The 288,358-nt window shown below is 48.5% G+C and overlaps 1 protein-coding gene across 8 annotated transcripts; it reads left to right on the top strand.

The window, feature by feature from the left end:
• The first annotated feature begins 59,065 nt into the window (after positions 1-59,065).
• PIK3CG (phosphatidylinositol-4,5-bisphosphate 3-kinase catalytic subunit gamma) lies at positions 59,066-276,830 on the top strand. Of its 8 annotated transcripts, none has more exons than XM_069765069.1 (13): positions 59,178-59,246; positions 65,347-65,418; positions 79,191-79,231; positions 90,025-92,043; positions 124,049-124,114; positions 229,430-229,655; positions 236,144-236,247; positions 246,182-246,328; positions 264,214-264,304; positions 266,770-266,900; positions 270,020-270,131; positions 270,854-271,011; positions 276,357-276,830. In XM_069765069.1, exons 4-13 carry the CDS (start codon positions 90,037-90,039, stop codon positions 276,636-276,638), a joined length of 3,324 nt encoding a protein of 1,107 aa, XP_069621170.1. In that variant the 5' UTR covers positions 59,178-59,246; positions 65,347-65,418; positions 79,191-79,231; positions 90,025-90,036; the 3' UTR covers positions 276,639-276,830. The 8 variants fall into 8 exon arrangements, with proteins under 8 accessions (XP_069621176.1, XP_069621170.1, XP_069621172.1 ...); XM_069765072.1 differs by lacking the exon at positions 79,191-79,231 and adding an exon at positions 61,707-61,887 and having other exon boundaries at positions 59,193-59,246; XM_069765071.1 differs by lacking the exon at positions 124,049-124,114.
• The last annotated feature ends 11,528 nt before the right edge of the window (positions 276,831-288,358 follow it).

Raw genomic sequence — 288,358 nt, 5'->3', positions numbered from 1 at the left:
TTCGAAAGCATCACCAAACCAGGGATTCAAGCTTCAGGAGGCTAATTTGCATATTCCAGGTGCCTTCTGGGAGAAGCGAAGTCTCCCTAAGCTAGAAGATCGTTGGGTACAGCCGGGACCAGCTGCTTCAAAAGCATCACCAAACCAGGGATTCAAGCTTCAGGAGGCTAATTTGCATATTCCAGGTGCCTTCTGGGAGAAGCGAAGTCTCCCTAAGCTAGAAGATCGTTGGGTACAGCCGGGACCAGCTGCTTCGAAAGCATCACCAAACCAGGGATTCAAGCTTCAGGAGGCTAATTTGCATATTCCAGGTGCCTTCTGGGAGAAGCGAAGTCTCCCTAAGCTAGAAGATCGTTGGTTACAGCCGGGACCAGCTGCTTCGAAAGCATCACCAAACCAGGGATTCAAGCTTCAGGAGGCTAATTTGCATATTCCAGGTGCCTTCTGGGAGAAGCGAAGTCTCCCTAAGCTAGAAGATCGTTGGTTACAGCCGGGACCAGCTGCTTCGAAAGCATCACCAAACCAGGGATTCAAGCTTCAGGAGGCTAATTTGCATATTCCAGGTGCCTTCTGGGAGAAGCGAAGTCTCCCTAAGCTAGAAGATCGTTGGGTACAGCCGGGACCAGCTGCTTCAAAAGCATCACCAAACCAGGGATTCAAGCTTCAGGAGGCTAATTTGCATATTCCAGGTGCCTTCTGGGAGAAGCGAAGTCTCCCTAAGCTAGAAGATCGTTGGGTACAGCCGGGACCAGCTGCTTCGAAAGCATCACCAAACCAGGGATTCAAGCTTCAGGAGGCTAATTTGCATATTCCAGGTGCCTTCTGGGAGAAGCGAAGTCTCCCTAAGCTAGAAGATCGTTGGTTACAGCCGGGACCAGCTGCTTCGAAAGCATCACCAAACCAGGGATTCAAGCTTCAGGAGGCTAATTTGCATATTCCAGGTGCCTTCTGGGAGAAGCGAAGTCTCCCTAAGCTAGAAGATCGTTGGTTACAGCCGGGACCAGCTGCTTCGAAAGCATCACCAAACCAGGGATTCAAGCTTCAGGAGGCTAATTTGCATATTCCAGGTGCCTTCTGGGAGAAGCGAAGTCTCCCTAAGCTAGAAGATCGTTGGGTACAGCCGGGACCAGCTGCTTCGAAAGCATCACCAAACCAGGGATTCAAGCTTCAGGAGGCTAATTTGCATATTCCAGGTGCCTTCTGGGAGAAGCGAAGTCTCCCTAAGCTAGAAGATCGTTGGTTACAGCCGGGACCAGCTGCTTCGAAAGCATCACCAAACCAGGGATTCAAGCTTCAGGAGGCTAATTTGCATATTCCAGGTGCCTTCTGGGAGAAGCGAAGTCTCCCTAAGCTAGAAGATCGTTGGTTACAGCCGGGACCAGCTGCTTCGAAAGCATCACCAAACCAGGGATTCAAGCTTCAGGAGGCTAATTTGCATATTCCAGGTGCCTTCTGGGAGAAGCGAAGTCTCCCTAAGCTAGAAGATCGTTGGGTACAGCCGGGACCAGCTGCTTCGAAAGCATCACCAAACCAGGGATTCAAGCTTCAGGAGGCTAATTTGCATATTCCAGGTGCCTTCTGGGAGAAGCGAAGTCTCCCTAAGCTAGAAGATCGTTGGGTACAGCCGGGACCAGCTGCTTCGAAAGCATCACCAAACCAGGGATTCAAGCTTCAGGAGGCTAATTTGCATATTCCAGGTGCCTTCTGGGAGAAGCGAAGTCTCCCTAAGCTAGAAGATCGTTGGGTACAGCCGGGACCAGCTGCTTCGAAAGCATCACCAAACCAGGGATTCAAGCTTCAGGAGGCTAATTTGCATATTCCAGGTGCCTTCTGGGAGAAGCGAAGTCTCCCTAAGCTAGAAGATCGTTGGGTACAGCCGGGACCAGCTGCTTCGAAAGCATCACCAAACCAGGGATTCAAGCTTCAGGAGGCTAATTTGCATATTCCAGGTGCCTTCTGGGAGAAGCGAAGTCTCCCTAAGCTAGAAGATCGTTGGGTACAGCCGGGACCAGCTGCTTCGAAAGCATCACCAAACCAGGGATTCAAGCTTCAGGAGGCTAATTTGCATATTCCAGGTGCCTTCTGGGAGAAGCGAAGTCTCCCTAAGCTAGAAGATCGTTGGTTACAGCCGGGACCAGCTGCTTCGAAAGCATCACCAAACCAGGGATTCAAGCTTCAGGAGGCTAATTTGCATATTCCAGGTGCCTTCTGGGAGAAGCGAAGTCTCCCTAAGCTAGAAGATCGTTGGGTACAGCCGGGACCAGCTGCTTCGAAAGCATCACCAAACCAAGGATTCAAGCTTCAGGAGGCTAATTTGCATATTCCAGGTGCCTTCTGGGAGAAGCGAAGTCTCCCTAAGCTAGAAGATCGTTGGTTACAGCCGGGACCAGCTGCTTCGAAAGCATCACCAAACCAGGGATTCAAGCTTCAGGAGGCTAATTTGCATATTCCAGGTTCCTTCTGGGAGAAGCGAAGTCTCCCTAAGCTAGAAGATCGTTGGGTACAGCCGGGACCAGCTGCTTCGAAAGCATCACCAAACCAGGGATTCAAGCTTCAGGAGGCTAATTTGCATATTCCAGGTGCCTTCTGGGAGAAGCGAAGTCTCCCTAAGCTAGAAGATCGTTGGGTACAGCCGGGACCAGCTGCTTCGAAAGCATCACCAAACCAGGGATTCAAGCTTCAGGAGGCTAATTTGCATATTCCAGGTGCCTTCTGGGAGAAGCGAAGTCTCCCTAAGCTAGAAGATCGTTGGGTACAGCCGGGACCAGCTGCTTCGAAAGCATCACCAAACCAGGGATTCAAGCTTCAGGAGGCTAATTTGCATATTCCAGGTGCCTTCTGGGAGAAGCGAAGTCTCCCTAAGCTAGAAGATCGTTGGTTACAGCCGGGACCAGCTGCTTCGAAAGCATCACCAAACCAGGGATTCAAGCTTCAGGAGGCTAATTTGCATATTCCAGGTGCCTTCTGGGAGAAGCGAAGTCTCCCTAAGCTAGAAGATCGTTGGTTACAGCCGGGACCAGCTGCTTCGAAAGCATCACCAAACCAGGGATTCAAGCTTCAGGAGGCTAATTTGCATATTCCAGGTGCCTTCTGGGAGAAGCAAAGTCTCCCTAAGCTAGAAGATCGTTGGGTACAGCCGGGACCAGCTGCTTCGAAAGCATCACCAAACCAGGGATTCAAGCTTCAGGAGGCTAATTTGCATATTCCAGGTGCCTTCTGGGAGAAGCGAAGTCTCCCTAAGCTAGAAGATCGTTGGGTACAGCCGGGACCAGCTGCTTCGAAAGCATCACCAAACCAGGGATTCAAGCTTCAGGAGGCTAATTTGCATATTCCAGGTGCCTTCTGGGAGAAGCGAAGTCTCCCTAAGCTAGAAGATCGTTGGGTACAGCCGGGACCAGCTGCTTCGAAAGCATCACCAAACCAGGGATTCAAGCTTCAGGAGGCTAATTTGCATATTCCAGGTGCCTTCTGGGAGAAGCCAAGTCTCCCTAAGCTAGAAGATCGTTGGGTACAGCCGGGACCAGCTGCTTCGAAAGCATCACCAAACCAGGGATTCAAGCTTCAGGAGGCTAATTTGCATATTCCAGGTGCCTTCTGGGAGAAGCGAAGTCTCCCTAAGCTAGAAGATCGTTGGGTACAGCCGGGACCAGCTGCTTCGAAAGCATCACCAAACCAGGGATTCAAGCTTCAGGAGGCTAATTTGCATATTCCAGGTGCCTTCTGGGAGAAGCGAAGTCTCCCTAAGCTAGAAGATCGTTGGGTACAGCCGGGACCAGCTGCTTCGAAAGCATCACCAAACCAGGGATTCAAGCTTCAGGAGGCTAATTTGCATATTCCAGGTGCCTTCTGGGAGAAGCGAAGTCTCCCTAAGCTAGAAGATCGTTGGGTACAGCCGGGACCAGCTGCTTCGAAAGCATCACCAAACCTGCCTGTAGGACATTATTGCAAGAGAGCTTGGCTGAGTAGATTACACAAGAAGGAAAACACACAGCAAGTCAGCAGGATCTAGGAGCAACATGGCAGATGTGACAACCTACATGGTGAGCTGCAGCATGTGCTACATGTTCACAGATCGACCAGAAGAAGAATCCAATTTCACCTGTCAGAAGTGTAGACTAGTGGCCCTTTTAGAAGAAAAGGTGCGGGGTCTGGAAGAAAGAATAGCAACTTTGAAACTCATCAAAGAGAATGAAGACTTTCTAGACAGAACAGAAGCATCTCTACTGGTCACAGAAGGTGCAAAAAGTGTCAGAGAACCTCCAAAAGCAGATGAGTGGAAGCATGTGACCAAAAGAAGCAAGAAGACCATGGAGAAATCACCAACCACACAACTGAAGAACCGATATCAAATCTTTGTAGAGGATGAAGATGGCACACCTAAGAATGAAGCAATACCAGCAAGCAAAAAAGAAAAGGGCACACAGCAACAAGTGACAGCAAAAAGTACAGCCAAGAAGCAACGAAGAGTGGTGGTGGTGGGAGACTCACTACTGAGAGGCACCGAAGCAGCCATCTGCAGACCGGACATAACTGCAAGAGAAGTATGCTGCCTTCCAGGTGCGATGATCAAGGATGTGACCGATAGGATACCAAAGCTCTTCAGCTCCAAGGACGTCCACCCATTTCTTCTGATACATGTTGGCACCAATGACACGGCAAGGAAGGACCTACCGACAATCTGCAAGGACTTTGAAGAGTTGGGGAAGAAAGTAAAGGAACTGGATGCACAGGTAGTTTTTTCTTCTATCCTTCCAGTAGACGGGCATGGCACCAGGAGATGGAACAGGATCCTTGATGCAAACAACTGGCTAAGACGATGGTGCAGACAACAAGGATTTGGATTCCTGGACCACGGTGTGAATTACTGGTATGATGGACTCCTCGCCAGAGACGGACTACACCTCAACAAACCTGGGAAACACACATTCGCCAGAAGACTCGCTACACTCATCAGGAGGGCGTTAAACTAGAAGAAGAGGGGACGGGAAGAAAAACATTAGACTCGAACAAAGACGACCCAGGAAAACATACTCAGAAGGGAGGTAAGAACATTTCTAAAACAATCCACAGTGAGGAGATTGGAACAAAACAAAATCCTCTAAACTGCATGCTCGCAAACGCCAGAAGCCTGACAAACAAGATGGAAGAACTAGAAGCAGAAATATCTACAGGTAACTTTGACATAGTGGGAATAACCGAGACATGGTTAGATGAAAGCTATGACTGGGCAGTTAACTTACAGGGTTACAGTCTGTTTAGAAAGGATCGTAAAAATCGGAGAGGAGGAGGGGTTTGTCTCTATGTAAAGTCTTGTCTAAAGTCCACTTTAAGGGAGGATATTAGCGAAGGGAATGAGGATGTCGAGTCCATATGGGTCGAAATTCATGGAGGGAAAAATGGTAACAAAATTCTCATTGGGGTCTGTTACAAACCCCCAAATATAACAGAAAGCATGGAAAGTCTACTTCTAAAGCAGATAGATGAAGCTGCAACCCATAATGAGGTCCTGGTTATGGGGGACTTTAACTACCCGGATATTAACTGGGAAACAGAAACCTGTGAAACCCATAAAGGCAACAGGTTTCTGCTAATAACCAAGAAAAATTATCTTTCACAATTGGTGCAGAATCCAACCAGAGGAGCAGCACTTTTAGACCTAATACTATCTAATAGACCTGACAGAATAACAAATCTGCAGGTGGTTGGGCATTTAGGAAATAGCGACCACAATATTGTGCAGTTTCACCTGTCTTTCACTAGGGGGACTTGTCAGGGAGTCACAAAAACATTGAACTTTAGGAAGGCAAAGTTTGAACAGCTTAGAGATGCCCTTAATCTGGTAGACTGGGACAATATCCTCAGAAATGAGAATACAGATAATAAATGGGAAATGTTTAAGAACATCCTAAATAGGCAGTGTAAGCGGTTTATACCTTGTGGGAATAAAAGGACTAGAAATAGGAAAAACCCAATGTGGCTAAACAAAGAAGTAAGACAGGCAATTAACAGTAAAAAGAAAGCATTTGCACTACTAAAGCAGGATGGCACCATTGAAGCTCTAAAAAACTATAGGGAGAAAAATACTTTATCTAAAAAACTAATTAAAGCTGCCAAAAAGGAAACAGAGAAGCACATTGCTAAGGAGAGTAAAACTAATCCCAAACTGTTCTTCAACTATATCAATAGTAAAAGAATAAAAACTGAAAATGTAGGCCCCTTAAAAAATAGTGAGGAAAGAATGGTTGTAGATGACGAGGAAAAAGCTAACATATTAAACACCTTCTTCTCCACGGTATTCACGGTGGAAAATGAAATGCTAGGTGAAATCCCAAGAAACAATGAAAACCCTATATTAAGGGTCACCAATCTAACCCAAGAAGAGGTGCGAAACCGGCTAAATAAGATTAAAATAGATAAATCTCCGGGTCCGGATGGCATACACCCACGAGTACTAAGAGAACTAAGTAATGTAATAGATAAACCATTATTTCTTATTTTTAGTGACTCTATAGCGACAGGGTCTGTTCCGCAGGACTGGCGCATAGCAAATGTGGTGCCAATATTCAAAAAGGGCTCTAAAAGTGAACCTGGAAATTATAGGCCAGTAAGTCTAACCTCTATTGTTGGTAAAATATTTGAAGGGTTTCTGAGGGATGTTATTCTGGATTATCTCAATGAGAATAACTGTTTAACTCCATATCAGCATGGGTTTATGAGAAATCGCTCCTGTCAAACCAATCTAATCAGTTTTTATGAAGAGGTAAGCTATAGACTGGACCACGGTGAGTCATTGGACGTGGTATATCTCGATTTTTCCAAAGCGTTTGATACCGTGCCGCACAAGAGGTTGGTACACAAAATGAGAATGCTTGGTCTGGGGGAAAATTTGTGTAAATGGGTTAGTAACTGGCTTAGTGATAGAAAGCAGAGGGTGGTTATAAATGGTATAGTCTCTAACTGGGTCGCTGTGACCAGTGGGGTACCGCAGGGGTCAGTATTGGGACCTGTTCTCTTCAACATATTCATTAATGATCTGGTAGAAGGTTTACACAGTAAAATATCGATATTTTCAGATGATACAAAACTATGTAAAGCAGTTAATACAAGAGAAGATAGTATTCTGCTACAGATGGATCTGGATAAGTTGGAAACTTGGGCTGAAAGGTGGCAGATGAGGTTTAACAATGATAAATGTAAGGTTATACACATGGGAAGAGGGAATCAATATCACCATTACACACTGAACGGGAAACCACTGGGTAAATCTGACAGGGAGAAGGACTTGGGGATCCTAGTTAATGATAAACTTACCTGGAGCAGCCAGTGCCAGGCAGCAGCTGCCAAGGCAAACAGGATCATGGGGTGCATTAAAAGAGGTCTGGATACACATGATGAGAGCATTATACTGCCTCTGTACAAATCCCTAGTTAGACCGCACATGGAGTACTGTGTCCAGTTTTGGGCACCGGTGCTCAGGAAGGATATAATGGAACTAAAGAGAGTACAAAGGAGGGCAACAAAATTAATAAAGGGGATGGGAGAACTACAATACCCAGATAGATTAGCGAAATTAGGATTATTTAGTCTAGAAAAAAGACGACTGAGGGGCGATCTAATAACCATGTATAAGTATATAAGGGGACAATACAAATATCTCGCTGAGGATCTGTTTATACCAAGGAAGGTGACGGGCACAAGGGGGCATTCTTTGCGTCTGGAGGAGAGAAGGTTTTTCCACCAACATAGAAGAGGATTCTTTACTGTTAGGGCAGTGAGAATCTGGAATTGCTTGCCTGAGGAGGTGGTGATGGCGAACTCAGTCGAGGGGTTCAAGAGAGGCCTGGATGTCTTCCTGGAGCAGAACAATATTGTATCATACAATTATTAGGTTCTGTAGAAGGACGTAGATCTGGGTATTTATTATGATGGAATATAGGCTGAACTGGATGGACAAATGTCTTTTTTCGGCCTTACTAACTATGTTACTATGTTACTATGTTACTTCAGCTGGTTCTGTCCATGGGCTTCCTCTGGTGGTTGTGAGTGGGGCTGCGGCTTCTGAGTTTCCTTCCACAGGTGACGAGGTTAATTCGTTAGCTGGCTGCTCTATTTAACTCCACTTAGATCATTGCTCCATGCCACCTGTCAATGTTCCAGTATTGGTCTGTTCGCTCCTGGATCGTTCTTGTGACCTGTCTTCTCCAGCAGAAGCTAAGTTCCTGCTTATTTTTCTCTTGTTTGCTATTTTTCTGTTCAGCTTGCTATTTTGATTTTTGTCTTGCTTGCTGGAAGCTCTGGGACGCAGAGGGAGCGCCTCCGCACCGTGAGTCGGTGCGGAGGGTCTTTTGCGCCCTCTGAGTGGTTTTTTGTAGTTTTGTGCTGACCGCAAAGTCTCCTTTCCTATCCTCTGTCTGTTCAGTAAGTCGGGCCTCTCTTTGCTAAATCTATTTCATCTCTGTGTTTGTGATTTTCATCTTAACTCACAGTCATTATATGGGGGGGGCTGCCTTTTCCTTTGGGGAATTTCTCTGAGGCAAGGTAGGCTTATTTTTCTATCTTTAGGGCTAGCTAGTTCCTTAGGCTGTGACGAGTTGCATAGGGAGCGTTAGGAGCAATCCACGGCTATTTCTAGTGTGTGTTATAGGATTAGGGATTGCGGTCAGCAGAGTTCCCACGTCCCAGAGCTTGTCCTGTATTATTATTAACTATCAGGTCTTTCCGTGTGCTCTTTACCACCTGGTCCATTATTGTCCTAACCACCAGGTCATAACACGGATGTCAGCTGTGATAGTCAGCTGACACCCGGCCGCGATCGGCCGCGCTCCCCCCGTGAGCGCGGCCGATCGCTATGACGTACTATTCCGTGCCTGGGAATTAAGTCCCAGGTCACCTTGACGGGATAGTATGTCATATGGGATTAAGGGGTTAAACCAGGTATTGGTACTTTTGGCAGTGTGGACAGGATCCAAGTCCTGGTGGAGAATGAAATTTCCATCACCAAAAAGCTTGTCAGCAGAGGGAAGCATGAAGTGCTCTAAAATTTCCTGGTAGATGGCAGTGCAGCGCCCCAGAGACCTGGTCGTTGCAGTAACGTTGCTCTGCCACTAAGGGGAGTGATGGTATGTCTGATGGCACTAAAGGAGTTCATTTGACCAGGTATCACCAGCACACAGTACACTTCACACTCCAGCCACTAGTGGGAGAAAAAGGTTTTATTTATTAGGCCACTCCTCACACTGGTAAAACTAGGGGTTGGATAGGAAGTTAGTCAGAAGCTGACTGGGTTGGATTCAGGCAACATCCCGTGGCAGGGGGTGTTGCAGGGAGAAGATTCAGGGGGGTCCCTGTCAGGCATGGGAACCTGGCAGGTACCTAGCGACAAGAACAGAATGTTACGGAACCGCGCCTGCACTACCCGCGGCAGTATCCTAAGAAAGAGACACGAAGCGAAGGATATTGTGGATAGTGAGAAATGAGATCAAGCACAAAGGAGAGCCAGTAGGAGTCGTGCCCGGAGAACGGCAACATCCTACTGAGGCGCGTAGCCGGTGCCCGGAAGACCGAGGAAGTGACTGACTTTATGCCTTACTTCAAATACCGCAGGACAGTTAATTATAGGTTGGCTGTCTACCTTACATCACCTAAGCAAACATAGGGGGCAACGCGTGGAGAGGGGCGTCTCTAGGGTCCCGGAAGAGCTCTGAGCCTACCCGTCAAACGGGTGCGTCCTAGCCATAACATACTGGGGGACGGAGAACTAGAAAGAACTGGAACGAATTAGAACGAACGAGAATAGAAGTTGTGAGGACTATGCCGAATGCTCAGCAGGGAAGCACTACAACACACAGGCTCTAGTGGTAGGCAACGATTTCCACCTGCAAAGGGAACTCTGGATGTGCCTTCAGACCGGCCGGTCTCAGACAGCCCTGTTAACTGTGCTCTGGATTGCAGATCCTGAAGTCTTCAGTAAAGAGGTAAAGAGACTGCAACCCTGTGTCCCCGTTATTGTCTGCACCTCACACCATCACCATCCACCTTACTGGGAAGCCCTGGGGACATACTTCACCTGTGGGAAGGTATACCATCTAGCTGCCATCACATCACCCCAGTGGACCCCAAGCAGCGTCGGTCACCCTGACCGAACACCACAGGTGGCGTCACAAACCTTTGACAGACTCGCATCACCTTTCATTGGGCACCCCTTAGCAGGGTCACGGACCGGGTCCAGCCACCGTGGCATCCCCGGAACTGAGCCAGAAGGGACCGGTTCCGAGTAACCTGTGGCCCTGTGACTGGGGGCGCTCCAGCAGCGTTGACTTTGGTCTTGATAAAACTCAGTAGCTACACCAGCAGATGACATGGCTACCCAAAGCATCACTGATTGTCAAAACGTCACACTAGACCTCAAGCAGCTTGGATTGTGTGCCTCTCCACTTTTCTTCCAGATGCTGGGTCCTTGATTTTCAAATGAAATGTAAAATTTACTTTCATCTGAAAACAAAAGTGGCTTGATACAAGGAATGTGACACTTGTAGCATATGTCCTGGATACGTCTGTGTGTGGTGGCTCTTGAAGCAATGACTCCAGCAGCAGTCCACCCCTTGTGAATCTCCCCCCAATTTTTGAATGGCCTTTTCTTAACAATTCTTTCAAGGCCAGGGTTATCCAGGTTGCTTGTGCAGACTCAGCTAGAGAGATACAATCTGGATCATCGTACAAGAGACCTAGAGCCTGAAAAATAACATCAACCAACTGGCGAGATAGTGAGTGCGCCAGAAGTGAAAATGCCCAGAATTGAGGATTTCTTTGAAGGAGACAAATAACAATCCCAACCCATTGCTCCTCACTGCCAGATGACCGAGGACAAAGCCTAAAATACAGCTTGCAGACTTTGTGGAACACCATAAATTTATCACGTCCCACAAAAAACCTATCCGGGAGGGCCACCTTAGGTTCCCGTTCAGCCTGACTGCCCGCCAGATCAACAGTCTGCTGCTGAGAGACCCTAGATTGCAGGCTAAATGGAAGATCTGTGATTCACAATATACAGAGATTGTTTACCCCCAGATCACCCTAGATTGACATGACACACTTGTGACAGATGACACCTGTGATTTGTCAAAGATCAATCAGTCAATCAGCTGCAATCAAGCCCTGGAGTTAGTAATGGAGACGTGTCCATCAGATACCCCCATTACTAACCCTGTAAATAAAAATCACTAAAAACACACACAGAAAAGTCCTTTATTTGAAACAAACACCCAGAAAGCCTCTTTCACCCATTTATTGAAAGTGAAAGTGAACGTTTATAAGGTGGTTTCTGACTTTGTGGACTGGTGCCAGACTAAAGGCCCCTTCACATTAAGCGACGCTGCAGCGATACCGACAACGATCCGGATCGCTGCAGCGTCGCTGTTTGGTCGCTGGAGAGCTGTCACACAGACCACTCTCCAGCGACCAACGATGCCGGTAACCAGGGTAAACATCGGGTAACTAAGCGCAGGGCCGCGCTTAGTAACCCGATGTTTACCCTGGTTACCATCCTAAAAGTAAAAAAAAACAAACACTACATACTTACCTACAGCCGTCTGTCCTCCAGTGCTGTGCTCTGCTCTCCTCCTGTACTGTCTGTGAGCACAGCGGCCGGAAAGCAGAGCGGTGACGTCACCGCTCTGCTTTCCGGCTGACCGACGCTCACAGCCAGTACAGGAGGAGAGCAGAGCACAGCGCTGGAGGACAGACGGCTGTAGGTAAGTATGTAGTGTGTAAGAGGGTGAACTGTAGTCCCACTGAGAGGGCACTAGGACCCTGTGGTTTTTGCCTGTTGCAGCAGAGGACAGACCTCCCAGAGACAATGTGTGCTGCGGGGTGGGGTCTAGTGTCTCGAGTGTAAAGTGAAAGTAGGAAGTGAGAGCTGAGAGAGAAAAGGCGGGAAGAAAAGGAGAAGCTGCTGTGAGATCTTAAAAAGAGACTGTGTGGATTTACTGCAAGTGTTTTTGGAGGAAAAGAAGCTTTTGAGAGACTTTTTGTTGCTAACGTTCCCCTGGAGAAGAGCTAACCTTTTGTTTAACTCTGTGAGAGACTTGTGTTGCTGTTTCCTGGAGAGGAGCTAACCCTTTATCTAAGAAAAGACGGAGACTTTGCTAAGAACCCAGTACGAATTTGGAAGTCTGTGGATTCCCTGTGCATTGAGTGGAGGAACAAGTCTGGACAGACTGCTGATACAGAGACGGACGGATTGTCGTGGAACCATTCCTAGGAGCTACAGAAGCAGAGACTACATCGTGAGACCACTAACTAAGTCCCCGGCGTTTGGGTTCGGCATCGGCCGACAAGACAAGCTTGCTGTAACTTATTGGCGCTGAAGATATGAACTGGCTACAGCCTCTGCGGATTCCTGCCTGAGAGGAAATCCATCTCAGGATACGGTACCATAGTTATAGATACCCGGGTATCTCTGCTCAGAGTGTTAAATTGTTACTTTAGAGGTGTATCTTATATTAGAGTTGTGTAAGTTATACTCAATGTGCCATTCCAGGGGCTCCCTTAATAACACTACATTCAATTTACACTTGTTCCTGTTTTTAGTTGCCTGTTAGGTAAATTTCTTACTAGTCTGTTGTAGTACACAGTTCTCAGGAGACCTTTGAGTGGCACAGTGATTTCAGCTGCTGCTGAATTAGTGTATCTTTGGGGTGCATCTGCCTTAATATTCTCCATATTACCTTGATTAATTTGCCTTTGAGTAAATACCGTTGGGGATTTCTGCCTTGGTCTTGGTTTGTGACTCACTGGATCTTATTCGGACCTCTGGTCATTACATTTTTGGCGTAGTCGGCAGGATCCAGTGTTTGTCATGGACGAGGGCGAGGGTGGAAATGACCCCGCTGTATCCGCATCCTCCTCGGGGGTTGGAGTTCCCCTGGCAGCCGCTGCGACTCCGGGAGGGTATGTGCCTGTAGGAGCTTTACTTCAGCACATGCCGAAATACGATGGGCGCAATATGGCGTTGCAAGATTGGGCTGAGAGAATCCGGAGTATTCTGCGCATGTGTAATTTGACCCCCGCGTTACGCGCTGAGCTGGCATTAAATGCACTGGAGGGTGATATTAGGCGTATGGTGATGGTGCGCCCAGAATCAGAGAGGGATACATTAGAAAAGATTTTGGAACTGTTAGAGGGGAGTTTGGGGGGCCGAGCGCGTGTGGCCCAGCTTCGGTCCCTATTCTTTAATCGTCCCCAGAGAGAGTGTGAGTCCCTGATGCACTACTCTAATATTTTACAAGAGATGTTGAATGAGATGCAGCGACTAGACCCGGGGGCCATGGGGGCGTTCCGGGAGGTAGACCGCTTGCTCCGGGACCAATTCATCACCGGTTTAGCCCATAGACTTCTCCGGGACAAGCTGTTGGAAATGGCCCGGGTTGCACCAGAGTTATCTTTCTGGCAAATTTACCGAGCTGCAGTGGAAAGGGAAGAGAAATCAGCCTATGTTCCCGAGGGGTCAGTGAACAGTGCCCAGCTGGAGGAAGGTGGGTCATCAGGGTCGGGGGGAGAGGGGCTGGTAAGCGTGGTACAAGCTTTGCGTGCTGAGGTGAAGGAGTTGAAGCTGAAATTGTCTCAACTGACAGTTGATCCCGCCTCTACCCCCTCACGGGAACCTCCTGCCCCACCCCCTGGAACGGTGACCCTGCAAATGGCCAGGTCGTCCTATCAGAATGAGTCAAGCCCTCGCCCACGAGGAACAATCACCTGCTGGAAGTGTGGCCGCCAGGGACACATCTCGCGTTACTGCCGGGCGCTTACAGCCCCAGAAACCCCGTTGCCGGCTTTAAACTTCCGGCCGCTGCCATGAGAGGGCAAGCAGCAGCGGCCCCACCCACACAAAGCCCTCGACGGAATGAACAAGATTTGTTTGCATGTAGTCCAGTGATAGAAGCAGAGTTTGAAGGGCGGAAGATGAGGTGCTTGGTTGACACGGGATCCGAATGTACTATAATGCCTCTAGAAGTATATGAGAGATACTTCAGTCGACTAGTGATTCCAGAGGATGGCCGAGTGATACGACTGACCGCCGCAAATAATGGTCAATTGTCAGTCAAAGGGATCGTGTGGATGCAACTAAAAATGTTTGGTCAAGAGCTGGGGCAGAAAGGGGTAGTACTGGTGGATCACCCCCCTAGAAGAGGGATGGAAGTGACGCTCGGAATGAACGTGCTGCGAGATTTGAATCACCAGATGTATGCCAGTGAAGGACCCCGATACTGGGCCCGTGCGACAAGACACCGACCCACACAGAGAATTCTACACCGTCTAGTGCTGAGTTGCGACTTGCTGAAAAGTGCGGTCCCAGGTGGCCGGGTGGGCCGGGTCCGAGTGACTTCGAGGGCCCCGATCCTGCTGGGACCCAGACAAGAGGAACTCTTAATGCTGCCTGTGGGAGCTGCACAGAGATTGAATGGGCTTGAAGTGCTACTTGAGCCCGCCCGAGAGGGTTCCTCATTTGCCAAGGTACATGTGGCCCGGTCTTTGGCGATTGTGAAGAATGGACGAGTGCCGGTCCGATGCATCAATGTTTTAGATGAAGCTGTTGCAATTCCCGCTGGGACCATACTGGCTGAACTGTTCGTGCCGGCAGAGAAGGTGCCGGAAAATGCAGGGTTCGAATTGCGACCAGACCAACAGTCATCCTGGACATTCGCGGTCGAGGTAGGCCGGACTGAACCTCCTACGGAGGAATGGAATGTTCATGTGATCATGGAGCAGATGGGAGTGGATCGGGAGAAGCTGACCCCCGTGCAGTTGGAGCAGTTGGAGAGAGTTTTGTGGGAACATCAAGAGACATTTTCCCGACATGGAGAGGACTTCGGGTGTACCCAGACGATTGAGCATGAGATTCCAACGGGGGATACTCCACCCATTAGAGAAAGATATCGTCAAATTTCTCCGGCGCTCTATCAAGAGGTGAAGAGCATGGTGGCCAGTATGCTGGACAACCAAGTGATCCGAGAGAGCCGGAGTCCCTGGGCGGCCCCTGTAGTCTTGGTCCGCAAGAAGGATGGGACACTCCGATTTTGTGTGGACTATCGGAAATTGAATGCCCACACCGTACGGGACGCATATCCTTTACCCCGTATTGAAGAATCCCTGTCGGCCCTGGGTCAGGCCAAGTATTTCTCAACGTTGGATTTGGCAAGCGGGTACTGGCAGGTCCCAATGGCTGAAAAAGATCGGGCCAAGACGGCGTTTGTCTTGCCAATGGGGCTCTTTGAGTTCAACCGGATGCCCTTTGGCCTCGCTACCGCCCCAGGAACCTTCCAACGCCTGATGGAACATTGCTTGGGCGATCTAAATTTTGAATCAGTCCTGATATATCTAGACGACATTGTGGTGTTCGGAACCTCATTTGAAGATCATCTGGAGAAGCTGCGTCAAGTTCTCCGGCGGCTCAAGAGCTACGGCCTGAAAATAAAGCCAAAAAAATGTCAACTGTTACGAAACCAGATTGAATATTTGGGGCATCTGGTGACCCCGGACGGGGTACTACCTTTAGCCAGTAAGATTAAGGCGGTACAAGAGTGGCCACCTCCTTGTGACCTGCGAGAAGTGCGGGCCTTCCTGGGCCTAGCAGGATACTATCGGCGGTTTGTGCCTAAATTCTCACAAGTGGTGAGTCCCTTGAATGAACTTTTGAGAGGGACAGCGCTGGGTCCTCGAAATCGTCCCATTCCATGGGGGCCCCTACAGAAAAAGGCATTTGATGGAGTGAAAACCGCCCTAACGAGTGCCCCATTGCTGGCCTACGCCCGGTTTGACACCCCTTTTTTGTTGTATACCGATGGTAGTCTTCATGGGTTGGGGGCAGTACTAGCACAGGTGCAGGACGGCCGAGAACGAGTGATTTCTTATGGCAGCAGATCTTTAAGAGACTCCGAGCGAAATCCGGCTAACTACAGCTCATTCCGGCTGGAATTGCTGGCCCTGGTGTGGGCAATGACAGAACGCTTCGCTGAGTATCTAACAGGGGCTGAGGTGCTAGTCATGACAGATAACAACCCGCTAGCTCACTTAGAGAATGCAAAACTGGGGGCGTTGGAGCAGCGGTGGGTCGCCAGACTGGCCAAGTTCAATTACCGCATTAAATTTCGCTCTGGTCGAGAGAACGGCAATGCAGATGCATTGTCAAGGGTGCCCCTTGGGTCATCCGGGGAAGATGTTGACGAACAACTTGAGGATACTGAAACTCCAGCTTTGGGGCAGATACCTATCTTCCAAAGTGTGGTACACTCAAGTGGGGTGGCCACCGGGATGCCCTGTGTCCTGGGTAAAACACCCTCAGATTGGACAAGAGTCCAGGATGAGTGTCCGGACATTGCACTTGTGCGCCGTTGGGTACAAAACAAGGCCTGGCCCAGTGCAGAGGACAAGGATCAGTTGTCCATGGAAGGAATGAAACTCCTTCGACAATGGGATAAATTGTGTGTGGAGCAAGGTCTTTTGTATCGTAAGGTGTACCTGCCATCGGAGCTGCAGCATCGGTACCAACTGATAATTCCTGTGGGGATGGGGCCAGTGGTCGCTCGTGAGGCGCATGAGAAGGGGGCCCATTTTGGAAGTGAAAAGACACTTCAGTGGTTGCAGCGAGTCCTCTACTGCCCTGAGTTGGGAGGGATGGTGGCCGACGCGTGTCGGCAGTGCCGAATTTGTGGGCTCAACAAAAGCCCTGAGCAGCGGGCTCCCACACAGTCTATTAAGACTTCAGCTCCACTGGAGCTACTCATGATTGACTACGTGTTGATAGGGTACTCTACATCAGGGTACTCCTATTGCCTGGTGATGACAGATCACTTTACCAAGTATGCTGTAGCGGTGCCGACAAGAGATCAGACGGCCAAGTCGGCAGCTGAGGCAGTGTGCCGACATTTCTTCCAAGTGTTCGGGTGTCCGCAGAGAATACATTCAGATCAAGGGGCCTGCTTTCAGGGAACGCTGATGAAAGAGTTGCACCAGCTCTATGGTATCGAGCAGTCGAGAACAACGCCTTACCACCCTCAGGGTAACGGGGCGTGTGAGCGTTTTAATCGGACCCTGTTGCAAATGTTGAGGTCCTTAGAGAGTCAGCAACAGACATGCTGGCCTGAGTATCTCCCCGAATTGATGTGGGCTTACAATAACAGGGTGCACAGTACTACTGGTTACTCACCACACATGTTGATGTTTGGTAGACCTGGCCGAGACATTGAGGATTTGAACATGCCAGATCCCTCCTCCGCCCCCCTTCGGACTGCATCCGAGTGGGTACGAGAGCATCGGCGGCGGTTGAGGGTGGTGCATCAGGTGGTGGGCGACCGCCTTCGACAGGTGGTCCATAAGGACACGCGACCTGTACAAACAGAGCTGTTCTCTCCGGGGGACAGAGTGTTGGTGAGGACAAAACGACGGTCAGGAAAGCTGAGTGACCGATGGGAGGCGATACCGTATCTGATAAAAAAACAGGTGAACCCTGAGATTCCAGTGTACGAGGTCGAACCGGTGGGGACAGGGGGGCCAACCCGTAATTTGCATCGTAACATGTTACAACGGTGCTGGTTTGAAGATTCGGCGCCTACCCCCCTAGAGCCAGAGGCCATGTTCCAAGGGGCGGAAGCTCTGAATGATCTTGAGTTTGATGGTGTGCTTACTCCTGCGCCTGCTTATTTGCCCCCTGTGACCGATTTGGCCTCGGGTGATGAGAATGTTGGGGATATGGAGGATGTTGTTGAGGAGAGTGCATCAGGTCAACTGCTTGGTCCTGACGCTGTATCACAGGACATCGAGCCGCAGGAGGAGACAACTCCACTTACGCCCACTAACACGACCACGGAAGAGACTCTAGCTCCCTCTAAGGTCGCACCTGTTGATGTAGGACTCAGGAGAACTACACGATCTACGGCAGGAATACCGCTTCAGCGATATACTCAAGATGAATTTGAGTGGGAAGGTATGTCGAGGACGCCAACCTCTAGTGGGGTGGCATGTAAGAGGGTGAACTGTAGTCCCACTGAGAGGGCACTAGGACCCTGTGGTTTTTGCCTGTTGCAGCAGAGGACAGACCTCCCAGAGACAATGTGTGCTGCGGGGTGGGGTCTAGTGTCTCGAGTGTAAAGTGAAAGTAGGAAGTGAGAGCTGAGAGAGAAAAGGCGGGAAGAAAAGGAGAAGCTGCTGTGAGATCTTAAAAAGAGACTGTGTGGATTTACTGCAAGTGTTTTTGGAGGAAAAGAAGCTTTTGAGAGACTTTTTGTTGCTAACGTTCCCCTGGAGAAGAGCTAACCTTTTGTTTAACTCTGTGAGAGACTTGTGTTGCTGTTTCCTGGAGAGGAGCTAACCCTTTATCTAAGAAAAGACGGAGACTTTGCTAAGAACCCAGTACGAATTTGGAAGTCTGTGGATTCCCTGTGCATTGAGTGGAGGAACAAGTCTGGACAGACTGCTGATACAGAGACGGACGGATTGTCGTGGAACCATTCCTAGGAGCTACAGAAGCAGAGACTACATCGTGAGACCACTAACTAAGTCCCCGGCGTTTGGGTTCGGCATCGGCCGACAAGACGAGCTTGCTGTAACTTATTGGCGCTGAAGATATGAACTGGCTACAGCCTCTGCGGATTCCTGCCTGAGAGGAAATCCATCTCAGGATACGGTACCATAGTTATAGATACCCGGGTATCTCTGCTCAGAGTGTTAAATTGTTACTTTAGAGGTGTATCTTATATTAGAGTTGTGTAAGTTATACTCAATGTGCCATTCCAGGGGCTCCCTTAATAACACTACATTCAATTTACACTTGTTCCTGTTTTTAGTTGCCTGTTAGGTAAATTTCTTACTAGTCTGTTGTAGTACACAGTTCTCAGGAGACCTTTGAGTGGCACAGTGATTTCAGCTGCTGCTGAATTAGTGTATCTTTGGGGTGCATCTGCCTTAATATTCTCCATATTACCTTGATTAATTTGCCTTTGAGTAAATACCGTTGGGGATTTCTGCCTTGGTCTTGGTTTGTGACTCACTGGATCTTATTCGGACCTCTCGTCATTACAAGTGTTTGTTTTTTTTTACTTTTAGGATGGTAACCAGGGTAAACTTCGGGTAACTAAGCGCAGGGCCGCGCTTAGTTACCCGAAGTTTACCCTGGTTACCAGTGAAGACATCACTGGATCGGTGTCACACACGCCGATCCAGCGATGTCAGCAGGAGTCCAGCGACGAAATAAAGTTCTGGACTTTATTCAGCGACCAACGATCTCCCAGCAGGGGCCTGATCGTTGGTCGCTGTCACACATAACGATTTCATTAACGATATCGTTGCTATGTCACAAAAAGCAACGATATCGTTAACAATATCGTTATGTGTGAAGGTAGGTACCTTAACTGTCTAGGACTAAATGTGAAGAAAACCAAGGAGATGGTGGTGAATTATGGAAGGAAAAAGGATGATTACTTACCTATCACTATAGCTGGCCAGGAGGTGGAGATGGTTGAGAGCTACAAATATTTGGGGGTTCACTTTGACGGCCAACTTGATTGGAGGTATCATACGGAGAAGGTTTACAAGAAGGGAATCAGCAGACTGTACTTTCTATGGAAGCTCAGGTAGTTCAATGTGTGCAGTAAAATGCTTGAAATATTTTACCAGTTCTTTGTGGCAAGCATCTTTTTTGCTATCATTTGCTAGGGCAAATAAGCTAAGGGCTAATAAGTTCAACAAACTTATCAAGAAGGCAAGCGCGGCTGTTGGCCTCCATCTTGACTCTTTTGAGGAGGTAGTGGAAGATAGGATTCAGATGAAGTGTACGGCTATAATGAACAATATTACACAACCACTGTACGAGCAGTTCTTGAAGAAGAATAGCACATGCAACTGTCGTCTAATCCTACTTAGGTGCAAGAAGAAGAAATTCAGGAAATCGTTTGTGCCTACTGCTATGGGGATATATAACAATTTCCTAAGGGTGAAAGACGACAATAACCTATGGCTTATGCACTAATGGCAATGATCAGAGATTTAAGTACCTACATTCACCCAAATTTGTTCGTTACGTAATGTGGTTAGTCATGTGCAAGATCTGTGTCTATTAATTATTTTGTGTAATGCTATTTGTAATGTTGTAATGTTGTAATGTTTAAAATGCTGTTTGTAACGCTGCTGTAATACCATAATTTCACTCGGGATCAATAAAGTGTATTTTATCACATCGTATTTCCCAAAAAACACCCACGCAGACCGGCCTTAATCCGGATCGATGTCCCATGATGATCCCTGACTCTGCTACATCCGGAGGCTGTGATGAGAGGTGACAACAGTAATGTTACCACTCACGACGGACACTGGCACTCACTTAGGGTACCGTCACACTAAGCGACGCTGCAGCGATACCGACAACGATGTCGATCGCTGCAGTGTCGCTGTTTGGTCGCTGGAGAGCTGTCACATAGACCGCTCTCCAGCGACCAACGATGCCGGTAACCAGGGTAAACATCGGGTAACTAAGCGCAGGGCCGCGCTTAGTAACCCGATGTTTACCCTGGTTACCATCCTAAAAGTAAAAAAAAACAAACACTACATACTTACCTACAGCCGTCTTTCCTCCAGCGCTGTGCTCTGCTCTCCTCCTGTACTGTCTGTGAGCACAGCGGCCGGAAAGCAGAGCGGTGACGTCACCGCTCTGCTTTCCGGCTGACCGACGCTCACAGCCAGTACAGGAGGAGAGCAGAGCACAGCGCTGGAGGACAGACGCTGTAGGTAAGTATGTAGTGTTTGTTTTTTTTTACTTTTAGGATGGTAACCAGGGTAAACTTCGGGTAACTAAGCGCAGGGCCGCGCTTAGTTACCCGAAGTTTACCCTGGTTACCAGTGAAGACATCGCTGGATCGGTGTCACACACGCCGATCCAGCGATGTCAGCAGGAGTCCAGCGACGAAATAAAGTTCTGGACTTTATTCAGCGACCAACGATCTCCCAGCAGGGGCCTGATCGTTGGTCGCTGTCACACATAACGATTTCATTAACGATATCGTTGCTACGTCACAAAAAGCAACGATATCGTTAACAATATCGTTATGTGTGAAGGTAGGTACCTTAACTGTCTAGGACTAAATGTGAAGAAAACCAAGGAGATGGTGGTGAATTATGGAAGGAAAAAGGATGATTACTTACCAATCACTATAGCTGGCCAGGAGGTGGAGATGGTTGAGAGCTACAAATATTTGGGGATTCACTTTGACGGCCAACTTGATTGGAGGTATCATACGGAGAAGGTTTACAAGAAGGGAATCAGCAGACTGTACTTTCTATGGAAGCTCAGATAGTTCAATGTGTGCAGTAAAATGCTTGAAATATTTTACCAGTTCTTTGTGGCAAGCATCTTTTTTGCTATCATTTGCTAGGGCAAATAAGCTAAGGGCTAATAAGCTCAACAAACTTATCAAGAAGGCAAGCGCGGCTGTTGGCCTCCATCTTGACTCTTTTGAGGAGGTAGTGGAAGATAGGATTCAGATGAAGTGTACGGCTATAATGAACAATATTACACAACCACTGTACGAGCAGTTCTTGAAGCAGAATAGCACATGCAACTGTCGTCTAATCCTACTTAGGTGCAAGAAGAAGAAATTCAGGAAATCGTTTGTGCCTACTGCTACGGGGATATATAACAATTTCCTAAGGGTGAAAGATGACAATAACCTATGGCTTATGCACTAATGGCAATGATCAGAGATTTAAGTACCTACATTCACCCAAATTTGTTCGTTACGTAATGTGGTTAGTCATGTGCAAGATCTGTGTCTATTAATTATTTTGTGTAATGCTATTTGTAATGTTGTAATGTTTAAAATGCTGTTTGTAACGCTGCTGTAATACCATAATTTCACTCGGGATCAATAAAGTGTATTTTATCACATCGTATTTCCCAAAAAACACCCACGCAGACAGGCCTTAATCCGGATCGATGTCCCATGATGATCCCTGACTCTGCTACATCCGGAGGCTGTGATGAGAGGTGACAACAGTAATGTTACCACTCACGATGGACACTGGCACTCACTTAGGGTACCGTCACACTAAGCGACGCTGCAGCGATACCGACAATGATGTCGATCGCTGCAGCGTCGCTGTTTGGTCGCTGGAGAGCTGTCAGACAGCTCTCCAGCGACCAACGATGCCGGTAACCAGGGTAAACATCGGGTTACTAAGCGCAGGGCCGCGCTTAGTAACCCGATGTTTACCCTGGTTACCATCGTAAAAGTAAAAAAAACAAACACTACATACTTACCTTCCGCTGTCTGTCTCCGGCGCTCTGCTTCCTGCACTGACTGTGAGCACAGCGGCCGGAAAGCAGAGCGGTGCTTTCCGGCTGACCGGCGCTCACAGCCAGTGCAGGAAGCAGAGCGCCGGGGACAGACAGCGGAAGGTAAGTATGTAGTGCTTGTTTTTTTTACTTTTACGATGGTAACCAGGGTAAACATCGGGTTACTAAGCGCGGCCCCGCGCTTAGTAACCCGATGTTTACCCTGGTTACCAGTGAAGACATCGCTGGATCGGTGTCACACACGCCGATCCAGCGATGTCAGTGGGAAGTCCAGCGACGAAATAAAGTGCTGGACTTTCCTCAGCGACCAACGATCTCCCGGCAGGGGCCTGATCGTTGGTCTCTGTCACACATAACGATTTCCTTAACGATATCGTTGCTACGTCACAAAAAGCAACGATATCGTTAACGATATCGTTATGTGTGACAGTACCTTAAGAGTGGAGTCAGAACCAGCAGCAGTGACGAGCGGTGACGTCATTGAGGTGACTGCAGGTCACAGCCAACGGTTCTCACAGTTAAGGTACCGTCACACTAGACGATATCGCTAGCGATCCGTGACGTTGCAGCATCCTCGCTAGCGATATTGTCCAGTGTGACAGGCAGCAGCGATCAGGCCCCTGCTGTGCTGTCGCTGGTCGGGGAAGAAAGTCCAGAACTTTATTTGGTCGCTGGACTCCCCGCAGACATCGCTGAATCGGCGTGTGTGACACCGATTCAGCGATGTCTTCACTGGTAACCAGGGTAAACATCGGGTAACTAAGCGCAGGGCCGCGCTTAGTAACCCGATGTTTACCCTGGTTACCATCCTAAAAGTAAAAAAAACAAACACTACATACTTACCTAACGCTGTCTGTCCTCCAGCGCTGTGCTCTGCACTCCTCCTGTACTGTCTGTGTGAGCACAGCGGCCGGAAAGCAGAGCGGTGACGTCACCGCTCTGCTTTCCGGCTGACCGACGCTCACAGCCAGAGCAGGAGGAGTGCAGAGCACAGCGCCGGGGACAGACAGCGGTAGGTAAGTATGTACTGTTTGTTTTTTTTTACTTTTAGGATGGTAACCAGGGTAAACATCGGGTTACTAAGCGCGGCCCTGCGCTTAGTTACCCGATGTTTACCCTGGTTACCAGTGAAGACATCGCTGGATCGGTGTCACACACGCCGATCCAGCGATGTCCACGGGAGTCCAGCGACGAAATATAGTTCTGGACTTTCTTCAGCGACCAACGATGGCACAGCAGGGGCCTGATCGTTGGTCGCTGTCACACATAACTTCTGTGTGAGCTGCCAGCTATGAACTACGGTGAACTGCATAAGATTGCAAGATTGCTTTGGAATTACTGATCGATATCAGCTGGTGTCATGATTTTCCATGGCTTTTTGTGCTGCTCTTTCTTCATGTGTTCAATACTTTTCTCTGTGTCATTTCTCATTATTACACATAACTTAATTTATGGACATCTACGGTTTGATTTATTTGCTGCATGGAATGAATGGATTGTTAATAACATCTGGTGAGAATTTCATGTCAATAACACCTTTGGAAATATATTTACTAAGAAAATTGGTGGTGTGTTCAATACTTATTTCACACTCTGCATGCTCACCTAGTGATCCCCAGCCACCTCTCTGTAGTGCAGCTTAAGTTCCCCATCTTTTTGCTTGCTTATTCTTATAGGGGGGCCGGCATGTAACTTACGGAGCCAGTTATTGGCCACAACAGTGATCACACCAGTAAGACTTTGGTCACTGCTAGAACAACTGATTGGCTGCAGCCAAGTAGGGACTGGGGCTGAAATTCAGTCCTGGCATTTGAAATCGCACAGGCCCATGTTGTCCCCTTCCCCATAAACCAGATGGGATATATTACTAATATTACCCTGGATGGAGGAAAGGAAGATTTCCTACAAGACCAACATTTCTAATGATACCCGTGGCCTGCTGGGGTAAGTAACGGAGTCAGCAACTTTGTGCTCCATCACAACTCTTAACAGTATTGGTATCTTGAGAACACCGATTCTGTTAACAATGTAGCAGACAAGTGGTGTGGTCAGTGGAGGCCTAGTGGAAGGAGTGACCACAGACAGGCATCGAAGGCCTAAAATAATAACACATGGCTGTAGGCAATTTTAAATTGGTTCCAGGGGTACACGGGCAGCAGTGGTGTGGTCAGTGGAGGCCTAGTGGAAGGAGTGACCACAGACAGGCATCGAAGGCCTAACATAACAAAAATGTCAATACAATGGTATTGTCAGTGGCAGGCATTGAAGGATGTCAGCGCATAGACTAAACATTGGTGGAGCTGTGAGATAATTTTGCAAGTGGTAGAGCACTGTTTGAGCTGGGGGGGGGGAACTGTCTTGTGGCCGGCGGTACAGGCCCAGGGCCCCTCATATTACAACGGTGTGTCTGACGTTGGGTGCGCACCACCACTGCCAGAGACACTTTATTGTACTAGGAGGGACCCAGTGGCAGTGCCGTCGACCAAAAGCGGGCACACCCACCTCTTCAGACAAACTGCACTCTCACGGGTGCTGTCGCCAACTGTCGATACCACGGCCCCGTGTGGGGAGTTTGGCCATTTAGTGAGGTGTAAACATGTCGTATGCTGGACAATCAGGTGCAGAAAATTACGAGATTGGAAAAGGCATTCAGAATAGTCCACAGGCAAGACCTTTTCATAGGAAAGCTAGGTGTCAGCCGGGCAAGGTGGGGCAAAAGATTTCGAAATCCAGTTGTGGTTCATTTTAATGAAGGTTAGATCATCTACATTTTGGGTAGCCAGACGAGTCCTTTTTTCTGTTAGTATTGAACCTGCAGCACTGAATACTCTTTCTGATAGGACACTAGCTGCCGGGCAAGCAAGCTCCTGCAATGCATATTCTGCCAATTCTGGCCAGGTGTCTAATTTTGATGCCCAGTAATCAAATGGGAATGACGGTTGAGGGAGAACATCGATAAGGGATGAAAAATAGTTTGTAACCATACTGGACAAATGTTGTCTCCTGTCACTTTGAATTGATGCTGCAGTACCTGTCCTGTCTGCGGTCATAGCAAAATCACTCCACAACCTGGTCAGAAAACCCCTCTGGCCAACGCCACTTCTGATTTCTGCCCCTCTAACTCCTCTGGTCTGCTGGCCCCTGCAGCTCGTGTGAGAACGATCACGGGCGCTGTGTGCAGGGAATGCCAGAAGCAAACGGTCAACAAGAGTTGATTGTTTGGTTGCTAATATTAGTTCCAAGTTCTCATGTGGCATTATATTTTGCAATTTGCCTTTATAGCGAGGATCAAGGAGGCAGGCCAACCAGTAATCGTCATCATTCATCATTTTAGTTATGCGTGTGTCCCTTTTGAGGATACGTAAGGCATAATCCGCCATGTGGGCCAAAGTTCCAGTTCTCAAATCTGCGGTTGTGCTTGGTTGAGGGGCAGTTTCAGGCAAATCCACGTCACTTGTGTCCCTCAAAAAACCAGAACCCGGCCTTGCCGCGCCACCAATTTCCAGTGGCCCCGGAAAAGCTTCCTCATTAAAAATATAATCATCCCCATCATCCTCCTCGTCCTCCTCCTCCTCTTCGCCCGCTACCTCGTCCTGTACACTGCCCTGGCCAGACAATGGCTGACTGTCATCAAGGCTTTCCTCTTCCTCAGCTGCAGACGCCTGATCCTTTATGTGCGTCAAACTTTGCATCAGCAGACGCATTAGGGGGATGCTCATGCTTATTATGGCGTTGTCTGCACTAACCAGCCGTGTGCATTCCTCAAAACACTGAAGGACTTGACACATGTCTTGAATCTTCGACCACTGCACACCTGACAACTCCATGTCTGCCATCCTACTGCCTGCCCGTGTATGTGTATCCTCCCACAAAAACATAACAGCCCGCCTCTGTTCACACAGTCTCTGAAGCATGTGCAGTGTTGAGTTCCACCTTGTTGCAACGTCTATGATTAGGCGATGCTGGGGAAGGTTCAAAGAACGCTGATAGGTCTGCATACGGCTGGAGTGTACGGGCGAACGGCGGATATGTGAGCAAAGTCCACGCACTTTGAGGAGCAGGTCGGATAACCCCGGATAACTTTTCAGGAAGCACTGCACCACCAGGTTTAAGGTGTGAGCCAGGCAAGGAATGTGTTTCAGTTGGGAAAGGGAGATGGCAGCCATGAAATTCCTTCCGTTATCACTCACTACCTTGCCTGCCTCAAGATCTACAGTGCCCAGCCACGACTGCGTTTCTTTCTGCAAGAACTCGGACAGAACTTCCACGGTGTGTCTGTTGTCGCCCAAACACTTCATAGCCAATACAGCCTGCTGACGTTTGCCAGTAGCTGCCCCATAATGGGAGACCTGGTGTGCAACAGTGGCAGCTGCGGATGGAGTGGTTGTGCGACTGCGGTCTGTGGACGAGCTCTCGCTTCTGCAGGAGGACGAAGAGGAGGAGGAGGGGGTGCGAACGGCTACAGCCAATTGTTTCCTAGACCGTGGGCTAGGCAGAACTGTCCCAAACTTGCTGTCCCCTGTGGACCCTGCATCCACCACATTTACCCAGTGTGCCGTGATGGACACGTAACGTCCCTGGCCATGCCTACTGGTCCATGCATCTGTTGTCAGGTGCACCTTTGTGCTTACAGATTGCCTGAGTGCATGGACGATGCGCTCTTTAACATGCTGGTGGAGGGCTGGGATGGCTTTTCTGGAAAAAAAGTGTCGACTGGGTAGCTCGTAGCGTGGTACAGCGTAGTCCATCAGGGCTTTGAAAGCTTCGCTTTAAACTAACCGGTAGGGCATCATCTCTAACGAGATTAGTCTAGCTATGTGTGCGTTCAAACCCTGTGTACGCGGATGCGAGGCTAAGTACTTCCTTTTTCTAACCATAGTCTCATGTAGGGTGAGCTGGACTGGAGAGCTGGAGATCGTGGAACTAGCGGGGGTGCCGGTGGACATGGCAGACTGAGAGACGGTGGGAGATGGTATTGTTGCCGCCGGTGCCCTAGATGAAGTGTTTCCTACTACGAAACTGGTGATTCCCTGACCCTGACTGCTTTGGCCTGGCAAAGAAACCTGCACAGATACTGCAGGTGGTGCGGAAAATGGTGGTTCTACACTGCCGGAAGGGATGTTGCGTTGCTGACTAGCTTCATTGGCCGAGGGTGCTACAACCTTAAGGGACGTTTGGTAGTTAGTCCAGGCTTGCAAATGCATGGTGGTTAAATGTCTATGCATGCAACTTGTATTGAGACTTTTCAGATTCTGTCCTCTGCTTAAGGTAGTTGAACATTTTTGACAGATGACTTTGCGCTGATCAATTGGATGTTGTTTAAAAAAATGCCAGACTGCACTCTTTCTAGCATCGGATACCTTTTCAGGCATTGCAGACTGAGCTTTAACCGGATGGCCACGCTGTCCTCCAACAGGTTTTGGCTTTGCCACGCGTTTTGGGCAAGATACGGGCCCGGCAGATGGAACCTGTTGCGATGTTGATGCCTGCTGCGGCCCCTCCTCCTCCGCTTCAGAACTGCTGCCGCCTGCACCCTGTTCCCCCAATGGCTGCCAATCGGGGTCAAGAACTGGGTCATCTATTACCTCTTCTTGTAGCTCGTGTGCAACTTCGTCTGTGTCACCATGTCGGTCGGTGGTATAGCGTTCGTGATGGGGCAACATAGTCTCATCAGGGTCTGATTCTTGATCAGCACCCTGAGAGGGCAATGTTGTGGTCTGAGTCAAAGGACCAGCATAGTAGTCTGGCTGTGGCTGTGCATCAGTGCACTCCATGTCAGATTCAACTTGTAATGGGCATGGACTGTTAACTGCTTCACTTTCTAAGCCAGGGACGGTATGTGTAAAGAGCTCCATGGAGTAACCCGTTGTGTCGCCTGCTGCATTCTTCTCTGTTGTTGTTTCTGCTGAAGAGGACAAGGAAGCGACTTGTCCCTGACCGTGAACATCCACTAACGACGCGCTGCTTTGACATTTACCAGTTTCACGAGAGGAGGCAAAAGAGCTAGAGGCTGAGTCAGCAAGATAAGCCAAAACTTGCTCTTGCTGCTCCGGCTTTAAAAGCGGTTTTCCTACTCCCAGAAAAGGGAGCGTTCGAGGCCTTGTGTAGCCTGACGACGAACCTGGCTCCACAGCTCCAGACTTAGGTGCAATATTTTTTTTCCCACGACCAGCTGATGCTCCACCACTACCACTACCCTCATTACCAGCTGACAATGAACGCCCCCGGCCACGACCTCTTCCACCATACTTCCTCATTGTTTTAAAAACGTAAACAAACTAACGGTATTTGTTGCTGTCACACAAATTAAACGGTGAGCTATAACTTCAGTATGATTTAGCTACCCCTTTACAGGTGAGTGAGACCACAACGAAAATCAGGCACAATGTTACACACTCTGTTGTTGGTGGCAACAAATGAGAGAGATGCCACACACGCAGGACTGTCACTGAAGCACAAATGTAAATATTAATCTCCCACTGATTTGATTTTTTTTTTTTTTAAGGGAGACTTTAGGGAAAAAAAATAATAGAATAAAATGATTTTTTCAGGAAGAATTTAGAAACCAAATAAAATAAAATGATGTTTTCAGGGAGAATTTAGAAAACAAATAAAACAAAAAAAGGCTTTCTATGGCCCACTGAGTGAGAGATGACGCACACAGGAGTCAGGAGTGGCACACAAGCCCAGAGGCCAATATTTATCTCCCACTTTTTTTTTTTGTTCCAGGGAAAATTTATAAACCCAATAAAAAAAATAATAAATAGGCTTTCTATGGCCCACTATCTGAGAGACAGAGAGAGATGGCACGCTTAGGACTGGCACACAAGCCCAAAGGCCAATATTAATCTCCCTTTTTTTTTTAAGGGAGAATTTATAAAACCAAAAAAAAATAAATAAATAGGCTTTCTATGGCCCACTATTTGTGAGAGAGATGGCACGCTCAGGACTGGCACACAAGCCCAGAGGCCAATATTAATCTCCCACTTTTTTTTTTTTTTCCAGGGAAAATTTATAAACCCAATAAAAAAAATAAAAAATAAATAGGCTTTCTATGGCCCACTATCTGAGAGAGAGAGATGGCACGCTTAGGACTGGCACACAAGCCCAAAGGCCAATATTAATCTCCCACTGATTGATTTTTTCAGGTAGAATTTAGAACCCAAATAAAGCAAAAAAAAAAAAAATGGGCTTTCTATGGCCCACTGAGTGAGTGATGATGCACACAGGAGTCAGGAGTGGCACACAAGCCCTGAGGCCAATATTTTTCTCCCACTGATTGATGTAGTGATTTTTTCAGGTACATTTTAGAACCCTAATCAAGCAAAAAAATAAATAGGCTTTCTATGGCCCACTATTTGTGAGAGAGATGGCACGCTCAGGACTGGCACACAAGCCCAGAGGCCAATATTAATCTCCCACTTTTTTTTTTTTTGGTTCCAGGGAAAATTTATAAACCCAATAAAAAAAAAAAAAATAGGCTTTCTATGGCCCACTATCTGAGAGAGAGAGATGGCACGCTTAGGACTGGCACACAAGCCCAAAGGCCAATATTAATCTCCCACTGATTGATTTATTGATTTTTTCAGGTAGAATTTAGAACCCAAATAAAGCAAAAAAAAAAAAAAAAAAGGGCTTTCTATGGCCCACTGAGTGAGTGATGATGCACACAGGAGTCAGGAGTGGCACACAAGCCCTGAGGCCAATATTTTTCTCCCACTGATTGATGTAGTGATTTTTTCAGGTAGATTTTAGAACCAAAATCAAGCAAAAAAATAAATAGGCTTTCTATGGCCCACTGAGTGAGAGATGGCACACACAGGAGTCAAGAGTGGCACACAAGCCCTGAGGCCAATATTTTTCTCCCACTGATTGATGTAGTGATTTTTTCAGGTAGATTTTATAACCCAAATCAAGCAAAAAAATAAATAGGCTTTCTATGGCCCACTGAGTGAGAGATGACACAGACAGGGATGGCACTCTAGCAGAAATGTCAATCTTAATCTCCCACAAAAAAAAAAAAAAAAACAGGGAGTGTCCTTCAATTACTATCTCCCTGCAGTAATCTCAGCCAGGTATGGCAGGCAGCAATAAGGAGTGGACTGATGCACAAATTAAATAAAAAGTGTGTACAAACAAAAAAGATAGCTGTGCAGAAAGGAAGGAACAAGAGGATTTGTGCTTTGAAAAAAGCAGTTGGTTTGCACAGCGGCGTACACACAGCAATGCAGCTATCAGGGAGCCTTCTAGGGCAGCCCAATGAGCTACAGCGCTGAGGGGGGAAAAAAAAAAAAATGTAGCTTCCACTGTCCCTGCACACCGAAGGTGGTGTTGGGCAGTGGAAATCGCTACAGCACAAGCGGTTTGGTGGTTAATGGACCCTGCCTAACGCTATCCCTGCTTCTGACGAAGCGGCAGCAATCTCTCCCTAAGCTCAGATCAGCAGCAGTAACATGGCGGTCGGCGGGAACTCCCCTTTATAGCCCCTGTGACACCGCAGACAGCAAGCCAATCACTGCAATGCCCTTCTCTAAAATGGTGGGGACCAGGACCTATGTCATCACGCTGCCCACACTCTGCGTTTACCTTCATTTGCTGAGAAATGGCGCTTTTCGCGTCATTGAAACGCGACTTTGGCGCGAAAGTCACGTACCGCATGGCCGACCCCGCACAGGGGTCGGATCGGGTTTCATGAAACCTGACTTTGCCAAAAGTCGGCGACTTTTGAAAATGAACGACCCGTTTCGCTCAACCCTAGTAGGGACAATAAAAAAAATAAAAAAAATTTTTTTTTTCCACTAAGGTTGGGGTAAGAACTAGGGTTAGGGTTAGGGTTAGGGGTAGGGTTAGGGTTAGGGGTAGGGGTAGGGTTAGGGGTAGGGTTAGGGGTAGGGTTAGGGTTAGGGTTTCGGTATGTGCACACGTATTCTGGTCCTCTGCGGATTTTTCCGCTGCGGATTTGATAAATCCGCAGTGCTAAACCGCTGCGGATTTATGGCGGATTTACCATGTTTTTTTCTGCGCATTTCACTGCGGTTTTACAATTGCGATTTTCTATTTGAGCAGTTGTAAAACCGCTGCGGAATCCGCAGAAAGAAGTGACATGCTGCGGAATGTAAACCGCTGCGTTTCCGTGCAGTTTTTCTGCAGCATGTGTACAGCGATTTTTGTTTTCCATAGGTTTGCATTGAACTGTAAACTCATGGGAAACTGCTGCGGATCCGCAGTGTTTTCCGCAGCGTGTGCACATACCTTTAGAATTAGGCTATGTGCACACGGTGCGGATTGGCCGCTGCGGATCCGCAGCAGAGTTCCATCAGGTTTACAGTACCATGTAAACATATGGAAAGCCAAATCCGCTGTGCCCATGGTGCGGAAAATATCGCGCGGGAACGCTGCGTTGTATTTTCCGCAGCATGTCAATTCTTTGTGCGGATTCCGCAGCGTTTTACACCTGTTCCTCAATAGGAATCCGCAGGTGAAATCCGGACAAAAAACACTGGAAATCCGCGGTAAATCCGCAGGTAAAACGCAGTGCCTTTTACCCGCGGATTTTTCAAAAATGGTGCTGAAAAATCTCATACGAATCCGCAACGTTGGCACATAGCCTTAGGGTTAGGGTTGGGTTGGAATTAGGGTTGTGGTTAGGGTTAGGGGTGTGTTGGGGTTACGGGTGTGTTGGGGTTAGGGTTGTGATTAGGGTTACGGCTACAGTTGGGATAAGGGTTAGGGGTGTGTTGGAGTTAGAATTGAGGGGTTTCCACTGTTTATGCACATCAGGGGGTCTCCAAACGCAACATGGCGCCACCATTGATTCCAGCCAATCTTGTATTCAAAAAGTCAAATGGTGCTCCCTCACTTCCGAGCCCCGACGTGCACCCAAACAGTGGTTTACCCCCACATATGGGGTACCAGCATACTCAGGACAAACTGCGCAACAATTACTGGGGTCCAATTTCTCCTGTTACCCTTGTGAAAATAAAGAAATGCTTGCTAAAACAATTTTTGAGGAAAGAAAAATGATTTTTTATTTTCACGGCTCTGCGCTGTAAACATCTGTGAAGCACTTGGGGGTTCAAAGTGCTCACCACATATCTAGATAAGTTCCTTGGGGGGTCTAGTTTCTAAAATGGGGTCACTTGTGGGGGGTTTCTACTGTTTAGGCACACCAGGGGCTCTGCAAACGCAATGTGACGCCCGCAGACCATTCCATCAAAGTCTGCATTTCAAAAGTCACTACTTCCCTTCTGAGCCCCGACGTGTGCCCAAACAGTGGTTTACCCCCACACATGGGGTATCAGCGTACTCAAGAGAAACTGGACAACAACTTTTGGGGTCCAATTTCTCCTGTAACCCTTGGGAAAATAAAAAATTCTGGGCTAAATAATTATTTTTGAGGAAAGAAAACGTATTTATTATTTTCACGGCTCTGCATTATAAACTTCTATGAAGCACTTGGGGGTTCAAAGTGCTCACCACACATCTAGATAAGTTCCTTTCGGGGTCTAGTTTCCAAAATGGGGTCACGTGTGGGGGGTTTCTACTGTTTAGGCACATCAGGGGCTCTGCAAACGCAACGTGACGCCCGCAGAGCATTCCATCAAAGTCTGCATTTCAAAACGTCACTACTTCAATTCCGAGCCCCGGCATGTGCCCAAACAGTAGTTTACCCCCACATATGGGGTATCAGCTTACTCAGGAGAAACTGGACAACAACTTTTGGGATCCAATTTCTCCTGTTACCCTTGGGAAAATAAAAAATTCTGGGCTAAATAATTATTTTTGAGGAAAGAAAACGTATTTATTATTTTCACGGCTCTGCATTATAAACTTCTATGAAGCACTTGGGGGTTCAAAGTGCTCACCACACATCTAGATAAGTTCCTTTCGGGGTCTAGTTTCCAAAATGGGGTCACTTGTGGGGGGTTTCTACTGTTAAGCCACATCAGGGGCTCTGCAAACGCAACGTGACGCCCACAGAGCATTCCATCAAAGTCTGCATTTCAAAATGTCACTACTTCACTTCCGAGCCCTGGCATGTGCCCAAACAGTGGTTTACCCCCACATATGGGGTATCAGCGTACTCAGGAGAAACTGGACAACAACTTTTGGGGTCAAATTTCTCCTGTTACCCTTTGTAAAATAAAAAATTGCAGGCTAAAAGATCATTTTTGAGAAAATAATTTTTTTTTTTTATTTTCATGGCTCTGCGTTATAAATTTCTGTGAAGCACCTGGGGGTTCAAAGTCCTCATCACACATCTAGATTAGTTCCTTTGGGGGTCTAGTTTCCAAAATGGGGTCATTTCTGGGGAATCTCCAATGTTTAGGCACACAGGGGCTCTCCAAACGTGACATGGTGTCCGCTAATGATTGGAGCTAATTTTCCATTTAAAAAGCCAAATGGCGTGCCATCCCTTCCGAGCCCTGCCGTGCGCCCAAACAGTGGTTTACCCCCACATATGGGGTATCAGCATACTCAGGACAAACTGGACAACAATATTTGGGGTCCAATTTCTCCTATTATCCTTGGCAAAATAGGAAATTCCAGGCTAAAAAATCATTTTTGAGGAAAGAAAAATTATTTTTTATTTTCATGGCTCTGCGTTATAAACTTCTGTGAAGCACCTGGGGGTTTAAAGTGCTCAATATGCATCTAGATAAGTTCCTTGGGGGGTCTAGTTTCCAAAATGGGGTCACTTGTTGGGGAGCTCCAATGCATAGGCACACAGGGGCTCTCCAAACGCGACATGGTGTCCGCTAACAATTGGAGCTAATTTTCCATTCAAAAAGTCAAATGGCGCGCCTTCCCTTCCGAGCCCTGCCGTGTGCCCAAACAGTGGTTTACCCCCACATATGAGGTATCGGCGTACTCGGGAGAAATTGCCCAACAAATTTTATGATCCATTTTATCCTACTGCCCATGTGAAAATGAAAAAATTGAGGCGAAAAGAATTTTTTTGTGAAAAAAAAGTACTTTTTGATTTTTACAGATCAATTTGTGAAGCACCTGAGGGTTTACAGTGCTCACTAGGCATCTAAATAAGTTCCTTGGGGGGTCTAGTTTCCAAAATGGGGTCACCTGTGGGGGAGCGCCAATGTTTAGGCACACAGGAGCTCTCCAAACGCGACATGGTGTCCGCTAACGATGGAAATAATTTTTCATTCAAAAAGTCAAATGGCGCTCCTTCCCTTCCGAGCCTTACCATGTGCCCAAACAGTGGTTTACCCCCACATATGAGGTATCGGCGTACTCAGGAGAAATTGCCCAACACATTTTAGGATCCATTTTATCCTGTTGCTCATGTGAAAATGAAAAAATTGAGGCTAAAAGAATTTTTTTGTGAAAAAAAAGTACTTTTTCATTTTACGGATCAATTTGTGAAGCACCTGGGGGTTCAAAGTGCTCACTATACATCTAGATAAGTTCCTTGGGGGGTCTAGTTTCCAAAATGGGGTCACTTGTGGGGGAGCTCCAATTTTTAGGCACACGGGGGCACGTGACATGGTGTCCGCTAAAGAGTGGAGCCAATTTTTGATTCAAAAAGTCAAATGGCGCTCCTTCCCTTCCAAGCCCTGCCGTGCGCCCAAACAGTGGTTTACCCCCACATATGAGGTATCAGCGTACTCAGGACAAATTGGACAACAATTTTCGTGGTTCAGTTTCTCCTTTTACCATTGGGAAAATAAAAAAATTGTTGCTAAAAGATAATTTTTCTGACTAAAAAGTTAAATGTTCATTTTTTCCTTCCATGTTGCTTCTGCTGCTGTGAAGCACCTGAAGGGTTAATAAACTTCTTGAATGTGGTTTTGAGTACCTTGAGGGGTGCAGTTTTTAGGATGGTGTCACTTTTGGGTATTTTCAGCCATATAGACCCCTCAAACTGACTTCAAATGTGAGGTGGTCCCTAAAAAAAATGGTTTTGTAAATTTCGTTGTAAAAATGACAAATCGCTGGTCAAATTTTAACCCTTATAACTTCCTAACAAAAAAAAATTTTGTTTCCAAAATTGTGCTGATGTAAAGTAAACATGTGGGAAATGTTATTTATTAACTATTTTGTGTCACATATCTCTCTGGTTTAACAGAATAAAAATTCAAAATGTGAAAATTGCGAAATTTTCAAAATTTTCGCCAAATTTCCGTTTTTATCACAAATAAACGCAAAATTTATTGACCTAAATTTACCACTAACATGAAGCCCAATATGTCACGAAAAAACAATCTCAGAACCGCTAGGATCCGTTGAAGCGTTCCTGAGTTATTACCTCATAAAGGGACACTGGTCAGAATTGCAAAAAACGGCAAGGTCTTTAACCCCTTACCGGCATCGGACGTACTATACCGTCCGATGCCGGCTCCCCTGCTTTGATGCAGGGCTCCGCGGTGAGCCCGCACCAAAGCCGGGACATGTCAGCTGTTTTGAACAGCTGACATGTGCCCGTAATAGGCGCGGGCAGAATCGCGATCTGCCCGCACCTATTAACTAGTTAAATGCCGCTGTCAAACGCAGACAGCGGCATTTAACTACCGCTTCCGGCCGGGCGGCCGGAAATGACGTCATCGCCGACCCCCGTCACATGTCCGGGGGTCGGCGATGCGTCTCCATTGTAGCCATAGAGGTCCTTGAGACCTCTATGGTTACTGATTGCCCGTCGCTGTGAGCGCCCCCCTGTGGTCGGCGCTCACAGCACACGTGCAATTCTGCTACATAGCAGCGATCAGCAGATCGCTGCTATGTAGCAGAGCCGATCGTGCTGTGCCTGCTTCTAGCCTCCCATGGAGGCTATTGAAGCATGGCAAAAGTTAAAAAAAAAAGTTTAAAAAAATGTGAAAAAAATAAAAAAAACATAAAAGTTTAAATCACCCCCCTTTCGCCCCAATCAAAATAAATCAATAAAAAAAATATCAAATCTACGCATATTTGGTATCGCCGCGCTCAGAATTGCCCGATCTATCAAATAAAAAAAAGCATTAACCTTATCGCTAAACAGCGTAGCGGGAAAAAAACTCGAAACGCCAGAATTACGTTTTTTTGGTCGCCGCGACATTGCATTAAAATGCAATAACGGGCGATCAAAAGAACGTATCTGCACCGAAATGCTATCATTAAAAACGTCATCTCAGCACGCAAAAAATAAGCCCTCAACCGACCCAGATCACGAAAAATGGAGACGCTACGAGTATCGGAAAATGGCGTAATTTTATTTTATTTTTTTTTAGCAAAGTTTGGAATTTTTTTTCACCACTTAGATAAAAAATAACCTAGTCATGTTTGGTGTCTATAAACTCGTAATGACCTGGAGAATCATAATGGCAGGTCATTTTTCGCATTTAGTGAACCTAGCAAAAAAGCCAAACAAAAAACCAATGTGGGATTGCACTTTTTTTGCAATTTCACCGCACTTGGAATTTTTTTCCCGTTTTCTAGTACATGACATGCTAAAACCAATGATGTCGTTCAAAAATACAACTCGTCCCGCAAAAAATAAGCCCTCACATGGCCAAATTGACGGAAAAATAAAAAAGTTATGGCTCTGGGAAGGAGGGGAGCGAAAAACGAACACGGAAAAACGAAAAATCCCCCGGTCATGAAGGGGTTAAGGTCAAAATAGGCTGGGTCATGAAGGGGTTAAGGGCGTATAAGCTGAACCCACTAAAGGCCTACTACTAAATACTATAAAATAACTCAACTTGTCTTTCCTTTCTAGCTTCACCAATGCAGGACCGCCTAGCTCCTGGGCCAGGCCTACTGTCATTGTTTCTCTCTCAACAACCAACTGTCATTCCACGGTTCTCAGGAGGACTCTCTCTCTAACCCCTACGGGTTTAAGTAGAAAGAGGTAAGGAAAGCAAAGAGTTAACTATGTACAATTGCGGGCTTCCGAGGTTTATTCTCGCGACGGTAGATTGCAACGCATCCGTTGGTAGCGAACACTTCCCAGCCTGGAAAGATCTGTGTTCGACCTCTCATCCGATGCGGTGTCAATGTCACTAATCAGTTTTTCAGGTATCATCTGGGTTCGCATGTCAATTTTGGTAGTAGGTTCAGTAGCGGCAATAATGCCCACTGTGGTAGTAGTATTAGGATTTGTCAGTTCAGAGTTAGTCTTAGTCATGGCAGCAAGTGGCGCTGCTACGGAGCTTATCAGTAGGTCTTCTGTCACTGGGGCAGGGTCGTTCTTCATACCTGCTTCAGATGCGGTCCCTCCGGTGCCGGCCTGCTCCGTCTCCGCTGGGATCTGGAACGCTGACTACAGGGCCTTGCGCTGTGGCATTGTCATCTCTGTTTGCAGTATCTCGCTTTCTGGCAGGGCCTTGCTTTCTGGCTTCGGAGTGCCGGAACTTCTTTCTCGCTCCGGACCATACGAGGCTGCCGACAGACGTCTGGTGAGGCCCCTGATGACGGTTTCCTTCCACCCGGCCTCAGTGCTCAGCTGTGTCCGCCGGAGTTGATCGCTGAGCTCGTCCACTCCGGCCTGCAGGAAGTCGGGGCCAACAGGTGACGCCTGGCCGCGGTATCTCTCTGGGTAGCTGGGGGAGTCCTCTGCTCCGACCCCACGCTCCGATCCCGGGCAGCTTGTCATGGCGTCCTCCACGTGACTCAGTTTTTCTCCCTCCTTGTCCTTTTCCCGCTCTCTCCTTCGTGGGCGGTTTTGTTTCCTTTGTCTCCGCCCTCCACAGAGGATCAGGAGGCGGATCTCGGCTGCTGACGGACACATCCTCAAAGTACAGAAATATTTAGACTGGGCGGCCATTACTTTTCGCGCTCTTCAGCTTGCTCACGCCCACTCCCACGCCCTTCTTCTTCTCCTGCGCTCCTCGTGGCCCTGCAATGGCGGCAGTTTTGGTGGGAATCTTGCGGCAAATAGCAATACACAGTCCTTGCAATAAATCACAGTTCAAACACGTTTCAATCACAGTTCCAAGGCACACATGACCTGATTCCTCAGGCTTAAGTACGATCCTGTTCGTGACGCCAAGTTGGAACGCCCCCAGACACAGGGCCACGAGTTCTCAGTACCGGGCCTCTCTGGTTCGGTTCTGAGGCTGTCACGGTGGCTAGACCCGGTCCGCGACCCTGCTAAGGGGCGTCCAATAAAGGTGATACAGTCTATCAGGGATTCGTGACGCCACCTGTGGTGTTCAGTCAGGGTGACCGACGCTGCTGTGGGGTCCGCTGGGGTGATGGAATGGCAGCTGGATGGTATACCTTCCCACAGGTGAAGTATGTCCCCAGGGCTTCCCAGTAAGGTGGATGGTGATGGTGTGAGGTGCAGTCAATAACGAGGACACAAGGTTGCAGTCTCTTTACCTCTTTACTGAAGACTTCAGGATCCTCAATCCAGAGCACGCTTAACAGGGCTATCTGAGACCGGCCGGTCCGATGGGCACTTCCAGAGTTCCCTTTGCAGGTGGAAATCAGTGCCTACCACTAGCGCCTGTGTGTTGTAGTGCTACCCTGCTGAGCATTTGGAATAGTCCTCACAACTACTGTTCTCGTTCGTTCGTTCTTTCTAATTCTCTCTCGCTTGTTCCAGATGTTACTAGTTTCTCGTCCCCCAGTATGTTATGGCTAGGACGAACCCGTATGACGGGAAGGCTCGGAGCTCTTCCTGGACCCTAGAGACGCCCCTCTCCACGCGTTGCCCCCTATGTCTTCGTAGGAAATTTAAGGTAGAGAGCCAACCTATAATTAACTGTCCTGCAGAGTTTGAAGTAAGGCCTAGAGTCAGTTACTCCTGCGGTGTTCTGGCCACCATCTACGCGCCTCAGTAGGATGTTGCCTCGGTCTCACGGCACGACTCCTACTGGTTCTCCTTTGTGCTTGATGTCGTTTCTCACTGTTCCACAATATCCTTCCCTTCGTGTCTCTCTCTTAGGATACCGCCGCAGGGTGTGCAGGCGCGGTTCCGTAACGTTCTGCTCTGTTCGCTAGGCACCTGCCAGGTTCCCACGCCTGACAGGGACCCCCTGTCTTCTCCCTGCAACACCCCCTGCCACGGGATGTTGCCTGAATCCAACCCAGTCAGCTTCTGACTAACTTCCTATCCAACCCCTAGTTTTATCAGCGTGAGGAGTGGCCTAATAAATAAAGCCTTTTTCTCCCCCTAGTGGCCGGAGTGTGAAGTGTAATGTGTGCTGGTGATACCTGGTCAGTAGAATTCCTTCAGTGCCATCAGACGTACCACCACTCCCCTTAGTGGCAGAGTGTCATACTGCAACGACCAGATCTCTGGGGCGCTGCATATGCTGCCGAGGACAATGATCATTTTTGCAGCAAAAAAGATCATTTTTCCTGACGAGCCTTTTAGTTATTCGTCGGGTGATTGACAGCCCGATTAGAAGGCCAGATTTAATGGATATGTGGAATAAGCGGTCCTAGGAACTGTGTTTATCCTTATCTAGATGGTGGCCCAATTCTAACGCATCGGGTATTCTAGAATATGTATTTATGTATGTATATAGCAGCCACATAGTATATAGCACAGGCCACATAGTATATCGGAGCCATGTAGTATATAGCAGACAAATACTATGTGGCCTGTGCTATATACTATGTGGCTGCTATATACATACATATTGTAGAATACCCGATGCGTTAATACAGGCCACGCAATATATAACAGTGGCCACGCAGTATATAACACAGCCACGTACTATTTAACACAGCCCACGCAGTATATAGCAGCCACGCAGTATATAACACAGGCGACGTAGTATATAACACTGGCCACGCAGTATATAACATTGGCCACATAATAAATAGCACAGCCCACGCAGTATATAACAGCCACGTAGTATATAACACTGCCCATGCACTATATAGCAGCCACGTAGTATATAACACTGCCCACGCAGTATATAACAGTGGCCATGTAATATATAGCTCAGCTCACCCAGTACATAACATAGCCCACATAGTATATAACAGTCCCTATGTAGTATATAACACAGCCACGTACTATATAACACAGCCCATGCAGTATATAGCAGCCACGCAATATATAACACAGGCAACGTAGTATATAGCAGCATCAAATGAAGAAAGGCGTTCCAGCTCCATAAAACGAAATACTTTATTGGTATATAAAATCTTTGCAATTCAATCCATCCTTCCAGAGTACTACAGGAAAGGCCAAGGTCCCGTGCAAACTGAGCATCCACCATATTGGCTCCCACTCCACTATCCAAGAGGATGGATATTTTCTCAGTTTTCATACCAATTCTGCAGGTAAGTAAAACTGAGATACACATGTGGGAGAGATATATACACCCAGGTTGTTATCCTCCACAGAAACTTAGGCTACGTTCACATTTGCGTTGTGCGATGTTGCGTCCGAGACGCAACGCACAACGCAAAACAAAATGCACCAAAACGCATGCTAAAACGCAGCGTTTTGCGACGTATGCGTCCTTTTTTGCACGCAAAAAAAATGCAACTTGCTGCATTCCCTGCGCCCTACGCTTGCGGCAAAAAAAACGCATGCGTCGCAAAACGCAGCGCAACGCATGTCAAAGCGCCCCCCATGTTAAATATAAGGGCGCATGACGCATGCGTCGCCGCGGTTGCGCCCGACGCAACGCAAATGTGAACGTAGCCTTACATAAGAAATGGTGTGATATGCTTGTAAAAACTATGTGTGCAACTCCTTACTGTGTGAGGGCGGGTCTAACTCTATTGTGAGACGTAGATAGGTTAGGATTGCAACACAATACAAAACAAAGGCTATGTATTCAACCCCCTGGTATGTGGTAGAGCAGGTCTGGCTCTATTATATTGCTTGAGGGCTAGATAAGCTAGGATAGAAACCATTTACCTAGATAAGGCTGTGTATACTATACTATGTAAACCCCATGGTCTCTAGGAGAGGGGGGTGTTTTTTTATAACTTCCTAGAGTCTTTGAAAATCCCTATTCTATTATACACATTAGAATAAAGTCAGCCCGATCAACTGACAGTCTAATGTTGGGGGAAAGCATAATCTGGCTTGTTGAATTTTACCAACTCTTTTGTTCTCCATGGAGAATATCTGCAGCCAGGGGGTGTTGGCATTGACTCCCTCATAGAGAACACAGGATCACTTGGCCCATCAGAAAATTCCTGTATATGATAGAGTCAGGAGAACTAGCTCTTGGTCTTGGCCAAGGGATCATTTGGCTGGCAGTTATCTAATGTGGCCTGTGTTATATACTACGTTGAAAAAAGAAAAAATGCGGTAAAAAAACCGCAGCCAGCTCACCGATCAGACGCAGGTGCTCGGAACTTCGTCAAAGACTAGGACGAGTGGTAGCAGCATCAAATGAAGAAAGGCGTTCCAGCTCCATAAAACAAAATACTTTATTGGTATATAAAATCTTTGCAATTCAATCCATCCTTGCGTGTATGCGAATGCCCAGGTGTAAAGAAACATGCGACGCGTTTCGACCGAACCGGTCTTAATCAATGCATTGATTAAGCTGGAACGCCTTTCTTCATTTGATGCTGCTACTACTCGTCCTAGTCTTTGACGAAGTTCCGAGCACCTGCGTCTGATCGGTGAGCTGGCTGCGTTTTTTTTACCGCATTTTTTCTTTTTTCAACGTAGTATATAACACAGGCCACATTAGATAACTGCCAGCCAAATGATCCCTTGGCCAAGACCAAGAGCTAGTTCTCCTGACTCTATCATATACAGGAATTTTCTGATGGGCCAAGTGATCCTGTGTTCTCTATGAGGGAGTCAATGCATTGATTAAGACCGGTTCGGTCGAAACGCGTCGCATGTTTCTTTACACCTGGGCATTCGCCTGATGCTGGTGGGCTTAGCTCAGATACGATTTTTGGGGTGACAGAGTCCCTTTAAGTCTGAAAATCCCTTTAGTTAGATTTAAGTATATAGATGCTTTATATTCTTTAAGAAAAAGAAGTATAAACGGAGCAGAGGAATAGTGCAAAATATAATTTATTAATTAACAAGCATATAGTGCATAATTACGTACAAGCAATACAAAAAGGATGGTTAAAAATAGAGTGAGTCACCACCAGTAAACACACTGCCAAAAGTCAGTATCCCACATATAATGTAGTAGCAGGGAAGCAGCCAAGTATAGACACCAAGTTACCACTGTGGGTAACTAGTATACCCCCCACAGTGTAAAATACCAGTAACCAGGCGGCGCTTACCAAAAAATATGCAGAGGCAGTGTGTACCAGGCAGGATTCAGTCCGTATAAATCCCCGACGCGCGTTTCGCTGACGCGGATGTTCGGCTTTCTCAAGGGGAAGTGCCCCAGAACAGGAAAGGACCCTTCAAATAGCGCAGACTCTGCAGCATGTGACCAGTCACATGTAGCGCCCCAGCCAACGGCAGCCATAGTAGCGGCGCATGCGTACTTGGGGCACCCCATTCCCGTTGCCTAGTTTTGTTGTTATTATTTATGCTTTAGATTCTGTTTGTTTTTATATTGAGTGTTGTTGCTCCATTTCTATATATTTATAAAACCTTTCCATAATGGAGACTTTCCCTTCTTTAATTTCCACTAGTTATTACAGTAGTGTGTGTGACCTGAAATTAATGGAAATTAACTAACAAAGAAACCTCATAAATCCCTCATACACATTAGATAACTGCCAGCCAAACGATCCCTTGGCCAAGACCAAGAGCTATTTCTCCTGACTCTATCATATACAGGAATTCTCTGATGGGCCAAGTGATCCTGTGTTCTCTATGAGGGAGTCAATGCCAACACCCCCTGGCTGCAGATATTCTCCATGCAGAACAAAAGAGTTGGTAAAATTCAACAAGCCAGATTATGCTTTCCCCCAACATTAGACTGTCAGTTGATCGGGCTGACTTTATTCTAATGTGTATAATGGAATAGGGATTTTCAAAGACTCTAGGAAGTTATAAAAAACACCCCCCTCTCCTAGAGACCATGGGGTTTACATAGTATAGTATACACAGCCTTATCTAGGTAAATGGTTTCTATCCTAGCTTATCTAGCCCTCAAGCAATATAATAGAGCCAGACCTGCTCTACCACATACCAGGGGGTTGAATACATAGCCTTTGTTTTGTATTGTGTTGCAATCCTAACCTATCTACGTCTCACAATACAGTTAGACCCGCCCTCACACAGTAAGGAGTTGCACACATAGTTTTTACAAGCATATCACACCATTTCTTATGTAAGGCTACGTTCACATTTGCGTTGCGTCGGGCGCAACCGCGGCGACGCATGCGTCATGCGCCCCTATATTTAACATGGGGGGCGCATGGACATGCGTTGCGCTGCATTTTGCGACGCATGCATTTTTTTTGCCACAAGCGTAGGGCGCAGGGAACGCAGCAAGTTGCATTTTTTTTGCCTGCAAAAAAGGACGCATGCGTCGCAAAACGCTGCATTTTAGCGTGCATTTTGGTGCGTTTTGTTTTGCGTTGTGCGTTGCATCTCGGACGCAACATCGCACAACGCAAATGTGAACGTAGCCTAAGTTTCTGTGGAGGATAACAACCTGGGTGTATATCTCTCTCCCACATGTGTATCTCAATTTTACTTACCCGCAGAATTGGTATGAAAACTGAGAAAATATCCATCCTTTTGGATAGTGGAGTGGGAGCCAATATGGTGGATGCTCAGTTTGCACGGGACCTTGGCCTTTCCTGTAGTACTCTGGCGAAGCCTGTCCCCATACTTGCAATTGACTCTGCGCCTCTCGGTCAGGGAAATTTTACGCAGATAGTGTATGGTGTGAACCTGTGCATATGGGCTCTTTACAGAGAGCTCCATTCTTGTTATATCTTGGAAAGTCTCCCTGTTCCTATTGTGCTGGGTCTTTCCTGGTTGACTAAACATAATGCGGTCATAGACTGGCAGGCCAGAGAGATTATTAAGTGGAGTGATTTTTGCAAAAATAACTGCCTAGGTGCTACTATTTCTAGTGTCTCCACTAAAATAACTCAATTTTGCCTGTCCGATTTTGAGGAAGTGTTCTCTGAAAAGGGGTGTCAAGAACTGCCTCCTCATCATGTATATGACTTTCCTGGGATTAAGAACGTCATAGTGGATTCTTTGTCTCGGAGTGTTCCTGTAGAATGGGAGTACTGACAATGAGGTCCCTATTTTGCAAGAAGGGTGGTCATCCGTAGTTTATTCTGAACTTGAGGGTGAGGTATTGAAGGCTCAGGGCTGGTCCTTGGTTGCACCAGTTCATATACGTCTTAAAATTTTGTAGGCACATCATGACTCGGCTCTGTCTTGCTGACCTTGGACCTCCTTTCTCATTGATTCTGGTGGCCAAGGTTGCGAAAGGATGTAGTTGACACTACAAGGCACTGTGTCAGGTGTTTATCACTGAAATTGTGAAGCTTCACGGGGTTTCCTCCGATGTGGTGTCAGATAGAGGGATCCAATTTGTATGTAAATGTTGGAGGGCGTTTTATGCCCTTTTAGGGATGCATTTATCCATTTTTTCAGTGTTCCATCCTCAAACTAATGGCCAGACTGAACGCCTAAACCAAAGTTTGGAAACTTAAGGTACCGTCACATTTAGCGACGCTGCAGCGATACCGACAACGATGCCGATCGCTGCAGCGTCGCTGTGTGGTCGCTGGAGAGCTGTCACACAGACAGCTCTCCAGCGACCAACGATCCCGAAGTCCCCGGGTAACCAGGGTAAACATCGGGTTACGAAGCGCAGGGCCGCGCTTAGTAACCCGATGTTTACCCTGGTTACCAGCGTAAATGTAAAAAAAACAAACACTACATACTTACCTTTCGTGTCTGTCCTCCGGCTTACTGCTTCCCTGCTCTGTGTAAGTGCTGGCCGTAAAAGCAGAGTGGTGACGTCACCGCTGTAATTGCTTTACGGCTGGCCGGCGCTGACACAGGATGCAGGAGGAGTGCAGGGAAGCAGAACGCCGGGGGATGCCACAGACACCGGAATGTAAGTATGTAGTGTTTGGTTTTTTGTAACATTTACACTGGTAACCAGGGTAAACATCGGGTTACTAAGCGCGGCCCTGCGCTTTGTAACCCGATATTTACCCTGGCTACCAGTGAAGACATCGCTGGATCGGCATCACACACGCCGATTCAGCAATGTCTGTGGGAGATCCAGCGACGAAATAAAGTTCTGGACTTTCTGCTCCGACCAACGATGTCACAGCAGGATCCAGATCGCTGCTGCGTGTCAAACACAACGATATCGCTATCCAGGATGCTGGAACGTCACGGATCGCTATCGTTATCGTTGTAATGTTGTTCAGTGTGAAGGTACATTTACAGTTGTGCTCAAAAGTCATTATGATTTAAAAAGAGAAAAGACAGTAGTTTGACAGTAAATGACTTCACCCAACCACTAATCATGAGTGGAGAAAAAGTTTTGGTGTTATCATTCATAGTCTCTGAAAAAGGCCAAGAAAGCAAAATTTCTGCTGGGGTATGTAAACTTTTGAGAACAACTGTACTTCAGATGTTTTGTGTCAGGTAACCAGGAGGATTGGTCGTCTTTTCTACCACTGACTGAGTTTGCATTAAACAATCGTAGTGAGTCCACTGGTAAGTTGCCATTTTTTGGTACATATACTTGCAATCCACAATTCTGTACCTTCAGGAAAGATGAGTCTTTGAGGGTTCCTGGGAGTAACAATGTGTGGGAAAGAGTTCAAAATAATTAAAGGATCATGGGGGACAAATACAAACATATGGCTGATATGAAATGATTGTCAGGTCTGGACCTGGGTGTGAATGATTTAGTATGACTGTCTACAAAAAAGATTAAACTGATTGTTCCTCCTTGGAAATTAGGTCCAAGGTTTATTGGTCCTTATAAGGTGGTCGCCATAATCAACCCTGTAACTTTTCGTCTCAAGCTTCCGCTGACTCTCAAGATCCATAATGTTTTTCACAGGTTTTTGCTCCAAAAATTTGTTGTGCCTGTGGAACTGTTCACTTTACCACCGCCACCGGTTATTGTTGATGGCAATTTAGAATTTCAGGTAGTGAAAATCATCGATTCCCGTATAGTTCACCGCTCTGTACAGTACCTGGTACATTGGAAAGTTTATGGTCCAGAGGAGAGGATGTGGGTGATGGCAAATGAGGTTAATGTCGGTAGGCTGACTTTGGCTCATCGAGTCCTGGGACCCCTCACAGAAGGGAGGGGGTACTGTCATGAGTTTGTCACACCAACCTGGGAGATCTGGGGGTAGAAGATCACTGCATATTGTGAATCGCAGATCATCCATTTAGGTGGGAGTCACACTTATCGTATGGAAAATCGGTCATACTCTCTCGGCCGAGAGTCGCGCAAGTGTTCTCCGTATGCTCATGCGGGTGTAATCCGTTTGCAATGCGATTATGTGATTTTCTTGCACTTATGCATCCGTATGACAGCCGTGTAACATGCATATGGCTTTACACTTCTCACTGCTTATCCCCATTGAATTTAATGGCTCAATGGGCTGAAATGAGCAAAATGTGTCACACCGATGGTCCGTGTGGTGTCCGATTTTTTCTCACACCCATAGACTTGCATTGACGAGACTCGACCGATATACATGTACAATTGCAGTATGCTGTGATTTCTCTCACACGCAGATGTGACGCCCCAGGGTCCAGGTTGTCACAGTGGCATTGCTTTCCTCACGGGGAGAGTGATGTCACACTTGGAAGCGATGAAGGATCTCTTCTATCAGATAATCACTGAAAAGTGCTGAAGAGGTTAACAACACTTTCTATGCTGGTCAGAAACATGTAGCTCCATTTCAGCTGCTTCTCATCTGGTCGTTAACTCTTCTTATAAAACCTGGCCAGACCCTCTCTGTCTTGCTGATGAGCGCTCTGCTTCTTTGCCCTTAGGAGATGCTATGTTAAATAGGAGTTCATGTTGCTATTGGAGATTCGCTTTCCTGTGCTATGTGCTAATGCTAAGTATTGAAGTTTGGAGTGGGAGTTGTGTTATGTAGTTTGCTGTTGTATGTGTGTGTTTAACTTCCGTTCCCTTTTTCCCATTTACTGTAGTTTATTCCTCCCGGTCCCTATCCTCCTCCCTATTGTTGGCTAGTGCTTTTGTATGATAGAGGTTTTCTGTTATCCCTGTTGTGTCTGGTTTACCTTTCATTTCTGTCTCATGCCTCATGGGGTGCGGTAAGGGACAGAATAGGGGTTTTACAGGAGCATAGTAAGGTTGGAAACTAAGGCCTCTCTACCTTTAAGAATACTTTCAGGACAGGGATAGTTAGCGTCCCAGTTCCACAGTGTGAGGCCCCTCTTCCATACTGAAGACTGTAACAGCATGATGATAGCCTTATCTGTGTATCACGTTGCTATTCTATCTAGGTCTCACACTACAAAAGATCCATCCCTAAAGGTCCCCATACACATTAGTGTTGTGAATTCTGCTCTTGGGCTCCCTCCGGTGGTTATGAGTGGTAGTGCTGCTGTCTGTGGATCGCAGCATTTATCAGGTGTGTTCAATTTGGACTCAGATATTTAGTCCTGCTTGATCCTTTAGTCAGTGCCAGTTGTCCATTGTTTTTGGAGGATTCACATCCCTTCTGGTCTCTCCTGTTTGCTGTGCTTTTCAAAGATAAGTCCTGGCTTTGTTTTTGCTGTCCACCTGCTGTGGACCTTATAGTTCTGTGCATTTTCATGTTTTGTCTTGTCCAGCTTTGTCTGTGAAGGATTTTTTGCAGCCAAGCTGTGTCTCTGGAGATGCAGATATACCCTCCATGTCTTTAGTCAGATGTGGTGATTTGTATTTTCTGTGGTGGATATTTTCTAGTGTTTTAATACTGACCGCATAGTACTCTGTTCTATTCTTTCTTTTTAGCTAGTATGGCCTTCTATGCTAAATCCTCATTTCATGTCTTCGTATGTTATTTCCCTCTCCTCTCACAGTCAATATTTGTGGGGGGCTGTCTATCCTTTGGGGATTTTCTCTGAGGCAAGATAGGTTTCCTGTTTCTGTCTTTAGGGGTAGTTAGTTCTTAGGCTGTGTCGAGGGGTCTAGGGAGTGTTAGGTACCCCCCATGGCTACTTCTAGTTGCGCTGCTAAGTTCAGGGTTTGCGGTCTGTACAGGTACCACCTTCTCCAGAGTACGTCTCATGCTGCTCCAAGGCCACCAGATCATAACACATTAGATGACTGCTGGCCAATCTTATACACAGAAGCACTTGTTCTGCCACGTGCTCCTGTGTTCTCTACGAGAAAGCCACTGACAGCCAACTCGGCTTATCTTCAGGAGAATAAAGAATAATGTTAAGGCTCTCAGCTTTGCACTGTTAGCTGCTCCCATCTCCTACATAACCTGGGCCATGGACATTGTCAGAGTAGCTTTTGCTGTATGGCTGGTGGTTGTTGGTGGTTGTTATTGGAGAAGGCGTTTGGTGGATTTATCTGTGACTGTTGCTAGGTTTTGAGACTGTGATAATTCCCTTTCTTCTCCTACTTTGGTTTAACCCCATCTTCCACTCCCCAATTACCTCTGTTGTTTATGTGTGTATATTTGTATAGTTGATATTCTCCTTTATCCCTGCTTGTATTACCTTGTTAGTCTGGTTGTTGTTTTATGCTACACTACTACAACCCACTTCCTTGGGTGGGGGACAGGGTACAGTCAGAGGGTGAATTCAGGAGCTAATGCAAGGTATGTGGCCCCAAGTGTCTTCACCATCAGAATCCAGGGGACAGGGTGAGCTTGGGCACCCCTAGCATTAGGGACAGGGAAGGAGCACATGGTCCCTGGACACTCGACAACGGAGTTGTGACACAATTAATGATTCCAGATTAGAGATGAGATGATCAAGCACTAAAATTCTCGGATGCACGTTACTCGAGCCAAGCAATTTCTAATGCTCAGGTGCTCGTTTCAAGTAACGAGTATAATGGGAGGCAATGGGAAATCTGAGCATTTTTCCTGCAGACCCTATAAAGAGGTCTGGGGTTTGTGAAAATGTTCAACTGGATGGAAAAAGTGCTGGGTGGAAGGAGAACAGCATGGGGAAGAATCCTGGAAGCATCTGTGACTTCCAGATTGCTGCGGAGAACAACGGTGTCACACTCTTAAGGTACCGTCACACTCAGCGACGCTGCAGCGGTATAGACAATGATCCAACCTAAACTAGATCGCTGAAGCGTCGCTGTTTAGGTCGCTGTAGAGACATCAAACACAGCAACTCCAGAACGATGCAGGACCGATCCAGTGACGTAACGGCGACTCACTTATCGTTCTCGCTCCATGTAAAAACGTTGCTGGCGTCGTTGCTTTTGATGTCAAACATGACGATACACGCCTGTCTAGCGACAAAATAAAGTTCTGGACTTCTAGCTCCGACCAGCGATATAACAGCGGGATCCAGATTGCTGCTGCGTGTCAAACACAACGAGATCGCTATCTAGGACGCTGCAACGTCACAGATTGTTGTCGTTCTCGTTGCAAAGTTGCTGAGTGTGACGGTACCTTTACTCCACTTTAAGGGCTGACAACAAAACATTCAAAATCGAGGAGAAATTGTAGTTTACAGGAACATTTTAAGAAACATTTTCTCCTGTATAATGTCTTGTATAAAAGGCAAAATTTTAAAAGTAGTTAGAAAAAATATAAATTTAAGAAAACCAAAATTTATTTTTTTAATAAAAAAATTGGAAATTTCAGTGCAATTTATGAAGGGAGCAAGAAGTGCCACATATTAAGGACTCAGAGGGATTCAGATACACCCTGTGTTAAACATAAAGGAGGGCCTCATACACCCTTGAAGGCGCCAACTCTAGTGCCCCATTCAAATATTGTGAGCAAAGCATATTTTTGTTAAGGTACCTTCACACTGAATGATATCGCTAGCGATCCGTGACGTTGCAGCGTCCTGGCTAGCGATATCGTTGAGTTTGACAGAATCTGGATCCTGCTGTGCCATCGTTGGTCGGAGCAGAAAGTCCAGAACTTTATTTCGTCGCTGGACTCCTGCAGACATTGCTGAATCGGCGTGTGTGACGCCGATTCAGCGATGTCTTCACTGGTAACCAGGGTAAACATCGGGTTACTAAGCGCAGGGCCGCGCTTAGTAACCCGATGTTTACCCTGGTTACCAGCGTAAACGTAAAAAAAAAAAACACTACATACTTACATTCCGGTGTCTGTCCCCCGGCGCTGTGCTTCTCTGCACTGTGAGCGCTGGCCGGCCGGAAAGCAGAGCACAGCGGTGACGTCACCGCTGTGCTTTCCGGCTGGCGCTCACAGTCAGTGCAGAGAAGCACAGCGCCGGGGGACAGACACCGGAATGTAAGTATGTAGTGTTTTTTTTTACGTTTACGCTGGTAACCAGGGTAAACATCGGGTTACTAAGTGCGGCCCTGCGCTTAGTAACCCGATGTTTACCCTGGTTACCAGGGGACTTCGCATAGTTGGTCGCTGGAGAGCTGTCTGTGTGACAGCTCTCCAGCGACCACTCAGCGACGCTGCAGCGATCGGGATCGTTTTCTACATCGCTGCAGCGTTGCTAAATGTGATGGTACCTTTACTCCTATACTCACAAAAGCTTTATACACAGTGCAAAGCCTGCCTAAAAGTACAAGCAGGGTCATTCAGACACCCTTGAAGGCACCAACTGGAGTGCCTCATAAAAATAGTAGTGTAGTTTTGGTATTTCTACACTCATAAAGGCTTTGCACAAAGTCTAAGAAGAGGTTTCACAGGTACCAATTCAGATGGAGACGTTTATTCTCAGCGAGAAAAGGCAAGTGTAGGACCTGGTATAAGAGAGATGCCGTAAAGTGGCTACCAGGTACACATAAAATTGGCCATTTTTATGCGCTAAACGCTCTCATTTTTCATACTTCTAGTGCAGTAATGCAGTTCAATTTTCATGTTTCATGTTTGCATGTTTTAGCGCTGCAGTGTGCTGCCTTATTTACTTGACTATATACGAGTTGGCAACTCTAGGTTCAGCACCTGTTCACACTTAGTCTATGTTTGGATGTGACAGTCAGTTTTTTTAAATGAATTGCACAAAGTGCAAAGCCCAGAAAAAAATGTAAGTAGGGTTGTCCGATCATCCCTAGACCCTAGAAGGCCTCATTCAAATACTGAACATGTCAAGCACTTTATGTGCTGCAGTCACTGGTGATGTGGCAAAGTCGGGCCTAATCCAGGCTTTGTTCATTGTTAAACTTTCTGCTGACAGACGAAAGCACCAGTCTGTTATACCCCTCCCCCCAGTGGCACTAAATTCCCACTCGTACAAGACGCAAGTGGCAGGGCAGCCCAACACCTCCATAGAGGTACAGTTCATGCCAGGTGTCCAGCTTTGAGACCCAATAGCTGAAGGTCGCAGAGGAATTAGGGAGCACGCTGGTTTTATCCGCCAGGTATTCCTTGACCATCTTTAAAAACTTTTCCTTCTTTGTCAAAAATGCTTGGTCACCAGGGCATGGATGCTGAGAGGATGTCATGAAATTGGCCCAGGTCTTTGACAGTGTACCTCTGCCTCTGCTGTACCAGGTGTGTGTCTCCCTTGCCTTTCCTCCTTGGTTGGGCAAGGAAGCTTGCTCCTTGCTGCTAGTTTTGTCTGAAGGGAATTTTTAGCCATATTTTCCACAATGGCCTTCTGGTATACCACCATTTTAGAAGATTTACCTGCCTCAGGAAGAAATAGAAAGTTCTCCTTGTAGCGTGGGTCTAGCAGGGTGAACAAGCAGTACTCTTTTTGGCCAAGATGAATGTAATGCGAGAGTCACAGAAAAGGCAGAGGTATATAAAGTCAGCCATATCTGCCAAGGTCCTAACAGCCAACACTTCCCTGTCTCCACCCTGTCTCCATCATGATGGCTACTCTCCATCTCCTCCTCCTCCATCTACGATACGATACTATACAATACGTACGCATCTCTTCGTTCTTATTCCTCTCCTCATCCCATCCACGTAGGAGAGACAGGATAAAGCTTGGGTGGGTACTAGCCTCTTTTACATTATCAGCCAGCTCCTGTTCCTCAGCCTCCACTTCCTCATTGGTACCCAATTAGCGCTGAGCAGATTTGATTAGACTGGGCTGGATAATATCTCCCTGTCTCATGTCTTCCTCCATCTCCACCTAATCCGCATGCAAAGATTCATGTTTAATTGCGAGCAGCGACTGTTTAAGTAGACCAGATCATTGCGCTGATGATGGTGTCATCACCACTCACCATCTTTGTGGAGTCCTCATAGTCTTGGAGAACCACACAAATGTCAGACATCCATGCCAACTCTTTAGTTATTATGTGTGGAGGCTGACCAGAATACAGACTGATGTGTTGGAGCTGGTATTCCACAACTGTCCTCTGCTACTCACAAAACCTTACCCGTATGTGCAGTGTGGAGTTTCAGTGCTGCTGTAGCACTGCCATCTGGGTAGGTTTTCAGAAACCGCTGACCTACCAAGTTGCACACGAGAGTCAAGTATGAGCTTGCCACGCTTTACAGCCACCACCAGATTACGCAAATTATTACACATAACCATGGCTGGTTGTAGGTTCAGCGGTGAGAGCCACAGATCTGTCTGGTTTGTTATTACTTTCAATAACTCTGCCGCGGTGTGCGGTATGTCTCTAGACAAATTAGCTTCAGCATCCATACATCTTGACTTATATGATAAACAGTGGCTTAGAGGGATTCTCTAAGATTTCATAAGCTTGAGATGAGAAAATGTACATTTTTCATTTAGTTGCATAATAATTCTGCACACTCAGAGTTGCCCAATAATTCTGCACACATAGGCATTCTCCTAAGCAAGACAAAACCTCACTTTTACATTTTAAAGTGGACCTATCACTAGGTTTGGTCGATATGAGATGTGGCCATCGCCTTTTAGGGTTGATATGTTCCATTAACTAATGCTGTATATCTGCCCCCAACCCCACCTGGAAGAACTGAAAAATAACTTTTATTATACTCACCTGTGGGGCGGTCCGGTCCGATGGGTGTCGCTGGTCTTGGTCCGGTGCCTCCCATCTTCTTATGATCGCCGCCCTCCTCCTTGATTCGTGTGGATGACGCGGGGAATCATCCACTCAGTCTGCTTGGAATCGCGCTCCTGCGCAGGCGTACTTGTCTGTCCTGTTGAGAGCAGAGCAAAGTACTGCAGTACGCCGGGAAAGGTCAGAGAGGCCCAACGCGTGAGAACACTGTTCTCAACAGGGCAGAGAGGTACGCATAATGTTACGCTGTAGACACTTTGATGGAAAATTCAGTATATTCTTTACACTAAAAAACTGGCCTATAATTTTGCAGCTTTTGCAAAATTTTGACCAGCTCAGCTACTTTACCAAAAAGTTGGTTGACTTTAGAAGGAGGGGATATAGCCATAAATGCTACCTGTCACTATAATTTATGCTACAAAGTGGTGTAAAGCAGACATTTACACTACCTCATTCAGCCAGGCCCAACTTCTGACTCTAGGTACGCCACTGGTGACAGTCGACATCTACCTGAAGTAACAGCAATTGGAGCTATCCCATATTGCATGGCAAAGAGCTGATCACTTTTTACCTGGTGACAAGTCCTTGTGTCTGGAGGTGCTGTCAGTGCGGGGACATGAGGCAGATGAAGTGCCAGTAACCATGCATGTTGGTCATCACTTCTTCCTACCAATGGAAGCTGCCTGTTCATGATTGGGAAAGAAACAACACACCCACAGAGCTGCACCAAGTGAAACGTGTTACCAAAATTGGCTCCATTAATTTTGGCGCCCCGTATCTTTACAATGGAGTGGATAAAAAAAAACAAAATGGAAACAAACTTTTTTTAATCTACATTCTCCCTAACATGCACAGGAGTGTACAGTTTACACTTTCACACTTGTGTCTTTCTTTTTCCGTCACAATTCGTCATTTTGTGAAAAACAGATCCAGCAAATGTATCTGCTGGATCTGTTTTTTTTGTCACAGACTTATATTACTGACGGATTGTGATGGATGGCCACACGTTTCATCCGTCGTGCACTGGATCCGTCATAAAATCGCTGTCCGTCGGGTGGAGACAACGCACATAGACATGTTTTTTCTGTATGTCGGAAAATCGCTCAGCGACAGATTCTGCGCTGTCATCATTGGCTATAACGGAAGCCTATGGACGCAGGATCCGTCGCTGACTGTCAAAAGCAGGAATCCAGCGACAGATGCAGTCTTTTCAAACTGAGCATGCGCTGAAGAATTTCCAGTCAGGGAAATTCTCTCTCACTTTCTCTCTCTCTCTGTACTATTGATGCTGCCTATGCAGCATCAATAGTAAAAAGATATAATGTTAAAAATAAATTTTTAAAATTAAAAATCGTGATATTCTTACCTTCCGGCGTCCCCCGCAGCCTTCCCGATGCTCCCGGCAGCTCCCGTTCCCAGTGATGCCTTGCGAGACAATGACCTGTGATGATGTATCGGTCTCGCGAGACCGCTACGTCATCCCAGGTCATTGCTCGCAAAGCATTACGGGGAACGGCAGCATCGCGAGAAGCGGGAAGTCTGCAGGGCATGCTGGAAGGTAAAAATATCACAAGTTTTTATTTTTTTATTATTTTTAACATGGGTTGTGTTGTGTATGCGTTTTCGCAGCGGAAAAACGCGGCGAAGATGCATATACAACGTGTGCACATAGCCTCGACAGATTCGTCAAAAAAACGGACCCAGTGCACCCGTTTTTTACAATCTGCACAGGATCCGTCTTTTCAACATTTTGACGGATTCTGACTGATTGTAAAAAACGGAAGTGTGAAAGAGGCCTTAAACAGTGCCTTGAAAAAGTATTCATACCCCGTGAACTTTTTCACATTTTTCATCTTACACCCACAAACCTAAATGTATTTTATTTGGGTTTTATGTGATACAACAACACAAAGTACCAAGTATTTGCGAAGTGTAAAGGAAATGATTCATGGTTTTCTAAATATGTTAAAAATATAAATATGAAAATTGTGATGTGCATTTGTATTCAGCCCCTCTGAGTCAATACTTTGTAGGACCACCTTTCCCTATAATTACTGCTGCAAGTCTTATGGAATATGTCCCCTATATGGCATATACAGTAGAAGAAGGTTCTCTGGTCAGATGAGATCAAAGTAGAACTTTCTGGGCAAAATGCAAAGCACTATGTGTGTCAGAAAATGAACTCTGCACATCACCCTGAAAACACCATGCACACTGACAAATATGGTGGTGGCAGCAGATTGGCAGCAGTAATTGCAGTGAAAGGTGGACTGAATACAAATGTATGTCACTATCACAATTTCTACATTTGCATTTTTAAAATATTTAGAAAACTACGTATCATTCCCTTTATACGTCACAATCTCTTGCTACTTTGTGTTGGCATATCCCAATAAAATATGTTTAAGTTTCTGGGTGTAACGTGAAAAAAAAAACCTAGAAAAGTTCATGGGATATGAATACTTTTTCAAGGGAATGTAAGCTCAAAAGTTGTGAAAGGGGCTCTTTAAAAATAAAAGCACTTATGGGCAAGTTCACATTTGAGTATATGTGTGCAGCGTATTACCTGCATGCGCAAACGCATGCTTCCGCAGCGTTTTTTATCCGCATAAGCTTACGCATGACGGCAAAAAAACTCTGCGTGTGCATGCGTTTGTGTGTGTTTTTTTGCCTGCGTTTGCGTTCTTTATGTGTATGCGTTCGATATTTCCAGGAGGGCATGTCTCAATGGGCGAGTCTCAATCAGTTCCTGGACATGCGCAGTCCGAAATACGCAAGCGCATCAAACGCAAGCGTACGCAAGGACATGCGTACGCATGCGTTCCCATAGACAGTAATGCGTTTTTTTAACACACTCATCCGTATGCGCATATTTGACGGATTTTTGACGCGTGCAAAAATGCAACAAGTTGCGTTCGCCGGACCCTGCCGCACACCGAGAAACGACGCATGCGTACGCAGACGAACTGATGCAAACGCATGTCCCTGTGTACGCCATGTTAAACATAGCAACAAACAAGAGCAGGAGTATGCATAGGAACAGGGATCACCACAATAAATATAAATGGAAAAAGATCTTTATTCACAGGACAACGTGTACAAGAAACATTTAAAAACATCTAAAAACAAAGATACAGCAATAATGGGTCCATCAAAATAACAATATAGATGTTGACAAAAACATGCCACCCACACAGCAAGTACAAATAATCACTCAGTATATATTATAAGGTGCAACTGATACCGACCGCACACACAAAACCCGTGTGCACATCCTAAAAGAGTGGGTATTGCAAATCACTGGGCAAATAAATGATTACTCATCGGCCACAAACGGCCAAGGTAGCCTACCAGCACCTCAAACTGGTGGGGATCTAAATCCAGGGGGGTTAACTATAATAAGATGACCAATGCGTGATAGTTACCCCACTATGTCCGCCTCAGTGGTCCACAAACAGATCCTGCCCAGTCCTCCTGTCAATGCCACTATAGACAGTCTTAAGCCAGCAGGCCTAAAGTATCGGATCAGTCAAGCTGTGTGGGTACCAAGACCCACGCGTATCGACGCTCAGGGCGTCTTCCTCAAGGTCAGTGTGGTGTCATCCACGCCGTTACCTGATCTATATAACTGGTCCAAAATCAGACTCAGAGCCACAGCCACTGTGCGCGAACATGGCGGCGCCGGGAAATCCACTCGGTGTCTCAGAAACTGCACTGCGCAGGTGCCGTGACGCCGAAGTCCCAGAAGGCCGTGCGCGGTCATCAGGCATGCGCAAAGCGGTCAGCGTCCGAATTCGATCCCCATGGGAACCTCAAGCGAACACTCCATATGAAGCGTCCGCCCAACGTGAAAGTGCAAAGGTCTCCCAGCGTCACAAATCACGTCACAGGGGCACTATGCTGCCGAGTAAAATAGGACTATGCGCCTACAACTCGCCACCCTGCACCACGCAAACCATCAGTAGGGGGACAGAGATAATACAGTCCCCCCACACAAGTCGGGCATCACCTGATGCGGCGGTGCACCACACAATATGGGGATGGCAAAGCCCCCGCCAATCAGGTGTGAGGAGACCATAATGACCCCCCTGTGCCAGCCCGATATAGGCTACAAATAACCGTCCAACCCGCTGTGCAAAAGCACAGCAAGATAGTCACGGTCCCACCGGAAACAGGGGGTTAGAGTTACCCATAACCTTAATAACCCCGGCAAAGAGACGGATCCCACAAACTCAAATGACGCATGCATCCAACCACACATTAACCCTGGCCAGGGTACAAACACCCACACATCCAAAACCTCGCATCGGCCGCCAGATAACCCAATGCGGTCAGACAGGATACCTCCACTACCACAGGAAGCACTTATATGTTTCAAAGTATGTCCTGCTGGAGTGAGAAGCAACAGCAAATTTTAACATCAGGGAACCTCCCATAGTAAATCCCTGACGCCAAACAAATAATGTATAGATGTCGATTTCATTTTTTAGATATTTGGTTATTTCGTTATATAACAAAAAATGAAAAATGAAATATGAAAAATTAAGTATGAGGTCACCCCACAGGGCAAGATTCGAGCAGTATGAAGAAGGTCTCTTACATATCGATGGGTTTGACTCAAAAAGGCGCTATCATATAAGTGTATACATATAGCACAAATATAATAAGCAGGGAATCAGGAAATGGAGAACTATGAGTCAACACTAGCCACAAAGTATAATAAAAAAGTAATATTTTATTAAGTAAATTTAAACAAAAATACAAATAAATCAGTAATAATCACTGGTATCAGGTGCACAGTAACTATATCCTAAGGCACATCTGTGTCAACCAGGTATGTAGGACAGGGCCCAGTTAGTAATATTAAAATGGTATATATGATGACAGCTCATCAGAAGTAAAGTGCTAGCTATACATGGGCTGCATTGTGTGGGGCATGTGGTAATCTCATTACAAGTCTACTATTGGTATCCGTATGCAAAGATCAACACACGCACCTAATGTAACAGCAGAACAATCAGAAGAGTGAATTACCCATGTGAGCAGAAAGAGTCCTGTCCGGTTCCTGGGTGACAATTGTCATCATATATACCATTTTAATATTACTAACTGGGCCCTGTCCTACATACCTGGTTGACACAGATGTGCCTTAGGATATAGTTACTGTGCACCTGATACCAGTGATTATTACTGATTTATTTGTATTTTTGTTTAAATTTACTTAATAAAATATTACTTTTTTATTATACTTTGTGGCTAGTGTTGACTCATAGTTCTCCATTTCCTGATTATCTGATATCGAGTCGCCATATATGTGCATTTCATTGTACTCATTACTGACACTCATTGTGCCTATAATAAGCAGGGAGATGCACAATGATGTATTCCTCGTGTCCAATCAATCTTTGCTCCAGTTCTTCCAAATTCTGCATCCACCCAAAGAATAGCTATTCCAACGTGCCCCATAAAGGTCGGGGGCCAAGGTCCATGACGCCTACATGAGCTGCCAACCACCGGTAGGAACATCCATGTCACCTGCAAAGAAGACCAGGAATAAGATCAACAAAGACCAAGATCCGCCCCTCCTGGTGAACCAAAGTACACGGTAAAAAAATGCCATGTTAAACATAGGTACGTATGGCGCATGCGGATCTGTGCGGATGATACGCTGCGCACAGAGACGCAAACGTGAAACCAGTCGCTTCCTACACATGTGGCAGAGATTTGCCTGTTCATAGGGTGAGTTCGGTGCGATTTTCTATAGGACTCCATGCACACTGCATTGTGTGAGCTCAGGTCTCAGAGGAAGCTGTATGTGTCGCTCTGCACTAGGGGCTGGGAAATGTCGCTCAGCTTGAGCACACAAGAGCCACTAGATGGCGACATTGTCGCACAATCACACTTCACAGCAGCGGAAGAAGTGAGAAGAATAACAAGAAGGCGCAGAGAGGCGGCTGCCAGAGAATATGGTAAGTGGACGGGCGGGGGTTGTGCCTGTGGTCCTGCCATTAGCCCCCGTCTGTCTCCTTGTGCAGGGGAGCCGTCCTCGGTGTGAGGGCAGGGTCAGGCCGGCTGCCCCCCGCAGTCATGGCTTTTCCTCAGGTGATCGGGCGCAGTGTGATGATGACACAACGACTGTCTGCGACACTGACAGCAGATCTGCTCCCACGTGTGGTCACAGCTGTGCTGTGGGGACCGTGTGACACCCATCCCTCTGACCTCAGGGGACCTGTACACGGTACATTAGTGGGTGGGCATCATCTGAAATGAAGGGGTCTGGTACTTGGACCTGTAAACACTGAAGTGCAAAAGTGTTGGTGTGAATTCTGCCAAATATATCACGATGGAGAGCGCTACGTGTTCCCGATGGGCGCACAGACAGTCGCTGGCCCTTTCTGACAGAATTTCTGCAAGTCTAAGTTCACACAGGCGCATAAAAAAAGAAACAAATCTATTGTTTTATCTGTATTTGTCTATTTTTATGTATCCGTAGTTTACGAGTTTCCTGTATTAAAAAATGACAATGTATCCGTAAAAATCAGAGGCCACGCTGCTGATTTTTTTGTTCGCCCACAGAGTCTCATGCGTAATATGGAACAGATTAGCGCATCACACAATTTTTTTCATGGGGACATGAATAAAAACAACGGTTACCTGAACATTTCATAGAATAACATTGGTCAGAGCGCTGTCAGTGCTTTTCAAGGACCGCATGCAGACCGAATAAAGGCTCATGTGAAAGCCTGATAGTGTGAACAGCGCTGTACATGGGGATATGCTGGGGAACGCACAGCGAAGGCACCTTGTAAGGCCGGGATCACACATGCGAGAAACACGTCCGTGTCTCGCATGTGAAATCCAAGCTCTGGCGCCGACACTGTGGACCAGAGCGTGCGGCCGCATAGCAACACATGGAGCCGCACGCTCCGCTCTGGAGTGCCGGCGCCAGAGCTTGGATTTCACATGCGAGACACGGACGTGTTTCTCGCATGTGTGATCCCGGCCTTAATATAGAAATGAACGTGGAGATTGACAATGTCACTGGACCTGGTAACAACCCCAGTTAGACAAATAAGAATTGCAAGACTGTACTCAGGCTTCCTTGTCTGTAAAAGCCCATTATGGAAACTACAGAACTGTGCAATTTGTTTTAACGTTTTTTTTGCTATAAATTATGGAAAAAATGTCTGAAAAGAATGCGTTTCTGCATTAAAAAAAACCTGTAAATACACACGGCTAGGTCCAATTCACCCAAAACAAATAAAAACAGCGACAGCATTGCAAAAAACGGTAAATTGTTATTGCTTGTTTTCATGTTGACTGTAAAAAACCTACAGCGTTTCTGCACATGAGAACACGGTTTCAGTAGGGGCAGATTTTTCAGCATCGGGTGAATAGGTTTCCTCTTATTTGCCTTTCAAAAACCCAATAAAAATTAAAGCGCAGGATAAAACATTACATGTGGATTTGCACAGCAAAATAAAACACAATTTTCCATTAAATGAAAATAATAATAAAAAAAAAACAACTGAAGTACGTTGTACATTATTCTGTGCTTTATGGCAACTTTGGCGCACAATTTGCTCAAAAAACGTGCAAAAAATATGCGCGAGGTCATGAGAGCCTCTGTGCAGTCAACTAGAAGAAAGAAAATAATTTTCCAAAATTTTCCAAAAACTGTACCGTGCCCGCATTTGTTGGCGAGGTGCATTCTGGGAGGCAGTTTTGACTGCTCAGTGCTTTCTGTGGGTCTGCTGCATTCTCCCAAACTCTGCCCACCGTAATGCCCAATGGCCCTGGACACTGGTAAGACCCATTAGAAGAGATGGAGAAGCCCTGTTCACTGCGCCCGCTGCTGCCCACCTGACTAGGAGCGAGCGGTTGGAGGGACAATATAACTTCATTTTCCCCCTGCAACACATTACACAACCAAATTTGTTTAGAATGGTATTTACCAGCAGATTAACACTATGGCTGCAGGCAAATAACGTTTTTTTTCTCACGACAAATTTCCTTTTAAACAGGCACACAGTCACTGGAGAACACCCTTTAGTTTGTAAAGAAAATCAAGGGCAAGGGGTCAGTACGCAGATGGCGGCCATTTTGTGTTTAATGCACTTTAAAATCATGGGCACACATTGAGTATTTGGTGAATTCGTAAGATGCACAGGGCAGTAGTCATGGGCGAGGGGCTGTTGTGTTCCCACACCCTGGCACCCTACAAATAAAAAATGTCCCATCTCCCTTATGCATTGTGAGAATTGGATTACACTCACAGTTTGGCTGAAAGACGTCGCTTACTCCACAATCCCGGATCAGCCGCACATTGAACAGGAGATACTTGATCCTTTTCAAACAATTGAACTTTACTGAACAGTCCAATTTCTTAGTTACAGCACAAAACAATGTTACGGTCACATTTTTTTCAGCCCAAGTTGTTCCTTTTTGAACTGGCACCCCGGCCCCTGAGATACTCTGCCCGTCTCTCAGCTTTCATGGATGCCGACTCGCCTTTATGACAAAGTTCCTCATCCTGCTTCCCCACGTCTGGAAGGTGAATAAGGCATTCTCTTCTGCACCTAATTCGGGCCGTAGACCCTGAATGTCCCGGTAAGGTCCACTAAAGTTAAAGGCGGACATCCACATGTTGCCCAAAAGATCGTACTTTCTTTTACTTCTCGGCCCTTTGGCCATGGACTACACTGTTTCAGTCCTTCTATCTAATCTCTCATCTCTGTCTGCTCAAATCCATTACGTTTTTCCCCATATAACTTGCCCCTCTCAAATTGGGGCTGTTCCTGAATACTTTAACTGTTCCTATGCTAGACTTATCCATTTTCTGCTTCTACTGTGCCCTCCACTACACTTCTCCATTCCTGTTTATACCTATATCTATCACTTTATCTTATTCCTGTGCCTATGTCCTATGTACGAATTTTATCTTTACAGTTGTGCTCAAAAGTTTTCATACCCTTGCAGAATTTTTGCTTTCTTGGCCTTTTTTCAGAGAATATGAGTGATAACACCAAAACTTTTTCTCCACTCATGGTTAGTGGTTGGTTGAAGCCATTTATTGTCAAACTACTGTGTTTTCTCTTTCTAAATCATAATGACAACCCAAAACATCCAAATGACCCTGATCAAAAGTTCACATACCCCATTTCTTAATACCGTGTATTGCCCTCTCTACCATACATGACAGCTTGAAGTCTTTTGTGGTAGTTGTGGATGAGGTTCTTTATTTTCTCAGATGGTAAAGCTGCCCACTCTTCTTGGCAAAAAGCCTCCAGTTCCTGTAAATTCCTGGGCTGTCTAGCTTGAACTGCGCGATTGAGATCTTCCCAGAGTGTCTCAATGATACTGAGGTCAGGTGACTGAGATGGCAACTCCAGAACCTTCACTTTGTTCTGTTGTAGCCAATGACAGGATGACTTGGCCTTGTGTTTTGGATCATTGTCATGTTGGAACTTCCAAGTATGTCCCATGCGCTGCTTCCGCTCTGGTGAGTGTAAATTTGCCTCCAGTATTTGCTGATAACTAGCTGCATTCATCTTTCCTTCAACTTTGACCAAGTTTCCTGTGCCTTTGTAGCTCACACATCCCCAAAACATCAGTGATCCACCTCCGTGCTTTACAGTAGAAATGGTGTTCCTTTGATCATAGGCCTTTTTGACCTCTCTCCAAATGTAACGTTTATGGTTGTGGCCAAAAAAGTTAAATTTTGGTCTCATCACTCCAAACTACCCTGATCCAGAAGTTTTGAGGCTTGCCTCTGTGCTGTTTTGTGTATTGTAGGTTAGATACTTTGTGGCATTTGCGCAGTAATGGATTCCTTCTGATGACTCGACCATGCAGCCCATTTTTCTTCAAGTGCCTCCTTATTGTGCATCTCGAAACAGCCACACCACTAGTTTTCAGAGAGTCCTGTGTTTCAGCTGATGTTATTTGTGGGTTTTTCTTTGCATCTCGAACAATTTTCCTGGCAGTTGTAGATGACATTTTTGTTTGTCTACCTGACCGTGGTTTTGATTATACAGAGCCCCTGATTTTCCATTTGTTAATCACAGTTTGAATGCTGCTGACTGGCATTATCAATTCCTTGGATATCTTTTTGTATTCCTTTCCTGTTTTATACAGTTCAGCTACCTTTTCCCATAGATTCGTTGACAATTCTTTTGCTTTCCCCATGACTCGACTCACAATCCAGAAATGTCAGTGGCTGGATGAAAGATGCAAGAGTCTGTCTGGATCCCAGAAACCCACTCAGCTTTTATGCACCTACACTGATTACAAGCAAACAGGTGACAGGTGAGGATGTTAGCTTTAGCAGCCATTCAACCCATTTGTGTCAATTTCTGTGCATATTATCAGGCCAAAATCACCAAGGTATGTGAGCTTTTGATCAGGGTCATTTGGATGTTTTGGGTTGTCATTATGATTTAGAAAGAGAAAATAATAGTTTGGCAATAAATGGCTTCACCCAACCACTAACCATGAGTGGAGAAAAGTTTTGGTGTTATCATTCAAATTCTCTGAAAAGAGGCCAAAAAGCAATTATTTTGCCGGGGTATGTAAACTTTTGATCACAGCTGCATATCAAATTCATTTATCAGAACACATTGAGTCTCATCTACATATTATAGCAATACATCAAGCGTGCACCATGGGGCCTATAAGGTTCTATGCAATATAAAACACTTTTTCATATACACATGTTATGGCCGTTTTTCTAATCAAGGGAGGAGCACATGACCAATCCTGGTTACCCTCTTAAAAGTTTTTACATCAGTATTTGCAAATTGTCTCTTCAGAGAGGGAGAGGACTAGAAGTAGAAGTAGCAATCCTAACAGTCAATTTCAACCCTTTAACGAGCCTTGTCACATGACTTAGGATAATAGCCAAACCAGAATCTCAAATTGCAGACACTGTGTTTCGGGGTACTGCCCCTCGTCAGTGCAAAGTGGAGATCTGGTTTGGCTGGGTAAGAGGCGTCTGTCCGGGATCCAAGAATACAATTTGCATATTTCCCAGAGAAGCATTGCGGCTTTAAGTCTCCTCATCTTGACATGCTTAACATGTCATTCTCCGCAAGGAGAAACTATACCTCTTGGATACATCAGTATTTGTAAGCTAAAACTAGGAGTGGAACAATCAGAGGAAAAGTATAAGGCTACTTTGACACATCAGGTTTTCACTGTCAGGTTTTTTTTCCCATAGACTTGTATTAGTGCCAGATTGCACCGGATGACATTGCGTTTCATCCGGTTTTCGCCGGATCCGGCAAATCTGCCGCTTCCAGTTTCTTGAAAAAACGTCCACTGCAACCTTTTTAGTCTCCGGATCCGGCGCTTCCGGCTGTTTGCTAGAATGGAAGCCTATGGGAGCCGGAAGGTGCCGGATCCGGAAAAAGGTGGATCCGGCAGCCTGATCCGGTTTTTTAAACTGAGCATGCTCCAAATTTTTTTTTATCCAATAATCTAGATAGGCTAGCCAGATCCGTCAAAAAAACGGATCCGTCGCATCAGTTTTTCACAATCTGCGCCGGATCCAGTTTTTCCAACATTCGCTGGATTTAGCCTGACACTGAAAACCTGATGTGTGAAAGTAGCCTAATGGAAACACGTCACCACTTCTGTATTTCTCACCCACTCCTTGACTTACAAATACTGATGTAAAAAACTCACAAATACTCAATGTGTGCACATGACCTGAACCGTACAGAAAAAGTTGCAATCTGTTTACCTGACACCTTCTCCTTGGATTTTACATATTATTAAAAGAATTATTAACTTACGAGTGCCTCTTCTGTTTAATGGAATTTGTACAATAGTCATAAATCTCAAGCTTAAGTCACGCTCTCACGATGAGTATTTGGTGAGTTTTTGATGTTGCAGATTTTCTGAAGCATTTCTGCACCTATCAGGGAAATTAGGTTATTTGCAGAGTTTTCTTTCATTGCGTGTTTTAGTGAGTTTTTATCTCGGGCTTTATATGCTATGGTTTTTGTCACTTGCTGGCATTGTTCCGCAATGGAAATAGATTAGAGATATGTGTTTTTTTACCTGCAGATTTTCCACATCTAATACAAGTCTATGGGAAAAAAGAGAAACTTACTTGTAGATTTCAAACACGCACCGCAGGTGAGTTTATACTGCATAAAAAGCACAGTGGGCAGAAGATGTCTATAAATCCCATCTACTTTACTGGATTTGTAAGACGCTGCTTTTTTTCTCAGCAAAAAATCATCATGAGAACTAAAACATGATGTTTTGCCATCAAGGGTTTCTTGACATCCTGCACATTTAGCATATAGAATATAGAAATAATTCCTGAATCCTAAATAGAAATAAGGTAACACTAAGTCTATGTGCCCACGTTGCAAAATAGATGCAGAATTTTCTGTTTCAATTCTGCATACCCTTGGCAGAAAAAACGCATTCGGATTTAGACTCGGTTTAGATGCGTTTTTACCTAGTTTTCCATGTGTTTTTCAAGCATTTTACAAGCGGATTTTTAATACATGTCTATGGGTGCGGAATTGCCATGATTCCGCAAAAATAATGAACATGCTCCATTTTTTACTGCCATGTGTTACCGACGTTGAAAAATGCACAGCATGGGCATATCAATTGCAGAATGCATAAGAAATTAATGGGATGCTGTTTGTAAGCGTTTTTTAAGGGTTTTTTGCCGCAGAAAATCACAGCAAAAACGCTTAAAAAAAGCAACATGGGCACATAGCCTAAGGGTATGTTCATACGGTACTTTCTTCAGGTGGATCCGCTCCGAATCCCACCTTTAAAAGCAATAACTAAACACTCAAAAAATGGACCTATGCACGTATGTAAAAACTACCGTACTTGCTGCACATTTGTTGAGAGTTTTGAGTGTCCTTTAACCGCTCCAGGTTTCCAAAGACACCAAGCGGTTAAAAGAAATGCTGTGTCCATTCTTCAGGTAGTGTTTTCTGTTCTGAAGACTTTTAAAACATTGCAGTATAAGGCCGGCGTCACACTCGGCGTAGGGAAATACGGTCCGTATTTTACAAGCGTAATACACAGAAATGATCCCAAAACAGTGATCCGTATGTCATCCGTAGGCAGGGTGTGGCAGCGTATTTTTACGCATGTCATCCTCCGTATGTAATCCGTATGGCATCCGTACGGCGAGATTTTCTCGCCGGCTTGCATTGCAAAATGGACATAGAATGGATCCATGGGCTCAAATATTTGTGAAAACATATATACAGTATATATATACGGTATGTCAGTGAGACACACACACACACATATATATATATATATATATATATTTATTTCATACAGCGCAAGATAGTAGAAAAGCCGGTAATTCAATTGCCGGCTTTTGCTATCTCCTTCCCAAACCCGACAGGATATGAGACATGGTTTACATACAGTAAACCATTTCATATCCCTTTTTTTCTGCATATTCCTAACTACTAATGTTAGTAGAGTGTGTGCAAAATTTGGGGGCTCTAGCTGTTAAAATAAAGGGTTAATTCACGGAAAAAACTGGGGTGGGCTCCTTCGCAATTTTCTCCGCCAGAGTGGGAAAGCCAGTGACTGAGGGCCGATATTAATAGCCTAGAGAGGGACTATGGTTATTGCCCCCCCACCCCCGGCTAAAAACATCTGCCCCCAGCCACCCCAGAAAAGGCACATCTGTAAGATGCGCCTATTCTGGCACTTAGCCTCTCTCTTCCAACTCCCCTGTAGCAGTGGAAGGGATATGGGGTAATAAAGGGTTAATGCCACCTTGCTATTGTAAGGTGACATTAAGCCTGGTTAATAATGGAGAGGTGTCAATAAGACACCTATCCATTATTAATCCAATAGTAGTAAATGGTTAATAAAACACACACACATTAGGAAAAATGTATTTTATTGAAATAAAGACACAGGGTGCTGTAATAGTTTATTATACTCTTAATCCAAATGATGACCCTGCAGCGTCCTGGATAGCGATCTCGTTGTGTTTGACACGCAGCAGCGATCAGGATCCCGCTGTGACATCGCTGGTCGGAGCTGAAAGTCCAGAACTTTATTTGGTCGTCAGGTCGGCGTGATTCGTCATGTTTGACAGCAAAAGCAACGATGCCTGCAATGTTTTTTCACGGAGCTAACAACCAGCGAGAACGATAAGTACGTCACTGGATCGCTCATGCAGCGTTCTGGAGTTGCTGTGTTTGACATCTCTACAGCGACCTAAAAGCGACGCTCCAGCGATCTAGTTTAGGTCGGATCGTTGTCTATATCTCTGGAGCGTCGCTAAATGTGATGGTACCTTAAGGTATCAGAGTCAAGTATCAGAATCAGATATCAGACAGAGTATTTCTGATGTTTGACTTTGATTTGTGACCATGTCCTAAAATGAACACTGTACACTTATTAGGCTCCGTGCTGTTGTTTTGATGCTATCAATATTTAATCACCAGGAGACTATCACTGCCTGACACGTACTTACACACAACCTAATAGTTTTCTTTGAGCCAAACATTTACACTAAAATTTTAAGGCATTTTTTGTCACACAATGTCACAGTTAGACTATACCCCTTTCCAGTAGACCATACCCCATCCAGCCAGGCCATAGTCTCTAGTTGTACAAGGGGCTGCAAGTGTCTAAAACACATAAGGCGCAAGTGATAAAAGACAGTGTCCTAGCGAATTTAAGTTAATAAATCACCCCAAATTGGTTCTGTATGACACCTTTCACTGCATTTTAATTTTAAAAGGTTTGTATAATCTTATTAAATTGGTAAAATTGCAAAGTGCATTCTGCCTTTAATGTAAAATCCTGTTTTCAAGAATAGAAGGACTTTTAATTCTATAGTGTACAGTTCATTGGTATCTGCCGCCCAATAATTGTCCGCTTTCCTAGGCATGTAGAGCACGCTTACAAACTGTTTGCTATCCAGTTTGCAGACGCGAATGTGAAACTGATGGAATTGCTGGATCCGGTGTAAGATTGCTCTTACTAAGTGTATTGGGGAACACTCGCCTAGCACCGGGATTTAAGCACACGGGCACGAACTTTGAACACAAAAAGAGTCCCTACGGTTTATTTTATACAGCATAAACCGCATCGTAAGCCAAGCTGCATATCACTGACTTACATGTAGTCCATTCTTTTAACACAGCAAGATATGGTTTAAATCATTATCTTCACATTAACAGGTTGCAGCAACTAAACACGCTGGTCCTCTCTTGACCAGTTGCCATGGGTTACCACACAGTTCATATCACAAGCACCAACGGTCTGTATAGGTACCTGTCGGGAGCTCCTGCTCCACCTGCTGACTCCTTGTCAGTCCTTTCTTCCAGGAAAGCTGGATCACCAACTTGCCTGTGCGGCATATCTTAGTCAGTCCAGACCCACCAAAAGATGGTAGCTTCCCCCAACCCAGACCATCCAGGTCCACAGTTTCACTGTGCGCTGCTCAGGGATCCGGTCCTACTCCTAGGACCTCCCAACACACAAGCGTGTGGCCTGTCCAGGTGCTATCCAGGACTTTAGTCCAACACCCCAGGCCACAAAGTCCAAAGCCGCACCACGTGCTGTTCAGGAATCCTACTCCCAGGACTTCCAACACGGGCTTCCAGGACCTTGTACTTGGACCCTTCAGATCCAAACGCTGGAACCACACAGGAACATGTGACCCACACCCTGGTCACAATATATACCTTTAACCACTCCCCTGGGTGGGAGTGGGTGTGTGTGGCTAGTTTGTCCCGCCCATCTCACATAACTAGCCCTTCCAGCCTCCCATGATAAACATACCAAATACTTGTGGGACTATAGGTCCCAGAACACCACATCACTTCAGGCTGGCAGAGCAGAGTCTTCTCCTCTGCGACACATATATCGGCCATTCACAATACTGCCGGACTTTGTTTTATTACCATAGCCATGCATGCAACTGCCATGCACTCTCATGGCTTCAATACACCTCTGTGCGCATACTGGGGAGACCATGCAGCGCCCCCTACCTGATACAGGGGTCACTGCATCACACCGGCCAACCTCAGTTCATCTGCGTTCCTTTGTTGTTGCAGAAGCAAGCGTTGCCTCTGCTAGCTTCATTGGACAGTTTGGGCTCTGCTATGCCGCCTGCCCGAACTGCCAGTCATCAGGAGTTCACCACCTCTGGGCAAGCAGGGGAGCGGTGCGTTCTTGAAGATTTAATTTTTCTCTTTTAAAGCAGAACACTAGTGTAAATTAATGTTAGACTTCAACTAAATTAGAAGCTAATGCTGGAGTCCTCACTATGTCGATTGTACTAATAATGACAATTGTTATCTCGGACATACAAGAAGTCAATACTTCATAAATACAAAGATTTTGATTGTTTCTCCTATTCATTCTTGCTCTAACTAAGGGAAGTGCACAATAGTTTTCTAAATAAGTAATCAAATGAATAATCAATGTGGTTTAGGCTTCCTTCCTGTTGGTAGCAGTACTTCCTCTGTAGCTAGGAGGGAAAGGCGAGAAACAGCAGAACAGATACTGAGGCTGACAGACAGCAGTTCTGACAACTTGCATGTAGTCTGGACACCCTAAACAAATGAGGCTGCTGTGGCATTACTTTTCTCAGCTAAGCAGGTAATTATTTCTGGTTTATCATTCTTGGAGGGGATTTGGCTAAATCTCAGTATCTTTTCCCGTTACTTACATGTATTGACACAATTCTCACAGCTGTCAGAGAAAAAGGCGAATGTAAAATAAGTGGGTATATGTTTCCTAAATACTAACGGTGATCACTCCTAAGAGATGACAGATGAAGTATCAGGAGCTTAATGAGGCCAGTTGCCCACGTTAATGAGTTTTTTTATTAACTTCTTATAAAAGTATTATCTTTTCAATATTTTAGTTATATAGAATGGCATATATGCAAACATCAGGCATAAACTGCAAGCAGCACAGGTTCCGTAGTTACAGAAGTGAAGATAAACAAAAATAATGAGCTCCAGATTGATAAGTATATGTAATGTGGGCATAAATAAGGAAAGAAAACAACGATATTTTTCATTTGGCATACTAAGATTGTCTGTTTAATGATTATAAATCAACATACCTCCTATATTTGTAGCGTTGATATGTTGTATTCTTCTTTATTAATACTGTGGTATGCAAAAGGGGCAGGTTTGGAAAATTGCTGCGAAGTAAGAATGGTTGCAAAGATAGAATTGTTAAAGAGAATTATCTATGTTCGGCACTAAAGTCTGCAGTCACCATATGTGACTGTAGACTTGCGAATATTCACAGCATGCACTGTCAGGGTTCGCCATTTCTGCCTGCCAGACCGGCCTGTCTTGTGACCACTCGTACGTAATATGCATACTTTCCAATTAGACATGCCTGGCCTTGTTCAATTTATTTGTATTGCGCACATCTACTCAGAATGTGGCCAGAAGAATGCATAGTGTGTACTTGCTGTCACATAACCTCCCATCACCGAAGAATCCTAATAGCTCATGATGTGAGGATTCACAAGTCTGCAATCACATGGAGTGTCTGGAGTAGATTATCCTTACACAGGTCTACAAACATACATTTTGTTTCAAGTGACAATGGTTTTTTTTTTATGGATTTAGGGTATTTTGAGGCTGCTGAATTCAAAAATCTCATTACTTTTGCTGAGTTGGTTCTAGTTTTTGAGATAATTCATCCATAAAAATAATACATTCCCCCAGTGCGACGTGTGCGAGACAAGAAATGCAATAGCTTTTGGTCTGTCCTTTGACTCTTTAAGACTGTCTTAGGTAATGATATATCCCATATAATTATTTTATACTTCAGTTTGTGGCCAGAATTCTACTGTAACTAATTAACTATTAAATATCTCAGAAATTAGAGCCAATCTGGCAAAACCGAAGTCTTATTCTCAGTCAGCACCATAAACTTAATATAAAACCGTTCAGACAACGTTGGCACCTAAATCACTGTCTGCCAATGTTATCAATGCAAAGTGAATGAACAAAAGAGAAATCAAAATCTTATCAATATTTGTTGTGACTATCCTTTACCTTCAAAACAGCATAAATTCCTGTAGATACACTTGCACACAGTATTTGTAGTAACTCGGCAAGAAGGTTGTTCCAAACATCTTGGAAAACTAACCACAGATCTTCTGGGATGTAAGCTTGAACAAATATTTCTTTCTCTTCATGTAATCACAGATAAACTCGATCATATATATGAAGATTGTATTTTTATTTGTTCCTAGGCTACTCACTTTATTATTATTAGACATTTTATAGCTCCATTTATTCCATGGCGCTTTACATGTGAAAAGGGGCAAATATAGACAAGTACAATAAATATCAAAAAACAAGGCACACACAAGTACAGAAGGAGGGAGGACCCTGCCTGCAAGGGCTCACAGTCTCCAGGGGATGGTTGAGGATACACTAGGAGAGGGTAGAGCTGGTTGTGTGGCGGTTCAGTAGACTGAGGATCACTGCAGGCTGTAGTTTTGGCAGAAGAGGTGAGTCTTCAGGTTCTTTTTGAAGGTTTCCGTGGTAGGCGAGAGTCTGATGTGTTGGGGTAGAGAGTTCTAGATTATGGGGGAAGCACGGGAGAAGTCTTGTATGCGGTTGTGGGAGGAAGACATGAGATGGGAATAGAGAAGGAGATCTTGAGAGAATCGAAGGTTGCGTGTAGGTAAGTACCAGCAGACCATGTCACAGATGTATGGAGGGGGGGAGGTTGTGGATGACTTTGTGTGTCATAGTGAGGGTTTTGAACTTGAGCCTCTGGACAATAGGAAGCCAGTGAAGGGCTTGGCCTAGGGGAGAGGCTGGAGAATAGTGGGGAGATAGGTGGATTAGCCAGGCAGCAGAAGTTTAGGATGGATTGGAGTGGTGCCAGAGTGCTATAGGGGAGGCCAGAGAGTAGGAGGTTGCAGTAGTCGAGGCGGGAGGCACTAGTGTTTTTGTGATTTCGTGGTGAAGGAATGCGCAGATCCCAGAAATATTTTTGAGTTTGAGTCAGCAGGAGGAAGCAAGGGCTCTTTAACAGAGAACATGTGTACTTTGGTTATTACTTCTTGTTGTATTTTCTTTAGTTATTACTTTTAGTGGTATCCCATACAATCTGTCTCTCATAAGCTGTACTAGTGCTGGTGAATGTACACCAGTTTTATCTACCAATCCATGTGGTGGAGACCACAAACAGTATGAGCAAAATGTACAAACTTAAAATAGCTCAACCCAAGTAATATAACAACTGATTTCTCCAAATTCAAGAAAAATGACACTTTTACTGAATATTGCAGTCTCAGAATTATCAATCCTCTTCATGACAAATATCTTTAGTATTTAGAAGAGCACCTTATGGAGGTTATGGTCTGCTACAATCGTGATGCATAGCCTAACACCAGATTCAGCCACTGTTTCTAAGGAATCTTAGCCCATTCATTATCCATGGGTAATGGCCTCCAGTTCACTAATATTTTGGGGTTTGTGTTCTGCAACCGCCTTTTTCAAGTCCCACAAAATATTTTTGAGATAATAATTTAATAATAATTTTTTATTTATATAGCACTAACGTATTCCACAGCACTTTACAATTAAGCGGGGACATGTGCATACAATAAATTCAGTACAAGTTAAGACAATTTAAACAGTGACATTAGGGGTGAGGTCTCTGCTCGCAAGCTTACAATCTACAAGGAAATGGGGGAGGACACAATAGGTGAAACGTGCTTGTTATGAGATGTTTCAAGTGACTGTGATAGCCAATCCAAAATTTTCCAGGACTTCTTCCGAAATCAAGTCTTGGTGGACTTTAAGGAATGCTTTGGATTATTGTACTGTTAGAAGGTTCAGTGATTTCTTGCTGCAGGTCTTTTGCAGTCTCAGGAGTCGGGTAGCAGCTATTGATAGCCATGCCCTGCCTAGGTAGTGAAGCCAGTGTCACTTCAACGCTGAACTTCTGAACTATTCTTTCAACTGTAGAAAGATTCAATGACTTTGCTATCTTTTTGCATTGTTTTTTTGTTTGTGCAAGACAACGATATCTTCTCTTACCATAGCCAATAATGAATGTGTTAAGATTCCTCAGGAAAATGGTCATAAGCTGGTGTTTGAATATGCATAATTTTTTTTCCATTATTATTATTATTACTGTATATACTCGAGTATAAGCCGAGATTTTCAGCCTAAATTTTTGGGCTGAAAGTGCCCCTCTCGACTTATACTCGAGTCATGGTGGGTGGCAGGGTCGGCGGGTGAGGGGGAGAGGACGCTGAGGCATACTCACCTAGTCCCGGCGATCCTGGCGCTCCCCCTGCCATCACACTGTCTCCGGGTGCCGCAGCTCTTCCCCTCTTCAGCGGTCACGTGGGACCGCTCATTAGAAAAATGAATATGGACTCCACTCCCATAGGGGTGGAGCCACATATTCATTTCTCTAATCAGCGGTAATGGTGACCGCTGATAGAGGAAGAGGCTGCTGCACCGAAGACCAGCTGTCCGGGGGAAGGAGCGGGACGCCGGGAGCAGGTAAGTATCGCATATTCACCTATCCCCGTTCCACACGCTGGGCGCCGCTCCATCTTCCCGGCGTCTCTCCGCACTGACTGCAGGTCAGAGGGCGCGATGACGCATATAGTGTGCGCGGCGCCCTCTGCCTGATCAGTCAGTGCGGAGAGACGCCGGGACGAGACGCCGGGAGCTGCAAGCAAGAGAGGTGAGTATGGCATTTTTTTTTTATTGCAGCAGCAGCAGCAGCAATGGCACAGCTTTCTATGGTACATCAATGGGGCAATAATGAACGGTGCAGAGCACTATATGGCACAGCTATGGGACAAAAATGAACGGTGCAGAGCACTATATGGCAGAGCTATGGGACAATAATGAACGGTGCAGAGCACTATATGGCAGAGCTATGGGGCAATAATGAACGGTGCAAAGCACTATATGGCACAGCTATAGGACAAAAATGAACGGTGCAGAGCACTATATGGCACAGCTATGGGACAAAAATGAACGGTGCAGAGCACTATATAGTACAGCTATGGGGCAAGAATGAACGGTGCAGAGCACTATATGGCAGAGCTATGGGGCAATAATGAACGGTGCAGAGCACTATATGGCACAGGTATGGGACAAAAATGAACGGTGCAGAGCACTATATGGCACAGCTATGGGGCAATAATGAACGGTGCAGAGCATTGTATATGGGGCACAGCTTTATATGGAGCATCTTATGGGGCAATAATGAACTGTATGGAGCATTATATGGGGCTCCTGATTCAATATGGATATTCAAAAACACTTAACCTACTGATGTCTCAATTAATTTTACTATTATTGGTATCTATTTTTATTTTTGACATTAACCGGTAGCTGCTCCATTTTCCACCCTAGGCTTATACTCGAGTCAATAAGTTTTCCCAGTTTTTTGTGGCAAAATTAGGGGGGTCGGCTTATACTCGGGTTGGCTTATACTCGAGTATATACAGTAATTTATAAAGCACCATGGATTTCATGGTGCTGTACATGAGAAGGAGTTACATACAAATTACACATATCACTTACAGTAAACAAACTAACAATGACAGACTGATATAGAGGGACGAGGACCCTGCCCTTGCGGGCTTGCATTCTACAGGATGGTGGGGAAGGAGACAGTAGTTTTGGGGGTTGCAGCAGCTCTGGTGTCAGTGAGGCGGTAGCTCTGGTAGTGTTGAGGAGGCAGCGGGGTCATTGCAGGCTGTAACTTTCTTGAAGAGATGGGTTTTCAGGTTCTGTCTGAAGGATCCGAATGTGGTTGATAGTCAGACTTGTTGGGGCAAAGAATTCCAGAGGATGGAGGATATTCGGGAGAAGTCTTGGAGTCGATTAGGTGAGCAGCGAGTATGTGTGGAGGAGAGAAAGAGGTCTTGGGAGGACCGGAGATTACGTGAGGGAAGATATATATGGAGACAGGTTATCGATGGCTTTGTAGGTCAGTATTAGTAATTTGAACTGTATGCATAATGTTTGCATCAGGTCATAACAGATGTATGGTGTGGTCTAGTAAGTACTAAAGATAATTGTCATAAAGGGGATGAATAATATGGAAACTGCAGTAGACATTAAAAATGATATATTGTGTTGAATTTGTAGCAATCACTTAACCCCCTTACTACCCGGCAATTTTCCGTTTTTTCCTCCCCTTCTTCCAAGAGCCATAACTTTTTTATTTTACTTTTTTATATGACAGCTTGTTTTTTTGCTGGACGAGTTGTACTTTTCAACAACACCTAAAGTTGTCAGAAGGATATTCCAAGATAAAAACAGGTGGTCGTCATGAATGATTCTAAAAAAAACACAACAGAACCAGACCCCAATCAGAGGACAATAAAACATTTCTTATCTAAGAACTGGTCCAATATCTATGGACATAACTGTTTATCACTCATAGTAATTCTGCTTCATGTCACCTGTCTTATCTATGTTTTTTTTTTCTGTACTGTATTGTGCATAAATATATGATTCTCCAGAATTTCTTTTAGTCTATGCCTGATGAAAAGACCCGTGTAGTCTCGAAAGCTTGCAATTTATTACCATCTTTTCAGTTAGCCATTAAAAGGTATCAACTACTGAGGACTGTCAATTCTAAATGTTTTTTTTATCATCATTCATGACGACCACCTGTTTTTATCTTGGAATATCCTTCTGACAACTTTAGGTGTTGTTGAAAAGTACAACTCGTCCTGCAAAAAACAAGCTGTCATATAATCTATATGATATATATATTGTATATATATATACAGTGGGGCAAAAAAGTATTTAGTCAGTCAGCAATAGTGCAAGTTCCACCACTTAAAAAGATGCGAGGCGTCTGTAATTTACATCATAGGTAGACCTCAACTATTGGAGACAAACTGAGAAAAAAAAATCCAGAAAATCACATTGTCTGTTTTTTTAACATTTTTTTTGCATATTATGGTGGAAAATAAGTATTTGGTCAGAAACAAACAATCAAGATTTCTGGCTCTCACAGACCTGTAACTTCTTCTTTAAGAGTCTCCTCTTTCCTCCACTCATTACCTGTAGTAATGGCACCTGATTAAACTTGTTATCAGTATAAAAAGACACCTGTGCACACCCTCAAACAGTCTGACTCCAAACTCCACTATGGTGAAGACCAAAGAGCTGTCAAAGGACACCAGAAACAAAATTGTAGCCCTGCACCAGGCTTAGAAGACTGAATCTGCAATAGCCAACCAGCTTGGAGTGAAGAAATCAACAGTGGGAGCAATAATTAGAAAATGGAAGACATACAAGACCACTGATAATCTCCCTTGATTTGGAGCTCCACGCAAAATCCCACCCCGTGGGGTCAGAATGATCACAAGAACGGTGAGCAAAAATCCCAGAACCACGCGGGGGGACCTAGTGAATGACCTGCATAGAGCTGGGACCAATGTAACAAGGCCTACCATAAGTAACACACTACGCCACCATGGACTCAGATCCTGCAGTGCCAGACGTGTCCCACTGCTTAAGCCAGTACATGTCCGGGCCCGTCTGAAGTTTGCTAGAGAGCATTTGGATGATCCAGAGGAGTTTTGGGAGAATGTACTATGGTCTGATGAAACCAAACTGGAACTGTTTGGTAGAAACACAACTTGTCGTGTTTGGAGGAAAAAGAATACTGAGTTGCATCCATCAAACACCATACCTACTGTAAAGCATGGTGGTGGAAACATCATGCTTTGGGGCTGTTTCTCTGCAAAGGGGCCAGGACGACTGATCCGGGTACATGAAAGAATGAATGGGGCCATGTATCGTGAGATTTTGAGTGCAAACCTCCTTCCATCAGCAAGGGCATTGAAGATGAAACGTGGCTGGGTCTTTCAACATGACAATGATCCAAAGCACACCGCCAGGGCAACGAAGGAGTGGCTTCGTAAGAAGCATTTCAAGGTCCTGGAGTGGCCTAGCCAGTCTCCAGATCTCAACCCCATAGAAAACCTTTGGAGGGAGTTGAAAGTCCGTGTTGCCAAGCGAAAAGCCAAAAACATCACTGCTCTAGAGGAGATCTGCATGGAGGAATGGGCCAACATACCAACAAAAGTGTGTGGCAACCTTGTGAAGACTTAAAGAAAACGTTTGACCTCTGTCATTGCCAACAAAGGATATATTACAAAGTATTGAGATGAAAATTTGTTTCTGACCAAATACTTATTTTCCACCATAATATGCAAATAAAATGTTAAAAAAACAGACAATGTGATTTTCTGGATTTTTTTTTCTCAGTTTGTCTCCCATAGTTGAGGTCTACCTATGATGTAAATTACAGACGCCTCTCATCTTTTTAAGCGGTGGAACTTGCACTATTGCTGACTGACTAAATACTTTTTTGCCCCACTGTATATATATATATATATATATATATATATATATATGTATATATATATATCTTTCCTGGATAAAAAAAAAAGTTTTATTACAAAGTTTTTCTGGTGGTATACTGATGGTACTACAGCTGACAATCATAAAATACTGTATGTTAAAAAAGAGGAAAAGAAGGAAAACACAATGCGTTTTGGCTAATATAGCCTTCCTGTTTCTGAACAGCAGAATAAAAGCAAGCATCCAGCTTTCCTTTAAAGTGAACCTGTTACCATGTTTTCCTAATATAAACTAAAGCCACAACCTTTAGTTGCCCTATTAGCGCAGTCCATTAACCTGTAGCTAAGCCCCCAACTCTCCCTGTATATGCCAAAAATATCTTATATACTTCTGACATTCAGTCTGATCCGATGATGTGTTTTTCTTTTATCGGTGCCTCCTCAATCCCTGTAGCTCTTCCTACTGACTTGATTGATGTGGATGACGGGTCCTATGTCATTCACAGATCGCCGATAATCTTATATCTGTTTAATGGAAGCACCAGCCTGTGCATGCAGTCAATTCTGTGCCCTACTAGGGTAAGTACAAAGGCTTTTACTGCATATGTGTCAGTACCGACTTCAATTCCGGGTTAATAGGTGTTGGCGCTGGCTCATTGTAGGACTTTTCTCTGCACTTAGTAGGACAGAGCATGGAGTGCCTGTGCTTCACCTGCGTAGGCATACGATTCATGGTTATCTGTGGATCATGTTGCACTCTTCATCCATATCAACCAAGCCAGGAGGACAACAGCTGCAGGTGATCTGTGGATGACAAAGGACGTGTCATCAACAACAAGCCAGGAGTATGGCAGCTGCAGGGATTGAGGAGGTGCAGAGGAAACACAGGTTGATGGACTGCGGTAATAAAGTAGTTAAGAGTGGTGGCCTTTTGTTTAAATTGGGAAAACCTATTGACAGGTTTCAATTAAAAAAATCGGCTTTATTCCATTCTCCATAAAAACTTTACAATGGGGCATCATGTGAAGACATAGATACCTTCTTAATGTGTTTCGAGCTATAGTAGCGATCTCTTAATTATAGTTGTTAGGTTTGCTAAAACGCTAGATTTATATATTCTTTGTGGAAACACCACTTAGCCTCCTTTGAAATGCATAGGGGACCGGTGTCTCCTATAGAACGACTAAGAACAAATAAAAGAAGTGAATCGTGCTCCATACAAGGTTCAGAGGCCGCTCACTGGCACTGTGCCTCGTCACCTATTCAATAGTTATGTTATTAGGTGATAGGTGTAAATGGTAAGGAGTTAAATTAGGGAATGCGACTGACCTGCCTAAAATGATGTTTTATTAGTGCACACCTTTATTTACTTTTTTTTATCATCAGTTTTTATTGGAACACCTCCAAACATTTTCTGGCATACATAAACAGAACGTAAAAAAAACAACATTATGTTCAGAGTTGGTGAAATCATATTGTACGCCTTTGCTTTTGAAGCATTATATTTCTGTTCCCATTTAATTCCTGGCCTGAATTTCCACTGCAGCTTTACAGCTTTCCAATATCTGCCTTGATCGGTTAATACTGGTAAGTAGACGAGATGATACGCAGCATGTTAATCCATCCCAATTCTTTCCCATAGTCACCATGGCTCAGTGGTTCTATGCATTTGTATGTGAATAACTTTTCATTATGTTATTCTGCACATTGGTAAAAAGACTATAGAACATCTTTCACTATCTTATTGACTACAATAGCCTACATACCTTCTTATATTTGTCAATCAGTATATTTGACAATTACGTCTGTGTATGCTGCTAATCTAGAAAGCATTTATTCTTTTATGTCATCACATATATGTTCCATCTATAAACTGGGGCATTAAAAGGTTACAATTAAGTCACGACCATTAAAAATTAATATTTGAATCCATTATCTTCCTTTGTATTACTTGCCACCGCCATATCGTAACCCCACATCTAAATAAGCATGGAATGCACGTGACAAACAGTGGGTACGGAAAGTATTCAGACCCCTTTAAATTTTTCACTCTTTGTTTCATTGCAGCCATTTGGTAAATTCAAAAAAAGTTAATTTTTTCACATTAATGTACACTCTCCCCATCTTGACTGAAAAAAAGCAGAAATGTTGAAATTTTTGCAAATTTAATAAAAAAGAAAAACTGAAATATCACATGGTCATAAGTATTCAGACCCTTTGCTCAGACACTCATATTTAAGTCACATGCTGTCCATTTCCTTGTGATCCTCCTTGAGATGGTTCTACTCCTTCATTGGAGTCCAGCTGTGTGTAATTAAACTGATAGGACATGATTTGGAAAGGCACACACCTGCCTATATAAGACCTCACAGTGCATGTCAGACCAAATGAGAATCATGAGGTCAAAGGAACTGGCCAAGGTGCTTAGAGACAGAAATGTGGAAAGGCACAGATCTAGCCATGGTTACAACAGAATTTCTGCAGTATTCAAGGTTTCTAAGAGCACAGTGGCCTCCATAATCCTTAAATGGAAGAAGTTTATGACCACCAGAAGTCTTCCTAGACCTGGCCGTCCAGCCAAACTGAGCAATCGTGGGAGAAGAGACTTAGTGAGAGAGGTAAAGAAGAACCCCAAGATCACTGTGGCTGAGCTCCAAATATGCAGTAGGGAGATGGAAGAATGTTCCACAAAGTCAACTATCACTGCAGCCCTACACCAGTCTGGCCTTTATGGCAGAGTGGCCCAATGGAAGCCTCTCAGTGAAAGACATATGAAAGCCCGCATAGAGTTTTCTAAAAAAAACACATGAAGAACTCCCAGACTATGAGAAATAAGCTTCTCTGGTCTGATGAGATGAAGATAGACCTTTTTGATGATAATTCTAAGCAGTATGTGTGGAGAAAACCAGGCCTTCTCATCACCTGCCCAATACAATCCCATCAGTGAAACATGGTGGTGGCAGCATCATGCTATGGGGGTGTTTTTCAGCTGCAGGGACAAGACGACTGGTTGTCATTGAGGAAACATGAATGCGGCAAAGTAAAGAGATATCTTGGATGGAAACTTCTTCCAGAGTTCTCTGGACCTCAGACTTGGCCAAAGGTTCTCCTTTCAACAAGACAATGTCGGTAAGCATACAGCTAAAATAGCAAAGGAGTGGCTTCAGAACAACTCTGACCATTCTTGACTGGCCTAGCCAGAGCCCTGACCAAAACCCAATTGAGCTTCTCTGGAGAGACCTGAAAATGGCTGTCCACCAACGTTCACCATCCAACCTGACGGAACTGAAGAGGATCTGCAGGGAAGAATGGCAGAGGATCCCCAAATCCAGATGTGAAAAACTTGTTGCATCATTCCCAAGAAGACTCATTCCTAGCCGGAAGAAGGCACTGTTGCTGAAATGCACGTTGGGGTAGGTGGCGTCATGGTCTTTACAGATAATGCTCCCAGGCTTTCATACACTTTTAGCTCACGGTCTTTGCTCTACATGATCCTTCACCTTGTTGTGTTATCCCTATGCATATTGCTTGTGTCTTTGATACACCTCTAACTTGGTCTCATGCTCTATTTACATTTACTCCAGTGGGTATCTCTTATTGCATTATGCACTTGCACTTTTTGAACTGACCAACATAGTTCTATTTAATTACTTTGCATGTGGTTCTGTTTGCCTGATTATTTAACGGTACTCCACTCCTGTTTTTGGTGTTCCATTGTCATTTCCCTGTCATTTTTTTCTGATATTACATTGTGTATTTATTATCACACTAATAAAGCTTTGTACTTTGTATTTTGGTTCTTTTGGTGCTCCTTCCTTGTTCTGATTGCTTCAGTCTTGCCCTGAACAGTTGATACTTACATCCCTGCACCCCTATATATTGATCATGATCATGTGATCAGTGATACTATTTGTAGGCATTAGCTTGGTGTATATGCTTTTCTAGCTCAAAAGGGTGCTTCTACTCAATACTGAGCACACGGTCTGAATACTTATGATCATGTAATATTTCAGTTTTTCTTTTTTAATAAATTTGCCAAAATTACTACATTTCTGTTTTTTTTTGTCAAGATGGGGTGCAGAGTGTACATTAACCCCTTTACCCCCAAGGGTGGTTTGCACGTTAATGACCAGGCCAATTTTTACAATTCTGACCACTGTCCCTTTATGAGGTTATAACTCTGGAACGCTTCAACGGATCCCAGTGATTCTGACATTGTTTTGTCGTGACATATTGTACTTCATGATAGTGGTAAAAATTCTTTGATAGTACCTGCATTTATTTGTGAAAAAACAGAAATTTGGCGAAAATTATAAAATTTCGCAATTTTCCAACTTTGAATTTTTATGCAATTAAATCAGAGATATGTCACACAAAATACTTAATAACTAACATTTCCCACATGTCTACTTTACATCAGCACAATTTTGGAACCAAAATTTTTTTTGTTAGGGAGTTATAAGGGTTAAAAGTTGACCAGCAATTTCTCGTTTTTACAACACCATTTTTTTTTAGGGACCACATCTCATTTGAAGTCATTTTGAGGGGTCTATATGATAGAAAATACCCAAGTGTGACACCATTCTAAAAACTGCACCCCTCAAGGTGCTCAAAACCATATTCAAGAAGTTTATTAACCCTTCTGGTGCTTCACAGGAATTTTTGGAATGTTTAACCCCTTAGTGACAGAGCCAATTTGGTACTTAATGACCAGGCCAATTTTTGCAATTCTGACCACTGTCACTTTATGAGGTTATAACTCTGGAACGCTTCAACGGATCCCGCTGATTCTGAGATTGTTTTTTCGTGACATATTGTACTTCATGTTAGTGGTAACATTTCTTCGATATTACTTGCGATTATTTATGAAAAAAACGGAAATATGGCGAAAATTTTTAAAATTTAGCAATTTTCAAACTTTGTATTTTTATGCCCTTAAATCAGAGAGATATGTCACGAAAAATAGTTAATAAATAACATTTCCCACATGTCTACTTTACATCAGCACAATTTTGGAAACAAAATTTTTTTTTGTTAGGGAGTTATAAGGGTTAAAAGTTGACCAGCAATTTCTCATTTTTACAACACCATTTTTTTTTAGGGACCACATCACATTTGAAGTCATTTTGAGGGGTCTATATGATAGAAAATAATGAAGTGTGACACCTTTCTAAAAACTACACCCCTCAAGGTTCTCAAAACCACATTCAAGAAGTTTATTAACCCTTTACGTGCTTCACAGGAACTGAAACAATGTGGAAGGAAAAAATGAACATTTAACTTTTTTTTGCAAACATCTTAATTCAGAACCATTTTTTTTATTTTCACAAGTGTAAAAACAGAAATGTAACCATAAATTTTGTTATGCAATTTCTCCTGAATACGCCAATACCCCATATGTGGGGGTAAACCACTGTTAGGGCGCACCGCAGAGCTTAGAAGTGAAGGAGCGCCGTTTGACTTTTTCAATGCAGAATTGGCTGGAATTGAGATCGGACGCCATGTCACGTTTAGAGAGCCCCTGATGTGCCTAAACAGTGGAAACTCCCCACAAGTGACACCATTTTGGAAACTAGACCCCTTAGGGAACTTATCTAGATGTGTGGTGAGCACTTTGAACCCCCAAGTGCTTCACAGAAGTTTATAACGTAGAGCCGTGAAAATTAAAAATCGCTTTTGTTTACACAAAAATGATCTTTTCGCCCACAAATTCTTATTTTCACAAGGGTAACAGGAGAAATTAGACCACAAAAGTTGTTGTGCGATTTCTCCTGAATACGTCGATACCCCATATGTGAGGGTAAACCACTGTTTGGGCGCACCGCAGAGCTTGGAACTGAAGGAGCGCCGTTTTACTTTTTCAATGTAGAATTGGCTGGAATTGAGATTGGACGCCATGTCGCGTTTGGAGAGCCCCTGATGTGCCTAAACAGTGGAAACCCCCCACAAGTGACACCATTTTGGAAACTAGAACCCTTAAGGAACTTATCTAGATGTGTGGCGAGCACTTTGAACCCCCATGTGCTTCACAGAAGTTTATAACGTAGAGCCGTGAAAAAAAAAAAAATCGCATTTTTTCTACAAAAATGATCTTTTTGCCCACAAATTTTTATTTTCACAAGAGTAACAGGAGAAATTAGACCACAAAAGTTGTTGTGCAATTTCTCCTGAGTACGCTGATACCCAATATGTGGGGGTAAACCACTGTTAGGGCGCACCGCAGAGCTTGGAAGAGAAGGAGTGCCGTTTTACTTTTTCAATGTAGAATTGGCTGGAATTGAGATTGGACGCCATGTCGCGTTTGGAGAGCCCCTGATGTGCCTAAACAGTGGAAACCCCCCACAAGTGACCCCATTTTGGAAACTAGACCCCCCATGGAACTTATCTAGATGTGTGGTGAGAACCTTGAATGCCCAAGTGCTTCACAGAAGTTTATAATGCAGAGCCGTGAAAATAAAAAATATTTTTTTTTCCACAAAAAATATTTTTTAGCCCCCAAGTTTTTATTTTCACAAGGGTAACAAGAGAAATTGGACCCCAAAAGTTGTTGTCCAATTTGTCCTGAGTATGCTGGTACCCCATATGTGGGGGTAAACCACTGTTTGGGCGCACGGCAGAGCTCGGAAGGAAGGAGCGCCGTTTTGGAATGCAGACTTTGATAGAATGGTCTGCGGGTATTATGTTGCGTTTGCAGGGCCCCTGATGTACCTAACCAGTAGAAACCCTCCACAAGTGACCCCATTTTGGAAAATAGACCCCCCCAAGGAACTTATCTAGATGTGTGGTGAGAACTTTGAATGCCCAAGTGCTTCACAGAAGTTTAGAATGCAGAGTCGTGAAAATAAAAAATATTTTTTTTTCCACAAAAAAGATATTGTAGCCCCAAAGTTTTTATTTTCACAAGGGTAACAGGAGAAATTGGACTGCAATAGTTGTTGTCCAATTTATCCCGAGTACGCTGATGCGCCATATGTGGGGGTAAACCACTGTTTGGGCGCACGGCAGAGCTCGGAAGGGAAGGAGCGCCTTTTTGGAATGCAGACTTTGATAGAATGGTCTGTGTGCATTATGTTGCGATTGCAGAGCCCCTGATATACCTAAACTGTAGTAACCCCCCACAAGTGACCCCATTTTGGAAACTAGACCCCCCAAGGAACTTATATAGATGTGTGGTGAGGACTTTGAATGCCCAAGTGCTTCACAGAAGTTTAGAATGCAGAGTCGTGAAAATAAAAAATATTTTTTTTTTCACAAAAAAGATTTTGTAGCCCCCAAGTTTTTATTTTCACAAGGGTAACAAGAGAAATTGGACCCCAGAAGTTGTTGTCCAATTCATCCCGAGTACGCTGATGCCCCATATGTGGGGGTAAACCACTGTTTGGGCGCACGGCAGAGCTCAGAAGGGAGGGAGCACCATTTGACTTTTTGAGCGCAAAATTGGCTGTCGTGTTTGGAGACCCCCTGATGTACCTAAACAGTGGAAACCCCCCAATTCTAGCTCCAACCCTAACCCCAACACACCCCTAACCCTAATCCCAACCTGATCCATAATCCTAATCACTAACCCTAACCATAATCACAACCCTTACCCCAAAACAACCCTAATGTCAACCATAACCCTAATCAAAACCCTAAATCCAACACACCCCTAATCCTAATCTCAACCCTAACCTCAAACCTAACCCTAATCCCAATACACCCCTAATCACAACCCTAACCTTAACCCTAATCCCAAACCTAACCCTAATCCCAAGCGTAACCCTAATGCCAACCCTAACCCTAATACCAACCCTAATCCAAACCCTAACCCTAATCCCAGCTCTAACCTTAACTTTAGCCCCAACCCTAGCCCTAACTTTAGCCCCAACCCTAACCCTAGCCCTAAGGCTACTTTCACACTTGCGTCGTTTGGCATCCGTCGCAATCCGTCGTTTTGGACAAAAAACGGATCCTGCAAATGTGCCCGCAGGATGCGTTTTTTGCCCATAGACTTGTATTGCCGATGGATCATGACGGATGGCCACACGTCGCGTCCGTCGTGCACTGGATCAGTTGTGTTTTGGCGGAGCGTCGGCACAAAAAAAGTTCAATGAAACGTTTTTTTGTACGTCGCATCCGCCATTTCTGACCGCGCATGCGTGGCCGTAACTCCGCCCCCTCCTCCCCAGGACATAGATTGGGCAGCGGATGCGTTGAAAAACTACAGCTGCTGCCCACGTTGTGCACAATTTTCACAACGTGCGTCTGTATGTCGGGCCGACGCATTGCGACGGCCCCGTACCGACGTAAGTGTGAAAGAAGCCTAACCCTAAATTTAGCCCCAACCCTAACCCTAAATTTAGCCCCAACCCTAACCCTAAATTTAGCCCCAACCCTAGCCTTAACCCTACCCCTAACCTAACCCTACCCCTAACCCTACCCCTAACCTAACCTACCCCTAACCCTACCCCTAACCCTACCCCTAACCCTACCCCTAACCTAACCCTACCCCTAACCCTAGCCCTACCCCTAACCCTACCCCTAACCTAACCCTAGCCCTACCCCTAACCCTACCCCTAACCTAACCCTAACCCTACCCCTAACCCTACCCTAACCCTACCCCTAACCCTAATTTTAGCCCTAACTGCTGTTCTCCTGCCGGCCGGCAGATGGAGACAGATGGCGGGCGCACTGGGCATGCGTCCGCCATGTTCGTCTGCCGGCGGCCAGGAGGAGCAGCAAGAGGATCCAGGGACCTAGGTGAGTATGATAGGGTCCCCGAATCCCCCTATTTCTCTGTCCTCTGATGTGCGATCACATCAGAGGACAGAGAATTACACTATTCTTTTTTTTTTTTTTTGCGGTCGCCGGTAAACAGTTCATTACCGGCGATCGCAAAACAGGGGTCGGTAATACCGACCCCGATCATGCTCTTTGGGGTCTCGGCTACCCCCGGCAGCCGAGACCCCAAAGATTCTCCCGGTGCCGGCCGGCGGGCGCACTGCGCATGCGCCCGCCATTTTGAAGATGGCGGCGCCCACCGGGAGACACGAGGAGCATCGGGGGAGCTAGGTGAGTATTGGGGGGCCACCTGGGACCCCTTTTCTCTGTCCTCCGATGTGCGATCACATCGGAGGACAGAGAAATTAAAAAGAGATCGCTTTTTTTTTTTTTTGCGATCGCCGGTAAACGGTTAATTACCGGCGATCGCAAATGCGGGGAGGGTTAAAAACCCCCCGAATCATGTTCTCTGGGGTCTCGGCTACCCCCGGCAGCCGAGACCCCGGAGAAAATCGGCCTGTGGGGGGCGCTATGTACTTTTTCCACAGCGCCGTTAATTAACGGCGCTGTGGTTTAAGTACCCTTAGCGGCCGCCGTTAAAAGGCTTATCGGCGGTCGCTAAGGGGTTAAATAAAAATGAACATTTAACTTTTTTTCACAAAAAATTTACTTCAGCTCCAATTTGTTTTATTTTACCAAGGGTAACAGGAGAAAATAGACCCCAAAAGTTGTTGTACAATTTGTCCTGAGTACACCGATACACCATATGTGGGGGTAAACCACTGTTTGGGCACATGACAGAGCTCGGAAGCGAAGGAGCGCCATTTGACTTTTCAATGCAAAATTGACTGGAATCGAGATGGGACACCATGTTGCGTTTGGAGAGCCCCTGATGTGCCTAAACATTAAAACCTCCCACAAGTGACACCATTTTGGAAAGTAGACCCCCTAAGGAACTTGTCTAGAGGTGTGGTGAGCACTTTGACCCACCAAGTGCTTCACAGAAGTTTATAATGCAGAACCGTAAAAATAAAAAATCATATTTTTTCACAAAAATTATTTTTTAGCCCCCAGTTTTGTATTTGTAACAGAGGAGAAATTGAACCCCAAAAGTTGTTGTCCAATTTGTCCTGAGTACGCTGATACCCCATATGTGGGGGGGAACCACCGTTTGGGCGCATGGGAGGGCTCGGAAGGGAAGGAGTGCCATTTGGAATGCAGACTTAGATGGAATGGTCTGCAGGCGTCACATTGCGTTTGCAGAGCCCCTAATGTACCTAAACAGTAGAAACCCCCCACAAGTGACCCCATATTGGAAACTAGACCCCCAGGGAACTTATCTAGATGTGTTGTGAGAACTTTGAACCCCCAAGTGTTTCACTACAGTTTATAACGCAGAGCCATGAAAATAAAAAATCTTTTTTTTTTCCCACAAAAATTATTTTTTAGCCCCCAGTTTTGTATTTTCCCAAGGGTAACAGGAGAAATTCGACCACAAAAGTTGTTGTCCTATTTGTCCTGAGTACGCTGATACTGCATATGTTGGGGTAAACCCCTGTTTGGGCGCACGGGAGAGTTCGGAAGGGAAGAAGCACTGTTTTACTTTTTCAATGCAGAATTGGCTGGAATTGAGATCGGACGCCGTGTCGCATTTGGAGAGCCCCTGATGTGCCTAAACAGTGGAAACCCCCCAATTATAACTGAAACCCTAATCCAAACACACCCCTAACCCTAATCCCAACGGTAACCCTAACCACACCCCTAACCCCAATCCTAACCCTATTCCCAACTGTAAATGTAATCTAAACCCTAACCATAACTTTAGCCCCAACCCTAACCCTAACTTTAGCCCCAACCCTAACTGTAGCCCTAGCCCTAACCCTAGCCCTAACCCTAATGGGAAAATGGAAATAAAAACATTTTTTTAATTTTTCCCTAACTAAGGGGGTGATGAAGGGGAGTTTGATTTACTTTTATAGCGGGTTTTTTAGCGGATTTTTATGATTAGCAGCCGTCACACACTGAAAGACGCTTTTTATTGCAAAAAATATTTTTTGCATTACCACATTTTGAGAGCTATAATTTTTCCATATTTTGGTCCACAGAGTCATGTGAGGTCTTGTTTTTTTGCGGGATGAGTTGACGTTTTTATTGGTAACATTTTCGAGCACGTGACATTTTTTGATCGCTTTTTATTCCGATTTTTGTGAGGCAGAATGACCAAAAACCAGCTATTCATGAATTTCTTTTGGGGGAGGCGTTTATACCGTTCCACGTTTGGTAAAATTGATAAAGCAGTTTTATTCTTCGGGTCAGTACGATTACAGCGATACCTCATTTATATCATTTTTTATGTTTTGGCGCTTTTATACGATAAAAACTATTTTATAGAAAAAATAATTATTTTTGCATCGCTTTATTCTCAAGACTATAACTTTTTTATTTTTTTGCTGATGATGCTGTACCTTAGCTCGTTTTTTGCGGGACAAGATGACGCTTTCAGCGGTACCATGGTTATTTATATCTGTCATTTTGATCGCGTGTTATTCCACTTTTTGTTCGGCGGTATGATAATAAAGCGTTGTTTTTTGCCTCGTTTTTTTTTTTTTCTTACGGTGTTTACTGAAGGGGTTAACTAGTGGGCCAGTTTTATAGGTTGGGCCGTTACGGAGGCGGCGACACTAAGTATGTACTTTTATTGTTTTTTTTATTTAGATAAAGAAATGTATTTATGGGAATAATATTTTTTTTTTTCATTATTTAGGAATATTTTTTTTTATTTTTTTGAAAAATTTTTTTTTACTTTTTTACTTTGTCCCATGGGGGGACATCACAGATCGATGATCTGACAGTTTGCACAGCACTCTGTCAGATCACCGATCTGACTTACAGTGCTGCAGGCTTCACAGTGCCTGCTCTGAGCAGGCTCTGTGAAGCCACCTCCCTCCTTTCAGGACCCGGATGCCGCGGCCATCTTGGATCTGGGTCTGGAGCAGGGAGGGAGGTAGGGAGACACTCGCAGCAACGCAATCACATCGCATTGCTGCGGGAGGCTCAGGGAAGCCCGCAATGAGCCCCCTCCCTGCGCGATGCTTCCCTGTACCGCCGGCACATCGCGATCATGTTTGATCGCGGTGTGCCGGGGGTTAATGTGCTGGGAGCAGTCCGTGACCGCTCCTGGCACATAGTGCCGGATGTCAGCTGCGATAGGCAGCTGACACCCGGCCGCGATCGGCCGCGCTCCCCCCGTGAGCGCGGACGATCGCGTATGACGTACTATCCCATCGGTCATAGGGACCCACGCCACCTCGACGGGATAGTACGTCTGATGTCAGAAAGGGGTTAATGAGAAAAAAATTTACTTTTTTTAATTTACCAAATCGCTGCAATGAAACAAAGAGTGAAAAATTTAAAGGGGTCTGAATACTTTCTGTACCCACTGTATTTTTATTAAAATTAACCAGCAAAATTAGGTCTGACGTTTAACACCTTTACAATTTTAAGATCTATTCCTCATCAAATTATTTTCTTTAACCTGCCTTGTCTCTTTATTAACAATAATGTAAATACTCAAAAATATGAACTGTTTTAATATAATATGCTTGTATTTTTATTTTAAGCTTTCGGCTGGCATGGAACTAGAGAGTTATGAGCAGCCTGTTGTTCTGAGAGATGAGAATAAAAGGAGAAGGCGAAAAATGAGACCTCACTCAGCAGCGGCATCGAATATTTTTTCCATGGAGGCAATTCCTATAGAATTTATTTTGCCCACCAGTCAAAAAAACAGCAAAGTACAAGATACAATCCTGTTGGAAATTGCTGGTAACTGCACAGTTGAACAAATGAAAGCACAGGTCTGGATGAGCGCAATAGAAAAAAGCCACAACAGTGATTTCTACCATAGGCTTGCTCCAGACCAATTCCTCTTACAGTATCAGAAAAAGGGCCAGTGGTATGAAATCTATGACAAACATCAGGTCATACAAACATTGGACTGTATAGTGTATTGGAAGGTTTTACAAAAAACTGTCGGAAAGATTCATATTATCCAGAAAGAAAAGCCCTCAGAGGAAACAATGGAGTATCAAAAGCAATTAAATTATCTTATTGGATATGATGTCACTGACGTAAGTAATGTTCATGATGATGAGCTAGAGTTTACACGTCGTAGACTGGTTACACCACGAATGATTGAGTTGGTGAAAAGAGATCCCAGGTTGTATTCAATGGACCCTTGGGTCACATCTATAACTCTTCCAGAATATTTGAGTAAAAGACTCTCTTCCAATAATATTTTTATAATAATACACAAAGGTATGACAAGCCACACAATCAGAGTCTCCATCGATGACACGCCAGATGTAATACTGCAGAGCTTCTTTGCAAAAATGGCCAAGAAAAAATCACTGTTGGACATTTCAGAAGAACATAGTGAATTGGATTTTGTTTTCCGGGTTTGTGGGAGAGATGAATATATCATTGGGAATGCACCACTCAAAGATTTCCACTATATTAGGCAGTGTATTAAAAATGGTGATGAAATACATTTTGTCTTGGATGTCCCTCCTGACCCCTCAGAAGATAAAGTTCAGAAAGAAGAGTGGCCCTTGGTTGATGATTGTACTGGGGTAACGGGTTTTCATGAGCAGCTTACAATTGATGGAAAAGATCATGAGAAGATTTTCACTATATCCCTTTGGGATTGCAATAGAAAGTTTAGAATAAAAATAATTGGGATTGATATACCAGTTTTACCAAGAAATACTGAGCTCATTGTTTTTGTAGAAGCCAACATTCTTCATGGACAACAAGTGCTCTCCCAAAAGAGGACATCATGTAAGCCATTCACCGAAGAAGTCTTGTGGAACACATGGCTTGAATTCGATATCAAAATAAAAGATATACCAAAAGGAGCTCTTCTAAATTTGCAGATATTTTGTTGTAAAGCTCAAACTGCCACAGGTAAAGCTAACATACAGTCCCCAGACTCTACCAGCTCAGATCCAAAATTCAAAAACCAACTTCTATATTATGTCAATCTGCTTTTAATAGATCATAGGTTCTTGTTAAGACAGGGAGAGTTTGTTCTTCATATGTGGAGAATACCGGGAAAAGGAGAGGATCAAGGCAGCATCAATGCCGATAAGCTAACATCTGCCACAAACCCTGACAAAGACACATCAATGGCTATTTCAATAAGTCTGGACAAATACTGCCATCCAGTAGCTCTTCCAAAACACAAGTCAGTATCAGATCCGGAACTAGACAGGGCAAGATCTGAAATGCCTAATCAACTGCGAAAACAGCTTGAAGAAATTTTATCTACTGATCCACTGCATCCACTCACTCCCGAGGACAAAGAACTTTTGTGGCATTTTAGATATGAAGTTATGAAGAACCCAGATGCCTACCCCAAATTATTGAGTTCTGTAAAATGGGGACAGCAAGCAATGGTGGCCAAAACGTACCAGCTGCTCAATAAAAGAGACGCATGGGATGACTGCTCCCTAGATGTCGGACTAACCATTCAGCTTCTCGACTGCAACTTTTCTGATGAAAATGTACGAGCGATGGCAGTCCAGAAACTGGAAAGCTTACAGGATGATGATGTATTGCATTATCTTTTACAGCTAGTACAGGTAATACTTTTCATATCTGCTTCTCAGTTCCTCAATACAGGTTTTCATTTTCATAATCACAATTGAATATTTATGGTTAATGAACAAAGACTTCTTTTACTTTGTAATCTCAATTTGGATTTTCTCTGTTTGTTTTGTAACTATTTCCTTGGATTAGTTGTTTATTTGCTTTCTTCAGCCATATTTCTTCTGATTGTTGCTAGGAGTACATAGGGTAAATGAGAGGAGAGAACATATCCATTGCTCTACTTTTGGCTGTGCACATGCAAACTCTGTAGCATTTTAGAAGTTATTGCTATAGCAGCATCCTCAATTAATTTGTTATGATAGATGTGGCAAATGCTGTTGGCTTGTTTACTGTATGCAGGACAATGCTCTGTTGTCTTCTTCTCTTAACCCTTTTTGATTGCTGAATATGGGCAGCATTTGAATACAAAAACCTTAACCTTTTAAGGACCTGTACATTTTTTATTTTTGAGAGCTACAACTTTTTTATTTTTCCATCAAGATAGTTACGGTATATGAAGGTTTTTGGATTTTTTATGGAGAAAGTTGTTTTGAATGACACCACTCATTTTATCTTACAATGTAATAATACTAACAATAATTTTTATTTCTATAGCCCCAACATATTTTGCAGCAATTTACATTTTAGAGGGAAATTGTACAGATAATAAAAGACATACAGAATAACAATAATCACATAAATTAATAGATACCAAGAGGAGTGAGGGTTCTGCTCACAAGCTTAAAATATATGAGGAAACAGGGGAAACATGAAAGGTGGATGGTGACAATTGCTTGTATTGTATGGTCAACCATGAATGTAATAATTAGGGTGTTCACGTAATGCGGAATGAACAAGTTCCCAACCAATATGTGTACAAGTATAAACACAGAGGGCTAATAAGTGCATGGGGGGTTTGAATAGATGATACCAGTGTCCTGATTTAAAAGGAAATTTTGTATGGGAAAAACAGAGATAGTTAGACAAGTGTGGTGAGGTGATAGGCCAATCTAAAGAAATGCATTTCTTGGGGTACGCTAAAAACTGTGGGTATTGGGAATTAATCGAAGTGTCCTGAGTAGTGCATTCCAAAGAATTTGAGCAGCATGCGAGAAATCCTGGGAGACAGGAATGGGAGGTTCAGATTATTGTGGATGCTAATCTTAGGTCATTAACTCAACACAGGTCACAAGTAGGGTGGTAGATTGAGACAAGTGAGGAGATGTAGGATGGTGCTGAAGCATGGAGTGCTTTGTGGGTGAGAGTGATAAGTTTATATTGAACTCTGTAGCAGATTTGTAACCATTGCGACAACTGGCACAGGGTAGAGGCGCTGGTGTAGCAATTGGTGAGGAATATGACCCTCCTTGCTACATTCAGTGTGGATTGGAGAGGGAATATTTTAGGAAGAAGGAGACCGAATAGTAGAGAGTTTCAATGGTCCAGACAAAAATGAATAATAGCAACATTAAGAGTTTTTGCAGAGCTAAAGGGAAGAAAAGTTCGACATCTAGAAATGTTTTTGAGGTGTAGCTGACATGAGCGAGCGAGTGATCAGATGTAGGGAGTGAATGAAAGATCTGAATCAAGTATGACCCCAAGATAGGGGGCATGTTTATCGGGCATAGGTAGATTAGTGGAGGGAGGGAACACAAGGAGTTCAGTTTTTGACAGGTTCATTTTCAGATAGAGGGAGGACATGAAGGTAAAGACAGCGGAAAGACAATCATTGGTGTTTTGTAATAACGCAGGCGTGATGTCAGGAGAAGAGGTGTATAATTGGGTGGCATCGGCATAAAAATAGTACTGAAAACCGAATCTACTGATTGTTTGTTCAATAGGGTAGTAAGTAAGGGGAAAAGGAAAGGGCCTAGGACTGATCCTTGAGGAACCCTGACAGTAAGGGAAAAAGGAAAAGAAGAGGAGCCAGCAAAAGATACAGTGAAGGAGTGGTCACAGAGATAGGAGGAGAACCAGGAGAGAACGGTGTCTGTGAGTGACGTATAGTGAGGAGGAGATGGTGATCCACAGTGTTGAATGCTGCAGAGAGATCCAGGAGAATCAGCAGAGAGTAGTAACCATTAGATTTAGCTGTTACTAGATCATTAGAGACGTTGTTGAAGCCAGTTTCAGTAGAGTGTAAAGAGTAGAAACCGGATTGTATAGGGTCAAGAAGAGAGTTATTTGGTAGATAGCGGATTAGACTGGAGTTTACCAATCGTTCCAGGAGTTTACAGATGAAAACAAGATTAGAGACAGATCTGTAGTTAGCAGCACAGTTTTGGTCAAGGGATGTTTTTTAAGTAATGGATGTCTGCTGGAGTGTTTAAATGAGGAGGGAAAGAGAACAGATGAGAGAGTGAGATTAAATATTTTACTTAGATGAGTGGTGACAGCCGAGGAAATGGACTTGGGGAGATGTGAGGGAATAGGGTCGCTGGTGCAAGTAGTAGGGCGAGAAGATGCAAGGAGCCTAATTACTTCTTTCTTGACTGGTTCAAAAACAGAGTGAGCTAGATGCAATGGAACGTGCATGGTATTAAGGTATATGGTTGGTTATTCCCTTGAAATAATTGCCAAATCGTCAGCGCTGAGTTCAGTGGTCAGGGCCTTCACTTTGGATTGAAGAGGGAATGAAAAGTGTCAGAGACACCCTTCAATTGTTAGATAGGGAGGTGGTGAGGGTACTGAAATAGGTGTGTTTGGAGAGATGAAGGGCAGAGTTGTATGTTGTAAGCATAAGCTTATAATATATTAAATCTTTTCTCAAATTGGATTTTCTCCACAAGACGTTTGGTGCACGAGGAGCACCGCTAGAGAAAATGTGTTTGCATGTGTCAGGGTTATTGCCATCTGTGCCGACTTGTTCTATGTGTAGGAGTGGTAACTTCATCCAGGGTACTCTGCAATGTTAAACATGATAATGCTTCAGTGCAGAGTTAGGACGTGAAATGGAGGAGATTGGGTCCAATGATGACTGCAACTGCAGATCCATCGTATTTACTTCTTCATGCATAGGAGAGTTCGTAAGCTGCTAAAGACTGAAGGAGGAGGTTATAGATAAAAGGTGAGTGGCAGGTGGGGAGAGGGTAGAACTGATGGCAATGTTGAAGTCCCCCATGATGATGGTGGGGATTTCACAGGATAGAAAGTGAGGAAGCCAGGTGGCAAAGTGATCCATGAATTGACGGGAGGTACCCGGGGAGCGGTACATGACCGCCACACGCAGGGCGAAGGGCCGGTAGAGTCTGACATTGTGGACCTCAAAAGAAGGGAAGATAAGTGAGAGTACCCGAGGGATAGCTTGAAAAGTACATTTGGCTTATAGGAGCAGGCCAACACCTCCACCTTATCTGCTCTCAGGTCTGGGGGAATGTGAAAAATGTAGGTCATGATATGAAAGTGGCAACAGCAGTGGTGTCCATCTGCTGGATCCAGCAGAAAGCTAGAAGGTTAAAGGAATTTGAAAAGAAAAAGCCTCATTTTTTTTTCATTTTTACATGGGCAACAGGATAAAATGTATCCTAAAATTTGTTGGGCACTTTCTCCTGAGTACACCTATACCTTACATGCGGGGGTAAACCACTGTTTGGGCGCACGGCAAGGCTCGGAAGGGAAGGAGCGCCATTTGACTTTTTGAATGAAAAATTAGCTCCAATTGTTAGCGGACACCATGTCGTGTTTGGAGAGCCCCTGTGTGCCTAAAGACTGGAGCTTCCCCACAATTGACCCCATTTTGGAAACTAGACCCCCCAAGGAACTTATCTAGATGTATAGTGAGCACTTTGATCCCCCAGGTGCTTCACAAATTGATCCGTAAAAATGAAAAAGTACATTTTTTCACAAAAATTTTCTTTTAGCCTCAATTTTTTTCATTTTCACATGGGCAACAGGATAACATGGATCCTAAAATTTTTTGGGCAATTTCTCCTGAGTACACCGATACCTCATATGTGGGGTTATGGGGGTAAACCACTGTTTGGGCGCACAGCAATTCTTGGAAGGGAAAGGGCGCCATTTGACTTTTTGAATGGAAAATTAGCTCCAATCATTAGCAGACACCATGTCGCGTATGGAAAGTATATAGTGTATGTCAGGTTGGTATACCACACCACACACCAACCTGACGTACACTACGCCACACACACCAACCTGACACATTACTACAAGTTGGTGTGTGTGGTGTAGTGTATGTCAGGTTGATGTGTGGTGTAGTGTGTCAGGTTGGTGTATGTGTGGTGTAGTACACCACACACACACACACCAACCTGACGTACACTATACCACACACACACCAACCTGACGTACACTACGCCACACACACCAACCTGACACACTATGTCAGGTTGGTGTGTGTGGTGTAGTGTATGTCAGGTTGGTGTGTGGTGTAGTGTACGTCAGGTTGATGTGTGTGGTGTTTGAATGGGATTGAAAGAGTGGGATGCTTGTGTAAAAGTTATCAACCTACAGATGGTAACCTTTATCAAGCAGTGGGTGGACCAAATCCCACACTATTTTCCCACTCACCCCCAGAGCAGGTGGACATTCTGGGGGCTGGATACTGCTGTCCTTTCCTTGGTAAACTCTAAAGCTGAGAGTGTACCCTGAGTACTCTAACACAGCTTATAGAGTTTTATCCCGTTCCTCGCCCTCTTGCTGGGCAGGTACTGACGGAACTGAAGCCTCCCTTTGAAGTGGATGAGGGATTCATCCACACAAATTTCCCTTTGGGGAATGTACACTTCACCAAACTTGTTGCTGAAGTGTTCGATGACCAGACGAATTTTGAACAGTCTATCAAAATCCGGGTCATTGCGGGGAAGGATGTCCATATTGTCCCTAAAATGGAGAAACTTATGAATTGCCTCAAATCGTTTGCGAATCATAACCATGCCATATATTGGTGTTTGATATAAAATATCAGTACTCCAGTATTGGCTGATTTCTGGTTTGTTCACAATACCCATGTGAAGGACCAGTCCCCAATATTTCATCATTTCTACGGAGTCAATGGGACTCCAAGTAGAACATGATGAATTAGGGTTTTAGGCAAAAAATTGCAGGGCATACAAGTTAGTTTGCTCCACCATAAGACTGACAATTGACTCCAAGAAATAGACTTTGAAAAAGTCTATTTCCCTCAGGTTGGCAGTCTCGAACTGAAAAAAGTCGCAGAGAAAAAAGCAGAGATGATCACCTGCTCAGGCCTCCAAAACAAATGCACTGGCAGGGTGCAGCGGATCCGATTAATGATGGTTAAAAACACAGGTGCAACCATACCGATGAAACAACCACTTTCAATCCAGTGTTGGCTGTTTGGTATTTTAGTGCACAAAAAGATAAACGATACTATTCGGTATGTGGCATTATTCACACAGGCTATGCAGAGCATGTGGCTTACAGCCTATTACTAACGCACATATAGGCGGACTGCCCAGTGCTACAAAATGCATGCTGTGTGAACAGAGGCCTACAGTTTACAGAGCCATATTGATCCAACTGCACCCCGCAAGATAAAGTGCAAAAAAAACAACATATCAATGTATGTAAGGTATTGGTTCATATTGGGGCCACAATACGTAAGCTGGCAACCCACGTCAAGGGTCCTTACATTTTGCCAGTCCTAACGCTAAACATCAAACAAGGTTCACAGACATAAAAAGAGGACTTAGAGAATCCTCCAAAAATTTGAAAAAAGCCACAAAGAAAAAAGCAGAGATGATTACCTGCTCACGCCTCCAAAACAAATGCACTGGCAGGGTGCAGCGGACCCGATTAATGATGGGTAAAACACAGGTGCAACAATACCGATGAAACAACCACTTTCATTCCAGTGTTGGCTGTTTGGTATTTTAGTGAACAAAAAGATTAAAGATACTAGTCTGTATGTGGCATTATTCACACAGGCTATGCAGAGCATCTGGCTTACTGCCTATTACTAACGCATAACGTTTTTGGAGGATTCTTTAAGTCCTCTTTTTATGTCTGTGAGCCCAGTCTTGAACTGGATTCCTGATTGGGGAAGGAAATCAGGAATCCATGGAGCAACATTTTCAGGGACGGGGGTCCAGATGGGGGTACAAGTGCTAGGTTGGGCGTGACTAGCACTAGGTTGGGGGTTACTTACACTTGGCTGTGGGTCTTCTCCACTGGCCTCCGGCTATTTTTCCCTGGGCCCTGGGCTGCGGACGATTTCTCATCCTGCGACATCTTGGTGGTGGCGAGTCTGTGTCACTGGAGGAGGAAGAGTGGGAGGAATACAGAAAAGTGGGGTCCTCTCCCTCACTATCAGCTTCGGAGGCAGTAAAGGAATATGCCGTCTCTGCTGAGTACACTCTTTATGACTGGGATGAGCGGGACATTGTGTGTGTGTGTGGTGTGTGTGCGTGTGTAAAAAAAACTAAACTTTATTATAGTGTGCATGTATGTGCGAGTGTTTGGTGAAACTTTCTACTGCAGGTGGGGGATGTCAGGTGTGAGGGGGTTGTGAGGCGCGGGGGGGGCAGGAGGAGGCTGTCAGGTGCTGGGGGGCTGAGGAGATGCAGCAGCAGATGGAGGCGAAGATGGAGCCGGCAGCAGGGGGTGATCAGGGGGGCAGGGGGTGATCACTGGGGTGGAGTGTGATCACCGGGGGGCAGGAGGGGGCTGTCAGGTATTGGGGGCTGAGGAGATGCAGCAGCAGCAGATGGAGGCAGATATGGAACCGACAGCAGCAGCAGGGGGGTGATCGGGGGCAGGGGGTGATCGGGGTGATCACTGGGGCGGGGGGGTGATCACTGGGGGAGCAGGAGGAGGCTCTCAGGCGCGGGGGGCTGAGGAGATGCAGCATCAGCAGATGGAGGCAGAGATGGAACCAGCAGCAGGGAGGGGTGCAGGGGGTGATCGGGGTGATCACTGGGGTGGGGGTGTGATCATGGGGGGGCAGGAGGGGGCTGTCAAGCACAGTGTGCTGAGGAGATGCAGCAGCAGATGGAGGCAGAGATGGAACCAGCAGCGGGGGGGTGATCAGGGGGGAAGGGGGTGATCGGGGAGATCATTGGGGTGGAGGGGGATCAGGAAGGGGCTGTCAGGCGCAGGGGGGCTGAAACAATGCAGCAGCAGATGTAACCAGCATCGGGGGGGTGATCGGGGGGAGCGAGCTGAGGTGGAATCGGATGGCAGAGGGCAGCAGAGGGGAGTACCAGATGGCAACAGTAGGCGGCGGCGACAATCGCGGTGACTTGGTGGCAGGGCAGAAAGCAAGCACCTCGTTCTCCAGCTTCCACAGACGGGATGAGGCTGGAAAACGAGGGCAGCCATACTTTACTCCGCCCCTCATCTGATTGGAAAGCTAGCGTCACATGACCCCACTTGGTGTCAAGTACAGGTCCCCCTGTACCTGCAGGTCGGGTGACATTTTAGTGACCCCAGTCACCCGACCCGCAGGAACGAGATCCCGCCATGACGCCTCATAGGCGTCACAGGTCGGATTGGCACCAACTTTCATGATGCCTACGTGGCGTCACAGGTCGGGAAGGGGATAAACTCTTTGAGAAGATCATAAGGGTACAAATTCAGTAAGATACAGTTGTGCTCAAAAGTTTACATACCCTGGCAGAATTTTTGCTTTCTTGGCCTTTTTCAGAGAATATGAATGATAAAACTTTTTCTCCACTCATGGTTAGTGGTTGGGTGAAGCCAGTTATTGTCAAACTACTGTGTTTTCTCTTTTTAAATCATAATGACAACCCAAAACATCCAAATGACCCTGATCAAAAGTTTACATACCCTGGTGATTTTGGCCTGATAACACGCACAGAAATTGACACAAATGGGTTTGCCTGGCTGCTAAAGATAGCATCCTCACCTGTCACCTGTTTGCTTGTAATCAGTGTAGGTGCATAAAAGCTGAGTGGGTTTCTGGGATCCAGACAGACTCTTGCATCTTTCATCCAGCCACTGACATTTCTGGATTGTGAGTCGAGTCATGGGGAAAGCAAAAGAATTGTCAACGAATCTATGGGAAAAGGTAGCTGAACTGTATAAAACAGGAAAGGAATACAAAAAGATATCCAAGGAATTGATAATGCCAGTCAGCAGCATTCAAACTGTGATTAACAAATGGAAAATCAGGGGCTCTGTATAATCAAAACCACGGTCAGGTAGACAAACAAAAATGTCATCTACAACTGCCAGGAAAATTGTTCGAGATGCAAAGAAAAACCCACAAATAACATCAGCTGAAACACAGGACTCTCTGAAAACTAGTGGTGTGGCTGTTTCGAGATGCACAATAAGGAGGCACTTGAAGAAAAATGGGCTGCATGGTCGAGTCATCAGAAGGAATCCATTACTGCGCAAATGCCACAAAGTATCTAACCTACAATACACAAAACAGCACAGAGGCAAGCCTCAAAACTTCTGGATCAGGGTAGTTTGGAGTGATGAGACCAAAATTTAACTTTTTTGGCCACAACCATAAACGTTACATTTGGAGAGAGGTCAAAAAGGCCTATGATCAAAGGAACACCATTTCTACTGTAAAGCACGGAGGTGGATCACTGCATCTTTCATCCAGCCACTGAGATTTCTGACTTGTGAGTCATGGGGAAAGCAAAAGAATTGTCAACAGATCTACAGGAAAAGGTAGTTGAACTGTATAAAACAGGAAAGGGATACAAAAAGATATCCAAGGAATTGATAATGCCAGTCAGCAGCATTCAAACTGTGATTAACAAATGGAAAATCAGGGGCTTTGTAAAAACAAAACCACGGTAAGGTAGACCAACAAAAATTTTGTCCACAACTGACAGGAAAAATTGTCCAGGATGCAAGGAAAAACCCACAAATAACAGCTGAAATACTGGACTCCCTGAAAACTAGCGCCGTGGCTGTTTCAAGGGGTACATAGTGACGTTCCTTTGATGTCAATTTACTCTTCCCCCTCTTCTGAGGTCCATGAGTTTTTGTCGGATTTCCAGGATGTATTTGATGAGCCCAAGTCCAGTTCCCTTCCTCCACATAGGGACTGTGATTGTGCTATTAACTTGATTCCTGGTTGTAAGTTCCCTAAGGGCCGCCTTTTCAATCTGTCTGTGCCAGAGCATGCCGCCATGCGGAGCTATGTTAAGGAATTTTTGGAGAAGGGGCATATTCGGCCGTCTTCGTCACCATTGGGAGCGGGTTTCTTTTTTGTTGCTAAGAAGGATGGCTCCTTGAGACCCTGTATAGATTATCGTCTTCTTAATAAGATCACGGTCAAATTCCAATACCCCTTGCCTTTGCTTTCTGATTTGTTTGCTCAGATTAAGGGGGCTAGTTGGTTTACTAAGATTGACCTCCGAGGGGCATATAATCTTGTTCGTATTAAACAGGGTGACGAATGGAAAACTGCATTTAATACGCCCGAAGGCCATTTTGAATACCTTGTGATGCCATTCGGGCTCTCTAATGCTCCATCTGTGTTCCAATCCTTCATGCATGATATTTTCCGCAATTATCTTGATAAATTCATGGTTGTATATTTGGATGATATTTAGATTTTGTCCGATGATTGGGTGGCTTTCTTGCCGTTGGCCGAGTTTGCCCTTAATAATCGGGCTAGTTCGGCTACTTTGGTTTCACCTTTCTTTTGTAATTTTGGTTTTCATCCTCGTTTTTCTTCTGGGCAGGTTGAGCCTTCTGATTGTCCTGGTGTGGATTCTGTGGTGGACAGGCTGCAGCAAATTTGGACTCATGCGGTGGACAATTTGACGTCTCTGGAAAGGGCTCAACGTTTTGTTAACCGCCGTCGGTGTGTTGGTCCCCGGCTTCGTGTGGGGGATTTGGTTTGGTTGTCTTCTCGTCATCTTCCTATGTAGGTTTCTTCCCCTAAGTTTAAGCCTCGGTTTATTGGTCCTTATAAGATTTCTGAAATTATCAATCCGGTGTCTCTTCGTTTGGCTCTTCCAGCCTCTTTTGCCATTCATAATGTTTTCCATAGATCTTTGTTGCGGAGATATGTGGTGCCCGTTGTTCCCTCGGTTGATCCTCCTGCCCCGGTGTTGGTTGAGGGAGAGTTGGAATATGAGGTTGAGAAAATTTTTGGATTCTCGTTTTTCGAGGTGGAGGCTTCAGTATCTTGTCAAGTGGAAGGGTTATGGCCAGGAGGATAATTCTTGGGTTGTTGCCTCCGATGTCCATGCCGCCGATTTGGTTCGTGCTTTTCACTTGGCTCATCCTGATCGGCCTGGGGGCTCTGGTGAGGGTTCGGTGACCCCTCCTGTTGTGAATTCCGCTCTTGGGCTCCCTCCGGTGGTTGTAAGTGGCACTTTTGTGAGTTCTGCTCTTGGGCTCCCTCCAGTGGTTTTAAGTGGAATGGCTGCTCCTTGGATTTAGCAGTCAGCAGCTGCTTCCACTGATTGTCTTTTCTGCTCGGCTATTTTTGCCTGGCTCTTTCCTTCAGCTTGTGCCACTTGTCAATGGTTCCTGGTTGGATTCACATCTCTTTGGATTTCCCTGTTATCCTGACCAGTTCAGCAAAGTTAAGTCCTTGTTTGCTCTTTTCTGTCCACAGGTTGTGGGCTAATCCGTTCTGTGCTTTCTATGTTTGTCCAGCTTGTCAGTATGAACTAATTCAGTGTAGCTGGAAGCTCTGGGATGCAGGTTTACCCTCCACACCTTTAGTCAGGTGTGGAGATTTTTGTAAACTCTGTGTGGATTTTTTGTAGTGTTTTATACTGACCGCACAGTATTCCATCCTGTCCTATCTATCTAGCTAGACTGGCCTCCTGTGCTCATCCTGGTTTCATTCTGTGTATGTCTTTTCCCTCTCCACTCACAGTCATTACTTGTGGGGGGCTATCTATCCTTTGGGGATTTTCTCTGAGGCAAGATAGTTTTCCTGTTTCTATCTTTAGGGGTAGTTAGATCTTAGGCTGTGACGAGGTGCCTAGGGAGTGTCAGGAGCATCCCACGGCTACTTCTAGTGTTGTGTTGAGCTTAGGGACTGCGGTCAGTACAGGTACCACTTCCTTTAGAGCTCGTCCATGTTGCTCCTAAACCACCAGATCATAACACTCATCTACAATACGCAAAACAGCACAGAGACAAGCCTCAAAACTTCCGGAACAAGGTAATTTGGAGTGATGAGACCAAAATTTAACTTTTTGGCCACAACCATAAACGTTACATTTGGAGAGAGGTCAACAAGGCCTATGATTAAAGGAACACCATTCCTACTGTAAAGCACGGAGGAGGATTGCTGATGTTTTGGGGATGTGTGAGCTACAAAGGCAAAGGAAACTTGGTAAAAGTTGAAGGAAAGATGAATGCAGCAAGTTATCAGCAAATACTGCTGCGCATAGGATGTACTTGGACTTTCCAACATGACAACAATCCAAAACACAAGGCCAAGTCGACCTGTCATTGGCTACAGCAAAACAAAGAGAAGGTTCTGGAGTGGCAATCTCAGTCTCCTGACCTCAATATAATTGAGCCACTCTGGGGAGATCTCAAGCGTGCAATTCATGCTAGACAGCCCAGGAATTTTCAGGAACTGGAGGCTTTTTGCCAACAAAAGTGGGCAGCTTTAACATCTGAGAAAATAAAGAACCTCATCCATAACTACCACAAAGGGCTTCAAGCTGTCATTGATATAAGACGGGGCAATACACGGTATTAAGAAATGGGGTATGGGAACTTTTGATCAGGGTCATTTGGATGTTTTGGGTTGTCATTATGATTTAAAAAGAGAAAACACAGTAGTTTGACAATGACTTCACCCAACCACTAAACATGAGTGGAGAAAAAGTTTTGGTGTTACCATTCATATCTCTGAAAAAAAGGCTAAGAAAGCAAAAATTCTGCTGAGGTATGTAAACTTTTGAGCACAACCGTAGATGAAGTATATACCATTAATTCAGGGTTGCAGAGAAGAAAATAAAAATGCAGGCTTTAAAGCAGTACAATGTACCAAACAATGGGCAAAAAATTCTAAGTGCAGTGAAATTGTGGAAAAAAACACGATTGTTTTTTTTTTTTGGGGGGGGGGGTTTGTTTTTAATTGTGTGGTTAAAAAAATTACCTAGCAACATTATTCTCCAGGACAGTATTCTTATGGCCAATCTTGTCCATTTATTTTTATTATTTTAGTGGTTAAAAACAATTCTGAAATGTTTGAAATATTTTTTTGTTTGTGTCACCATTTTCTGAGACTCATAACTTTTTAATTTTTTTTCCAGTGATGCAGTTTTACGAGGGCTTGTTTTTTGCGCCCTGAGCTAGTTTTTTTTAAAATACCATTTGGGGGTAAATTATCACTATTTGATTGCTTTTTATTGTATCTTTTTTCGAGGAAGTGCAGAGATCGAACATTTACATTTTCTTCTCTTTTTGGCAATGAATGTACGGTTGAAATACTTTTATATTTTGTTCAATTGGAATTTTTGGGAACAACAATAACAAAGATGTTCATTTTATTTGTTCTTTATTTTTGAAGGAAGAAAAGGGGAGGAGTGATTTTTTAAGAGTTGCTTATATTTATTTTTTTAACTTTTTATTTGTTTTTCTTAAATTTTTTAGAACCCTTAAGGAACTTGAACCTGTGATTGTTTGATCGCTTATACTACAGGTCCTTCTCAAAAAATTAGCATATAGTGTTAAATTTCATTATTTACCATAATGTAATGATTACAATTAAACTTTCATGTATTATAGATTCATTATCCACCAACTGAAATTTGTCAGGTCTTTTATTGTTTTAATACTGATGATTTTGGCATACAACTCCTGATAACCCAAAAAACCTGTCTCAATAAATTAGCATATCAAGAAAAGGTTCTCTAAACGACCTAAAAGACTTGTATGCCAAAATCATCAGTCTTAAAACAATAAAAGACCTGACAAATTTCAGTTGGTGGATAATGAATCTATAATATATGAAAGTTTAATTGTAATCATTACATTATGGTAAATAATGAAATTTAACACTATATGCTAATTTTTTGAGAAGGACCTGTATGTATTGCAATACTACAGTTATAGTGAAATTGCAGTTCTCCCATGTCACTCAGTCTGAGCTTCACATGAGGACCAAGATTGCAATTATGGGGGCCTTCAGCAGTCCCAGGTTGCCTATCGGTTCCCAACAGTTGCGTTGCACGGTGCCGATGGAAGCCAGTGTGCCCTTGCAATGGCATCATTTAAATGCTGCTGTGAGAGATTGACAGAGGCTTTTACATGGTTAAACTGTAGCGATCAAGCTAAATCCTGATGCAGTAATTACATGCAGATACCAGCCAAGTACCACAGCTCTTGGACTGGCTTCATATTTTCCTCAGCAATCTCTGATGAAAATCTACACATTTGTGATTTGTTCATTAATGTGGTAATTAAAAGAAACTTCTCCCCAGGTTTCCCAATGTAAACTACAAAGGCTTGCAAAAGTATTCACCCCCCCCCCTTGAATTTTTACCTATATTGATACATCACACCCTGTGTTTAAATATTTTTGTAATTCAATTTGTGTGTGATGTATCAGCAATAAATAGTCTAAGTTGGCGAAGTGAAGTGAGAAAAATATAGGCATAAATTAAATTTATGGGATTAAACAACTAAAAATTGGCATGTCCATTTGTATTCACCTCTTTTGCTATGAAGCCTCTAAAAATTTCTGGTTCAATAAATTATCTTCAAAAGTCATTAAATCATAGAATGTTAGAGTTGGATGTGACTTCCAGGGTCATCGTGTCCAATGTTGAATGATGGACATGAGGCTGTCTATTTTTTCTGGCAAATAATTTTTTTTAGAATGTGTGCTATATTGGTCCTTAAAATAATTTTGCTAGATAAACCAGCACATAGCTCTGTGGAATTGTATTATCATGTTTTTAAGAAATTATTAAAAACTATATTTTATTATAATAATCCACTTGGTCGGTGATTTCTTAAATTGTGGATAATAGATACTTTGGTACTCTCTGATATCATCGTGTCCAATCCCCTGCTCAATGAAGGATTCACTAAACCACCTCAGACAGATGTCTGTCCAGCCTCTTTTTAAAGAATTCCATTGAAGGAGAACTCACCACTTCTCATGGCAGCCTGTTCCACTCATTGTTCACCCTCACTGATCAAAAGATTTTTCTTACCTGTATCTTCTCCCTTTCAGTTTCATTCTATTTCTTCTTGTGTTTCCATGTTCAAATGAGAATAAGGATGATCCCTCTACACGTGACATCCCTTCAGATTTTTGTAGACCGCTATTAAGTCTCCTCAAAGCCTTCTTTTTTTGCAAGCTAAACATTCCCAGATCCTTTACCCCCCAAGCCTGTTTTCACTTTCATGACATTGCCAAATTTTACAATTCTTCCCAGTGTCATTTTATGAGGTCAGAACTCAAAGTCTTCAATGGATCCCTCTGATTCTGAGATTTTTCTTGATATATTGTATTTCCTGATAGTGGTAACATTTCTTAGATATGACTTGCTTGATTTGTGAAAAAAAATTTAAAAATTGGCGAAAATTTTGAAGATTTCACAATATTCAAACTTCATTTTTAAGTCATTAAATCAGTTTTGAAACATATTGTTTTGTTAGGAAGTTATAAGGGTTAAAAGTTGACCAGTGATTTCTCATTTTTCCAACAAAATATATAAAAAACATTTTTTATAGGGACACATCACATTTGAAGTGGCTTTGAGGGGCCTATATGTCAGAAAATACCAAAAAGTGACACAATTTTCAAATTGGTACCCCTCAAGGTGCTCAAAACCACATCCAAGAAGTTTATTAACCCTTCAGGTTCAGGAAAGGAAGCAATGTGGAAGGGAAGAAATTACATTTAACCTTTTTTTTTTACAAAAATTTTACTTTAGACCCAATTTTTGTTATTTTCACAAAGGTAACACAAAAAAATTAACCACATAATCTGTTTTGAAATTTCTCTGGAGTATGCCGATGAGGAGTAAAATCACTGTTTGGGTGCACGGCAGAGTTCTGAAAGGAAGGAGCACCGTTTGACTTTTCGAATGCAAAATTGTCTGGAATCTAGAGCAGATGCCATGGCGCTGTTGCAGAGCTCCGGATGTGCCTAAACAGTGGAAACCCCCAGAGGTGACCGCATTTTGGATAGTAGACTCCACAAGGAGGTTATCTAGATGTGTGGTAAGCACTTTGAACCCCCAGGTGCTTCACAGAAAATGATAACATTGAATCATGAAAAGAAAAAAAATCACATTTTTTTTCAACAAAAATGTTATTTTAGACCACAAGTTTTTTTTATTTTTACAAGGATAGAAGGAGAAAATCGACCCCAAAATATGTAAAAACAATTTCTCCTGAGTATGCTGATACCTCATATGTGGAGGAAAAATAATGTTTGGGCGCACGGCAGGGCTCAAAAGGGGAGTGATGATTGGAATGCAGGCTTTGATAAAATGGTCTGTGGTCATCATGTCGCATTTGGAGATCCCCTGATGTGCCTAAATAGTGGAAACTCCCCCCAAAAAGTGACCCCATTTTGGAACTGACCTAGTGTTTCCTGGTATGTGAATTTTATAATTTAGTGGCATACTTAAGTTGTATAGAGTGCATTAGGTTGGCTTACGTTAATAGTGTAGAGTGCATCAGGTGGGCTTACGTGAGTTATGCAGTGTACATCAGTTTGGCATGCTTGAGCTGTGTAGTGTACGTCAGCTTGGCATACAGGAGTTGTTTCAGTCAGAAATTAATTTAGTAGTCTATGGATATGTGGTACAGTTTGAAGCATTCTTTTATACACAGGCCAGGTTTGTCAGGGCTGGTGTTGCATTGATAAGTGGTCTACTTGCGTAACATGTGTAACTCCTGTAACACACTCGGCACCTCTTTTTCGACCTTCCTTTCTTTGTGGTTTCAGGGGATTCGCCAGGGAAATGTTGGCCTGGTACGATATGAGCACATTCAGTTCCTGAAGTACTGGGGGCCACTCCTTCCTCACATCTAAAGATTAGGACCTTCATCACTACCTTCTGAAACTGAAGGTGCAACGTACCTGTCTTACCTGCACATTGTGATAGCACGTAAATGTTGTATATTGCCACCTGAATGATGTGTACAGACAGATTCTTGTACCACACCTTGGCTTTTCTCATGGCACTGTACTACTGGAGGGCTTGATCAGAGAGATCAACTCCCCCAATATTCTTGTTGTATCCCAGTACACAGTCTTTTTTGGTGACCTGTGAACACGTACCTTGTACAGCAGTGGGGGTGCTGCCATCATCATGTATGGTGGTCAAGAATAGGACATCCCTCTTGTCCTTGTAGTTGACCACCAGCATATTATCCTACATTGAGCTCTCCACGCACCCTTTCTGCCCAATTAGCGTATTAGAGAGGCTTCTTTGATTTTTGCGGACAGTACCACAGGCTGCAGTAGCTCACGCAGAGAGAGACTTGAAGCATGGTGTAATGGTATAAAAGTTATCTACGTAGAGGTGATAACCTTGATACAGCAATGGGTACACCAAATCTCACAATTTTCCCACTCACTCCCAGGACAGGGGGACATTCAGGGGGTTCAATCCGGGTGTCCTTCCCTTCATAAACTCTAAACCTGTGGGTGTACCCTAAGGTACTCTCGCACAGATTGCAGAGTTTATTTCCATACCTGGCCCTGTTACTGGGCAGGTATTGCCAGAATTTGCGCATCCCCTTGAAATAGATTAGGGACTCATTCATGCAGATGTCCTATTGGGGCACGTTCACCTCAGCAAACTTGTTGCTGAGGTGATCAATGACCGGACGAACTTTGAAAAGTCGGTTAAGGTTGGGTTCATCTCGGGAGGACATTGTGCATTGTCATTGTAATGCAAAATTTTTTGGATTGTTTCAAATCATTTACAGGTCATAGCCATGCGGAACATATGAGTGTTGTATAAAACATCGACACTCCAATATTGCCAAAGTTCTGGCTTCTTCACTAACCCTATGTGAAGGACCCCACCTCAAAACGTCATAATTTCTACGGCATCTGCAGAGGTTTAGCTAGAAAATGATGAAGGACGATTTTATGCCAAAAATTGCTGAGCATACAAATTTGTTTAGGCCATCATGAGGATTACAAAATCCTCAGATAAAAAGACTATTTCTGTGAGGCCAGTGGTGTCAAATTTTATTCCTGATTGTGCCACAAAATCAGAAATCAGTGGCTCATAATCTTCAGGGGTGAGGTTACCGTATTTTTCGGACTATAAGACGCACCGGACTATAAGGCGCACCCAGGTTTTAGAGGTGGAAAATAGGGAAAAAAAATATTTGAAGCAAAAAAATGTGGTAAAATATTTAATAACATAAATAACATACTATTATATGTGGTGTTATTATATATAATAGTATGTTATTATGTTGGAAGCTGCGGGACCAGTGTGGTGTCTGTACAGTACTATATGAAGATGCTGGAGGGTGAGTATAAGAATGGGGGCACAGGGCATATATTGAAAGCACCACTCCAGCACTGCAAAATAACACTGGAGTGCTGCTTTAAAATCCCATGGGAGAACTATAACTCCCAGCATGTCCTGCAGATCCTATGACATGCTGGGAGTTATAGTTCACCAAAGGAGTGGCAGAGTTCTTTATTGTGTTTTGTAAAGACTAACCTCTTAAATGTGGCAGCCAGCCACACTGTGGTGAGGTAAAAGCATCCCATGACTGCACGCAGAGCCTTCCCTCGTTTCCTTTCCACAGCACAGGTTATGAGGAAGCTGCAGATTCTAGTGGAGAGCCTGAAGGACCAGTGATGATGTCAAGAAGAGGGAGGGCTCTGAGCTGCCATGTGATGCTCCAACCCGCCCACTCCTGACATCAAACAGGTCCTGTTTGTGCACAGCACTTGGCATCCAGGCATGGCAGGCAGGTATGCAGCGATCTCCTCTCTCCTCTGGCCCCTGCTGCTGCTGCCTCCTCTCCCCCGGACACACAGACCTCCCCAGCTGCTGCAGGAATCAGCGCTGGGGAAGCCATGTGTGTCCCTGCTTAAGTGCAGTATTCATTTGCTGCTCCTGGCTCACTGCTCAGCTGATAGGTGGGCGGGGAGCCGCTAATGAATATTCACTGCACTTAATCATCGGGACCACATGGTTTCCCCAGCACTGATTCCGGGCAGCAGGGACATCCTGAAGTGGGACAACAGTGCGATCCCACTCACTGCTGCCCCCCTCCCCACATGCTACATCCGTACCATAAGACGCACCCACACTTTCCTCCCAAATTTGGAGGGAAAAAAAGTGTGTCTTATGGTTGGAAAAATACTGTAATATGGGGTCACTAACGTTGGGCACTGGTTCATTTTCTGTTCTGAGGCATCTGCGTGGTGGTTCAGTATCACTTGAAGAAGAGGAGGAGTTAAAATAAAGGAAGGTGATATCCTGTTCCTCGCTATCAGTATCAGAGGAAAGGAAAGCATATGCTTTCTCCACTGAATACAGTGTTTAGAAAGAGCAGAACTTTTTTTCACGTATGCAGTGTTTGTGTGTGTACCAAATTTTATTCAGGTGTGTGTGTGTGTGTGTGTGTGAGTGCTTGGTGTAAACTTTTTTAATTACAAGAGAAAAAAAAGAAAAGAATCTAGAAGGAAAAATCTAAGAATGTAAAAATTTGAAAAAACAAACTTACAAAATGGACATCAGTAAAAAATAAAATTGCTGCGCATCCGCAACCATCATACACTAACCCTGTCTTTAGTCAGCAAAAAATACTGTAGTAGACACCGATTACTACTGTATATTTTTACTGTCTCTAACCTAGTCCAATCTACATTTTTTAAATTCTTTTTACACATCCCAAAAAAAAAAAAAAAAATTAACTGGAGGTTGATCACTGATGTCTGTTAGTGATCAGTGCTCGACGGCTATAGGACGCCGCACGGATGTGCGCTTACCCCTGACTACATTCAGTAAAAAATACTGTAGATTACTACTTTATATTTTTACTGTCCCTAATCTAGTAGTCCTATTAACTAATCTAAATTATTTCTTTTGATTTTTTTTTTCACACACAAAAAAAACCAAAACAACACTTGCCGATCACTGATATGGGTCAGTTATCAGTGCTCGATGGCTGCAGGACGCATGGATGGATATGGTGCAAAAAGGAGATAAAACAAAATAGACAGGAAAAAAATCCTTGCCAACAGCAAGCATGGATGCTAATCAGTGATGTGTGTCTGATCAGCAGCACAGCGGCTGTAGGGTACATATGGAGTAGTGCAAAGGAACGGGGTGGAAATAGACAAGGACAAAAAAAAAGTCCTGGAAAACAGCGAGCACGGGTGCCGATCAGTGATTTGTGTCAATGATCAGCACTTGGCAGCTGCAGGACTCACACTCACAGGTGGTGCAAAGGGTAGGGGGGGAATAGGCAGGGCTAAATAAAAGTTAACGAAAACAATGATCAACAGTTCCGATCAGTGATTTGTGTCAATGATCAGCGCTCGGCGGCTGCAGGACACACACATGGAGGTGGTGCAAAGGGGGCAGCGAAAAATAGACAGGGACAAAAAAAAGTCATGGAATACAGTGAGCATGAGTTAGGATCAGTAATTTTCTGATCAGCTCTCAGTGGCTGCCGAATGCACAAAACAGAAAAAACAATTAAGTACTGATCAGTGCTCGACAGCAGAAAGGGAGGTTGGTGGGAGGGGGTGAAGAGGGGGATTTGGGGTGGATTAGGAAAGATCAGGAACGGATCAGGTAAGAATCAGAAACATCTTCTTTCTTCTTCAGCATCAGGAACACCAATAGTGATGGCATATGCTCGAAAATATCTGTCACACCACAATTCCCAGCATGGCGCAACAGAACTCTCAGTGACTGCTCTCCTCACGTCCGTAAGACAGAATGAGGAAATGCAGAGCGGTCACTGAGAGTTCAGTTTGCATCTGCACTCTGATTGGTCATCGTCCAATTGCACTAACCAGGGCTGGCCCTGGTGACTCTGTGGTTTCTAGGCTCCAGGCTATGATCAGTACTCTTATAGCACAAATTGTAGCTTGGACATCCATGGTTCAGGCAATTTCCATGTCTGAAACACTGGGAAACGCTGTGATTGGCTGTTCAGAATTCAACAGCCAATCACAGCGATCGTAGTAGCTTTGCAATGTTTGCAAATTTGATTAATATACCTTCAGTTCCCTTAACTAGATCATTTATAAAAAATATTGAACAACGCTGGGACCAGTATGGAGCCTTGTAATACTCCACTTGCAACACTCTTCCAATTGGCTGTGCAACCATTTATTCTCACTCTTTGAGTACGATCACTAAGCCAGTTATGAAACCACCTAACCATAGCCTTGTCAATCCCATGCTTGGTAATTTTTTCAATAAAGATAGTATGAAATACTTTTTCAAATGCTTTGCGGAGATGATATATACTATGTCTACTGCATTTCCCTGATCCACCCAGTCAGTGATTCTGCAATCTTAGTGAAAGGAAGTCCACCTGTGTGCAATCTAAGTGTCATATGGTCTGTCAGTAAATACATACCTTTTCTGAAAGGCCACAAAGGCTGCAGTAATTTAACAACAGGCATCACTGACCAAACCATGAAGATCCAGCAGATTGTCAGGGACAATGTTGTTGAGAAGTACAAATCAGGGTTTAGTTATAAAAGAATATCTCAGTCTGTTGATTCCTTAGAGCGCCATCAAATCCATTATCATTAAATGGAAAAAACATGGTACACAACAAACCTGCCAAGAGAGAGCCCCCCATCAGCAAGTCAGCAGGATCTAGGAGCAACATGGCAGATGTGACAACCTACATGGTGAGCTGCAGCATGTGCTACATGTTCACAGATCGACCAGAAGAAGAATCCAATTTCACCTGTCAGAAGTGTAGACTAGTGGCCCTTTTAGAAGAAAAGGTGCGGGGTCTGGAAGAAAGAATAGCAACTTTGAAACTCATCAAAGAGAATGAAGACTTTCTAGACAGAACAGAAGCATCTCTACTGGTCACAGAAGGTGCAAAAAGTGTCAGAGAACCTCCAAAAGCAGATGAGTGGAAGCATGTGACCAAAAGAAGCAAGAAGACCATGGAGAAATCACCAACCACACAACTGAAGAACCGATATCAAATCTTTGTAGAGGATGAAGATGGCACACCTAAGAATGAAGCAATACCAGCAAGCAAAAAAGAAAAGGGCACACAGCAACAAGTGACAGCAAAAAGTACAGCCAAGAAGCAACGAAGAGTGGTGGTGGTGGGAGACTCACTACTGAGAGGCACCGAAGCAGCCATCTGCAGACCGGACATAACTGCAAGAGAAGTATGCTGCCTTCCAGGTGCGATGATCAAGGATGTGACCGATAGGATACCAAAGCTCTTCAGCTCCAAGGACGTCCACCCATTTCTTCTGATACATGTTGGCACCAATGACACGGCAAGGAAGGACCTACCGACAATCTGCAAGGACTTTGAAGAGTTGGGGAAGAAAGTAAAGGAACTGGATGCACAGGTAGTTTTTTCTTCTATCCTTCCAGTAGACGGGCATGGCACCAGGAGATGGAACAGGATCCTTGATGCAAACAACTGGCTAAGACGATGGTGCAGACAACAAGGATTTGGATTCCTGGACCACGGTGTGAATTACTGGTATGATGGACTCCTCGCCAGAGACGGACTACACCTCAACAAACCTGGGAAACACACATTCGCCAGAAGACTCGCTACACTCATCAGGAGGGCGTTAAACTAGAAGAAGAGGGGACGGGAAGAAAAACATTACACTCGAACAAAGACGACCCAGGAAAACATACTCAGAAGGGAGGTAAGAACATTTCTAAAACAATCCACAGTGAGGAGATTGGAACAAAACAAAATCCTCTAAACTGCATGCTCGCAAACGCCAGAAGCCTGACAAACAAGATGGAAGAACTAGAAGCAGAAATATCTACAGGTAACTTTGACATAGTGGGAATAACCGAGACATGGTTAGATGAAAGCTATGACTGGGCAGTTAACTTACAGGGTTACAGTCTGTTTAGAAAGGATCGTAAAAATCGGAGAGGAGGAGGGGTTTGTCTCTATGTAAAGTCTTGTCTAAAGTCCACTTTAAGGGAGGATATTAGCGAAGGGAATGAGGATGTCGAGTCCATATGGGTTGAAATTCATGGAGGGAAAAATGGTAACAAAATTCTCATTGGGGTCTGTTACAAACCCCCAAATATAACAGAAAGCATGGAAAGTCTACTTCTAAAGCAGATAGATGAAGCTGCAACCCATAATGAGGTCCTGGTTATGGGGGACTTTAACTACCCGGATATTAACTGGGAAACAGAAACCTGTGAAACCCATAAAGGCAACAGGTTTCTGCTAATAACCAAGAAAAATTATCTTTCACAATTGGTGCAGAATCCAACCAGAGGAGCAGCACTTTTAGACCTAATACTATCTAATAGACCTGACAGAATAACAAATCTGCAGGTGGTTGGGCATTTAGGAAATAGCGACCACAATATTGTGCAGTTTCACCTGTCTTTCACTAGGGGGACTTGTCAGGGAGTCACAAAAACATTGAACTTTAGGAAGGCAAAGTTTGAACAGCTTAGAGATGCCCTTAATCTGGTAGACTGGGACAATATCCTCAGAAATGAGAATACAGATAATAAATGGGAAATGTTTAAGAACATCCTAAATAGGCAGTGTAAGCGGTTTATACCTTGTGGGAATAAAAGGACTAGAAATAGGAAAAACCCAATGTGGCTAAACAAAGAAGTAAGACAGGCAATTAACAGTAAAAAGAAAGCATTTGCACTACTAAAGCAGGATGGCACCATTGAAGCTCTAAAAAACTATAGGGAGAAAAATACTTTATCTAAAAAACTAATTAAAGCTGCCAAAAAGGAAACAGAGAAGCACATTGCTAAGGAGAGTAAAACTAATCCCAAACTGTTCTTCAACTATATCAATAGTAAAAGAGTAAAAACTGAAAATGTAGGCCCCTTAAAAAATAGTGAGGAAAGAATGGTTGTAGATGACGAGGAAAAAGCTAACATATTAAACACCTTCTTCTCCACGGTATTCACGGTGGAAAATGAAATGCTAGGTGAAATCCCAAGAAACAATGAAAACCCTATATTAAGGGTCACCAATCTAACCCAAGAAGAGGTGCGAAACCGGCTAAATAAGATTAAAATAGATAAATCTCCGGGTCCGGATGGCATACACCCACGAGTACTAAGAGAACTAAGTAATGTAATAGATAAACCATTATTTCTTATTTTTAGTGACTCTATAGCGACAGGGTCTGTTCCGCAGGACTGGCGCATAGCAAATGTGGTGCCAATATTCAAAAAGGGCTCTAAAAGTGAACCTGGAAATTATAGGCCAGTAAGTCTAACCTCTATTGTTGGTAAAATATTTGAAGGGTTTCTGAGGGATGTTATTCTGGATTATCTCAATGAGAATAACTGTTTAACTCCATATCAGCATGGGTTTATGAGAAATCGCTCCTGTCAAACCAATCTAATCAGTTTTTATGAAGAGGTAAGCTATAGACTGGACCACGGTGAGTCATTGGACGTGGTATATCTCGATTTTTCCAAAGCGTTTGATACCGTGCTGCACAAGAGGTTGGTACACAAAATGAGAATGCTTGGTCTGGGGGAAAATGTGTGTAAATGGGTTAGTAACTGGCTTAGTGATAGAAAGCAGAGGGTGGTTATAAATGGTATAGTCTCTAACTGGGTCGCTGTGACCAGTGGGGTACCGCAGGGGTCAGTATTGGGACCTGTTCTCTTCAACATATTCATTAATGATCTGGTAGAAGGTTTACACAGTAAAATATCGATATTTGCAGATGATACAAAACTATGTAAAGCAGTTAATACAAGAGAAGATAGTATTCTGCTACAGATGGATCTGGATAAGTTGGAAACTTGGGCTGAAAGGTGGCAGATGAGGTTTAACAATGATAAATGTAAGGTTATACACATGGGAAGAAGGAATCAATATCACCATTACACACTGAACGGGAAACCACTGGGTAAATCTGACAGGGAGAAGGACTTGGGGATCCTAGTTAATGATAAACTTACCTGGAGCAGCCAGTGCCAGGCAGCAGCTGCCAAGGCAAACAGGATCATGGGGTGCATTAAAAGAGGTCTGGATACACATGATGAGAGCATTATACTGCCTCTGTACAAATCCCTAGTTAGACCGCACATGGAGTACTGTGTCCAGTTTTGGGCACCGGTGCTCAGGAAGGATATAATGGAACTAGAGAGAGTACAAAGGAGGGCAACAAAATTAATAAAGGGGATGGGAGAACTACAATACCCAGATAGATTAGCGAAATTAGGATTATTTAGTCTAGAAAAAAGACGACTGAGGGGCGATCTAATAACCATGTATAAGTATATAAGGGGACAATACAAATATCTCGCTGAGGATCTGTTTATACCAAGGAAGGTGACGGGCACAAGGGGGCATTCTTTGCGTCTGGAGGAGAGAAGGTTTTTTCACCAACATAGAAGAGGATTCTTTACTGTTAGGGCAGTGAGAATCTGGAATTGCTTGCCTGAGGAGGTGGTGATGGCGAACTCAGTCGAGGGGTTCAAGAGAGGCCTGGATGTCTTCCTGGAGCAGAACAATATTGTATCATACAATTATTAGGTTCTGTAGAAGGACGTAGATCTGGGGATTTATTATGATGGAATATAGGCTGAACTGGATGGACAAATGTCTTTTTTCGGCCTTACTAACTATGTTACTATGTATGTTACTAAAACTCTCAGCATGGGTAAGGAGGGCATTAATTAGAGAGGACCAAAGTTAACCCTGAAGGAGTTGTAGAGTTCCCAATTAGAGACGTGTGTAGGAAGGTGCTGTGGTCAGATGAGACCAAAATTGCACTTTTTGGCCACTAAGGTAAACGCAATGTCTGGCACTAAACCAACATAGTTCATCACCCAAGAATTCCATCCTCATAATGAAACATGGGGGTCACAGCATAATCCTGTGGGGATGTTTTTCGGCGACAGGGATAATGGTCCAAGTTGAGGAGAAGATGGATGGTGCTAAATACAAGGATATTCTTGAACAAAACCTGTTTCAATCTGTCAGTGATTTGATACTAGGACAGAGATTCATCTTCCAACAAGACAATGACCCAAAAAAAACCGCTAAGGCTACGTTCAGACTAGCATTGTGCGCCGCTGCGTCGGCGACGCAACGCACAATGCACGCAAAAACGCGGCAAAACGCACGCAAAAACGCTGCGTTTTGCGACGCGTGCGCCGTTTTTTGCCGAAAATCGGACGCAAGAAAAATGCAACTTGTTGCGTTTTCTTGGTCCGACGCTTGCGGCAAAAAAGACGCATTTGTCGCAAAACGCAACAAACAAAAACGCATGTGTCCCCCATGTTAAACATAGGGGCGCATGACGCGTGCGTCGCCCGACGCACACTAGCACAAAGCTAGTCTGAACGTAGCCTTAGGCTGTAGTCACACTAAATATATGAAAAATCTGTCCGAGTCTCCCTGTGGAGAGTCGCACGAGTGTAATGCGAATGTCATGCGAGTACAATCCGATTTTTCACACCTAGCATCCGATTTACATCCGAATGCAGTGCGATTGCTATCCATTTGCATTGCGATTTTAACATAAGCTTTTACATACAGCAATTCTCTGTAATTTACACATCGTTTTCAAAGGAAATATTCCTCAAAACACACATATATATACAGTGGGGCAAAAAAGTATTTAGTCAGTCAGCAATAGTGCAAGTTCCACCACTTAAAAAGATGAGAGGCGTCTGTAATTTACATCATAGGTAGACCTCAACTATGGGAGACAAACTGAGAAAAAAAATCCAGAAAATCACATTGTCTGTTTTTTTAACAATTTATTTGCATATTACGGTGGAAAATAAGTATTTGGTCAGAATCAAAATTTCATCTCAATACTTTGTAATATATCCTTTGTTGGCAATGACAGAGGTCAAACGTTTTCTGTAAGTCTTCACAAGGTTGCCACATACTGTTGTTGGTATGTTGGCCCATTCCTCCATGCAGATCTCCTCTAGAGCAGTGATGTTTTTGGCTTTTCGCTTGGCAACACGGACTTTCAACTCCCTCCAAAGGTTTTCTATAGGGTTGAGATCTGGAGACTGGCTAGGCCACTCCAGGACCTTGAAATGCTTCTTACGAAGCCACTCCTTCGTTGCCCTGGCGGTGTGCTTTGGATCATTGTCATGTTGAAAGACCCAGCCACATTTCATCTTCAATGCCCTTGCTGATAGAAGGAGGTTTGCACTCAAAATCTCACGATACATGGCCCCATTCATTCTTTCATGTACCCGGATCAGTCGTCCTGGCCCCTTTGCAGAGAAACAGCCCCAAAGCATGATGTTTCCACCACCATGCTTTACAGTAGGTATGGTGTTTGATGGATGCAACTCAGTATTCTTTTTCCTCCAAACACGACAAGTTGTGTTTCTACCAAACAGTTCCAGTTTGGTTTCATCAGACCATAGGACATTCTCCCAAAACTCCTCTGGATCATCCAAATGCTCTCTAGCAAACTTCAGACGGGCCCGGACATGTACTGGCTTAAGCAGTGAAACACGTCTGGCACTGCAGAATCTGAGTCCATGGTGGCGTAGTGTGTTACTTATGGTAGGCCTTGTTACATTGGTCCCAGCTCTCTGCAGTTCATTCACTAGGTCCCCCCGCGTGGTTCTGGGATTTTTGCTCACCGTTCTTGAGATCATTCTGACCCCACAGGGTGGGATTTTGCGTGGAGCCCCAGATCGAGGGAGATTATCAGTGGTCTTGTATGTCTTCCATTTTCTAATTATTGCTCCCACTGTTGATTTCTTCACTCCAAGCTGGTTGGCTATTGCAGATTCAGTCTTCCCAGCCTGGTGCAGGGCTACAATTTTGTTTCTGGTGTCCTTTGACAGCTCTCTGGTCTTCACCATAGTGGAGTTTGGAGTCAGACTGTTTGAGGGTGTGCACAGGTGTCTTTTTATACTGATAACAAGTTTAAACAGGTGCCATTACTACAGGTAATGAGTGGAGGAAAGAGGAGACTCTTAAAGAAGTTACAGGTCTGTGAGAGCCAGAAATCTTGATTGTTTGTTTCTGACCAAATACTTATTTTCCACCATAATATGCAAATAAATTGTTAAAAAAACAGACAATGTGATTTTCTGGATTTTTTTTTCTCAGTTTGTCTCCCATAGTTGAGGTCTACCTATGATGTAAATTACAGACGCCTCCCATCTTTTTAAGGGTTGGAACTTGCACTATTGCTGACTGACTAAATACTTTTTTGCTCCACTGTATATACAGTGGGGGAAATAAGTATTTGATACCTTGCTGATTTTGTTAGTTTGCCAACTGACAAAGACATAAACAGTCTATAATTTTAAGGATATGTTAATTTTAACATTGAGAGATATAATATCAAAATAAAATCCAGAAAATCACATTGTATACATCCTATAAATGTATTTGCATTTTGCAGTGAGAAACATGTATTTGATCCTACAGGCAAACAAGACTTAATACTTGGTGGCAAAACCCTTGTTGGCAAGCACAGCAGTCAGATGTTTTTTGTAGTTGATGGTAAGGTGTGTTCACAAGTCTGGAGGAATTTTGGTCAACTCCTCTTTGCAGATCATCTCTAAATCATTAAGATTTTGAGCCTGTCGCTTGGCAACTCCGAGCTTCATCTCCCTTCATAAATTTTCTATGGGATTAAGGTCTGAAGACTGGCTATACCACTCCATGACCTTAATGTGCTTCTTTTTGAGGCACTCCTTTATTGCCGTGGCTATATGTTTTGGGTCATTGTCTTGCAGGAAGACCCAGCCATGACCCATTTTTAATATCCTGGCAGAGGGAAGGAGGTTGCCACACAGGATTTTATGGTACATGGCTTCATACATTCTCCCATTGATGCGGTGAAGAAGTCCTGTTCCCCTAGCAGAGAAACACCCCCAAAACATTGTTTCCACCTCCATGCTTGACAGTGGGGATGTTGTTCTTTGGCTCATAGGCAGCCTTTCTCTTCCTCCAAACACAGAGAGTTTAGGTAATGCAAAAGAGCTTAAATTTTGTCTCATCTGACCACAGAACCTTCTCCCAATCACCCTTGCACTCACTGCAGGATTTTAAACCTTTACGGCATAATGTGTTACCAATGGTTTTCTTGGTGACTGTGGACCCAGCTGCCTTGAGATCATTAACAAGTTACCCCCATGTAGTTTTAGGCTGATGTCTCACGATCCTCATGATCAAGGATACCCCACGATGGGAGTTTTTGCATGGTGCTCCAGATCGATGTCGATTGATTTTGTATTTCTTCCATTTTCTTACTATTGCACCAACAGTTGTCTCTTTCTCTCTCAGTGTCTTACGTATGATTTTGTAGCCCATTCAAGCTTTGTGCAGGCCTATGATCTTGTCCTTGACATCCTTAGAAAGCCCTTTGGTCTTGCCCATGTTGTAGAGGTTAGAGTCTAACTGATTAATTGAGTCTGTGGACAGGAGTCTTTTATAAAGGGGACTATGTAAGACAATTGTCACTAATGCAGATAACGAGTTGATTAGGATCATCTAACTGGTCTGTAGGATCCAGAACTCTTAATGTTTTGTAGGGGATCAAATACTGCAAAATGCAAATCAATTTATATAATATATACAATATGATTTTCTGGATTTTATTTTTGATATTCTATCTCTCAGTGTTAACATTAACCTACCCTTAAAATTATAGACTGTTCATGTTCTTGTCAGTGAGCAAAACTTACAAAATCAGCAAGGGATGAAATACTTATTTCCCCCACTGTGTATATATATATATATTTATATATATATATATATATGTATATATATACAGTGGGGCAAAAAAGTATTTAGTCAGTCAGTAATAGTGCAAGTTCCACCACTTAAAAAGATGAGAGGCGTCTGTAATTTACATCATAGGTAGACCTCAACTATGGGAGACAAACTGAGAAAAAAAATCCAGAAAATCACATTGTCTGTTTTTTTAACAATTTATTTGCATATTATGGTGGAAAATAAGTATTTGGTCAGAAACAAACAATCAAGATTTCTGGCTCTCACAGACATGTAACTTCTTCTTTAAGAGTCTCCTCTTTCCTCCACTCATTACCTGTAGTAATGGCACCTGTTTAAACTTGTTATCAGTATAAAAAGACACCTGTGCACACCCTCAAACAGTCTGACTCCAAACTCCACTATGGTGAAGACCAAAGAGCTGTCAAAGGACACCAGAAACAAAATTGTAGCCCTGCACCAGGCTGGGAAGACTGAATCTGCAATAGCCAACCAGCTTGGAGTGAAGAAATCAACAGTGGGAGCAATAATTCGAAAATGGAAGACATACAAGACCACTGATAATCTCCCTCGATCTGGGGCTCCACGCAAAATCCCACCCCGTGGGGTCAGAATGATCACAAGAACAGTAAGCAAAAATCCCAGAACCACGCGGGGGGACCTAGTGAATGAACTGCAGAGAGCTGGGACCAATGTAACAAGGCCTACCATAAGTAACACACTACGCCACCATGGACTCAGATCCTGCAGTGCCAGACGTGTCCCACTGCTTAAGCCAGTACATGTCCGGGCCCGTCTGAAGTTTGCTAGAGAGCATTTGGATGATCCAGAGGAGTTTTGGGAGAATGTTCTATGGTCTGATGAAACCAAACTGGAACTGTTTGGTAGAAACACAACTTGTCGTGTTTGGAGGAAAAAGAATACTGAGTTGCATCCATCAAACACCATACCTACTGTAAAGCATGGTGGTGGAAACATCATGCTTTGGGGCTGTTTCTCTGCAAAGGGGCCAGGACGACTGATCCGGGTACATGAAAGAATGAATGGGGCCATGTATCGTGAGATTTTGAGTGCAAACCTCCTTCCATCAGCAAGGGCATTAAAGATGAAACGTGGCTGGGTCTTTCAACATGACAATGATCCAAAGCACACCGCCAGGGCAACGAAGGAGTGGCTTCGTAAGAAGCATTTCAAGGTCCTGGAGTGGCCTAGCCAGTCTCCAGATCTCAACCCTATAGAAAACCTTTGGAGGGAGTTGAAAGTCCGTGTTGCCAAGCGAAAAGCCAAAAACATCACTGCTCTAGAGGAGATCTGCATGGAGGAATGGGCCAACATACCAACAACAGTGTGTGGCAACCTTGTGAAGACTTACAGAAAACGTTTGACCTCTGTCATTGCCAACAAAGGATATATTACAAAGTATTGAGATGAAATTTTGTTTCTGACCAAATACTTATTTTCCACCATAATATGCAAATAAAATGTTAAAAAAACAGACAATGTGATTTTCTGGATTTTTTTTTCTCAGTTTGTCTCCCATAGTTGAGGTCTGCCTATGATGTAAATTACAGACGCCTCTCATCTTTTTAAGTGGTGGAACTTGCACTATTGCTGACTGACTAAATACTTTTTTGCCCCACTGTATATATATATACTGTATATATATATATATATATATATATATATATATATATATATTAGATAGATAAATAGAATAAAAACCAGCAATTCATGTGTCGCGTACATGGAATAGGTAGAATAGATATAAACACATAGAATACATAAATAAATATATATATATACAGTATATATATATATATATATATATATATATACAGGGTGGGCCATGTATATGGGTACACCTAAATAAAATGGGAAAGGTTGGTGATATCAACTTCCTGTTTGTGGCACATTAGTATATGGGAGGGGGAAAACTTTTCAAGATGGGTGGTAACCATGGCTGCCATTTTGAAGTTGGCCATTTTGGATCCATTTTAGAACTTTCTTTCATCGCTGGATCTCCCGCTGTCATCGCTAGATCGGTGTGTGTGACACCGATCTAGCGATCTAGCGATGCGATCCAGCGATGCGTTCGCTTGTAACCAGGGTAAACATCGGGTAACTAAGCGCAGGACCGCGCTTAGTAACCCGATGTTTACCCTGGTTACAAGCGTAAAACTAAAAAAAAAAAAACAGCACATACTTACATTCTGGTGTCCGTCAGGTCTCTTGCCGTCTGCTTCCCGCACTGTGACTGCCGGCCGTAAAGTGAAAGCAGAGCACAGCGGCTGTGCTTTCAGTTTCACTTTACGGCCGGCAGTCACAGTGTGGGAAGCAGACGGCAAGGGACCTGACGGACACCAGAATGTAAGTATGTGCTGTTTGTTTTTTTTTAGTTTTATGCTTGTAACCAGGGTAAACATCGGGTTACTAAGCGCGGTCCTGCGCTTAGTTACCCGATGTTTACCCTGGTTACCCAGGGACCTCGGCATCGTTGGTCGCTGGAGAGCTGTCTGTGTGACAGCTCCCCAGCGACCACACTACGATTTACCTACAATCACGGCCAGGTCGTATCGCTGGTCATGATCGTAGGTAAATCGTATAGTGTGACGGTACCCTTATCCAAAGTGTCTTGTAGCTGCAATTGCTGCAAAAAGAGACTCTGCAAAGTACTGACTTTAGGGAGTGAATAATTATGCACACTGAACTTTTCAATTATTTTGTCCTATTCCTTGTTTCCTTCACAATAAAAAGAAAACCACATGTTTACAGTTGTAGGCATGGTCTTTACGTGAACTGATGCAAACCCTCAAAAAAACAACAACTGTGAAATGCCAGGTTGTGAGGTAGCAAAACACAAAACATGCCAAAGGACATGAATACTTTTGCAAGCCACTGTATATCTACCACCTTTCAGTTATATTTAAAAGCACTCCTGAAAACCCATCAAAAGGGCCCCATTCCACCGAATGTCCAAGAAAATGCCTTTTCTAATCCTCTGGCGCCATATGCTAATTGGTGTGGTATGGTTTTATATGAGAAAAAAACACAATAAAAAATGTCCATGAGTACATTAATTAAAATCATGTTATTTTCACAAGCCAGAACAAAAGGCAGCAAAAAAGGACGTCTTACACTCTGACCTCAACTGATAAAACAATCATGTTTTTTATTATTTCTCATTTACAGGCTGTTAAGTTTGAACCATATCATGACAGTGCTTTATCCAGGTATTTATTGAGACGTGCATTAAGGGTAAGATATTTATTTTATCAATATATTCTTGTTTTACTTTAAGAATGGGCATACACCTAGTGTTTAAGTACTCCATAATATAAGTTTAGTTATAGTAGAGCAGTTTAACAACAGCAGTATTTTGTGACTCATCGTTAGGACATGTTATAATACTGATTGTCTAGAGTCCAGTGTCTGGGTGCCCCAAATACTCTAAGGGTATGCGCACACGTAGAATGGTCCAGTGCGGATTTTTCCACAGCGGATTTTATAAATCTGCAGGGCAAAAATATAGCGTTTTTCCTGCGGATTTATAGTGGATTTACCGCGGATTTACTGTGGTTTTTGTGCAGATTCCACTGCGGTTTTAAACCTGCGGCTTTCTATTATGGAGCAGGTGTAAAACCGCTGCGGATTCCGCACAAAGAATTGACATGCTGCGGAATGTAAACCGCTGTGTTTCCATGCGTTTTTTTCCACAGCATGGGCACAGCGTTTTCGGTTTCCCATAGGTTTACATTGTACTGTAAACTCATTGGAAACTGCTGCGGATCCGCAGCAAAATCCGCATTGTGTGCACAGAGCCTAAGAAAGGAATGGTTTTTATCCCAGCAACCTGTAGAGAGCAGGATATGGATGTATTACTCTCCATTCACTTAAATAAGAAAGTTACAGAAAGTAGGTACTCCCTGTCTTGGGGTTCGGCTGCTGGGATTACCTCTGATGCTAACAGCTGCCAGACAGTACTTCTTAGGATATGTTTCCACGTTCAGTATTTGCTGCGGAATGGACGCTGCGTACAGCCGCAGCATCCAATCCGCAACGTCCAGATGTTGCAGCATAGTTGATGGGATTTTATGAAATAGCGTCTCCACTATGCCTACAAAGACGCAGGTGGCAGACCTGCGTATACACACATGCGACCCATCTTTATAGACTGCAGCATGTCTGTTTATGTTGTGGAGACACTCAATCTCCGCAAGATAAATAGCATCGTTCTATGTATAGGATGCGGTGATTCCACATGTGTTCAATGAACACATGCAAAATCATCGCGCGTACAAAAGCTGGTAGTTCTTTGGACAAGGCGGGTGTCCGCTGCAACCAAAGCTACGCCACATGGAAACATACCCTTTTAACTCTAAACCCTATCAATAGAAAGCCCCGCAATCAAAATAACGAATTACACCTTTTAAGGCCACGTGCACACGATGAGTATTTGGTAAGTTTTTTATAATAGAAACACGTCACCACTACTGTATTCATACAAATACTTATGTAAAAAAGTCACCTAACATTCAATGTGTGCACGTGGCCTCAGACTATGTGCACACAGTGCTTTTCAAGGAGTTTTTCTATTTTGGAGCAGAATCTGAGCAGCAATTCTCCAAATCTCAAAACTTCTCAAAAACATGGAAGTTCCCTCTCAGTGGCTATGTGCATAAAGAGTCTTTTTGTTGGGTTTTATAAACGGAAACTGAGCAGAACCTCCAACTTTTTGAAGAGTTTTACATTTTTGAGGAGGATATGAAGAGTTTCTTCTCAGTTTCTGCTCCAAAAGCTCTTCAAAAAGATCTTTAGGTTGTAAACACATTGGCCAGAAATACTTGTGGGCTTACTTTGCTGAGCAAAAATCCTAAAGTATGTTCATACAGAGTTTTATTTATGTGGGTTTTTGTAGCTGAAAAATTCACAACCTCCAAAAAGAAAAAAAGCTTTAAACATTTTTGGGCTGTTTTTATTTTAACACTTTTTTTGTGTATAGGACTTTGGTTTGCTTCAATTTATCAAGTAGTTACATTTCAAGTCTTTTTCCCTAGCAGAAACACCCAAAAGAATTGTCACTTACGTTTATTTCCAAGTGGAAAAAATAACGCCATGTGTGCTGTAGAAGTGTTTTCTCATTTACCCTTTAAGGCCAGAGCCTGTTCTTTTCACCTTCATAACCAGTGTTACGAATAGGTAATTCAGAACCACAATGGACCTTGAAGTTCAGAGCACACAAGTGACCTGACAAAAACCACAAAACATAGGACGAGCTCTGAGACGTGGGAACTCTGCTGACCGCAATCCCTAAACCTATCAAACCACACTAGAGGTAGCCGTGGATAGCGCCTAACGCTCCCTATGCAACTCGGCACAGCCTGAGAAACTAGCTAGCCCTGAAGATAGAAAAATAAGCCTACCTTGCCTCAGAGAAATTCCCCAAAGGAAAAGGCAGCCCCCCACATATAATGACTGTGAGTTAAGATGAAAATACAAACACAGAGATGAAATAGATTTAGCAAAGTGAGGCCCGACTTACTGAATAGACCGAGGATAGGAAAGATAGCTTTGCGGTCAACACAAAAACCTACAAACAACCACGCAGAGGGGCAAAAAGACCGTCCGCACCGACTAACGGTACGGAGGTGCTCCCTCTGCGTCTCAGAGCTTCCAGCAAGCAAGCAAAACCAAAAAAGCAAGCTGGACAGAAAATATAGCAACAAAAGTAACACAAGCAGAACTTAGCTTATGCTGAGCAGACAGGCCACAGGAACGATCCAGGAGGAAGCAAGACCAATACTAGAACATTGACTGGAGGCCAGGATCAAAGCACTAGGTGGAGTTAAATAGAGCAGCACCTAACGACTTAACCTCATGACCTGAGGAAGGAAACTCAGAAGCCGCAGTACCACTCGTGACCACAGGAGGGAGCTTGATCACAGAATTCACAACAGTACCCCCCCCCCTTGAGGAGGGGTCACCGAACCCTAACCAGAGCCCCCAGGCTGACCAGGATGAGCCATATGAAAGGCACGAACAAGATCGGCAGCATGGACATCAGAGGCAAAGACCCAGGAATTATCTTCCTGACCATAACCCTTCCACTTAACCAGATACTGGAGTTTCCGTCTCGAAACACGAGAATCCAAAATCTTCTCCACTATATACTCCAACTCCCCCTCCACCAAAACCGGGGCAGGAGGATCAACAGATGGAACCAAAGGCGCCACGTATCTCCGCAACAATGACCTATAGAATACGTTATGGATGGAAAAAGAATCTGGAAGGGTCAAACGAAAAGACACAGGATTAAGAACCTCAGAAATCCTATACGGACCAATGAAACGAGGCTTAAACTTAGGAGAGGAAACCTTCATAGAAATATAACGAGATGACAACCAAACCAAATCCCCAACACGAAGTCGGGGACCCACACAGCGTCTGCAATTAGCGAAACGTTGAGCCTTCTCCTGGGACAAGGTCAAATTGTCCACTACATGAGTCCAAATCCGCTGCAATCTGTCCACCACAGTATCCACACCAGGACAGTCCGAAGAATCAACCTGCCCTGAAGAGAAACGAGGATGGAACCCAGAATTGCAGAAAAACGGTGAAACCAAGGTAGCCGAGCTGGCCCGATTATTAAGAGCGAACTCAGCCAACGGCAAAAAGGACACCCAGTCATCCTGATCAGCAGAAACAAAACATCTCAGATATGTTTCCAAGGTCTGATTGGTTCGTTCAGTCTAGCCATTTGTCTGAGGATGGAAAGCCGAGGAAAAAGACAAATCAATGCCCATCCTAGCACAAAAGGCTCGCCAAAACCTCAAAACAAACTGGGAACCTCTGTCAGAAACGATGTTCTCTGGAATGCCATGTAAACGAACCACATGCTGGAAGAACAATGGCACCAAATCAGAAGAGGAAGGTAATTTAGACAAGGGTACCAAATGGATCATCTTAGAGAAGCGATCACAAACTACCCAAATGACCGACATTTTTTGAGAGACGGGGAGATCCGAAATAAAATCCATAGAGATATGTGTCCAAGGCCTCTTCGGGATCGGCAAGGGCAAAAGCAACCCACTGGCACGAGAACAGCAGGGCTTAGCCCGAGCACAAATTCCACAGGACTGCACAAAAGAACGCACATCCCGCGACAGAGACGGCCACCAGAAGGATCTAGCCACCAAATCTCTGGTACCAAAGATTCCAGGATGACAAGCCAACACCGAACAATGAACCTCAGAGATAACTTTATTCGTCCACCTATCAGGGACAAACAGTTTCTCTGCTGGGTTTATTAGCCTGAAATTTTTGCAGCACCCGCCGCAAATCAGGGGAGATGGCAGACACAATTACTCCCTCTTTGAGAATACCCTCCGGCTCAGGCAAACCCGGAGAGTCGGGCACAAAACTCCTAGACAGGGCATCCGCCTTCACACTTTTAGAGCCCGGAAGGTACGAAACCACAAAGTCAAAACGGGAGAAAAACAGCGACCAACGAGCCTGTCTAGGATTCAACCGTTTGGCAGACTCGAGATAAGTAAAGTTCTTGTGATCAGTCAAGACCACCACGCGATGCTTCGCTCCTTCAAGCCAATGACGCCACTCCTCGAATGCCCACTTCATGGCCAGCAACTCTCGATTGCCAACATCATAATTTCGCTCAGCAGGCGAAAACTTCCTGGAAAAGAAGGCGCATGGCTTCATCACCGAGCAATCAGCACCTCTTTGCGACAAAACAGCCCCCGCTCCAATTTCAGAAGCATCAACCTCAACCTGGAACGGAAGCAAAACATCTGATTGGCACAACACAGGGGCAGAAGAAAAACGACGCTTTAACTCTTGAAAAGCTTCCACAGCAGCAGAAGACCAATTGACCACATCAGCACCCTTCTTGGTCAAATCGGTCAATGGTTTAGCAATACTAGAAAAATTACAGATGAAACGACGATAAAAATTAGCAAAGCCAAGGAACTTTTGCAGACTCTTCAGAGATGTCGGCTGAGTCCAATCATAAATGGCCTGGACCTTAACAGGGTCCATCTCGATGGTAGAAGGGGAAAAAATGAACCCCAAAAATGAAACCTTCTGAACACCAAAGAGACACTTTGATCCCTTCACAAACAAAGAATTAGCACGCAGGACCTGGAACACCATTCTGACCTGCTTCACATGAGACTCCCAATCATCTGAGAAAGACCAAAATATCATCCAAGTATACAATCAGGAATTTATCCAGGTACTCTCGGAAGATGTCGTGCATAAAGGACTGAAATACTGATGGAGCATTGGCAAGTCCGAATGGCATAACTAGGTACTCAAAATGGCCCTCGGGCGTATTAAATGCAGTTTTCCATTCATCGCCCCGTTTAATACGCACAAGATTATATGCACCACGAAGATCTATCTTGGTGAACCAACTAGCCCCCTTAATCCGAGTAAACAAATCAGATAGCAGCGGCAAGGGGTACTGAAATTTGACCGTGATTTTATTTAGAAGGCGGTAATCAATACAAGGTCTCAGCGAACCATCCTTTTTGGCCACAAAAAAGAACCCTACTCCCAATGGCGATGACGACGGGCGAATATGACCATTCTCCAAGGATTCTTTTACGTAACTCCGCATAGCGGCGTGCTCAGGTACAGATAAATTAAACAGTCGACCCTTAGGAAACTTACTACCAGGAATCAACTCAATAGCACAATCACAATCCCTATGCGGAGGTAGGGCATTGGACTTGGGCTCATCGAATACATCCCGGTAATCAGACAAGAACTCTGGGACCTCAGAAGGGGTGGATGATGAGATAGACAGAAATGGAACATCACCATGTACCCCCTGACAACCCCAGCTGGACACAGACATTGATTTCCAATCTAATACTGGGTTATGGACTTGTAGCCATGGCAACCCCAACACGACCACATCATGCAGATTTTGCAACACCAGAAAGCGAATATCCTCCTGGTGCGCAGGAGCCATGCACATGGTCAGCTGGGTCTAATACTGAGGCTTATTCTTGGCCAAAGGCGTAGCATCAATTCCTCTCAATGGAATAAGACACTGCAAGGGCTCCAAGACAAACCCACAGCGCCTAGCAAACTCCAAATCCATCAAATTCAGGGCAGCGCCTGAATCCACAAATGCCATGACAGAATAGGAGACAAAGAGCAGATCAAAGTAACGGACAAAAGAAATTTCGACTGTACCGTACCAATGGTGGCAGACTTAGCGAACCGCTTAGTGCGCTTAGGACAATCGGAGATAGCATGAATGGAATCACCACAGTAGAAACACAGCCCATTCTGACGTCTATGTTCTTGCCTTTCAGCTCTGGTCAAAGTCCTATCGCACTGCATAGGCTCAGGTTTATGCTCAGATAATACCGCCAAATGGTGCACAGATTTACGCTCACGCAAGCATCGACCGATCTGAATGGCCAAAGACATAGACTCATTCAGACCAGCAGGCATAGGAAATCCCACCATGACATCCTTAAGGGCTTCAGAGAGACCCTTTCTGAAGATTGCTGCCAAAGCACATTCATTCCATTGAGTGAGCACAGACCACTTTCTAAACTTCTGACAATAAATCTCTATCTCATCCTGACCCTGACACAGAGCCAGCAAATTTTTCTCTGCCTGATCCACTGAATTAGGTTCATCGTACAGTAATCCGAGCGCCAGAAAAAACGCATCAATATTACATAATGCAGGATCTCCTGGCGCAAGGGAAAATGCCCAGTCTTGAGGGTCGCCACGTAATAAAGAAATAATGATCTTAACTTGTTGAACTGGGTCACCAGAGGAGCGAGGTTTCAACGCCAGAAACAGTTTGCAATTATTTTTGAAACTCAGAAATTTAGCTCTATCTCCAGAAAACAAATCAGGAATAGGAATTCTTGGTTCTAACATAGAATTCTGAGCCACAAAGTCTTGAATATTTTGTACTCTTGCAGTGAGAAGATCCACGCATGAAGACAGACCTTTAATGTCCATCACCACACCTGTGTCCTGAACCACCCAAATGTCTAGGGGAAAAAAAGGCAAAACACAGTGCAAAGAAAAAAAATGGTCTCAGAACTTCTTTTTTCCCTCTATTGAGAAGCATAGTACTTTTGGCCTCCAGTACTGTTATGAATAGGTAATTCAGAACCACAATGGACCTTGAAGTTCAGAGCACACAAGTGACCTGACAAAAACCACAAAACATAGGACGAGCTCTGAGACGTGGGAACTCTGCTGACCGCAATCCCTAAATCTATCAAACCACACTAGAGGTAGCCGTGGATAGCGCCTAACGCTCCCTATGCAACTCGGCACAGCCTGAGAAACTAGCTAGCCCTGAAGATAGAAAAATAAGCCTACCTTGCCTCAGAGAAATTCCCCAAAGGAAAAGGCAGCCCCCCACATATAATGACTGTGAGTTAAGATGAAAATACAAATACAGAGATGAAATAGATTTAGCAAAGTGAGGCCCGACTTACTGAATAGACCGAGGATAGGAAAGATAGCTTTGCGGTCAACACAAAAACCTACAAACAACCACGCAGAAGGGCAAAAAGACCCTCAGCACCGACTAACGGTACGGAGGTGCTCCCTCTGCGTCTCAGAGCTTCCAGCAAGCAAGCAAAACAAAAAAAGCAAGCTGGACAGAAAATATAGCAACAAAAGTAACACAAGCAGAACTTAGCTTATGCTGAGCAGACAGGCCACAGGAACGATCCAGGAGGAAGCAAGACCAATACTAAAACATTGACTGGAGGCCAGGATCAAAGCACTAGGTGGAGTTAAATAGAGCAGCACCTAACGACTTAACCTCATGACCTGAGGAAGGAAACTCAGAAGCCGCAGTACCACTCGTGACCACAGGAGGGAGCTTGATCACAGAATTCACAACAAACCAGGCCATTTTTTTTTAAATTGACTAATGTCACTATATGTGGTAATAACTCTGGAACGCTTCGATGCGTTCCACTGATCGTGAAACTGATTTTTTTTTTCAAAATATATTGTACTTCATAATTGTGGTAAATGTACATTCATATGTTTTGCATCTGTGAAAATATCGGATTTTTGCGAAACTTTTGCAAATTCAAAACTTTTAGTTTTACACCCTTAAATCAGACAGTTACCGTATTTTTCGGATTATAAGACATGCTCTTTTTTTGTGAGGAAAATGAGTGTGCTTCTTATAATCCAAATTTAGCTTACTGGGAGGGCGACTGCAGTGGAGCGAGGTCCCAGGAGGAAGGGTCGCTGTTGCAGGAAACCGATGGCGGCAGCAGGAGTGGGGTGATGCTGCGAGCCCCGGGCTGGGAGGGAAGGGGATGTTCAGCAGTGCAAGGCTATGGTGGGCTCCCCAGGCATTCACAAAATGTCAGCGGAGTCCCCGCACTTCCCATCCTTTTCGCCGGACTTCAGGAAAATGGCTGCCAGAGGCGGCTCGTCCACAGATTGAGCCCCCCTTCCCGGTAAGCTACCATAAAAGAAGACTATAAGACGCACTGCCATTTTATAAAAAAAAAGTTTACCAATTTTCACCCCAAAATTTGGGGTTCTTTTTCTAACCTGCAAAAACAGTATATATCACACAAAATAGACAATAATATTTAGCACATGTCTGCTTTACATCAGCATCATTTTTATTTTAAATTTTTGGGGGTAGGAAGTTGGAGGGGTTAAAAGTTTATAAGCAATTTCTCATTTTTTAGGCAAAATTTCCAAAACCAATATTTTTAGAGACCACATCACATTTTGACATTTTAAAACTGCATTCCTCAAAGTGCTTAAGAACCACTTTGAAAAGGTTATTAACCCTTCAGATGCTTCACAGGAACTAAATCAATATGGAATTTGTTATGCAATTTATCCAGAGTACGCCGATATTCCGTTTGTTGTGGAAAACTACTGATTGGACGCACGGCAGGTCACGGAAGGACACCATTTGACTTCTGGAATGCAAAATTGGCGGGAATAGATAGTGGATGCCATGTCACATTTGCAGAGCTCCGAGGTGCCTAAACAGTGGAAACACTCCACAAGTGACCCCATTTTGGAGACTACACCTCTCAAGGAATTTATGTAGAGGTGTGGTGACTTGGTGAGCACCACAATTTTTTTATTTTCACAAGGGTAACAGGAGAAAATGGACCATGCAGTTTGTTGTACAATTTCTCACCGATACCCCATAGGTGGTAGAAAATTACTGAATACTATTGTTTGGGCTTATGGCTCAGCTTGGAAGTGAAGGGATGCCATTTTGTCTGAAATAGATTGTGGACGCCATGACACATTTGAAGAGACCCTGACATGTCAAAACAGCAGAAGCCCACCACAAGTGACACCATTTTGGAAAATGCGCCATAAATGCAAATTATGTTGATGCTAAATGTGGTTTAGGTACATTGAGGCTCAGAAGAGAAGTAGTCATTTGAATTTGGGAGCGCAGAGTTTGCTGGATTTCTTTTGGGAGCCATAGCACTTTTCCAGAGCCTTAGTGCTTCCAGTAATGTGAACATTGCCTATATTTCCATTAATAGAAGATGGATTGAGTGGGGACTTGTTTTTTTTGAAGAGTGAGTTAAAGCTTTTATATACAATGGCTTGCTAAAGTATTCAACCTCCCTTGGTTTTTTACTTATTTTGTTACATTACCACCTGTGTTTAAATATTTTTGTGATCTGATTTGTGTGTGAGGCATCAGCACTAAATAGTCTAAGTTGATTAAGTGAAGTGAGAAAAATATAGACAGAAATTAAATTTATGGGATCAAATAACTAAAAACTGGCATGTGCATATGTGGCACCCCAGAAGTCTGGTTGCCACAGTGGCATTGCCTCCCTCACAGGGAGTAATCTCATGCCTGGAAGCAAGGAGGGGTCCCCCTTACCAGGTGTCAGTAGGAGAGAAGTCGAGCAGAACCTGGGGAGTGGAGCTGTGATTAAACTCGCCCTAGAACTGAGCGCTAGGAACCAGATACCGGAGTCCGTGGTTGCTTGGGTACTGAAGTCCTGACAACTAAATCTGGAGGGCAGGGGACTGCAGGTCTCCTGGCCTGATCTAATACCTGGCGGCACAGCAGAATACCAGAGCCTGGAGCTGACCCAAAGGAGTGGCACCTGTGTCAGCGCCATGAGTCCTGCACCACAGGGTACAGGAAGCCTGACATAAATGGAACCGGTAGCCCTGGGGCCCCGCTCTACCTGTGGGGAACAGAACCATCCCAGCTGCATCACCATCAGCCCCAGCGGTCTCCGTTAGCAGTGTCGGCCATCTGTTGCCGAATACCACAGGTGACGTCACGTTAAATCCCACGGAGTCGGGTCACGGCCTGTGACTTCCCCAAAAGAAGTGTCCGACCCTGTTCCGAGTACCCCACGGCCCTGGTGGGCGTGTCACATATGTATTCACTCCTTTACGATAAAGCCCCTAACAAGTTTAAGACCTTAATTAGCCTGTTAGGGTTATGGCTTGTTCACTCTCATCATTAGGAAATGCCAAGTGATGCAAATTTCCCAGCATTATACAAACCCAGCCTCTTCTAACCTTGTGTCAAAAAACAGCTGCCTAGCACTCTGAAAATGGTGGAGGCCCACAAAGCCGGAGACAGCTATAAAATGATAGCAAAGCGTTTCAATCTTCAGAAAGATTTAGCAGACTCCGGAGTTGTGATACCTTGTTCTACTGTTCATTAACACCTGCACAAATATGGCCTTCATAGAAGAGTCATCAGAAAAATACCTCTCCTGCATCCTCAGCATAAAATTCAGTGTCATAAGTATGGAAAATAAAAAAGTAGAAAGAACGCAATAGCACTCACTAATCAGTGGCAATTCAAACGTCCTTTATTGGAACATATAGCAAAACATCTTCGCGGTTCAAGGGAGGGAGTGAGAGAGGGAGTGCGACAGGCAAGACGACGACGGCCGTTTCGCGCTAATACCGAGCGCTTCCACGGGTCCGCGAAGATGTTTTGCTATATGTTCCAATAAAGGACGTTTGAATTGCCACTGATTGGTGAGTGCTATTGCGTTCTTTCTACTTTTTTATTTACATGGACACTTTGTTTCTCGCAAGTACCGCCTTTCATCTGACCGGACTACCTATTGTTGGGCAACTCTCCACATCGAGTTATTAATCTCTGGAAAGTCGAGCTGTGCCGCTTACTTTTTTTCTTTTCTTGGTTTGGACATAAGTATGGAAAAGAACATCTAAACAAGCTGATACATTTTGGAAACAAGTCCAGAGGACTGATGAGGTTAAAATAGAATTCTTTGGCTATAATAATCAAAGGTATGTGGAGACTAGAAAGGGCACAGAATTTCAGGAAAAGAACATCTCGCCAACCATTAAGCATGGGGGTAGATCAATCATACATTGGGGTTGTGTTGCAGGAACTGGCACAGGGAACATTTCACAGGTAGAGGGAAGAATGTATTCAATGAAATTTCAACAAATTCTTGATGCAAACATAACACCATCTGTAAAAAAGCAGAAGTTAAAATGAGGATGGCTTCTACAAATGAGGAATGATTTTAAACACACGTCAAAATCCACAATAGCCTACCTCAAAAGGCGCAAGCTGAAGGTTTTACAATGGCCCTCACAGTCCACGGATTTTAACATAATTGAAAATGTGGAAAATTTGTAGCTAGACCTCAAAATAGCAGTGCATGCAATACAACCCAGGAATCTAACAGAACTGGAAGAATTTTCCAAAGAATGGATGAAAATCCCTCAAACAACAATTGAAAGACTTTTGTCTGGGTACAAGCTATGATAATACTTTCAAAAGGGCGTGCTACTGGGTACGAACCATGCAGAGTGCCCAAACTTTTGCACTGGCCAATTTAGCTTTTTGTAATTTTTAAATGTAAAAGATAAAAATATTTTATTTTTTGCCTAAAATACAAAGGAATGTGTCATATTTAACTATAAGCCTTTTAGAGATCATTTAAAGGGCCACTGTCACCCCCTGCAGCCGTTATAAACTAATAGAGCCACCTTGTGCAGCAGTAATGCTGCATTCTAACAAGGTGGCTCTTTTAGTTTTGTGTTCAGGTATTATTAAAATAAAGCGTTTTGAAACTCTGCAGAAATACCTGTCTTTGTCCACGGAGGCGGGTCTGAAGCCTCCTCTGTGAAGTGTCCAACAGCCGTCACTCACATCTTCTGGGGCGATGGTCGCCGCCCCCTGCGCGCTGTTTGCTTTTCAAATCCAACTCTCACCCACGTCCCCCGCCCCCCGCCTTCCAGCCAGCTAGCAGGCAAGTTTCGTAGGTTGTTTCTTTCCCGGAGATTGCTATGAGCAGAAGGAGGAGGCGGCAGGATGAGCTCAGCTGAATAGCCAGAGGCTGGAAGGCGGGGGACGTGGGTGAGAGTCTGAGACATGCAGTGCGCATTCCCAGGAATCCTAGCCCCGCACTGTGCATAATGCATAACACATTGCGGGGCAGGGATTCCCGAGGTGGGTGGCCGCACTGCCAGCACAGGCGCAGTCTGCAAGCCTGGCTGTGACGTCAGACAGCCAGAGCTTACTGCACCTGCCCCACAAATATTTACACAGCGCCGGCGTTGGATTTGAAAAGAAAACAGCGCGCAGGGGGCGGCGACCATCGCCCCAGAAGATGTGAGTGACGGCTGTTGGGCACTTCACAGAGGAGGCTTCAGACCCGCCTCCGTGGACAAAGACAGGTATTTCTGCAGAGTTTCAAAACGCTTTATTTTAATAATACCTGAACACAAAACTAAAAGAGCCACCTTGTTGGAATGCAGCATTACTGCTGCACAAGGTGGCTCTTTTAGTTTATAACGGCTGCAGGGGGTTGACAGTGGCCCTTTAATCTTCAATTTGCTTAACTGTTCACAATAACAGTAATTTAGACCAGGGGTGGAAATTTTTTTACATGCAACTCTGCACACCTTTTCAGAAAGGCCACAGAGGCTGCAACAATGTTAAGCAAGAGACATCACTATTCAAACAACACAATGAAGACCAAGGAGATCTCAAAATAAGTCAGGGATAAAGTTGTTGAGAAGTATAAGTCAAGGTTGGGTTATGAAAAAAAGTATCCCAATCTCTTTTGATTCCCCCGGAGCACCATCAAATCCATTATCATCAAATGGAAAAAACATGGTACCACAAAAAACCTGCCAAGAGAGGGCCGCCCACTAAAACTGTTAGCCCAGGCAAGGAGGACATTAATCAGAGAGGCAGAAAAGAGACCAAAGGTAACCCTGAAGGAGCTACAGAGTTCCCCGGCAGAAACTGGATTATATGTCCATATGATCACAATAAACTGTACACTTCATAGAGGTGGCAAGAGTGGGCAGAAAAAAGCCTTTACTTACACACAAAAATTATAAGGTTTTTTTTGAGTTTGAAAAAAAACATGTGGAAGACTCACCAAATGTATGGAGGAAGGTACTGTGGTCAGATGAGACCTAATTTGAATTTTTAAGCCACCAAGGTAAACACTATATCTGGTTCCAAACCAACACAGCTCATCACCCCAAGATCTCCATCCCCACAGTGAAACATGGTGGTGGCAGCATCATCCTGTGGGGGTGTTTGTTTCACAATAAAACACATGAACTGATGCAAACCCACATAAAAAACTGTGAAATTCCAAGTTGTAAGGTGGCAAAACACGAAAAATGCTGATGCTGTTGTAATACTTTCGCAAGCCACTATCATTTTGGATCACATTTATCCTATGCTCTACGCAGAGAACTGACATCAGTGTTTCGATCTAAGGCCATATTCACATGTTCAGTATTTTATTTTATTTATTTTTTATTTTATTTGTAAGCCAAAATCAGTAGTTGGCCCAAAATGCAGAAGTGGTGTATGTGTATCTATTATACTTTTGCCATGATTGTTCCACTCCTTGTTTTGGCTTAAAAATACTGAAGTAAAATACTGACCAAATACTGAACGTGTGAACTTGACCTAAATCTATGAATGACATGATTCAGATGAAACTCCGATGGATCCATTCACTATGATGACGCAGCAGAGCTACTCTAGACTAAGTCTGGCCTCTGTTTGGCAGCATCCAGGTTTTAAGAGGTGCACAAAACTGTGGCCGACCGCGCTTGTGTACACGTTTAAAAAGATGGACACTGACAGATCATAGGCAGCCAGATAGCTTCCAGAGTGTCCCCATCTACCTCATTGTAGGGAATCTTTCAATAAGGTTTCCATCTGAATCACATATTTCAGAAATTTACACAGAAACCCCAGTGTAAAAGCTCAATGTAGCGCACAGGGTAAATGTGCGCCGAGCCTTACTGTGATCTTTGGGAGGCAGAATGAACAAATCAACAGCAGGTGAAGAATTGGTTTTATTTATTGTTTTGCACAGTTCACTGTGCTTTATAATTGATTAGGCAACTTTATTTGGGTCGGTACAATTTGCTTTTGGCTGCCGTCACACTAGCAGTATTTGGTCAGTATTTTACATCAGTATTTGTAAGCCAAAACCAGGAGTGGGTGATAAATACAGAAGTGGTGTATATGTTTCTATTATACTTTTCCACTGATTGTTCCACTCCTGGTTTTAGCTTACAAATACTGATGTAAAATACTGACCAAATACTGCTAGTGTGACGGCAGCCTTTAGTGGGTTTTTTATGTCGTTCACCGTGTGGTAAAAGTGAGACAGCTTTATTGTTGGTGTCAGTACAGTTACAGCCATACAACATTTATATTTTTTATGTTTTGCTGCTTTTACACAATAAAAACTATTTTGTACAAATAACAATTGTTTTTGCATTTGCTATATTCTGAGAGGTATTTTTGTATATCTTTGCTGACTGAGCTGTATGAGAGCTTGTTTTTTGCGGGACAAGATGATATTTTCATCTATACAACTTTTATTTACATTTGTGTTTTTAATCCCGTTTTAGTCCAGTTTTTGTTCGGCAGTATGATGAAAAATCATTGCTTTTTGCCATGTTTTTTTTTTTATGGTAACCACTGAAGGGGTTAACTAGTATGACAGTTTTATAGATAGGGACACAGTGATTCCATGTGTATTTTTTGTTATTACTTAAGTATACATATTTATTGTTTTAATGTTTTTTGTCAATTTGTTTTTTATTTTTGTGTGATTTTTTTTGTAAATAATTTTAACCTTTTTACCCCCAAGGGTGGATTGCACGTTAATGACCAGGCCAATTTTTTCAGTTCTGACCACTGTTCCTTTATGAGGTTATAACTCTGGAATGCTTCAACGGATCCCGGTGATTCTGATATTGTTTTCTCGTGACATATTGTACTTCATGATAGTGGTAAAAGCCGGGAAGGAGCGCCGTTTTGGAATACAGACGGATGGAATGGTCTGCGGGCGTCACGTTGCGTTTGCAGAGCCCCTGATGTACCTAAACAGTAGAAACCCCCCACAAGTGGTGCCATATTGGAAACTAAACTCCCAAAGGAACTTATCTAGATGTGTTGTGAGAACTTTGAACACCCAAGTGTTTCACTAAAGTATATAACGCAGAGCCGTGAAAATAAAAGTATTTTTTTTTCCACAAAATAGATATTTTAGCCCCCAGTTTTGTATTTTCCCAAGGGTAACACGAGAAATTTGACCCCAAAAGTTGTTGTCCAATTTGTCCTGAGTACGCAGATACCCCATATGTGGGAGAAAACTACTGTTTGGGCGCACGTTGGGGCTCAGAAGAGAAGAATTGGCGTTTTGGAATGCAGACTTCGATGGAATAGTCTGCGGGCGTCACATTGCGTTTGCAGAGTCCCTGATGTACCTAAATAGTAGAAACCCCCAACAAGTGACCCAATATTGGAAACTAGACTCCCCAAGGAACTTGTCTAGATGTGTTGTGAGAACTTTGAAACCCCCAAGTGTTTCACTAAAGTTTATAACGCAGAGCCGTGAAAATAAAAAATCATTTTTTCCCCCAAACATGATTTTTTAGCCCCCAAAGATTTATTTTCCCAAGGGTAACAGGAGAAATTGGACCACAAAAGTTGTTGTCCAATTTGTCCTGAGTACGCTGATACCACATATGTGGGAGTAAACCACTGTTTGGGCGCACATCGGGGCTCGGAAGGGCAGTAGTGACGTTTTGAAATGCAGACTTTGATGGAATGGTCTGCTGGCATCACGTTGCAAAGCCCCTGATGTGCCTATACAGTGGAAACCCACCAATTCTAACCCCAACACACCCCTAACCCTAATCCTAACCACACCCCTCGCCCCAACACACCCCTAGCCCCTACACACCCCTAACACGAACACACCCCTAACCCTAATCCCAACCCTAACTACACCCCTAACCATGACACACCCCTAAACCAACCGTAAACGTAATCCAAACCCTAACCCCAACTCTAGCCCCGGCCCCCAACCCTAACGCTAACTTTAGCCCCAACCCTAACTGTAGCCCCAACCCAACCTTAACCCTAATGGGAAAATGGAAATGAATACATTTTTTTAATTTTATTATTTTTCCCTAACTAAGGCGGTGATAAAGGGGGGTTTGATTTACTATTTATAGCTGGTTTTTATAGCGGGTTTTTATGTTTGGCAGTTGTCACACACTAAAAGACGCTTTTTATTGCAAAAAAATAGTTTTTGCGTCACCACATTTTGAGAGCTATAATTTTTCCATATTTTGGTCCACAGAGCCATGTGAGGTCTTGTTTTTTTGCGGAACAAGTTGACATTTTTATTGGTACTATTTTCGGGCACCTTACATTTTTTGATCGCTTTTTATTCTGATTTTTGTTAGGCAGAATGAACAAAAACCAGCAATGCATGAATTTCTTTTGAGAGGGGCGTTTATATCGTTCCGCGTTTGGTAAAATTAATGAACAAAAACCAGCAATGCATGAATTTCTTTTGAGAGGGGCGTTAATATCGTTCCGTGTTTGGTAAAATTGATGAAGCAGTTTTACTCTTCGGTTAGTACGATTACAGCGATACCTCATTTATATTTTTTTTATGTTTTGGCGCTTTTATACAATAAAAACAATTTTATATAAAAAATAATTATTTTTGCATCGCTTTATTCTGAGGGCTATAATTTATTTTTTTTCCCGCTGACTATGCTGTATGGCAGCTCATTTTTTGCGGGACAACATGACGTTTTCAGCGGTGCCATGTTTATTTATATCCGTCTTTTTGATCGCATGTTATTCCTCTTTTTGTTCGGCGGTATGATGATAAAGCATTGTTTTTTGCCTCTTTTTTTTATTACTGTGTTCACTGAAGGGGTTAACTAGTAGGAAAGTTTTATAGGTCGGGTCGTTACGGACGCGGTGATACTAAATATATGTACTTTTATTGTTTTTTTATTTACATAAAGAAATGTATTTATTGGAACAATATTTATTTAATTTTTTTTCTTTATTTAGGATTTTAAAAAAAATATTTTTACACAGTGTAACTTTTTTTTTTTACTTTGTTACATTGTCCCAGGGCTGGACATCACTATGTAGTGTCAGATCTCTGATCTGACACTTTGCATAGCACTGTGTCATATCAGCAATCTGACAGGCAATGCAGGAGGCTTGCCAGCGCCTGCTCTCAGCAGTCCGTGACCGTTCCTGGCACATAGTGCCAGATGTCATCTGTGATAATCAGCTGACACCCGGCCGCGATCGGCCCCGCTCCCTCCGTGAGCGCGACTGATCGCATATGACATACTATCCCGTTGGTGGTCATACGGGCCCAGGCCACCTCAACGGGATAGTACATCAGATGTCAGAAAGGGGTTGAAAAAAAAAGTTTTTTTAACTTGGTCCATGTATGTGATCTCAACTTTTAACTAGATGGGTATTTCCTGAAGGAACTACAGATAGTGCTTTGTAATGGTGCCCGGGCTGCCCCTGCAAGACTTTCATACTTGGGTGCCCCTCAGGCGCTGGTTTGGTGGGCGGGGCCCCTCAGGGGATGATTTGGTGGGCGGGGCCACTCTGGGTCAGATTTGGTGGGCGGGGCCACTCTGGGTCAGATTTGGTGGGCAGAGCACCTCTGGGTCAGATTTGGTGGGCAGGGCACCTCGGTCAGATTTGGTGGGTGGGGCACCTCTGGGTCAGATTTGGTGGGCGGGGCACCTCTGGGTCAGATTTGGTGGGCGGGGCACCTCTGGGTCACATTTGGTGGGCGGGGTCACTCTGGGTCACATTTGGTGGGCGGGGTCACTCTGGGTCACATTTGGTGGGCGGGGTCACTCTGGGTCACATTTGGTGGGCGGGGTCACTCTGGGTCACATTTGGTGGGCGGGGTCACTCTGGGTCACATTTGGTGGGCGGGGTCACTCTGGGTCACATTTGGTGGGCGGGGTCACTCTGGGTCACATTTGGTGGGCGGGGTCACTCTGGGTCACATTTGGTGGGCGGGGTCACTCTGGGTCACATTTGGTGGGCGGGGTCACTCTGGGTCACATTTGGTGGGCGGGGACACTCTGGGTCACATTTGGTGGGCGGGGTCACTCTGGGTCACATTTGGTGGGCGGGGTCACTCTGGGTCACATTTGGTGGGCGGGGTCACTCTGGGTCACATTTGGTGGGCGGGGTCACTCTGGATCCGATTTGATGGGCGGGGTCACTCTGGGTCACATTTGGTGGGCGGGGTCACTCTGGGTCACATTTGGTGGGCGGGGTCACTCTGGGTCACATTTGGTGGGCGGGGTCACTCTGGGTCACATTTGGTGGGCGGGGTCACTCTGGGTCACATTTGGTGGGCGGGGTCACTCTGGGTCACATTTGGTGGGCGGTGTCACTCTGGGTCACATTTGGTGGGCGGGGTCACTCTGGGTCACATTTGGTGGGCGGGGTCACTCTGGGTCACATTTGGTGGGCGGGGTCACTCTGGGTCACATTTGGTGGGCGGGGTCACTCTGGGTCACATTTGGTGGGCGGGGTCACTCTGGGTCCGATTTGGTGGGCGGGGTCACTCTGGGTCCGATTTGATGGGCGGGGTCACTCTGGGTCACATTTGGTGGGCGGGGTCACTCTGGGTCACATTTGGTGGGCGGGGTCACTCTGGGTCACATTTGGTGGGCGGGGTCACTCTGGGTCACATTTGGTGGGCGGGGTCACTGAGTCACATTTGGTGGGCGGGGTCACTGAGTCACATTTGGTGGGCGGGGTCACTCTGGGTCCGATTTGGTGGGCGGGGTCACTCTGGGTCACATTTGGTGGGCGTGGTCACTCTGGGTCCGATTTGGTGGGCGGGGTCACTCTGGGTCACATTTGGTGGGCGGGGTCACTCTGGGTCACATTTGGTGGGCGGGGTCACTCTGGGTCCGATTTGGTGGGCGGGGTCACTCTGGGTCACATTTGGTGGGCGGGGTCACTCTGGGTCACATTTGGTGGGCGGGGTCACTCTGGGTCACATTTGGTGGGCGGGGTCACTCTGGGTCACATTTGGTGGGTGGGGTCACTCTGGGTCACATTTGGTGGGTGGGGTCACTCTGGGTCACATTTGGTGGGCGGGGTCACTCTGGGTCACATTTGATGGGCGGGGTCTCTCTGGGTCACATTTGGAGGGCGGGGTCACTCTGGGTCCGATTTGGTGGCCGGGGTCACTCTGGGTCGGATTTGGTGTGCGGGTCACTTTAAGAGCTGATATTATCTGGCAAAACTGTGTCCTGGTGGGGTCATGTAGAGTTCGTAGGCGTTGGCATAGTAACTGGGTCTGACTTCGCATATCAATGAGCTAATCAGCCAGGTGGCAGTTGGGCTGATTTCTGAGGCAATTTCCAAATAACTGCCATTATAAGCTTATGGCAAGATTTCCCTATTGAAATGCATTGAGACAACATTTTCAAACGCAAATTGCGCCAAAACTACAAATCCGATCGACACGAAAAATACTTAGCACACCTCCCAGGAACGCTGGCTTCGAAATGACACCTCACTGGAGTCTGTGCGTGCAGCGGTTCGGGCCGCATTAATTGCGGACTGAATAATAATAAGAAGAACTAGATGGGTATTTCCTGAAGGAACTACAGATAGTGCTTTGTAATGGTGCCCGGGCTGCCCCTGCAAGACTTTCACACTTTGGGTGCCCTTCAGGCGCTGGTTTGGTGGGCGGGGCCCTTCAGGGGATGATTTGGTGGGCGGGGCCACTCTGTGTCCGATTTGGTAGACGGGACCACTCTGGGTCCGATTTGGTGGGCGGGGCCACTCTGGGTCAGATTTGGTGGGCAGAGCATCTCTGGGTCAGATTTGGTGGGCGGGGCACCTCGGTCAGATTTGGTGGGCGGGGCACCTCTGGGTCACATTTGGTGGGCAGGGTCACTCTGGGTCACATTTGGTGGGCGGGGTCACTCTGGGTCACATTTGGTGGGCGGGGTCACTCTGGGTCACATTTGGTGGGCGGGGTCACTCTGGGTCACATTTGGTGGGCGGGGTCACTCTGGGTCACATTTGGTGGGCGGGGTCACTCTGGGTCACATTTGGTGGGCGGGGTCACTCTGGGTCACATTTGGTGGGCGGGGTCACTCTGGGTCACATTTGGTGGGCGGGGTCACTCTGGGTCACATTTGGTGGGCGGGGTCACTCTGGGTCACATTTGGTGGGCGGGGTCACTCTGGGTCACATTTGGTGGGCGGGGTCACTCTGAGTCACATTTGGTGGGCGAGGTCACTCTGGGTCACATTTGGTGGGCGGGGTCACTCTGGGTCCGATTTGGTGGGCGGGGTCACTCTGGGTCACATTTGGTGGGCGGGGTCACTCTGGGTCACATTTGGTGGGCGGGGTCACTCTGAGTCACATTTGGTGGGCGGGGTCACTCTGGGTCACATTTGGTGGGCGGGGTCACTCTGGGTCCGATTTGGTGGGCGGGGTCACTCTGGGTCCGATTTGGTGGGCGGGGTCACTCTGGGTCCGATTTGGTGGGCGGGGCACCTCTGGGTCCGATTTGGTGGGCGGGGCCACTCGCGGTCCCATTTGGTGGGCGGGGCCACTCGGGGTCACATTTGATGGGCGGGGTCACATTTGGTGGGCGGGGTCACTCTGGGTCACATTTGGTGGTCGGGGCCCCTCAGGGTCCGATTTGGTGGTCGGGGCCCCTCAGGGTCCGATTTGGAGGTCGGGGCCCCTCAGGGTCCGATTTGGTGGTCGGGGCCCCTCAGGGTCCGATTTGGTGGTCGGGGCCCCTCAGGGTCCGATTTGGTGGTCGGGGCCCCTCAGGGTCCGATTTGGAGGTCGGGGCCCCTCAGGGTCCGATTTGGTGGTCGGGGCCCCTCAGGGTCCGATTTGGTGGTCGGGGCCCCTCAGGGTCCGATTTGGTGGTCGGGGCCCCTCAGGGTCCGATTTGGTGGTCGGGGCCCCTCAGGGTCCGATTTGGTGGTCGGGGCCCCTCAGGGTCCGATTTGGTGGTCGGGGCCCCTCAGGGTCCGATTTGGTGGTCGGGGCCCCTCAGGGTCCGATTTGGAGGTCGGGGCCCCTCAGGGTCCGATTTGGTGGTCGGGGCCCCTCAGGGTCCGATTTGGAGGTCGGGGCACCTCAGGGTCCGATTTGGAGGTCGGGGCCCCTCGGCCTCCGATGTGGTGGTCGGGGCCCCTCGGCCTCCTATTTGGTGGGCTGGACACCTCAGGTAACAATTTGGTGGGTTGGTCACTTTAAGAGCTGATATTATCTGGCAAAACTGTGTCCTGGTGGGGTCATGTAGAGTTCGTAGGCGTTGTCATAGTAACTGGGTGTGACTGCACATATCAATGAGCTGATCAGCCAGGTGGCAGTTGGCAGTTATTTTTTAAATTGCCTCAGATATCAGCCATTATACCTTATGGCTAAATTTCCCTATTGAAATGCATTGGCAATGCATTCCAATGAGAGAAAAACAATTTTCAAACGTTAATTGCGCCAAAACTACAAATCCGATCGACACGAAAAATACTTAGCACACCTCTTGGGGACGCTGGCTTCGAAATGACACCTCACTGGAGTCTGTGCGTGTAGCGGTTCGGGCCGCATTAATTGCGGAAAAAAGCCTAATAATAATAAGAAGAACTAGATGGGTATTTCCTGAAGGAACTACAGATAGTGCTTTGTAATGGTGCCCGGGCTGCCCCTGCAAGACTTTCACACTTGGGTGCCCCTCAGGCGCTGTTTTGGTGAGCAGGGTCACTCTGGGTCAGATTTGGTGGGCGGGGTCACTCTGGGTCAGATTTGGTGGGCGGGGTCACTCTGGGTCACATTTGGTGGGCGTGGTCACTCTGGGTCACATTTGGTGGGTAAGGTCACTCTGGGTCACATTTGGTGGGTGGGGTCACTCTGGGTCACATTTGGTGGGCGGGGTCACTCTGGCTCACATTTGGTGGGCGGGGTCACTCTGGGTCACATTTGGTGGGCGGGGTCACTCTGGGTCACATTTGGTGGGCGGGGTCACTCTGGGTCAAATTTGGTGGGCGGGGTCACTCTGGGTCACATTTGGTGGGCGGGGTCACTGGGTCACATTTGGTGGGTGGGGTCACTTTGGGTCACATTTGGTGGGCGGGGTCATTCTGGGTCCGATTTGGTGGGCGGGGTCACTCTGTCCGAATTGGTGGGCGGGGTCACTCTGGATCCGATTTGGTGGGTGGGGTCACTCTGGGTCCGATTTGGTGGACGGGGTCACTCTGGGTCCGATTTGGTGGGTGGGGTCACTCTAGTCCCGATTTGGTTGGCGGGGTCACTCTGGGTCCGATTTGGTGGGCGGGGTCACTCTGAGTCCGATTTGGTGGGCGGGGTCACTCTGGGTCCGATTTGGTGGGCGGGGTCACTCTGGGTCCGATTTGGTGGGCGGGGTCACTCTGGGTCACATTTGGTGGGCGGGGTCACTCTGGGTCACATTTGGTGGGCGGGGTCACTCTGGGTCACATTTGGTGGGCGGGGTCACTCTGGGTCACATTTGGTGGGCGGGGTCACTCTGGGTCACATTTGGTGGGCGGGGTCACTCTGGGTCACAATTGGTGGGCGGGATCATTCTGGGTCCGATTTGGTGGGTGGGGTCACTCTGTGTCCGAATTGGTGGGCGGGGTCACTCTGGGTCCGATTTGGTGGGTGGGATCACTCTGGGTCCGATTTGGTGGGCGGGGTCACTCTGAGTCCGATTTGGTGGGCGGGGTCACTCTTGGTCCGATTTGGTGGGTGGGGTCACTCTGGGTCCGATTTGGTGGACGGGGTCACTCTGGGTCCGATTTGGTGGACGGGGTCACTCTAGTCCCGATTTGGTGGGTGGGGTCACTCTGGGTCACATTTGGTGGGCGGGGTCACTCTGGGTCAAATTTGGTGGGCTGGGTCTCTCTGGGTCACATTTGGTGGGCGGGGTCACTCTGGGTCACATTTGGTGGGTGGGGTCACTCTGGGTCACATTTGGTGGGTGGGGTCACTCTGGGTCACATTTGGTGGGCGGGGTCACTCTGGCTCCGATTTGGTGGGCGGGGTCATTCTGGGTCACATTTGGTGGGCGGGGTCACTCTGTGTCCGAATTGGTGGGCGGGGTCACTCTGGGTCCGATTTGGTGGGTGGGGTCACTCTGGGTCCGATTTGGTGGACGGGGTCACTCTGGGTCCGATTTGGTGGGCGGGGTCACTCTGGGTCCGATTTGGTGGGCGGGGTCACTCTAGTCCCGATTTGGTGGTCGGGGTTACTCTGGGTCTGATTTGGTGGGCGGGGTCACTCTCGGTCCGATTTGGTGGGCAGGGTCACTCTGGGTCCGATTTGGTGGGCGGGTCACTCTGGGTCCGATTTGGTGGGCGGGGCCACTCTGGGTCCGATTTGGTGGGTGGGGCCACTCTGGGTCCGATTTGGTGGGCGGGGTCACTCTGGGTCTGATTTGGTGGGCGGGTCACTCTGGGTCCGATTTGGTGGGCGGGGTCACTCTGGGTCCGATTTGGTGGGCGGGGCCACTCGGGGTCCGATTTGGTGGGCGGGGCCACTCGGGATCCGATTGGGTGGGTGGGGCCAGTCGATGCACTTACTTTTCACATACGGGATCGGGGGTGCACTTACTTTTCACACACGGGATGAGAGGGTGTCATAGTCACTTTATTCTGATGTTTGACTTTGATAAATGATCATGTCCTAAAATGGACTCCATACATTTGCATAGCTGCCATCTTTGGAAGGTCAAGTTGGGGTAATGGAAAGTTCGCCATTATTTCCTATGGGAATTTTTTTTTTTTAAATGCTATTTTTAAAAAAAAACTACATATCGGATCGACACGAAAAATACTTAGCACACCTCTCGTGGGCGCTGGCTTCGAAATGACGCCTCACTGGAGTCTGTGCGTGCAGCGGTTCGGGCCGCATTAATTGCGGAAAAAAACTGAATAAGTTTACCACGTTCGGATTACAATAATAATACTAGATGGGTATTTCCTGAAGGAACTACAGATAGTGCTTTGTAATGGTGCCCGGGCTGCCCCTGCAAGACTTTCACACTTGGGTGCCCTTCAGGCGCTGGTTTGGTGGGCGGGGCCCCTCAGGGGATGATTTGGTGGGCGGGGCCACTCTGTGTCCGATTTGGTAGACGGGACCACTCTGGGTCCGATTTGGTGGGCGGGGCCACTCTGGGTCAGATTTGGTGGGCGGGGCCACTCTGGGTCAGATTTGGTGGGCAGAGCACCTCTGGGTCAGATTTGGTGGGCAGGGCACCTCGGTCAGATTTGGTGGGTGGGGCACCTCTGGGTCAGATTTGGTGGGCGGGGCACCTCTGGGTCACATTTGGTGGGCGAGGCACCTCTGGGTCACATTTGGTGGGCGGGGTCACTCTGGGTCACATTTGGTGGGCGGGGTCACTCTGGGTCACATTTGGTGGGCGGGGTCACTCTGGGTCACATTTGGTGGGCGGGGTCACTCTGGGTCACATTTGGTGGGCGGGGTCACTCTGGGTCACATTTGGTGGGCGGGGTCACTCTGGGTCACATTTGGTGGGCGGGGTCACTCTGAGTCACATTTGGTGGGCGGAGTCACTCTGGGTCCGATTTGGTGGGCGGGGTCACTCTGGGTCACATTTGGTGGGCGGGGTCACTCTGGGTCACATTTGGTGGGCGGGGTCACTCTGGGTCACATTTGGTGGGCGGGGTCACTCTGGGTCACATTTGGTGGGCGGGGTCACTCTGGGTCACATTTGGTGGGCGGGGTCACTCTGGGTCACATTTGGTGGGCGGGGTCACTCTGAGTCACATTTGGTGGGCGGAGTCACTTTGGGTCCGATTTGGTGGGCGGGGTCACTTTGGGTCCGATTTGGTGGGAGGGGTCACTCTGGGTCCGATTTGGTGGGCGGGGTCACTCTGAGTCACATTTGGTGGGCGGAGTCACTCTGGGTCCGATTTGGTGGGCGGGGTCACTCTGGGTCACATTTGGTGGGCGGGGTCACTCTGGGTCACATTTGGTGGGCGGGGTCACTCTGGGTCACATTTGGTGGGCGGGGTCACTCTGGGTCACATTTGGTGGGCGGGGTCACTCTGGGTCACATTTGGTGGGCGGGGTCACTCTGAGTCACATTTGGTGGGCGGAGTCACTCTGGGTCCGATTTGGTGGTCGGGGCCCCTCGGCCTCCGATTTGGTGGTCGGGGCCCCTCGGGGTCCGATTTGGTGGTCGGGGCCCCTCGGCCTCCGATTTGGTGGGCGGGGCGCCTCGGCCTCCGATTTGGTGGGCGGGGCGCCTCGGCCTCCGATTTGGTGGGCGGGGCGCCTCGGCCTCCGATTTGGTGGGCGGGGCCCCTCGGGGTCCGATTTGGTGGGCGGGGTCACTCTGGGTCCGATTTGGTGGGCGGGGTCACTCTGGGTCCGATTTGGTGGGCGGGGTCACTCTGGGTCCGATTTGGTGGGCGGGGTCACTCTGGGTCCGATTTGGTGGGCGGGGTCACTCTGGGTCCGATTTGGTGGGCGGGGTCACTCTGGGTCCGTTTTGGTGGGCGGGGTCACTCTGGGTCCGATTTGGTGGGCGGGGTCACTCTGGGTCCGATTTGGTGGGCGGGGTCACTCTGGGTCCGATTTGGTGGGCGGGGTCACTCTGGGTCCGATTTGGTGGGCGGGGTCACTCTGGGTCCGATTTGGTGGGCGGGGTCACTCTGGGTCCGATTTGGTGGGCGGGGCCACTCTGGGTCAGATTTGGTGGGCGGGGTTACTCTGGGTCAGATTTGGTGGGCGGGGTTACTCTGGGTCAGATTTGGTGGGCGGGGTCACTCTGGGTCCAATTCGGGGGTCCGGGTCACTCGGGGTCCGATTCGGGGGCGGGGTCAATCAGGGTCCGATTTGGGGGGCGGGGTCACTCGGGGTCACATTTGGTGGGCGGGGTCACTCTGGGTCACATTTGGTGGGCGGGGTCACTCTGGGTCACATTTGGTGGGCGGGGTCACTCTGGGTCACATTTGGTGGGCGGGGTCACTCTGGGTCACATTTGGTGGGCGGGGTCACTCTGGGTCACATTTGGTGGGCGGGGTCACTCTGGGTCACATTTGGTGGGCGGGGTCACTCTGGGTCACATTTGAGGGGCGGGGTCACTCTGGGTCCGATTTGGTGAGCGGGGTCACTCTGGGTCCGATTTGGTGGGCGGGGTCACTCTGGGTCCGATTTGGTGGGCGGGGTCACTCTGGGTCCGATTTGGTGGGCGGGGTCACTCTGGGTCCGATTTGGTGGGCGGGGTCACTCTGGGTCCGATTTGGTGGGCGGGGCCACTCTGGGTCAGATTTGGTGGGCGGGGTTACTCTGGGTCAGATTTGGTGGGCGGGGTTACTCTGGGTCAGATTTGGTGGGCGGGGTCACTCTGGGTCCAATTTGGGGGGCGGGGCCACTCGGGGTCCGATTCGGGGGTCCGGGTCACTCGGGGTCCGAATCGGGGGCGGGGTCAATCAGGGTCCGATTTGGGGGGCGGGGTCACTCTGGGTCACATTTGGTGGGCGGGGTCACTCTGGGTCACATTTGGTGGGCGGGGTCACTCTGGGTCACATTTCGTGGGCGGGGTCACTCTGGGTCACATTTGGTGGGCGGGGTCACTCTGGGTCACATTTGGTGGGCGGGGTCACTCTGGGTCACATTTGGTGGCCGGGGTCACTCTGGGTCCAATTTGGTGGCCGGGGTCACTCTGGGTCACATTTGGTGGGCGGGGTCACTCTGGGTCACATTTGGTGAGCGGGGTCACTCTGGGTCACATTTGGTGGGCGGGGTCACTCTGGGTCACATTTGGTGGGCGGGGTCACTAGGGGTCACATTTGGTGGGCGGGGTCACTCTGGGTCACATTTGGTGGGCGGGGTCACTCTGGGTCACATTTGGTGGGCGGGGTCACTCTGGGTCACATTTGTTGGGCGGGGTCACTCTGGGTCACATTTGGTGGGCGGGGTCACTCTGGGTCACATTTGGTGGACGGGGTCACTCTGGGTCACATTTGGTGGGCGGGGTCACTCTGGGTCACATTTGGTGGGCGAGGTCACTCTGGGTCACATTTGGTGGGCGGGGTCACTGTGGGTCACATTTGGTGGGCGGAGTCATTCTGGGTCACATTTGGTGGGCGGGGTCACTCAGGGTCCGATTTGGTGGTCGGGGCCCCTCAGGGTCCGATTTGGTGGTCGGGGCCCCTCAGGGTCCGATTTGGTGGTCGGGGCCCCTCAGGGTCCGATTTGGTGGTCGGGGCCCCTCAGGGTCCGATTTGGTGGTCGGGGCCCCTCAGGGTCCGATTTGGTGGTCGGGGCCCCTCAGGGTCCGATTTGGTGGTCGGGGCCCCTCAGGGTCCGATTTGGAGGTCGGGGCCCCTCAGGGCCCGATTTGGTGGTCGGGGCCCCTCAGGGTCCGATTTGGAAGTCGGGGCACCTCAGGGTCCGATTTGGTGGTCGGGGCCCCTCAGGGTCCGATTTGGAGGTCGGGGCCCCTCAGGGTCCGATTTGGAGGTCGGGGCCCCTCAGGGTCCGATTTGGAGGTCGGGGCCGCTCAGGGTCCGATTTGGAGGTCGGGGCCCCTCAGGGTCCGATTTGGTGGTCGGGGCCCCTCAGGGTCCGATTTGGTGGTCGGGGCCCCTCAGAGTCCGATTTGGTGGTCGGGGCCCCTCAGGGTCCGATTTGGTAGTCGGGGCCCCTCAGGGTCCGATTTGGTGGTCGGGGCCCCTCAGGGTCCGATTTGGTGGTCGGGGCCCCTCAGGGTCCGATTTGGTGGTCGGGGCCCCTCAGGGTCCGATTTGGTGGTCGGGGCCCCTCAGGGTCCGATTTGGTGGTCGGGGCCCCTCAGGGTCCACTTTGGTGGTCGGGGCCCCTCAGGGTCCGATTTGGTGGTCGGGGCCCCTCAGGGTCCGATTTGGAGGCCGGGGCCCCTCGGCCTCCGATTTGGAGGCCGGGGCCCCTCGGCCTCCGATTTGGAGGCCGGGGCCCCTCGGCCTCCGATTTGGAGGCCGGGGCCCCTCGGCCTCCGATTTGGAGGCCGGGGCCCCTCGGCCTCCGATTTGGAGGCCGGGGCCCCTCGGCCTCCGATTTGGAGGCCTGGGCGCCTCGGCCTCCGATTTGGAGGCCGGGGCCCCTCGGCCTCCGATTTGGAGGCCGGGGCCCCTCGGCCTCCGATTTGGAGGCCGGGGCCCCTCGGCCTCCGATTTGGAGGCCGGGGCCCCTCGGCCTCCGATTTGGAGGCCGGGGCCCCTCGGCCTCCGATTTGGAGGCCGGGGCCCCTCGGCCTCCGATTTGGAGGCCGGGGCCCCTCGGCCTCCGATTTGGAGGCCGGGGCCCCTCGGCCTCCGATTTGGAGGCCGGGGCGCCTCGGCCTCCGATTTGGAGGCCGGGGCCCCTCGGCCTCCGATTTGGAGGCCGGGGCCCCTCGGCCTCCGATTTGGAGGCCGGGGCCCCTCGGCCTCCGAATTGGAGGCCGGGGCCCCTCGGCCTCCGATTTGGAGGCCGGGGCCCCTCGGCCTCCGATTTGGAGGCCGGGGCCCCTCGGCCTCCGATTTGGAGGTCGGGGCCCCTCGGCCTCCGATTTGGAGGTCGGGGCCCCTCGGCCTCCGATTTGGAGGCCGGGGCCCCTCGGCCTCCGATTTGGAGGCCGGGGCCCCTCGGCCTCCGATTTGGAGGCCGGGGCCCCTCGGCCTCCGATTTGGAGGCCGGGGGGCCTCGGCCTCCGAATTGGAGGCCGGGGCCCCTCGGCCTCCGATTTGGAGGCCGGGGCGCCTCGGCCTCCGATTTGGAGGCCGGGGCCCCTCGGCCTCCGATTTGGAGGCCGGGGCCCCTCGGCCTCCGATTTGGAGGTCGGGGCCCCTCGGCCTCCGATTTGGAGGCCGGGGCCCCTCGGCCTCCGATTTGGAGGCCGGGGCCCCTCGGCCTCCGATTTGGAGGCCGGGGCCCCTCGGCCTCCGATTTGGAGGCCGGGGCCCCTCGGCCTCCGATTTGGAGGTCGGGGCCCCTCGGCCTCCGATTTGGAGGCCGGGGCCCCTCGGCCTCCGATATGGAGGTCGGGGCCCCTCGGCCTTCGATTTGGAGGTCGGGGCCCCTCGGCCTCCGATATGGAGGCCGGGGCCCCTCGGCCTCCGATTTGGAAGTCGGGGCCCCTCGGCCTCCGATATGGAGGTCGGGGCCCCTCGGCCTCCGATTTGGAGGTCGGGGCCCCTCGGCCTCCGATATGGAGGTCGGGGCCCCTCGGCCTCCGATTTGGAGGTCGGGGCCCCTCGGCCTCCGATGTGGTGGTCGGGGCCCCTCGGCCTCCGATGTGGTGGTCTGGGCCCCTCGGCCTCCTATTTGGTGGGCTGGACACCTCAGGTAACAATTTGGTGGGTTGGTCACTTTAAGAGCTGATATTATCTGGCAAAACTGTGTCCTGGTGGGGTCATGTAGAGTTCGTAGGCGTTGTCATAGTAACTGGGTGTGACTGCACATATCAATGAGCTGATCAGCCAGGTGGCAGTTGGCAGTTATTTTTTAAATTGCCTCAGTAATCAGCCATTATAGCTTATGGCTAAATTTCCCTATTGAAATGCATTGGCAATGCATTCCAATGAGAGAAAAACAATTTTCAAACGTTAATTGCGCCAAAACTACAAATCCGATCGACACGAAAAATACTTAGCACACCTCTTGGGGACGCTGGCTTCGAAATGACACCTCACTGGAGTCTGTGCGTGTAGCGGTTCGGGCCGCATTAATTGCGGAAAAAAGCCTAATAATAATAAGAAGAATAAGAATAAGAAGTTGTCTACGGTGGAATAACAATACAGTGCTTTTTACAAAGCACTATAACTAGATGGGTATTTCCTGAAGGAACTACAGATAGTGCTTTGGAATGGTGCCCGGGCTGCCCCTGCAAGACTCACACTTGGGTGTCCCTCAGGCGCTGGTTTTGTGGGTGGAGCCCCTCAGGGTCCGGTTTTGTGGGCGGGGCCACTCTGGGTCCGATTTGGTGGGCGGGGCCACTCTGGGTCCGATTTGGTGGGCGGGGCCACTCTGGGTCCGATTTGGTGGGCGGGGCCACTCTGGGTCCGATTTGGTGGGCGGGGCCACTCTGGGTCCGATTTGGTGGGCGGGGCCACTCTGGGTCCGATTTGGTGGGCGGGGCCACTCTGGGTCCGATTTGGTGGGCGGGGCCACTCTGGGTCCGATTTGGTGGGCGGGGCCACTCTGGGTCCGATTTGGTGGGCGGGGCCACTCTGGGTCCGATTTGGTGGGCGGGGCCACTCTGGGTCCGATTTGGTGGGCGGGGCCCCTCAGGGTCCGATTTGGTGGTCGGGGCCCCTCAGGGTCCGATTTGGGGGTCGGGGCCCCTCAGGGTCCGATTTGGGGGTCGGGGACCCTCAGGGTCCGATTTGGGGGTCGGGGACCCTCAGGGTCCGATTTGGGGGTCGGGGCCCCTCAGGGTCCGATTTGGTGGTCGGGGCCCCTCAGGGTCCGATTTGGTGGTCGGGGCCCCTCAGGGTCCGATTTGGTGGACGGGGCCCCTCAGGGTCCGATTTGGTGGTCGGGGCCCCTCAGGGTCCGATTTGGTGGTCGGGGCCCCTCAGGGTCCGATTTGGTGGTCGGGGCCCCTCAGGGTCCGATTTGGTGGTCGGGGCCCCTCAGGGTCCGATTTGGTGATCGGGGCCCCTCAGGGTCCGATTTGGTGGTCGGGGCCCCTCAGGGTCCGATTTGGTGGTCGGGGCCCCTCAGGGTCCGATTTGGAGGTCGGGGCCCCTCAGGGTCCGATTTGGAGGTCGGGGCCCCTCAGGGTCCGATTTGGTGGTCGGGGCCCCTCAGGGTCCGATTTGGTGGTCGGGGCCCCTCAGGGTCCGATTTGGTGGTCGGGGCCCCTCAGGGTCCGATTTGGTGGTCGGGGCCCCTCAGGGTCCGATTTGGTGGTCGGGGCCCCTCAGGGTCCGATTTGGTGGTCGGGGCCCCTCAGGGTCCGATTTGGTGGTCGGGGCCCCTCAGGGTCCGATTTGGTGGTCGGGGCCCCTCAGGGTCCGATTTGGTGGTCGGGGCCCCTCAGGGTCCGATTTGGTGGTCGGGGCCCCTCAGGGTCCGATTTGGTGGTCGGGGCCCCTCAGGGTCCGATTTGGTGGTCGGGGCCCCTCAGGGTCCGATTTGGTGGTCGGGGCCCCTCAGGGTCCGATTTGGTGGTCGGGGCCCATCAGGGTCCGATTTGGTGGTCGGGGCCCCTCAGGGTCCGATTTGGTGGTCGGGGCCCCTCAGGGTCCGATTTGGTGGTCGGGGCCCCTCAGGGTCCGATTTGGTGGTCGGGGCCCATCAGGGTCCGATTTGGTGGTCGGGGCCCCTCAGGGTCCGATTTGGTGGTCGGGGCCCCTCAGGGTCCGATTTGGTGGTCGGGGCCCCTCAGGGTCCGATTTGGTGGTCGGGGCCCCTCAGGGTCCGATTTGGTGGTCGGGGCCCCTCAGGGTCCGATTTGGTGGTCGGGGCCCCTCGGCCTCCGATTTGGTGGTCGGGGCCCCTCAGGGTCCGATTTGGTGGTCGGGGCCCCTCGGCCTCCGATTTGGTGGTCGGGGCCCCTCGGCCTCCGATTTGGTGGGCTGGACACCTCAGGTAACAATTTAACAATTTGGTGGGTTGGTCACTTTAAGAGCTGATATTATCTGGCAAAACTGTGTCCTGGTGGGGTCATGTAGAGTTCGTAGGCGTTGCCATAGTAACTGGGTGTGACTGCACACAGCACTGAGCTAATCAGCCAGGTGGCAGTTGGCAGTTAGTTTGAAATTGCCTCAGAAAACAGCCATTTTACCTTATGGGAAAATTTACCCATTGAGAAATTGCATTCCAATCAGGGGAAAAACGCAAATTGCGCCAAAGCTACAAATCCGATCGACACGAAAAATACTTAGCACACCTCTTGGGGACGCTGGCTTCGAAATGACACCTCACTGGAGTCTGTGCGTGCAGCGGTTCGGGCCGCATTAATCGCGGACTGAATAATAATAATAATAATAATAATAAGTTGTCTACGGGGGAATAACAATATAGTGCTTTTTACAAAAGCACTATAACTAGATGGGTATTTCCTGAAGGAACTACAGATAGTGCTTTGTAATGGTGCCCAGGCTGCCCCTGCAAGACTTTCACACTTGGGTGCCCCTCAGGCGCTGGTTTGGTGGGCGGGGCCCCTCAGGGGATGATTTGGTGGGCGGGGCCACTCTGTCCGATTTGGTGGACGGGACCACTCTGGGTCCGATTTGGTGGGGGGGCCACTCTGGGTCAGATTTGGTGGGCGGGGCCACTCTGGGTCAGATTTGGTGGGCAGAGCACCTCTGGGTCAGATTTGGTGGGCGGGCACCTCTGGGTCAGATTTGGTGGGCGGGGAACCTGGGTCAGATTTGGTGGGTGGGGCACCTCTGGGTCAGATTTGGTGGGCGGGGCACCTCTGGGTTATATTTAGTGGGCGGGGAACCTCTGGGTCAGTTTTTATGGGCGGGGCACCTCTGGGTCAGATTTGGTGGGCGGGGCACCTCTGGGTCAGATTTGGTGGGCGGGGCACCTCTGGGTCAGATTTGGTGGGCGGGGCACCTCTGGGTCAGATTTGGTGGGCGGGGCACCTCTGGGTTATATTTAGTGGGCGGGGAACCTCTGGGTCAGTTTTTATGGGCGGGGCACCTCTGGGTCAGATTTGGTGGGCGGGGCACCTCTGGGTCAGATTTGGTGGGCAGAGCACCTCTGGGTCAGATTTGGTGGGCGGGGCACCTCGGTCAGATTTGGTGGGCGGGGGGCACCTCTGGGTCAGATTTGTTGGGCGGGGCACCTCTGGGTCAGATTTAGTGGGCGGGGAACCTCTGGGTCAGATTTTATGGGCGGGGCACCTCTGGGTCAGATTTGGTGGGCGGGGCACCTCTGGGTCAGATTTGGTGGGCGGGGCACCTCTGGGTCAGATTTGGTGGGCGGGGCACCTCTGGGTCAGATTTGGTGGGCGGGGCACCTCTGGGTCAGATTTGGTGGGCGGGGCACCTCTGGGTCAGATTTGGTGGGCGGGGCACCTCTGGGTCAGATTTGGTGGGCGGGGCACCTCTGGGTCAGATTTGGTGGGCGGGGCACCTCTGGGTCAGATTTGGTGGGCGGGGCACCTCTGGGTCAGATTTGGTGGGCGGGGCCACTCTGGGTCAGATTTGGTGGGCGGGGCCACTCTGGGTCAGATTTGGTGGGCGGGGTCACTCTGGGTCAGATTTGGTGGGCGGGGTCACTCTGGGTCAGATTTGGTGGGCGGGGTCACTCTGGGTCAGATTTGGTGGGCGGGGTCACTCTGGGTCAGATTTGGTGGGCGGGGTCACTCGTGGTCAGGTTTGGGGGCGGGGTCACTCGGGGTCCGATTTGGGGGGTGGGGTCACTCGGGATCCAATTTGGGGGGCGGGGTCACTCGGGGTCCGATTTGGGGGACGGAGTCACTTGGGGTCCGATAAGGGGGGCGGGGCCACTCGGTGCACTTTTCACACACGGGATCGGGGTGCACTTACTTTTCACACACAGGATAAGAGAGTGTCATAGTCACTTTATTCTGATATTTGATTTGATAAATTATCATGTTCTAAAATGGACACCGCACATTTGCATAGCTGCCATGTTTGGAATGTCAAGTTGTGGGTAATGGAAAGTTCGCCATTATTTCCTATGGGAAATTTTTTTTTTTAAATGCAATTTTTAAAAAAACTACAAATCGGATCAACACGAAAAATACTTAGCACACCTCTCGTGGACGCTGGCTTCGAAATGACACCTCACTGGAGTCTGTGCGTGCAGCGGTTCGGGCCGCATTAATTGCGGAAAAAACTGAATAAGTTTACCACGTTCGGATTACAATAATAATACTAGATGGGTATTTCCTGAAGGAACTACAGATAGTGCTTTGTAATGGTGCCCGGGCTGCCCCTGCAAGACTTTCACACTTGGGTGCCCCTCAGGCGCTGGTTTGGTGGGCGGGGCCCCTCAGGGGATGATTTGGTGGGCGGGGCCACTCTGTGTCCGATTTGGTAGACGGGACCACTCTGGGTCCGATTTGGTGGGCGGGGCCACTCTGGGTCAGATTTGGTGGGCGGGGCCACTCTGGGTCACATTTGGTGGGCGGGGCACCTCTGGGTCACATTTGGTGGGCGGGGCACCTCTGGGTCACACTTGGTGGGTGGGGTCACTCTGGGTCACATTTGGTGGGCGGGGTCACTCTGGGTCACATTTGGTGGGCGGGGTCACTCTGGGTCACATTTGGTGGGCGGGGTCACTCTGGGTCACATTTGGTGGGCGGGGTCACTCTGGGTCCGATTTGGTGGGCGAGGTCACTCTGGGTCACATTAGGTGGGCGGGGTCACTCTGGGTCACATTTGGTGGGCGGGGTCACTCTGGGTCACATTTGGTGGGCGGGGTCACTCTGGGTCACATTTGGTGGGCGGGGTCACTCTGGGTCACATTTGGTGGGCGGGGTCACTCTGGGTCACATTTGGTGGGCAGGGTCACTCTGGGTCACATTTGGTGGGCGGGGTCACTCTGGGTCACATTTGGTGGGCGGGGCACCTCTGGGTCCGATTTGGCGGGCGGGGTTACTCGCGGTCCGATTTGGTGGGCGGAGTCACATTTGGTGGGCGGGGTCACATTTGGTGGGCGGGGTCACATTTGGTGGGCGGGGTCACTCTGGGTCACATTTGGTGGGCGGGGTCACTCTGGGTCACATTTGGTGGGCGGGGTCACTCTGGGTCACATTTGGTGGGCGGGGTCACTCTGGGTCACATTTGGTGGGCGGGGTCACTCTGGGTCACATTTGGTGGGCGGGGTCACTCTGGGTCACATTTGGTGGGCGGGGTCACTCTGGGTCACATTTGGTGGGCGGGGTCACTCTGGGTCACATTTGGTGGGCGGGGTCACTCTGGGTCACATTTGGTGGGCGGGGTCACTCTGGGTCACATTTGGTGGGCGGGGTCACTCGGGGTCCGATTTGGCGGGCGGGGCCACTCGGGGTCCGATTTGGTGGGCGGGGCCACTCGGGTCCGATTTGGTGGGCTGCGCACCTCAGGTGCCAATTTGGTGCGCGGGTCACTTTAAGAGCTGATATTATCTGGCAAAACTGTGTCCTGGTGGGGTCATGTAGAGTTCGTAGGCGTCGGCATAGTAACTGGGTCTGACTGCACATCGCAATGAGCTAATCAGCCAGGTGGCAGTTGGCAGTTATTTTGAAATTGCCTCAGAAATCAGCCATTATCCCTTATTGTTGGAACAATTTCCCATTGAAATGCATTGAGACGAAATTTTCAAACGCCAATTGCGCCAAAACTACAAATCCGATCGACACGAAAAATACTTAGCACACCTGCCAGGAACGCTGGCTTCGAAATGACACCTCACTGGAGTCTGTGCGTGCAGCGGTTCGGGCCGCATTAATTGCGGACTGAATAATAATAAGAAGAATAAGTTGACTACGGTGGAATAACAATATAGTGCTTTGTCCCAAAGCACTATAACTAGATGGGTATTTCCTGAAGGAACTACAGATAGTGCTTTGTAATGGTGCCCGGGCTGCCCCTGCAAGACTTTCACACTTGGGTGCCCTTCAGGCGCTAGTTTGGTGGGCGGGGCCCCTCAGGGGATGATTTGGTGGGCGGGGCCACTCTGTGTCCGATTTGGTAGACGGGACCACTCTGGGTCCGATTTGGTGGGCGGGGCCACTCTGGGTCAGATTTGGTGGGCGGGGCCACTCTGGGTCAGATTTGGTGGGCAGAGCACCTCTGGGTCAGATTTGGTGGGCAGGGCACCTCGGTCAGATTTGGTGGGCGGGGTCACTCTGGGTCACATTTGGTGGGCGGGGTCACTCTGAGTCACATTTGGTGGGCGGGGTCACTCTGGGTCACATTTGGTGGGCGGGGTCACTCTGGGTCCGATTTGGTGGGCGGGGTCACTCTGGGTCCGATTTGGTGGGTGGGGCCACTCTGGGTCAGATTTGGTGGGCAGAGCACCTCTGGGTCAGATTTGGTGGGCGGGGCACCTCGGTCAGATTTGGTGGGTGGGGCACCTCTGGGTCAGATTTGGTGGGCGGGGCACCTCTGGGTCACATTTGGTGGGCGGGGTCACTCTGGGTCACATTTGGTGGGCGGGGTCACTCTGGGTCACATTTGGTGGGCGGGGTCACTCTGGGTCACATTTGGTGGGCGGGGTCACTCTGGGTCACATTTGGTGGGCGGGGTCACTCTGGGTCACATTTGGTGAGCGGGGTCACTCTGGGTCACATTTGGTGGGCGGGGTCACTCTGGGTCACATTTGGTGGGCGGGGTCACTCTGGGTCACATTTGGTGGGCGGGGTCACTCTGGGTCACATTTGGTGGGCGGGGTCACTCTGGGTCACATTTGGTGGGCGGGGTCACTCTGGGTCACATTTGGTGGGCGGGGTCACTCTGGGTCCGATTTGGTGGGCGGGGTCACTCTGGGTCCGATTTGGTGGGCGGGGTTACTCCGGGTCCGATTTGGTGGGCGGGGCACCTCTGGGTCCGATTTGGTGGGCGGGGCCACTCGGGGTCACATTTGGTGGGCGGGGTCACATTTGGTGGGCGGGGTCACTCTGGGTCACATTTGGTGGGCGGGGTCACTCTGGGTCACATTTGGTGGGCGGGGTCACTCTGGGTCACATTTGGTGGGCGGGGTCATTTTGGGTCACATTTGGTGGGCGGGGTCACTCTGGGTCACATTTGGTGGGCGGGGTCACTCTGGGTCACATTTGGTGGGCGGGGTCACTCTGGGTCACATTTGGTGGGCAGGGTCACTGGGTCACATTTGGTGGGCGGGGTCACTCTGGGTCACATTTGGTGGGCGGGGTCACTCTGGGTCACATTTGGTGGGCGGGGTCACTCTGGGTCACATTTGGTGGGCGGGGTCACTCTGGGTCACATTTGGTGGGCGGGGTCACTCTGGGTCACATTTGGTGGGCGGGGTCACTCTGGGTCTCATTTGGTGGGCGGGGTCACTCTGGGTCACATTTGGTGGGCGGGGTCACTCTGGGTCCGATTTGGTGGGCGGGGTCACTCTGGGTCCGATTTGGCGGGCGAGGCCACTCGGGGTCCGATTTGGTGGGCGGGGCCACTCGGGTCCGATTTGGTGGGCTGCGCACCTCAGGTGCCAATTTGGTGCGCGGGTCACTTTAAGAGCTGATATTATCTGGCAAAACTGTGTCCTGGTGGGGTCATGTAGAGTTCGTACGCGTTGGCATAGTAACTGGATCTGACTTCGCATATCAATGACCTAATCAGCCAGGTGGCAGTTGGCAGTTATTTTTTAAATTGCCTCAGATATCAGCCATTATACCTTATGTCAAAATTTCTCTATTGAAATGCATAGCGGCAATGCTTTCCAATGAGGGGGAATCAATTTTTAAACGCACATTGCGCCAAAACTACAAATCCGATCGACACGAAAAATACTTAGCACACCTCTCATGGACGCTGGCTTCGAAATGACGCCTCACTGGAGTCTGTGCGTGCAGCGGTTCAGGCCACATTAATTGCGGAAAAAAACTGAATAAGTTTATCATGTTCGGATTACAATAATAATACTAGAAGGGTATTTCCTGAAGGAACTACAGATAGTGCTTTGGAATGGTGCCCGGGCTGCCCCTGCGAGACTTTCACACTTGGGTGCCCCTCAGGTGCTGATTTGGTGGGCGGGGCCACTCTGGGTCCGATTTGGTGGGCGGGGTCACTCTGGGTCCGATTTGGTGGGCGGGGCCCCTCAGGGTCCGATTTGGTGGGCGGGGTCACTCTGGGTCCAATTTGGTGGGCGGGGTCACTCTGGGTCCGATTTGGTAGGCGGGGTCACTCTGGGTCCGATTTGGTGAGCGGGGTCACTCTGGGTCACATTTGGTGGGCGGGGTCACTCTGGGTCACATTTGGTGGGCGGGGTCACTCTGGGTCCCATTTGGTGGGCGGGGTCACTCTGGGTCCCATTTGGTGGGCGGGGTCACTCTGGGTCCCATTTGGTGGGCGGGGTCACTCTGGGTCCCATTTGGTGGGCGGGGTCACTCTGGGTCCCATTTGGTGGGCGGGGTCACTCTGGGTCCCATTTGGTGGGCGGGGTCACTCTGGGTCCCATTTGGTGGGCGGGGTCACTCTGGGTCCCATTTGGTGGGCGGGGTCACTCTGGGTCCCATTTGGTGGGCGGGGTCACTCTGGGTCCCATTTGGTGGGCGGGGTCACTATGGGGCCCATTTGGTGGGCGGGGTCACTCTGGGTCCCATTTGGTGGGCGGGGTCACTCTGGGTCCCATTTGGTGGGCGGGGTCACTCTGGGTCCCATTTGGTGGGCGGGGTCACTCTGGGTCACATTTGGTGGGCGGGGTCACTCTGGGTCACATTTGGTGGGCGGGGTCACTCTGGGTCCCATTTGGTGGGCGGGGTCACTCTGGATCCCATTTGGTGGGCGGGGTCACTCTGGGTCCCATTTGGTGGGCGGGGTCACTCTGGGTCACATTTGGTGGGCGGGGTCACTCTGGGTCACATTTGGTGGGCGGGGTCACTCTGGGTCACATTTGGTGGGCGGGGTCACTCTGGGTCACATTTGGTGGGCGGGGTCACATTTGGTGGGCGGGGTCACTCTGGGTCACATTTGGTGGGCGGGGTCACTCTGGGTCACATTTGGTGGGCGGGGTCACTCGGTCACATTTGGTGGGCATGGCACCTCTGGGTCCGATTTGGTGGGCGGGGTCACTCTGGGTCCGATTTGGTGGGCGGGGCCCCTCAGGGTCCGATCTGGTGGGCGGGGTCACTCTGGGTCGATTTGGTGGGCGGGGTCACTCTGGGTCCGATTTGGTGGGCGGGGCCCCTCAGGGTCCGATTTGGTGGGCGGGGTCACTCTGGGTCTGATTTGGTAGGCGGGGTCACTCTGGGTCCGATTTGGTGAGCGGGGTCACTCTGGGTCACATTTGGTGGGCGGGGTCACTCTGGGTCACATTTGGTGGGCGGGGTCACTCTGGGTCACATTTGGTGGGCGTGGTCACTCTGGGTCACATTTGGTGGGCGGGGTCACTCTGGGTCACATTTGGTGGGCAGGGTCACTCTGGGTCACATTTGGTGGGCGGGGTCACTCTGGGTCACATTTGGTGGGCGGGGTCACTGGGTCACATTTGGTGGGCGGGGTCACTCTGGGTCACATTTGGTGGGTGGGGTCACTCTGGGTCACATTTGGTGGGCGGTGTCACTCTGGGTCACATTTGGTGGGCGGGGTCACTCTGGGTCACATTTGGTGGACGGGGTCACTCTGGGTCACATTTGGTGGGCGGGGTCACATTTGGTGGGCGGGGTCACTCTGGGTCACATTTGGTGGGCGGGGTCACTCTGGGTCACATTTGGTGGGCGGGGTCACTCTGGGTCACATTTGGTGGGCGGGGTCACTCTGGGTCACATTTGGAGGGCGGGGTCACTCTGGGTCCGATTTGGTGGCCGGGGTCACTCTGGGTCCGATTTGGTGGCCGGGGTCACTCTGGGTCACATTTGGTGGGCGGGGTCACTCTGGGTCACATTTGGTGGGCGGGGTCACTCTGGGTCACATTTGGTGGGCGGGGTCACTCTGGGTCCGATTTGGTGGGCGGGGTCACTCTGGGTCACATTTGGTGGGCGGGGTCACTCTGGGTCACATTTGGTGGGTGGGGTCACTCTGGGTCACATTTGGTGGGCGGGGTCACTCTGGGTCACATTTGGTGGGCGGGGTCACTCTGGGTCACATTTGGTGGGCGGGGTCACTCTGGGTCACATTTGGTGGGCGGGGTCACTCTGGGTCACATTTGGTGGGCGGGGTCACTCTGGGTCACATTTGGTGGGCGGAGTTACTCTGGGTCACATTTGGTGGGCGGGGTCACTCTGGGTCACATTTGGTGGGCGGGGTCACTATGGGTCACATTTGGTGGGCGGGGTCACTCTGGGTCACATTTGGTGGGCGGGGTCACTCTGGGTCACATTTGGTGGGCGGGGTCACTCTGGGTCACATTTGGTGGGCGGGGTCACTCTGGGTCACATTTGGTGGGCGGAGTCACTCTGGGTCACATTTGGAGGGCGGGGTCACTCTGGGTCCGATTTGGTGGCCGGGGTCACTCTGGGTCCGATTTGGTGGCCGGGGTCACTCTGGGTCCGATTTGGTGGCCGGGGTCACTCTGGGTCCGATTTGGTGGCCGGGGTCACTCTGGGTCACATTTGGTGGGCGGGGTCACTCTGGGTCACATTTGGTGGGCGGGGTCACTGGGTCACATTTGGTGGGCGGGGTCACTCTGGGTCACATTTGGTGGGCGGGGTCACTCTGGGTCACATTTGGTGGGCGGGGTCACTCTGGGTCACATTTGGTGGGCGGGGTCACTCTGGGTCACATTTGGTGGGCGGGGTCACTCTGGGTCCGATTTGGTGGGCGGGGTCACTCTGGGTCACATTTGGAGGGCGGGGTCACTCTGGGTCCGATTTGGTGGCCGGGGTCAGTCTGGGTCCGATTTGGTGGCCGGGGTCACTCTGGGTCACATTTGGTGGGCGGGGTCACTCTGGGTCACATTTGGTGGGCGGGGTCACTCTGGGTCCGATTTGGTGGGCGGGGTCACTCTGGGTCACATTTGGTGGGCGGGGTCACTCTGGGTCACATTTGGTGGGCGGGGTCTCTCTGGGTCACATTTGGTGGGCGGGGTCACTCTGGGTCACATTTGGTGGGCGGGGTCACTCTAAGTCACATTGGGTGGGCGGAGTCACTCTGGGTCCGATTTGGTGGGCGGGGGTCACTCTGGGTCCGATTTGGTGGGCGGGGTCACTCTGGGTCACATTTGGTGGGCGGGGTCACTCTGAGTCACATTTGGTGGGCGGGGTCACTCTGGGTCACATTTGGTGGGCGGGGTCACTCTGGGTCCGATTTGGTGGGCGGGGTCACTCTGGGTCCGATTTGGTGGGCGGGGGTCACTCTGGGTCACATTTGGTGGGCGGGGTCACTCTGGGTCACATTTGGTGGGCGGGGTCACTCTGGGTCACATTTGGTGGGCGGGGTCACTCTGGGTCACACTTGGTGGGCGGGGTCACTCTGGGTCACATTTGGAGGGCGGGGTCACTCTGGGTCCGATTTGGTGGCCGGGGTCACTCTGGGTCCGATTTGGTGGCCGGGGTCACTCTGGGTCCGATTTGGTGGGCGGGGTCACTCTGGGTCACATTTGGTGGGCGGGGTCACTCTGGGTCACATTTGGTGGGCGGGGTCACTCTGGGTCACATTTGGTGAGCGGGGTCACTCTGGGTCACATTTGGTGGGCGGGGTCACTCTGGGTCCCATTTGGTGGGCGGGGTCACTCTGGGTCACATTTGGTGAGCGGGGTCACTCTGGGTCACATTTGGTGGGCGGGGTCACTCTGGGTCACATTTGGTGGGTGGGGTCACTCTGGGTCACATTTGGTGGGCGGGGTCACTCTGGGTCACATTTGGTGAGCGGGGTCACTCTGGGTCACATTTGGTGGGCGGGGTCACTCTGGGTCACATTTGGTGGGCGGGGTCACTCTGGGTCACATTTGGTGGGCGGGGTCACTCTGGGTCACATTTGGTGGGCGGGGTCACTCTGGGTCACATTTGGTGGGCGGGGTCACTCTGTGTCCAATTTGGTGGGCGGGGCACCTCAGGGTCACATTTGGTGTGCGGATCACTTTAAGAGCTGATATTATCTGGCAAAACTGTGTCCTGGTAGGGTCATGTAGAGTTCGTAGGCGTTGTCATAGTAACTGGGTCTGACTGCACATAGCAATGAGCTGATCAGCCAGGTGGCAGTTGGCAGTTATTTTGAAATTGCCTCAGAAATCAGCCATTTCCCCATTGAAATGCATTGAGACAAAATTTTCAAACGCCAATTGCGCCAAAACTACAAATCCGATCGACACGAAAAATACTTAGCACACCTGCCAGGAACGCAATCTTCGAAATGACACCTCACTGGAGTCTGTGCGTGCAGCGGTTCGGGCCGCATTAATTGCGGACTGAATAATAATAATAATAATAAGTTGTCTACGGTGGAATAACAATATAGTGCTTTTTACAAAAGCACTATAACTAGATGGGTATTTCCTGAAGGAACTACAGATAGTGCTTTGGAATGGTGCCCGGGCTGCCCCTGCAAGACTTTCACAATTGGGTGCCCCTCAGGTGCTGATTTGGTGGGCGGGGCCACTCTGGGTCCGATTTGGTGGGCGGGGCCACTCTGGGTCCGATTTGGTGGGCGGGGTCACTCTGGGTCGATTTGGTGGGCGGGGTCACTCTGGGTCCGATTTGGTGGGCGGTGTCACTCTGGATCCGATTTGGTGGGCGGGGCCCCTCAGGGTCCAATTTGGTGGGCGGGGTCACTCTGGGTCCGATTTGGTGGGCGGGGCCCCTCTGGGTCCGATTTGGTGGGCGGGGTCACTCTGGGTCCGATTTGGTGGGCGGGGTCACTCTGGGTCCGATTTGGTAGGCGGGGTCACTCTGGGTCCGATTTGGTGAGCGGGGTCACTCTGGGTCACATTTGGTGGGCGGGGTCACTCTGGGTCACATTTGGTGGGCGGGGTCACTCTGGGTCACATTTGGTGGGCGGGGTCACTCTGGGTCACATTTGGTGGGCGGGGTCACTCTGGGTCACTTGGTGGGCGGGGTCACTCTGGGTCACATTTGGTGGGCGGGGTCACTCTGGGTCACATTTGGTGGTCGGGGTCACTCTGGGTCACATTTGGTGGCCGGGGTCACTCTGGGTCACATTTGGTGGGCGGGGTCACTCTGGGTCACATTTGGTGGGCGGGGTCACTCTGGGTCACATTTGGTGGGCGGGGTCACTCTGGGTCACATTTGGTGGTCGGGGTCACTCTGGGTCACATTTGGTGGTCGGGGTCACTCTGGGTCACATTTGGTGGTCGGGGTCACTCTGGGTCACATTTGGTGGGCGGGGTCACTCTGGGTCACATTTGGTGGGCGGGGTCACTCTGGGTCCGATATGGTGGGCGGGGTCACTCTGGGTCCGATTTGGTGGGCGGGGTCACTCTGGGTCCGATTTGGTGGGCGGGGCCACTCTGGGTCCGATTTGGTGGGCGGGGCCACTCTGGGTCCGATTTGGTGGGCGGGGCCACTCTGGGTCCGATTTGGTGGGCGGGGCACCTCGTGGTCCGATTTGGTGGGCGGGGCACCTCGTGGTCCGATTTGGTGGGCGGGGCCACTCGGTGCACTTACTTTTCACACATGGTATCGGGGGTGCACTTACTTTTCACACACGGGATGAGAGGGTGTCATAGTCACTTTATTCTGATGTTTGACTTTGATAAATGATCATGTCCTAAAATGGACACCATATATTTGCATAGCTGCCATCTTTGGAAGGTCAAGTTGGGGGTAATGGAAAGTTTGCCATTATTTCCTATGGGATTTTTTTTTTTTTTAAATGCCATTTTAAAAAAAAACTACACATCGGATCGACACGAAAAATACTTAGCACACCTCTCGTGGACGCTGGCTTCGAAATGATGCCTCACTGGAGTCTGTGCGTGCAGCAGTTCGGGCCGCATTAATTGCAGAAAAAAACGGAATAATAATAAGTTTACCACGTTCGGATTACAATAATAATACTAGATGGGTATTTCCTGAAGGAACTACAGATAGTGCTTTGGAATGGTGCCCGGGCTGCCCCTGCAAGACTTTCACACTTGGGTGTCCCTCAGGTGCTGATTTGGTGGGCGGGGCCACTCTGGGTCCGATTTGGTGGGCGGGGCCACTCTGGGTCCGATTTGGTGGGCGGGGTCACTCTGGGTCGATTTGGTGGGCGGGGTCACTCTGGGTTCGATTTGGTGGGCGGGGTCACTCTGGGTCACATTTGGTGGGCGGGGTCACTCTGGGTCACATTTGGTGGGCGGGGTCACTCTGGGTCACATTTGGTGGGCGGGGTCACTCTGGGTCACATTTGGTGGGCGGGGTCACTCTGGGTCACATTTGGTGGGCGGGGTCACTCTGAGTCACATTTGGTGGGCGGGGTCACTCTGGGTCCGATTTGGTGGGCGGGGTCACTCTGGGTCCGATTTGGTGGGCGGGGTCACTCTGGGTCCGATTTGGTGGGCGGGGCACCTCTGGGTCCGATTTGGTGGGCGGGGCCACTCGCGGTCCGATTTGGTGGGCGGGGCCACTCGCGGTCCGATTTGGTGGGCGGGGTCACATTTGGTGGGCGGGGTCACTCTGGGTCACATTTGGTGGGCGGGGTCACTCTGGGTCACATTTGGTGGGCGGGGTCACTCTGGGTCACATTTGGTGGGCGGGGTCACTCTGGGTCACATTTGGTGGGCGGGGTCACTGTCACATTTGGTGGGCGGGGTCACTCTGGGTCACATTTGGTGAGCGGGGTCACTCTGGGTCACATTTGGTGGGCGGGGTCACTCTGGGTCACATTTGGTGGGCGGGGTCACTCTGGGTCACATTTGGTGGGCGGGGTCACTCTGGGTCACATTTGGTGGGCGGGGTCACTCTAGGTCACATTTGGTGGGCGGGGTCACTCTGGGTCACATTTGGTGGGCGGGGTCACTCTGGGTCACATTTGGTGGGCGGGGTCACTCTGGGTCACATTTGGTGGGCGGGGTCACTCTGGGTCACATTTGGTGGGCGGGGTCACTCTGAGTCACATTGAGTGGGCGGAGTCACTCTGGGTCCGATTTGGTGGGCGGGGGTCACTCTGGGTCCGATTTGGTGGGCGGGGTCACTCTGGGTCACATTTGGTGGGCGGGGTCACTCTGAGTCACATTTGGTGGGCGGGGTCACTCTGGGTCCGATTTGGTGGGCGGGGTCACTCTGGGTCCGATTTGGTGGGCGGGCACCTCTGGGTCCGATTTGGTGGGCGGGGCCACTCGCGGTCCGATTTGGTGGGCGGGGTCACATTTGGTGGGCGGGGTCACATTTGGTCACATTTGGTGGGCGGGGTCACATTTGGTGGGCGGGGTCACTCTGGGTCACATTTGGTGGGCGGGGTCACTCTGGGTCACCTTTGGTGGGCGGGGTCACTCTGGGTCACATTTGGTGGGCGGGGTCACTCTGGGTCACATTTGGTGGGCGGGGTCACTCTGCGTCACATTTGGTGGGCGGGGTCACTCTGCGTCACATTTGGTGGGCGGGGTCACTCTGGGTCCGATTTGGTGGGCAGGGGTCACTCTGGGTCACATTTGGTGGGCGGGGTCACTCTGGGTCACATTTGGTGGGCGGGGTCACTCTGGGTCACATTTGGTGGGCGGGGTCACTCTGGGTCACATTTGGTGGGCGGGGTCACATTTGGTGGGCGGGGTCACTCTGGGTCACATTTGGTGGGCGGGGTCACTCTGGGTCACATTTGGTGGGCGGGGTCACTCTGGGTCACATTTGGTGGGCGGGGTCACTCTGGGTCACATTTGGTGGGCGGGGTCACTCTGGGTCACATTTGGTGGGCGGGGTCACTCTGGGTCACATTTGGTGGGCGGGGTCACTCTGGGTCACCTTTGGTGGGCGGGGTCACTCTGGGTCACCTTTGGTGGGCGGGGTCACTCTGGGTCACATTTGGTGGGCGGGGTCACTCTGGGTCACATTTGGTGAGCGGGGTCACTCTGGGTCACATTTGGTGGGCGGGGTCACTCTGGGTCACATTTGGTGGGCGGGGTCACTCTGGGTCACATTTGGTGGGCGGGGTCACTCTGGGTCACATTTGGTGGGCGGGGTCACTCTGGGTCACATTTGGTGGGCGGGGTCACTCTAGGTCACATTTGGTGGGCGGGGTCACTCTGGGTCACATTTGGTGGGCGGGGTCACTCTGGGTCACATTTGGTGGGCGGGGTCACTCTGGGTCACATTTGGTGGGCGGGGTCACTCTGGGTCACATTGGGTGGGCGGAGTCACTCTGGGTCCGATTTGGTGGGCGGGGGTCACTCTGGGTCCGATTTGGTGGGCGGGGTCACTCTGGGTCACATTTGGTGGGCGGGGTCACTCTGAGTCACATTTGGTGGGCGGGGTCACTCTGGGTCACATTTGGTGGGCGGGGTCACTCTGGGTCCGATTTGGTGGGCGGGGTCACTCTGGGTCTGATTTGGTGGGCGGGGGTCACTCTGGGTCACATTTGGTGGGCGGGGTCACTCTGGGTCACATTTGGTGGGCGGGGTCACTCTGGGTCACATTTGGTGGGCGGGGTCACTCTGGGTCACATTTGGTGGGCGGGGTCACTCTGGGTCACATTTGGTGGGCGGGGTCACTCTGGGTCCGATTTGGTGGCCGGGGTCACTCTGGGTCACATTTGGTGGGCGGGGTCACTCTGGGTCACATTTGGTGGGCGGGGTCACTCTGGGTCACATTTGGTGGGCGGGGTCACTCTGGGTCACATTTGGTGGGCGGGGTCACTCTGGGTCACATTTGGTGAGCGGGGTCACTCTGGGTCACATTTGGTGGGCGGGGTCACTCTGGGTCACATTTGGTGGGCGGGGTCACTCTGGGTCACATTTGGTGGGCGGGGTCACTCTGGGTCACATTTGGTGGGCGGGGTCACTCTGGGTCACATTTGGTGGGCGGGGCCCCTCAGGGTCCGATTTGGTGGGCGGGGCCCCTCAGGGGCCGATTTGGTGGGCGGGGCCCCTCAGGAGCCGATTTGGTGGGCGGGGCCCCTTAGGGGACAATTTGGTGGGCGGGGCCCCTCAGGGGTCAATTTGGTGGGCGGTGCCCCTCAGGCGCTGATTTGGTGCGCGGGGCCCCTCAGGGGCCGATTTGGTTGGCGGGGCCCCTCAGGGGCCGATTTGGTGGGCGGGGCCACTTAGGGGCCGATTTGGAGGGCGGGGCCCCTAAGGGGCCGATTTGGTGGGCGGGGCCACTTAGGGGCCGATTTGGTGGGTGGGGTCCCTCAGGGTCCGATTTGGTGGACGGGGCCCCTCAGGGTCCGATTTGGTGGGCGGGGCCCCTCAGGGTCTGACTTGGTGGGCGGGGCCCCTCAGGGGCCGATTTGGTGGGTGGGGCCCCTCAGGGGCCGATTTGGTGGGCGGGGCCCCTCAGGGTCCGTTTTGGTGGACGGGGCCCCTCAGGGTCCGATTTGGTGGGCGGGGCCCCTCAGGGTCCGATATGGTGGGCGGGGCCCCTCAGGGTCCGATTTGGTGGGCGGGGCACCTCAGGGGCCGATTTGGTGGGCGGGGCCCCTCAGGGGCCGATTTGGTGGGCGGGACCCCTCAGGGGCCGATTTGGTTGGCGGGGCCCCTCAGGGTCCGATTTGGTGGGCGGGGCCCCTCAGGGTCCGATTTGGTGGGCGGGGCCCCTCAGGGTCCGATTTGGGGGGCGGGGGAGCACTTACTTTTCACCCACGTGACCTGGGGTGCGCTTACTTTTCACACTCGGGACCGGGGGTGCACTTACTTTTCACACCCGGGACCGGGGGTGCACTTACTTTTCACACCCGGGATCGGGGGTGCACTTACTTTTCACACACGGGAACGCGGGTGCACTTACTTTTCCCACCCGGGACCGGGGGTGCACTTACTTTTCACACACGGGATCAGGGGTGCACTTACTTTTCATACACGGGATCGGGGGTGCACTTACTTTTCACATATGGCAGCAGGGGTGCACTTACTTTTCACTCACGGGACAGGGGGTGCACTTACTTTTCACCCAATGGACCGAGGGTGCACTTACTTTTCACACCCGGGACCGGGGGTGCACTTACTTTTCACTCACGGGATAGGGGGTGCACTTACTTTTCACCCAAGGGACCGGGGGTGCACTTACTTTTCACACATGGGACCGGGGGTGCACTTACTTTTCACCCACTGGACCGAGGGTGCACTTACTTTTCACCCACGGGACCGAGGGTGCACTTACTTTTCACACACGGAATCGGGGGTGCACTTACTTTTCACTCACGGGATAGGGGGTGCACTTACTTTTCACCCAAGGGACCGAGAGTGCACTTACTTTTCACACACGGGATCGGGGGTGCACTTACTTTTCACATATGGCAGCGGGGGTGCACTTACTTTTCACTCACGGGACCGAGGCTGCACTTACTTTTCACCCACGGGACCGAGGGTGCATTTACTTTTCACACACGGGATCGGGGGTGCACTTACTTTTCACATATGGCAGCGGGGGTGCACTTACTTTTCACACACGGGATCGGGGGTGCACTTACTTTTCACATATGGCAGCGGGGGTGCACTTACTTTTCACACACGGGACCGGGGGTGCACTTACTTTTCACCCACAGGACCGACGATGCACTTACTTTTCACCCACGGGACCGGGGGTGCACATACTTTTGCACACACGGGGCGGGGGTGCACTTACTTTTGCACATACAGGGCGAGGGTGCACTTACCCTCTGGGTCTGATTTGGTGGACGGGGTCACACTGGGTCAGATTTGGTGGGCTGGACACCTCAGGTAATAATTTGGTGGGCGGGGTCACTTTAAGAGCTGATATTATCTGGCAAAACTGTGTGCTGGTGGGGTCATGTAGAGTTCGTAGGCGTTGGCATAGTAACTGGGTCTGACTGCACATAGCAATGAGCTCATCAGCCAGGTGGCAGTTGGCAGTTATTTTGAAATTGCCTCAGAAATCAGCCATTATCCCTTATTGTTGGAACAATTTCCCATTGAAATGCATTGAGACGAAATTTTCAAACGCCAATTGCGCCAAAACTACAAATCCGATCGACACGAAAAATACTTAGCACACCTGCCAGGAACGCTGGCTTCGAAATGACACCTCACTGGAGTCTGTGCGTGCAGCGGTTCGGGCCGCATTAATTGCGGACTGAATAATAATAAGAAGAATAAGTTGACTACGGTGGAATAACAATATAGTGCTTTGTCCCAAAGCACTATAACTAGATGGGTATTTCCTGAAGGAACTACAGATAGTGCTTTGTAATGGTGCCCGGGCTGCCCCTGCAAGACTTTCACACTTGGGTGCCCCTCAGGCGCTGGTTTGGTGGGCAGGGCCCCTCAGGGGATGATTTGGTGGGCGGGGCCACTCTGTGTCCGATTTGGTGGACGGGACCAATCTGGGTCCGATTTGGTGGGCGGGGCCACTCTAGGTCAGATTTGGTGGGCGGGGCCGCTCTGGGTCAGATTTGGTGGGCAGAGCACCTCTGGGTCAGATTTGGTGGGCAGGGCACCTCGGTCAGATTTGGTGGGTGGGGCACCTCTGGGTCAGATTTAGTGGGCGGGGCACCTCTGGGTCAGATTTTGTGGGCGGGGCACCTCTGGGTCAGATTTGGTGGGCGGGGCACCTCTGGGTCAGATTTGGTGGGCGGGGCACCTCTGGGTCAGATTTGGTGGGCGGGGCACCTCTGGGTCAGATTTGGTGGGCGGGGCACATTTTGGTCAGATTTGGTGGGCGGGGCACCTCTGGGTCAGATTTGGTGGGCGGGGCACCTCTGGGTCAGATTTGGTGGGCAGGGCACCTCTGGGTCAGATTTGGTGGGCGGGGTCACTCTGGGTCAGATTTGGTGGGCGGGGTCACTCTGGGTCAGATTTGGTGGGCGGGGTCACTCTGGGTCAGATTTGGTGGGCGGGGTCACTCTGGGTCAGATTTGGTGGGCGGGGTCACTCTGGGTCCAATTTGGTGGGCGGGGTCTCTCTGGGTCCAATTTGGTGGGCGGGGTCACTCGGGGTCAGGTTTGGGGGCGGGGTCACTCGGGGTCCGATTTGGGGGGTGGGGTCACTCGGGATCCAATTTGGGGGGCGGGGTCACTCGGGGTCCGATTTGGGGGACGGAGTCACTTGGGGTCCAATTTGGTGGGCAGGGCCACTCGGGGTCCGATAAGGGGGGCGGGGCCACTCGGTGCACTTTTCACACACGGGATCGGGGTGCACTTACTTTTCACACACGGGATAAGAGAGTGTCATAGTCACTTTATTCTGATGTTTGACTTTGATAAATTATCATGTCCTAAAATGGACACCGCACATTTGCATAGCTGCCATGTTTGGAATGTCAAGTTGTGGGTAATGGAAAGTTCGCCATTATTTCCTATGGGAAATTTTTTTTTTTAAATGCAATTTTAAAAAAAAACTACAAATCGGATCAACACGAAAAATACTTAGCACACCTCTCGTGGACGCTGGCTTCGAAATGACGCCTCACTGGAGTCTGTGCGTGCAGCGGTTCAGGCCGCATTAATTGCGGAAAAAACTGAATAAGTTTACCACGTTCGGATTACAATAATAATACTAGATGGGTATTTCCTGAAGGAACTACAGATAGTGCTTTGGAATGGTGCCCGGGCTGCCCCTGCAAGACTTTCACACTTGGGTACCCCTCAGGCGCTGGTTTGGTGGGCGGGGTCACTCCGGGTCAGATTTGGTGGGCGGGGTCGCTCTGGGTCCGATTTGGTGGGCGGGGCACCTCTGGGTCAGATTTGGTGGGCGGGGCACCTCTGGGTCAGATTTGGTGGGCGGGGTCACTCTGGGTCCGATTTGGTGGGCAGGGTCACTCTGGGTCCGATTTGGTGGGCGGGGCCCCTCCGGGTCCGATTTGGTGGGCGGGGCCCCTCCGGGTCCGATTTGGTGGGCGGGGCCCCTCCGGGTCCGATTTGGTGGGCGGGGCCCCTCAGGGTCCGATTTGGTGGGCGGGGCACCTCTGGGTCCGATTTGGTGGGCGGGGCACCTCTGGGTCCGATTCGGTGGGCGGGGCACCTCTGGGTCCGATTCGGTGGGCGGGGCACCTCTGGGTCCGATTCGGTGGGCGGGGCACCTCTGGGTCCGATTCGGTGGGCGGGGCACCTCTGGGTCCGATTCGGTGGGCGGGGTCACTCTGGGTCCGATTCGGTGGGCGGGGTCACTCTGGGTCCGATTCGGTGGGCGGGGTCACTCTGGGTCCGATTTGGTGGGCGGGGTCACTCTGGGTCCGATTTGGTGGGCGGGGACACTCTGGGTCCGATTTGGTGGGCGGGGTCACTCTGGGTCCGATTTGGTGGGCGGGGCACCTCTGGGTCCGATTTGGTGGGCGGGGCACCTCTGGGTCCGATTTGGTGGGCGGGGCACCTCTGGGTCCGATTTGGTGGGCGGGGTCACTCTGGGTCCGATTTGGTGGGCGGGGTCACTCTGGGTCCGATTTGGTGGGCGGGGTCACTCTGGGTCCGATTTGGTGGGCGGGGTCACTCTGGGTCCGATTTGGTGGGCGGGGTCACTCTGGGTCCGATTTGGTGGGCGGGGTCACTCTGGGTCCGATTTGGTGGGCGGGGCCACTCTGGGTCAGATTTGGTGGGCGGGGCCACTCTGGGTCAGATTTGGTGGGCGGGGTTACTCTGGGTCCAATTTGGGGGCGGGGCCACTCGGGGTCCGATTCGGGGGTCTGGGTCACTCGGGGTCCGATTTGGGGGCGGGGTCACTCAGGGTCCGATTTGGGGGGCGGGGGCACACTTACTTTTTCACACACGGGACCTGGGTGCACTTACTTTTCACCCACGGGACCAGGGGTGCACTTACTTTTCACACACGGGACCGGGGTGCACTTACTTTTCACCCACGGGACCGAGGGTGCACTTATTTTTCACACACGGGACCGGGGGTGCACTTACTTTTCAACCACGGGACCGGGGGTGCACTTACTTTTCACACCCGGGACCAGGGGTGCACTTACTTTTCACCCACAGGACCGAGGGTGCACTTACTTTTCACTTACGGGACCTGGGGTGCGCTTACTTTTCACACTCAGGACCGGGGGTGCACTTACTTTTCACACACGGGACTGGGGTGCACTTAATTTTCACCCACGGGACTGGGGGTGCACTTAATTTTCACCCACGGGACCGGGGGTGCACTTACTTTTCACAAACGGGATCGGGGTGCACTTACTTTTCACACACATGGGACCGGGGTGCACTTACTTTTCACACAAGGGACCGGGGGTGCACTTACTTTTCACACCAGGAACGGGGGTGCACTTACTTTTCACACACGGGACCAGGGGTGCACTTACTTTTCACTCACGGGACCGGGGGTGCACTTACTTTTCACCCACGGGACCGGGGGTGCACTTACTTTTCAACCACGGGACCGGGGGTGCACTTACTTTTCACACCCGGGACCAGGGATGCACTTACTTTTCACACACGGGTCCGGGGTGCACTTACTTTTCACCCACGGGACCGAGGGTGCACTTATTTTTCACACACGGGACCAGGGATGCACTTACTTTTCACACACGGGACCGGGGTGCACTTACTTTTCACCCACAGGACCGAGGGTGCACTTACTTTTCACTTACGGGACCTGGGGTGCGCTTACTTTTCACACTCAGGACCGGGGGTGCACTTACTTTTCACACACGGGACTGGGGTGCACTTAATTTTCACCCACGGGACTGGGGGTGCACTTACTTTTCACAAACGGGATCGGGGTGCACTTACTTTTCACACACATGGGACCGGGGTGCACTTACTTTTCACACAAGGGACCTGGGGTGCACTTACTTTTCACACACATGGGACCGGGGTGCACTTACTTTTCACACCAGGAACGGGGGTGCACTTACTTTTCACACACGGGACCGGGGGTGCACTGGGCACCTCAGGGTCAGATTTGGTGTGCGGGTCACTTTAAGAGCTGATATTATCTGGCAAAACTGTGTCCTGGTGGGGTCATGTAGAGTTCGTAGGCGTTGGCATAGTAACTGGGTCTGACTGCACATAGCAGTGAGCTAATCAGCCAGGTGGCAGTTGGCAGTTAGTTTGAAATTGCCTCAGAAATCAGCCCATTATAAGCTTATAGGAAAATTTACCCATAGAGAAATTGCATTCCAATCAGGGGAAAAACGCAAATTGCGCCAAAACTACAAATCCGATCGACACGAAAAATACTTAGCACACCTCTTGGGAACGCTGGCTTCGAAATGACACCTCACTGGAGTCTGTGCGTGCAGCGGTTCGGGCCGCATTAATCGCGGACTGAATAATAATAATAACTAGATGGGTATTTCCTGAAGGAACTACAGATAGTGCTTTGGAATGGTGCCCGGGCTGCCCCTGGAAGACTTTCACACTTGGGTGCCCCTCAGGCGCTGGTTTGGTAGTTGTAGCCCCTCAGGGTTGAGGATTTAGTGGGCGGGGCCCCTGGGGGTTCGATTTGGTGGGCAGGGCCCCTGGGGGTCCGATTTGGTCGGCGGGGCCCCTGGGGGTCCGATTTGGTGGGCGGGGCACCTCTGGGTCAGATTTGGTTGGCAGGGCACCTCTGGGTAAGATTTGGTGGGCGGGGCACCTCTGGGTCAGATTTGGTGGGCGGGGAACCTGTGGGTCAGATTTACTGGGCGGGGCACCTCTGGGTCAGATTTGGTAGGCTGGGCACCTCTGGGTCAGATTTGATGGGCGGGGCGCCTCTGGGTCAGATTTGATGGGCGGGGCGCCTCTGGGTCAGATTTGATGGGCGGGGCGCCTCTGGGTCAGATTTGGTGGGCAGGGCACCTCTGGGTCAGATTTGGTTGGCGGGGCACCTCTGGGTCAGATTTGGTGGGCGGGGCCTCTCTGGGTCAGATTTGGTTGGCGGTGCACCTCTGGGTCAGATTTGGTGAGCGGGGCACCTCTGGGTCAGATTTGATGGGCGGGGCACCTCTGGGTCAGATTTGATGGGCGGGGCACCTCTGGGTCAGATTTAGTGGGCGGGGCACCTCTGGGTCTGATTTGGTGGGCGGGGCACCTCTGGGTCCGATTTGGTGGGCGGGGCACCTCTGGGTCAGATTTGGTGGGCGGGGCCCCTCTGGGTCAGATTTGGGGGGCGGGGCACCTCTGGGTCAGATTTGGTGGGCGGGGCACCTCTGGGTCAGATTTGGTGGGCGGGGCACCTCTGGGTCAGATTTGGTGGGCGGGGCACCTCTGGGTCAGATTTGGTGGGCGGGGCACCTCTGGGTCAGATTTGGTTGGCGGGGCACCTCTGGGTCAGATTTGGTGGGCGGGGCACCTCTGGGTCAGATTTGATGGGCGGGGCACCTCTGGGTCAGATTTGGTGGGTGGGGCCCCTGGGAGTGAGATTTGGTGGGCGGGGCCCCTGGGGGGCAGATTTGGTGGGCGGGGCCCCTCTGGGTCAGATTTGGTGGGCGGGGCCCCTCTGGGTCAGATTTGGTGGGCGGGGCCCCTCTGGGTCAGATTTGATGGGCGGGGCACCTCTGGGTCAGATTTGGTGGGCGGGGCACCTCTGGGTCAGATTTGGTGGGTGGGGCCCCTGGGAGTGAGATTTGGTGGGCGGGGCCCTGGGGGTCAGATTTGGTGGGCGGGGTCACTCTGGGTCCGATTTGGTGGGCGGGGTCACTCTGGGTCCGATTTGGTGGGCGGGGTCACTCTGGGTCCGATTTGGTGGGCGGGGCACCTCTGGGTCCGATTTGGTGGGCGGGGCCACTCGCGGTCCGATTTGGTGGGCGGGGCCACTCGGGGTCACATTTGGTGGGCGAGGTCACATTTGGTGGGCGGGGTCACTCTGGGTCACATTTGGTGGGCGGGGTCACTCTGGGTCACATTTGGTGGGCGGGGTCACTTTGGGTCACATTTGGTGGGCGGGGTCACTCTGGGTCACCTTTGGTGGGCGGGGACACTCTGGGTCACATTTGGTGGGCGGGGTCACTCTGGGTCACATTTGGTGGGCGGGGTCACTCTGGGTCACATTTGGTGGGCGGAGTCACTCTGGGTCACATTTGGTGGGCGGGGTCACTCTGGGTCACATTTGGTTGGCGGGGTCACTCTGGGTCACATTTGGTGGGCGGGGTCACTCTGGGTCACATTTGGTGGGCGGGGTCACTCTGGGTCACATTTGGTGGGCGGGATCACTCTGGGTCACATTTGGTGGGCGGGGTCACATTTGGTGGGCGGGGTCACTCTGGGTCACATTTGGTGGGCGGGGTCACTCTGGGTCACATTTGGTGGGCGGGGTCACTCTGGGTCACATTTGGTGGGCGGGGTCACTCTGGGTCACATTTGGTGGGCGGGGTCACTCTGGGTCACATTTGGTGGGCGGGGTCACTCTGGGTCACATTTGGTGGGCGGGGTCACTCTGGGTCACATTTGGTGGGCGGGGTCACTCTGGGTCACATTTGGTGGGCGGGGTCACTCTGGGTCACATTTGGTGGGCGGGGTCACTCTGGGTCACATTTGGTGGGCGGGGTCACTCTGGGTCACATTTGGTGGGCGGGGTCACATTTGGTGGGCGGGGTCACATTTGGTGGGCGGGGTCACATTTGGTGGGCGGGGTCACTCTGGGTCACATTTGGTGGGCGGGGTCACTCTGGGTCACATTTGGTGGGCGGGGTCACTCTGGGTCACATTTGGTGGGCGGGGTCACTCTGGGTCACATTTGGTGGGCGGGGTCACTCTGGGTCACATTTGGTGGGCGGGGTCACTCTGGGTCCCATTTGGTGGGCGGGGTCACTCTGGGTCCCATTTGGTGGGCGGGGTCACTCTGGGTCCCATTTGGTGGGCGGGGTCACTCTGGGTCCCATTTGGTGGGCGGGGTCACTCTGGGTCGGATTTGGTGGGCGGGGTCACTCTGGGTCCGATTTGGTGGGCGGGGTCACTCTGGGTCCGATTTGGTGGGCGGGGTCACTCTGGGTCCGATTTGGTGGGCGGGGTCACTCTGGGTCCGATTTGGTGGGCGGGGTCACTCTGGGTCACATTTGGTGGGCGGGGTCACTCTGGGTCACATTTGGTGGGCGGGGTCACTCTGGGTCACATTTGGTGGGCGGGGTCACTCTGGGTCACATTTGGTGGGCGGGGTCACTCTGGGTCCCATTTGGTGGGCGGGGTCACTGGGTCCCATTTGGTGGGCGGGGTCACTCTGGGTCCCATTTGGTGGGCGGGGTCACTCTGGGTCCGATTTGGCGGGCGGGGTCACTCTGGGTCGGATTTGGCGGGCGGGGTCACTCTGGGTCCGATTTGGCGGGCGGGGTCACTCTGGGTCCGATTTGGCGGGCGGGGTCACTCTGGGTCCGATTTGGCGGGCGGGGTCACTCTGGGTCCGATTTGGTGGGCGGGGTCACTCTGGGTCCGATTTGGTGGGCGGGGTCACTCTGGGTCACATTTGGTGGGCGGGGTCACTCTGGGTCACATTTGGTGGTCGGGGCCCCTCAGGGTCCGATTTGGTGGTCGTGGCCCCTCAGGGTCCGATTTGGTGGTCGGGGCCCCTCAGGGTCCGATTTGGTGGTCGGGGCCCCTCAGGGTCCGATTTGGTGGTCGGGGCCCCTCAGGGTCCGATTTGGTGGTCGGGGCCCCTCAGGGTCCGATTTGGTGGTCGGGGCCCCTCAGGGTCCGATTTGGTGGTCGGGGCCCCTCGGCCTCCGATTTGGTGGTCGGGGCCCCTCTGCCTCCTATTTGGTGGGCTGGACACCTCAGGTAACAATTTAACAATTTGGTGGGTTGGTCACTTTAAGAGCTGATATTATCTGGCAAAACTGTGTCCTGGTGGGGTCATGTAGAGTTCGTAGGCGTTGCCATAGTAACTGGGTGTGACTGCACACAGCACTGAGCTAATCAGCCAGGTGGCAGTTGGCAGTTAGTTTGAAATTGCCTCAGAAAACAGCCATTTTACCTTATGGGAAAATTTACCCATTGAGAAATTGCATTCCAATCAGGGGAAAAACGCAAATTGCGCCAAAGCTACAAATCCGATCGACACGAAAAATACTTAGCACACCTCTTGGGGACGCTGGCTTCGAAATGACACCTCACTGGAGTCTGTGCGTGCAGCGGTTTGGGCCGCATTAATCGCGGACTGAATAATAATAATAATAATAATAATAAGTTGTCTACGGGGGAATAACAATATAGTGCTTTTTACAAAAGCACTATAACTAGATGGGTATTTCCTGAAGGAACTACAGATAGTGCTTTGGAATGGTGCCCGGGCTGCCCCTGGAAGACTTTCACACTTGGGTGCCCCTCAGGCGCTGGTTTGGTAGTTGTAGCCCCTCAGGGTTGAGGATTTAGTGGGCGGGGCCCCTGGGGGTCCGATTTGGTGGGCGGGGCCCCTGGGGGTCCGATTTGGTGGGCAGGGCCCCTGGGGGTCCGATTTGGTGGGCGGGGCACCTCTGGGTCAGATTTGATGGGCGGGGCACCTCTGGGTCAGATTTGGTGGGCAGGGCACCTCTGGGTCAGATTTGGTTGGCGGGGCACCTCTGGGTCAGATTTGGTGGGCGGGGCCCCTCTGGGTCAGATTTGGTGGGCGGGGCCCCTGGGGGTCCGATTTGGTGGGCGGGGCCCCTCTGGGTCAGATTTGGTGGGTGGGGCACCTCTGGGTCAGATTTGGTGGGCAGGGCCCCTGGGGGTCCGATTTGGTGGGCGGGGCACCTCTGGGTCAGGTTTGGTGGGCAGGGCACCTCTGGGTCAGATTTGGTGGGCGGGGCACCTCTGGGTCAGATTTGGTGTGCGGGGCACCTGTGGGTCAGATTTACTGGGCGGGGCACCTCTGGGTCAGATTTGGTGGGCGGGGCACCTCTGGGTCAGATTTGGTGGGCGGGGCACCTCTGGGTCAGATTTGGTGGGCGGGGCCCCTGGGGGTCCGATTTGGTGGGCGGGGCCCCTCTGGGTCAGATTTGGTGGGCGGGGCACCTCTGGGTCCGATTTGGTGGGCGGGGCACCTCTGGGTCAGATTTGGTTGGCGGGGCACCTCTGGGTCAGATTTGGTGGGCGGGGCCCCTCTGGGTCAAATTTGGTTGGCGGGGCAACTCTGGGTCAGATTTGGTGAGCGGGGCACCTCTGAGTCAGATTTGATGGGTGGGGCACCTCTGGGTCAGATTTGATGGGCGGGGCACGCCTGGGTCAGATTTGGTGGGCGGGGCACCTCTGGGTCAGATTTGGTGGGCGGGGCACCTCTGGGTCAGATTTAATGGGCGGGGCACCTCTGGGTCAGATTTGGTGGGCGGGGCACCTCTGGGTCAGATTTGGTTGGCGGGGCACCTCTGGGTCAGATTTGGTGGGCGGGGCACCTCTGGGTCAGATTTGGTGGGCGGGGCCCCTGGGGGTCCGATTTGGTGGGCGGGGCCCCTCTGGGTCAGATTTGGTGGGCGGGGCACCTCTGGGTCAGATTTGGTGGGCGGGGCACCTCTGGGTCAGATTTGGTGGGCGGGGCACCTCTGGGTCAGATTTGGGGGGCGGGGCACTTCTGGGTCAGATTTGGTGGGCGGGGCACCTCTGGGTCAGATTTAATGGGCGGGGCACCTCTGGGTCAGATTTGGTGGGCGGGGCACATCTGGGTCAGATTTGGTGGGCGGGGCACCTCTGGGTCAGATTTGGGGGGCGGGGCACCTCTGGGTCAGATTTGGTGGGCGGGGCACCTCTGGGTCAGATTTTGTGGGCGGGGCCCCTGGGGGTCCGATTTGGTGGGCGGGGCCCCTCTGGGTCAGATTTGGTGGGCGGGGCACCTCTGGGTCAGATTTGAGGGGCGGGGCACCTCTGGGTCAGATTTGAGGGGCGGGGCACCTCTGGGTCAGATTTAATGGCCGTGTCACCTCTGGGTCAGATTTGGTGGGCGGGGCACCTCTGGGTCAGATTTGGTGGGCGGGGCCACTCTGGGTCAGATTTGGTGGGCGGGGCCACTCTGGGTCAGATTTGGTGGGCGGGGCCACTCTGGGTCAGATTTGGTGGGCGGGGTCACTCTGGGTCCGATTTTGTGGGCGGGGTCACTTGGGGTCCGATTTGGTGGGCGGGGTCACTCGGGGTCCGATTTGGTGGGCGGGGTCACTCAGGGTAAGATTTGGGGGCCGGGGGCGCACTTACTTTTCACACAGGGGACCGGGGGTGCACTTACTTTTCACCCACGGGACGGGAGGGTGTCATAGTCACTTTATTCTGATGTTTGACTTTGATAAATGATCATGTCATAAAATGGACACTGTACATTTGCATAGCTGTCATCTTTGGAAGGTCAAGTTGGGGGTAATGGAAAGTTCGCCATTATTTCCTATGGGAAATTTTTTTTAAAAAATACGATTTTAAAAAAAACCTACAAATCGGATCAACATGAAAAATACTTAGCACACCTCTCGTGGACGCTGGCTTCAAAACGACACCTCAATGGAGTCTGTGCGTGCAGCGGTTCGGGCCGCATTAATTGCGGAAAAAAGCCTAAAAATAATAAGAAGTTAACCACGTTCGGATTACAATATTAATACTAGATGGGTATTTCCTGAAGGAACTACAGATAGTGCTTTCTAATGGTGCCCAGGCTGCCCCTGCAAGACTTTCACACTTGGGTGCCCCTCAGGCGCTGGTTTGGTGGGCGGGGCCCCTCAGGGGATGATTTGGTGGGCGGGGCCACTCTGTGTCCGATTTGGTAGACGGGACCACTCTGGGTCCGATTTGGTGGGCGGGGCCACTCTGGGTCAGATTTGGTGGGCGGGGCCACTCTGGGTCAGATTTGGTGGGCAGAGCACCTCTGGGTCAGATTTGGTGGGCAGGGCACCTCGGTCAGATTTGGTGGGTGGTGCACCTCTGGGTCAGATTTGGTGGGCGGGGCACCTCTGGGTCAGATTTGGTGGGCGGGGCACCTCTGGGTCAGATTTGGTGGGCGGGGTCACTCTGGGTCAGATTTGGTGGGCGGGGTCACTCTGGGTCACATTTGGTGGGCGGGGTCACTCTGGGTCACATTTGGTGGGCGGGGTCACTCTGGGTCACATTTGGTGGGCGGGGTCACTCTGGGTCACATTTGGTGGGCGGGGTCACTCTGGGTCACATTTGGTGGGCGGGGTCACTCTGGGTCACATTTGGTGGGCGGGGTCACTCTGGGTCACATTTGGTGGGCGGGGTCACTCTGGGTCACATTTGGTGGGCGGGGTCACTCTGGGTTCTATTTGGTGGGCGGGGTCACTCTGGGTCCGATTTGGTGGGCGGGGCACCTCTGGGTCCGATTTGGTGGGCGGGGCCACTCGCGGTCCGATTTGGTGGGCGGGGTCACTCTGGGTCACATTTGGTGGGCGGGGTCACTCTGGGTCACATTTGGTGGGCGGGGTCATTCTGGGTCACATTTGGTGGGCGGGGTCACTCTGGGTCACCTTTGGTGGGCGGGGTCACTCTGGGTCACCTTTGGTGGGCGGGGTCACTCTGGGTCACATTTGGTGGGCGGGGTCACTCTGGGTCACATTTGGTGAGCGGGGTCACTCTGGGTCACATTTGGTGGGCGGGGTCACTCTGGGTCACATTTGGTGGGCGGGGTCACTCTGGGTCACATTTGGTGGGCGGGGTCACTCTGGGTCACATTTGGTGGGCGGGGTCACTCTGGGTCACATTTGGTGGGCGGGGTCACTCTGGGTCACATTTGGTGGGCGGGGTCACTCTGGGTCACATTTGGTGGGCGGGGTCACTCTGGGTCACATTTGGTGGGCGGGGTCACTCTGGGTCACATTTGGTGGGCGGGGTCACTCTGGGTCACATTTGGTGGGCGGGGTCACTCTGGGTCACATTTGGTGGGCGGGGTCACTCTGGGTCACATTTGGTGGGCGGGGTCACTCTGGGTCACATTTGGTGGGCGGGGTCACTCTGGGTCCGATTTGGTGGGCGGGGTCACTCTGGGTCACATTTGGTGGGCGGGGTCACTCTGGGTCACATTTGGTGGGCGGGGTCACTCTGGGTCACATTTGGTGGGCGGGGTCACTCTGGGTCACATTTGGTGGGCGGGGTCACTCTGGGTCACATTTGGTGAGCGGGGTCACTCTGGGTCACATTTGGTGGGCGGGGTCACTCTGGGTCACATTTGGTGAGCGGGGTCACTCTGGGTCACATTTGGTGGGCGGGGTCACTCTGGGTCACATTTGGTGGGCGGGGTCACTCTGGGTCACATTTGGTGGGCGGGGTCACTCTGGGTCACATTTGGTGGGCGGGGTCACTCTGGGTCACATTTGGTGGGCGGGGTCACTCTGGGTCACATTTGGTGGGCGGGGTCACTGTGTCCAATTTGGTGGGCGGGGCACCTCAGGGTCACATTTGGTGTGCGGGTCACTTTAAGAGCTGATATTATCTGGCAAAACTGTGTCCTGGTGGGGTCATGTAGAGTTCGTAGGCGTTGGCATAGTAACTGGATCTGACTTCGCATATCAATGAGCTGATCAGCCAGGTGGCAGTTGGCAGTTATTTTGAAATTGCCTCAGAAATCAGCCATTTCCCCATTGAAATGCATTGAGACAAAATTTTCAAACGCCAATTGCGCCAAAACTACAAATCCGATCGACACGAAAAATACTTAGCACACCTGCCAGGAACGCAAGCTTCGAAATGACACCTCACTGGAGTCTGTGCGTGCAGCGGTTCGGGCCGCATTAATTGCGGACTGAATAATAATAATAACTAGATGTGTATTTCCTGAAGGAACTACAGATAGTGCTTTGGAATGGTGCCCGGGCTACCCCTGCAAGACTTTCACACTTGGGTGCCCTTCAGGTGCTGATTTGGTGGGGGGGGGTCCCTCAGGGTCCGATTTGGTGGGGGGGGTCCCTCAGGGTCCGATTTGGTGGGCGGGGTCCCTCAGGGTCCGATTTGGTGGGCGGGGTCCCTCTGGGTCCGATTTGGTGGGCGGGGTCCCTCTGGGTCCGATTTGGTGGGCGGGGTCCCTCTGGGTCCGATTTGGTGGGCGGGGTCCCTCTGGGTCCGATTTGGTGGGCGGGGTCCCTCTGGGTCCGATTTGGTGGGCGGGGTCCCTCTGGGTCCGATTTGGTGGGCGGGGTCCCTCTGGGTCCGATTTGGTGGGCGGGGTCCCTCTGGGTCCGATTTGGTGGGCGGGGTCCCTCTGGGTCCGATTTGGTGGGCGGGGTCCCTCTGGGTCCGATTTGGTGGGCGGGGTCCCTCTGGGTCCGATTTGGTGGGCGGGGTCCCTCTGGGTCCGATTTGGTGGGCGGGGTCCCTCTGGGTCCGATTTGGTGGGCGGGGTCCCTCGGGGTCCGATTTGGTGGGCGGGGTCCCTCGGGGTCCGATTTGGTGGGCGGGGTCCCTCGGGGTCCGATTTGGTGGGCGGGGTCCCTCGGGGTCCGATTTGGTGGGCGGGGTCCCTCGGGGTCCGATTTGGTGGGCGGGGTCCCTCGGGGTCCGATTTGGTGGGCGGGGTCCCTCGGGGTCCGATTTGGTGGGCGGGGTCACTCGGGGACCGATTTGGTGGGCGGGGTCACTCGGGATCCGATTTGGTGGGCGGGGTCACTCGGGGTCCGATTTGGTGGGCGTGGTCACTCGGGGTCCGATTTGGTGGGCGGGGTCACTCGGGGTCCGATTTGGTGGGCGGGGTCACTCTGGGTCCGATTTGGTGGGCGGGGTCACTCTGGGTCCGATTTGGTAGGCGGGGTCACTCTGGGTCCGATTTGGTAAGCGGGGTCACTCTGGGTCTTATTTGGTGGGCGGGGTCACTCTGGGTCACATTTGGTGGGCGGGGTCACTCTGGGTCACATTTGGTGGGCGGGGTCACTCTGGGTCACATTTGGTGGGCGGGGTCACTCTGGGTCACATTTGGTGGGCGGGGTCACTCTGGGTCACATTTGGTGGGCGGGGTCACTCTGGGTCACATTTGGTGGGCGGGGTCATTCTGGGTCACATTTGGTGGGCGGGGTCACTCTGGGTCACATTTGGTGGGCGGGGTCACATTTGGTGGGCGGGGCCACTCGGGGTCACATTTGGTGGGCGGGGTCACTTGGGGTCACATTTGGTGGGCGGGGTCACTCGGGGTCACATTTGGTGGGCGGGGTCACTCGGGGACCGATTTGGTGGGCGGGGTCACTCGGGATCCGATTTGGTGGGCGGGGTCACTCGGGGTCCGATTTGGTGGGCGTGGTCACTCGGGGTCCGATTTGGTGGGCGGGGTCACTCGGGGTCCGATTTGGTGGGCGGGGTCACTCTGGGTCCGATTTGGTGGGCGGGGTCACTCTGGGTCCGATTTGGTAGGCGGGGTCACTCGGGGACCGATTTGGTGGGCGGGGTCACTCGGGATCCGATTTGGTGGGCGGGGTCACTCGGGGTCCGATTTGGTGGGCGTGGTCACTCGGGGTCCGATTTGGTGGGCGGGGTCACTGGGGGTCCGATTTGGTGGGCGGGGTCACTCTGGGTCCGATTTGGTGGGCGGGGTCACTCTGGGTCCGATTTGGTAGGCGGGGTCACTCTGGGTCCGATTTGGTAAGCGGGGTCACTCTGGGTCTTATTTGGTGGGCGGGGTCACTCTGGGTCACATTTGGTGGGCGGGGTCACTCTGGGTCACATTTGGTGGGCGGGGTCACTCTGGGTCACATTTGGTGGGCGGGGTCACTCTGGGTCACATTTGGTGGGCGGGGTCACTCTGGGTCACATTTGGTGGGCGGGGTCACTCTGGGTCACATTTGGTGGGCGGGGTCACTCTGGGTCACATTTGGTGGGCGGGGTCACTCTGGGTCACATTTGGTGGGCGGGGTCACATTTGGTGGGCGGGGCCACTCGGGGTCACATTTGGTGGGCGGGGTCACTTGGGGTCACATTTGGTGGGCGGGGTCACTCGGGGTCACATTTGGTGGGCGGGGTCACTCGGGGTCACATTTGGTGGGCGGGGTCACTCTGGGTCACATTTGGTGGGCGGGGTCACTCTGGGTCACATTTGGTGGGCGGGGTCACTCTGGGTCACATTTGGTGGGCGGGGTCACTCTGGGTCACATTTGGTGGGCGGGGTCACTCTGGGTCACATTTGGTGGGCGGGGTCACTCTGGGTCACATTTGGTGGGCGGGGTCACTCTGGGTCACATTTGGTGGGCGGGGTCACTCTGGGTCACATTTGGTGGGCGGGGTCACTCTGGGTCACATTTGGTGGGCGGGGTCACTCTGGGTCCGATTTGTTGGGCGGTGTCACTCTGGGTCACATTTGGTGGGCGGGGTCACTCTGGGTCACATTTGGTGGGCGGGGTCACTCTGGGTCACATTTGGTGGGCGGGGTCACTCTGGGTCACATTTGGTGGGCGGGGTCACTCTGGGTCACATTTGGTGGGCGGGGTCACTATGGGTCACATTTGGTGGGCGGGGTCACTCTGGGTCACATTTGGTGGGCGGGGTCACTCTGGGTCACATTTGGTGGGCGGGGTCACTCTGGGTCACATTTGGTGGGCGGGGTCACTCTGGGTCACATTTGGTGGGCGGGGTCACTCTGGGTCACATTTGGTGGGCGGGGTCACTCTGGGTCACATTTGGTGGGCGGGGTCACTCTGGGTCACATTTGGTGGGCGGGGTCACTCTAGGTCCTATTTGGTGGGCGGGGTCACTCTGGGTCCGATTTGGTGGGCGGGGTCACTCTGGGTCCGATTTGGTGGGCGGGGCCACTCGGGGTCCGATTTGGTGGGCGGGGCCACCCTGGTCCGATTTGGTGGGCTGCGCACCTCAGGTGCCAATTTGGTGCGCGGGTCACTTTAAGAGCTGATATTATCTGGCAAAACTGTGTCCTGGTGGGGTCATGTAGAGTTCGTACGCGTTGGCATAGTAACTGGATCTGACTTCGCATATCAATGAGCTGATCAGCCAGGTGGCAGTTGGCAGTTATTTTTAAATTGCCTCAGAAATCAGCCATTATACCTTATGTCAAAATTTCTCTATTGAAATGCATAGCGGCAATGATTTCCAATGAGGGGGAATCAATTTTTAAACGCACATTGCGCTAAAACTACAAATCCGATCGACACGAAAAATACTTAGCACACCTCTCATGGACGCTGGCTTCGAAATGACACCTCACTGGAGTCTGTGCGTGTAGCGGTTCGGGCCGCATTAATTGCGGAAAAAAGCCTAATAATAATAAGAATAAGAAGAAGAAGAATAAGAAGTTTACTACGGTGGAATAACAATATAGTGCTTTTTACAAAAGCACTATAACTAGATGGGTATTTCCTGAAGGAACTACAGATAGTGCTTTGGAATGGTGCCCGGGCTGCCCCTGCAAGACTCACACTTGGGTGTCCCTCAGGCGCTGGTTTTGTGGGTGGAGCCCCTCAGGGTCCGGTTTTGTGGGCGGGGCCACTCTGGGTCCGATTTGGTGGGCGGGGCCACTCTGGGTCCGATTTGGTGGGCGGGGCCACTCTGGGTCCGATTTGGTGGGCGGGGCCACTCTGGGTCCGATTTGGTGGGCGGGGCCACTCTGGGTCCGATTTGGTGGGCGGGGCCACTCTGGGTCCGATTTGGTGGGCGGGGCCACTCTGGGTCCGATTTGGTGGGCGGGACCACTCTGGGTCCGATTTGGTGGGCGGGGCCACTCTGGGTCCGATTTGGTGGGCGGGGCCACTCTGGGTCCGATTTGGTGGGCGGGGCCACTCTGGGTCCGATTTGGTGGGCGGGGCCACTCTGGGTCCGATTTGGTGGGCGGGGCCACTCTGGGTCCGATTTGGTGGGCGGGGCCACTCTGGGTCCGATTTGGTGGGCGGGGCCCCTCTGGGTCCGATTTGGTGGTCGGGGCCCCTCAGGGTCCGATTTGGGGGTCGGGGCCCCTCAGGGTCCGATTTGGGGGTCGGGGACCCTCAGGGTCCGATTTGGGGGTCGGGGCCCCTCAGGGTCCGATTTGGGGGTCGGGGACCCTCAGGGTCCGATTTGGTGGTCGGGGCCCCTCAGGGTCCGATTTGGTGGTCGGGGCCCCTCAGGGTCCGATTTGGTGGTCGGGGCCCCTCAGGGTCCGATTTGGTGGTCGGGGCCCCTCAGGGTCCGATTTGGTGGACGGGGCCCCTCAGGGTCCGATTTGGTGGTCGGGGCCCCTCAGGGTCCGATTTGGTGGTCGGGGCCCCTCAGGGTCCGATTTGGTGGTCGGGGCCCCTCAGGGTCCGATTTGGTGGTCGGGGCCCCTCAGGGTCCGATTTGGTGGTCGGGGCCCCTCAGGGTCCGATTTGGTGGTCGGGGCCCCTCAGGGTCCGATTTGGTGGTCGGGGCCCCTCAGGGTCCGATTTGGTGGTCGGGGCCCCTCAGGGTCCGATTTGGTGGTCGGGGCCCCTCAGGGTCCGATTTGGTGGTCGGGGCCCCTCAGGGTCCGATTTGGTGGTCGGGGCCCCTCAGGGTCCGATTTGGTGGTCGGGGCCCCTCAGGGTCCGATTTGGTGGTCGGGGCCCCTCAGGGTCCGATTTGGTGGTCGGGGCCCCTCAGGGTCCGATTTGGAGGTCGGGGCCCCTCAGGGTCCGATTTGGAGGTCGGGGCCCCTCAGGGTCCGATTTGGTGGTCGGGGCCCCTCAGGGTCCGATTTGGTGGTCGGGGCCCCTCAGGGTCCGATTTGGTGGTCGGGGCCCCTCAGGGTCCGATTTGGTGGTCGGGGCCCCTCAGGGTCCGATTTGGTGGTCGGGGCCCCTCAGGGTCCGATTTGGTGGTCGGGGCCCCTCAGGGTCCGATTTGGTGGTCGGGGCCCCTCAGGGTCCGATTTGGTGGTCGGGGCCCCTCAGGGTCCGTTTTGGAGGTCGGGGCCCCTCAGGGTCCGATTTGGTGGTCGGGGCCCCTCAGGGTCCGATTTGGTGGTCGGGGCCCCTCAGGGTCCGATTTGGTGGTCGGGGCCCCTCAGGGTCCGATTTGGTGGTCGGGGCCCCTCAGGGTCCGATTTGGTGGTCGGGGCCCCTCAGGGTCCGATTTGGTGGTCGGGGCCCATCAGGGTCCGATTTGGTGGTCGGGGCCCCTCAGGGTCCGATTTGGTGGTCGGGGCCCCTCAGGGTCCGATTTGGTGGTCGGGGCCCCTCAGGGTCCGATTTGGTGGTCGGGGCCCCTCAGGGTCCGATTTGGTGGTCGGGGCCCCTCAGGGTCCGATTTGGTGGTCGGGGCCCCTCAGGGTCCGATTTGGTGGTCGGGGCCCCTCAGGGTCCGATTTGGTGGTCGGGGCCCCTCAGGGTCCGATTTGGTGGTCGGGGCCCCTCAGGGTCCGATTTGGTGGTCGGGGCCCCTCGGCCTCCGATTTGGTGGTCGGGGCCCCTCGGCCTCCGATTTGGTGGGCTGGACACCTCAGGTAACAATTTAACAATTTGGTGGGTTGGTCACTTTAAGAGCTGATATTATCTGGCAAAACTGTGTCCTGGTGGGGTCATGTAGAGTTCGTAGGCGTTGCCATAGTAACTGGGTGTGACTGCACACAGCACTGAGCTAATCAGCCAGGTGGCAGTTGGCAGTTAGTTTGAAATTGCCTCAGAAAACAGCCATTTTACCTTATGGGAAAATTTACCCATTGAGAAATTGCATTCCAATCAGGGGAAAAACGCAAATTGCGCCAAAGCTACAAATCCGATCGACACGAAAAATACTTAGCACACCTCTTGGGGACGCTGGCTTCGAAATGACACCTCACTGGAGTCTGTGCGTGCAGCGGTTCGGGCCGCATTAATCGCGGACTGAATAATAATAATAATAATAATAACTAGATGGGTATTTCCTGAAGGAACTACAGATAGTGCTTTGGAATGGTGCCTGGGCTGCCCTGCAAGACTTTCACACTAGGGTGCCCTTCAGGGTCTGATTTGGTAAGTGGGGCCCCTCAGGGTCCGATTTGGTGGGCGGGGTCACTCGGGGTCCGATTTGGTGGGCGGGGTCACTCGGGGTCCGATTCGGTGGGCGGGGTCACTCGGGGTCCGATTCGGTGGGCGGGGTCACTCGGGGTCCGATTCGGTGGGCGGGGTCACTCTGGGTCCGATTCGGTGGGCGGGGTCACTCGGGGTCCGATTCGGTGGGCGGGGTCACTCTGGGTCCGATTCAATGGGCGGGGTCACTCTGGGTCCGATTCGGTGGGCGGGGCCACTCTGGGTCAGATTTGGTGGGCGGGGCCACTCTGGGTCAGATTTGGTGGGCGGGGCCACTCTGGGTCAGATTTGGTGGGCGGGGCCACTCTGGGTCAGATTTGGTGGGCGGGGCCACTCTGGGTCAGATTTGGTGGGCGGGGCCACTCTGGGTCAGATTTGGTGGGCGGGGCCACTCTGGGTCAGATTTGGTGGGCGGGGCCACTCTGGGTCAGATTTGGTGGGCGGGGCCACTCTGGGTCAGATTTGGTGGGCGGGGCCACTCTGGGTCAGATTTGGTGGACGGGGCCACTCTGGGTCAGATTTGGTGGGCGGGGCCACTCTGGGTCAGATTTGGTGGGCGGGGCCACTCTGGGTCAGATTTGGTGGGCGAGGCCACTCTGGGTCAGATTTGGTGGGCGGGGCCACTCTGGGTCAGATTTGGTGGGCGGGGCCACTCTGGGTCAGATTTGGTGGGCGGGGCCACTCTGGGTCAGATTTGGTGGGCGGGGCCACTCTGGGTCAGATTTGGTGGGCGGGGCCACTCTGGGTCAGATTTGGTGGGCGGGGCCACTCTGGGTCAGATTTGGTGGGCGGGGCCACTCTGGGTCAGATTTGGTGGGCGGGGCCACTCTGGGTCAGATTTGGTGGGCGGGGCCACTCTGGGTCACATTTGGTGGGCGGGGTCACTGGGTCACATTTGGTGGGCGGGGTCACTCTGAGTCACATTTGGTGGGCGGGGTCACTCTGGGTCACATTTGGTGGGCGGGGTCACTCTGGGTCACATTTGGTGGGCGGGGTCACTCTGGGTCACATTTGGTGGGCGGGGTCACTCTGGGTCACATTTGGTGGGCGGGGTCACTCTGGGTCACATTTGGTGGGCGGGGTCACTCTGGGTCACATTTGGTGGGCGGGGTCACTCTGGGTCACTTTTGGTGGGCGGGGTCACTCTGGGTCACATTTGGTGGGCGGGGTCACTCTGGGTCACATTTGGTGGGCGGGGTCACTCTGGGTCACATTTGGTGGGCGGGGTCACTCTGAGTCACATTTGGTGGGCGGGGTCACTCTGGGTCACATTTGGTGGGCGGGGTCACTCTGGGTCCGATTTGGTGGGCGGGGTCACTCTGGGTCCGATTTGGTGGGCGGGGTCACTCTGGGTCCGATTTTGTGGGCGGGGCACCTCTGGGTCCGATTTGGTGGGCGGGGCCTCTCGCGGTCCGATTTAGTGGGCGGGGCCACTCGGGGTCACATTTGGTGGGCGGGGTCACATTTGGTGGGCGGGGTCACATTTGGTGGGCGGGGTCATTTTGGGTCACATTTGGTGGGTGGGGTCACTCTGGGTCACCTTTGGTGGGCGGGGTCACTCTGGGTCACATTTGGTGGGCGGGGTCACTCTGGGTCACATTTGGTGGGCGGGGTCACTCTGGGTCACATTTGGTGGGCGGGGTCACTCTGGGTCACATTTGGTGGGCGGGGTCACTCTGGGTCACATTTGGTGAGCGGGGTCACTCTGGGTCACATTTGGTGGGCGGGGTCACTCTGGGTCACATTTGGTGGGCGGGGTCACTCTGGGTCACATTTGGTGGGCGGGGTCACTCTGGGTCACATTTGGTGGGCGGGGTCACTCTGAGTCACACATGGTGGGCGGAGTCACTCTGGGTCCGATTTGGTGGGCGGGGTCACTCTGGGTCACATTTGGTGGGCGGGGTCACTCTTGGTCACATTTGGTGGGTGGGGTCACTCTGGGTCACATTTGGTGGGCGGGGTCACTCTGGGTCACATTTGGTGGGCGGGGTCACTCTGGGTCACATTTGGTGGGCGGGGCACCTCTGGGTCTGATTTGGTGGGCGGGGCCACTCGCGGTCTGATTTAGTGGGCGGGGCCACTCGGGGTCACATTTGGTGGGCGGGGTCACATTTGGTGGGCGGGGTCACTCTGGGTCACATTTGGTGGGCGGGGTCACTCTGGGTCACATTTGGTGGGCGGGGTCATTTTGGGTCACATTTGGTGGGCGGGGTCACTCTGGGTCACCTTTGGTGGGCGGGGTCACTCTGGGTCACATTTGGTGGGCGGGGTCACTCTGGGTCACATTTGGTGGGCGGGGTCACTCTGGGTCACATTTGGTGGGCGGGGTCACTCTGGGTCACATTTGGTGAGCGGGGTCACTCTGGGTCACATTTGGTGGGCGGGGTCACTCTGGGTCACATTTGGTGGGCGGGGTCACTCTGGGTCACATTTGGTGGGCGGGGTCACTCTGGGTCACATTTGGTGGGCGGGGTCACTCTGGGTCACATTTGGTGGGCGGGGTCACTCTGGGTCACATTTGGTGGGCGGGGTCACTCTGGGTCACATTTGGTGGGCGGGGTCACTCTGGGTCACATTTGGTGGGCGGGGTCACTCTGGGTCACATTTGGTGGGCGGGGTCACTCTGGGTCACATTTGGTGGGCGGGGTCACTCTGGGTCACATTTGGTGGGCGGGGTCACTCTGGGTCACATTTGGTGGGCGGGGTCACTCTGGGTCACATTTGGTGGGCGGGGTCACTCTGGGTCACATTTGGTGGGCGGGGTCACTCTGGGTCACATTTGGTGGGCGGGGTCACTCTGGGTCACATTTGGTGGGCGGGGTCACTCTGGGTCACATTTGGTGGGCGGGGTCACTCTGGGTCACATTTGGTGGGCGGGGTCACTCTGGGTCACATTTGGTGGGCGGGGTCACTCTGAGTCCGATTTGGTGGGCGGGGTCACTCTGGGTCCGATTTGGCGGGCGGGGCCACTCGGGGTCCGATTTGGTGGGCGGGGCCACTCGGGTCCGATTTGGTGGGCTGCGCACCTCAGGTGCCAATTTGGTGCGCGGGTCACTTTAAGAGCTGATATTATCTGGCAAAACTGTGTCCTGGTGGGGTCATGTAGAGTTCGTAGGCGTTGGCATAGTAACTGGGTCTGACTGCACATCGCAATGAGCTAATCAGCCAGGTGGCAGTTGGCAGTTATTTTGAAATTGCCTCAGAAATCAGCCATTATCCCTTATTGTTGGAACAATTTCCCATTGAAATGCATTGAGACAAAATTTTCAAACGCCAATTGCGCCAAAACTACAAATCCGATCGACACGAAAAATACTTAGCACACCTGCCAGGAACGCTGGCTTCGAAATGACACCTCACTGGAGTCTGTGCGTGCAGCGGTTCGGGCCGCATTAATTGCGGACTGAATAATAATAAGAAGAATAAGTTGACTACGGTGGAATAACAATATAGTGCTTTGTCCCAAAGCACTATAACTAGATGGGTATTTCCTGAAGGAACTACAGATAGTGCTTTGTAATGGTGCCCGGGCTGCCCCTGCAAGACTTTCACACTTGGGTGCCCTTCAGGCGCTGGTTTGGTGGGCGGGGCCCCTCAGGGGATGATTTGGTGGGCGGGGCCACTCTGTGTCCGATTTGGTAGACGGGACCACTCTGGGTCTGATTTGGTGGGCGGGGCCACTCTGGGTCAGATTTGATGGGCGGGGCCACTCTGGGTCAGATTTGGTGGGCAGAGCACCTCTGGGTCAGATTTGGTGGGCAGGGCACCTCGGTCAGATTTGGTGGGCGGGGCACCTCTGGGTCAGATTTGGTGGGCGCGGCACCTCTGGGTCAGATTTGGTGGGCGCGGCACCTCTGGGTCACATTTGGTGGGCGGGGCACCTCTGGGTCACATTTGGTGGGCGGGGTCACTCTGGGTCACATTTGGTGGGCGGGGTCACTCTGGGTCACATTTGGTGGGCGGGGTCACTCTGGGTCACATTTGGTGGGCGGGGTCACTCTGGGTCACATTTGGTGGGCGGGGTCACTCTGGGTCACATTTGGTGGGCGGGGTCACTCTGGGTCACATTTGGTGGGCGGGGTCACTCTGGGTCACATTTGGTGGGCGGGGTCACTCTGGGTCACATTTGGTGGGCGGGGTCACTCTGGGTCACATTTGGTGGGCGGGGTCACTCTGGCTCACATTTGGTGGGCGGGGTCACTCTGAGTCACATTTGGTGGGCGGGGTCACTCTGGGTCACATTTGGTGGGCGGGGTCACTCTGGGTCCGATTTGGTGGGCGGGGTCACTCTGGGTCCGATTTGGTGGGCGGGGTCACTCTGGATCCGATTTGGTGGGCGGGGCACCTCTGGGTCCGATTTGGTGGGCGGGGCCACTCGCGGTCCGATTTAGTGGGCGGGGCCACTCGGGGTCACATTTGGTGGGCGGGGTCACATTTGGTGGGCGGGGTCATTTGGGGTCACATTTGGTGGGCAGGGTCACTCTGGGTCACCTTTGGTGGGCGGGGTCACTCTGGGTCACATTTGGTGGGCGGGGTCACTCTGGGTCACATTTGGTGGGCGGGGTCACTCTGGGTCACATTTGGTGGGCGGGGTCACTCTGGGTCACATTAGGTGGGCGGGGTCACTCTGGGTCACATTTGGTGGGCGGGGTCACTCTGGGTCACATTTGGTGGGCGGGGTCACTCTGAGTCACATTTGGTGGGCGGAGTCACAATGGGTCACATTTGGTGGGCGGGGTCACTCTGGGTCACATTTGGTGGGCGGGGTCACTCTGGGTCACATTTGGTGGGCGGGGTCACTCTGGGTCCGATTTGGTGGGCGGGGTCACTCTGGGTCACATTTGGTGGGCGGGGTCACTCTGGGTCACATTTGGTGGGCGGGGTCACTCTGGGTCACATTTGGTGGGCGGGGTCACTCTGGGTCCGATTTGGTGGGCGGGGTCACTCTGGGTCACATTTGGTGAGCGGGGTCACTCTGGGTCACATTTGGTGGGCGGGGTCACTCTGGGTCACATTTGGTGGGCGGGGTCACTCTGGGTCACATTAGGTGGGCGGGGTCACTCTGGGTCACATTTGGTGGGCGGGGTCACTCTGGGTCACATTTGGTGGGCGGGGTCACTCTGAGTCACATTTGGTGGGCGGAGTCACAATGGGTCACATTTGGTGGGCGGGGTCACTCTGGGTCACATTTGGTGGGCGGGGTCACTCTGGGTCACATTTGGTGGGCGGGGTCACTCTGGGTCACATTTGGTGGGCGGGGTCACTCTGGGTCACATTTGGTGGGCGGGGTCACTCTGGGTCCGATTTGGTGGGCGGGGTCACTCTGGGTCACATTTGGTGGGCGGGGTCACTCTGGGTCACATTTGGTGGGCGGGGTCACTCTGGGTCCGATTTGGTGGGCGGGGTCACTCTGGGTCCGATTTGGTGGGCGGGGTCACTCTGGGTCCGATTTGGTGGGTGGGGCACCTCTGGGTCTGATTTGGTGGGCGGGGCCACTCGCGGTCCGATTTAGTGGGCGGGGCCACTCGGGGTCACATTTGGTGGGCGGGGTCACATTTGGTGGGCGGGGTCACATTTGGTGGGCGGGGTCACTCTGGGTCACATTTGGTGGGCGGGGTCACTCTGGGTCACATTTGGTGGGCGGGGTCACTCTGGGTCACATTTGGTGAGCGGGGTCACTCTGGGTCACATTTGGTGGGCGGGGTCACTCTGGGTCACATTTGGTGGGCGGGGTCACTCTGGGTCACATTTGGTGGGCGGGGTCACTCTGGGTCACATTTGGTGGGCGGGGTCACTCTGGGTCACATTTGGTGGGCGGGGTCACTCTGGGTCACATTTGGTGGGCGGGGTCACTCTGGGTCACATTTGGTGGGCGGGGTCACTCTGGGTCACATTTGGTGGGCGGGGTCATTCTGGGTCACATTTGGTGGGCGGGGTCACTCTGGGTCACATTTGGTGGGCGGGGTCACTCTGGGTCACATTTGGTGGGCGGGGTCACTCTGGGTCACATTTGGTGGGCGGGGTCACATTTGGTGGGCGGGGTCACTTTGGGTCACATTTGGTGGGCGGGGTCACTCTGGGTCACATTTGGTGGGCGGGGTCACTCTGGGTCACATTTGGTGGGCGGGGTCACTCTGGGTCACATTTGGTGGGCGGGGTCACTCTGGGTCACATTTGGTGGGCGGGGTCACTCTGGGTCACATTTGGTGGGCGGGGTCACTCTGGGTCACATTTGGTGGGCGGGGTCACTCTGGGTCACATTTGGTGGGCGGGGCCACTCTAGGTCCGATTTGGTGGGCGGGGTCACTCTGGGTCACATTTGGTGGGCGGGGTCACTCTGGATCACATTTGGTGGGCGGGTTCACTCTGGGTCACATTTGGTGGGCGGGGTCACTCTGGGTCACATTTGGTGGGCGGGTTCACTCTGGGTCACATTTGGTGGGCGGGGTCACTCTGGGTCACATTTGGTGGGCGGGGTCACATTTGGTGGGCGGGGTCACTCTGGGTCACATTTGGTGGGCGGGGTCACTCTGGGTCACATTTGGTGGGCGGGGTCACTCTGGGTCACATTTGGTGGGCGGGGTCACTCTGGGTCACATTTGGTGGGCGGGGTCACTCTGGGTCACATTTGGTGGGCGGGGTCACTCTGGGTCACATTTGGTGGGCGGGGTCACTCTGGGTCTGATTTGGTGGGCGGGGCCACTCGCGGTCCGATTTAGTGGGCGGGGCCACTCGGGGTCACATTTGGTGGGCGGGGTCACATTTGGTGGGCGGGGTCACATTTGGTGGGCGGGGTCACTCTGGGTCACATTTGGTGGGCGGGGTCACTCTGGGTCACATTTGGTGGGCGGGGTCACTCTGGGTCACATTTGGTGAGCGGGGTCACTCTGGGTCACATTTGGTGGGCGGGGTCACTCTGGGTCACATTTGGTGGGCGGGGTCACTCTGGGTCACATTTGGTGGGCGGGGTCACTCTGGGTCACATTTGGTGGGCGGGGTCACTCTGGGTCACATTTGGTGGGCGGGGTCACTCTGGGTCACATTTGGTGGGCGGGGTCACTCTGGGTCACATTTGGTGGGCGGGGTCACTCTGGGTCACATTTGGTGGGCGGGGTCATTCTGGGTCACATTTGGTGGGCGGGGTCACTCTGGGTCACATTTGGTGGGCGGGGTCACTCTGGGTCACATTTGGTGGGCGGGGTCACTCTGGGTCACATTTGGTGGGCGGGGTCACATTTGGTGGGCGGGGTCACTTTGGGTCACATTTGGTGGGCGGGGTCACTCTGGGTCACATTTGGTGGGCGGGGTCACTCTGGGTCACATTTGGTGGGCGGGGTCACTCTGGGTCACATTTGGTGGGCGGGGTCACTCTGGGTCACATTTGGTGGGCGGGGTCACTCTGGGTCACATTTGGTGGGCGGGGTCACTCTGGGTCACATTTGGTGGGCGGGGTCACTCTGGGTCACATTTGGTGGGCGGGGCCACTCTAGGTCCGATTTGGTGGGCGGGGTCACTCTGGGTCACATTTGGTGGGCGGGGTCACTCTGGATCACATTTGGTGGGCGGGTTCACTCTGGGTCACATTTGGTGGGCGGGGTCACTCTGGGTCACATTTGGTGGGCGGGTTCACTCTGGGTCACATTTGGTGGGCGGGGTCACTCTGGGTCACATTTGGTGGGCGGGGTCACATTTGGTGGGCGGGGTCACTCTGGGTCACATTTGGTGGGCGGGGTCACTCTGGGTCACATTTGGTGGGCGGGGTCACTCTGGGTCACATTTGGTGGGCGGGGTCACTCTGGGTCACATTTGGTGGGCGGGGTCACTCTGGGTCACATTTGGTGGGCGGGGTCACTCTGGGTCACATTTGGTGGGCGGGGTCACTCTGGGTCACATTTGGTGGGCGGGGTCACTCTGGGTCACATTTGGTGGGCGGGGTCACTCTGGGTCACATTTGGTGGGCGGGGTCACTCTGGGTCACATTTGGTGGGCGAGATCACTCTGGGTCACATTTGGTGGGCGGGGTCACTCTGGGTCACATTTGGTGGGCGGGGTCACTCTGGGTCACATTTGGTGGGCGGGGTCACATTTGGTGGGCGGGGGTCACATTTGGTGGGCGGGGTCACATTTGGTGGGCGGGGTCACTCTGGGTCACATTTGGTGGGCGGGGTCACTGGGTCACATTTGGTGGGCGGGGTCACTCTGGGTCACATTTGGTGGGCGGGGTCACTCTGGGTCACATTTGGTGGGCGGGGTCACTCTGGGTCACATTTGGTGGGCGGGGTCACTCTGGGTCACATTTGGTGGGCGGGGTCACTCTGGGTCACATTTGGTGGGCGGGGTCACTCTGGGTCACATTTGGTGGGCGGGGTCACTCTGGGTCACATTTGGTGGGCGGGGTCACTCTGGGTCACATTTGGTGGGCGGGGTCACTCTGGGTCACATTTGGTGGGCGGGGTCACTCTGGGTCACATTTGGTGGGCGGGGTCACTCTGGGTCCGATTTGGCGGGCGGGGTCACTCTGGGTCAGATTTGGCGGGCGGGGCCACTCGGGGTCCGATTTGGTGGGCGGGGCCACTCGGGTCCGATTTGGTGGGCTGCGCACCTCAGGTGCCAATTTGGTGCGCGGGTCACTTTAAGAGCTGATATTATCTGGCAAAACTGTGTCCTGGTGGGGTCATGTAGAGTTCGTAGGCGTTGGCATAGTAACTGGGTCTGACTGCACATCGCAATGAGCTAATCAGCCAGGTGGCAGTTGGCAGTTATTTTGAAATTGCCTCAGAAATCAGCCATTATCCCTTATTGTTGGAACAATTTCCCATTGAAATGCATTGAGACGAAATTTTCAAACGCCAATTGCGCCAAAACTACAAATCCGATCGACACGAAAAATACTTAGCACACCTGCCAGGAACGCTGGCTTCGAAATGACACCTCACTGGAGTCTGTGCGTGCAGCGGTTCGGGCCGCATTAATTGCGGACTGAATAATAATAAGAAGAAGAATAAGTTGACTACGGTGGAATAACAATATAGTGCTTTGTCCCAAAGCACTATAACTAGATGGGTATTTCCTGAAGGAACTACAGATAGTGCTTTGGAATGGTGCCCGGGCTGCCCCTGCAAGACTCACACTTGGGTGTCCCTCAGGCGCTGGTTTTGTGGGTGGAGCCCCTCAGGGTCCGGTTTTGTGGGCGGGGCCACTCTGGGTCCGATTTGGTGGGCGGGGCCACTCTGGGTCCGATTTGGTGGGCGGGGCCACTCTGGGTCCGATTTGGTGGGCGGGGCCACTCTGGGTCCGATTTGGTGGGCGGGGCCACTCTGGGTCCGATTTGGTGGGCGGGGCCACTCTGGGTCCGATTTGGTGGGCGGGGCCACTCTGGGTCCGATTTGGTGGGCGGGGCCACTCTGGGTCCGATTTGGTGGGCGGGGCCACTCTGGGTCCGATTTGGTGGGCGGGGCCACTCTGGGTCCGATTTGGTGGGCGGGGCCACTCTGGGTCCGATTTGGTGGGCGGGGCCACTCTGGGTCCGATTTGGTGGGCGGGGCCACTCTGGGTCCGATTTGGTGGGCGGGGCCCCTCTGGGTCCGATTTGGTGGTCGGGGCCCCTCAGGGTCCGATTTGGGGGTCGGGGACCCTCAGGGTCCGATTTGGGGGTCGGGGCCCCTCAGGGTCCGATTTGGGGGTCGGGGCCCCTCAGGGTCCGATTTGGTGGTCGGGGCCCCTCAGGGTCCGATTTGGTGGTCGGGGCCCCTCAGGGTCCGATTTGGTGGTCGGGGCCCCTCAGGGTCCGATTTGGTGGTCGGGGCCCCTCAGGGTCCGATTTGGTGGACGGGGCCCCTCAGGGTCCGATTTGGTGGTCGGGGCCCCTCAGGGTCCGATTTGGTGGTCGGGGCCCCTCAGGGTCCGATTTGGTGGTCGGGGCCCCTCAGGGTCCGATTTGGTGGTCGGGGCCCCTCAGGGTCCGATTTGGTGGTCGGGGCCCCTCAGGGTCCGATTTGGTGGTCGGGGCCCCTCAGGGTCCGATTTGGTGGTCGGGGCCCCTCAGGGTCCGATTTGGTGGTCGGGGCCCCTCAGGGTCCGATTTGGTGGTCGGGGCCCCTCAGGGTCCGATTTGGTGGTCGGGGCCCCTCAGGGTCCGATTTGGTGGTCGGGGCCCCTCAGGGTCCGATTTGGTGGTCGGGGCCCCTCAGGGTCCGATTTGGTGGTCGGGGCCCCTCAGGGTCCGATTTGGTGGTCGGGGCCCCTCAGGGTCCGATTTGGAGGTCGGGGCCCCTCAGGGTCCGATTTGGAGGTCGGGGCCCCTCAGGGTCCGATTTGGTGGTCGGGGCCCCTCAGGGTCCGATTTGGTGGTCGGGGCCCCTCAGGGTCCGATTTGGTGGTCGGGGCCCCTCAGGGTCCGATTTGGTGGTCGGGGCCCCTCAGGGTCCGATTTGGTGGTCGGGGCCCCTCAGGGTCCGATTTGGTGGTCGGGGCCCCTCAGGGTCCGACTTGGTGGTCGGGGCCCCTCAGGGTCCGATTTGGTGGTCGGGGCCCCTCAGGGTCCGTTTTGGAGGTCGGGGCCCCTCAGGGTCCGATTTGGTGGTCGGGGCCCCTCAGGGTCCGATTTGGTGGTCGGGGCCCCTCAGGGTCCGATTTGGTGGTCGGGGCCCCTCAGGGTCCGATTTGGTGGTCGGGGCCCCTCAGGGTCCGATTTGGTGGTCGGGGCCCCTCAGGGTCCGATTTGGTGGTCGGGGCCCATCAGGGTCCGATTTGGTGGTCGGGGCCCCTCAGGGTCCGATTTGGTGGTCGGGGCCCCTCAGGGTCCGATTTGGTGGTCGGGGCCCCTCAGGGTCCGATTTGGTGGTCGGGGCCCCTCAGGGTCCGATTTGGTGGTCGGGGCCCCTCAGGGTCCGATTTGGTGGTCGGGGCCCCTCAGGGTCCGATTTGGTGGTCGGGGCCCCTCAGGGTCCGATTTGGTGGTCGGGGCCCCTCAGGGTCCGATTTGGTGGTCGGGGCCCCTCAGGGTCCGATTTGGTGGTCGGGGCCCCTCGGCCTCCGATTTGGTGGTCGGGGCCCCTCGGCCTCCGATTTGGTGGGCTGGACACCTCAGGTAACAATTTAACAATTTGGTGGGTTGGTCACTTTAAGAGCTGATATTATCTGGCAAAACTGTGTCCTGGTGGGGTCATGTAGAGTTCGTAGGCGTTGCCATAGTAACTGGGTGTGACTGCACACAGCACTGAGCTAATCAGCCAGGTGGCAGTTGGCAGTTAGTTTGAAATTGCCTCAGAAAACAGCCATTTTACCTTATGGGAAAATTTACCCATTGAGAAATTGCATTCCAATCAGGGGAAAAACGCAAATTGCGCCAAAGCTACAAATCCGATCGACACGAAAAATACTTAGCACACCTCTTGGGGACGCTGGCTTCGAAATGACACCTCACTGGAGTCTGTGCGTGCAGCGGTTCGGGCCGCATTAATCGCGGACTGAATAATAATAATAATAATAATAATAAGTTGTCTACGGGGGAATAACAATATAGTGCTTTTTACAAAAGCACTATAACTAGATGGGTATTTCCTGAAGGAACTACAGATAGTGCTTTGGAATGGTGCCCGGGCTACCCCTGCAAGACTTTCACACTTGGGTGCCCTTCAGGTGCTGATTTGGTGGGCGGGGCCCCTCAGGGTCCAATTTGGTGGGCGGGACCCCTCAGGGTCCGATTTGGTGGACGGTGCCCCTCAGGGTCCGATTTGGTGGACGGGGTCCCTCAGGGTCCAATTTGGTGGACGGGGTCCCTCAGGGTCCGATTTGGTAGAAGGGGTCCCTCAGGGTCCGATTTGGTGGACGGGGCCCCACAGGGTCCGATTTGGTGGGCGGGGTCACTCTGGGTCCGATTTGGTGGGCGGGGTCACTCTGGGTCCGATTTGGTGGGCGGGGTCACTCTGGGTCCGATTTGGTGGGCGGGGTCACTCTGGGTCCGATTTGGTGGGCGGGGTCACTCTGCATCTGATTTCGTGGGCGGGGTCACTCTGGGTCAGATTTGGTGGACGGGGGGTCCCTCAGGGTCCGATTTGGTGGACGGGGTCCCTCAGGGTCCGATTTGGTAGAAGGGGTCCCTCAGGGTCCGATTTGGTGGACGGGGCCCCACAGGGTCCGATTTGGTGGGCGGGGTCACTCTGGGTCCGATTTGGTGGGCGGGGTCACTCTGGGTCCGATTTGGTGGGCGGGGTCACTCTGGGTCCGATTTGGTGGGCGGGGTCACTCTGGGTCCGATTTGGTGGGCGGGGTCACTCTGGGTCCGATTTGGTGGGCGGGGTCACTCTGGGTCCGATTTGGTGGGCGGGGTCACTCTGGGTCCGATTTGGTGGGCGGGGTCACTCTGGGTCAGATTTGGTGGGCGGGGCCACTCTGGGTCAGATTTGGTGGGCGGGGCCACTCTGGGTCAGATTTGGTGGGCGGGGCCACTCTGGGTCAGATTTGGTGGGCGGGGTTACTCTGGGTCAGATTTGGTGGGCGGGGTCACTCTGGGTCCAATTTGGGGGGCGGGGCCACTCGCGGTCCGATTCGGGGGTCCGGGTCACTCGGGGTCCGATTCGGGGGCGGGGTCACGCAGGGTCCGATTTGGGGGGCGGGGGCACACTTACTTTTTCACACACGGGACCTGGGTGCACTTACTTTTCACCCACGGGACCAGGGGTGCACTTACTTTTCACAAACGGGATCGGGGTGCACTTACTTTTCACACACATGGGACCGGGGTGCACTTACTTTTCACACAAGGGACAGGGGGTGCACTTACTTTTCACACCAGGAACGGGGGTGCACTTACTTTTCACACACGGGACCAGGGGTGCACTTACTTTTCACTCACGGGACCGGGGGTGCACTTACTTTTCACCCACGGGACCTGGGGTGCACTTACTTTTCAACCACGGGACCGGGGGTGCACTTACTTTTCACACCCGGGACCAGGGATGCACTTACTTTTCACACACGGGACCGGGGTGCACTTACTTTTCACCCACGGGACCGAGGGTGCACTTACTTTTCACTTACGGGACCTGGGGTGCGCTTACTTTTCACACTCAGGACCGGGGGTGCACTTACTTTTCACACACGGGACTGGGGTGCACTTAATTTTCACCCACGGGACTGGGGGTGCACTTACTTTTCACAAACGGGATCGGGGTGCACTTACTTTTCACACAAGGGACCGGGGGTGCACTTACTTTTCACACACATGGGACCGGGGTGCACTTACTTTTCACACCAGGAACGGGGGTGCACTTACTTTTCACACACGGGACCGGGGGTGCACTGGGCACCTCAGGGTCAGATTTGGTGTGCGGGTCACTTTAAGAGCTGATATTATCTGGCAAAACTGTGTCCTGGTGGGGTCATGTAGAGTTCGTAGGCGTTGTCATAGTAACTGCATCTGACTGCACATAGCAGTGAGCTAATCAGCCAGGTGGCAGTTGGCAGTTAGTTTGAAATTGCCTCAGAAATCAGCCCATTATAAGCTTATAGGAAAATTTACCCATAGAGAAATTGCATTCCAAACAGGGGAAAAACGCAAATTGCGCCAAAACTACAAATCCGATCGACACGAAAAATACTTAGCACACCTCTTGGGAACGCTGGCTTCGAAATGACACCTCACTGGAGTCTGTGCGTGCAGCGGTTCGGGCCGCATTAATCGCGGACTGAATAATAATAATAATAACTAGATGGGTATTTCCTGAAGGAACTACAGATAGTGCTTTGGAATGGTGCCCGGGCTGCCCCTGCAAGGCTTTCACACTTGAGTGCCCCTCAGGTGCCCGTTTGGTGGTTGGGGCCCCTCAGGGGCCGATTTGGTGGGCGGTGTCAATCTGGGTCCGATTTGGTGGGCGGGGGTCACTCTGGGTCCGATTTGGTGGGCGGGGTCACTCTGGGTCCGATTTGGTGGGCGGGGCCACTCGCGGTCCGATTTGGTGGGCGGGGCCACTCGGGGTCACATTTGGTGGGCGGGGTCACATTTGGTGGGCGGGGTCACTCTGGGTCACATTTGGTGGGCGGGGTCACTCTGGGTCTGATTTGGTGGGCGGGGTCACTCTGGGTCACATTTGGTGGGCGGGGTCACTCTGGGTCACATTTGGTGGGCGGGGTCACTCTGGGTCACATTTGGTGGGCGGGGTCACTCTGGGTCACATTTGGTGGGCGGGGTCACTCTGAGTCACATTTGGTGGGCGGGGTCACTCTGGGTCAGATTTGGTGGGCGGGGTCACTCTGGGTCAGATTTGGTGGGCGGGGTCACTCTGGGTCAGATTTGGTGGGCGGGGTCACTCTGGGTCAGATTTGGTGGTCAGAGCACCTCTGGGTCAGATTTGGTGGGCAGGGCACCTCGGTCAGATTTGGTGGGTGGGGCACCTCTGGGTCAGATTTGGTGGGCGGGGCACCTCTGGGTCAGATTTGGTGGGCGGGGTCACTCTGGGTCCAATTTGGTGGGCGGGGTCACTCGTGGTCAGGTTTGGGGGCGGGGTCACTCGGGGTCCGATTTGGGGGGTGGGGTCACTCGGGATCCAATTTGGGGGGCGGGGTCACTCGGGGTCCGATTTGGGGGACGGAGTCACTTGGGGTCCAATATGGTGGGCAGGGCCACTCGGGGTCCGATAAGGGGGGCGGGGCCACTCGGTGCACTTTTCACACACGGGATCGGGGTGCACTTACTTTTCACACACAGGATAAGAAAGTGTCATAGTCACTTTATTCTGATGTTTGATTTGATAAATTATCATGTCCTAAAATGGACATCGCACATTTGCATAGCTGCCATGTTTGGAATGTCAAGTTGTGGGTAATGGAAAGTTCGCCATTATTTCCTATGGGAAATTTTTTTTTTTTAAATGCAATTTTTAAAAAAACTACAAATCGGATCAACACGAAAAATACTTAGCACACCTCTCGAGGACGCTGGCTTCGAAATGACGCCTCACTGGAGTCTGTGCGTGCAGCGGTTCGGGCCGCATTAATTGCGGAAAAAGCTGAATAAGTTTACCACGTTCGGATTACAATAATAATACTAGATGGGTATTTCCTGAAGGAACTACAGATAGTGCTTTGGAATGGTGCCCGGGCTACCCCTGCAAGACTTTCACACTTGGGTGCCCTTCAGGTGCTGATTTGGTGGGCGGGGCCCCTCAGGGTCCAATTTGGTGGGCGGGACCCCTCAGGGTCCGATTTGGTGGACGGTGCCCCTCAGGGTCCGATTTGGTGGACGGGGTCCCTCAGGGTCCAATTTGGTGGACGGGGTCCCTCAGGGTCCGATTTGGTAGAAGGGGTCCCTCAGGGTCCGATTTGGTGGACGGGGCCCCACAGGGTCCGATTTGGTGGGCGGGGTCACTCTGGGTCCGATTTGGTGGGCGGGGTCACTCTGGGTCCGATTTGGTGGGCGGGGTCACTCTGGGTCCGATTTGGTGGGCGGGGTCACTCTGGGTCCGATTTGGTGGGCGGGGTCACTCTGGGTCTGATTTGGTGGGCGGGGTCACTCTGGGTCAGATTTGGTGGACGGGGGGTCCCTCAGGGTCCGATTTGGTGGACGGGGTCCCTCAGGGTCCGATTTGGTAGAAGGGGTCCCTCAGGGTCCGATTTGGTGGACGGGGCCCCACAGGGTCCGATTTGGTGGGCGGGGTCACTCTGGGTCCGATTTGGTGGGCGGGGTCACTCTGGGTCCGATTTGGTGGGCGGGGTCACTCTGGGTCCGATTTGGTGGGCGGGGTCACTCTGGGTCCGATTTGGTGGGCGGGGTCACTCTGGGTCCGTTTTGGTGGGCGGGGTCACTCTGGGTCCGATTTGGTGGGCGGGGGCACACTTACTTTTTCACACACGGGACCTGGGTGCACTTACTTTTCACCCACGGGACCAGGGGTGCACTTACTTTTCACAAACGGGATCGGGGTGCACTTACTTTTCACACACATGGGACCGGGGTGCACTTACTTTTCACACAAGGGACCGGGGGTGCACTTACTTTTCACACCAGGAACGGGGGTGCACTTACTTTTCACACACGGGACCAGGGGTGCACTTACTTTTCACTCACGGGACCGGGGGTGCACTTACTTTTCACCCACGGGACCGGGGGTGCACTTACTTTTCAACCACGGGACCGGGGGTGCACTTACTTTTCACACCCGGGACCAGGGATGCACTTACTTTTCACCCACGGGACCGAGGGTGCACTTACTTTTCACTTACGGGACCTGGGGTGCGCTTACTTTTCACACTCAGGACCGGGGGTGCACTTACTTTTCACACACGGGACTGGGGTGCACTTAATTTTCACCCACGGGACTGGGGGTGCACTTACTTTTCACAAACGGGATCGGGGTGCACTTACTTTTCACACAAGGGACTGGGGGTGCACTTACTTTTCACACACATGGGACCGGGGTGCACTTACTTTTCACACCAGGAACGGGGGTGCACTTACTTTTCACACACGGGACCGGGGGTGCACTGGGCACCTCAGGGTCAGATTTGGTGTGCGGGTCACTTTAAGAGCTGATATTATCTGGCAAAACTGTGTCCTGGTGGGGTCATGTAGAGTTCGTAGGCGTTGTCATAGTAACTGCATCTGACTGCACATAGCAGTGAGCTAATCAGCCAGGTGGCAGTTGGCAGTTAGTTTGAAATTGCCTCAGAAATCAGCCCATTATAAGCTTATAGGAAAATTTACCCATAGAGAAATTGCATTCCAAACAGGGGAAAAACGCAAATTGCGCCAAAACTACAAATCCGATCGACACGAAAAATACTTAGCACACCTCTTGGGAACGCTGGCTTCGAAATGACACCTCACTGGAGTCTGTGCGTGCAGCGGTTCGGGCCGCATTAATCGCGGACTGAATAATAATAATAATAATAATAATAAGTTGTCTACGGGGGAATAACAATATAGTGCTTTTTACAAAAGCACTATAACTAGATGGGTATTTCCTGAAGGAACTACAGATAGTGCTTTGGAATGGTGCCCGGGCTACCCCTGCAAGACTTTCACACTTGGGTGCCCTTCAGGTGCTGATTTGGTGGGCGGGGCCCCTCAGGGTCCAATTTGGTGGGCGGGGCCCCTCAGGGTCCGATTTGGTGGACGGTGCCCCTCAGGGTCCGATTTGGTGGAGGGGGTCCCTCAGGGTCCGATTTGGTGGACGGGGTCCCTCAGGGTCCGATTTGGTAGAAGGGGTCCCTCAGGGTCCGATTTGGTGGACGGGGCCCCACAGGGTCCGATTTGGTGGGCGGGGTCACTCAGGGTCCGATTTGGTGGGCGGGGTCACTCTGGGTCCGATTTGGTGGGCGGGGTCACTCTGGGTCCGATTTGGTGGGCGGGGTCACTCTGGGTCCGATTTGGTGGGCGGGGTCACTCTGGGTCCGATTTGGTAGAAGGGGTCCCTCAGGGTCCGATTTGGTGGACGGGGCCCCACAGGGTCTGATTTGGTGGGCGGGGTCACTCTGGGTCCGATTTGATGGGCGGGGTCACTCTGGGTCCGATTTGGTGGGCGGGGTCACTCTGGGTCCGATTTGGTAGAAGGGGTCCCTCAGAGTCCGATTTGGTGGACGGGGCCCCACAGGGTCCGATTTGGTGGGCGGGGTCACTCAGGGTCCGATTTGGTGGGCGGGGTCACTCTGGGTCCGATTTGGTGGGCGGGGTCACTCTGGGTCCGACTTGGTGGGCGGGGTCCCTCAGGGTCCGATTTGGTGGATGGGGCCCCACAGGGTCCGATTTGGTGGGCGGGGTCACTCAGGGTCCGATTTGGTGGGCGGGGTCACTCTGGGTCCGATTTGGTGGGCGGGGTCACACTGGGTCCGATTTGGTGGGCGGGGTCACTCTGGGTCGGATTTGGTGGGCGGGGTCACTCTGGGTCCGATTTGGTGGGCGGGGTCACTCTGGGTCCGATTTGGTGGGCGGGGTCACTCTGGGTCCGATTTGGTGGGCGGGGTCACTCTGGGTCCGATTTGGTGGGCGGGTTCACTCTGGGTCCGATTTGGTGGGCGGGGTCACTCTGGGTCCGATTTGGTGGGCGGGGTCACTCTGGGTCCGATTTGGTGGGCGGGGCCCCTCCGGGTCCGATTTGGTGGGCGGGGCCCCTCCGGGTCCGATTTGGTGGGCGGGGCCCCTCCGGGTCCGATTTGGTGGGCGGGGCCCCTCAGGGTCCGATTTGGTGGGCGGGGCACCTCTGGGTCCGATTTGGTGGGCGGGGCACCTCTGGGTCCGATTTGGTGGGCGGGGCACATCTGGGTCCGATTTGGTGGGCGGGGCACCTCTGGGTCCGATTCGGTGGGCGGGGCACCTCTGGGTCCGATTCGGTGGGCGGGGCACCTCTGGGTCCGATTCGGTGGGCGGGGCACCTCTGGGTCCGATTCGGTGGGCGGGGTCACTCTGGGTCCGATTCGGTGGGCGGGGTCACTCTGGGTCCGATTTGGTGGGCGGGGTCACTCTGGGTCCGATTTGGTGGGCGGGGTCACTCTGGGTCCGATTTGGTGGGCGGGGTCACTCTGGGTGCGATTTGGTGGGCGGGGTCACTCTGGGTCCGATTTGGTGGGCGGGGTCACTCTGGGTCCGATTTGGTGGGCGGGGTCACTCTGGGTCCGATTTGGTGGGCGGGGACACTCTGGGTCCGATTTGGTGGGCGGGGTCACTCTGGGTCCGATTTGGTGGGCGGGGCACCTCTGGGTCCGATTTGGTGGGCGGGGCACCTCTGGGTCCGATTTGGTGGGCGGGGCACCTCTGGGTCCGATTTGGTGGGCGGGGCACCTCTGGGTCCGATTTGGTGGGCGGGGTCACTCTGGGTCCGATTTGGTGGGCGGGGTCACTCTGGGTCCGATTTGGTGGGCGGGGTCACTCTGGGTCCGATTTGGTGGGCGGGGTCACTCTGGGTCCGATTTGGTGGGCGGGGTCACTCTGGGTCAGATTTGGTGGGCGGGGTCACTCTGGGTCCAATTTGGGGGGCGGGGCCACTCGGGGTCCGATTCGGGGGTCCGGGTCACTCGGGGTCCGATTTGGGGGCGGGGTCACTCAGGGTCCGATTTGGGGGGCGGGGGCACACTTACTTTTTCACACACGGGACCTGGGTGCACTTACTTTTCACCCACGGGACCAGGGGTGCACTTACTTTTCACACTTGGGACCAGGGTGCACTTACTTTTCACCCACGGGACCGAGGGTGCACTTACTTTTCACTTACGGGACCTGGGGTGCGCTTACTTTTCACACTCAGGACCGGGGGTGCACTTACTTTTCACACACGGGACTGGGGTGCACTTAATTTTCACCCACGGGACTGGGGGTGCACTTAATTTTCACCCACGGGACCGGGGGTGCACTTACTTTTCACAAACGGGATCGGGGTGCACTTACTTTTCACACACATGGGACCGGGGTGCACTTACTTTTCACACAAGGGACCGGGGGTGCACTTACTTTTCACACCAGGAACGGGGGTGCACTTACTTTTCACACACGGGACCAGGGGTGCACTTACTTTTCACTCACGGGACCGGGGGTGCACTTACTTTTCACCCACGGGACCGGGGGTGCACTTACTTTTCAACCACGGGACCGGGGGTGCACTTACTTTTCACACCCGGGACCAGGGATGCACTTACTTGTCACACACGGGACCGGGGTGCACTTACTTTTCACCCACGGGACCGAGGGTGCACTTATTTTTCACACACGGGACCAGGGATGCACTTACTTTTCACACACGGGACCGGGGTGCACTTACTTTTCACCCACAGGACCGAGGGTGCACTTACTTTTCACTTACGGGACCTGGGGTGCGCTTACTTTTCACACTCAGGACCGGGGGTGCACTTACTTTTCACACACGGGACCGGGGTGCACTTAATTTTCACCCACGGGACTGGGGGTGCACTTACTTTTCACAAACGGGATCGGGGTGCACTTACTTTTCACACACATGGGACCGGGGTGCACTTACTTTTCACACAAGGGACCTGGGGTGCACTTACTTTTCACACACATGGGACCGGGGTGCACTTACTTTTCACACCAGGAACGGGGGTGCACTTACTTTTCACACACGGGACCGGGGGTGCACTGGGCACCTCAGGGTCAGATTTGGTGTGCGGGTCACTTTAAGAGCTGATATTATCTGGCAAAACTGTGTCCTAGTGAGGTCATGTAGAGTTCGTACTCGTTGGCATAGTAACTGGGTCTGACTGCACATAGCAGTGAGCTAATCAGCCAGGTGGCAGTTGGCAGTTAGTTTGAAATTGCCTCAGAAATCAGCCCATTATAAGCTTATAGGAAAATTTACCCATAGAGAAATTGCATTCCAATCAGGGGAAAAACGCAAATTGCGCCAAAACTACAAATCCGATCGACACGAAAAATACTTAGCACACCTCTTGGGAACGCTGGCTTCGAAATGACACCTCACTGGAGTCTGTGCGTGCAGCGGTTCGGGCCGCATTAATCGCGGACTGAATAATAATAATAATAACTAGATGGGTATTTCCTGAAGGAACTACAGATAGTGCTTTGTAATGGTGCCCGGGCTGCCCCTGCAAGACTTTCACACTTGGGTGCCCTTCAGGCGCTGGTTTGGTGGGCGGGGCCCCTCAGGGGATGATTTGGTGGGCGGGGCCACTCTGTGTCCGATTTGGTAGACGGGACCACTCTGGGTCCGATTTGGTAGACGGGACCACTCTGGGTCCGATTTGGTGGGCGGGGCCACTCTGGGTCAGATTTGGTGGGCGGGGCCACTCTGGGTCAGATTTGGTGGGCAGAGCACCTCTGGGTCAGATTTGGTGGGCAGGGCACGTCGGTCAGATTTGGTGGGCAGGGCACCTCTGGGTCAGATTTGGTGGGCGGGGCACCTCTGGGTCAGATTTGGTGGGCGAGGCACCTCTGGGTCACATTTGGTGGGCGGGGTCACTCTGGGTCACATTTGGTGGGCGGGGTCACTCTGGGTCACATTTGGTGGGCGGGGTCACTCTGGGTCACATTTGGTGGGCGGGGTCACTGAGTCACATTTGGTGGGCGGAGTCACTCTGGGTCCGATTTGGTGGGCGGGGTCACTCTGGGTCACATTTGGTGGGCGGGGTCACTGGGTCACATTTGGTGGGCGGGGTCACTCTGGGTCACATTTGGTGGGCGGGGTCACTCTGGGTCACATTTGGTGGGCGGGGTCACTCTGGGTCACATTTGGTGAGCGGGGTCACTCTGGGTCACATTTGGTTCGCGGGGTCACTCTGGGTCACATTTGGTGGGCGGGGTCACTCTGGGTCACATTTGGTGGGCGGGGTCACTCTGGGTCACATTTGGTGGGCGGGGTCACTCTGGGTCACATTTGGTGGGCGGGGTCACTCTGGGTCACATTTGGTGGGCGGGGTCACTCTGGGTCACATTTGGTGGGCGGGGTCACTCTGGGTCACATTTGGTGGGCGGGGTCACTCTGGGTCACATTTGGTGGGCGGGGTCACTCTGGGTCACATTTGGTGGGCGGGGTCACTCTGGGTCACATTTGGTGGGCGGGGTCACTCTGGGTCACAATTGGTGGGCGGGGTCACTCTGGGTCACATTTGGTGGGCGGGGTCACTCTGGGTCACATTTGGTGGGCGGGGTCACTCTGGGTCACATTTGGTGGGCGGGGTCACTCTGGGTCACATTTGGTGGGCGGGGTCACTCTGGGTCACATTTGGTGGGCGGGGCACCTCTGGGTCACATTTGGTGGGCGGGGCACCTCTCGGACCGATTTGGTGGGCGGGGCATCTCTGGGTCCGATTTGGTGGGCGGGGCACCACTGGGTCCGATTTGGTGGGCATGGCACCTCTGGGTCCGATTTGGTGGGCGGGGTCACTCTGGGTCCGATTTGGTAGGCGGGGTCACTCTGGGTCACATTTGGTGGGCGGGGTCACTCTGGGTCACATTTGGTGGGCGGGGTCACTCTGGGTCACATTTGGTGGGCGGGGTCACTCTGGGTCACATTTGGTGGGCGGGGTCACTCTGGGTCAGATTTGGTGGGCGGGGTCACTCTGGGTCAGATTTGGTGGGCGGGGCCACTCTGGGTCACATTTGGTGGGCGGGGCCACTCTGGGTCAGATTTGGTGGGCGGGGCCACTCTGGGTCAGATTTGGTGGGCGGGGTCACTCTGGGTCAGATTTGGTGGGCGGGGTCACTCTGGGTCAGATTTGGTGGGCGGGGTCACTCTGGGTCCAATTTGGGGGGCGGGGCCACTCGGGGTCCGATTCGGGGGTCCGGGTCACTCGGGGTCCGATTCGGGGGCGGGGTCACTCAGGGTCCGATTTGGGGGGCGGGGGCACACTTACTTTTTCACACACGGGACTTGGGTGCACTTACTTTTCACCCACGGGACCAGGGGTGCACTTACTTTTCACACACGGGACCGGGGTGCACTTACTTTTCACCCACGGGACCGAGGGTGCACTTATTTTTCACACACGGGACCGGGGGTGCACTTACTTTTCAACCACGGGACCGGGGGTGCACTTACTTTTCACACCCGGGACCTGGGATGCACTTACTTTTCACACACGGGACCGGGGTGCACTTACTTTTCACCCACGGGACCGGGGTGCACTTACTTTTCACCCACGGGACCGGGGGTGCACTTACTTTTCACAAACGGGATCGGGGTGCACTTACTTTTCACACACATGGGACCGGGGTGCACTTACTTTTCACCCATGGGACCGGGGGTGCACTTACTTTTCAACCACGGGACCGGGGGTGCACTTACTTTTCACACCCGGGACCAGGGATGCACTTACTTTTCACACACGGGACCGGGGTGCACTTACTTTTCACCCACGGGACCGAGGGTGCACTTATTTTTCACACACGGGACCGGGGGTGCACTTACTTTTCACACCCGGGACCGGGATGCACTTACTTTTCACACACGGGACCGGGGTGCACTTACTTTTCACCCACGGGACCGAGGGTGCACTTACTTTTCACTTACGGGACCTGGGGTGCGCTTACTTTTCACACTCAGGACCGGGGGTGCACTTACTTTTCACACACGGGACTGGGGTGCACTTAATTTTCACCCACGGGACTGGGGGTGCACTTACTTTTCACAAACGGGATCGGGGTGCACTTACTTTTCACACACATGGGACCGGGGTGCACTTACTTTTCACACAAGGGACCGGGGGTGCACTTACTTTTCACACACATGGGACCGGGGTGCACTTACTTTTCACACACGGGACCGGGGGTGCACTGGGCACCTCAGGGTCAGATTTGGTGTGCGGGTCACTTTAAGAGCTGATATTATCTGGCAAAACTGTGTCCTGGTGGGGTCATGTAGAGTTCGTAGGCGTTGTCATAGTAACTGGGTCTGACTGCACATAGCAGTGAGCTAATCAGCCAGGTGGCAGTTGGCAGTTAGTTTGAAATTGCCTCAGAAGTCAGCCATTATAAGCTTATAGGAAAATTTACCCATAGAGAAATTGCATTCCAATCAGGGGAAAAACGCAAATTGCGCCAAAACTACAAATCCGATCGACACGAAAAATACTTAGCACACCTCTTGGGAACGCTGGCTTCGAAATGACACCTCACTGGAGTCTGTGCGTGCAGCGGTTCGGGCCGCATTAATCGCGGACTGAATAATAATAATAATAATAATAATAAGTTGTCTACGGGGGAATAACAATATAGTGCTTTTTACAAAAGCACTATAATAATAACTAGATGGGTATTTCCTGAAGGAACTACAGATAGTGCTTTGGAATGGTGCCCGGGCTGCCCCTGCAAGGCTTTCACACTTGAGTGCCCCTCAGGTGTCCGTTTGGTGGTTGGGGCCCCTCAGGGGCCGATTTGGTGGGCGGTGTCAATCTGGGTCCGATTTGGTGGGCGGGGGTCACTCTGGGTCCGATTTGGTGGGCGGGGTCACTCTGGGTCCGATTTTTTGGGCGGGGTCACTCTGGGTCCGATTTGGTGGGCGGGGCACCTCTGGGTCCGATTTGGTGGGCGGGGCACCTCTGGGTCCGATTTGGTGGGCGGGGCCACTCGCGGTCCGATTTGGTGGGCGGGGTCACATTTGGTGGGCGGGGTCACTCTGGGTCACATTTGGTGGGCGGGGTCTCTCTGGGTCACCTTTGGTGGGCGGGGTCACTCTGGGTCACCTTTGGTGGGCGGGGTCACTCTGGGTCACATTTGGTGGGCGGGGTCACTCTGGGTCACATTTGGTGGGCGGGGTCACTCTGGGTCACATTTGGTGGGCGGGGTCACTCTGGGTCAGATTTGGTGGGCGGGGTCTCTCTGGGTCAGATTTTGTGGGCGGGGTCACTCGGTGTCCGATTTGGTGGGCGGGGCCACTCGGGGTCCGATTTGGTGGGCGGGGCCACTCGGGGTCCGATTTGGTGGGCAGGGCCACTCGGGGTCCGATTTGGTGGGCGGGGCCACTCGGGGTCCGATTTGGTGGGCGGGGCCACTCGGGGTCCGATTTGGTGGGCGGGGCCACTCGGGGTCCGATTTGGTGGGCGAGGCCACTCGAGGTCCGATTTGGGGGCGGGGCCTCTCGGTGCACTTACTTTTCACACACGGGATGGGGGTGCACTTACTTTTCACACGGGATGAGAGGGTGTCATACTCACTTTATTCTGATGTTTGACTTTGATAAATGATCATGTCCTAAAATGGACACCATACAATTGCATAGCTGCCATCTTTGGAAGGTCAAGTTGGGGGTAATGGAAAGTTTGCCATTATTTCCTATGGGAATTTTTTTTTTTAAATGCAATTTTTTTAAAAACTACAAATCGGATCAACACGAAAAATACTTAGCACACCTCTCGTGGACGCTGGCTTCGAAATGATGCCTCACTGGAGTCTGTGCGTGCAGCGGTTCGGGCCGCATTAATTGCGGAAAAAAACTGAATAAGTTTACCACATTCGGATTACAATAATAATACTAGATGGGTATTTCCTGAAGGAACTACAGATAGTGCTTTGTAATGGTGCCCGGGCTGCCCCTGCAAGACTTTCACACTTGGGTGCCCCTCAGGCGCTGGTTTGGTGGGCGGGGCCCCTCAGGGGATGATTTGGTGGGCGGGGCCACTCTGTGTCCGATTTGGTAGACGGGACCACTCTGGGTCCGATTTGGTGGGCGGGGCCACTCTGGGTCAGATTTGGTGGGCGGGGCCACTCTGGGTCAGATTTGGTGGGCAGAGCACCTCTGGGTCAGATTTGGTGGGCAGGGCACCTCGGTCAGATTTGGTGGGTGGGGCACCTCTGGGTCCGATTTGGTGGCCGGGGTCACTCTGGGTCACATTTGGTGGGCGGGGTCACTCTGGGTCACATTTGGTGGGTGGGGTCACTCTGGGTCACATTTGGTGGGCGGGGTCACTCTGGGTCACATTTGGTGGGCGGGGTCACTCTGGGTCACATTTGGTGGGCGGGGTCACTCTGGGTCACATTTGGTGGGCGGGGTCACTCTGGGTCACATTTGGTGGGCGGGGTCACTCTGGGTCACATTTGGTGAGCGGGGTCACTCTGGGTCACATTTGGTGGGCGGGGTCACTCTGGGTCACATTTGGTGGGCGGGGTCACTCTGGGTCACATTTGGTGGGCGGGGTCACTCTGGGTCACATTTGGTGGGCGGGGTCACTCTGGGTCGATTTGGTGGGCGGGGTCACTCTTTGTCCGATTTGGTGGGCGGGGCCCCTCAGGGTCCGATTTCGTGGGCGGGGCCACTCTGGATCCGATTTGGTGGGCGGGTCACTCTGGGTCCGATTTGGTAGGCGGGGTCACTCTGGGTCCGATTTGGTGAGCGGGGCCACTCTTGGTCACATTTGGTGGGCTGGGTCACTCTGGGTCACATTTGGTGGGCGGGGTCACTCGGTCACATTTGGTGGGCGGGGTCACTCTGGGTCACATTTGGTGGGCGGGGTCACTCTGGGTCACATTTGGTGGGCGGGGTCACTCTGGGTCACATTTGGTGGGCGGGGTCACTCTGGGTCACATTTGGTGGGCGGGGTCACTCTGGGTCACATTTGGTGGGCGGGGTCACTCTGGGTCACATTTGGTGGGCGGGGTCACTCTGGGCCACATTTGGTGGGCGGGGTCACTCTGGGTCACATTTGGTGGGCGGGGTCACTCTGGGTCACATTTGGTGGGCGGGGTCACTCTGGGTCACATTTGGTGGGCGGGGTCACTCTGGGTCACATTTGGTGGGCGGGGTCACTCTGGGTCACATTTGGTGGGCGGGGTCACTCTGGGTCACATTTGGTGGGCGGGGTCACTCTGGGTCACATTTGGTGGGCGGGGTCTCTCTGGGTCACATTTGGAGGGCGGGGTCACTCTGGGTCCGATTTGGTGGCCGGGGTCACTCTGGGTCCGATTTGGTGGCCGGGGTCACTCTGGGTCCGATTTGGTGGCCGGGGTCACTCTGGGTCACATTTGGTGGGCGGGGTCACTCTGGGTCACATTTGGTGGGCGGGGTCACTCTGGGTCCTATTTGGTGGGCGGGGTCACTCTGGGTCACATTTGGTGGGCGGGTCACTCTGGGTCACATTTGGTGGGCGGGGTCACTCTGGGTCACATTTGGTGGGCGGGGTCACTCTGGGTCACATTTGGTGGGCGGGGTCACTCTGGGTCACATTTGGTGGGCGGGGTCACTCTGGGTCACATTTGGTGGGCGGGGTCACTCTGGGTCACATTTGGTGGGCGGGGTCACTCTGGGTCACATTTGGTGGGCGGGGTCACTCTGGGTCACATTTGGTGGGCGGGGTCACTCTGGGTCACATTTGGTGGGCGGGGTCACTCTGGGTCACATTTGGTGGGCGGGGTCACTCTGGGTCACATTTGGAGGGCGGGGTCACTCTGGGTCACATTTGGTGGGCGGGGTCACTCTGGGTCACATTTGGTGGGCGGGGTCACTCTGGGTCACATTTGGTGGGCGGGGTCACTCTGGGTCACATTTGGTGGGCGGGGTCACTCTGGGTCACATTTGGTGGGCGGGGTCACTCTGGGTCACATTTGGTGGGCGGGGTCACTCTGGGTCACATTTGGTGGGCGGGGTCACTCTGGGTCCGATTTGGTAGGCGGGGTCACTCTGGGTCCGATTTGGTGGGCGGGGTCACTCTGGGTACGATTTGATGGGCGGGGCCACTCGGGGTCCGATTTGGTGGGCGGGGCCACTCGGGTCCGATTTGGTGGGCTGCGCACCTCAGGTGCCAATTTGGTGCGCGGGTCACTTTAAGAGCTGATATTATCTGGCAAAACTGTGTCCTGGTGGGGTCATGTAGAGTTCGTACGCGTTGGCATAGTAACTGGATCTGACTTCGCATATCAACGAGCTGATCAGCCAGGTGGCAGTTGGCAGTTATTTTTAAATTGCCTCAGAAATCAGCCATTATACCTTATGTCAAAATTTCTCTATTGAAATGCATAGCGGCAATGCTTTCCAATGAGGGGGAATCAATTTTTAAACGCACATTGCGCCAAAACTACAAATCCGATCGACACGAAAAATACTTAGCACACCTCTCATGGACGCTGGCTTCGAAATGACACCTCACTGGAGTCTGTGCGTGCAGCGGTTCGGGCCGCATTAATTGCGGAAAAAAGCCTAATAATAATAAGAATAAGAAGAAGAAGAATAAGAAGTTTACTACGGTGGAATAACAATATAGTGCTTTGTGCCAAAGCACTATAATAAGTTGTCTACGGGGGAATAACAATATAGTGCTTTTTACAAAAGCACTATAATAATAATAAGTTGTCTACGGGGGAATAACAATATAGTGCTTTTTACAAAAGCACTATAACTAGATGGGTATTTCCTGAAGGAACTACAGATAGTGCTTTGGAATGGTGCCCGGGCTGCCCCTGCGAGACTTTCACACTTGGGTGCCCCTCAGGTGCTGGTTTGGTGGGCGGGGCCACTCTGGGTCCGATTTGGTGGGCGGGGTCACTCTGGGTCCGATTTGGTGGGCGGGGCCCCTCAGGGTCCGATTTGGTGGCCGGGTCACTCTGGGTCCGATTTGGTGGGCGGGGTCACTCTGGGTCCGATTTGGTAGGCGGGGTCACTCTGGGTCCGATTTGGTGAGCGGGGTCACTCTGGGTCACATTTGGTGGGCGGGGTCACTCTGGGTCACATTTGGTGGGCGGGGTCACTCTGGGTCACATTTGGTGGGCGGGGTCACTCTGGGTCACATTTGGTGGGCGGGGTCACTCTGGGTCCCATTTTGTGGGCGGGGTCACTCTGGGTCACATTTGGTGGGCGGGGTCACTCTGGGTCACATTTGGTGGGCGGGGTCACTCTGGGTCCCATTTGGTGGGCGGGGTCACTCTGGGTCCCATTTGGTGGGCGGGGTCACTCTGGGTCCCATTTGGTGGGCGGGGTCACTCTGGGTCACATTTGGTGGGCGGGGTCACTCTGGGTCCCATTTGGTGGGCGGGGTCACTCTGGGTCCCATTTGGTGGGCGGGGTCACTCTGGGTCACATTTGGTGGGCGGGGTCACTCTGGGTCACATTTGGTGGGCGGGGTCACATTTGGTGGGCGGGGTCACTCTGGGTCACATTTGGTGGGCGGGGTCACTCTGGGTCACATTTGGTGGGCGGGGTCACTCTGGGTCACATTTGGTGGGCGGGGTCACTGGTCACATTTGGTGGGCGGGGTCACTCTGGGTCACATTTGGTGGGCGGGGTCACATTTGGTGGGCGGGGTCACTCTGGGTCACATTTGGTGGGCGGGGTCACTCTGGGTCACATTTGGTGGGCGGGGTCACTCTGGGTCACATTTGGTGGGCGGGGTCACTCTGGGTCATATATTTGGTGGGCGGGGTCACTCTGGGTCACATTTGGTGGGCGGGGTCACTCTGGGTCACATTTGGTGGGCGGGGTCACTCTGGGTCACATTTGGTGGGCGGGGTCACTCTGGGTCACATTTGGTGGGCGGGGTCACTCTGGGTCACATTTGGTGGGCGGGGTCACATTTGGTGGGCGGGGTCACTCTGGGTCACATTTGGTGGGCGGGGTCACTCTGGGTCACATTTGGTGGGCGGGGTCACTCTGGGTCACATTTGGTGGGCGGGGTCACTCTGGGTCACATTTGGTGGGCGGGGTCACTCTGGGTCACATTTGGTGGGCGGGGTCACTCTGGGTCACATTTGGTGGGCGGGGTCACTCTGGGTCACATTTGGTGGGCGGGGTCACTCTGGGTCACATTTGGTGGGCGGGGTCACTCTGGGTCACATTTGGTGGGCGGGGTCACTCTGGGTCACATTTGGTGGGCGGGGTCACTCTGGGTCACATTTGGTGGGCGGGGTTACTCTGGGTCACATTTGGTGGGCGGGGTCACATTTGGTGGGCGGGGTCACTCTGGGTCACATTTGGTGGGCGGAGTCACTCTGGGTCACATTTGGTGGGCGGGGTCACTCTGGGTCACATTTGGTGGGTGGGGTCACTCTGGGTCACATTTGGTGGGCGGGGTCACTCTGGGTCACATTTGGTGGGCGGGGTCACTCTGGGTCACATTTGGTGGGCGGGGTCACTCTGGGTCACATTTGGTGGGCGGGGTCACTCTGGGTCACATTTGGTGGGCGGGGTCACATTTGGTGGGCGGGGTCACTCTGGGTCACATTTGGTGGGCGGGGTCACTCTGGGTCACATTTGGTGGGCGGGGTCACTCTGGGTCACATTTGGTGGGCGGGGTCACTCTGGGTCACATTTGGTGGGCGGGGTCACTCTGGTCACATTTGGTGGGCGGGGTCACTCTGGTCACATTTGGTGGGCGGGGTCACTCTGGGTCACATTTGGTGGGCGGGGTCACATTTGGTGTGCGGGGTCACTCTGGGTCACATTTGGTGGGCGGGGGTCACATTTGGTGGGCGGGGTCACTCTGGGTCACATTTGGTGGGCGGGGTCACTCTGGGTCACATTTGGTGGGCGGGGTCACTCTGGGTCACATTTGGTGGGCGGGGTCACTCTGGGTCACATTTGGTGGGCGGGGTCACTCTGGGTCACATTTGGTGGGCGGGGTCACTCTGGGTCACATTTGGTGGGCGGGGTCACATTTGGTGGGCGGGGTCACTCTGGGTCACATTTGGTGGGCGGGGTCACTTTGGGTCACATTTGGTGGGCGGGGTCACTCTGGGTCACATTTGGTGGGCGGGGTCACTCTGGCTCAGGGTCCGATTTGGAGGTCGGGGCCCCTCAGGGTCCGATTTGGTGGTCGGGGCCCCTCAGGGTCCGATTTGGTGGTCGGGGCCCCTCAGGGTCCGATTTGGTGGTCGGGGCCCCTCAGGGTCCGATTTGGTGGTCGGGGCCCCTCAGGGTCCGATTTGGTGGTCGGGGCCCCTCAGGGTCCGATTTGGTGGTCGGGGCCCCTCAGGGTCCGATTTGGTGGTCGGGGCCCCTCGGCCTCCGATTTGGTGGTCGGGGCCCCTCGGCCTCCGATTTGGAGGTCGAGGCCCCTCAGGGTCCGATTTGGTGGTCGGGGCCCCTCAGGGTCCGATTTGGTGGTCGGGGCCCCTCAGGGTCCGATTTGGAGGTCGGGGCCCCTCAGGGTCCGATTTGGTGGTCGGGGCCCCTCAGGGTCCGATTTGGTGGTCGGGGCCCCTCGGCCTCCGATTTGGTGGTCGGGGCCCCTCAGGGTCCGATTTGGTGGTCGGGGCCCCTCAGGGTCCGATTTGGTGGTCGGGGCCCCTCAGGGTCCGATTTGGTGGTCGGGGCCCCTCAGGGTCCGATTTGGTGGTCGGGGCCCCTCAGGGTCCGATTTGGTGGTCGGGGCCCCTCAGGGTCCGATTTGGTGGTCGGGGCCCCTCGGCCTCCGATTTGGTGGTCGGGGCCCCTCGGCCTCCGATTTGGAGGTCGAGGCCCCTCAGGGTCCGATTTGGTGGTCGGGGCCCCTCAGGGTCCGATTTGGTGGTCGGGGCCCCTCAGGGTCCGATTTGGAGGTCGGGGCCCCTCAGGGTCCGATTTGGTGGTCGGGGCCCCTCAGGGTCCGATTTGGTGGTCGGGCCCCTCAGGGTCCGATTTGGTGGTCGGGGCCCCTCAGGGTCCGATTTGGTGGTCGGGGCCCCTCAGGGTCCGATTTGGTGGTCGGGGCCCCTCAGGGTCCGATTTGGTGGTCGGGGCCCCTCAGGGTCCGATTTGGTGGTCGGGGCCCCTCAGGGTCCGATTTGGTGGTCGGGGCCCCTCAGGGTCCGATTTGGTGGTCGGGGCCCCTCAGGGTCCGATTTGGTGGTCGGGGCCCCTCAGGGTCCGATTTGGAGGTCGGGGCCCCTCAGGGTCCGATTTGGTGGTCGGGGCCCCTCAGGGTCCGATTTGGAGGTCGGGGCCCCTCAGGGTCCACTTTGGTGGTCGGGGCCCCTCAGGGTCCGATTTGGAGGTCGGGGCCCCTCAGGGTCCGATTTGGAGGCCGGGGTCCCTCGGCCTCCGATTTGGAGGCCGTGGCCCCTCGGCCTCCGATTTGGAGGCCGGGGGGCCTCGGCCTCCGAATTGGAGGCCGGGGCCCCTCGGCCTCCGATTTGGAGGCCGGGGCGCCTCGGCCTCCGATTTGGAGGCCGGGGCCCCTCGGCCTCCGAATTGGAGGCCGGGGCCCCTCGGCCTCCGACATGGAGGCCGGGGCCCCTCGGCCTCCGATATGGAGGTCGGGGCCCCTCGGCCTCCAATATGGAGGCCGGGGCCCCTCGGCCTCCGATATGGAGGTCGGGGCCCCTCGGCCTTCGATTTGGAGGTCGGGGCCCCTCGGCCTCCGATATGGAGGCCGGGGCCCCTCGGCCTCCGATTTGGAAGTCGGGGCCCCTCGGCCTCCGATATGGAGGTCGGGGCCCCTCGGCCTCCGATTTGGATGTCGGGGCCCCTCGGCCTCCGATATGGAGGTCGGGGCCCCTCGGCCTCCGATTTGGAGGTCGGGGCCCCTCGGCCTCCGATGTGGTGGTCGGGGCCCCTCGGCCTCCTATTTGGTGGGCTGGACACCTCAGGTAACAATTTGGTGGGTTGGTCACTTTAAGAGCTGATATTATCTGGCAAAACTGTGTCCTGGTGGGGTCATGTAGAGTTCGTAGGCGTTGTCATAGTAACTGGGTGTGACTGCACATATCAATGAGCTGATCAGCCAGGTGGCAGTTGGCAGTTATTTTTTAAATTGCCTCAGTAATCAGCCATTATACCTTATGGCTAAATTTCCCTATTGAAATGCATTGGCAATGCATTCCAATGAGAGAAAAACAATTTTCAAACGTTAATTGCGCCAAAACTACAAATCCGATCGACACGAAAAATACTTAGCACACCTCTTGGGGACGCTGGCTTCGAAATGACACCTCACTGGAGTCTGTGCGTGTAGCGGTTCGGGCCGCATTAATTGCGGAAAAAAGCCTAATAATAATAAGAAGAATAAGAATAAGAAGTTGTCTACGGTGGAATAACAATACAGTGTTTTGTTCCAAAGCACTATAATAATAATAATAAGTTGTCTACGGGGGAATAACAATATAGTGCTTTTTACAAAAGCACTATAATAAGAATAAGAAGTTGTCTACGGTGGAATAACAATACAGTGCTTTTTACAAAGCACTATAATAAGTTGTCTACGGGGGAATAACAATATAGTGCTTTTTACAAAAGCACTATAATAATTCTCTGTTCACTGTTCTCATGCATTGCAATACATATTGTAACACCAGTCACCGCCTCACATGTAAGGGTCACTGTATGTTCCCCCCAGGATGCAAATGGAGGCGTATTGAGGCCTTGAGAGTGCATTGCAGTCACAGGCATAGCTGTGGTTGCAATGCAGACTAAAGTAAGTGTTAGTCCTGAACAAGCTATTTCTTCAGGGCAGATTTGAGGAAAACTGTTGGGCTTTTGTGTTTTGAAACAAACTACAGGATGGTAGTCGTGCAGTCTGTTTCATTACTGGCTGTGTTTTCCATGTGGCTAAAGGCCACAGATTGCTTGTTAAAAACCCTGCAGTATATGGTTCGGGTGTGTCAGGTTCAGAGTCAGGCCAGTTTTACACGTCCTGATATTTCCGGTACTGGTAAACACGGTACCTAAGATATCAGTGTCCGTGTGATACATCCGTGTAGCACGCGTGTGGCAACCATGTGCCGCATCAGTAAGCGCTGTTCCCCTGCGTGTGGTGCTGAAGCCGGCTGTTATCCATTCTCCCTTGCTTGTCTCGCGAGCAGGGGAGAATGAATGGGGGAAAAAAACGACGTGTGGTCCCCGCTATTTTGTACAATCAACCCGGCAAAACTCACAGGTGCAGGCTGCTATTCTCAGGCTGGTAAGGGGCCATGGATATGGGCCCCCAGCCTAAAAAAACCAGCCCGCAGCTGCCCAGAAAAGGCGCATCTATTACATGCGCCAATTCTGGAGCTTTGCCCGGTTCTTCCCACTTGCCCTGTAGCGGTGGCAAGTGGGGTAATGAGGGGTTAATGTCACCTTCCTATGGTGATATTAAATCGGCTTAGCAATGGAGAGGCGTCAATAAAACACCTATCCATTACTAATGCTAGAGTAGTTAAAGGGTTAATCAAACACACCACACAGTAAGAAAAAAGTCTTTTAATGAAATAAAACAATATACACATTTTTTCCATTTTTATTAGGCCCCTTTCACACATCAGTTTTTTGCTGTCAGTTGCAATCCGTCGAATTTTGAAAAAAAAAAACGATCCAGCTACTGATGCCGCCGGATGCGTTTTTTCTCATAGACTTGTATTAGCGACGGATTGTGACGGATGGCCTCACATTTCATCCGTCGTTCGCCGGATCTGTCAAAAATTGTTTGTCTGGCGGCCGGAGACAACGAACAAAGTAACGTTTTTTGTCTCCATCAAAAAAACAGACCACAACGAATCCGTCGCCATCTGTCGTTAACTAGAATGGAAGCCTATGGGTGTCGGATCCGTCAAATGACGGAATCCGGCGATGGATTCCGTTTTTTTTAACTGAGCAAGCTCCAGTTTTTTTAGCCAGTCCCCTTCCTTTCCGGCGTACAGTCAGTCCCATGCAGTAATCCATATCTAGGGGAATGTACAGTTTACAACTGGGAGCAGTGCTAATGTGACCGTTCTCGGCTGTAAACTACTGAGGAATGAATGAAATGCTGGGAGTGGAGCTTCGGTGACTAGCAGTGACATCACCGAAGCTGTGTTCCCTGCCGGCATGAACTAAAATTAACTCTTCAGCGTGGGAAAATTTGCGTGTTTTGACGGACCGTGATTCCGTGTGCAAAACACGCAGACATGTCCCGTTTTTGCCCTCCAAACATCCCGCACACGTGCACGCGGAGAACAGTGTACACTGTCCTCCATGTGCATGCCGGGGAAGCAGCGCTACTCTACTGTAAGCCGCTGTTCCCCTGCGTGTGGTGCTGAACGCGGCTTTCGTCCATTGTCTCCTGCTCTGAAACCGGCCTTATAATGTGCAAAAAATATATTTTTTTAAAAATCCTCAAATAAATATTTTACCAATAAATACATTTATGTAAATAAAAAACCCAAAAGTACACATATTTGGTATCGCGGCATCCGTTACGACCCGCTCTATAAAACTGTCAAACTAGTTAACCCCTTCAGTGAACACCGTAAAAAAAAAAACAGGCAAAAAACAATGCTTTATCATACCGCTGAACATAAAGTGCAATAAAACGTGATCAAAAAGACGAATGTAAATAAAAATGGTACCGCTGAAAACGTTATCTTGTTCCACAAAAAACAAACTGCCATACAGCTCCATCAGCAGAAAAATACAAAAGTTAGAGCTTTCAGAATAAAGCGATGCAAAAATAATTATTTTTCTATAAAATAGTTTTTATTGTGTAAAAGCGCCAAAACATAAAAAAATATATAAATGAGGTATCGCTGTTATCGTACTGACCCGAAGAATAAAACTGTATTACCAATTTTACCACATGCGGAACGGTATAAAAAAAAAAAGAATTCCTGAATTGCTGTTTTTTGTTCATTTTGTCTCCCAAAAATCAGAAAAGAAAGCGGATGGAGGCACTGTGGATGCCATAAGACCTGTAATCCGGCTTTATCCATCTTTTTAGGATTGCATAAAAGTGCCATCGGCCACAGTTTTGTGCACTTCTGAAAAAAAGGGAACCACAAAACAGAGACCAGACGGAGTCCAGAATAACTCTGCTGCCTCACTATAGTTAATGGATCCATCGGGGGTTTCATCTGAATCATGTCACTCAAAGATTTAGATGGAAACCGCAAAGTAAGTGGTCTGCGTAGAGCGCCGGATTACTGTGATCCCAAACATTATCTAAAATGTTCCCAATAAATGCTTCAACTCAATCCACAAAAAAACAAGTCCCCACTCAGATCTGTCATCTATTTACAGAAATATAGGGGGCTTCCACATTACTGGTAGCACAAAGGCTTTGGAAAAGCGAAATGGCTCCTCACCCACAAAAGAAATGCCTCCCATCCTTTTGAGCCCCAGTGTGCCTAAACAACATTTAGCGCCCACATGTTTGGCATTTCTGTAGTGATGAGAGCCTGCCTAACTTACAGGTGCATGTCTCCAGCAGCATGACCTGGGCATAATGTACTGGTCACTACAACGGCAGTTTGCAATTTTCACTCAGCAACATCCACTGCTGCCTGTTTCTGGAAAACACCCATGGAGTCAAAATCGTCACTACACCTGTAGATAAATTCCCAAAGGGTTCTAATTTCCAAAATGGGGTCACTTGAGGGGGATTCTACTTTTCTAGTACTTAGGGGCTCTTTATATGGAATCCACAAACTAGTTTAGGAAAATCTGCGCTCTAGGAGACAAATAGCGCTCTGTCCCTCCTGAGTCGCACTGTATGGCAAAGCAGTACTGTACAGCCACATACCGGTATATGGGGTATTTCTACATTCAGCAGAAATTGTGGGACAAATTCTGGTGCCATTTTTACCAATTTCCCAGTGTGTAAAACCTTGGGCTAACACACAATCTTGGTGGTAAAAATGTAAATTATTTTTTCTTCATTTCCCAATGGTTTAAAAGTGACACCTGTGATGTCAATATAATCACTGCACCCCTAGATGAATTAATTGAGGGGTTTAATTGGTAAAATGGGGTCACTTGTGGGGGGTTCTGCTGTTCTGGCACCTCATGTGCTCTGTCAATGTATCAAACAAGTGCAGCAAAATCTGCACTGTGATATGGCGCTACTTCCTTTCTGAGCTTTGCACTGTGCCTCAAAAGTAGTTTTCGACCACATATGGTATATCGGTGAACTCAGGAGACATTACAAACTTTGAGGTTCATTTTCTCCTTTTGCTGTTGCAATACAATATAAAATTTGTAGCTAAAAAAGATTTTTGTGGGAAAAAATGTTATTTTTTTTATTTTCATGGCTTAACATTGTAAACTTCTGTGCGGGTTCAAGGTGCTCAATACACATCTAGATAAGGTGCAAATGGGGTCTAGTTTCCAAAATGGGGTCACTTGTGGGGGTTTCCACTGTTTAGGCACATCAGGGGCTCTTCAAACGCGACATGGCGTTCGCTAATTATTCCATCAAATTTTGCATTCAAAATGTCAAATGGCGCTCCTTCCCTTACAAACCCTTCCAAAACAGTGGGTTTCCCCCACATATGGGGTATCGGCGTACTTGAGAGAAATTGCACAACAAATTGTATGGAGCAATTTCTCCTGTTACCATTATGAAAATTCAAAATAGGGAGCTAAAAAGATTTATTTGGGAAATTTTATTTTTTTTTTTTAAATTTTCACCGCTCTAGGCTATAAACTTCTTTGAAGCACATGTTTGGTTCAAGGTGCTCAATACACATCTAGATAAGTTTCATAAGGGGTGTAGTTTCCAAAATTGTGTCACTTGTGGGGGGTTTCCAGGGGATCTCCAAACACGACATGGCGTCCGCTAATTATTCCAGCATATTTTACATTCAAAAAGTCAAATGGTGCTCTTTCCCTTCCGAGCCCTACCGTGTGCCCAAACAGTAGATTTCCTCCACATATGGGGTATCGGCATGCTCAGGAGAAATTGCACAACAAAATGTATAGTCAGTTTTCTTCTGTTACCCTTGCAAAAGTAAAAAAATGAGGTCTAAAGGAAAATGTTTATGAAAGAAGAGTAAATGTCAATCATTGTCATTCCTGTCAAGTACAAGAAGGGTTAATAAATTTCTTGAATGTGGTTTTGAGTACCTTGAGGGGTGCAGTTTTTAGAATGGTGTTATTTTTCGGTATTTTTTGTCATATAGGCTCCTCAAAGTCACTTAAAGTGTGAGGTGGTCCCTAAAAAAATTGTTTCGCAAAATTTGTTGTAAAAATGAGAAATCGCTGGTCAACTTTTAACCCTTATAACTCCCTAACAAAAAAAATTGTTTCCAAAATGTTGCTGCCGTAAAGTAGACATGTATGGAAAGTTATTTATTAACTATTTTGTGTGATGTGACTCTCTGAATAAAGGGATTAAAAAATAAAAGTTTGAAAATTGCGAAATTTTCAAATTTTTTGCCAAATTTCCGCTTTATACACAAATAAACGCAAGTCATATCAAATAAATTTTACTGCTATCATAAAGTACAATATGTCGCTAGAAAACTATTTTAGAATCACCGGGGTCCATTGAAGTGTTCCAGAGTTATTACATCATAAAGTGACAGTGGTCAGAATTTTAAAAATTAGCCTGGTCAGGAAGGTGAAAACAGGCTTCGTCTCAAAGGGGTTAATATGTTATGTGGTAAAATACATTGAATAAAATGCATTTCTTTTCTACACTTGTATTTTAAACCTGCTTTTTCTTGCAGAGTAAACGAATTGGACACTTCTTGTTCTGGTTTCTCAGAAGTGAGATTGCCCAATCTATGCATTATCAGCAGCGTTTTGCAGTAATCCTGGAAGCTTATCTCAGAGGTTGCGGCACCTCAATGTTAAATGATTTCATGAAGCAAGTTCAGGTCACAGAAGTTCTTCATAAAGTCACAATGGAGATCAAAAGTGTTTCTGCTGAGAAGTATGATGTCACTTCACAAGGTAAATGCCTAGTGTTAAGCCAAAAGATTCTCAGAATCTTGCTCCGTGCCTACAGTACAAGATCCCTCTGAACCGCCTCCTGACTGCCAGCATCCCTGGTGCCTCTTCTGATTAGCAGGCCCAAGATTATTGCAGTATGATAGACTCCTGATGTCGCTCGTGGCCTACTCATCAGAAAAAAAGTCGGGGATGATGTCAGCTAGGAGGATGCTCATAGGGCTTTGGTTTGATGGCCACAAACCAAGGTTCTTCAGTTCTTTTTGTTCAGTTCTAGAATTTACCATTTCAGACAATACTTTCAATGGTTTAAATATGGCTTATCAGTAATATAGGTGGGAAACTGTTTTATGTGGAATGTGGTAAGTATTTGGAAAAATATGAGACACGTGAAGAAAAACTGGAATTCGCATTGTCTTATTGATCTATTGATTGCATTTAGGAAAGATTGACATTTGATTAGTTGTAGAAAGCTTTTCTAATGTTATTGAAAAAAAATTGAATTGACATTGTATAATAGCAGATAATTAGTATCCAGTTCTCTCTTATAATTGCTACTGAAGGGTAGAAATCCACAGGCTATTTACACTTATCTTATGCCAACTTTGGCACTATTCACATATAATGTGCAGGGTCTACATGGAGGCATACAGAGGCATGGCTTCTCCATGCTACAGAACTACAAACACTCATGTGGAGTAGCATTAAAGAGATATCGTCATCTGAATTTTATTTTTTTAGGAAATAATATCCAAAAAATGCAATGTCTGATGCAGAATGACAGGTTTTTGTTTTTTTTCTGACGAATTCATTCAGAAACCAAAAGAACAATTGTGTATTATTATTATTAATAAACATTTTTATAGCGCCATTTATTCCATGGCGCTTTACATGTGAACAGGGCAAATATAGACAAGTACAATAAACATGAGTAAAACAAGGCACACACAAGTACATAAGGAGGGAGGACCCTGCCCGCGAGGGCTCACAGTTTACAGGGGATGGGTGAGGATACACTAGGAGAGGGTAGAGCTGGTCGTACGGCGGTTCAGTAGGTTGAGGATCACTGCAGGCTGTAGGCTTGTCCGAAGAGTTGAGTCTTCAGGTTCCTTTTGAAGGTTTCCGTGGTAGGCGAGAGCCTGATGTGTTGGGGTAGAGAATTACAGAGTATAGGGGAAGCATGGGAGAAGTCTTTTAATGCAGTTGTGGGAGGAAGAGATGAGAGAGGAGTAGAGAAGGAGTTCTTGAGAGGATCAGAGGTTACGTGTAGGTAGGTACCGGGAGATCATGTCACAGATGTATGGAGGAGACAGATTGTGGATGGCTTTGTATGTCATTGATATTGTTTTGAACTGTAGCCTCTGGGCAATAGGAAGCCAGTGAAGGGCCTGGCAGAGAGGAGAGGCTGGGGAATAACGGGGAGACAGGTGGATTAGTCGGGCAGCAGAGTTTAGGATGGATTGGAGTTGTGCCAGAGTGCTAGAGGGGTGGCCAGAGAGTAGGAGGTTGCAGTAGTCGAGACGGGAGATGATAAGGGCATGTACAAGTGTTTTTGTGGTTTCATTGTCAAGGAATGCACGGATCCGGGAAATCTTTTTGAGTTGGAATCGGCAGGAGGAGGCAAGGGCTTGGATATGTGGCTTGAAAGAGAGGGTAGAGTCAAGGATCACCCCGAGCCACTGAACGTGCAGGACTGGGGAAAGTGAGCAGCCAGTGACATTGATGGATAGGTCGGGTGGAGGGGTAGAGTGAGGTGGGGGAAAGATGATCAATTCTGTTTTGTCCATGTTCAGTTTTAGAAAGTGAGCAGAAAAGAAAGATGAAATAGCAGACAGACATTGTGGGATTTTGGTCAGTAAGGAAGTGAGGTCAGGTCCAGATAGGTAGATCTGCGTGTCATCAGCGTAGAGATGATATTGTAAACCTTGGGATTCTATGAGCTGTCCCAGGCTGAATGTGTAGATAGAGAAGAGTAGTGGTCCTAGAACTGAGCCTTGGGGAACACCGACAGATAGGGGGCAAAATGAGGAGGTGGTGTGGTAGAGAGAGACACTGAATGTTCGGTCAGTTAGATATGATGAGATCCAGGCTAGGGCCAAGTCTGTGATGCCAAGAGATGAGAGAATCTGTAACAGAAGGGAGTGGTCCAAACTGTTGCAGGCAGAAGACAGGTCCAGGAGGAGGAGGACAGAGTAGTGTTGCTTGCTCTTGGCGGTTAGTAGGTCGTTGGTCACTCTAGTTAGGGCACTTTCAGTTGAGTGATGTGGTCGGAGGCCAGATTGTAACCGGTCAAAGAGGGAGCAGGAGGAGAGGTGGGAGGACCGTTCAAGATGGACATGCTGTTCCAGTAGTTTTGAGGCAAAAGGAAGGAGTGATATCGGGCGATAGCTGGACACAGAGGATGGGTCGAGGGAGGTTTTTTGAGGATAGGTGTGATTGATGCATGTTTGAAGCATGAGGGAAAGACACCGTTTGTAAGTGAGAGGTTGAAAAGTTGTGTTAGGGTTGGGATGAAGACTTTTGCGAGGTTAGGGATGAGGTGGAACGGGAGCGGGTCAAGCATGCAAGTGGTGAGATGTGATCTTGACAGGAGGGTGGTGAGCTGATCGTCTGTCATGGTGGAGAAGCTGGCTTTGGAACAACAGGGCTGAGAAGTCAAGAGGAGGGGCATAGGGGGCTGCAGGCCAAAGCTTTGTCTGATGTTATCGATCTTCTGCTTAAAGAAAGAGGCAAAGTCTTCAGCAGAGATGAGAGAAGAATTGAAAGTGTTGTATCATGGCTTGCTTCGCAAATAAAGATTTGTGAAGGGAGGAGGTTATCCACATCGATTGCAAACTCAGTCTTGACTGATGAGGCAGAATAAGCAGCTCCAGCTGTATTGATTGGAAAGGTCTGATTTGATCATCATGCTGCAGTAATACTCTGGTTCTGGCTCCATTGTCTTCTGTCTTCAAGATTAGCCTGACTGGCGTTTTCAAAGGGGAAGACAGCCTTGTTGACAGTATGTCTCCAATCCCTGCAGTTAGCAGCTAAGACAGACAACCTACTGTGGTCAATATGACACACATCAAAGAATTTCTTCGGGATGTCTTTATATCTCTTTTTCAGCATCATCGTCACGATTATGCATGGCAAGGTCACCATATCTATTGTATTTAATACTTTTGTATTAAAGGGAACCTGTCACCTGAATTTGGCGGGACTGGTTTTGGGTCATATGGGCGGAGTTTTCAGGTGTTTGATTCACCCTTTCCTTACCCGCTGGCTGCATGCTGGCTGCAATATTGGATTGAAGTTCATTCTCTGTCCTCCATCGTACATGCCTGCACAAGGCAAGATTGCTTTGCGCAGGCGTGTACTATGGAGGACAGAGAATGAACTTCAATCCAATATTGCAGCCAGCATGCAGCCAGCGGGTAAGGAAAGGGTGAATCAAACACCTGAAAACTCCGCCCATATGACCCAAAACCAGTCCCGCAAAATTCAGGTGACAGAGTCCCTTTAAATGACATAGAGCACCTTACTAGTGTTGTTTGGGTGTCATTACAACGCTTCACTATTCCACATACATACATGGACAAAATTGTTGATATCCTTCTGTTAAACTAAGAAAAACTCACAATGATCACTTAAATAACTTGAAACTAACAAAAGTAATTTTCAATTTAAATTTACTGAATATCAAATAATGTAAATCAGACATTGTGTGACGCTGAGTCACGTCTCGGGGACAAGCCATGAGGCAAAGAAGTCAAGGAGTCTGAGTTCAAAACCAAGAGAGTGTGTCAGAGACAAAGGGATAAAACAAATGAATAGTCAAGAGCAAATCCAAAATCAGGCAAATTGGCAAAGAGGCTAAATCCGAGATCTGGAAATAAAAGATCAGAGTCAGAGAATACGAACACAAAGCACACACATCACCATGCAAAAGCTACAACTGGCAATAGTCCAAGCATAGCCAATCAGCTAAATAGACAGACAATAACCCTTTCAGGGTGACACCTGGAGGACTATCAGCAGGCCTAATTTGACTGCAGGCAAATCCCAAACAGAAAATTTACAGCCCAACATACCTCTGAATGGCCAAGCCACTACGATACTCGCAATGCCGACAGCCCGGCAAGCCCCTGCAATCTATAGGATGGCTGAGCTGTCACTCACTGCATCCCTAGGATACAGTGAGCGATGAGATCTTGACACATTGCTTTTGAATTGTGGTTTAGTAGAAAAAATAAACTAATTAAAATAATCTACACAAAAATGATGGTACCTCTAGAAAAAAATAATAATTTCAACATAGGGGCATGTTAAACTAAGGGGTGTCCTGTAATTAGCATCACAGGTATTTGAAACTTCTAATCAGTCAGTCTGCCAATTTAAAGTTTGAAATGTTGTCACTTTGCTGTTTCTTATCATGGTGAGTACCACCACACTGAACATGGTACAAAGAAAGTGAAGGAAAGAGTTGTCTCAGGAGACTAGAAAGAAAATTATAGACATAAATGTTAAGGGTAAAGGCTATAGGACCATAGCTAAATAGCTTGATGTTCCTGTTACCACATTTGCGCACATTATTTAGAAGTTTAAGATCTATGTGACTGTAGCCAAACTCCCTGGATATGGCCACAAGAGGAAAATTGATCACAAATTGAAGGGACGGATAATACGATTGGTAAACGAATGGACACTTACAAAGAGATTAGAGGTGAACTCCAAGGTCAAGGTACATTAGTGTCAGATTGCACCATCCATAGCCATCTTGGTAATTTCCTGAAAAATGACTGAGGAGGAAACCACTGTTGAAAGCAAATTGTAAAAAGAGACTGGAATATGCCAAAATACATATTGACAAGCCAAAAAGCTTGGAGACTGCACTTTGGACAGATAAGACAAAACTGAAGCTTTTTGGCAAGTCGCATCAGCTCTATTTTCACAGATGCAAAAATGAAGCATACAAAGAAAAGAGCATTGTACCTTCTGTGAAACATGAAGGAGGTTTGTTTATGTTTTCGGGCTGATTTTCTGCATCTGGCACAGAGTTTCTTTAATCTGTGCAGGGTACAATAAAATCTCTAGATTATCAAGGCATTCTGGAGAAAATGTGCTTGCCAGTGTCAACAAGTTTGGTCTGAATCACAGATTCTAAATCCTCCAACAAGATAATGACCTAAAACACACAGCTAAAAACATCCAAGAATAGCTAAGGGTACCGTCACACAGTGGCATTTTGATCGCTACGACGGCACGATCCGTGACGCTCCAGCGTCGTAACAATATCGCTCCAGCGTCGTAGACTGCTGTCACACTTTGCAATGTACGACGCTGGAGCGATAATTTCATGACGTATGTGCGATGTAGAAGCCGTTGGTTACTATGCGCACATCGTATACAATATCGTTCACACCTTTGTTACACCATGCGATCATGCCGCCACAGCGGGACACTAGATGACGAAAGAAAGTTTCAAACGATCTGCTACGACGTACGATTCTCAGTGGGGTCCCTGATCGCAGGAGCGTGTCAGACACAACGAGATCGCAGGAACGTCACAGATATATCGCTGGAACGTCACAAATCGTGCCGTCGTAGCGATCAAAATGCCAATGTGTGACGGTACCCTAAGAGCAAAGCATTGGAGTCTTCTGAAGTGACTTTCTGTGAGCCTGAAATCCTATTGAACATCTGTGGAAGTAGCTGAAACATACAATCTGGAGAAGGCACTTTTCACATCTGAGACAGCTGAAGTTTACTCATTATGAGTCCATCAAAATACCTGTGGACAGGTACAGAAGTCTCATTGAGAGTTACAGAAATCTTAAGTTAATATTAAGTTAAGGGTACCATCATTTTTGTCCAGTCTATTTTTTCGGGGTTTTTTAACATTTTTTATGTTGAACCACTATTCAAAAGCAATGTCTGATTTTCATTAGTTGATATTCAGTAAATGTAAATTGAAAATTAAAATTGCCAGTTTCCACTTATTTCAGTGACTATTTTGGGTCACTTTTACTTTAACAGAAGGGTACCAACAATTTTGTCCGTGTATACACTTATTTCTACACCTAAATTTCTGCTGATGTTTTCAACTCATTTAGACTTTCGTTTAATTATGATATCTATTCATGCATGGAGTAGAGTGCCATGGCCATGTTGGTAGTCTGTGGCTTCCAGAACAATGTGTTGCAAACCTACTTCTACCAGTTGGCATCACCAAAGTACTGTTCTGGTTAGTAGGCCCTTTGCAGCATGGCGTCGGGCCTACTAATCAGAAGAAGATGACCCAGGGATACATGCAGATAGGAGATTCGCAGGGATCTCGTTGGGCAACCTGTGTATTTTTTAGCCGATTTCTGATCACGTGGGTATCCTGGTATAGGCTATAGTTGTTATGAAAGTATAATTTAATCCAAATGTAGTATTCCTATTTCTATGATCATCAAAAATAGTACATTTGTATATGTCACTCTTAAATAGTGACTTTTGTTTCTTAGTTATCACACAGTTACGACAAAAGCTTGAAAAACTACAGGGATCTCTTCTTCCAGAGAGTTTTAGAGTGCCCTATGATCCTGGATTAAGAGCTGGAGCACTGGTTGTAAGTTGACTCTATCTTATTATAGAACAGATATGGAGTGTGGTCATATCTGTAAATTGCTTGTATTTTCACAAATTAATTTCAAACTCCTATTCTATTTTTTTCCTGCTGTTCATGGAAGTTAGCCAGCAGATTTTTCCATATTAAAGCAATAATTCCACATGTCAAATCATATGTTTCTTGTTTCTGATACATTTGCTATTGCTGATGATACAAACTTATATCTTCTACGTGATCTGACAAGTGCTTTGACTGTTGTTACACAATCCTCCCCAACACTTCTACCTTTGTCTCATCACCATCATCATCTTGTCTAACATTCAAATCCCATCCCTTCATGGGGCAGCACATGCATGGTAAACTTGATTTTTAGTTAAAACAGGTCGATGAACAAACGGCACATGGGCAAAGACAGAGCATTTGCTTGGCCTAATACAGATTTAACGTTTGTTTTCTCATCAATGGTTCATCATACTGCAACAAGAATAGTATCTTTTTAATGTGAATCTGTTTGTAAGATCAACCCCCCCAAACCCCCTACCTATATAGGAATGAAGGTCAACATAAACCCATCAACACCTTTATATCTTCTATCTGTTAGTGCATCCCTGAGTAATTAGCATTTTCTTTCATGTGCAAATGAGGCCTTAAGTGCCCTGGGCGTGACATATCCCTTAAAGAAGCACTTCAATTAATATTTTTTTTAATATATGTGTATGGAGTGTAGTGTGAGAGTATTAAGATACCTACCACTTCTCTCTCTAGGATCCATCGCTGTTCTGCTCCTTTTCTCAGTGACGTCACCGCAATTCTGACTAGCCAGCTCACTCTATGCTCTATGTTTGAGCCGAAAGTATCTTTTACAATATAAACCTATGGACTCATTCTGACACTGTATATATTTACATTGTACAAAGTAACTTCTGGGTCACGCAGAGCGCAGTGTAACCTGTAGAGTGTGCAGAGCAGTGATCTCACTGAGAAAAGGAGCAGAACAGCGATGGATACCGGAAAGTGCAGCGGTAGGTGAGTATATTAATACATTTACATTACATTACATGCATGTACACATTAATGGGAGTGCTTCTTTAGTGAGCCACTGCCTCCTAAACCTTTCCCCACCCAATACCTGCCTGTTTAACTTGATTGATTGATGTCACAAGGACAGTGAGCTATCAAAAGAGCTAAACAGGCAAAGACAGTTATAATAATAATAATAATAATAATAATTTTATTTATATAGCGCCAACATATTGCGCAGCGCTTTACAAATTATAGAGGGGGCTTGTACAGACAATAGACATTACAGCATAACAGAAATACAGTTCAAAACAGATACCAGGAGGAGTGAGGGCCCTGCTCGCAAGCTTACAAACTATGGGGAAAAGGGGAGACACGAGAGGTGGATGGTAACAATTGCTTTAGTTATTCGGACCAGCTATAGTGTAAGGCTCAGGTGTTCATGTAAAGCTGCATGAACCAGTTATCAGCCTAAGTATGTAGCAGTACAGACACAGAGGGCTAATACTGCATAAAGTGTATGAGAACATGATGCGAGGAACCTTTTTTTTTATTTTTTTTTTATTATAAATAGGCCACACAGGGATCGTTAGGTTAATGCATTGAGGCGGTAGGCCAGTCTGAACAAATGAGTTTTTAGGGCACGCTTAAAACTGTGGGGATTGGGGATTAATCGTATTAACCTAGGTAGTGCATTCCAAAGAATCGGCGCAGCACGTGTAAAGTCTTGGAGACGGGAGTGGGAGGTTCTGATTATTGAGGATGCTAACCTGAGGTCATTAGCGGAGCGGAGGGCACGGGTAGGGTGGTAGACTGATACCAGGGAGGAGATGTAGGGTGGTGCTGAGCCATGGAGTGCTTTGTGGATGAGGGTAGTAGTTTTGTACTGGATTCTGGAGTGGATGGGTAGCCAGTGTAATGACTGGCACAGGGTAGAGGCATCGGTGTAACGGTTGGTGAGGAATATGATCCTAGCTGCAGCATTCAGGACAGATTGGAGCGGGGAGAGTTTTGCAAGAGGGAGACCGATTAGTAGAGAGTTACAATAGTCCAGACGAGAATGAATAAGTGAAACAGTCAGAGTTTTTGCAGAGTCGAAAGTAAGAAAAGGGCGAATTCTAGAAATGTTTTTGAGATGCAGGTAAGAAGAGCGAGCCAGTGATCGGATGTAGGGGGTGAATGAAAGGTCAGAAATGGCCGCGGGATGCCGCGCGTGCGCAGAAGAGATCGCGGCGGCCATTTTCCCAAAGCCGAGATGCAAACTCGGCTTTGGGAAAATGGCCGCCGCGATCTCTTCTGCGCACGCGCGGCATCCCGCGGCCATTTTCCTGAAGCCCCGTGCAGCAGAGCACTCCATCTGCGCACGCGCGGCCCCAGGAAGATGGCCGCCCCCACCGATGACAGGGGGTAATAGCGCAGATCGCGCGCTGCTTCTTCACGTGCGCGCAGTGGATTCATCACTGCGACATGCGCACACCACTACGCCACCAACGGAAAGCTGGGGAAGAAAAGAGCGATGTCACCACGCCCACCTGACCAGACCAGCCTGATTGACAGGCGAAAACGGCGACTTTGGTAATGTATTTCTCAGCATAGGTGGGGAATCAGGGTACACTACATACACTATTGTAACGCACAGCGCAGGCCCTATTTAACAGTATTAATATCTCAATCTGAAAAAACGGGGTGACAGGTTCCCTTTAAGTGCTCTGTCATGACCAGAGCACTTCACACCTCATTAAAATTCCAAGTACGCAGGAATGGAGCAATTGATATAAAAGCGCTGATTGATTTACATTTCAAAGATGCATATATGCGGTTTGGGGAGTTTGATCTTGCTTACAGATTCACATTTAATTGAAGACTACCCTGGGCTAACATTGTTTAGTAGCCAGAAATCTGCTGACATCTGTGTGGCTGATACACTGCAGATTTTCTATCTGGATTTGTGGGCGCATGCAACATATTACCAGCAAAATGGAAGAGATTTACAAAGTCTTACCCACACGGTGCAAACAATGATCAGATTTTAAATACACAGTATGTCAATTTATGATACACCATTTGTAGTGTATAAAGTGAAATCCCTGGCAGATTATCAAATTCCGTAACAAATCTGCATGTTAGTGTAGATTCACACAGGGTGATATTAAGTGGATTTTGATGCAGGCCAGCTTCAAAATCAACATCAGAGAACTAATTCAGCTACTCTTTGATGTGGATTTGCTTCCAAATCTTCATCAAAAAGTCTGGTGTGAACATACCCTAAAACTTATTGATCTTTAAATATACAGTATATAAAAATAAACAACAAAACAGCAATATAGAAAATGTTTTCTTATATAAATAACTTTATAATGTAAAAAAAACATAATCTACATATCATTTGTATTGCAATTGCCATATGAATTTACTGCAGTTATTGATGGGGAAAAAATGTAAAAAAAAATTGAATAAAAAGCAGTTTGTTAAGCAAAAAACATGCCCACACACAGCTCAAATAAAAATGATAGGAGTCTTTGAATGTACAGCATGCAAACTAAATATATATAAAAATTCAGAGTGTTTTAGGGTACTTTCACACTAGCGTTTTTTGTAAATCCGTCACAATGCGTCGTTTTGCAGAAAAAACGCATCCTGCAAAAATGCTTGCAGGATGCGTTTTTTCCCCATAGACTTCTATTGGCGACGCATTTGCGACGGATTTGCACACTTCGCATCCGTCTTGCGACGGATGCGTCGTGCTTTGGCGGACCGTCGGGAAAAAAAACCCTACATGTAACGTTTTTTTCTCCCGACGGACCGCTTTTTCCGACCGCGCATGCGCGGCCGGAACTCCGCCCCCACCTCCCCGCACCTTACAATGGGGCAGCGGATGCGCCGGAAAAATGCATCCGCTGCACCCATTGTGCAAAGCGTTAAACGCTAGCGTCGGAATCTCTCCCCGACGCATTGCGACGGGGAGATTCCGACGCTAGTGTGAAGGAAGCCTTAATTGTGCAATTAATTGTGGATGTGGTATTGCCGTATTTGTACTGACTCACAGAATAAAGCAAAAGATTTATTTAAAGAAAAATGTTTTTCTTGTGCAAAAGTTATAATACACAAAGCTGTATATGTTTGTAAGGCCGGAGTGACACTACCGTAGAATACTGGCGAGTGCTATGCAAGAAAACATTGCGTAGCACTCGGACCAGTGTTAATCTATGTGGCAGCTCACATCACCGTCTATTTAACTTGCGTGTAAAATCACAGCATGCTGCAACTGTACGTGTATATCATCCAAGATGTGCTAGTGCAAGTCTATGGGTGCGAGAAAAACTCAGACACCACACGGACCATTCATCTAGCTTGCGACAAATACGTACACATTTTCCTCATTTCCACCCATTGAGCCATTAAATTCAATAGGGAAAAACAGTGAGAAATGTAAAGCCATATGCATGTCATACGGATACATAGATGCGAGGAAATCATTGCATTACACACAGATGACCATACGGAAACACTCGTGCGACTCTCGGCAAGGAGACTCGGACTGATTTTCCATACGTTTAGTGTGACCCCGGCTGTTATGAAAGGTAATTCAGTACCACAATGGACATAGAGGTCAGCGCACATACAGTGACCTGGCAATAACCCAAAAAACAAGAACGAGCTCTGAGACGTGGGAACTCTGTTGACTGCAATCCCTAATCCTCTCCAACCACACTAAAGGCAGCCGTGGATTGCGCCTGACGCTCCCTATGCAACTCGGCACGGCCTGAGAAACTAGCTAGCCTGAAGATAGAAAATAAGCCTACCTTGCCTCAGAGAAATACCCCAAGGGAAAAGGCAGCCCCCACACATAATGACTGTGAGTTAAGATGAAAAGACAATCGTAGAGATGAAATAGATTTAGCAAAGTGAGGCCCAACTTTCTGAACAGAGCGAGGATAGGAAAGGTAACTTTGCGGTCAACACAAAACCCTACAAAAACCACGCAAAGGGGGCAAAAAGACCCTCCGTACCGAACTAACGGCACGGAGGTACACCCTCTGCGTCCCAGAGCTTCCAGCAAGCAGAAAAAAACAAATTGACAAGCTGGACAGAAAAAAAACAGCAAACAAATAGCAAAGAGTAACTTAGCTATGCAGAGCAGCAGGCCACAGGAACGATCCAGGAGGAAACAGGTTCAATACTAGAACATTGACTGGAGGCCAGGATCAAAGCACTAGGTGGAGTTAAATGGAGCAGCACCTAACGACTTCACCACATCACCTGAGGAAGGAAACTCAGAAGCCGCAGTACCACTTTCCTCCACCAACGGAAGCTCACAGAGAGAACCAGCCGAAGTACCACTTGTGACCACAGGAGGGAGCTCTGCCACAGAATTCACAACACCCGGCCTTATTGCGGTAATCCTAACAGCTTGAAGAATAAAGAGTTTGCATTCAGTATAGGCAATTCTCTGTAAGCTAATCAGCATAAAGCCATGCCATCTACTAATGATCAGGACTGGAGAGAAGCAGGGCTGCATTTATAACCATCTCCCATCATCCTCCATACATGTACAGAGTTTTCGCAAAACACCATATACAGTATGTACAATGTGGATATCAAGCTGGCTCAAAAGTAGAGTCCACACCATAAGCAGCAGGTGTCGGCTGTATATTGTAGTTAACACCCTGCTGTAATAGTTAAGATTAGCGCTAGCGCCAGTGACAGCCAATTAACCCTTTACATGCCACAGTCTATGGCTGTCCATTTCTCTTGCATGCCAACAGCTTCTATGTAAAGCAATCACAAAGTTCCTATTATTTTCATGATAACTGGAGGACAAATAACAACCTCTGGGTCTGCAAGGTACGGTGACCTGTTAGACCCTTTCATAATTAGAGTCTAACAGTCATACTATGAGTGTAAATTCAGCTGCAGAAATGAGAACTCATTCAACTTTCATCCACAAATCTCGGATGATTTTTTCCTAATTTACATCCGATTTTCATCTGTGTTCCATCTGAGTCTACGTTTTTTACATTCTTGTGACATCAGTGTGATGTCTGTGTGACATCCTTTTTCATACAGCTTCAGTAAAAAATGTACATGACCAAATACAATTTCCTAGCTTTGTAGAAGAAATCTATCAGTAAAAATCAAATGCCACCTATTTTTTTACGCACCAATAGACTCGAGTGGGTTATTCTCATCCAGGACTCGGGAGAAAGTAGTGCAGGATACGATTTTTTTTCTCATTGACTGTCGGAGCTTATTGTATAGTATGGGTCAGTTTGCTTTTCATGTTCTATCCAATTGAAAATCGTACAGTAGACATACAATTTATACGCTCCTCTGCATGAGCCCTTAAAGTGATATGTCTTATATTTTACAGTATATTATTGAAGGGTATAACATCAGCGATCAGTCAAGTTAAAATTCAAATCTCAGAGATGAGATAAATTAAAAAAGTCCAATCAAATTTATAAAATAATAACAAATTGCAAAAAAAATAGCCGAAATTTTTTTCCCACTAATGCTGTTTTTATATCAAAAGAAAAGTAAACCAAAAAAGGACTAATTTGTATCACCGCATAGGGAACAACATGGTCTATAAATCTGCTGCGTTTTTATCCACTACAGTGAACACCGTAAAAAGTAAACATGCCAAAAAATATAGCTTTTTCATTTTACTGGCACACAAAAAGTATAATAAACATTAAATAAACAGTCATACATAAAAAATATATATATCCATGAAAACATCATCTCAGTCCACAAAAAAACAAGCCCTAATATGGCTCTGTCGGCAAAAAAATGAAAACCCTATCAAAATATTTTGTAGAAAAATAGTTTTTACTGTGGAAAAAATAGCAAAACACAAAAAACCTATATAATTGTGGTATCACTGTGATGGTACTGACCTGAAGAACAACGTTGCTGCACGGGGAATGGTGTGTACTGAAATAAATGAATAAAAAGAATTCATGAATTGTTTGTTTTTGGTTCACTCTGCTATCATAAAAATGATAAAAGTTATAGCTTTCATGTATTTCAGAATATGCAAATGCAAAAACAAACACATTTTTATAAAAAGATGTTTTAGTGTGCAGAAATAGCTAAATATTAAATTACTACATAACCCTGTCGTCACTTTAATTGTACTGATGAAAATGCACAACCCTAGATAAATTCACTGAGGGGTTTAGTTTCCTAAATAGGGTCTTATTGTTGTTTTTCTGCTGTTTTGGTACTTCGGTGGGCTCTGCTAGTGGGGCCTACAAACTTTTTCTCCCAAATTTGCTCTTCAAAAGTTAAATTGCATTTCGTCCCTCTCATACATGTATGCATACTATATATACTGTATCTGTATTTTCAAGTTTTACATATCTTTTCATACTGCATACACTATTTTGCTAATTCTATTTTGTTCACATATATATATATATATATATATATATATACATATATCTATGTATATAAAAATATATATACAGCAAAAATTAAGAGACCACTGTAAAATGTTCAGTTTGTCTGATTTTTCTCTTTATAGTTATATTTTTGAATAAAATGTAAATTGTTATTTTAGTCTATAAACTTCTGACAACATGTCTCTGAATTTCCAAGCAATACATTTTGTATTTTTTTCTGAAAAGAAAAATGGTCAAAATTAAAAAAAAACAGTGCTTTCAGACCTCAAATAATGCAAAGAAAACAAGTTCATAATCATTTAGAAACAACATTACTAATGTTTTAACTCAGGAAGAGTTCAGAAATCAATATTTTGTGGAATAACCATGATTTTTAATCACAGCTGTCATGTGTCTTGGCTTGCTTTCCACCAGTCTTTCACACTGCTTCTGGTGCAAAAATTTAAGCAGTTCTTCTCTGTTTGATGGCTTGTGACTATCCATCATCCTCTTGATTACATTCCAGAGGTTTTCAATGGGGTTTAGGTCTGGAGATTGGGCTGCCCATGGCAGGGGTTTTATGTGGTGGTCTCTTAATTTTTGCCAGAGCTGTATATATATATATATATATATATATATATATATATACTTGTAGATTGTAAGCTTGCGAGCAGGGATCTCACCCCTAATGTCACTGTTTAAATTGTCTTAACTTGTACTGAATTTATTGTCTGTACATGTCCCCACTTAATTGTAAAGTGCTGCGGAATATGTTGGCGCTATATAAATAAAAATTATTATTATATATATATAACTGAATAATGTACACTAGTGATCACTGTATATCTTAATATATATGGTGTTACAACCACACCTCCCCTCAATTTTATTATTGTTGAGTTTTTCTTTATTGATTTTATTCTCTATAATTTGTTAAATAACAAAAACTTGAATTTTATTAAATATATAGTCATGTAACATATTTATAGGTTTCATAATGTGACCCATGTTCGATTGTAAAAATGGGGCTCTGTCAGAAAGGTGAACACAGGCTTCTATGGTAAAGGGTTAATATAGGAAAATATTTCTTTAAATAATACTACACATTTATACACAATTTGAGAAGGAGATTTACCTATTATTCTTGTTAGGTGTCGAGTTCCCACACACACAGGGGGAATCTCGAACCATGTCCTCTGCAGTCTCCCATTCTTCCTCAGCTGCAGAGGAGTCTGCTCAGCAGAGACGTCAGTCCCAGCATCTGCCACAAGCTGATACTGTGTGTCTGGTTACTGCTGCCATCCCAGGTTCAGCCATTGTAACAGCATTGATCAGTGGCAAGTAGAAGTTCCAGGGACCAAGTCCTGCTTTTCGTCTACTGAGCATGCCCGTGGGACGACCTCTCATTGGAGGCCGGAGGTCACATGCTCAGGTCCTGTAGCGGCTCTGATTGGACCACTGTGAAGGTCCCGGAAGGCTGCATCTATAAAAGGTTCACATAAACCTAATATCGTGTGTGTGTGGATGCGTGTATGTTATCTGGTGAAAGCTCCTAATGATCCCCATCCCTAGTGTTGTTGTATGTGGTTGGATGTTTGGAGCTGACTAGCACCAGGTTGTGCAATCCAGCACAAGAGCACGAAATACTGCGTCATTTCAGCAGCATATGCCAGTGTGGCGCCGTGCGCAACTAGTGCCCTTTCCCCGCCCTATATAGGGTGGTTAGTGGCATCTGCCAGAGTGGTGCTGCACGCACTCAATGCGCTAAATCTTTTTTTATTTTTTTCCCTGGCACTGCAACTGCAACAGTAGGTCTATAGGGACTCTAACCCTGTGTCCTTGGGGCAGAGTCCTGTGATCCAATACCAGCGTTCACTCTGTGATATTTTGGCCCTGTGACACAACAGGGTTTGCCTCCTTACATACCGGGTGAAGCTAACCCATGTGTGTTCACATTATACTGTCATATACTGTCTGCCATTACCGAGCAGCAGGTGTCATCTCTGGACGGTGGACCCCAGGCTGCGAACGCACCTTATATCTTCCGTAATAATATTTGGTGCGTTCCACCAGCCCTAACAATTCTATTGATATAATCTACCAACACCGTGAGGAAATGGGATGAGTGCTGCTTTCATACCATGTGAAGTCCCAGTACCGCCCTTATTCCCCGTCTGACAGCCGTTTCCCCAGGTACCACTGTAGATTTCCACAGATAAGAAATCAGAGACCTTTGGGAAGTGCTCCAGGGAGAAACAGAGCAGCTCCCTGTATGTGGTTATGAGTGGATGAGATGCCACTGATAGTTTCTCATTGTCTTTCTCACAATAGACAAGGGGCAGGATGTGGATGACCTCATAGGCAGCACATCCATCGCCTCCTTTCTAAGATTAGGAGACATAATATTCAGAAGTATGTGCAGAGTAGTAATATGGCCAACTCTACAGTATATTTCAGATTTGCTAATTAGAAATTAGACATAATTAATAAGTTAATATGAAACACGGTATATTTTTTTTTTACAACAGGTAGAAAAATGTAAAGTAATGGCCTCAAAGAAGAAACCACTGTGGCTGGAATTTAAATGTGCGGACACGACTGCATTGTCCAATGAAACTATAGGAATAATTTTCAAGCATGGAGATGACCTTCGTCAAGATATGCTCATTTTACAGGTAACATTTGAGTTAACAAGGCTTAGTTCACATCAGCTGAAACGTCTATGATAATGAATATTTCTATAAGAAAAACTGCATGTGACACTTCTGGACACGGAGTACTCTTTTGTCTATTCTTAAAGGGAGTCAGTCACCACATTTGACCTATCTAAACTATTACTATGGGCATACAGGTTATAGACTGCTGAGGAGAGTGATGCCTGTATGTCTAATATCAGATGCGTTGTTGCTGAGAAATCATCTTTTAACACTTTAGGTTAATGACCTTTTCCAGGCTCTGAGGACTTATGCTGCCTAGAAGATAACTCTGCCTCCAGAGCTTGTTTTACATGAAGGGGAGTTACCAGTGTGATGTGTAGTGGTTACCAGTGTGATGTGTAATGGTTACCAGTGTGATGTGTTATGGTTACCAATATGATGTGTAATGGTTACCAATATGTGTAATGGTTACCAGTGTGATGTGTAATGGTTACCAGTGTGATGGGTAATGGATACCAGTGTGATGTGTAATAGTTGCCAGTGTCGCTCTCTGCTCTCCTCATCTCACTGCAGAGCTGTGTGACTATTAAGGGCTCATACCCATCACCGTGAAAAACAGCGGTCCTATTTCGGTCCATAAAAGTCTTATGAGTGTCATGCAACTGTCAAGCAATTTTCATGCAAGTACAAGCCGATTTTCACCCCTTTCTGACAATTTTCGTAATAATACATCCATGTGCCCTGGGCCTTTCTGACCGGGGACGTATATATCAGCTAGAAGAGTATAACCCAATAATATTAAAACATAACCTTTACTAATAAGATTAAAAAATGAACAAATACAACCCAATACAAATCAACATAAAGTGCTCTCGCCGAAAACTGTGCTCTAATAAAAAACTGGTATGGTCTCACCAATTATGGACGAAGGGTACCCACAGAGGTAACATAGGGTCCCGGGGAGGGTCCAGCAGCAGTAGGGTGAGATAAAGGGGACGGGGACCCGTTCCCTAGACCCCTGTCGTGCCCCAGCAATGACTCCTGTCCTTACAAGGACAGGCCCGAGTGTATCCTGCTATGGACAACCCCCACCATGTAAAATAAAGTTAACGCCTCCCTACGCGTTTCTTCTCCAATCCCGGAGATTCATCAGGGGACGTACTATAACTGCATGGCGATCGCAATGTGTGCGGGCAATCGCTGCCGGGTGTCAGCTGATTCTGACAGCTGACACCCGGCATTAAGTGCCAGGAGCGGTCACGCACCACTCCCGGCACTTTAAGGGTATGTGCACACGTATTCTTGGCCACTGCAGATTTTTCCGCAGCAGATTTGATAAATCTGCAGGGCAAAAAACGCTGCGTTTTTTCTGAAGATTTATTGCGGATTTACCGCGGTTTTTCTGCGGTTTTCACTGCGGTTTTCCATAGGGGCAGCTGTAAAACCGCTGTGGAATCCGCAGAAAGAAGTGACATGCTGCGGAATGTAAACCGCTGTGTTTCCATACGTTTTTTCAGCAGCATGTGCACAGCGTTTTTGGTTTCCCATAGGTTTGCCCTGTAAACTCATGGGAAACTGCTGCGGACCCACAGCTGCAGAAACGCTGCGGATCCGCAGCATTTTCCGCAGCGTGTGCACATACCCTAACTCTTAAATGCTGCAATCGAAAGTTATCGAAGCATTCTGGGAGCCGGCAGAGGGCTGACAGACCCTCTACCTTTGGATCGGAGACCTCGCAGCGTGACTTGGGGTCCCGATTGTTGCCATGGTGACGACATCCGGGTTACCAAAGCTAGGAAACTTGCTGATCATGTGTAGTGCATAATCAGCAAGTTTCTGTGTCAGTGCAGAGCTGACAGTTTTGCAGTCTGTACAAGCGATCAGCCTGCAAAAAATGATTGTCCCATAGTGGGACAAAGTAAGGGTATGTGCACACGTATTTGTGAGGGCTGCGGATTTTTCGGCAGCGGATTTGATAAATCCGCAGTGCAAAACCACTGCGGTTTTTCCTGCGGATTTATCGTGGTTTCTATTGCGGATTCCGCTGCGGGTTTACACCTGCACTTTTCTATTGGAGCAGGTGTAAACCCGCAGCGGAATCCGCACAAAGAATTGACGTGCTGCGGAATGTAAACCGCTGCGTTTCCGCACGTTTTTTTCCACAGCATGTGCTGTTGTGAATTCTGTGGCTGAATTCACTCCTGTGGTCACAAGTGGTACTGCAGCTTCTGGGCTTCCTCCCTCAGGTGTTCTGGTGAGCTCGTTGGCTGCCTTGTTATTTAACTCCACCTGATTCTGTCTTCCTTGCTCCTTGTCAATGTTCCAGTGTTGGATCTGAGCTTCTGGATCTTTCCTGTGGCCTGCTGCTCTGCTTAGTTAAGTGCTTCTTTGCTTTTGTTGCTGTTTTTTCTGTCCAGCTTGTCTATTCGTTTTTGCTGGAAGCTCTGAGACGCAAAGGGTGTACCGCCGTGCCGTTAGTTCGGCACGGTGGGTCTTTTTGTCCCCTTTGCGTGGTTTTTGCTTTAGGGTTTTTTGTAGACTGCGAAGTTCTCTTTGCTATCCTCGCTCTATCTAGAATATCGGGCCTCATTTTGCTGAATCTATTTCATCCCTACGTTTTGTCTTTTCATCTTGCTAACAGTCATTATATGTGGGGCGCTGCCTTTTCCTTTGGGGTATTTCTCTGAGGCAAGTCAGGCTTGTATTTCTATCTTCAGGCTAGTCAGTTCCTCAGGCTGTGCCGAGTTGCATAGGTAGTGTCAGGCGCAATCCACAGCTGCCTTTAGTTGTGTGTAGGATAGGTTCAGGTATTGCGGTCTACAGAGATTCCACGTCTCAGAGCTCGTTCTATTGTTTTTGGGTTTTTGTCAGATCACTGTATGTGCTCTGATTACTGGCACACTGTGTTACTGGATTGCCTTCATAACAGTACAAGGAGCCAAAAACTAATGATTCTCAATAGAGGGAAAAAAGAAGTTCTGACATCATTTTTTTTTCTCACCTCTGTGTTCAGTTTTTTTTTCCCCTAGACATTAGGGTGCTTCAGGACACAGCTGTGGACATGGATATTCAGGCTCTGTGCTCTTCAATGGATAATCTCGTTATAAATGTACAAAAGATTCAAGATACAATTGATCAGAAATCTATGCTAGAACCAAGAATTCCTATTCCTGATTTGTTTTTTGGTGATAGAACTAAGTTTCTGAGCTTCAAAAATAATTGTAAGCTATTTCTGGCCTTGAAACCTCATTCTTCTGGTAATTCAGTTCAACAGGTTTTGATTATTATTTCTTTTTTGCGCGGCGACCCTCAGGACTGGGCATTTTCTCTTGCGCCAGGAGACCCTGCATTGAGTGGTGTCGATGCGTTTTTCCTGGCGCTCGGATTGCTGTACGATGAGCCTAATTCAGTGGATCAGGCTGAGAAAAATTTGCTGGCTTTGTGCCAGGGTCAGGATGATATAGAAGTATATTGTCAGAAATTTAGGAAGTGGTCTGTACTCACTCTGTGGAATGAATCTGCGCTGGCAGCTTTGTTCAGAAAGGGTCTCTCTGAGGCTCTTAAGGATGTCATGGTGGGTTTTCCTATGACTGCTGGTTTGAATGAGTCTATGTCTTTGGCCATTCAGATCGGTCGTCGCTTGCGCGAGCGTAAATCTGTGCACCATCTGGCGGTATTGTCTGAGATTAAACCTGAGCCTATGCAGTGCGATAGGACTATGACCAGAGTTGAACGGCAAGAACACAGACGTCTGAATGGTCTGTGTTTCTACTGTGGTGATTCCACTCATGCTATTTCTGATTGTCCTAAGCGCACTAAGCGGTTCGATAGGTCTGCCGTCATTGGTACTGTACAATCCAAATTCCTTCTGTCCATTACCTTGATATGCTCTTTGTCATCGTATTCTGTCATGGCGTTTGTGGATTCAGGCGCTGCCCTGAATCTGATGGATTTGGATTATGCTAAACGTTGTGGATTTTTCTTGGAGCCTTTGCGGTGTCCTATTCCGTTGAGAGGAATTGATGCTACACCTTTGGCCAAGAATAAACCTCAGTACTGGGCCCAGCTGACCATGTGCATGGCTCCTGCACATCAGGAAGTTATTCGCTTTCTGGTGCTACATAATCTGCATGATGTGGTCGTGTTGGGGTTGCCATGGCTACAAACCCATAATCCAGTATTGGATTGGAACTTTATGTCGGTATCCAGCTGGGGTTGTCAGGGGGTACATGGTGATGTTCCATTTTTGTCTATTTCGTCATCCACTCCTTCTGAGGTCCCAGAGTTCTTGTCTGATTATCAGGATGTATTTGAAGAGCCCAAGTCCGATGCCCTACCTCCGCATAGGGATTGTGATTGTGCTATCAATTTGATTCCTGGTAGTAAATTCCCTAAAGGTCGTTTATTTAATTTATCCGTGCCTGAACACACCGCTATGCGCAGTTATGTGAAGGAATCCCTGGAGAAGGGACATATTCGCCCATCGTCATCACCACTGGGAGCAGGGTTCTTTTTTGTAGCCAAGAAGGATGGTTCGCTGAGACCGTGTATTGATTACCGCCTTCTTAATAAGATCACTGTTAAGTTTCAGTATCCCTTGCCATTGTTATCTGACTTGTTTGCTCGGATTAAGGGGGCTAGTTGGTTCACTAAGATAGATCTTCGTGGTGCGTATAATCTGGTGAGAATCAGGCAAGGAGATGAATGGAAAACGGCATTTAATACGCCCGAGGGTCATTTTGAGTATCTGGTGATGCCGTTCGGACTTGCCAATGCTCCATCTGTTTTTCAGTCTTTTATGCATGACATCTTCCGTGAGTATCTGGATAAATTCCTGATTGTTTACTTGGATGACATTTTGATCTTCTCAGATGATTGGGAGTCTCATGTGAAGCAGGTCAGAATGGTTTTCCAGGTCCTGCGTGCTAATTCTTTGTTCGTGAAGGGATCTAAGTGTCTCTTCGGTGTGCAGAAAGTTTCATTTTTGGGGTTCATCTTTTCCCCTTCTACTATCGAGATGGATCCGGTTAAGGTCCAAGCCATCCAGGATTGGACTCAGCCGACATCTCTGAAAAGTCTGCAAAAGTTCCTGGGCTTTGCTAATTTTTATCGTCGCTTCATCTGTAATTTTTCTAGCATTGCCAAACCATTGACCGATTTGACCAAGAAGGGTGCTGATTTGGTTAATTGGTCTTCTGCTGCTGTGGAAGCTTTTCAGGAATTGAAGCGTCGTTTTTGTTCTGCCCCTGTGTTGTGTCAACCAGATGTTTCTCTTCCGTTCCAGGTCGAGGTTGATGCTTCTGAGATTGGAGCAGGGGCGGTTTTGTCACAGAGAGGTTCTGGTTGCTCAGTGTTGAAACCATGTGCGTTCTTTTCCAGGAAGTTTTCTGCTGCTGAGCGTAATTATGATGTGGGCAACCGAGAGTTGCTGGCCATGAAGTGGGCATTCGAGGAGTGGCGTCATTGGCTTGAAGGAGCTAAGCATCGCGTGGTGGTATTGACTGATCATAAGAACCTTACTTATCTCGAGTCTGCCAAGCGCTTGAATCCTAGACAGGCCCGTTGGTCGTTATTTTTTGCTCGCTTCGATTTTGTGATTTCGTACCTTCCGGGCCCTAAAAATGTGAAGGCGGATGCTCTGTCTAGGAGTTTTGTGCCCGACTCTCCGGGTTTATCTGAGCCAGCGAGTATCCTCAAGGAAGGAGTCATTGTGTCTGCCATCTCCCCTGATTTGCGGCGAGTGTTGCAAAAATTTCAGGCTAATAAACCTGATCGTTGTCCGGCCAAGAAACTGTTCGTCCCTGATAGGTGGACTAGTAAAGTTATCTCTGAACTTCATTGTTCGGTGTTGGCTGGTCATCCAGGAATCTTTGGTACCAGAGAGTTAGTGGCTAGATCCTTCTGGTGGCCATCTCTGTCACGGGATGTACGTACTTTTGTGCAGTCCTGTGGGATTTGTGCTAGGGCTAAGCCCTGCTGTTCACATGCCAGTGGGTTGCTTTTGCCCTTGCCGGTCCCGAAGAGGCCTTGGACACATATTTCGATGGATTTCATTTCTGACCTTCCCGTTTCTCAAAAGATGTCAGTCATTTGGGTGGTCTGTGATCGCTTTTCTAAAATGGTCCATCTGGTGCCCTTGGTTAAATTGCCTTCCTCCTCTGATTTGGTGCCTTTGTTCTTCCAGCATGTGGTTCTTTTGCATGGCATTCCTGAGAATATTGTTTCTGACAGAGGTTCCCAGTTTGTTTCAAGGTTCTGGCGAGCCTTTTGTGGTAGGATGGGCATTGACCTATCTTTTTCCTCGGCTTTCCATCCTCAGACTAATGGCCAGACCGAACGAACTAATCAGACCTTGGAAACATATCTGAGATGTTTTGTTTCTGCAGACCAGGATGATTGGGTGTCCTTTTTGCCGTTGGCTGAGTTCGCCCTTAATAATCGGGCCAGCTCGGCTACCTTGGTCTCTCCATTTTTTTGCAATTCTGGGTTCCATCCTCGTTTCTCTTCAGGACAGGTTGAGTCTTCGGACTGTCCTGGTGTGGATTCTGTGGTGGACAGGTTGCAGCAGATCTGGACTCAGGTAGTGGACAATTTGACCTTGTCCCAGGAGAAGGCTCAACTTTTCGCTAATCGCAGACGCCGTGTGGGTCCCCGACTTCGTGTTGGGGATCTGGTTTGGTTATCTTCTCGTCATATTCCTATGAAGGTTTCCTCTCCTAAATTTAAACCTTGTTTTATTGGTCCGTATAGGATTTCTGAGATTCTCAATCCTGTGTCATTTCGTCTGACCCTCCCGGACTCCTTTTCCATACATAATGTATTCCATAGGTCGTTGTTGCGGAGATACGTGGCACCTATGGTTCCATCTGTTGAGCCTCCTGCCCCTGTTTTGGTGGAGGGGGAATTGGAGTATATTGTGGAGAAAGTTTTGGATTCTCGTGTCTCTAGACGGAAACTCCAGTATCTGGTTAAATGGAAGGGTTATGCTCAGGAAGATAATTCCTGGGTTTTTGCCTCTGATGTCCATGCTCCAGATCTTGTTCGTGCCTTTCATGTGGCTCATCCTGGTCGGCCTGGGGGCTCTGGTGAGGGTTCGGTGACCCCTCCTCAAGGGGGGGGTACTGTTGTGAATTCTGTGGCTGAATTCACTCCTGTGGTCACAAGTGGTACTGCAGCTTCTGGGCTTCCTCCCTCAGGTGTTCTGGTGAGCTCGTTGGCTGCCTTGTTATTTAACTCCACCTGATTCTGTCTTCCTTGCTCCTTGTCAATGTTCCAGTGTTGGATCTGAGCTTCTGGATCTTTCCGGTGGCCTGCTGCTCTGCTTAGTTAAGTGCTTCTTTGCTTTTGTTGCTGTTTTTTTCTGTCCAGCTTGTCTATTCGTTTTTGCTGGAAGCTCTGAGACGCAAAGGGTGTACCGCCGTGCCGTTAGTTCGGCACGGTGGGTCTTTTTGTCCCCTTTGCGTGGTTTTTGCTTTAGGGTTTTTTGTAGACTGCAAAGTTCTCTTTGCTATCCTCGCTCTATCTAGAATATCGGGCCTCATTTTGCTGAATCTATTTCATCCCTACGTTTTGTCTTTTCATCTTGCTAACAGTCATTATGTGTGGGGGGCTGCCTTTTCCTTTGGGGTATTTCTCTGAGGCAAGTCAGGCTTGTATTTCTATCTTCAGGCTAGTCAGTTCCTCAGGCTGTGCCGAGTTGCATAGGTAGTGTCAGGCGCAATCCACAGCTGCCTTTAGTTGTGTGTAGGATAGGTTCAGGTATTGCGGTCTACAGAGATTCCACGTCTCAGAGCTCGTTCTATTGTTTTGGGGTTTTTGTCAGATCACTGTATGTGCTCTGATTACTGGCACACTGTGTTACTGGATTGCCTTCATAACAATGTGCACTGCGGATTGCATTTCCCATAGGTTTACATTATACTGTAAACGCATGGGAAACCGCTGCGGACCCGCAGTTGCGGATCCGCAGCAAAATCCGCAGCGTGTGCACATACTCTAAAAAAGTGGGGGAAAAAATTAAATAATTTTAAAAATATTAAAAAAAGAAAAGATATTGTATCAATAAATATTTGTATGATAAACAATAAAAGTAAACATATCTGGTATCACTGCATCTGCAACAACCCAACCTATAAAACTGTCCCACTAGCTACCCCTTTAGTGAACGTCATAAAAAAGTAAATAAAAAAAAGGCGAAAAACAATGCTTTATCATCGTACTGACCCGAAGGATAAAACTGCCTTCTCATTTTTACCACAGATGGAGCATAACCCCACCCCCCCAAAAAAAATCCTAAATTGCTGATTTTTGTTCATTCTGCCTCCCAAAAATCGGAATAGAAAGTGATCAAAAATGTCATGTGCCTGAAAATGGTACCAATAAAAACGACAACTCATCCGGCAAAAAACAAGCCCTCACATGACTCTGTGGGGCAAAATATGAAAAAATTGTAGCTCTCAAAATGTGGTGATTCAAAAACAATTTTTTGCAAAAAAAGTGTCTTTTAGTGTGTGACAGCAGACAAACATAAAATTCCGATTTAAATCTGGTATTGATGTAGTTGCACTGAACAGGAGAATAAATTTGCCTAATCACTTATACTGCACGAGGAGCGGTGTAAAAAATAAATAAAACCAATTCTTGACCTGCTGTTGATTTTTTTCATTCTGCCTCCCAAAGATCGCAGTAAAGCTTGGTGCACATTTATCCTGCGCTGAGTGCTTACACTTGGGTTTTCGTGTAAATCTCTGAAATGAGGCAGATGAAGGCACTTTAGACGCCGTCTGACCTGTGATCTGGCGGTATCCGTCTTTTTAGGATTGCATAAAAGTGCTGTCTGCCACAGCACTGTTTTCACTTCTGAAAAGAAGGACACCGCTGAATAGAGGCCAGACGGAGTTCAGTGTGATTTTATTATTTTCACGGCTCAAGCTTATAAACCTCTGTGAAGCACCTGGGGGTTTAAGATGCTCACCACACATCTAAATACATTCCTTGAGGGGTCTAGTTCCCAAAATGGAGTCACTTGTGGTTTTTTTTCACTGTTTAGGCACATCAGGGGCTCTCCAAATGGGACATGACGTCCGCTAATGATTCCAGGAAATATTGCATTCAAATAGTCAAATGATGCTCCTTCCTTTCCGAGCTATGCTGTGTGCCCAAACAGTAGTTTTCTCCCTCATATTGAGTATCGGCGTACTAAGGAGAAACTGCATAACAATTTGTATGGTGCAATTGCAATTTCTCCTGTTACCCTTATGAAAAAGTAACATTTTGTGCTAAAAACATATTTGTGGGGCAAATTTGATTTTGTTTATTGTTATGGCTCAACGTTATAAACTTCTGTGAAGTCCCTGAGGGTTCAATGTGCTCACCACACATCTAGATAAGTTCCCTAAGGGGCCTAGTTTCCAAAATGGTGTCACTTGTGGTGGATTTTCACTGTTTACGCAGGAGTGCGATCCCCATGTCCTTTAAAAAGCCGGCAATTCATCTGCCGTATACAGTAAAATCACAGCGTGACCCAACAAAATAGAATAGATAGAATACACATATATACATAGAATAAATAGATATAAATATGCCAGTGACATATATAATTAATACAGTGGTAGTTTAGCTTAATGTACATGTATTTTTTTACATACTAAATTATTTTCTGAAAAAATGGCATGGTATCCCCCGACATTTTATTAACCAGCAGAAGGAAAGCGGACCGCAGGGGACAGATGTTTATAGCCAGGGATGGGGGTAATACCCATGCAGCTTCCAGGCTATTAGTATCAGCTCACATCTATATACTTAGCCTTTACAGGTTATTAAAATGGGGGACCCGCTGAAAAAATAATGACGTAGTGTCCTCTAACAGTTAATAATCAGCAAAGGCTAGGCAGAGAGCTGCAGGATGATATTAACCCCTTCATGACCGGGGAATTTTTCGTTTTTCCGTGTTCGTTTTTCGCTCCCCTCCTTCCCAGAGCCATAACTTTTTTATTTTTCCGTCAATTTGGCCATGTGAGGGCTTATTTTTTGCGGGACGAGTTGTACTTTTGAACGACATCATTGGTTTTAGCATGTCGTGTACTAGAAAACGGGAAAAAAATTCCAAGTGCGGTGAAATTGCAAAAAAAGTGCAATCCCACATTGGTTTTTTGTTTGGCTTTTTTGCTAGGTTCACTAAATGCTAAAAATGACCTGCCATTATGATTCTCCAGGTCATTACGAGTTCATAGACACCAAACATGACTAGGTTATTTTTTATCTAAGTGGTGAAAAAAAATTCCAAACTTTGCTAAAAAAAAAAAAAAATTGCGCCATTTTCCGATACTCGTAGCGTCTCCATTTTTCGTGATCTGGCGTCGGTTGAGGGCTTATTTTTTGCGTGCTGAGATGACGTTTTTAATGATAGCATTTCGGTGCAGATACGTTCTTTTGATCGCCCGTTATTGCATTTTAATGCAATGTCGCGGCGACCAAAAAAAGTAATTCTGGCGTTTCGAGTTTTTTTCCCGCTACGCTGTTTAGCGATCAGGTTAATGCTTTTTTTTATTTGATAGATCGGGCAATTCTGAGCGCGGCGATACCAAATATGCGTAGATTTGATATTTTTTTTATTGATTTATTTTGATTGGGGCGAAAGGGGGGTGATTTAAACTTTTATGTTTTTTTTATTTTTTTCACATTTTTTTAAACTTTTTTTTTTAACTTTTGCCATGCTTCAATAGCCTCCATGGGAGGCTAGAAGCAGGCACAGCACGATCGGCTCTGCTACATAGCAGCGATCTGCTGATCGCTGCTATGTAGCAGAATTGCACGTGTGCTGTGAGCGCCGACCACAGGGGGGCGCTCACAGCGACGGGCAATCAGTAACCATAGAGGTCTCAAGGACCTCTATGGCTACAATGGAGACGCATCGCCGACCCCCGGACATGTGACGGGGGTCGGCGATGACGTCATTTCCGGCCGCCCGGCCGGAAGCGGTAGTTAAATGCCGCTGTCTGCGTTTGACAGCGGCATTTAACTAGTTAATAGGTGCGGGCAGATCGCGATTCTGCCCGCGCCTATTACGGGCACATGTCAGCTGTTCAAAACAGCTGACATGTCCCGGCTTTGGTGCGGGCTCACCGCGGAGCCCTGCATCAAAGCAGGGGAGCCGGCATCGGACGGTATAGTACGTCCGATGCCGGTAAGGGGTTAATAGCCTATGAAGGGGCCATGGATATTGGCTCCCTCCCAGACTGAAAACATCAACTCTCAGCCATCCTAGAAAAGGCTCATCTATAAGATGCTCCAATTTTGGCACTTAGCCTCGCTATTGCCACTTGCCCTGGTTCGGTGGCAAGTGGGGTGATAGCTGGGGGATTGATGTCACCTTTGTATTCTCAAGTGACATCAAGCCCAGAGGTTAGTAATGGAGAGGCATCTATAAGTTTAGCACATGTTTTAAATTCAAGTAAACAATATGGGTTGTTATAGTTTATGAAAGTATTTATTTGGTATTGTGTCGGAAAATTGTAAGATATTATGGTTGATGTTCTAGGCATATATCTGTATAGATTACATCTGGATAGGCCGCATTTAAAATTACCGGTGATAGACAGCCAAGAATTATGAGCGCGAACCGTTTCACAAACTAGGCTGGGGGAGACCATGTCTCCAATTGATCTGACCCGGCGTGCAGAATGTCTTACTCATGCATCAATATATTGGCCAGTTTGTCAACTTGAAACAGAATGGGCAAGTTCTTATTGAAAATATAAGTAATAGCCTGATAATCAGTGCTAAAGGAAGTTACAAATGTAACGGTATCTGATTTGTTGCATAGTCACAAGGATGTATTATTAATGAGATGACGCCTTGATTTAGAAGCTGCTATATTTTGACCCCGAGTTAAAGTAGTTTGTATTCCCTAAGTGAGAGTCTTTTGTTGATGTTAGCACATTCCAGTTCAAAGGAGAAGTCATCGGAGCAGGCACATAGAGCGCTAACGTACTCACCCACCGGTAAGTTTCTAAACACATGCTGCGGATGGCAGCTGGTGGCATGTAAAACTGAGTTGCCACCTGTAGGTTTTTCTATATAATCTCGTATTGATTGTATTGGTAATAGAATTGCCTGTAAGATAGATATCAAGAAATCACGTATGTATACCCGAGAAGGCCACCGTAGACCACAAATTTAACATGTCGTTGTTCAAAAAAGGAGAACAATATGAGCAATCAGATATACTGCTGTTAGACCAGATAAATAGTAGGTCATTTATGTATTTACTATACCATATAATGTTGGAATTAAACAAATTGGTTGGTAGATATATCACTTGTGGTGCAGCGGTGTCCACGCTATGCAGTGATGAGGCAGTGACCTAGGAAAGTTCAAAGTAAAATGTAGTTTTAATGTCCAAACCTACAAATAAAACACAACAGTATCCTCCGGATCGCAGCCGGGAAACAAGACAGTCCATAAATGCGTCCGGTTGCCAAGTTCGACTGCAGCACCATATCACACTGCATGGTGCCAGGAGTTCGTTCTGCTTGGCTCTGAGTTCCCTCACACAGGCTGAGCTTTTGCAGAGCTGACTGCTCTGCTTGCTGCAAACTCCAACATGGACACACCCAACCATCTGCTGCAGGGGTTTTTACAAAAGAACCTGTGGCCTTTGGCCACATGGAAAACCCGGGCCAGGAAAGAAATGGACTGCCCCACTGCCATCCTGTAGTCCGTTTAAAAAATAAAAGCCCAGAACAGGTTTTCAGATATCTGCCCTGGACACATAGCATGCCCAAGACCAATACTCACTTTTATTTTGCATTGCAATCACAGCTATGCCTGTGACTGCAATTAACTCCCACGGCCTCCATATTCTTCTTTGCACATCCTGGGGGACACATAGCGACCCTGGCATATAACACCTGTCACTGCCTCACACACTGTCTTCTCCCAAAAGGTCATATATAAATTGGCCTGTGAAGGTGAAAAGATGCCTCCCATTGGACATCCTTGTATCTATAAGAAAAAACATTGTTGAATGATTAATTGGTATTGGTAAACAAAAAGAAACAACATGTAAGGTAAAGTCAATAATTGATGTTGAATGGACACTATACTTGAATAGATGGTATGTCACAGTGTCACAGCTTCCGGAGCCTGTTCATGAGGAATGCTGGAATAAAGGACTGCCACATCATTGGTAACCCAATTGTGAGTAGGACCCCATTGCAATTTATCCATGATGGTTAGTAAATCTTTGGTGTCCTTAATATTGCTTAAAGTAGTTGACACCAGTGGTTGAAGCAGATTATACAGCCACCGGGAGAGATTCTCAGCAGATCTGCATGAAAATCTGCCTCCAGAGCTTATTGTAAATGAAAAGAAGTGTTACCAGTGTGATGTGTAATGACCGCTCTCTGCTCTCCTGATCTCACTGCAGAGTTGTGTTTGATTATACTTCACACATCTACAGGTTCCTCTCCAGGCTTCAGCTTCCATCTCACAGGCAGAAAGGCTTACAATATTGTTGCAATACAGTAGAGCTGTGAGAGTTGCAGCAAATGTGTTTTGTAAGGAGAAAAAGTTCAGTTCTACTGTTTTGTGATAGGCACATGTCTAACACTGGAAATTCTTCCTTTCATTTACAATAAGCTCTGGAGGCAGATTCTCATGTAGATCAGTGTCCGGCCCATAGTCCTGAACAGCTCATTTTCATGTAAGAAAAACATGTATATCTCTGGAATGAAACATCAGATTGCAGATATCAAGGTGTCACTTTATTCAGCTACTTATGACCTACATGCCCATATAGATGGCTTGGAAAAGGTGATCCTACTGATAGATTCCCTTTAACCACTCCACAAGCAGGTTTACTGAAAAAGTGCTGTAAATGTCAGCTTTTGTATGTCCATTTGTGTAAGCAGTTCTGCTTGTTTGGTTGTTTCTATGCTTACCCCTTAACAATTTGTGATCTTGGGTGTCCCAGAGATTAGAAACTCACCAAACATTAATGGTGCATTGTTTTGATAAAGAAAAATATTTATAGTGGCAGGGCCGTATTTGTCACTAGGCACTTGAGGGCATGTGCCTAGGGTGGGACGATGTGGGGGGCAGCAACTGAGCATGAGCAAGTTTTTTTTTTTTTTTAAGTCCTGGGTCACCTCCCAACTGACCGCCCCCCAGCCCCCCCCCGCCCGCCCGCTTGCCTGCCTCCCTCCCACCTTCCCTCCTTGAAGACGTTATACTCATCCTGCTCCAGCGATGCCTGGTCTCAGTGCCTGCAGCTCGTCCTGAGTGAGCGATCACATGGTACCGCTCATTAAGGTCATGAATATGGGCATATTTATGACCTTAATGAGCAGTATCACATGACCGTTCACGCAGGAAGAAGGTGCTGCGCCGGGAGTCGGGACAGAGCTAGAGGGATGTTCGGTGCGGCCGCGCGGTGTGGGAAAGAAAGGTGAGTATGAGGGATGGGGGGTCTGGGGACAGGGGACGGGGGGATGAAGGAGGACGGGGAGCAGAGCCATGCAAGATGGGAGCGGGAGCAGGAGCGGGGGGTTGAGAGATGAGCCATGCATACATGAGGGGGGGAATATGAGCCATGCATACAGTAGGGGGGGAATATGAGCCATGCATACAGGAGGGGGGAATATGAGCCATGCATACAGGAAGGGGCGAATATGAGCCATGCATACAGGAGGGGGGGAATATAAGCTATGCATACAGTAGGGGGGAATATGAGCCATGCATACGGGGGGGGGGAATATGAGCCATGCATACAGGAGGGGGGAATATGAGCCATGCATACAGGAGGGGGGGAATATGAGCCATGCATACAGGAGGGGGGAATATGAGCCATGCATACAGGAGGGGGGAATATGAGCCATGCATACAGGATGGGAGGGACATGAGCCATGCATACAGGAGGGGAGATATGAGCCATGCATATGGGATGGGAGGGAGATGAGCCATGCATACGGGGGGGGGGGGGGGAATATGAGACATGCATACAGGAGGGGGGATGTGAGCCACGCATGCAGGAGGGGGGAATATGAGCCATCCATACAGTAGGGGGGATATGAGCCATGCATACGGGATGGGGGGATATGAGCCATGTATACAGGAGAGGGAGGGATATGAGCCATGCATACAGGAGAGGGAGGGTTATGAGCCATGCATATGAGATGGGAGGGAGATGAGCCATGCATACAGGAGGGGGGATATGAGCCATGTATACAGGATGGGAGGGACATGAGCCATGCATACAGGAGGGGGGATATGAGCCATGCATATGGGATGGGAGGGAGATGAGCCATGCATGCAGGAGGGGGAATATGAGCCATGTATACAGGAGGGGAGGATATGAGCCATGCATACACGATGGGGGGAGATGAGCCATGCATACAAGATGGGAGGGGGGCATTATACAGTATTGAGCATCATGTGGGGTCATTAAACACTATGGAGCCTCATGTGTGGCCATTATACAGTATTGAGCATCATGTGGGGTCATTATACAGTATGGAGCATCATGTGTGGCCATTATACAATATGGAGCATCATGTGTGGCCATTATACAGTATGGAGCATCATGTGTGGCCATTATACAATATGGAGCATCATGTGTGGCCATTATACAGTATGGAGCATCATGTGTGGCCATTATACAGAATGGAGCATCATGTGTGGCCATTATACAGTATTGAGCATCATGTGTGGCCATTATACAGTATGGAGCTTCATGTGTGGCCATTATACAGTATGGAGCTTCATGTGTGGCCATTATACGGTATGGAGCATCATGTGTGGCCATTATATAGTATGGAGCATCATGTGTGGCCATTATACAGTATGGAGCATCATATGTGGTCATTATACAGTATGGAGCATCATGTGCGGCCATTATACAGTATGTGGTGCACTGCGTAGCCATTATACAAGAAAAGTGGTCCGCAAGGACCGAGAAAGAACGACCAAACAGTCAATATAAACAAATTTAGAAAAAACTTTATTAATATTAAAAAAGTGTAGGACAAAAAGAGGCAGGTGGAAGCAAGTGCCGCATGGTGTACACATCTGCTTCACCGATGCGTAAACCACCATAGGCACACGGCACCAGGGGAGAAAAGCATCTGCATACGAGTATAAATCAATCACTATAATAAAGCTAAGAACTACCGCAAACACATATGGCCAGTATCTATAGTACTGATAACAATCAGTGCTTAAGGTGAACAGAGATCACATAGAAAATGAACGTGCTCCTCAGGCTAGCATGTACACACATTCTGTACACCAAATATCAGCACCGCAACTGAAGCAATGTGTAAATAAAGGCCATTGTGCGGCGCTTACCTCAAAGATGCAAAGCAGAGCAGCCTCCCCCGGGACCGTGCGCCCTCCCCGACGCGCGTTTCGGCAACACACCGTTTCGAGCCCCCTGAAGAAGGTGTGTTGCCGAAACGCGCGTCGGGGAGGGCGCACGGTCCCGGGGGAGGCTGCTCTGCTTTGCATCTTTGAGGTAAGCGCCGCACCATGGCCTTTATTTACACATTGCTTCAGTTGCGGTGCTGATATTTGGTGTACAGAATGTGTGTACATGCTAGCCTGAGGAGCACGTTCATTTTCTATGTGATCTCTGTTCACCTTAAGCACTGATTGTTATCAGTACTATAGATACTGGCCATATGTGTTTGCGGTAGTTCTTAGCTTTATTATAGTGATTGATTTATACTCGTATGCAGATGCTTTTCTCCCCTGGTGCCGTGTGCCTATGGTGGTTTACGCATCGGTGAAGCAGATGTGTACACCATGCGGCACTTGCTTCCACCTGCCTCTTTTTGTCCTACACTTTTTTAATATTAATAAAGTTTTTTCTAAATTTGTTTATATTGACTGTTTGGTCGTTCTTTCTCGGTCCTTGCGGACCACTTTTCTTGGTTATGACGTCTAGCGACTAGTCTTCGTTATAGTTCCTCCCTTGTTTTGGGCTCAGCATACAAATGGTATTACCATTTGGTATGTTTTATCATATATAGGATTATATAATGCTGAGATTTGTTGTGCTTTTTGCTCACTATTGTAGCCATTATACAGTATAGAGCATCATGTGTGGCCATTATACAGTATGTGGTGCACTGCGTAGCCATTATACAGTATAGAGCATCATGTGTGGCCATTATACAGTATGTGGTTCACTGCGTAGCCATTATACAGTATAGAGCATCATGTGTGGCCATTATACAGTATGTGGTGCACTGCGTAGCCATTATACAGTATGGAGCATCATGTGTGGCCATTATACAGTATGTGGTGCACTGCATAGCCATTACACAGTATGGAGCACTGTGTGGCCATTATACAGTATTGAGCATCATGTGTGGCCACTGGCCATTATAAAGTATGGAGCACTGTGTGGCCATATTTTTTTTGTTTATAATTATAGTTTATGAAACCGTGTGATCTGCAGTGCTAAATGGCTGTGGTTGGGACATGGATATGGGTGTGACTAGTTGTGAAAAGGGTGTGGTCAGAGGCGTGGCCTAAAATTTGCCACGGCGCACTATGCGCGCCGCAAACTTTATACCTATTTCCCTTCTTTAAAAGTTGGGAGGTATGATACCGCATTTGCCAGATCACGGCAAGTGCCGCAAATCCCATAGGGAATGAATGAGGTCAAACGCAGTGTTTGTGTAAGTGATTCGTTACGCGGCAGATGCAGAAAAACTGCTCGATCTGCTGCAAAAGGCGACTTTCACATCAGCGATTCCAATAGTGTCATACTCACCAAAGGGGGAGGCAGCACTAAAAGTGCCTAGGACAGCAGAAACTCTAAATACGGCCCTGTATATTGGGAAACCCATGCAATAGGGGTAAGAACATTCATTAACCGTACTGTTCATTTTCTTCAGATACTACGGATTATGGAGTCTATTTGGGAAGGTGAATCATTAGACCTTTGCCTGTTACCCTATGGCTGTATTTCTACTGGAAACAAGATAGGTGAGTGATGAGGCATGATCGGTAAATCCATTCTGTGATAGGTGTTCCACCTTCTTATGTAATAACTGGATAATATGGTACAAAGTAGGGACAGTGGCTTCCCAACGTTGCAGCATACCGCTATACAGCAGGGGGACCAAATGGTTCCGCCGCTACCTGTCCAATAACTCCTGTATTAATGTTTGTGCAGGTTCTTTCATGCTTTATAAAGTTATCATGCATATTTCTATGCATTAAACTTGCGTCTAAAAAACATATCTTTTATTCAAATACATTAAAAATACAAATATTTAACCCTAGCCAGGATAAAAGTCATCTATATACCAGCTGACTACTTGTAATCGCACACAAGACAAAAAACACACATATTCATATAATAGGAATAGATGAAACAAAAAATAAAGGGGAGTAACCATAAGGTTGACAGTGGTTACTCTCACAATACAGTCACATCTATTCCTGTTGTGAGTATTTGTGCATTTTTTGTCTTTTGTGTGCTAACAGTCAGCTGGTATATAGGTGGCTTTTAATCCCTACAAGAGTTAAATATTTGTATTTTTAATATGTTTGAATAAAAGTTATGTTTTAATAGGCTCACATTTTGCTGCTGTACAAACTTAGCAGTTCCAGCTGCCTCTGCTTTGTTTCAAAATATCTTCGATTAGATTTATAAAATAAGTGGAGTAATTTACATTCATTCAATCCTAAAAAACACTGGTAAGCTTGAGACTTTATGTTGCCTGATTCGTAGTTGTTTTCTGAATTCATCCAAAATGTGTTTGTCTATGGGAATTTGATGGCGGTATACCTCGATGGCTGTAAATATGTGGTGCAGTGAGACCATAGGATGATAGGAAAGGATCGGACATCTGGAAAATTGCAACTATTGTGAAAATCTTGTAACAATTTTCCTTTTTCAACCTAATGCCCATCTTCATTGATACTTGGAAACTGTGAGTAGGCTAAGTAAGGTACATCTACATTGAGTACATTCTATTCCAAATGAATTTCAATCAACCCACAAGTTTTATATGAGAATTTTTAGACTTATAGCTGCTGAATAGATAACAAATTATCCAGTTCTCGTGATGTATTTTATCATCCTGCTGCCTGATAAAAGCTTAAAGGGAATCTGTCAGCAGTTTTTTACTACTCCATTTGAGAGCAGCATAACGTAGGAGCAGAGACCCTGATTTCGAGCAATGTGTCGCCTAGGTCTTTTGCACACGATCGTATTTTTAAAAAAACTCGTTCCAATATTATTCAGTGAGGCAGTACGGATGAACGATTTTTTTCACTAAGTGAATCTGTGTGTAAAAAAAATCAGCATGCACTGGTTTCTTCCATAAATCAGATGAGACTCGGCCTTTTAAGTCTATGGGTGCATGAAAAAAATTGGATGCCGTATGAAAATAAACCAAAAAGAGTGGGCGTTCCATGTGAAAAACACATGTTCGATGGGGGGAGAGGTGTTCAACTCACCTCTGGTAGTTGTACATGTGAGACACAACGCTGATGGTAAGTGGTGAATGACGGCGGTCCTGGTGATGATACTAAGCGGTGAATGACGGCGGTCCTGGTGATGATACTAAGCGGTGAATGACGGCGGTCCTGGTGCGCTGTAGCTCCTTCCACCCACTCGTGGCGTCCTGCTAACAAGCTGTGATACAGTGAAAAAAAAGGTTGAAAGGTGGGCGGTGGAAATCTACAGGGCACCACACCTGATGAAGGGGACGGATCATCCCTGAAACGTTGTGTGTGTGTGTTGAATAAATCAACTTTTCTTATCTGACCTGGGAGGTTCCGGATTGAGAGCGTGGCGTACCCTGGATATCCACTGCCCATTTTTCATTGTTGTTCACTGTCATATGGAGACACTGAATAGCATCCGATTTTCTCCAATATATTGCAATTCTGTAACATAGGAAACTGTAGCTGGTCTTGTAAATGATTAAAAGCTACTGCTGTAAAAAAAAACTGACTGCATACGGATGGATAAAACTCTGCCGATTTTCTTATACGGTCAAGTGGACCTATCCTTACAGAAATGCTTGCTGCAGTTTTAATAAAATCCCTATTTTATCAGCTGCAGATCTACCTTTTCTCTGAATGCTGAGCTCTGTATAAACATCCCCCCACTTCTGATTGGCAGCTTTCTGCCTATGCACAGTGTACGCAGAAATCTGCCAATCAATGGTGGAGGCATGCTTATACAGAGCTTATGAATATGGAGGACTACATAGCAGCAGGGTTATTAGTCCTGTAGGGATAATCTCCTGCTTCTAACGCAATGATTTTATAACACACTACAGCAAACAGCCAAGTAAGTGATACATCTCTGGAATCAGGGTCTCTGCCCCTACATTGTGCTGCTCTCAGATTAGGTGACAGAAACCTGGTGACAGATTTTCTCTTTAATTCATGTACAGATCAATGATGTTTGTCATCTATATCTCCCCTTTTAGGAATGATTGAAATTGTCAAAGATGCAACGACCATCGCTCAGATACAGCAGAGTACAGTGGGAAACACTGGTGCATTTAAAGATGAAGTTCTAAGTCAGTGGCTAAAAGAGAAATGTCCACTTGAAGATAAGGTATATTGTTATAATGGTTATATAGGGGTAAAATGTGTGTGTTATGTCTGTATATTGAAATGGCTGGGACAAGATAGTAATCGTAGTGGCAAATTATCTATATCTATAAGGCTGGGTTCACATTGCGTTAAACCCATCTGTTAGACAGACTACGTTACACCGCAGCATAACACGGTGTAATGCAGTCCGTCAACGCCGCCATTGAATCCAATGTCGGACGCATCGCTAGCGCACGCCCACAATGGGCGTGCGCTAGCGATGTGCCATCATTGAGTGACAGACCCCGAGACGCGGGCTGCAGCGTTTCCGGGTCCGTCACCGCTACTGCATATAGAGCATCTGCTAGCTCTATCTGCGCTAGCACGCTGCCATACCGGCACTTGCGTTAACAGCAACCTGTTAACATATGTGTTGAACGGGCTGCTGTTAACGCAATGTGAACCCGGCCTAAGTCAGTATCAGCCTCCATGATAGGCTCCACAGTCTTTTCTCCACATTTAGCAATTTTACATTAACAAATAAATAAAAATGAACTAACAAACACAAAAGGGTAAACCAGAATGCATGAGGCTAGTGACTATAGATACATATTAGAAACTAGATGGTGGCTCGATTCTAACGCATCGGGTATTCTAGAATCTGCATGACCATGTAGTATATTGCCCAGCCACGTAGTATATTGCCCAGCGACGTAGTATATTGCCCAGCCACGTAGTATATTGCCCAGCCACGTAGTATATTGCCCAGTCACGTAGTATATTGCCCAGCCACGTAGTATATTGCCCAGCGACATAGTATATTGCCCAGCGACATAGTATATTGCCCAGCCACGTAGTATATTGCCCAGTCACGTATATTGCCCAGCCACGTAGTATATTGCCCAGCCACGTAGTATATTGCCCAGCCACGTAGTATATTGCCCAGCCACGTAGTATATTGCCCAGTCACGTAGTATATTGCCCAGTCACGTAGTATATTGCCCAGCCACGTAGTATATTGCCCAGCCACGTAGTATATTGCCCAGTCACGTAGTATATTGCCCAGCCACCTAGTATATAGCACAGCCCACGTAGTATATTGCCCAGTCACGTAGTATATTGCCCAGCCACCTAGTATATAGCACAGCCCACGTAGTACGGTATATTGCCCAGTCACGTAGTATATTGCCCAGCCACATAGTATATTGCTCAGTCACGTAGTATATTGGCCAGTCACATATTGCCCAGCCACATAGTATATAGCACAACCCACGTAGTACGGTATATTGCCCAGTCACGTAGTATATTGCCCAGTCACGTAGTATATAGCAGAGCCACGTAGTATATTGCCCAGCCACGTAGTATATTGCCCAGCACAGATCCACGAAGTATAGAGACTTAAAAAAAAATAAACATATACTCACCTATAGCCCGTTGAAGTCCTGCTATACTCACCCTCCGCCGCCTTTCCCGCTCCTCGCCACGCTCCCGGGATCGCTCTATTGCAAGCGGCAGCTTGCGGTCCCAGGGCTCGTTTGAGCAGGACCTATGATGACGTCGCGGTCACATGACCGTGACGTCACGGCAGGTCCTTGCCGCACACCAGCCCTGGGACGGGACCGGAAGCTGCCGCTTGCAATGGAGCGGTCCCAGGAGTGTGGCGAGGAGCGAGAAAGGCGGCGGAGGGTGAGTATAGCAGGTTTTTGTTTTTTTTTTATTATTTTTAACATGACCTATTTTTACTATTGATGCTGCATAGGCAGCATCAATAGTAAATAGTTGGGGACACACAGGGTTAATAGCAGCTGTAACGGAGCGCGTTACACCGCGGGCCGTTACCGCTACCATTAACCCGCGGTGAGCGGAGGGGATTATGGAGCAGGCGCCGGGCAGTGAGTGCAGGGGAGTAGGGGAGGGACTAATCAGACTGTGTCCGTCACTGATTGGTCGCGGCAGCCATGACAGGCAGCTGCCAAGACCAATCAGCGAACGAATAACCGTGACAGAAGGACAGACAGACAGACGGAAGTACCCCTTAGACAATTATGTATATAGATGGCACGTGTACAAATTGTAAGAATGAGGATGGCAGTAACTGTCTTCAACAAAACTAATGGCTTGCAAAACTTATATGGAAAATATGCGAATACCAAACTTGCATTCATGAACCCTCCGCTCCCGGCACCAGCACCAAAGAATCTTGCAAGCTGTGAGGCTTCACAATTCTACAGTCACATAGAGTGACCTCAGACTTGAGCTCCAAGCCTGGACAACACCTTTAAGGGAACTTAAAAGGAATCAACACTCTTATGTTGTTGATTCTCTGGTGCCAAAATCAGGTGGTCGTGTAACTGCAAGTATATGATTTACATTCTTCCAGACACATTCCAACTAGGCGTATCCGGTCCCATCAATGCATTTTCATGCACATCTAGTCGGCAAGTCACACACCTGCCCACTCCTTTGCAGACTTGAGCCCCAAGCCTAGTCAACCCCTTTACAGGAACCTATCACATGATTTGTGCTGACTGAACCACAGGCGCCATGAATTAAAAACTGGCTCCTAAATTACAAACCTCTTTGTTTTACTCTGAAAACCTGTGGCATTTCAGAAAAGAAAACATAGTTGAAAGAACAACTTACAGTCTATTAAAGTTGCTGTCCAGGCTTGGGACAAAAGTCTGCACTCTCTCTATGCGACTGCAGACTGCTGAATCATGACAGCGTGCCCAATTTCCCGGTATTGCTGGTGCAAGCAGGCACTTGACCTCATGTATGTGATTTGCATGTTTGCAGTCCAGTGCATACTTGACATGCTCAGCTTCTCTCCATGGAAGTGAATTAAGAGAAGCCCGACATGTCTCGTTGGCGTTTGAATGCCAGTATGCAAATCGCACACATGTGGTCACATGACTGCCCGCTCGCAACTCCAGTAGCGGGGAATTGTGACAGCGTGTGTCCCACACACTGTCAAGATTCAGCAGTCTGCAGTCAAATACATCCCTTTAATTGTCTTTATTTCCTAGAATCGCTTTGACACAAGATACTAATTTTTTTCACTTTAGATAAAGCAGATCATTGACTGCAGCGGTGCGTTCCTGTAGTGTCACTACCTAACACTAACATTTCACTTCCTCATAGCTGAATGCGGCAGTGGAGAGGTTTGTTTATTCCTGTGCTGGATACTGTGTAGCTACTTTCGTACTTGGAATTGGGGACAGACACAATGACAATATCATGGTAACTGAAACAGGTAAGATCACACACAGCTCGTACATCATTTATTTTCTGGTATTTTGTGCTGGTGTTTATGCACGTTTCAAAAATAAAAATGACAAATATTATAGACCACATACACACTTTGTATTTTTTAAGTGAACATGAACTGGATGTGTCATTTTTTTTTTCTTCCAACACTGAATTGCTTTAAATATTTAATCTGCACTAAAATATTTAGCAACTCATAATGGCTTAGTGGCATGGGAAATGAAAATGGATTAGAGTTAAGCCCGGAATATTCTCTATTCACATCCCCTATTTACTGGTGTAAAGCAGAACATTATTCTAGAAACATCAGTTCATGTCTGGTACTGTAAGCGATATGTAGTGTGTATGTATCTATATCACTCAATTATTCTATGTATTTAGAACACTTTACAACATACAACCGGTACCCCACATATGGCTGTCCTTCTTTCCAGCTGTATACAGACTCCCGAACGCTGTATAACTAGACTCACATTATCCTGAATGTATAATGTCAAATAGAGCAAAGTTATAGTTGGGTAAAGGCAAAGAAAATCCCCCATTCACATTAGATGGCTGTTGGCTGAACTGTTTCCGCCAATCGGTCGGCCGACAGCTATCACGGCGGGCTGTCCCAATGCTAGTCCAATGTCTATGGGGGCTTAAGGATATAAGAAGATAGAAATACAAGATACATGTTCTTACTTCTTCCATCTTTTTTGATCTTAGGTAATTTATTCCACATTGATTTTGGACACATCCTTGGGAACTATAAAAGCTTTCTGGGCATTAACAAGGAAAGGGTACCATTTGTTCTAACACCAGATTTTTTACATGTGATGGGAACCTCAGGAAAGAAAACAAGTGAATACTTTCTTAAATTCCAGGTATATTTATATTGTATGTCATATCTTCAGTATGAACACACATTGAATTCAGTACATTGTGACACAAGCCAAATGTATACGCAGTTATGAAATAATAAGGCATTTATATCTTCTAGTACAAATACAGTTTTGTCCAGTTTTATACTGATTGATATGTGCACTTATTCATCTAACCTTTTATTCAGACACGGTATTTTAGAAATGCTTTTAGAAAGCATGTGGTTTCCCTAATTTTACAATCACAAACTAGATGATGGAGCGGAGTGGCTTGTATTTAAGTGCTGTTGGCTGGAGCTAGACTCTCAGGCAACATGATGTAACAAAGTATTTCTGTAGAGGAAAGTTAAGTTAAAGCGGTTGTCCAATACCTGTAATGGTTTTTATAAATAGCTACATTTAAGCCCCAATCACAGATGTAATTTATTTTATTATAAAATTCCCTACTATTTCTCCCTATCCTGCTATTCCCTATATGTGTTTTTTTACTTTATTTCTTGTGATGGTTTGTATGAGGGGACTCTTAACCCTGCTGTTCTGTTCGGTCTGGGGAGACCTATTTTGAACTTTGGTATTTTTTGGGGTGTTCAAGATGCGGTTCTGAAACTTGTGGTTGATTGACTTAAATGAGGATGGGTCGGTCGGCCACGGGTTTCAGAGCCGCATCTTGAATATTTTAAAGAATATTGAAGTTCAAAGTCGGTCATTTTTGACCAACAGAACAGCAGGGTTAAATGGGTCATCACAGGAGGATGGTCCTGCAGTTACTTCTCCAATAGCTTCTGTTAACCCCACTGAAACTGCACGATATCAGGAACTAAGAACTGTGTGACAGAAAAAGAAAAAAAAAGACTTTCGCTAAGTCAGCAGGAAGAATATTTACATTTCCAGCAACAGTCCTCCATGCTCAGTCAGCTGAGGAGAAGATCTATTTCTTCTCCTGTCACACACTTCTCCACCAACACTGGTATGTGTACCCTGGTCTGCTGACGATTGAAATATGTCTCGGGAGCAGTGTTTCTTTAGACTGCAGCCTGTATTGCCACATAACTAGGACGGGCTGCCAGTTGAATTTTTTTTACGATCTTGGAGAATCCTTTAATGGTGGATTGGAAGGTTTCAAGCAAAGAGTACACCGATGAGTGATCTAACTGAGAGAGAATGGCACTAGCATTTTTGCTAACTTTGTAGATTGTGAGCCCTCGCGGGCAGGGTCTTCTCTCCTCCTGTACCAGTTGTGACTTGTATTGTTCAAGATTATTGTACTTGTTTTTATTATGTATACCCCTCCTCACATGTAAAGCGCCATGGAATAAATGGAGCTATAATAGTAAATAATAATAATAATAACTCAAGGTTAAGGAAGGAGTGGTTTTAGAAATTGAAAGAACTTGATAGACTTGAGAAAATGTGGTATATGAATGATAGGGCGAGAGGGTTGAAGGAGATTATTAATTCCATTAAGCCAAGTTAAGTTTTAGAAAGTAAGTGGCGAAAAAGGAGGGAATACTTAATAAATTCTTTGCAGTTCTGGAAAACAAGTGGTAAAATCAGGCCCAGAGAGGTGCATTTGAATGTCATCAGCATAAAAGTAGTGTGAAAGGACACCAACATATAGGTGGTAAGATGAGGAGTTGGTGCTAGAATGGCAGACATTTAGGCCGCGTTCAGTATTTGGTGACTTTTTTACCTCAGAATTTGTAAGCAAAAACCAGTAGTTGGCTAAAAAAATACAGAATTGGTGATGTGTTTCTATTATACTTTTCCGCTGATTGTTCCACTCCTGGTTTTGGCTTACACATACTGAGGTAAAATACTGACCAAATACTGAACCTGTGAACGTAGCCTTAATGTACAGTGTGAGAATGGGAGACACTAGTTGAGGTATGAGGAGGTACAAGAGAGGGCTAAGTCCATGATGCAAAGGGATGAAATTAAGTACGAGATTTCCTAAAAGGCGTCCCAGGGTTAGAGAGGTCAACACTCAATATACTATAATCACAACAACCCTAAGTGCAAATAAACCCGGGACATTACAGCCATGAAAAACTGTATTAAATGTTACATTAAAAACATTAAATCACCAGAGTGCTGCTATAAAGTGCGAGGTATACAGCGTACCTGTGCTAGTCACAACATTTGACCAGTAATTAATACAGAGTATATTCAGTATACAGATGTTAAAATCAACACAGGCAACACTTAGGCTATGTGCACACTTTCAGGATTTCTTGCAGAAAATTCCTGAGAAAAACCTGAAATTTTCTGCAAGAAATCTGCATGCATTTTTTTTGCGTGTTTTTGCTGCGTTTTTGCTGCGGTTTTGATGCGTTTTTTCCGGACATTTCCCAATGCATTTTAGAGTGGGAAAGTGTTTGACTAATTATATGCAGTGCAGAGCCATCAATTTACACATCATATTAATTATATTTTACTACCGCCACTGCAGTGATGCCTATTACGTTGTGTTAACCCCAAATCTCCATCTATTAGGTAATGGGTAAAATATGACCCCGAGCATAGAGTTGTTGTGTAACAGTGTTCTCATCCAGTTATCATTATTTATTTATATAGCACCATTGATTCCATGGTGCTGTACATGTGAAAAGGGGTTACATACAGGGTTATAGATATCGTCAACAGTAAACAAATTTACAGTGACAGACTGGTACAGAGGGGAGAGGACCCTGTCCTTGTGGACTTACATTCTTCGGGATAATGGGGAAGAGACAGGAGGTCGGTGTGCTGCAGCACTGGTGGTGGTGAGATGGCAGCTCGGTTGGTTGGTGAGGCGGCAGCTCGGGTGGTTGGTGAGGCGGCAGAATGGTTATTGCAGGCTGTAGGTTTTCCTGAAGAGATGGGTTTTCAGGTTCAGTCTGAAGGATCCGAGGATGGTGGATAATCGAACGTGTTGAGGCGTGGAATTCCAGAGGATGGGAGATATTCAGGAGAAATCTTGGAGGCGGTTGTGTGAGGAACGAATAAGTGTGGAGGAGAGTAGGAGGTTGGAGATTAGTTCAGAGATATAGGGAGGGGACAGGTTGTGGATGGCTTTGTAGATCAGTGTTAGTAGTTTGAACTGGATTCGTTGGGGAATTGGGAGCCAGTGGAGGGATTTGCAGAAGGGTGAAGCAGGGGAGTAGCGAGGAGAGAGGTGGATTAGCTGAGCAGCAGAGTTGAGGACAGACTGGAGTGGTGCAAGGGAGTTAGGGGAGAGGCCGCAGAGGAGGGTGTTGCAGTAGGCTGTGGTGTACCTTACGCCAGAAATCTTAGGCTATGTTCACATGTTTCATTTTTGCAGCGTTTTCTTATGCGTTTTTTTCATGGAAATTTTCATCTGCATTTCACAGTACCAGCAAAATCTGTGAGATTTCATAAATCTTTTTCTGACAGTTTTATCAAAGAAATTTTTTTGCAGTATGTAATTTCTTTCAGCATTTTTTCAGTGTTTTGCAGCATTTTTCACCCAATGGGTAGTGCAAAAAAACACTGCAGAAAACGCAGGTATCAGATTTTGCTTTTGCTGTCAAAACCTGATAAAGTTGAATCAGATTATTTTTTTATGAAATAAACGTTATCAGCATGCACAAGAGACAAATGTACCCTGACAAAAACACAGTAAAAACGTACCAAAAAAAAATAGCAAAACCTGCTTTTTTGATGGTGCTTCTTTACTGCCAAGAGAGCAGATTTTGCCTGCAGAGAAAAAAGCATCAAAAACGCAAAGTCTGAACATAGCTGTACTCCAGTACCAAATTGGAGTAGGATTCGTGGCGATCTTCACACAAACTCAAATAAATAAGGCAGCACACTGTAGCGCTAAAACATGCAAACGTGAAAGTTGAACTGCATTACTGCACTAGAAATATGAAAAAATGAGAGCGTTTAGCGCATAAATTGGCCAATTCATGTGTACCTGGTAGCCACATTAGGGCATCTCTCGTATACCAGGTCCTAAACTTTCCTTTCCTCGCTGAGAATAAACGTCTTTATCTGAATGGGTACCTGTGAAACTTCTTCTTAGACTAAATTTCTCTCTGTGGAGGGGTAATGGACCTGCTGCAATTAAAACACCTGTGACTAAGAGGCTGAGTGCTCGGTCAGAAGGCTAGAGAATATATTTCAAAAAACTGACCGTCACATCCAAACATAGATCGACTGTGAACAGGTGCTGAACCTAGAGTCACCAACTCGTGCAAAGTCAAATAAATGAGGCAGCACACTGTAGCGCTAAAACATGCAAACATGAAGCATGAAAGTTGAACTGCATTACTGCACTAGAAATATGAAAAAATCAGAGCGTTTAGCGCATAAATTGGCCAATTCATGTGTACCTGGTAGCCACATTAGGGCATCTCTCGTATACCAGGTCCTATACTTTCCTTTCCTCGCTGAGAATAAATGTCTTCATCTGAATGGGTACCTGTGAAACCTCTTCTTAGACTAAATTTCTCTCTCTCTGTGGAGGGGTAATGGACCTGATGTTCACACAAAGGTGCATACCACTTTTCAGACACACCCTATTCCTCTTAATCAATCAGGCTCCTTTCATGTTGCAAGTTCCCTCATCAAGACCAGTGTTCTTCATGCCAGTCATGCTGAATTAGGGCCTAAGAGACTAAAAAAGCCATAGTGCCTACTGCAAAAATTGCAAGATTACAAATTTTATTTTCTTTATCAGTACACAAGGAAATATAGCAATAAATGTTGAATAAAGTGTGTGCATATTATGACAAACCAATACAGATCATTATCAATGGTCTAGTAGCCAAACGTACAGTATATAAGGTAAATATATAAAGTCACCTAAAAACTGGTATCAGTGCGACAAGAATCACCCACAGTGAAATGATGCAACATTTCTAGTAGTAACAAACCATTCCAACAATTGCTAACAAAACAAACACATAACCTTAAAGGAAGAAAGAAAAAGAGTATAAAACGTGAAAAGAAAAAGAGAATAAAAAGGAAGGAATGGATGGAAAGTGGAAAACAGAGGTACCACCACATACAACACTCCCCCACCCCCGCAGGCGCATAAATGTTAATATATATATTCTTTTTATTATTATTATTATTATTATTATTATTATTATTATTTTTAAATACTTGTAATATAAAACAATAGGTAATTGTTTTACATTTTATGTCATTTAGGGCATATACCCTGGTTTTTCAAGCCAAATTGCGCCTACATTTTGATGTATTTGGTTAGATAAATCTCCTCCAGTTTTTTTAATTTCATGATGATTTTGGCGTATTCACATGTCTAGGAGAAAACTTTAAGTATAACATAATGCAATGTTTGAATTGTTGTGCTAACTGAATGTATACCTTTTTATTCCCAGGATGTATGTGTAAGAGCCTATTTAGCTCTGCGCCATCATACAAACCTTATGATCATCCTGTTCTCCATGATGCTTATGACAGGCATGCCTCAGTTAACAAGTAAAGAAGACATTGAGTATATTCGAGAGTCACTGACTGTTGGAAAAAATGAAGACAATGCTAAAAAACATTTTCTTGACCAAATTGAGGTTTGCAGAGATAAAGGCTGGACTGTGCAGTTCAACTGGTTCCTTCATCTCGTTCTAGGTATTAAACAAGGAGTCGAAAAGCATTCTGCTTAAATTAACCTTCCAATAACGACAATGTGTGTATTAAAGATTTACCATTCCTGACCCAAAGCAGCATTAGCTCACAGTAACCATTTCATAATTTTTGCTGATCAATGAATGCTTTGCGTTAATCTATTTCTTGACAGTTCTACAAAATCAAATAGTTGTTTGCTGACTTTAATAAAAACAAGCACTTTCCAAAGAGCTTCCCTTTTTTCTTACACATAATGATTTATTCTCAAGGTGTGACAAAAAAAGCAGTTGGGCGGTTAAGGGTGGTCCATCCTTGGATAAAATTTCAGGATTGAGAGAAGCAGATAAAAATCTAGTCAGCAGCACATGTCTCCAAATAACATACTTACTGCCACATAATGAATTTTCAAACCGACAAGTGAAGCCGAATTCTAACATTGTGTATATTACACACTATTAGTAATCCGCTAGCTGCAGTGCTTGCCAAAAATTTTCCCGAGGCTGAGTACTAGTGATGAGCGAATATACTCGTTACTCGAGATTTCTCGAGCATGCTCAGGGGTCCTCCGAGTATTTTTTAGTGCTCAGAGATTTAGTTTTTCATGCCGCAGCTGAATGATTTACATCTGTTCGCCAGCATAAGCATATGTGGGGGTTACCTGGTTGCTAGGGAATCCCCACATGTACTTATGCTGGTTAAAAGATGTAAATCATTCAGCTGCGGCAAGAAAAACTAAATCTCCGAGCACTAAAAAATGCTCGGAGGACCCCTGAGCGTGCTCGAGAAATCTCGAGTAACGAGTATATTCTAGAAAGAGAAACACGCGGCAACACTCACCGAGCCTGTGGTAGGAATTCGACTTTATTGAAGCATCTTTGTAACAATCTTCATGGCACGGGGGAGTAGGGAAAGAAGAGGTGTGAGCAGGGAAGGAGCGACGGCTGTTTCACGCCAAAGCCGGCGCTTCTACGGGTTCAAGCTGAGAGGATGTGACGCCCGGGGAGGTAAGTGTGAAGCCACCACCCCTCAGTGTCAGTACCAATCAGACTTGCAGAGTGACAGGTGCAAAATAAAACAACAATTAGACATGTTAAAAACAATGGAATCAACATTTCAACTTGGTATCACAAATACTAAATACACTAGAAAATAGAGTCACAGATTTATAAGATCAATTATGAAAAGTTTCAAGATCTAAAATCGATCTAATGAAAAAAGTCGATCTAATGAAAAAAAATCGATCTAATGAAGAAAAAAAAAAACTCCTTTCCTTATTATATCTCACATGGATGGGTAACTGTTAGAGAAACAAAGAGAATAATGAGTCCGTCACTGTATATAATCCAAAAAATGTATCAAATACAAAAAACGCATGCTAATTACCAGGAAAGACCGTTTGTTGGCCAAATTAACCCCAAAACACGGACATGTCAATTTTTTCATTTAGACCAGCGGGTCCAGTTGCCCGTGTTCTCAGGATCCATCTAGCCTCTCGTTGTAATAATAATTTGTGTAGGTCTCCTCCCTGTCTGGGTAACACAACCTTTTCAATGCCTGCAAAGGTTAATATGTCCGGGTTACCATTATGGCATTCCCTAACATGTTGAATAAGTCTGGGCACCCCTTTTCCTGAGCGGATGGATTGATAGTGTTCTCTAAACCGTACATATAATTTCCTTATTGTTTTCCCAATATAGAACCTCCTACAGGGACAAAAGATCACGTACACCACATACGGTACTCAGTTTTGCACGTGATGAACTGCTTCACGAAGTGTGCACAAGGTCCAATATTCATGACAGGCTCCTGAATATGAAACTGGCAAAATTGACATTGTCCACAGCAATGGTTACCTTTCGGAGTTGCCTGTTCCAACCAAGTAGTCTTTACCTTGGTTAATCTGTTTGGACTAACATGTCTCTTAGTCTTTTGCCTCGTCTATTGGCGATAAGGGGTCCTCCTGCTGCTTTTTTCTCTAGGTCTCTATCTCTTTCTAGCACGTGCCAATGCTTTCTAATTATCGATCTAATCTCCCTGTCCATCGGGCCGTATTGGAAGCAAAAGGTGAAGCGTTGTTGAGGAACTGCACTAGAGTGCTCTGACTGAGTCTGAAAATTGACCCGCTCTATTGCATTTGATAAGACTTCTTCAGGATAACCTCTATTTCGGAACCTATTGCAAATATCTAGGGACTGAGTTTCAAACCTTTTGTGAGTAGTATTCACTCTTCTGGATCTCAAAAGTTGGCTGTAAGGTAGAGATCTCTTAACATGTGGGGGATGACAACTTTTGAAATGCAGAAGCAAGTTAACGGCCGTGGGTTTACGGAAAATCGACGTGCATAATTTCCCCTCCTGAATGTCAATCGCAACGTCCAAAAAATCTAATTTTTGTCCCCCAAAAACATAGGTAAAGGACATACCCATATCGTTATTAGTATTTAAAAACTCTACAAATTGGGTGAATTCATTTTCGGTACCGTCCCATATTAGAAACACGTCATCGACGTATCTCAAAAAAAGCCTGATATTTTTCAAAAAAAACATTACAGTCTGAGTATATATAGTCCTCCTCAAAAACCGCCATGTATAGATTCGCGAAAGTACATGCAACCGGGGTCCCCAAGGCAGTCCCCGTGGTCTGTTTGTACCAGGTATCGAGAAAGGTGAAGATGTTGTGGGTGAGGATAAAATGGAGACCCCCACACACGAAATCTATGTAACCCTGACTTCTATCTCTTGTCTACAAAATACGTCTAATGGCTCCTATACCTCTCTTTTGTGGAATATTCATATAGAGATTAACCGCGTCGATGTTGAAATGTTGGTTCCATTGTTTTTAACATGTCTAATTGTTGTTTTATTTTGCACCTGCCACTCTGCAAGTCTGATTGGTACTGACACTGAGGGGGTGGTGGCTTCACACTTACCTCCCCGGGCGTCACATCCTCTCAGCTTGAACCCGTAGAAGCGCCGGCTTTGGCGTGAAACGGCCGTCGCTCCTTCCCTGCTCACACCTCTTCTTTCCCTACTCCCCCGTGCCGTGAAGATTGTTACAAAGATGCTTCAATAAAGTCGAATTCCTACCACAGGCTTGGTGAGTGTTGCCGCGTGTTTCTCTTTCTATGATATATTTCATGTACTGTTTTCTAACGCGAGCACCTCCTGAGTACGTCAGTTCTAGTGGCCAACTGCACACCGGGTTCCAACACGGGCTGTGCGGCTTGATTTTTTCTTCTCCCGTTGGTAACGAGTATATTCGCTCATCACTACTGAGTACCTGAGGTTTAGTTGCAAATCTGCATGGGTATCAGGGCCGGACATATCATGATGCAACCTGTGGAGCTGCACACGGGCTGAAGAGGTAAGGGGGACCACTACCAACTGCAAAACAGGTGAAATTGTGCATTATGATGGGTTATTGAACTGCAAAATGCCCATATATTGTTGACCAGGGGCCTGTTTTCTGTTGTATCCAATTTTGAGGGTTATAAAAAAAATGTCATCTTGAACTGAACACAATGTGTCCAGCACATAATAGGTGTGGCACAGCAGGATAAAACTTTATTGTTTACGTTGGTCTCTCCATTGTGGAGATAATCCCTCTGTGGTGACATTGGATGTCATTAAATTTTACACAGGAGTAACCTTCTTGTTCTGGACTACTCCTGTGTGAGATGTAATAACACCCTGCTTTGATGTCACTTATAATTTGATTATAAGTTGAGCACAACAGATATAAAGGCGAATACTGACACATCATTGGACAGGCAGTGTGGGGCAGGGACAGTACTGACCATGCTAGGAGAGAAGGAGAGCATACATAAATGCATACTACAGACATGCTTCAGAAGATACAGTGGGGCAAAAAAGTATTTAGTCAGTCAGCAATAGTGCAAGTTCCACCACTTAAAAAGATGAGAGGCGTCTGTAATTTACATCATAGGTAGACCTCAACTATGGGAGACAAACTGAGAAAAAAAAATCCAGAAAATCACATTGTCTGTTTTTTTATCATTTTTTTTGCATATTATGGTGGAAAATAAGTATTTGGTCAGAAACAAACAATCAAGATTTCTGGCTCTCACAGACCTGTAACTTCTTCTTTAAGAGTCTCCTCTTTCCTCCACTCATTACCTGTAGTAATGGCACCTGTTTAAACTAGTTATCAGTATGAAAAGACACCTGTGCACACCCTCAAACAGTCTGACTCCAAACTCCACTATGGTGAAGACCAAAGAGCTGTCAAAGGACACCAGAAACAAAATTGTAGCCCTGTACCAGGCTGGGAAGACTGAATCTGCAATAGCCAACCAGCTTGGAGTGAAGAAATCAACAGTGGGAGCAATAATTAGAAAATGGAAGACATACAAGACCACTGATAATCTCCCTCGATCTGGGGCTCCACCAAAATCCCACCCCGTGGGGTCAGAATGATCACAAGAACGGTGAGCAAAAATCCCAGAACCACGCGGGGGGACCTAGTGAATGAACTGCAGAGAGCTGGGACCAATGTAACAAGGCCTACCATAAGTAACACACTACGCCACCATGGACTCAGATCCTGCAGTGCCAGATGTGTCCCACTGCTTAAGCCAGTACATGTCCGGGCCCGTCTGAAGTTTGCTAGAGAGCATTTGGATGATCCAGAGGAGTTTTGTGAGAATGTCCTATGGTCTGATGAAACCAAACTGGAACTGTTTGGTAGAAACACAACTTGTCGTGTTTGGAGGAAAAAGAATACTGAGTTGCATCCATCAAACACCATACCTACTGTAAAGCATGGTGGTGGAAACATCATGCTTTGGGGCTGTTTCTCTGCAAAGGGGCCAGGACGACTGATCCGGGTACATGAAAGAATGAATGGGGCCATGTATCGTGAGATTTTGAGTGCAAACCTCCTTCCATCAGCAAGGGCATTGAAGATGAAACGTGGCTGGGTCTTTCAACATGACAATGATCCAAAGCACACCGCCAGGGCAACGAAGGAGTGGCTTTGTAAGAAGCATTTCAAGGTCCTGGAGTGGCCTAGCCAGTCTCCAGATCTCAACCCTATAGAAAACCTTTGGAGGGAGTTGAAAGTCCGTGTTGCCAAGCGAAAAGCCAAAAACATCACTGCTCTAGAGGAGATCTGCATGGAGGAATGGGCCAACATACCAACAACAGTGTGTGGCAACCTTGTGAAGACTTACAGAAAACGTTTGACCTCTGTCATTGCCAACAAAGGATATATTACAAAGTATTGAGATGAAATTTTGTTTCTGACCAAATACTTATTTTCCACCATAATATGCAAATAAAATGTTAAGAAAAACAGACAATGTGATTTTCTGGATTTTTTTTTCTCAGTTTGTCTCCCATAGTTGAGGTCTACCTATGATGTAAATTACAGACGCCTCTCATCTTTTTAAGTGGTGGAACTTGCACTATTGCTGACTGACTAAATACTTTTTTGCCCCACTGTATGTTACCTTGATTTCAGGGACCAGTCGCGAACAGTACTGAGAACCTTTCTGACTTAGTAGTTGGTAACTTAGAGGTTGTTGTGGTCAACATTTAGCAAAGACTGTACTCGTAAATAATGCTGGTTGTAGGATGAAAGTTAGGAGAAGCTAAGGAGATGATAAACATATGACTGGAGCTCAGCCAATAGAAGAGAACTATTTATAATGACCAACTTGAAAGGGTTGTCCATTACAAGGACCACCTCCTCTTAAACTACATGTTCTACCCTGATAAAAAAATAAAGCCTATACTTGCCTTCCGTGACGGCTCCTTTCCAGCGGTGTGCCACTAGCAGTCTCAGGGCTGAGATGCGGTGGAATGACACATGATCCCGTATGCCCAATCAGCGCTGGCGTCAATGTCTCCGCTTTTGGATAAACTGAACATGAATAGGAAGTCTGGGCTGCAGCCAATTACTGACTTCCTTTTTGTGTTCAGTTTCTCAAAAGGTGAAGACAGTGGCGCCAGCTCTGATTGGGCGCCAGTGTCACAACACAGCATCACAGCCCTGGGGAGAGCGAGTGCTGACACCGCGAAAACAGTGTCGGCATGGGAGGTGAGTATAGGCTTTATTGTTTTATCAGGGTTGAACATGTAGTTTAAGAAGAAGTTGTCCTGGTAGTGAACAACCCCTTAGAGGCAACTATGGACAATGCTTAGTATCCAAGCACCTAACGTCTGCCAGGCGACATTGAAAAGCCTGAGGTGATAACATCAGAGGAGTTTGCCACATTACTAGAAAAACTTGGTGTGAACTACTCCAAAAGAAGGCGGCTATAGGAGAAGGGAGCTAGGCCCAGCACTTGTTGCAAGACAGATAAATAGCAATAAAGTTTGTAAGATAGAAGGGTTTGTAATATAACACAGCTAAACGTGGCCGCACTGCCCCTCTCCCCACACTGACTCAGGCAGGAGGTTAGGCCAGGAGATCAGGGCTATTTCATTACATTTTACACACTGACAATCCTACTCTAAACTATGGTGGGTGGGTGTTCTTTTTTTTCGCTGTGTTGCTGCTTGCGTATGATTGGTCAGCATCATGAAGGGAGAAGAAGTACATGCCACCAGGGAAAACCAGTGTCCAATTGAACATGAAAAATTAGGTGAAAGGTCCTTTTTAATTAATAAACTTTACATCAGACATGCTGATCTGTGCAGTCCTAATCACATTGTAAGTGCATATCATCCATGGTGCAACTGCAATATGTTAACCATATTTTGTACTTTTTAGTTAGAAACACTTGCTAAACACACAGCAATACGAGCTGCTACTGTTCTATTCATGCTCCCTTCGAGATTCAGAGGCAGAATTTTGCTAATGCCAAAATTATCCTATTTGTTCCAGTGAAACAGTTGAAAATCTTAAGGTGGTTACATTAAAGGGGTTATCTGGTCTAAAATGAAAAGTCTGTAGTCTCCCTGTGCGCTGCGAAAATTCGCTGGTTTCTGAGCCAGGAATGGCGGTAATGTATGCAATATGCATACTCCCAGCCAGAGCCCATCTAGTGGGCGCAGCCTTGCTCCATACACTTGTATAGACGTCCATGTCTACTGGATGGCCGCGCCACTAGACAGGGCATGGCCTCACTCAATACAAGTGTATCGCACACACTGGATGTGTTTTGCCTTGGAGTATCCTTAACGCTTATATCACCACCTTTACTTGCTCAAAAACCGGAAAAACCTTGCCACACACTAGGGGGATTCATGAGTTTGTAGTCACACAGAGTGACTGCAGACTTAACAATTTAGACCTGACAACCCCTTTAAGGTCTAGGCTACACTGCAACTTTTTGTAGCGCTACTAGTTGATTTAAACTATCAAGGGGTCTACCTAGTTGCATGCAACTCAATGTCTTGTTTTTGACTGCAGCTTATACATAAACAAGTAAAATAAATCAGTAGTGCTATAAAAAGTCGCAATGTAATCCAGGACTTAACATAAAACTGGCTACCTTCTGACAACCAGCACTATGATTAATTTTTCATATGAACAATCACACTGTATTGGTTGTTTAAGATGGACATTAAGCACATAGATGCATAAGTCTACGTTCACATTTGCGTTGTGCGCCGCAGCGTCGTCGCCGCAACGCACAACGCAAACAAAAACGCAGCAAAACGCATGCACAACGCTGCGTTTTGCGCCGCATGCGTTCAACGCATGCACAACGCTGCGTTTTTTTGAAACGCAGTTGCGTTTTTACCAAAAAACGCAGCGTTTTTCGACGCATGCGTTTTTTGTGCAGTGAGTCATTCTTCATCCCCCTACCAAAAAAAAAAGTGTCTACACAATAGATAATGACCACCAATGGCTAGAAGAGGGTTGGTGTTATGTAAAATGTGTATATACCATGGCAGAGATGAATTCCTCCCATTTTGCTGGTATTCATGATGGAGCGTCCCATGGACAGTATCTACATGGATATGGAGATGGAATTTGCCTTGGCTCATGCCTATGCTGTTGCCTGTTTTAATCAAAGGGAAAGGGAAAAACGGAGATGGAGTCGTCGCCGCTTTTGGATACACCCTATCGTGGAAGTCCGGGAGAGCCGTGGAGCATACCATTGCTTGTTTGGCGAACTGAATGACAACCTGGAAAAATATTTCGAATATACCAGGATGTCACAGGACAGCTTCTGCTATCTTCTGCGTCGGGTGGAAGGATCCATTAGCAGGCAGGACACGCAGCTCCGGAGAGCTATTTCCGCAGAGGAACGGCTGCTGGTGACTCTACGGTACGTTGCTGTTTGAATGACTGTGATATGTATTTCCTTTTTATTTATTTTTTTAATTTTTGTTTTGGTTTGTAATGGTCAATGTACTTTTATAAATTACAATGTACTTTAATGTAAATTTCTTTATCTTCTTGGCAGTTTCCTGGCTACCGGAGAGACGTTGAGATCACTTCATTTTCAATTCCGGATTGGAGTCTCCACTCTTTCCGGAATTATTGCTGAGACATGCCGCGCATTGTGGGATAATCTCCGGGAGGAATTTTTACCCGTCCCTACAAGCGAAATCTGGGAGGCCAATGCACAGAAATTTGAGCAAGTGTGTTCTTTTCCAAACTGTATTGGCGCAGTGGATGGAAAGCACATTCGGATTACCAAGCCTGCGAAAAGTGGATCCCTTTTCTACAATTACAAAAAATACTTTTCAACTGTGCTCATGGCAATTGCCGGTGCGGACTGCCGTTTTCTCGCAGTGGACATTGGTGCGTTTGGGCGTGCAAATGACTCATGCACATTTAAAGAGTCGGATATGGGCCAAAAATTATATGGCAACAATTTTAACCCCTTCATGACCCAGCCTATTTTGACCTTAAAGACCTTGCCGTTTTTTGCAATTCTGACCAGTGTCCCTTTATGAGGTAATAACTCAGGAACGCTTCAACGGATCCTAGCGGTTCTGAGATTGTTTTTTCGTGACATATTGGGCTTCATGTTAGTGGTAAATTTAGGTCAATAAATTCTGCGTTTATTTGTGATAAAAACGGAAATTTGGCGAAAATTTTGAAAATTTCGCAATTTTCACATTTTGAATTTTTATTCTGTTAAACCAGAGAGATATGTGACACAAAATAGTTAATAAATAACATTTCCCACATGTTTACTTTACATCAGCACAATTTTGGAAACAAAATTTTTTTTTGCTAGGAAGTTATAAGGGTTAAAATTTGACCAGCGATTTGTCATTTTTACAACGAAATTTACAAAACCATTTTTTTTAGGGACCACCTCACATTTGAAGTCAGTTTGAGGGGTCTATATGGCTGAAAATACCCAAAAGTGACACCATTCTAAAAACTACACCCCTCAAGGTGCTCAAAACCACATTCAAGAAGTTTATTAACCCTTCAGGTGCTTCACAGCAGCAGAAGCAACATGGAAGGAAAAAATGAACATTTAACTTTTTAGTCACAAAAATTATCTTTTAGCAACAATTTTTTTATTTTCCCAATGGTAAAAGGAGAAACTGAACCACGAAAGTTGTTGTCCAATTTGTCCTGAGTATGCTGATACCTCATATGTGGGGGTAAACCACTGTTTGGGCGCACGGCAGGGCTTGGAAGGGAAGGAGCGCCATTTGACTTTTTGAATCAAAAATTGGCTCCACTCTTTAGCGGACACCATGTCACGTTTGGAGAGCCCCCGTGTGCCTAAAAATTGGAGCTCCCCCACAAGTGACCCTATTTTGGAAACTAGACGCCCCAAGGAACTTATCTAGATGCATAGTGAGCACTTTGATCCCCCAGGTGCTTCACAAATTGATCCGTAAAAATGAAAAAGTACTTTTTTTTCACAAAAAAATTCTTTTAGCCTCAATTTTTTCATTTTCACATGGGCAACAGGATAAAATGGATCCTAAAATGTGTTGGGCAATTTCTCCTGAGTACACCAATACCTCACATGTGGGGGTAAACCACTGTTTGGGCACATGGTAAGGCTCGGAAGGGAAAGAGCGCCATTTGACTTTTTGAATGAAAAATTATTTCCATCGTTAGCGGACACCATGTCGCGTTTGGATAGCTCCTGTGTGCCTAAACATTGGCGCTCCCCCACAAGTGACCCCATTTTGGAAACTAGACCCCCCAAGGAACTTATTTAGATGCCTAGTGAGCACTTTAAACCCTCAGGTGCTTCACAAATTGATCTGTAAAAATGAAAAAGTACTTTTTTTTCACAAAAAAATTATTTTCGCCTCAATTTTTTCATTTTCACATGGGCAGTAGGATAAAATGGATCATAAAATTTGTTGGGCAATTTCTCCCGTGTACGTCGATACCTCATATGTGGGGGTAAACCACTGTTTGGGCACTCGGCAGGGTTCAGAAGGGAAGGCGCGCCATTTGACTTTTTGAATGGAAAATTAGCTCCAATTGTTAGCGGACACCATGTCGCGTTTGGAGAGCCCCTGTGTGCCTAAACATTGGAGCTCCCCCACAAGTGACCCCATTTTGGAAACTAGACCCCCCAAGGAACTTATCTAGATGCATATTGAGCACTTTAAACCCCCAGGTGCTTCACAGAAGTTTATAACGCAGAGCCATGAAAATAAAAAATAATTTTTCTTTCCTCAAAAATGATTTTTTAGCCTGGAATTTCCTATTTTGCCAAGGATAATAGGAGAAATTGGACCCCAAATATTGTTGTCCAGTTTGTCCTGAGTACGCTGATACCCCATATGTGGGGGTAAACCACTGTTTGGGCGCACGGCAGGGCTCGGAAGGGATGGCACGCCATTTGGCTTTTTAAATGGAAAATTAGCTCCAATCATTAGCGGACACCATGTCGCGTTTGGAGAGCCCCTGTGTGCCTAAACATTGGAGATCCCCCACAAATGACACCATTTTAGAAACTAGACCCCCAAAGGAACTAATCTAGATGTGTGGTGAGGACTTTGAACCCCCAAGTGCTTCACAGAAGTTTATAACGCAGAGCCATGAAAATAAAAATAAAAAATTATTTTCTCAAAAATGATCTTTTAGCCTGCAATTTTTTATTTTCCCAAGGGTAACAAGAGAAATTTGACCCCAAAAGTTGTTGTCCAGTTTCTCCTGAGTACGCTGATACCCCATATGTGGGGGTAAACCACTGTTTGGGCACATGCCGAGGCTCGGAAGTGAAGTAGTGACGTTTTGAAATGCAGACTTTGATGGAATGCTCTGTGGGCGTCACGTTGCGTTTGCAGAGCCCCTGATGTGGCTTAACAGTAGAAACCCCCCACAAGTGACCCTATTTTGGAAACTAGACCCCGAAAGGAACTTATCTAGATGTGTGGTGAGCACTTTGAACCCCCAAGCGCTTCATAGAAGTTTATAATGCAGAGCCGTGAAAATAATAAATACGTTTTCTTTCCTCAAAAATAATTATTTAGCCCAGAATTTTTTAATTTTCCCAAGGGTAACAGGAGAAATTTGACCCCAATATTTGTTGTCCAGTTTCTCCTGAGTACGGTGATACCCCATATGTGGGGGTAAACTACTGTTTGGGCACATGCCGGGGCTTGGAATTGAAGTAGTGACGTTTTGAAATGCAGACTTTGATGGAATGCTCTGCGGGCGTCACGTTGCGTTTGCAGAGCCCCTGATGTGCCTAAACAGTAGAAACCCCCCACAAGTGACCCCATTTTGGAAACTAGACCCCGAAAGGAACTTACCTAGATGTGTGGTGAGCACTTTGAACCCCCAAGTGCTTCATAGAAGTTTATAATGCAGAGCCGTGAAAATAATAAATACGTTTTCTTTCCTC

This window comes from Ranitomeya imitator, chromosome 4 (assembly GCF_032444005.1).
Source record: "Ranitomeya imitator isolate aRanImi1 chromosome 4, aRanImi1.pri, whole genome shotgun sequence".
NCBI classification, from domain to species: domain Eukaryota; kingdom Metazoa; phylum Chordata; class Amphibia; order Anura; family Dendrobatidae; genus Ranitomeya; species Ranitomeya imitator.
The sequence above is the reverse complement of the archived record's forward strand: the minus strand, read 5'-3'. Positions and strand labels throughout refer to the sequence as shown.

Excerpts from the sequence above, each read along its gene's own strand:
- PIK3CG (XM_069765073.1), top strand. The coding sequence starts at position 65,371 with ATGGGAAAAAAGAGAAACTTACTTGTAGATTTCAAACACGCACCGCAG. Across the intron at positions 270,132-270,853 it reads TATCATGGTAACTGAAACAG|GTAATTTATTCCACATTGAT; the intron begins GTAAGATCACAC and ends TTTTGATCTTAG. Across the intron at positions 271,012-276,356 it reads AATACTTTCTTAAATTCCAG|GATGTATGTGTAAGAGCCTA; the intron begins GTATATTTATAT and ends TTTTATTCCCAG.